The sequence below is a fragment of the Mustelus asterias genome, chromosome 1 (assembly GCF_964213995.1).
Source record: "Mustelus asterias chromosome 1, sMusAst1.hap1.1, whole genome shotgun sequence".
NCBI classification, from domain to species: domain Eukaryota; kingdom Metazoa; phylum Chordata; class Chondrichthyes; order Carcharhiniformes; family Triakidae; genus Mustelus; species Mustelus asterias.
The window spans coordinates 39,309,116-39,597,473 of record NC_135801.1 but is presented as its reverse complement, the minus strand read 5'-3'; the positions used below and the strand labels follow the sequence as shown (position 1 = coordinate 39,597,473).

The 288,358-nt window shown below is 45.8% G+C and overlaps 5 protein-coding genes across 5 annotated transcripts; all 5 read left to right on the top strand.

Moving 5' to 3' along the window:
- The first annotated feature begins 57,537 nt into the window (after positions 1 to 57,537).
- LOC144506602 (scavenger receptor cysteine-rich domain-containing group B protein-like) lies at positions 57,538 to 64,791 on the top strand. Its single transcript, XM_078232990.1, has 7 exons — positions 57,538 to 57,639; positions 57,860 to 57,950; positions 58,898 to 59,206; positions 60,304 to 60,612; positions 61,711 to 62,019; positions 62,303 to 62,614; positions 64,775 to 64,791. The coding sequence occupies exons 1-7, from the start codon at positions 57,538 to 57,540 to the stop codon at positions 64,789 to 64,791; spliced, it is 1,449 nt and encodes a 482-aa protein (XP_078089116.1).
- A 3,550-nt stretch (positions 64,792 to 68,341) lies between these two features.
- Positions 68,342 to 124,788, top strand: LOC144506549 (scavenger receptor cysteine-rich domain-containing protein DMBT1-like). Its single transcript, XM_078232858.1, has 15 exons — positions 68,342 to 68,390; positions 69,739 to 69,966; positions 81,922 to 82,230; positions 82,861 to 83,172; positions 86,960 to 87,265; positions 88,042 to 88,350; positions 89,425 to 89,724; positions 91,982 to 92,082; positions 97,154 to 97,309; positions 99,567 to 99,770; positions 101,137 to 101,197; positions 103,594 to 103,908; positions 108,738 to 109,049; positions 109,771 to 110,085; positions 124,736 to 124,788. The coding sequence occupies exons 1-15, from the start codon at positions 68,342 to 68,344 to the stop codon at positions 124,786 to 124,788; spliced, it is 3,330 nt and encodes a 1,109-aa protein (XP_078088984.1).
- Positions 124,789 to 128,486: 3,698 nt separating this feature from the next.
- On the top strand, positions 128,487 to 185,072 carry LOC144506493 (scavenger receptor cysteine-rich domain-containing protein DMBT1-like). The gene is made up of 15 exons (XM_078232722.1): positions 128,487 to 128,566; positions 130,879 to 130,937; positions 131,602 to 131,916; positions 143,330 to 143,644; positions 151,275 to 151,589; positions 155,692 to 156,006; positions 160,023 to 160,337; positions 160,722 to 160,727; positions 161,841 to 162,106; positions 165,058 to 165,403; positions 171,057 to 171,371; positions 177,481 to 177,795; positions 180,032 to 180,243; positions 182,613 to 182,663; positions 184,902 to 185,072. The coding sequence occupies exons 1-15, from the start codon at positions 128,487 to 128,489 to the stop codon at positions 185,070 to 185,072; spliced, it is 3,396 nt and encodes a 1,131-aa protein (XP_078088848.1).
- Positions 185,073 to 185,158: 86 nt separating this feature from the next.
- On the top strand, positions 185,159 to 198,293 carry LOC144506432 (CD5 antigen-like). Its single transcript, XM_078232590.1, has 6 exons — positions 185,159 to 185,469; positions 189,649 to 189,659; positions 191,245 to 191,271; positions 193,686 to 194,000; positions 195,511 to 195,770; positions 198,279 to 198,293. Exons 1-6 carry the CDS (start codon positions 185,159 to 185,161, stop codon positions 198,291 to 198,293), a joined length of 939 nt encoding a protein of 312 aa, XP_078088716.1.
- Positions 198,294 to 198,313: 20 nt separating this feature from the next.
- LOC144506382 (scavenger receptor cysteine-rich domain-containing protein DMBT1-like) lies at positions 198,314 to 244,278 on the top strand. Its single transcript, XM_078232454.1, has 14 exons — positions 198,314 to 198,593; positions 204,233 to 204,547; positions 210,657 to 210,971; positions 213,208 to 213,419; positions 215,789 to 215,839; positions 218,078 to 218,190; positions 218,364 to 218,645; positions 222,825 to 222,835; positions 224,421 to 224,447; positions 226,862 to 227,176; positions 231,451 to 231,765; positions 237,405 to 237,719; positions 243,829 to 244,143; positions 244,235 to 244,278. Exons 1-14 carry the CDS (start codon positions 198,314 to 198,316, stop codon positions 244,276 to 244,278), a joined length of 2,910 nt encoding a protein of 969 aa, XP_078088580.1.
- The last annotated feature ends 44,080 nt before the right edge of the window (positions 244,279 to 288,358 follow it).

Below are 288,358 nucleotides of genomic sequence, written 5' to 3'. Positions count from 1 at the left end.
TCCGGTTCATTAGCTGTCTCATTGTGTTCGCTGTTGGCCTCTTGGGGTTTGTGGAAGAACTCCCGCAGCCTCATTCGCCTGATGAATTCCTCTGTGTCCGCTGCGAGACTGATGGGGTCTATTTTGGTAGTGGGGCAAAAGTTGAGCCCTCGGCTGAGAACTTTGATTTCATCTGGCTGAAGTGTGTAGTCCGATAGGTTGACAATGGACTTCCCTGCGGTGGTACTGTTTTCTACTGTGGTACCGGGGGAGGCTTGGTTGCTGCTGGTGGTGATGCCGAGTTTCTCAAGTTACCTGTTCTTGGTGTGCATGTAGATGGTGTAGTTCCTTTGTCTCGTCTGCTTGGCAGAGTTTCGCAGCTGGTCTGCGTCCTGAGCGCAAGTTGAGACTATGGATTCGATCTTGGTTTCCAGGCTGCGGCGTTTGCTGTAGAGTTGGTGTATGAGGTGTTTGAGGAGGGTGAGAGAGGTGCGACGGCAAAGTCTCTCAGCGTAGTCCGTGTTAAAGGTTGACCTGAGTGGGTTCGTGATCCGTAGTCCTTTCGGTATCTTGTCTGCTTTCTTGCATGTTTGTAGAAACTTGATGTCTGTGTCGATATGCGCGATCTTCTTGGAGATCCTCTCCACTTGGAGCCGGCAGTTTGCGGCGTCGATGGTAGTCATGATGTGGAGATTGGGGTAAGCACAGTAAGAAGTCTCACAACACCAGGTTAAAGTCCAACAGGTTTAGAAATCATAGAAACCCTACAGTGCAGAAGGAGGCCATTCGGCCCATCGAGTCTGCACCGACCACAATCCCACCCAGGCCCTACCCCCACATATTTACCCGCTAATCCCTCTAACCTACGCATCTCAGGACTCTAAGGGGCAATTTTTTTTAACCTGGCCAATCAACCTAACCCGCACATCTTTGGATTGTGGGAGGAAACCGGAGCACCTGGAGGAAACCCACGCAGACACGAGGAGAATGTGCAAACTCCACACAGACAGGGACCCGAGCCGGGAATCGAACCCAGGACCCTGGGGCTGTGAAGCAGCAGTGCTAACCACTGTGCTACCGTGCCGCCCCTACCGTGCCGCAGGTTAAAGAGATGTGTATTGTCTCCAGACATTATCAGTAACCCCCACAGCTTGCCTCCTGGACTTGCAGAATTTCACTCGCTGTTCTGTCTGGAGACAATACACATCTCTTTAACCTGTGTTGAATGCTCCCGCCACCCACATTGTCTATACATTTAAGACCTGGCTGGCTGTAGAGATTTGCATTCTAATCAGTATTCTGTAATTTGATTTCTGTGTCTGTTTGCACTGTTTGAGAACAGATATCCACTCCATCTGACGAAGGAGCTGTGCTCCAAAAGCTTATGGTATTTGCTACCAAATAAACCTGTTGGACTTTAACCTGGTGTTGTGAGACTTCTTACTGTGCTTACCCCAGTCCAACGCCGGCATCTCCACATCATGATTCAAGAAGGCAGCTCACCACTTCCACCAAGGGCAATTAGAGGTGGGCACCAAATGCTAGCCAGCAAATGATGCACACATCCTCTGAATGAAAAAATAAAAGCAAATGTGGCTAAGTGTCAGTTTTTTCTTTGATCACACTCTTGTGATGTGCCTTGGGACAGGGGGTCTATAAATGCAACTTGTTGATGTTGGATTTGTTAAAAGTGAATTGTATTTGACTATCTTTAAAGAAGTAATAGAGCATTAACGAGGATCATGCGTTTGATGTTGTGAATGTGCATGTTCAAAAGTCGTTTGACAATGTACCACATAATAGACTTGATGGCAAAGGGACTGTAGCAGCATGGAAACAAAATTGTTCAACGGTCAGAAATCTGTCAATTCTAATGAATGGTTGTTCTCATGCTGTATGAAAATTTACATTCCCACTCAGGTGTTCCCTTTATTTTGTTTCGCTGTGTCAATCCAATTCATTTCAATGCAAAGTGCATTTAAATTTTTCATGCGCTTAGGCACGCATACTGGGCGGAATTTTCTGTTTTTTTAATTAAGTGTTAACTCAGACAGGAAAAGCAGCGTGTTGCCTATCGGCTCCACTGTCGAGTTTGTCCACCATATTTTTTGAAACTTAGTTTAAAAATACATATAAAAGTATTGTTATTGGAAGTAACAGCAGAATTTCATGACAAAGTTGTAAAAAATAGATCTTTCTTTCACTTTCTGTGCACTGCATATATTTTAAGCACGTTTACAAAAAAATCAACCTACCCAAGGAATATCTCTGATATGTCTGCTGTTTCTGCTCTCTGCAGCTAGAGCAGGAAAAAACGTACGCTAATAGGTGTGAATACTCACCTATAATTGGGGGAAGTAAGCAAAGTTAGCACTATCCCGTTACTTTTCATTGAGACACTTTAGTACTGCGCTTCAATCCTGACATCTATAAAAAACCAAACCGGCGGTTTGACAGTGGTGCGCTTTAGCATGCATGTCCATGCGTTGGGACTTCCGTGTAGTGGCAGTGCCAAGAGGATGGGACATGAGGGGAGGGGGCAGGGCCTGAAGGGGATGGGCCCATGACAGCGATGGGAGGGACGGGGGGTACTCTGCAGAGTGAGGGGTGTGGGGATTGGCCAGTGTGGCGGTTGGGGGTGGTCATTTCAGATGGGGTGGCTGGGATCGGTGATGTCGAGGGGGGATGGGGTGGTTGATCGGGGGGGGCGAACGGTGATGTCCGGGGTGATGATTGGCGTTGGGGGGATGTTGTCGGTGTGTACACAGTGCATGGGAGATCGGAGCATCTGGGCAATGGTGCTCCTAGAGCTCAGAAGTCAGCTTCCCGATGAGAATAGGCTCTGCCCCACCCTCTACTGTCAAGAGTTGCATCTAGGCTTTTTTTTAAACTAAGAGCCATATGATTGTGACTGGGAGCTCGCCCAAAGATTTGGCACAATTCTGTCCCGTTTTCATTCTCATTTGGCACTTAACATTTTTTTTTGGTAAGATCGCTCCCTAATAAATTAAACTTAAATAGGGCAGTTATGAGGCCATGAAAGTAGAGCTAACTAAAGTAAACTAGCAAATGTGCCAGTTAAGGAATAGGTCAAAGAGGTTCAGTAGCAGACATTTAAACATCTATTTCAGAACACAGAATAGTCACATTCCATGGAGAAAGAAAAATCCCCAGGAGAAGATCCATCATCCATGGTTAACTAAAAAAGGTAAACTATATTAAACTTAAAGAAGAGGTATATATATATATATATATATATGCGCAAAGATGGGTGGCAGGACAGAATATAAAGAGCAGCAAAGAATGACAAAAAGATTGAGAAGAAGGGAAAAATTAGAGTACAAGAGAAAGATGGCTAGTAATATAAAGATAGGTAATAAGAGATAATAAAGTGAGTGTTGGTCCTATAGAAAGTGCATCTGGGGAATTAATAATGAAAAGTCGGGTGATGGAAGATGAATTAAACGGGTATGTTGCATCTGTTTTCACTGTAGAGGACACAAGTAGCGTCCTAGAAATGGCTGTAAATCAGGAAATGGAAAGGAGGAAAAACTCTGGAAAATTACAATCACCAAGGAAGTGATATTGAATAAATTGTTGGAGCTGCGGGCTGACAAACATCCAGATGGATGTCACCCTAAGGAGATAGTTGCTTTGGTTTCTATTTTCCAAAATCCTTAGATTCTGGAAAGGTTCCATTAGCTTGGCAAAAGCAACTCCTTTATTCAAAAAGGGAGATACAAAGCGGGAAACTACAGACCAGTTAGCTTTAATCTGTCAAAGGGAAAATGTCAGAAGTACTATTGAAGATGTTATGCAGGGCATTTTGAAAATTCAAGGCAATCAGACAGAGTCAACATGGTTTTGTGAAAGGGAAATTACAAAGAACAAAGAACAGTACAGCACAGGAAACAGGCCCTTCGGCCCTCCAAGCCTGTGCCGCTCCTTGGTCCAACTAGACCAATCGTTTGTATCCCTCCATTCCCAGGCTGCACATGTGACTATCCAGGTAAGTCTTAAACGATGTCAGCGTGCCTGCCTCCACCACCCTACTTGGCAGCGCATTCCAGGCCCCCACCACCCTCTGTGTAAAAAACATCCCTCTGATATCTGAGTTATACTTCGCCCCTCTCACCTTGAGCCCGTTTCAATAATTTATTGGAGTTTTTAGAAGGAGTCACATGTGCTATGGATAAAGGGGAACTGGTGGATGTCATGTACTTAGATTTCTAGAAGGCATTTAATAAGATGTGGAAAATAAAAGCACATGGTTTAGGGTGTAACATATTGACATGGATTGAAGTTTAGCCAACTAACATGAAACAGAAAGTCGGCATAAATGGGTCTTTTTCTGGTCAGCAGGATGTGACAAGTGGTGTGCCACAGTGATCAGTGCTGGGGCCTCAACCTTTTGCAAATTATATTAATGACTTGGATGAAGGGATTGCAGGAATGGTTGCTAAATTCGCTGATGACACAAAGAGCCTTAGGTAGGAAAGTAATTTGCAGGGAGATTGTCAGGAGGCTACAAATAGGTTCAGTGAGTGGGTGAAAAATCTGGCAAATGGAGTATAATATGGATAAAAGTAAAATTGTTCCTTTTTGGCAGGAATAATGAAAAATAAATGATTTAGATGAGGGAGCTAAATGTAATACCTCCAAGGCTGGATGAGCTCTGAGGAGGATACAGAGATGCTTCAGTGTGATTTGGACGAGTTGAGTGAGTGGGCAAATGCATGGCAGTTGCAGTATAATGTGGATAAATGTGAGATTATCCACTTTGGTAGCAAAAACAGGAAGGCATATTATCTGAATGGTTATAGATGGAGAGAGGGGAATGTACAATGTGACCTGGGTGTCCTCATAAACCAGTCGTTGAAAGTAAGCATGTAGGTGCAGCAGGCGGTGCAGAAGGCAAATGATATGTTGGCCTTTATAGTGAGAGGATTTGAGTACAAGGGCAGGGACGTCTTGCTGCAGTTATACAGGGTCTTAGTGAGACCACACCTGGAATATTGTGTGCAGTTTGCTCTCCTTATCTGAGGAAGGATGTAGGGAGTGCAGCAAAGGTTTACCAGACTGATTCCTGGGATGGCGGGGATGACGTATGAGGAGATATTGAGTTATAATCATATAAGTCTATGATTATATTTCATAGCATTTAGAAGAATGAGGTTATTTCATAAATACCTCGAAAATTCTAACAGAACTATATAGGGTAGATGCAGGAAGGAATATCCCAATGTTGGGGGATTCCAGATCAGGGCTCACTGTCTGAGGATACCGGGTGGACCATTTAGGACTGAGATGAGGAGAAATTACTTAATCCAGAGAGTGGTGAGCCTGTGGAATTATCTACCACAGAAATAAGTTGAGACAAAAAAAAATTGTATGTTTTCAAGAAGGAGTTTGACAGTGCTGTTCGGGGGGGAAAGCGTTCTCCAAGGCGGCCTTCACGACAACGCAGAGTCGCTGAGCAGAGACTGATAGCCAAGTTCCGCACACATGAGGACGGCCTCAACCAGGATCTTGGGTTCATGTCACACTATCTGTAACCCCCACGACTTGCCTGGGCTTGCAAAATCTCCTGGCTGGAGACAATACACATCCCTTTAACCTGTGCTTAACCCTCCCTCCACTCACATTGTCTGCACCTTTAAGACTTGATTACCTGTAAAGACTCGCATTCCAACCATTATTTTGTAAATTGAGTTTGTGTCTTTATATGCCCTGTTTGTGAACAGAACTCCCACTCACCTGATGAAGGAGCAGTGCTCCGAAAGCTAGTGGCCTGTGTTACCAAATAAACCTGTTGGACTTTAATCTGGTGTTGTGAGACGTCTTACTGTGGAAACCACGTAGACATGGGGAGAATGTGCAAACTCCTCATAGACAGTGACCCAAGCCGGAAATTGAACCCAAGTCCCTGGAGCTGTGAGGCATCAGTGCTAACCACTGTGCCACCGTGCTACCCTCACGTTCAGGTTATTGTATCCATAAGTCTCATTAATTCAGATTCTACTTTTAGACATGTGCAATTGGATTCTGTTCTAGCCTTGAGACTTTTCAGTTGGCTGCTTTGCTTGATCTTGAGTGTCACCTGAACTCCTTTCATGGAATCAAGTGTGTCCTCAAATACACTACTGCTTTTCTCTAAGATGCTATGTAGATAGAATCATAGAAACCCTACAGTACAGAAAGAGGCCATTCGGCCCATCGAGTCTGCACCGACCACAATCCCACCCAGGCCCTACCACCATATCCCTACATATTTACCCACTAATCCCTCTAACCCACGCATCTCAGGACACTAATGGGCAATTTTTAGCATGGCCAATCAACCTAACCCGCACAAGACTGGATCTTGCGGATCGCGAAGAGCATTGTCGGGCAATACGGCAGGATATAGATAGGCTGGAAAATTGGGCGGAGAGGTGGCAGATGGAGTTTAATCCGGATAAATGCGAAGTGATGCATTTTGGAAGAAATAATGTAGGGAGGAGTTATACAATAAATGGCAGAGTCATCAGGAGTATAGAAACACAGAGGGACCTAGGTGTGCAAGTCCACAAATCCTTGAAGGTGGCAACACAGGTGGAGAAGGTGGTGAAGAAGGCATATGGTATGCTTGCCTTTATAGGACGGGGTATAGAGTATAAAAGCTGGAGTCTGATGATGCAGCTGCATAGAACGCTGGTTAGGCCACATTTGGAGTACTGCGTCCAGTTCTGGTCGCCGTACTACCAGAAGGAGGTGGAGGCGTTAGAGAGAGTGCAGAGAAGGTTTACCAGGATGTTGCCTGGTATGGAGGGTCTTAGCTATGAGGAGAGATTGGGTAAGCTGGGGTTGTTCTCCCTGGAAAGACGGAGAATGAGGGGAGATCTAATAGAGGTGTACAAGATTATGAAGGGGATAGATAAGGTGAACGGTGGGAAGCTTTTTCCCAGATCAAAGGGAAGTGACGATCACGAGGGGTCACAGGCTCAAGGTGAGAGGGGCGAAGTATAACTCAGATATTAGAGGGATGTTTTTTTTACATAGAGGGTGGTGGGGGCCTGGAATGCGCTGCCAAGTAGGGTGGTGGAGGCAGGCACGCTGACATCGTTTAAGACTTACCTGGATAGTCACATGAGCAGCCTGGGAATGGAGGGATACAAACGATTGGTCTAGTTGGACCAAGGAGCGGCACAGGTTTGGAGGGCCGAAGGGCCTGTTTCCTGTGCTGTACTGTTCTTTGTTCTTTGTCTTTTACCTTTGGACTGTGGGAGGAAACCGGAGCACCCGGAGGAAACCCACGCAGACACGAGGAGAATGTGCAAACTCCACACAGACAGTGACCCAAGCCGGGAATCGAACGCAGGGCCCTGGAGCTGTGAAGCAACAGTGCTAACCATTGTGCTACCGTGCCGCCCCGTTTGAGATCCATTTGAGAATCAACTAACCCGTTCATTGCATTCCAATTCAACTTTATCTTCTCGAGCCAAGAATGGCCAAAAAGAGCTGGAAAACCTCCCGGACAACATGAAGTGGCAGGTCCTCAGTTTGTCCACTTAGCTCTACTTTCGGAGAGTCAGTGCAGACTCGATGGACCAAATGTCCTCTTCCTGCATTGTAGGGATTTTATATCATCCAGAGAGTCACCAAATTCAAATATTCCATGGGGCACTTTAAGGTTCCACAAATTGTGCTTTCTTCTCTTTTGCCAGCTGATCTTATTTATGGAACCTAAAACGCTCTGCTATAATTAAGAGTTTGGGTGAATAATGGTGTTCCAGTATCTTAATTAATTCTCGGTATCTTTTGCTACCTGGTTCAAAAGGCTGAACTAGGCTTTGGAGTAAATTGAAAGATTCACTGCCAGTGGTACTAAGAAAAGCATGGTAAAAATTATCCTCTGCGGCACGGTAGCACAGTGGTTAGCACTGCTGCTTCACAGCTCCAGGGTCCTGGGTTCGATTCCCGGCTTGGGTCACTGTCTGTGTGGAGTTTGCACATTCTCCTCGTGTCTGCGTGGGTTTCCTCCGGGTGCTCCGGTTTCTTCCCACAGTCCAAAGATGTGCAGGTTAGGTTGATTGGCCATGCTAATCATTGCCCTTAGTGTCCTGGGATGTGTAGGTTAGAGGGATTAGTGGGTAAATATGTAGGGATATGGGGGTAGGGCCTGGGTGGGATTGTGGTCGGTGGAGACTTGATGGGCCGAATGGCCTCTTTCTATACTGTAGGGTTTCTATGATTCTATGAAATCTTATTTGCCAGTATGTAATAATGAAATCCTCCTACATTAAACTTCCAGTTCTTGGGTTCTTCCTCAAATGAGTCAAAGGTGCCAAACCTTCCTGCCATTTTTATTGGGTTACTGGGATCCACGCAGTAACTTTTTCAAGGAACTACCCTTGATAACAAATGTTTTTGTTTTATTCTTCAGTGAGAACCAATGTTCTAGCTCTAGATTTCAATGCAATGCAAGTAAGATCCATTTTTTATTCTGCCTCTGTGCCATACTTAAACTAAACACATGGTGAGCTCTGCATCCTGATTTTACTTTTGGTAGGGACTTTTCTTTCTGACCCATTTCCGATGTCAAGTGCAATCACTGACCTGCTGATTCTGCTCCAATCATCAGAAACATTGAAAGGAGATCAACCCTTCAGCGGGTAAGTGTGGCCCTGATTTTTCTTTTCTACTTTTTTTAGAAGAGAATTGTTAATCCGCTCCTTTTCGCCAGTTTTCTTTTTATCCTGGTGTATATGTTACACATCTGAGGATAAAAAAAAGTGGAGTCGCAGCACTTGGGTTGGTTGCAGTCAACAAGGCAAGTTTATTGAGAAGTTGTTCACTGTACAAAGGCTTGGGCTAGACCGATTAAAACAACCAATTACATCACAAACTAAACACGTAACTAGACTCTTAAGGTGGCAGCACAACAAAATAAACATCTAATAAACAAATATGTAACAGGAATCATCTGAAAAACTGACTTAAATCACAAACTTAAGATGGTTCCAACTGTCTTATAGTAATAGTTATCCAGAAAAAGTTAGAAGAATCAAAACCATGTTCTTTCAGAAAGCGAGTGCAGACATAATGGGCCAAATAGCTCCTTCTGTACTGTGAAGATTCTGTGATTGTAACTCCTAGCTAACTGTAGTATTGATCCACCCCAACCCTCCCCAGAATACTCCCAACTCTCTGACTCACCATCCACCCTGCTATCCCCCAACCTCTCCCCCACCCCAGCTGCTCCCCACCCACCCAACCTCCTGACTCTCCACATTCCCTTCTGACTACACTCCCCTCCATCCGAATATACCCCATCTGACGACCCCGGACTCCTGAATGCCCTCCACCCCTCACCCACCCTCCAACCCCCTAGCCCCCACCCAATCCTATCCATTTATCCAACTCAGTTACCTTCTCCCTGGTTTCTCAAAGCGGCTAGGTCTTTAAACCAACCTGATTTTTTAATTTTAATTTTTTACTCCATTCTAAAAGTTACAAAACAAATACTCACAGTGGACTGGGTGGACCCTAAACCAACCCTTGTTTGCTCCAAAAACCAAATTAAAATTCCAACCGAATCCAATCCGTGGTCCCACAAGAGAGACAAACAAGATCCAAGCTGACAAGATTGCACCCCATCTTGGGCTTGATCTGATGCTTGATCTAAGCCAAAAGGCCAAGTTTAAAAGAGTTTTTTTACTCTGTCCTTAATGTTACAAAGCCAATGCTCAGAGTTTACTGGGCAGACCTGAATCCATTCCTTGTTTGCTCCAAAAAACAAATTCAAGATCCAATTGAATCCAATGCATGGTCCCATAAGAGAGACAAACAAGATCCAAGCAGACAAGATAAGGCATTACACCACATCTTGAGCTTGTCCAAAGGCCAAGAGTTAGGACAGCCAGAGCTGTGGAAAAATCTCCTGCCCACTGAACTGCACCTTTCTTTCTCAGCCTGAGTTGGAAGGTTGGGCAAGAAAGGCAAGGCTGCATTTCTGCAGAAGTATCTTGGAGCAGAGTAACATCCAACTATTGTGTTGCCAATTGCCATTCCACAGAGGTTACGGCCAAAACTATATATAATTATTAACAATATATATTTAATTGTGTAATTAAAGTAAGCAAACAATTTATATCAAGATATTTATACAGTGCCAAGGGAATAATTATTAATTATGTAACAATATGCAACTTATTAAAATATGGTAACATCAAAACAATTATTTATGACATTATGCAAATTAGTGGTATAATAATATGTGAACAATAATAGATTAGCATATCATTATCATAATAATCAGTGGGCGGATGCTTGTTGCTTGCGCTGCCTCCCCGGCCCTGTGGCAGGTGCTGAGCTTCAGGCGCGGTTTGATTGGTGTCCTTCACCTGCCACACACGCCCCATTTTCAAGGCCCCAAAACAACAGGACAGGGGGAGTGTTGTTGCTACTACTGTGTTCCGCCCTCCACGCTCCATTGATAGATACTTGTACTGCTCAAACTCCTTTTCAAGAGTTTCAAACGTAAGCCCATGCACTGTTCCCATTTCAATTTCAACCCAACCACTCACTCGTTGTTTAAGAAAATGTTTAAAGAACAACCTACATCATGGCAAATCCACACAATATTACTTTATTTTGTACTTAAAATGGCCATTGGGAGTGATCAGAAGGATCTGCTCAAAGTTGTCCTGTTACAGCCATGTCTTATACAGATCATGAGTATATTCAAATCTGTAAAGATCTAATCATGATGTGGAGATGCCGGCGTTGGATTGGGATAAACACAGTAAGAGTTTTAACAACACCAGGTTAAAGATCTAATCGTATCAGCCATCTTTTGTACAGATCTAATCAGACGAGTATATTCAATTCTGTACAAATCTAATCACATTCCTGAATACAATGGATTTCCTATCTTGTTTACCCAATAGGTCTTTGCCAGAATACAACTACACCCATAATTAAATTACTTATGTGGTTGTAGCTTCTTTTTCCCTGGAGCATTCCATTCTTTGTATGCCTTCATTTTATTTGAGTCATACTATCCTCTCTAATCCTTGTCAAGCCATGCCGCGCCGTATTTTCTGAGTTAGTCCTTTATTTATATTCTATTTTCTCACTGTGATTCCGTCTTGAGGCGCCTACCGGCTGTACCCAGGGTCAGTGGCCGCTGCTAGCAGAAGAAAAGCTCAGCTTGGTACTTCACCTTCTTGTTTTTTCTCTGTCAGCTCCTCCTCCCCTCACCCCACATGGCCTGAAAGGTTAAACTCTGTTTCACTCTACAGCTGCTGCCAGATCTGTTGATTAATCCCAGCACCCTTTTCTTAATTTTTATTTCTGATTTCCAGCATCTGCAGTATTTTTCTTTTGCATTACTCATAAGATGACCGGTAACAACCTTCCCAACTCATAGGAACCATTCTCATAGCAACCTACTCCCATTCCATGGCTCCCAGCAACCTTCCCAACTCACAGCAACCAATCCCATCTAGGGGCCCACAGCAATTGGCCTGGTTGTCCCCAGTAATTTTCAGAGCTGCACTCCCATGTTTGCTGCTGATAGACTCAGTGGTGAGACTGCAAGTGAGTCTGTGCGAGTGAATGTGTGTGTGTGTCTGAAGTGAGTGAGTCTCTTTGTGAATGAGAGCAAGAACCCTGAGAGGGGGAGTGAACTGGACACACAGGAACCTTCTCCTCCTCCTACCTCCCCAAAAACCTATACAAAAGCAGGCCAGGAGAGGAAGAATACTCAGGCTTATGACCCCCATTTTTGGCTGAATTTAATCAAGGCCAGCTCACTACCAGAGACAAATGCAAGGTCAGTGTTACTTAAACTCAGTCCCTTAGGTTGGTCCTGGTGCCCAATTCTTTTCCTGGTGACCAGGCATTGGGGCCTAGTCTGTGTCTCTCTAGTTCTATTTCTTAAGCACAAATTCAAAAATGTTTTATTGGTTCGCTGTTTTGCTTGGCACTTTTAATGGTTATTTTTATCAACTACTCTTTTAATTATCAATTTATTGCTTTGACTTTGATTTTCTTAAATTCATGTTTAATGTTGTGCCAAATCCTGCAGCCAAGAGGGAGGAAGTCTGTTCAAACAGCGCTGTTTTCCTCTTGCCACCTATCTGTTAACAGGTGTTTTGAATGAGTTTTTCTGAGAATAAGCAGTGAAATATTTTCCCAACCACTTGGCTTTTGTGTGATCCAATTTTATTAATAATCCCACTGCAAATGAGTTAGGATTAACTGAGAAGGTTAGTTTATGTTTATTCATCTAAACACACAAAAAAAGAGTGTTTACAACTTCATAATCTGTGGTCCCTGTACTGTCAACCTCCTTTCCTCTATCCCTCCCAATATTATCAGAAAAACTGAATACTGGTTCACGTGAGTTCCAACAGTCCCAAAGTCAGAGTCCAATGAGGAAGTATTTCACATAGGTATTTAATAGTTGGTTGTGTGGAGACCATTTTTGTAAGATTTACTTTTTCAAGTGGCATTGATGTTGCAAAATGAAGCAGGCATGCAGAGATGGCGCCTGTGGAGACCGATTATAAGTATGCTATTTGCATTTGATAAGCCAATGGTAGATGGTCGGGTTTTCTCTGAAGATGGCCTCCAGTTGTCACTTCTTATCCCCCTCTTTGCGTCCTTCTGGAAGGTTCTCTGGCTTCCAGCCAATGAGGTTACCGGGCGGGGTTGGAGCACCCAATGGGATCACCGATTCTACATATGGAGGAAGCCAGGGGCACCCTAGATGCATGGAGTACACATATCCCTTTCCATATATGGTAACTGAGGTGCCGGTGAGTCTGGTCGATACTGGCAAATACACAAAACAGTGTCCTTATTGGGTTAGGAGTGAGTACCTCCAGAACCAGCTCCCAGAAGAAGTACAGGCTTGCCCTTGCTCACCTCTGATCTGTGGCTGTGTTTAAACTTGTGAATTCCCATCAAGCCTGGCTGCTCAAGCAGTTGGCTGTTGTTCAATTTAGATTGTCCAATTCTGTATCTGGCCTAGCTGTTCAGGCACTTGGCCACAGTAGTAAAAACAGAAATGCCAAGAATTTCTTGAAGAGTGAGTGATTGAGAAATGTCGAAACCCAAAGGGGCCTGGGTGTCCTTGTTCATAAGTCAGTGAAAGCTAATGTTTAGGTAAATGGCATGTTGACCTTTATTGCAAGAGAATCTGAGTACAGGAGTAAGGAGGACTTGCTGCAATTATATAGAGCCTTGGTGAGACTGCTTCAGGTGTATTGTATATAGTTTTGGTTTCCTTATTAAGGAAGGATACACTTGCCGTGGAGGGCATGTATCACAGGCTCACTGGTCTGATTCTTGGGACAGTGGGTTTGGCCTATGAGGTGAGATTGAGGAGACTGGGCCTATATTCTCAGAGTTCAGAGGAATGAGAGGTGATCTCATTGTAGTATACTAAATTCTTACATGGCTAGGGTAGATGCAGGAAGGATGTTTCCTCTGGCTGGGGGTTTTCCACATCTCACATCATGGGGGTTTTAGAACCAGGGGACACAGTCTTATAATAAGAGGTAGGCCATTTAGGAATGAGATGTAAAGCATTTTCTTCACTCAGAGAGAGGTGAATCTTGGAAATATCTATCCCCGAGGCCTGTAGCGGGGAGACAGAGATCAATAAATTTCTAGAGATATGGGAACAATGTAGGAAAATGGTGTTGATGTAGAAGATCAGCCACAATCTTTTTGAATGGTGGAGCAAGCTTGATGGGATGAATGGCCTATTCCTGCTTCTGTTTCCTATGGTCCTCTACTTATGGTGCTGAGAAATGCATCCCATCCACATTGTATGCCCTTTGGCATCCAAACTTAGGTGACCCTTTTCTGGATAACATCTTTCCAAGAATTGACAATGGATAACTGTTGCAGGTCTTCAAGCCATGGGCTCCAATCTCAGGGGGCAAGTTACAAGGGTGGTACCCAGGTGTCCTCTAGTGATCCAGTGAGCGAGGAAGTGGACTGGAAAGTTTGAGGTCAATATACATTGTTACTTCCTTTGTAACGTGTCCTGATAAATAGTCTCTGAATGCAAACATAGAGAATATTGAGTAACATGGATTATTGTCCCACGTTACCAACACAAGGCTTTCCATCAACTTGTCAATGACTTTCCGTCCCACATGCATATGGAACCAAATCCACTCAACCCAAAACCAAACAGCAAATTCAGTCACATATCTCTGATACTACAATATTACTCCCAACTCCACTCACTGCCTGTGCACTCTCTCCCCTATCAGATGGCTGTGGAATGTAATCCTATAATCAATGCTGATATTCCCTGGTGCCACTACAAAGGGAGTCCTGCCCTTCAAGGTAGATGTATTTTGTTACGGTCCCCATGGAGTTCCGTAAAACAAAATAACTAAATTTATTGAATGACCCCCAAAATTAAGAAATTACCAAAGTCTCACTTTTTTATAACTTTTATTTTAATGTGAATCAATCACCATAAGTTAAAAAAAAACAGGCAAATCATATATGAACGATAAATTACACGTAGTCTTTGCTATATTTGCTCTTCTATTTCACGGAATTAGTCAGTAGGCCACTCTGCTTGTATGGTCCTAGTTTCAGCCATGCAATTCTTCCAATTAAAGTTTTATTTTTTAAAAGTTTATTTAGTGTCATAAGTAGGCTCACATTAACATTGCAATGAAGTTATTGTGAAAATCCCATAGTCACCACACTCCAGCACCTGTTTGGGTACACTAAGGGAGAATTTAGCATGGCCAATGCACCTAATCAGCACATCTTTTGGACTGTGGGAGGAAATTGGGCCACCCAGAGGAAACCCACGCAAACACAGGGAGAACACGCAGACTCCATACACATAGTTCGATTCCCAGCTTGAGTCACTATCTATGCGGAGTCTGCACGTTCTCTCTGTGTCTGCGTGGGTTTCCTCCAGGTGCTCCGGTTTCCCCTCTCAGTCCGAAAGACATGCTAGTTAGGTGCATTGGCCATGCTAAATTCTCCCTCAGTGTACCCGAACAGGCGTTGGACTGTGGTGACTAGGGGATTTTCATAGTAGTGTTAATGTAAGCCTAGTGATACTAGTAAGTAAACTGTACCTTAGCACTATATGGGTTCTGGGTATTCAGTCACTTGGAAGTGAAAGAAACAGCAGCAGTCCTAAATGTGGGCGGCACGGTGGCACAGTGGATCGCACTGCTGCCTCACAGCATCAGGGACCTGGGTTCAATTCCGGCCTTGGGTCAGTGTCTGTGTGGAATTTGCACATTCTCCCCGTGTCTGCGGGGGTTTCCTCCAGGTGCTCCGGTTTCCTCCCACAGTCCAAAGATGTGTGGATTAGGTTGATTGACCATGCTAAATTGACCCTTAGTGCTAGGGGGATTAGCAAGGTAAATATGTGGGGTTGTGGGAATAGAGCCTGGGTGGGATCGTGGTCGGTGCAGACCCGATGGTTTGAATGGCCTCTTTCTGCATGGCAGGGATTCTATGATTCTATGAATGCGCTTTCCCAGTAGTCAAGAATCCAGCTGTCTGACACGGCTTTTTGTCTCCCCTCTCTCCAGCTGTTTATTTTCTTTTTTGCCTCTGGCTGCCATATGACCTTTGTGTTTTAACTTGCTTCCTGTTAGTCATTCTTAAAGGTTGCTGAGTTACATGAACCAGTAATTTTTGTGGTATAAAAGGTTAGTAGCTGTTATGCTCATAGTTAATGTGCATCATTCGTGATATCAGGTCCCTGTCACTGGAAAACAGAAAAAGGTGGCTTTGAAAGATGCTTGTGCTTATCTACCCCTGCATGTAGTTGTATATAGTTAACAGATGTTTGACAGTTCTTGGCCTTTTATTCAGTTATCTATATTAAACACATCCTGGAACTACTTATGATGGTACTTCATGTGGCAGTGGTAAACCAACAAAATAGCAAGGATCCCCAATTAAATTGACAGTGGTGGAAAAGTGAAAGCCATCAAATATAAAGCACCCAGGGAACAATTGTAGCAGGATAGAAGCCTTATGAGAACCAGCCAGCACACTTCTCTATTCCAATGGCAGCAGCGCAGACAGCATTTTAATAAGGTAGGATGTTAATGAAGACACAACAACCTGTGAAGATGTTGGTAAGGTCTTTGACTCATATTTCAGTCTTCAGAGGAACATTATTATGGAACATGTGACATTTAACAGGTATATTAAGGAATCCGGAGAAAGTATTGATTTTTTCAGTAACGATCTATATCGTTGGCTGCTAGTTGCGACAATAGGGCTCTTAAGGATGCAGCTCTTAAGGATGCTGGAGTCGGCGAAAATGCGGAGGATTATGTTTTACATGTGGAAGCTGGTGGGGTGAAATGTGAGAAGAAGGGGGACTCTATCTTTGTTCTGGGAGGGAGGGGAGGGGGTGAGGGTTGTGGCACGGGAGGTGGATTGCACTGTTGACAACTATAGATGGGAATCCAAGGTTGAGGAAAAAGGGGCACATATTACAAGCACCACTTTGGAAAGTGACATCATCGGAACAAATGTGATGGAAGCAAAGGAGCTGAGAGAAAGGGATGAAGTCCTTACAGGATGTAGGGTGGCACGGGGCGGCACGGTAGCACAGTGGTTAGCACTGCTGCTTCACAGCTCCAGGGACCTGGGTTCGATTCCCGGCTCGGGTCACTGTCTGTGTGGAGTTTGCACATTCTCCTCGTGTCTGCGTGGGTTTTCTCCGGGTGCTCCGGTTTCCTCCCACAGTCCAAAGATGTGCGGGTTAGGTTGATTGGCCATGATAAAAATTGCCCCTTAGTTTCGTGAGATGTGTAGGTTAGAGGGATTAGTGGATAAAATATGTCGGGATATGGGGGTAGGGCCTGGGTGGGATTGTGGTCGGTGCAGACTCGATGAGCCGAATGGCCTCTTTCTGCACCGTAGGATTCTATTCTATTCTATTCTATTCTAAGAGCTGTAGTCCAGATAGCTGTGAGAGTCAGTGGGCTTGTAATGGATATTGGTAGATGGTCTATTGCCAGAAATGGAGACAGAAAGGTCAAGGAAGGGAAGGGAAGTGTCTGAGAAGGACCAGATGAAGATGATGGAAGCAAAGTTGATGAATTTTTCGAGTTCTGGATGAGAACATGAATTGGCACCAAAATAGTCATCGATGTACTGGTAAAGGAATTGTGGGAGGGGACCTGGTAGGCCTGGAACAAGGAATGTTCCACATTCCTTTTTCCTCCGCATGCAAGGGGTCAGGGGTCGGGAAGGGAAAGAAGGGGTTTAGGAGAGCGATAGTTGTGGGGGACGCAATGATTAGAGGCACGGACAGGTGCTTCTGTGGGAGTGAACGAGAATCCAGGATGGTAGTCTGCCTCCCTGGTGCCGGGGTACTGGATGTCTCCGAGAGGGTAGGAAGCATATTTAAAAAGGAAGGTAGTCAAACTGTTGTGATTGTACACATTGGTGGAAATGATGTAGGTAGGAAGAGCAGGGGGGTCATACGAGAGAAATTCAGGGAGTTGGGTGCTAGGCTAAAAAGTAAGACCTCCAGGGTAGCAATCTCTGGACTGCTCCCGGTGTCGAGTGCAAGTGAGGCTCGGAACAGGGAGATTCTACAGTTGAACGCGTGGCTAAAGGACTGGTGCAAGAGGGAGGGTTTTAAATTCATAGATAACTGGGAAATCTTCAAGTCAGGATGGCAACTGTACAGAAAGGATGGGTTACACCTTAACTGGAAGGGAGCAAATATCCTGGCTGGGAGTTTTGCTAGAGTGTTTCGGCAGGATTTAAACTAGTGTGGCAGGGGGGTGGGGAACAAAACAGGAGGTCAGTAAATACTGAGGCTGGGGTTGAGCTGGGGGCCAGGGCAAGGCTAGCTAAGAAGAGGAGCACTCTGGAGGAGGAGGACCTGACTGGGCCTGGAGGTCTGAAGTGCATCTGCTTCAATGCGAGGAGTGTAACGGGTAAAACAGACGAACTTAGGGCCTTAATGCTTATGCGGAATTTGGATGTGGTTGCGGTGACGGAAACTTGGTTAAAAGAAGGACAGGACTGGCAGCTGAATATTCCGGGGTATAAGTGTTTTAGGCGAGACAGAGGAGGGGCTCAAAAACGTGGGGGAGTAGCGATATTAGTTAAGGAGCATATTACCGCGGTGCAGAGGGTAGACAACTTAGTCGCTGTGGGTGGAACTCAGAAACAGGAAGGGTGCAGTCACTATGCTGGGGGTGTACTACAGACCACCCAACAGCCCACGCGAAGTGGAGGAAAGGATATGTCAGGAGATTCTGGATAGGTGCAGAAAAAATAGGGTTGTTGTAGTGGGGGACTTTAATTTCCCTGGCACAGACTGGAAAGTGCTTAGAGCTGGGGGTCCGGACGGGGAGGAATTTGTAAAATGCACACTGGAAGGTTCTTTGGAACAGTATGTAGATAGCCCGACTAGAGAGGGGGCTATACTGGACCTAGTTCTGGGAAATGAGCCCGGTCAGGTCGTCAAAGTTTCGGTAGGGGAACATGTGGCAAATAGTGACCACAACTCTGTTAACTTTAGGATAGTAATGGACAAGGATGAGTGCTGTCCTACGGGCAGGGTGCTAAATTGGGGGAAGGCTGACTATAGCCAGATTAGGCAGGAATTGGTGGATGTTGATTGGGAGAGGATGTTCGAGGGTAAGTCCGCGTCTGGCATGTGGGAGTCTTTTAAGGAACTATTGATAAGGCTGCAGGATAGGCATGTGCCTGTAAAAAGGAAAGATAGGAAAGGTAGGTTTCGAGAGCCGTGGATAACCAGGGAAATTGAGGATCTGATTAAAATGAAAAGGGAGGCGTACGTTAAGTCCAGGCAACTGAAAACAGATGGAGTTCTGGAGGAATACAGAGAGAGTAGGAAAGATCTCAAACGGGGAGTTAGAAGGGCAAAAAGAGGTCACGAGATGTTCTTGGCAGGCAGGATTAAGGAGAATCCTAAGGCATTCTATTCATACGTTAGGAACAAAAGAGTTGTCAGGGAGAAAATCGGACCTCTCAGGGACAAAGGAGGGGAATTATGCTTAGAACCCAAGGGAATAGGGGAGATCCTAAATGAATACTTTGCATCGGTATTCACGAAGGAGAGTGGCGTGTTAACCGGGAGTGTCTCGGAGGGAGGTGTTGACCCGTGAGAGAAAATCTCCATTACAAGAGAGGAAGTGTTAGGTTTTTTAGGGAACATTAAAACTGACAAAGCCCCAGGGCCTGATGGCATCTATCCTCGACTGCTCAGGGAGACGAGAGGTGAAATTGCTGGGCCTCTGACGGAAATCTTTGTCGCTTCTTTGGACACGGGTGAGGTCCCTGAGGATTGGAGGATAGCGAATGTGGTCCTGTTGTTTAAGAAGGGTAGCAGGGATAACCCAGGAAATTATAGGCCGGTGAGCTTGACGTCCGTGGTAGGGAAGTTGTTGGAGAGGATTCTTAGAGACAGGATGTATGTGCATTTAGAACGAAACAATCTCATTAGTGACAGACAGCATGGTTTTGTAAGAGGGAGATCGTGCCTTACAAATTTGGTGGAGTTTTTTGAGGAGGTGACAAAAACGGTTGATGAAGGAAGGGCCGTGGATGTCGTCTATATGGATTTCAGTAAGGCATTTGACAAGGTCCCACATGGCAGGTTGGTTAAGAAGGTTAAGGCTCATGGGATACAAGGAGAAGTGGCTAGATGGGTGGAGAACTGGCTTGGCCATAGGAGACAGAGGGTAGTGGTCGAAGGGTCTTTTTCCGGCTGGAGGTCTGTGACCAGTGGTGTTCCGCAGGGCTCTGTACTGGGACCTCTGCTATTTGTGATATATATAAATGACTTGGAAGAAGGTGTAACTGGTGTAATCAGCAATTTTGCGGATGACACGAAGATGGCTGGAATTGCGGATAGCGAAGAGCATTGTCGGGCAATACAGCAGGATATAGATAGGCTGGAAAATTGGGCGGAGAGATGGCAGATGGAGTTTAATCCGGATAAATGCGAAGTGATGCATTTTGGGAGAAATAATGTAGGGAGGAGTTATACAATAAATGGCAGAGTCATCAGGAGTATAGAAACACAGAGGGACCTAGGTGTGCAAGTCCACAAATCCTTGAAGGTGGCAACACAGGTGGAGAAGGTGGTGAAGAAGGCATATGGTATGCTTGCCTTTATAGGACGGGGTATAGAGTATAAAAGCTGGAGTCTGATGATGCAGCTGTATAGAACGCTGGTTAGGCCACATTTGGTGTACTGCGTCCAGTTCTGGTCGCCGCACTACCAGAAGGACGTGGAGGCGTTAGAGAGAGTGCAGAGAAGGTTTACCAGGATGTTGCCTGGTATGGAGGGTCTTCGCTATGAGGAGAGATTGGGTAGACTGGGGTTGTTCTCCTTGGAAAGACGGAGAATGAGGGGAGATCTGATAGAGGTATACAAGATTATGAAGGGTATAGATAGGGTGAACAGTGGGAAGCTTTTTCCCAGGTCGGAGGTGACGATCACGAGGGGTCACGGGCTCAAGCTGAGAGGGGCGAAGTATAACTCAGACATCAGAGGGACGTTTTTTACACAGAGGGTGGTGGGGGCCTGGAATGCGCTGCCAAGTAGGGTGGTGGAGGCAGGCACGCTGACATAGTTTAAGACTTACCTGGATAGTCACATGAGCAGCCTGGGAATGGAGGGATACAAACGATTGGTCTAGTTGGACCAAGGAGCGGCACAGGCTTGGAGGGCCGAAGGGCCTGTTTCCTGTGCTGTACTGTTCTTTGTTCTTTGCAAAGCATAATCCTTGCCAACTCCAGTGAGATGCCACCACCAAACGCATCTTCCCTTCACTCCCTCTGTCAGCATTCTGCAGAGACCGTTCCCTCCGGGATAACCTAGTCCACTCCTCCACTAAACCCAACACCTCTCCCGTCACTCATGGCACCTTCCCATGCAATCGCAGAAGGTTTAACATCTGCCCCTTTACCTCTTCTATGCTCACCATCCAAGGTCCAAAACATTCATTCCAGGTTAAGCAGCGTTTCACTTGCACCTCTTTCAATTTGGTCTATTGCATTCGGTGCTCCCAGTGTGCTCTCCTCTATATTGGAGAGACCAAGCACAGACTGGGTGATCGCTTTGCTGAGCACCTTCGGTCTGTGCACAATCAGGACCCTGACCTTCCCGTTGCTTGCCATTTTAACACACGATCCTGCTCCCATACCCACATGTCTGTCCTTGGCCTGCTGTAATGTTTCAGTGAAGCTCAACGCAAACTGGAGGAACAGCATCTCATCTTCCAGCTCGGCACTTTACAACCTTCTGGTCTCAACATTGAATTCAACAATTTCTGATGAAGCTGACCCCCTTTGTTTTCATTCTATTTGATTTAATTTTTTACTGTTCTCTACCTTTTATTTCTTTATTGTCTTTCTTCATTTTTCTTCTCCCCACTCTTTCCCCCTACTTTATCCCCCTTCCCTTACCTTTTCTCCCTCTTTGATTCTCCTTTTCTAAATTTTACCTCTGTCCCATCCATTCTCACCCCGCCCCCGCCACCCCCCAACATTTTCATCTGTCACAGCTTACCCTCTCATTTTAGCTTTTCTGCTGTTTGGCCATTCACATCCTTTATTCTCTCTGTGGACAGCTATTAGTAGTCTTTTCCCTTGTTTCATGTGGCTATGACTCATCTTTCATTCCCTCACCCTGCAGTATAAATATCTCCCACTTTCTATGTCTTTTAGCTTTGACAAAGGGTCATCTGGACTAGAAACATCAGTTCTTTTCTCTCCTTACAGAAGCTGCCAGACCTGCTGAGATTTTCCAGCATTTTCTCTTTTGGTTTCATAATCCAGCAGTAATTTGCTTTTATTTAAGCTACATTGTGTAATTAGTGTTAATTTTGTTACCCAATTTTTCCAGGGTTAAAAGTGTCTTTTTCTTGTTGTTAAAACTAATTAGCGGTCTTGTGACTCTGGTTCTCCACATTTGATGAGCCAGGTTTCTGTCCAGCTGCAACATCAATTGGGATCATAACACAAGTTTTAATTCTGGCTGATAGGGAGCCTTTGTGGATTCAGACTACTGACTCAGTCCAGTTTGTGAGCATTGTTACCAGCACATCCACTAAAAAGTGGGCCCAGAAAGGATATTTCCTACAATATCCAGTGCTCCTTTTGTGGCATGAAAAAAACCCGAATGGTCCAAAAATTGGTCCCTCCCTTAATGCAGAATATAATTTCCTGCACAAGGCAGGGCCATTTTAAAGTGATATGTCACAACAGAAAGCCTCTGACGGCAAAATATAAAGGGAGACCAAGCAGTATCCAGACAATAAAAGATACAAAGGAACACAAAGTGCCATGCTTGGATGAAGTTGCAAAATCCAAGGGGAACTTTTGGAGTGTGATTGTCAATGGTTACAAAACTAATAAGGAGTGTCAATTCTTTCCGATATAGTACAGTGGCTGAAGCCTGAGATTCTCCAGTCATTTACTATTCGACTCCGTGGCCCAAGGACATTCCACTGAAGGTGCAAGAGCAGATAATTGCCACACTTTGTGTCGAAGAAATAACTTAGGCGGAGACTTCGGAGTTTGTCCAAGGATTTATTTACATGATATCATGGAGAACAAAGAACAATACAGCACAGGAACAGGCCCTTCGGCCCTCCAAGCCCGTGCCGCTCCCTGGTCCAAACTAGACCATTCTTTTGTATCCCTCCATTCCCACTCCGTTCATATGGCTGCCTAGATAAGTCTTAAACGTTCCCAGTGTGTCCGCCTCCACCACCTTGCCTGGCAGCGCATTCCAGGCCCCCACCACCCTCTGTGTAAAATATGTCCTTCTGATATCTGTGTTAAACCTCCCCCCCTTCACCTTGAACCTATGACCCCTCGTGAACGTCACCACCGACCTGGGGAAAAGCTTCCCACCGTTCACCCTATCTATGCCTTTCATAATTTTATACACCTCTATTAAGTCTCCCCTCATTCTCCGTCTTTCCAGGGAGAACAACCCCAGTTTACCCAATGTCTCCTCATAACTAAGCCCCTCCATACCAAGCAACATCCTGGTAAACCTCCTCTGTACTCTCTCCAAAGCCTCCACGTCCTTCTGGTAGTGTGGCGACCAGAACTGGACGCAGTATTCCAAATGCGGCCGAACCAATGTTCTATACATCTGCAACATCAGACTCCAACTTTTATACTCTATGCCCCGTCCTATAAATGCAAGCATGCCATATGCCTTCACCACCTTCTCCACCTGTGACGTCACCTTCAAGGATCTGTGGACTTGCACACCCAGGTCCCTCTGCGTATCTACACCCTTTATGGTTCTGCCATTTATCGTAAAGCTCCTCCCGACATTATTTCTACCAAAATGCATCACTTCGCATTTATCTGGATTGAACTCCATCTGCCACTTCTTTGCCCAAATTTCCAGCCTATCTATTTCCTTCTGTAGCTTCTGACAATGCTCCTCACTATCTGCAAGTCCTGCCAATTTTGTGTCGTCCGCAAACTTACTGATCACCCCAGTTACACCTTCTTCCAGATCGTTTATATAAATCACAAACAACAGAGGTCCCAATACAGAGCCCTGCGGAACACCACTCGTCACAGGCCTCCAGCCGGAAAAAGACCCCTCCACTACCACCCTCTGTCTTCTGTGACCAAGCCAGTTCTCCACCCATCTAGCCACCTCCCCCTTTATCCCATGAGATCTAACCTTTTTCACCAGCCTACCATGAGGGACTTTGTCAAACGCTTTACTAAAGTCCATATAGACGACATCCACGGCCCTTCCCTCGTCAACCATTTTGGTCACTTCTTCAAAAAACTCCACCAGGTTAGTGAGGCATGACCTCCCTCTTACAAAACCATGCTGACTATCGTTAATGAGTTTATTCCTTTCTAAATGCGCATACATCCTATCTCTAAGAATCTTCTCCAACAACTTCCCCACCACGGACGTCAAGCTCACCGGCCTATAATTACCTGGGTTATCCTTCCTACCCTTCTTAAATAACGGGACCACATTAGCTATCCTCCAATCCTCTGGGACCTCACCTGCGTCCAGTGACGAGACAAAGATTTGCGTCAGAGGCCCAGCGATTTCATCTCTCGTCTCCCTGAGCAGCCTTGGATAGATTCCATCAGGCCCTGGGGATTTGTCAGTCTTTATATTCTCTAACAAACCTAACACTTCCTCCTTTGTAATGGAGATTTTCTCCAACGGTTCAACACTCCCCTCCGAGACACTCCCAGTCAACACATCCCTCTCCTTTGTGAATACCGACGCAAAGTATTCATTTAGGATCTCCCCTACTTCTTTGGGCTCCAAGCATAATTCCCCACTTTTGTCCCTGAGAGGTCTGATTTTTTCCCTGACAACCCTTTTGTTCCTAACGTATGAATAAAATGCCTTGGGATTCTCCTTAATCCTGTCTGCCAAGGACATTTCGTGACCCCTTTTTGCCCTTCTAATTCCCCGTTTGAGTTCTTTCCTACTTTCTTTGTACTCCTCCAGAGCTCCCTCTGTTTTTAGCTGCCTGGACCTAACATACGCCTCGCTTTTCTTTTTGACCAGTCCCTCAATTTCCCTGGTTATCCACGGTTCTCGAATCCTACCCTTCCTATCCTTTTTTACAGGCACATGCCTGTCCTGTAGCCCTAACAACTGTTCCTTAAAAGACTCCCACATGCCAGATGTGGATTTACCCTCAAACAGCCTCTCCCAATCAAGAGCTGCCAATTTCTGCCTAATCCCACTAAAGTTAGCCTTCCCCCAATCCAACACCTTACCCTTGGGACACCACTCATCCTTTTCCATCGCTATCCTAAAGCTAACAGAATTGTGGTCACTATTTGCCACATGTTCCCCAATGAAACTTTGAAGACCTGACCGGGCTCATTCCCCAGTACTAGGTCCAGTATAGCCCCCTCGCTAGTCGGGCTATCTACATATTGTTCCAAAGAACCCTCCTGTACGCATTTTACAAATTCCTCCCCATTCAGAGTCCCAGCTCTCAGCGATTTCCAGTCTATACCAGGGAAATTGAAGTCTCCCACTACAACAACCCTATTTTTCCTGCACCTATCCAGTATCTCCTGACATATCCGTTCTTCCACTTCCCTTGGGCTGTTGGGGGGCCTGTAGTACACCCCCAACATAGTGACTGCGCCCTTCCTGTTTCTAAGCTCCACCCAGAGTGACTCGTTACACGACCCCTCTGAATTGTCCTCCCTCTGCACCGCTGTAATATGCTCTCCAACTAATACTGCACTGTAGCAGTTCTCCAACTGCTTACCAGCACTCTGTTTTACATTCGCACAGAGCTGATGTTTTACACAGTGACGTAAACAACTTCGTGTGATTGATACTGATTATATTTGCACATCTAATCACATTTACAAGATATGTCTATCACCAAGGGTGGAATACACTTAATTCGTTGATCCAAGAGTCAATCATAAACAGGCTTATCGCGTTCTTTATACAACAATCATCTGTTTCTAATTAGGACAAGTTTCTCATTGTTCTCCTTCTGACCCAACACCAATTAAAATATAGTCAAATATCCCATCATACAGCAGTATATACATTTTCTTCTACACTTTGTTAAAAGGGAAGAATAATTACAGTCTGTTCATATTTGCTACTTATTTACAAAGTGGAGGAGCTGAAGAACCAGATCAAAACAGATAAGTTCAATAGGGAATTTCCATACTTATTCAACTCACCATAGAATCAAAGAATCCCTACAGTGCAGAAGGAGGCCATTCGGCCCATTGAGCCTGCACTAACAACAATCCCATGGCCCTATCCCCGTAACCCCACATTTTACCCTACTTGTACCCTGACACGAGGGGCAATCTAGCATGGCCAATCAACCTAACCCGCACATCTTTGGAGTGTGGAAGGAAGCCGGAGCACCCAGAGGAAACCCACTCAGGCACGGGGAGAATGTGCAAACTCTCCACAGACAGTCACCAGAGGCTGGAATTAAACTTGGTTTCCTGGCACTGTGAGGCAGCAGTGCTAGTCTATGTGCCAACTGGCCACTGTCTGGGGAAGCTCCAAATTAGTAAGAAGTTTAGCAACACCAGGTTAAAGTCCAACAGGTTTATTTGGTAGCAAAAGCCACACAAGCTTTCGGAGCCCCAAGCCCCTTCTTCAGGCTTGGGGCTCCGAAAGCTTGTGTGGCTTTCGCTACCAAATAAACCTGTTGGACTTTAACCTGGCGTTGTTAAACTTCTTACTGTGTTTACCCCAGTCCAACGCCGGCATCTCCACATCGAAGCTCCAAATACCATATTACTTTAAAATCAAATGCCAAACCAGTTTAAGTTTATTTATTAGCATCACAAGTAGGCTTGCAATGAAGTTAGTGTGAAAATTCCCTAGTTGCCACACTCTGGCGCCTGTTCAGGTACACTGAGGGAGAATTTAGCACAGCCAATGCACCTAACCAGCACGTCTTTCAGACTGTGGGAGGAAACGGGAGCACCCGGAGGAAACCCACGCAGATAAGGAGAGAACGTGCAAACTCCGCACAGACAGTGATCCACGTTGGGAATCGAACCTGGGCCCCTGGCGCTGTGAGGCAGCAGTTCTAACCACTGTGCCACCATGCTGCCCCATAGCAGCAAGGAAGGTCCCATGCTTTTGGAAAAGGTGAACAAGAGATTGACTTTGTGCTACATCATGGGGTGATATCGCTTGTACATAACACACTTGGTGCTTACTTGCATTTACGTGGGCCTCACACAATTGAACAAGTGAAGTCCACCCTTTGGCATTTGTTGACCAAAGCTTGGCAAAGCTTGCGAGAAGCTCAGTCTTCACTAGACTGGATACAAACAGTGGCTTCTGGCAGCTCTCATTAGATGAGGAGCCCTGGCTACTAATCTCATTTATCACATTCTTTGGCCAGGTGTGCTTTAATCGTCTGATGGCCTGCATTCTAAGGTCTTAAAATAAATGGCTGTAGGGGTAACAGAGGTTGTAATATTCCAAAATTCCCTAGATTGGGGTAAGTCCCATTGGATTGTAAAACCATATATATAAAACACCTTGCTCAAGAAATGAGGGAGACAGAAAACAGCAAATTATATAAGCCATTGTGCTAAAATCCATTATTAAAGAGGCAGTGGCAGGACATTTAGAAAATCACAATGCAATCAGCATGGTTTGTGAAAGGAAATTGTGTTTGACAAATTTATTGAAGAATTCTTTGAGAATGTAACAAGCCGGGTGAATTGAGAACCAGTAAGTTTGTATTTGAATTTCCAAAAGACATTTGAAAACTTGCTGCATAAAAAGTTACTACACAAGGTAGGAACGTATAGCATTGGTGGTGGTTTTGGAGGGAAGGGGTGATGGTGACATATCAGAATGAATAGAGGACGGCTAGGCTTAAACAAAACAAACAGTCGGGATGGGATATCATCATCAGGATGGCAAGCTATAACTAGTGGCTGACTTGGATGAAGGAGCTAATAGTATTGTAGATAGGTAGGAGAATAAGTTATTAGGAAGATACAAAGGGATATAGACAGGTTAAGTGAGTCAATAAAAAATTGGCAGATGGAATATACAGCGCAATCCTCCTGAATATAAGTGCTGCCACCAGTGGGAAAATTGGAGTGTTTCCCGCTTGCCCTGGCAGCATGATCCAAGCTGCATTCAAACAATTTTAATGATTCAAATCTTTTCCCACAAGAATCACGATGGACCAAACTCCCCAACGCATGATTTGCTGGAATTGGGAATCAGCTGTTTTCAGCTGACAAGCTGGAGCACTACTTAAACATTCCCTGCAGCACTGACCGTAAGTCCACCAAGAAGATCGCCAGTAGATGGCGGCAGTAACTTCCAAGGGAGTGGGCAGTCAGAGGTCAGCTGGATCCCAGGAAACAGCTGCCCCCGAGCCAGATGCCAGGCCTCTTGGAAAGGTCTGACGATGTCCAAGGCTGGGCTTACTCTGACGTCTGTGGCAGAGGCTCATGACAGCATGGCCCAGACAGAGAGAGACATATCCCAAACACAGATGACCAAGGCCAATGACGTCAGCACCTTGGTTCAAACATTGGCGGGCCTCCAGGACTGGCAGCACCAGGTGACTCAGAAGCTCCTGGAGCTCATTCCTGCTGCTTCTCTGTCACCCATTTTGTAGTCCAGGTGTCAGCAGGCACCCAGAGGGACTGGAAGTGCTCGAACTCATCCCAGGGTCTTCCACCAAGGAGACTCTGGCAGACTCTAGCCCTTTTGAATCCCCCCTCCTGACCACGGCACATCTCACGGGCAGTGGGTAGAATAGGGTGACATGGCAACCTATGACACCCGAAAGTCGGCCAGGGCCCTCCAGGTCCAAGCCCTCCAGAGGATGCCCACCAAGGGCATCACAGGATAGAGGGCGTGGAATGAAGCAGGCCACCTCCACTTCTGATGTGTATTCAGGGTAGACGTAAGAACTAGGAACAGGAGTAGGCCATTTGGCCCCTCGAACCTGCTTTGCCATTCAATAAGATCATGGTTGATCTTTTTGTGGACTCAGCTCCACTTACCCGTCTACCCACCGTAACCCTTTATTCCTTCACTGTTCAAAAATTTATCTATCTTTGCCTTAAAGACATTCAACAAGGTAGCCTCAACTGCTTCACAGATTCAGGAATTCCACAGATTCACAACCCTTTAGGTGAAGAAATTCCTCCTCAACTCAGTCCTAAATTTGCTCCCTCTTATTTTGAGGCTATGCCCCCTAGTTCTCGTTTTCAGTGGAAAAACCTCCCTGCTTCTTTCTTATAAAATTATGAAGGGAATAGATATGTTTCTATAAGATCTCCCCTCACTTTTCTAAATTCCAATGAGTATAGTCCCAGTTTACTCAGTCTTTCCTCATAAACCAACCCTCTCAACTCCAGAATCAACCTAGTGAATCTCCTCTGCACCCCCTCCAGTGCCACTATATCCTTCCTCAAGTAAGGTGACCAAAACTTAAACAGTAACAGGTGCGGCGTCACCAGCACCTTATACAGTTGCAACACAACCTCCTCGTTTTTAAACTCTATCTCTCTAGCAATGATGGACAAAATTCCATTTGCCTTCTTAATTACCTGCTGCACCTGCAAACCAACATTTTGTGATTCATGCACAAGGATATCCAGATCCCTCTGCAGAGCAACATGTTGCAATTTTTACTAAGTAGATAATAGTCCATTTTGCTTTTTCCTACCAAAATGGATGACCTCACATTTACCAACATTGTACTCCATCTGCCAGACCCTTGTCCACTTACTTAAACTATATCCCTTTTCAGATGTTCAGTGTCCTCAGCACACTTTGCTCTACCACTCATCTTAGTGTCAGCTGTGAACTTTGACACGCTACACTTGGTGCCCAACTCCAAATCATCTATGTAAATCGTAAACAATTGCGATCCCAACACTGATCCCTGAGGCACACCACTAAGACACCTAGAAGGAGTGGGAGGCCATGTAAGATTAAGATGTTATGGGAGCACAGATTTGGCATGGGTGAAGTCACACAAATTTCACTAGAGAGAAAAGGAAAGTCACTGTAAATAATCATTGTTAAATGATTTTGCAGCTCCTAATTCTCACAGGCAAACCCCCAGGCTCACCCAGAAGTGAAAGGCTATGAGACCACCATCTAAAACATCCTGGTATGACTTCATCACCAGTCCATGAATCAAAAACTCGGCACGCTTACTCCACCCCCCCCCCCCCCCCCCCCCCCCCCCTCCAGGACATTGACTTGATGCCTGTCCCCATCTGCGACATGCAGCCAGCCTTATTGCAGGACCTTTATGCCACCTTGTCTGAGCTGTGATAGATGCTTGTGTGGTGGAGATGTTACAACTGTCCAGGCATGTGGCTCATTCTTAAGATGCTGAAATAAAGCTACAGCCTAAAGATTAATGTCATTGAGAGATATCTGCCTTTCTTGGAAGCTTGGTAGAGATGAAAAAAAAACCATTAGGAGAAAAAAATGGTCAAAAAATGATTTCTGATTTTGCTAGAAGTTTCACAAGCAAGAAAAAAAGCCACTGTTATAAAAAGAATCGGTATAAGAAAGCATTTCTGCTTTCCAGGAAGGGCCGGAGACTGAAAAAAAACCCAGACCTAAAAAAATGGGGACAGACAGAATACCTGTGATGAAAGGAGGAAGCACTTCAGGCTTAATGCAGGGTGAACTGATTGTTTCAAACATGAAGTCTTTTGATCTGCCCTGGAGCAGTCAGTCAAAAAAGCTTTTAGCAGCCAATGGACCATCTGTTCCTTATGTAAGAGTGTTACACCTTATGTGAGGCGTGTTGATTATGAGGAGAGACTGAGCAGATTGGGTTTGTATCCGTTGGAATTTAGAAGGCTGAGGGGGGATCTTATAGAGACCTATAAGATAATGAAGGGGATGGATAGGGTAGAGATGGAGAGATTCTTTCCACTTAGAAAGGAAACTAGAACTAGAGGGCACAGCCTCAAAATAAAGGGGGGTCAGTTTAGGACAGAGTTGAGGAGGAACTTCTTCTCTCAGAGGGTGGTGAATCTCTGGAATTCTCTGCCCACTGAAGTGGTGGAGGCTACCTCGTTGAATATGTTTAAATCACGGATAGATGGATTCCTGATCGGTAAGGGAATTAGGGGTTATGGGGATCAGGCGGGTAAGTGGAACTGATCCACTTCAGATCAGCCATGATCTTATTGAATGGCGGGGCAGGCTCGAGGGGCTAGATGGCCTACTCCTGCTCCTATTTCTTATGTTCTTATGTAAAGAAATCTGCTCATCTCCTGTTTGATCTCTCCTAGGCTATCAATCAACAGCTTCCTAAAACTAAATGGAGCAGAAGTTAAGTTGAGCAGGTTGGGCCTCCACTCATTGGAGTTAGAAGAATGAGAGGTAATCTGAGGGGGCTTAATAGGATAGATACTGAAAGGATACTGAAAGGACATTTCCCTCATGGGGAATCTCGAACTAGGGATCATAAATTTCACTCACTCATTTAAGATGGAGATGAGGAGGAATTTCTTCTCGGTGGGTTTTAGTGTTTGAAATTCTCTCCCCCAGTGAGCTGAGGAGGGCGGGTCATTGAATATCAGTCAAGGCTGAGTTAGACAGATTCTTATTTAGTGGAACAGGCACCTTACTTGACACTGAATTAACAGGAGGGGACATCAGCCAGGGTTCCCATTCCTGATCACTGTCTCTTGATCTCTGGATTACAGGGGGTGGAATTGGACAGGGTTGGACAGGAAATTGGACTGTGAAAGTTTACCAGGCTGACTCCGGGGATGGTGGGACTGATGTATGAGGAGAGATTGACTAGATTAGGATTGTTTTCGCTCGAGTTCAGACAAATGAGGGCGAATCTCATAGAGATTTATAAAATTCTAACAGGACTAGACAGGGTAGTTGCAGGGAGGATGTTCCCGATGGTGGGGGAGTCCAGAACCAGGGGTCACAGTCTGAGGATTCAGGATAGACGATTTAGGACAGAGGTGAGGAGACATTTCTTCATCCAAGAAGTGGTGAGCCTGTGGAATTCATTACCACAGAAAGTAGTTGATGCCAAAACACTGAATATATTCAAGAAGCGGCTGGATATAGTACTTGGAGTGAACGGGATCAAAGGTTATAGGGAGAAAGCAGGATTAGGCTATTGAGTTGGCCAATCGACCATGATCGTAATGAATGGTGGAGCAGGCTCAAAGGGCCAAATAGCCTCCTCCTGCGCCTATCTTCTATGTTTCTATGGGTTCCTTTTCTTGATCATTGCCTAGTGAAATTACTTCGGATTGGCACAGGGCATTGGTGGCACAGGGCTAGAGTGGCCTACTCCTGCTCTTACTTCTTATGTTCTAATGAGAGAGGGTCAGATCAACCAGGGTTCCTGTTCCTGTTGACTTTGGAGGAACTAATAGGTTTGAAGGAAGAGAAATAGCTCCAATTCCTACTCCTGATCACTATCTAGTGATCCCTGGTTTGGAGAGGTGGGATAGGTTATCCAGGTTTGTCCCACTTGGTCACTGCAGGCTGGACACCCTATGTGTATGCCTGTGTGAAAATGATTGTATCAGAGTGAGTTAAAGTCACAGGATGAGCAGGCTGCGTGCTATTTCAGTGATAAGAAGCAGTGCACTGAATAGCGTGAGGTGTGACTATTTGTGGAGGACTCTAGGTCAGGTTAAATGTGCTCCCTGTGTTGCAACACAGATCTGGAGGAGGAACTGAAGGTATAGCAGCGTGCACACATGCAAATATTGCTACAATGGTTTGTTGACCCAGTATTTACATAGGGAAGTATTTAGGTGTTTAAATAAACTTTTAGTGAGGTGGTGAGACTTTGATCCATCAGCATGAGGAATTGGTTGGTCCTGCTGTTGCTCTGTGTCTATGTTACTGGCACTGGTAAGTCAGGACCTCGCAAAATTGAATTTGGTATTGGGACAGGACTATGGAGAGAGCAGGGCAGTGACTTAGTTTGGGATTGATGCAGGCATATGGGAGAGAGGTGGATAACGCAATTAGTTAGGATTGATACAGAGTTGTGAGGTTAGTGTGGGGCAGTGGGAATTGTTTGCAATTGATACAAGCTATAAGGAAATAGTGGGATTAGTTTGGGATTGATACAGAGCTATGGAGAGAGAACAGGGCAGTGGTAATAGTCTGGGATTGATACAAGGCTGTGGGGAAAATGGGGCTGTGCAATTAGTTTGCGATTGACGCAGGCCGAGTAGAAAACAGGGCAGTGAATTTAGTTTGATACAGATATATGGGAAGAGGGTAGGTAAGTAGAATAATTTTGGGATTTATATAGGGCTGTGGGGAGAGAGCTGGGTAATGGGACAGGTAGGAGATTGTGCAGATGTGTTTGTGAGTCTCTGAGTGTTGGGCTCTGCGCAGTTGAAATCGTGCACCTGTGTATCTGTCAGTGGGTCTTTGTGTGCTTCTCTGTGAGTGTGTGATTGTGTGTGGTTACCAGGGTCAGTGAAGATTGGTAGAATGTGAGTGTAGAGCTCTGAGCAGCCCATTGTAGTATGGGCATAAAGAATCAGGAAAATGGGGAACAAAGATTGATAGAGTGAGAAGATTGAGTTTGGGATACACCATTATAGCACGGATATAAGAGTCAGGGAAAGGGTATTGTGAAAATACAACTTAGTCTCCACATCTTTTCCATCATGTCCCTTTAACCTGGGGAATAGATTTCAGTACAGAAGGGGAAGGTGACTGCAGTGGCTTGAGGCAGTAGTTATTTAAAATTTTTGTTTAGTGTTTTAGTGCTTAGTGCAAGTTGTCAAGAACAAGGAAAGCATCTGGCTCAGTGTTATTGAGCTACAGTGCAAGTTGACTGCACCTTGACACTTAGGGCCCGATTTTACCAACAATATGCGCCCGTTTTCGGGCACGAAATCGTGGTAAAGCCGGGTGTGAGGCCTTTATTGCGATCTGCACCCGCGTCCGAGCAAATCGTGATCAAGTGATCAGGTGATCAAGAAGGCAAATGGGATGTTGGCCTATATCGCAAGGGGGATAGAATATAAAAGCAGAGATGTCTTGCTGCATCTGTACAGGGCATTGGTGAGGCTGCAGCTGGAATACTGTGTGCAGTATTGGTCCCCTTATTTGCAGAAGGATATATTGGCCTTGGAGGGAGTGCAGAGAAGGTTCACCAGGTTGATACCAGAAATGAGGGGTGTTGATTATGAGGAGAGACTGAGCAGATTGGGTTTGTATTCGTTGGAATTTAGAAGGCTGAGGGGGGAGCTTATAGAGACCTATAAGATAATGAAGGGGCTGTTTAGGGTAGAGATGGAGAGATTCTTTCCACTTAGAAAGGAAACTAGAACTAGAGGGCACAGCCTCAAAATAAAGGGGGGTCAGTTTAGGACAGAGTTGAGGAGGAACTTCTTCTCTCAGAGGGTGGTGAATCTCTGGAATTCTCTGCCCACTGAAGTGGTGGAGGCTACCTCGTTGAATATGTTTAAATCAAGGATAGATGGATTCCTGATTAGGGGTTATGGGGATCAGGCGGGTAAGTGGAACTGATCCACTTCAGATCAGCCATGGTCTTATTGAATGGCGGGGCAGGCTCGAGGGGCTAGATGGCCTACTCCTGCTCCTATTTCTTATGTTCTTATGTGACTTTACCGACACCCGCGAGTGGCGCGGATCCGTTCTGCGCCCGAATCAGGCGGCCCGACGATTTAAATGCATTAGCATGCATTTAAATTGATTTATTTACCTGCCCGCCCAACTCTACCATCAATTCCCACTTTACCTTCTTCTGTTCCGTTCCAGATCCGCGCTTTTAGCAACCTGCTAAATAAAAATCTGAAGCCGAGGCTGCAGCTTCTGAAGAGCAGGATCAGAGCCTGCAACGGCTCTCTGACCCAGATCATCCTCGAGGACGGAGGCGGGTCAGATGTATCTCTGGGGGGGGGGCGGGTCAGAGCATCCTCTGGGGGGGGGGGGAGGAGGAGGAGGCGGGTCAGATCGTCCTCTGGGCGGGGGGAGCAGGAGGAGGAGGCGGGTCAGATGTATCTCTGGGGGGGGGAGGAGGAGGAGGCAGGTCAGATGTATCTCTGGGGGTTGGGGAGGAGGAGGAGGAGGTGGGTCAGATCCTCGAGGGGGAGGAGGAGGCGGGTCAGATGTATCTCTGCGGGGGAGGAGAGAGGGCTTATCATTGTCTGGTGGTGAGGGGGGAGGCCCGATCGCTCACTGGTGGGGGTGGCGGATGGATCTCTGGTGGGAGGGGCAGGGGTGTCCGCTGCCACTCTGCGGGTGATCGGTGGGGAGGGAGGGGGGCAGGGGTGTCTGCTGCCACTCTGCGAGCGATCCCTCCTCCCCACCGGAGGAATGAATCCCTCCACCCGGAATGATTCAAGTCCATAATCTTTCATCTGAAACATTAACTCAGTTTCTCTCTCCGTACGTGTTGCCTGAGTATTTCCAGAATTTTCTGTTTTAACTTCCAATGTGCAGTATTTTGCTCTTCTATCTGGAAGTTAGTGCCTGTTATGTTCTGTGTCTTGCTTTTTGGAGGAATATGGCTCCAAATATTCTGGAATCCTTTTGATGCCTCATCCAAACGTTTTCATGTGTGAGTCTAGACGGTGACCACTGCCAATCCAGCACAGCATTGTAACTGAGCTCAACGTTGCTCTGAGTGTTTTACATGTTTAAAATTAACAAGTTAAGGTCACTGGATATTGATCAGAAGCAGGAGTAATTGAATGGTTTTTGTTCGGTTTAGAATAGAGAGACTGAAGCCCTGTCTGGCATCAGCTGGAGCTTGGACTAGGGATCAAATACAGGGATTTTATGATCTCTGCGCCTCATGTCGCAGGCCATTTACTTACTGATTCATACTGAGGCAGCAGGTACGGAGAGAGAAACTAAGTTAATATTTCAGATGAAAGATCATGGACTTGAATCACTCCGGGAGGAGGGATTCGTTCCTCCGGTGGGAAGGAGGGATCGCCCGCAGAGTGGCAGCGGACACCCCTGCCCCCCCCACCAGAGATACATCTGACCCGCCTCCTCCTCCTCCTCCCCTAGAGATACATCTGACCCGCCTCCTCCTCCCCCTCCCCCCCAGAGATACATCTGACCTGCCTCCCTCCTCCCTCCCCCCCCAGAGGATGATCTGTGTCAGAGAGCCGCTCTCTCCGCTTTCTGCTTTTTTTTTCTTTCCCGACACAGGCACGCTTTTTCAGATTTTTTTCGAACTGCGCATGCGCAGTTCAGAGCTCCAATCGTTCCGGCAGCGCTAAGCCCCGCCCACAGCGCGGATCGGACTGGAGGCGACTGAAAGCGTATGGGCGCGTCAGAACACCGATTCCAAGGTTGGATCTGTACTACGCCCAGATTCGGCACTTAGAATCAAAATGATAAAATTGGGCCCTTAATGCAGGGGGAGAAATGTTTTGCAGTTGCTTCAGACCTTAACACACTTGATGGAGAGGTCAGGACCAGAATGGAGTTGGTGTGACAGATGGTGGACAGAGTAAGAGGAACCTGGCTGGGTGAGAAGGATCCTATTCAACGGATACAATGTACTTGCTACAGGCGTGCTCTCTAATATTTTTGCACTGCTGGGCTGATTAAATTCCTTTGTGCTGCCGCAAATGTGCAACGAACACATTCAACTTAAAGGGGCCGACCTGTGTAGCCTGCATGCGAACCTTTGGGGTACTTTGCAGCCATATAGCTTAGAGGGCACTTTGCTACCTGTGAGGTTAAGGGTAAAGACTGGGGAGATGACAGTTAGAATGATGGAGTAGAGGCTTTTCTAAAGTGGGGAAGAGAAGCCTAATCTGATAGTTATAAAGGTTTCAATAATTAGTGGGACAGATTATATCCTTTATAAGCAGAATTGAGAGTCTCACATGTTATATTTCATACTTGATGTCAGGGTTGAAAGGAGATTGGAGAGTGAGAATGAGGGAGATGATCCAGGCCACTTGGGGACAAGCTGCAGCCCGGGGGCCATGTATGGACCATCTTGGTTCTGAGTGTGTCCACGAGACAGTTTGTTGACCGTTGCCCACGTGCAAGGTTGCTACATTCCGCTGATTTAGAATAGAATCCCACAGTGCAGAAGGAGGCCATTCAGCCCATCGGATCTGCACCAAATCTCCGACGGAGCATTTTACCCAGGCCCTTTCGCCACATATTTACCCTGCTAATCCCCCTAGCCTACACATCTTGGGACACTAAGGGGCAATTTAGCATGGCCAATCCACCTAAGCTGTAAGTTTTTTTTCTGTCCGTATCATTTTTCTTCTACGAGTATGACTGAAGTGGTGCACACGTAAAGCATGGGAAAGTGAAGTGAAGTGAATGCTGAATTTGCACAACACTGACTGTAAGAACCATGCACTCCCTCTGCGTCCAAAGTACAACTGTTTATTTTGTTTTGACCATTTGAAGTTGACGATAGTTCTATTAACATATAAGTGATTATGCATTTTCCATAACTTGGTTATGAAATATTCAGTGTGTATTAAATGCATTTAATTTTATTCATGGTGTCATGCTAAGCAATTTCAATCTTGCGGCCCACTGATTAGCCCATCACTGATCTAGGCACTGTGGTCCATGCCCATAGGCAGGAACTCCGGTTAGGAGAGCACCAGAAATTCAGAACTAAATCACAGGAATTCAATCTCTGGATTGTTACCTGAAATGTGAATAAATTGATGCAAATAGATCATGGAGGTGAACACACTGCTGAGATGTGATAAAGAGGCGTTCCATTTCATGGGACACTGGCCCCAGAATTCTAACAGAAGAAATTGTATCATATGAATGGGCGGCACTTAAATTAGACTGGGACCAGGATCCAGTGGAAATAATAACCAGGTTGGTCAGGTGGGCTTTGAACTGGTGGACATCTGGAGCAAGGTGAGGTATGTGGAAGAATCAAAGAGCGAAGGTAATAAAGATAATAGTTTGAAACAAGCAGAAGTGAAGAGAGCCTGAAGTTAATCTTTAGGCACCTGGGCAAAGAAAAAACTAAAAAATGTAAAGTGATGAAACTGGTGGAGAAAAATAGGAAATGTGAGGAACACATTTAAGCAGAAGGACAGTTTAGGGTTTGTGGACCAAATAGGCATTTTTTAAACAAATGCATGTAGATGAGGGATAAATTGAATGAATTGCAAGTGCAAATCCAACTTGCAGGGTATGACAGTAGTAGCCATGAGGAAGCAAATTATTTCTCTGAGGGCCATGAGCCTCTGGGACTCCCTTCCTCAAAAAGCAGTGGAAACAGAGTCTTTGCAATTTTAAAGGCAGAGTTAGAGAGATTCTTGATTAACAAGGGGAGAAAGGTTATCAGGGTAAGCAGGAATATGTTACAACCAGATCAGCCATGATGTTATTGAGTGGCAGAGCAGGCTTGAGGGTCCAAGTGCCTTACTCTGGCTCCTAATTCATATGCTTGTATGCAGTCATTACAGAAACATGGCTTGACAAAGATTCCTCAAACCCATATCCTGTGTGCTCAAACCCATATCCTGCGTGCTCAAACCCATATCCTGCGTGCTCAAACCCATATCCTGCGTGCTCAAACCCATATCCTGCGTGCTCAAACCCATATCCTGCTTGCACACACCATAACAAAGAACAAAGAAAATTACAGTACAGGAACAGGCCCTTCAGCCCATCAAGCCTGCACCGACCATGCTGCCTTACTGAACTAAAACCCCCTACCCTTCCGGGGACCGTATCCCTCTATTCCCATCCTATTCATGTATTTGTCAAGATGCCCCTTAAAAGTCACTATTGTATCTGCTTCCAATATCTCCCCCGGCAACGGGTTCCAGGCACCCACTACTCTGTGTAAAATGTCTGCCTCGTACATCTCCTTTAAACCTTGCCCCTCACACCTTAAACCTGTGCCCCCTAGTAATTGACTCTTCCATCCTGCGACAGAGCTTCTGACTATCCACTCTGTCCATGTCCCTCATAATCTTGTAGACTTCTATCAGGTCGCCCCTCAACCTCCGTCGTTCTAGTGAAAACAAACCGAGTTTCTCCAACCTCTCCTCATAGCTAATGTCCTCCGTACCAGGCAACATCCTGGTAAATCTTTTCTGTACCCTCTCCAAAGCCTCCACATCCTTCTGGTAGTGTGGCGACTAGAATTGAACACTATGTTCCAGTGCGGCCTAACTAAGGTTCTGCAAAGCTGCAAAATGACTTGCCAATTTTTAAATTCAATGCCCCGGCCAATGAAGGCAAGCATGCCGTATACCTTCTTGACTACCTTTTCCACCTGCGTTGCCACTTTCAGTGACCTGAGTGTCTGTACACCCAGATCCCTTTGCCTATCAATACTCTGAAGGGTTCTGCCATTTACTGTATATTTCCTTTTTTGTATTAGACCTTCCAAAATGCATTACCTCACATTTGTCCAGATTAAACTCTATCTGCCATCTCTCCGCCCAAGTCTCCAACTGATCTATATCCTGCTGTATCCTCTGATGGTCCTCATCGCTATCCGCAAATCCACCAGCCTTTGTGTCGTCTGCAAACTTACTAATCAAACCAGTTACATTTTCCTCCAAATCATTTATATATGTTACAAACAGCAAAGGACCCAGCACTGATCCCTGAGGAACATCACTTGTCACAGCCCTCCATTCAGAAAAGCACCCTTCCACTGCTACCCTCTGTCTTCTTTGACCGAGCCAGCTTTGTATCCACCTTACCAGCTCACCTCTGATCCCATGCGACTTCACCTTCTGCACCAGTCTGCCATGAGGGACCTTGTCAAAGACCTTACTGAAGTCCATGGAGACAGCATCCACTGCCCTACCCTCATCAATCATCTTCGTCGAAAAGCTCAATCAAGTTAGTGAGACATGACCTCCCGTGCTGCCTCTCGCTAATATGCCCACTTATTTATAGTGGGAATAAATTCTGTCTCGAAGAATCCTGTCCAATAATTTTCCTACCACTGATTTAAGGCTCACCAACCTGTAGCAACCTGGATTATTCTTGCCACCCTTCTGAAACAAAGGAACAACACTGGCTATTCTCCAACCCTCTGGGACCTCCCCTGTAAGGTTTTTAACAACACCAGGTTAAAGTCCAACAGGTTTATTTGGTAGCAAATGCCATTAGCTTTCGGAGCGCTGCTCCTTTGTCAGATGGAATGGATATCTGCTCTCAAACAGGGCATCCAGAGACACAAAATCATGTTACAGAATACTGATTAGAATGCAAATCTCTACAGCCAACCAGGTCTTAAAGATACAGACAATGTGAGTGGAGGGAGCATTAAGCACAAGTAAAAGAGATGTGTATTGTCTCCAGGCAGGACAGCCAGTGAGATTCTGCAAGTCCAGGAGGCAAGCTGTGGGGGTTACTGATAGTGTGACATAAATCCAACATCCCGGCTTAGGCCGTCCTCATGTGTGCGGAACTTGGCTGTCAGTTTCTGCTCAGCGATCCTGCGCTGTCGTGTGTCGTGAAGGCCGCCTTAGAGAACGCTTACCCGAAGATCAGAGGCTGAATGCCCATGACCGCTGAAGTGCTCCCCCACAGGAAGAGAACAGTCTTGCCTGGTGATTGTCGAGGGGTGTTCATTCATCCGTTGTCATAGCGTCTGCATCCCCAATGTACCGTGCCTCGGGACATCCTTTCCTGCAGCGTATCAGGTAGACAATGTTGGTCGGATCATCGACACGGATGCCATCATCTCACGTGAGAACACCATCTACCAGGTACACGGTACCTACTCTTGCAACTCGGCCAACGTTGTCGGGTGAGCATTCTCCAAGGCGGCCTTCACGACGCACGACAGCGCAGAGTCGCTGAGCAGAAACTGATAGCCAAGTTCCGCACACATGGGGACGGCCTAAACCGGGATCTTTGGTTTATGTCACACTATCAGTAACCTCCACAGCTTGCCTCCTGGACTTGCAGAATCTCACTGGCTGTCTTGTCTGGAGACAATACACATCTCTTTAACTTGGCCTTAATGCTCCCTCCACTCACATTGTCTGTATCTTTAAGACCTGGTTGGCTGTAGAGATTTGCATTCTAATCAGTATTCTGTAACTTGATTTTGTGTCTCTGTATGCCCTGTTTGAGAGCAGATATCCACTCCATCTGACAAAGGAGCAGCGCTCCGAAAGCTAATGGCATTTGCTACCAAATAAACCTGTTGGATTTAACCTGGTGTTGTTAAAACTCTTACTGTGCTTACCCCAGTCCAACGCCGGCATCTCCACATCATGACCTCCCCTGTAGCCAATGGGGATACAAAGATTTCTCTCAAGGCCCCAGCAATTTCCTCCCATGCCTCTCTCAGTATTCTGGGGTATATCCCATCAGGCCCTGGGGACTTGTCGAACTTAATGTTTCTCAAGAACCCCAATACCTCCTTTTTGATCTCAACATGACTCAAACTATCCACACACCCTTTCCCAGACTCATCATCCATCAAGTCCTTCTCTTTGGTGAATACTGACGCAAAGTACTCATTTAATACCTTGCTCATTTCTCTGGCTCCACGCATCGCCTGCTTGCACACACTCATATCCAGCACGCTCACACCATATTGAGTGCGGCGGTGGCACCGTGGTTGTTACTGCTGCCTCACAGTGCCAGTGACCCGGGTTCAATTCCAGCCTTGGGTGACTGTCTGTATGGAGTTTGCACATTCTCACCGTGTCTGTGTGGTTTTCCTCTGGGTTCTCTGGTTTCCTCCCACAGTCCAAAGATGTGCAGGCTCGGTGGATTGGCCAAGCTAAATTGCCCCTTAGTGTCCAAAGATGAGTAGGTTAGGGAGATTAGCAGGGTAAATATGTGGGGCTATGGGGACGAGGCCTGGGTAGGATGCCCTGTCGGAGAGTTGGTGCAGACTTGATGGGCTGCATGACCTCCTTCTGCACTGCAGGGATTCTATGATATCCAGTGCACTCAAACACATATCCTATGAGCTCAGACCTATATCCAGTACCCTAAAAGCTCCAGCTGCTGCACTCACATCAACAGCTGGATCACTCAAAGCTATATCTGTTGTGCTCAAACCTATATCCAGCAGGCTGAAAGTTCCATGTGGCATTCTCAAACCTATACCTGGATCGCACAAACCTATATCCGACATGCTCAAAGCTATATACAGTGCTCTCAAACCTATAGCTCAAGTGCTCAAAGGGAGAGGGTAGGGCCTCTTCAGGATCAACAAGGTCATCTATGTGCAGACCCACAAGAGATGGGTGAGATCCTAAATGAATATTTCTCATCAGTATTTACTGTTAAGAAAGGCATGGATGTTAGGGAACTTGGGGAAATAAATGATGATGTCTTGATGAGTGTACATATAACAGAGAAGGAGGTGCTGGAAGTCTTAAAGTGCATCATGGTAGATAAATCCCCGGGACCTGATGAAGTGTATCCCAGGACATTGTGGGAGGCTAGAGAGGAAATTGTGGGTCCCCTAGCAGAGATATTTGAATTATCGATAGTCATGGTTGAGGTGCCTGAAGATTGGAGGATGGCAAATGTCATGCCTTTGTGTAAAAAGGGCTGCAGAGAAAAACCTGGGAACTAGAAGCTGGTGAGCCTCACATCTGTAGTGGATAAATTGTTGGAAGGTATTCTGAGAGACAGGTTCTACAGGCATGTAGAGAGGCAAGGACTGATGAGGGACAGTCAGCGTGGCTTTGTGAGTGGAAAATCATGTCTCACAAATTTGATTGAGTTTTTTGAAGAGGTAACCAAGAAGGTAGATGAGGGCAGTGCAGTTGATGTTGTCCACATGGACTTTAGCAAGGCCTTTGACAAGGTACTGCATGGTAGTTGTTACATAAGGTTAAATCTCATGGGGTCCAGGGTGAGGTAGCCAAATGGATACAAAATTGACTTCTTGGCAGAAGCCAGAGGGTGATTGTGGAGGATTGTTTATCAAACTGGAGGCCTGTGACCAGCGGTGTGCCTCAGGGATCGGTGCTGGGTCCATTGTTGTTTGTCATTTATATTAATGATTTGAATGAGAATATAGGAGGCATGTTAGTAGGTTTGCGGATGACACCAAGATTGGTGGCATAGTGGACAATGAGGAGGGTTATTGAGGATTACAGCGGGATCTTGATCAATTGGGCCAGTGGGCTGATGAATGGCAGATGGAGTTTAATTTAGATAAGTGCGAGATGATCTATTTTGGTGGATTGAATCAGGGCAGGACTTACTCAGTTAATGGTAGGGCATTGGAGAGTGTTATAGAACAAAGAGATCTAGGGGTACGGGTTCATAGCTCCTTGAAAGTGGAACCACAGATGGACAGAGTGGTGAAGAAGGCATTCAGCATGCTTGGTTTCATTGGTCAGAACATGAATATAGGAGTTGGGATGTCTTGTTGAAGTTGTACAAGACATTGGTGAGTCCACACTTGGAATATTGTGTACAGTCCTGGTCACCCTATTATAGAAAGGATATTATTAAATGAGAAAGAATGCAGAAGAAATTTACTAGGATGCTACTGGGACTTGATGGTTTGAGTTATAAGGAGGGGCTGGATAGACTGGGACTTTTTCTCTGGAGCGTAGGAGGCTTAGGGGTGATCTTATAGAGATCTATAAAATAATGAGGGACATAGATCAGCTAGATAGTCATTATCTTTTCCCAAAGGTGGGGGAGTCTAAAACTAGAGGATATAGGTTTAAGGTGAGAGGGGAGAGATACAAAAGGGTCCAGATGGGCAACTTTTTCATACAAAGGGTAGTGGGTGTCTGGAACAAGCTGCCAGAGGCAGTAGTAGAAGCGGGTACAATTCTGTCTTTTAAAAAGCGTTTAGACAGTTACATGTGTAAGAAGGCTATAGAGGGATATGGGCGAAACACGGGCCATTGGGACTAGCTTAGTGGTTAAAAACAAAGGGGTGGCATGGACAAGTTGGGCTGAAGGGTCTGTTTCCATGCTGTAAACCTCTATGACTCTATATTTGGTGTGCTCAAAGCTATATCCTGTGCACTTGAAGGTAAATCAGGTGCACTCACACTATATCCAACATGTTGAAAGCAACCCTCACGTTCTCAACAATATCCAGCGTGCTCAAACCAATATCCTTGCAATCAAATCCATATCCTTCATGTTCAAACCTATATCATACATGATCAAACCCATATCCTGTGCACTCAAACCATATCCTGCATGTTCGGACCACATCCTGCGTGCTCAGACCATATCCTGTGTACTCAAACCCATATTCTGTACGCTCAAACCTATATGCGGCACCCTCAAATCTCCATCCAGTGCGCTCAAACCTATATACAGCACACTCAAACCTATATCCGGCGCCCTCAGATCTATATCTGGCGCACTCAAACACATATCTGGCGCACTCAAACACATATCTGGCGTGCTGAAACACATATCTGGCGCACTCAAACACATATCTGGCGTGCTGAAACACATATCTGGCATGCTCAAACACATATCTGGTGCGCACAAACACATACCTGGCGTGCTCAAACACATATCTGGCGCACTCAAACACATATCTGGCGTGCTCAAACACATATCTGATGTGCTCAAACACATATCTGGCGTGTTCAAACACATATCTAGTGCACTCAAACACACATCTGGCGCACTCAAACACACATCTGGCATGTTCAAACACATATCCGGCATGCTCAAACATATATCTGACATGCTCAAACATATATCCAGCAAGCTCAAACCCATATCCGACATGCTCAAACATATATCCAGCGAGCCCAAACCCATATCCGACATGCTCAAACATATATCCGAAGTTCTCAAACACATATCTGGTGCACTCACTCAAACATATATCCGACGCGCTCAAACATATCTGACACGATCAAACACAAATCTGACGCACTCAAACATATATCCGACACGCTCAAACACATATCCGACGTGCTGAAACATATATCTGGTGTGCTGAAACATATATCCAATGCACTCAAACCCAGATCCGACGTGCTTAAACCCATATCCGACATGCTCAAACTTACATCTGGCACCCAAAGACCTATACCCGGCGCGCTCAAACACATATCCGGTGCTCAAACCTAAATCTGGCATCCTCAAACACATATCTGGTATGATCAAAAACATAACCGGCATGCTCAAACACATATCTAGCACGCTCAAACCTATATCCAACGTGCTCCAACCTATATCTGACATGATCAAACACATATCTGATGTGCTCAAACGTATATCTGGCATGCTTAAACCTATATCTGATGTGCTCAAACACATATCCGACATGTTCAGACACATATCCAATGTGCTCAAACACATACCTGACGCATAATGTGCTCAAACACGTATCCATATAAAACATAGCCGGGATGCTCCAACCTACATCTAACATGCTCAAACCTATATCTAACATGCTCAAGCTCATATCTGATGTGCTGAAACCTATATCTGATGCGCTCACACACAAATCTCGGGTGCTCAAACCTATATCCGACACACTCAAACACATATCCGACACTAAACCTATATCCGACGCGCTCAAACCTATATCCAATGCGCTCAAACCTATATCTGATGCTTTCAAGCCTATATCCAACACACTCAAATCTATATCCGGCACGCACAAACACATATCTGACGCGCTTAAACTTGTGTTTGATGTGCTCAAACCTACGGTGGCACAGTGGTTAGCACTGCTGCCTCACAGCACCAGGGATCAAGGTTCAATTCCTGGCTTGGGTCACTATCTGTGCAGAGTCTGCATGTTCTCCTCATGTCTGCGAGGGTTTCTTCCAGGTGCTCCGGTTTCCTCCCATAGTCCAAAGATGTGCAGGTTAGATGGATTGGCCATGCGAAATTGCCCCTTATTGGCAGGGGGACTAACAGGGTGAATATGTGGGGTGATGGGGAGAGAACCTGGGTGGGATTATGGTTGGTGCAGACTTGATGGGCCGAATGGCCACCTAGAATCAAACTTGTATCTGATGCACTCAAGCCTATGGCGGCACACTGGCACAGTGGTTAGCACTGCTGCCTCACAGCACCAGGGACCCAGGTTCAATTCCCGGCTTGGGAACCTATATCTGATGTGCTTAAACCTATATAGAAACATAGAAACATAGAAAACTACAGCACAAAACAGGCCCTTCGGCCCCACAAGTTGTGCCGAACATATCCCTACCTTTTAGGCCTACCTATAACCCTCCATCCTATTAAGTCCCATGTACTCTTCCAGGAGTTTCTTAAAAGACCCTACTGAGTTTGCCTCCACCACCACTGACGGCAGCCGATTCCACTCGCCCACCACCCTCTGTGTGAAAAACTTCCCCCTAACATTTCCCCTGTACCTACCCCCCAGCACCTTGAACCTGTGTCCTCTCGGAGCAGCCATTTCCACCCTGGGAAAAAGCCTCTGAGAGTTCACCCGATCTATGCTTCTCAACATCTTATATACCTCTATTAGGTGTCCTCTCATCCTACGTCTCTCCAAGGAGAAAAGACCGAGCTCCCTCAGCCTATCCTCATAAGGCATGCCACTCAATCCAGGCAACATCCTTGTAAAATGCATCATATCTGATGCATTCAAACATATATCCAATGTACTCAAGCATATATTCGATGCGCTCAAACCTATATCCCATGTGCTCAAAACTATATCCAGTGCGCTCAAACCTATATCCCACGCATTCGAACCTATATATATTTTTTCTTTTTCTTCTTTTCTCTTTCGTTTCTTAGTAAGGGAAGTTAGCAAGGATGTCAGTGCAGGCAGTGCAATGTTCCTCCTGTGGGATGTTTGAGGTGAGGGACACCATTAGTGTCCCAGCTGAGTACACCTGTAGGAAGTGCACCCAATTCAAGCTCCTTGAAGACCGTGTTAGGGATCTGGAGCTGGAACTGGATGAACTCAGGATCATTCGGGAGGCAGAGACAGTTATAGATAAAAGCTACAGGGAGGTTCATACTCCTAGGAATGAGGATACTTGGGTGACTGTTAGAAGGGATAAGAAGCAATCAGGTCCCCTGTGGCCGTTCCTCTGTATAACAAGTATACCGTTTTGGATACTGTTGGGGAGGACGACTTACCAGGGGTAAGCCATGGGGTACAGGTCTCTGGCACAGAACCTGTCCCTGTTACTCAGAAGGGAAAGGGGGGGGGGCGGGAGGAGTAGAGCATTAGTCATTGGGGACTTCATAGTTCGGGGGACAGATAGGAGATTCTGTGGGAACGAGAGGGACTCGCGGTTGGTGTGTTGCCTCCCAGGTGCCAGAGTCCGTGATGTCTCGGATCGTGTTTTCGGGATCCTTAAGGGGGAGGGGGACCAGCCCCAAGTTGTGGTTCACATAGGCACCCAAGACATAGGTAGGAAAAGAGATGGGGATGTAAGGCAGAAATTTAGGGAGTTAGGGTGGAAGCTTAGAGCTAGAACAAACAGAGTTGTTATCTCTGGTTTGTTACCCGTGCCACGTGTTAGCGAGGAGAGGAATAGGGAGAGAGAGCAATTGAACACGTGGCTACAGGAATGGTGCAGGAGGGAAGGATTCAGATACCTGGGTAATTGGGGCTCATTCTGGGGTAGGTGGGACCTCTACAAACGGGATGGTCTTCACCTGGACCAGAGGGGTACCAATATCCTGGGGGGGAAATTTGCTAATGCTCTTCGGGAGGGTTTAAACTAATTCAGCAGGGGGATGGGAACCTGAATTGTAGCTCCAGTGTACAGGAGGATGTGAGTAGTGAGGTCACGAATAAGATTTCAAGGTCGCAGGAGTATACCGGCAGGCAGGAAAGTGGTTTGAAGTGTGTCTACTTAAACGCCAGGAGCATCCGGAATAAGGTGGGTGAACTTGCAGCATGGATTGGTACCTGGGACCTAGATGTTGTGGCCATTTCGGAGACACGGATAGAGCAGGGACAGGAATGGTTGTTGCAGGTTCCGGGGTTTAGATGTTTCAGTAAGATCAGGGAAGGTGGTAAAAGAGGGGGAGGTGTGCCATTGTTAGTTAAGGACAGTATTATGGTGGCAGAAAGGACGTTTGATGAGGACTCGTCTACTGGGGTAGTATGGGCTGAGGTTAGAAAGAGGAAAGGAGAGGTCACCCTGTTGGGAGTTTTCTATAGATCTCTGAAAAGTTCCAGAGATGTAGAGGAAAGGATTGCAAAGATGATTCTGGATAGGAGCGAAAGTAGCAGGGTAGTTGTTATGAGGGACTTTAACTTTACAAATATTGACTGGAAAAGCTATAGTTCAAGTACTTTAGATGGGTCAGTTTTTGTCCAATGTGTGCAGGAGGGTTTCCTGACATAGTATGTAGATAGGCCAACAAGAGGCGAGGCCACATTGGATTTGGTACTGGGTAATGGACCAGGCCAGGTGTTAGATTTGGAGGTAGGTGAGCACTTTGGTGATAGTGACCACAATTCGGTTACGTTTACTTTAGCGATGGAAAGGGATAGGTATATACCGCAGGGCAAGAGTTATAGCTGGGGGAAAGGAAATTATGATGAGATTAGGCGAGATTTAGGATGCATAGGATGGGGAAGAAATCTGCAGGGGATGGGCACAATTGAAATGTGGAGCTTGTTCAAGGAACAACTACTGCATGTCCTTGAGAAGTATGTACCTGTCAGACAGGGAGGAAGTGGTCGAGCGAGGGAACCATGGCTTACTAAAGAAGTTGAATCTCTTGTGAAGAGGAAGAAGGAGACTTATGTAAAGATGAGATGTGAAGGCTCAGTTAGGGCGCTTGAGAGTTACAAGTTAGCCAGGAAGGACCTAAAGAGAAAGCTAAGAAGAGCCAGGAGGGGACATGAGAAGTCTTTGGCAGGTAGGATCAAGGAAAACCCTAAAGCTTTCTATAGGTATGTCAGGAATAAAAGAATGACTAGGGTAAGATTAGGGCCAGTCAAGGACAGTCGTGGGAAGTTGTGCGTGGAGTCGGCAGAGATAGGAGAGGCACTAAATGAATATTTTTCGTCAGTATTCACACAGGAAAAAGACAATGTTGTCGAAGAGAATACTGAGATACAGGCTATTAGACTAGACGGGATTGAGATTCATAAGGAGGAGGTGTTAGCAATTCTGGAAAGTGTGAAAATAGATAAGTCCCCCTGGGCCGGATGGGATTTATCCTAGGATTCTCTGGGAAGCTCGGGGAGGAGATTGCAGAGCCTTTGGCTTTGATCTTTATGTCGTCATTGTCTACAGGAATAGTGCCAGAAGACTGGAGGATAGCAAATGTTGTCCCCTTGTTCAAGAAGGGGAGTAGAGACAACCCTGGTAATTATAGACCAGTGAGCCTTACTTCTGTTGTGGGCAAAGTTTTGGAAAGGATTATAAGAGATAGGATTTATAATAATCTAGAAAGGAACAATTTGATTAGTGATAGTCAATACGGTTTTGTGAAGGCTAGGTCGTGCCTCACAAACCTTATTGAGTTCTTTGAGAAGGTCACCAAAGAGGTAGGTGAGGGTAAAGCAGTTGATGTGGTGTATATGGATTTCAGTAAAGCGTTTGATAAGGTTCCCCACGGTAGGCTATTGCAGAAAATACGGAGGCATGGGATTGAGGGTGATTTTGCAGCTTGGATCAGGAATTGGTTAGCTGTAAGAAGACAGAGGGTGGTGGTTGATGGGAAATGTTCATCCTGGAGTTCAGTTACTAGTGGTGTACCGCAAGAACAGGGGCCACTGCTGTTTGTCATTTTTATAAATGACCTGGATGAGGGCGTAGAAGGATGGGTTAGTAAATTTGTGGATGACGCTAAAGTTGGTGGAGTTGTCGACAGTGCAGAAGGATGTTGCAGGTTACAGAGGGACATAGATAAGCTGCAGAGCTGGGCTGAGAGGTGGCAAATGGAGTTTAATGCGGAAAAGTGTGAGGTGATTCACTTTGGAAGGAGTAACAGGAATACAGAGTACTGGGCTAATGGTAAGATACTTGGTAGTGTGGATGAGCAGAGAGACCTCGGTGTCCATGTGCATAGATCCCTGAAAGTTGGTACCCAGGTTGATAGGGTTGTTAAGAAGGCGTACAGTGTGTTAGCTTTTATTGGTAGAGGGATTGAGTTTCGGAGCCGTGATGTCATGTTGCAGCTGTACAAAACTCTGGTGCGGCCGACTTGGAGTATTGCGTAGAGTTCTGGTCGCCGTATTATAGGAAGGATGTGGAAGCATTGGAAAGGGTGCAGGGGAGATTTACCAGGATGTTGCCTTGTATGGTGGGAAGGTCTTATGACGAAAGACTGAGTGACTTGAGGCTGTTTTCGTTAGAGAGAAGAAGGTTAAGAGGTGACTTAATAGAGGCATACAAGATGATCAGAGGATTAGATAGGGTGGACAGTGTGAGCCTTTTTCTTCGGATGGTGATGGCTAACACGAGAGGACATAGCTTTAAATTGAGGGGTGATAGATATAGGACAGATGTTAGAGGTAGGTTCTTTACTCAGAGAGTAGTAAGGGCGTGGAATGCCCTGCTTGCAACAGTAGTGGACTCGTCAACATTAAGGGCATTTAAAGGGTCATTGGATAAACATATGGATGATATTGGAATAGTGTAGGTTAGATGGGCTTTAGATTCGTTTCACAGGCCAGCGCAACATCGAGGGCTGAAGGGCCTGTACTGCGCTGTAATGTTCTATGTTCTATATCTGACGCACGCAAACCTATATCTGATGGCTCAAAACTATAACCGATGCGCTCAAAACTATATCCAATATGCTCAAAACTATATCCCACCAGTTCAAACCTGTATCTGATTGCTCAAACCTATATCTGATGCGCTCAAATACATATCCAATGTGCTCAAACCTATATCGGATGCACTCAAACCAATCTCTGACACGCTCAACTTATATCCGATGCACTCAAATCTATATCTGTTGCGCTCAAACCTCTATCTGACGCGCTCAAACCTATACCTGACGCGTTCAAACCTATATCCGGCACGCTGAAATCTATAGCATAGATCTCCTGAATCTTGTTATTCTTTAATAAAGAACCTTTCATTTAGTGCGCCAATCATTATTACATCATTTCATACATTGTGTTCAGAGCAATAATGTAACATTGTGGCAGCGATGTAGATGTGCATAATGTGTTAGCAGTGGTGTTAGAAATAGTAACAGCGATCATAAGTATGATGTTATGGACAATGGGGAAGTCAAAAAAAGCCTGGGACAGCACTGAAAATGGCTGGAAGATTTTGGACCAGATTCAAAAGTCACACTCAAGCATCAATAGTTTGAGTGTGAAAAATTGAATGTGAAATTTATTGGAATGGTAGTTGGCACAAAGGGCCCGATTTTACCATTTTCATTCTAAGTGCTGAATCTGGGCACAATTCAGATCTGACTTGGAAAACTGTTCCCAGGCGCCCCCATACGCACTTAGCCTGAAAAAAAAATCGTGGGTCTGAATTGCGTTGTGGGTGGGGCTTATCACCTCAGTGGCAGTGGCAGGCTCTTGTTTGGGTGTTGTAGGATTTCATGGGGGCATTTGTAAATATCGGATTAATCCGGGATAGTCAGCACGGATTTGTGAAGGGCAAGTCGTGCCTCACAAATTTGATAGAATTTTTTGAGGAGGTAACTAAGTGTGTTGATGAAGGTAGGGCAGTTGATGTCCTATACATGGATTTTAGTCAGGCATTTGATAAGGTCCCCCATGGTCGGCTTATGATGAAACTGAGGAGGTGTGGGATAGAGGGAAAGTTGGCCGATTGGATAGGTAACTGGCTGTCTGAACGAAGACAGAGGGTGGTGGTGGATGGAAAATGTTTGGATTGGAGGCAGGTTGCTAGCGGAGTGCCACAGGGATCAGTGCTTGGTCCTCTCCTCTTTGTGATTTTTATTAATGACTTAGAGGAGGGGGCTGAAGGATGGATCAGTAAATTTGCTGATGACACCAAGATTGGTGGAGTAGTGGATGAGGTGGAGGGCTGTTGTAGGCTGCAAAGAGACATAGATAGGATGCAAAGCTGGGCTGAAAAATGGCAAATGGAGTTTCACCCTGATAAATGTGAGGTGATTCATTTTGGTAGGACTAATTTAAATGTGGATTACAGGGTCAAAGGTAGGGTTCTGAAGACTGTGGAGGAACAGAGAGATCTTGGGGTCTATATCCACAGATCTCTAAAGGTTGCCACTCAAGTGGATAGAGCTGTGAAGAAGGCCTATAGTGTGTTAGCTTTTATTAACAGGGGGTTGGAGTTTAAGAGCCGTGGGGTTATGCTGCAACTGTACAGGACCTTGGTGAGACCACATTTGGAATATTGTGTGCAGTTCTGGTCACCTCACTATAAGAAGGATGCGGAAGCGTTGGAAATAGTGCAGAGGAGATTTATCAGGATGCTGCCTGGTTTGGAGGGTAGGTCTTATGAGGAAAGGTTGAGGGAGCTAGGGCTGTTCTCTCTGGAGCGGAGGAGGCTGAGGGGAGACTTAATAGAGGTTTATAAAATGATGAAGGGGATAGATAGAGTGAACGTTCAAAGACTATTTCCTCGGGTGGATGGAGCTATTACAAGGGGGCATAACTATAGGGTTCATGGTGGGAGATATAGGAAGGATATCAGAGGTAGGTTCTTTACGCAGAGAGTGGTTGGAGTGTGGAATGGACTGCCTGCAGTGGTAGTGGAGTCAGACACTTTAGGAACATTTAAGCAGTTATTGGATAGGCACATGGAGCACACCAGGATGATAGGGAGTGGGATAGCTTGATCTTGGTTTCAGATAAAGCTCGGCACAACATCGTGGGCCGAAGGGCCTGTTCTGTGCTGTACTGTTCTATGTTCTAATAGTCAGGTTAATGGTGGCCTTGAGGATGGGAGGAATTAGGATCAAAATGAGCATCTGCATTGGACAATTCAGGGCTCAGGAGGGAGAGCAGAGATAAAGACTTAAAATGTCAAGGATAATGGGATGAGGTCCAAGGCTAACAAGGGAGATCAAGGATAATGTGGTGCTGGTGAAGGAAGATAGGGGAAACCTGGTTGGTGACCGGGAGAGCAGAAGGTGCTAGGCCTTTGTTGAAATGCGTTTAACTAGCAACATAGCAGTCCCATGGTGAAGCCACGACTTTAAGTGAGAGGAGGATTCTCAGTGGTGGGATTGTGTGGCCCAATTAAAGGGGTACCCTAATAATCATTAGTCAATTGTATGAAGACCCATGCTCGGGCGCTTGGGTCATCTCTATGGTCAAACCCCCAAGACAGCATAATATAATCTGTGGGTCTCATTGCAGCGTCATTCCAGCAAGGTCTGGAGCAGTAGTAAAGCTTTGCTGAAAAGCAGTAACGTGTGGATTGAACCAAGGCTGGTGTCAAATAAACACTTGCTGCATAAAAAAAATTCTCCTCATATTTTGCTTCTTTTGCTAATTACTTTAAATCTGTGTCCTTTCATTCTCAATCCGTTCACGAGTGGGAACAGACAGCTTCTCCCTATTGTCGTGTTTTTATAATGATATAAAGGCACCAATCACTCATTAAGGATTGGGTAAATACATTGTGAGTTCATTTACTTAGACTAAGCACATAGGAACGGTTATACAAAGGTGGAAAGCTGAAAGCACCAGAGCTGTCACAGGCAAAAGTGAAACTAAAACTGGATCTATGCCACCTTCTTTTCTAGTGATGCCATGCAGCTACCTCTTGAAAGAAGCAGCACAACATCTATTTATTCTGTTCAGAGCCCTCATGAATTTGAATACCTCTATCAAATCTCCTCTCAACCTTTTTTCTCTAAGGAAAACAGTCCTAAATTCTTCAGTCTATCTTTATAACTGAAGTTCCTCATCTCTGGAATAATTCTCGGAAGCGTTTTCTGCACACTCTCTAATGCCTTCACATAATGCCTAAAGTGTGGTGCCCAGAAGTGGATGCGATACTCCAGCTGAGGCCGTACTAGTGACTTATACAATTCAACATAACCTCCTCGCCCTTGTACTGTATGTCCTTATTAATAAAGCCTAGAATACTACATGCTTCATTAACTGTTATCTCAACTTTTCCTGCTACCTCCAGTGATTTTTCTTTAATTCATTCATGAGACATGGGTATCGCTGACTGCCCAGCATTCATTGCCCATCCCTAGTTGCCTTTGAGAAGGTGATGGTGAGCTGCCTTCTTGAATCGCTTCAGTGTATGTTCTGTGGATTGACCCACAATGCTGTTAGGGAGGGAATTCCAGGATTTTGACCCAGTGACTGCGAAGGAATGGTGATATGTTTCCAAGTCAGGATGGTGAGTGACTTGGAGGGGAACTTGCAGGTGGTGGTGTTCCCATGTATCTGCTGCCTTGTAGATTGAAATGGTCGTGGGTTTGGAAGGTGCTGTCTAAGGATCTTTGGTGAATTACTGCAGTGCATCTTGTAGATGATACACACTGTTGCTACTGAGCGTCAGTGTGGAGGGATTAGAATGTAGATGTGGTGCCAATCAAGTGGACTGCTTTGTCCTGGATGGTGTCAAACTTCTTGAGTGTTGTTGGAGCTGCATCCATCCAGGCCAGTGGGGAGTATTTCATCACATTCCTCACTTGTGCCTTGTAGATGGTGGATAGGCTTTGAGGAGTCAGGAGGTGAGTTACTCACCGCAATATTCCTAGCCTCTGACCTGCTTTTGTAGCCATTGTGTTTATGTGGTGGGTCCAGTTGAGTTTCTGGTCAATGGTAACCCCAAGGATGTTGACAGTGGGGGATTCAGTGATGGTTACACCATTGAATTCAAGGAGTGTCTCTTATTGGTGATGGTCATTGTCTGGCATTTGTGTGGCGCGAATGTTACTTGCCACATGTCAGCCCAAACCTGAATATTGTCCAGATCTTGTTGCATTTGAACATGGACTGCTTCAGTATCTGAGGAGTCGCAAATGGTGCTGAACATTGTGCAATCATCGGCAATCATGCTCACTTCTGACCTTAAGCTGGAGGGAAGGTCATTGATGAAGCAGCTGTAGATTGTTGGGCTTAGGAACCGGCCTTGAGGGACTCCTGCAGAGATGTCCTGGAGCTGAGATGACTGACACTCCACAATGACAACCATCTTCCTATGTACCAGATATAACTCCAACCAGCGGAGAGTTTGCCCCCTGATACCCATTGATCCAAGTTTCAATAAGGCTCCTTGATACCACAGTCGGTTGAATGCAGCCTTGATGTCAAGGGCTGTCACTCTCACCTCACCTCTGGAATTCAGCTCTTTTGTCCATGTTTGAACCAAGGCTGAAATGAGGTCAGGAGCTGAGTGACCCTGGTGGAACCCAAACTGGGTGTCTCTGAGCAGGTTATTGCTCAGCAGGTGCTGCTTGAGAGCACTGTTGATGACCCCCTTCCATCCCTTTACTAATGATCGAGAGTAGACTGATTGGACGGTAATTGGCTGGGTTGCATTTGTCCTGCTTGTATGTACATATATACCCAGGTCCCTCAGCTTCTGCACTCCCATTAGGGTTGTATCATTTGCTGTAAGTTGTCTTTCCATGTTTTACTTACCAAAATGAATCACCTCACACTTGTTTGCATTGAACTTCATCAGCCACCTGTTCACCCACTCAACCAACTTGTCTATTCCCTTTGAAGCTCTACAAGGTCTCCTCACTATTCACAATACTTCCAAGCTCTGTATCATTTGCAAACTTTCAAATTGTTCCCTGTACACCAAGGCGGAGATCATTATTATATATCAAGAAGAGCAAAGGTCCCAACACTGACCCCCGGTGAACTTCACAACAAACCTTTATCCAGCATGAAAAATACCAATTAACCACTACTCCATTTCCTGCCTCTCAACCAATTCCACATCTTTTTGTTACTGTCCCTTTTATTCCATGAATTATAACCTTACTCACTGCTCTGGTGTGTGGTATTGTATCAAATACCTTTTGAAAATCCACGTACACTGCATCAATAGAATTTTCCTCACTGACCCTCTCTGTTACCTCTTCAAAAAACTCCAGCAAGTTAGTTAAACATGATTTTCCCTTAAGAAATCCTTGCTGGCTTTTCTTAACTACACTGCATTTGTCAACGGGACAATTAATTTTGTCTCAAATGATTGTTTCTGGAATGATAGAATCCCTACAGTACAGAAAGAGGCCCATCGGGTCCGCACCGACCACAATCCCATCCGGGCCCTATTCCTGCAACCCCACACATTTACCCTAGCTAGTCCCCCTGACACTAAGGGGCAATTTAGCATGGCTAATCCACCTAACCCCGCACATCTTCGGACACTAAGGGGCAATTTAGCATGGCCAATCCACCTAATCTGCACTTCTTTGGACTGTGGGAGGAAACTGGAGCACCCGGAGGAAACTCACGCAGACGCGGGGAGAATGTGCAAACTTCACACAGACAGTGACCTGAGGCCGGAACTGAACCCAGTCCCTGGCACTGTAAGGCAGCAGTGCTAACCCATTGTGCCACCGTGCCACCTATTCTAAAAGTTAAACTGACTAGTCTGTAGTTAAGGGCTTATTTTTATACCTGTTTTTGAACAGAGGTGCAATATTTGCATTTCTACAGTCCTCTACCCGACCACCTAAGTCTAAACAAGAGCGTTAAGTTATGGCCCATAACTCTGGAATTTCTACTGTCACTTCCCTTTGTATCCTTGGATGCACCTCATCCGGTCCTGGTGTCTTATTAACTTTAAGTACAGATAAGCTATCCAATCCGACATCCTTTTCAGATTTAAATCCATCTAATGTCCAAATGACCTCATATTTTACAATGGCCTGAACAACATCTTCTTTGTCCATAAAGGCAGATGCAAAGGGGGTGATTTTGCCATCGTGTTGTGCCCATTGTTTGGCGTGACGCGGTCATAAAGTGGGACGTAAACCGACTGGCACGATTGGCGCCAGTTTTCATGACTGGCGCCATTTTACAAATGCCGGGTTTCCGGCGGGGTCAGCCTCTCGCCGGAAATGGACGAGAGGCAGGTTATTATTTAAATACTGTTTAACATCTGATCAGCGAGCCCAGCGCTCAATCATCCGGACCCACCCCCATTTATGACCTCGCCGAGAAAGGTTCTCGCCGGCGAGGAATAGACATGCTCCTCATGAACGGGGAGCAGTCAACTTGGCCTCGTCGGTGGAACCGGAGGCCATTGATGCCACCCGGGGAGGCTGAGGGCAAGGAGGGGCACCCCTTGGGCAGTGCCAGACTGGCAGTGCCGCCCTGGCCCCTGGGCAATGCCCACCGGGCACCTGGACTATGCCCACCGGGCAGTTCCAGGGGACGTGGCTAATAGGGGGAGCGGTCAGTGGGGTCGGAGCCAGTGTGAGTGGGGCTAATGGGGGGAGGGGGGAGGGAGGGGGGCCTACTGCCACTCTGCAGCGTTCGGTGGGGGGAGGGCAGCGGGGCCGTGATCAGTGGGGGAATCTGCGGGTTCACGATCGGTCTGGTGAGGGCTGTATCTCAGGTTGTATCTTCAGGCTGCCTGCACTAGCTCTCTTTGTCGGTCAGACCCCTGCTACTGCTAATGTGCATGTGCAGCATCAGAGACCTGTACATGCGCACTATCTCCCTCGGCAGCCTTTCGGGTGCATTAAGCCCCGCCCACAGGCTTCTGCAGCGAGCAACAGGCTTGCTCAGAATTTTGCAGGCAGAGAGCATATGGGGGTGGGGCCTAAAAACACGCCCAAAACACGGATCTGAAACTCTCCCAGTTTTAAGTTCGCCCAGCACTTAGACAAAAAATGGTAAACTCGCCCCCAAAGTGTTTATTTAGCATCTCAACTATGCACTTTGCCTTGATGTGGAGAGCCCTTTGTTAGTCCTAATACACTTGGCTCCCCCTTTTGTAACACCCAATTACTATTTATATGAGACTTTCGGATTCCCTTTTATGTTGGCTGCCAGTCTCTTTTCAAACCCCCTTTTTGTTTTTATTTGCGTCTTCATCTTTGCTCTGAACCTTCTGTATTAACCATGGGTGAAGCCCCAGGGTGCTTGATTGGTGCACCTCTTCCTAGTCGGTGCCCAATGGCACCTTCCTGACTCCTTGAGGAGCAGACACACCTGGACAAGGTGCTTTGTCTCCCTCTCACTTAGCCGCTACTGCATTGCACCCATGGCTGGAATATTGGAATGCAGTCCCAGCACATACCAAGTCAGTAACTCTGCATTCCGCAGGATCCAGGTCTCCCAGGTGGCTGCCACTCTTTCAATGGAGGTAGGTGTACTTGTGTATCTGCAGGTGTGCTTGTGTACCAGTGTGTCTGCAGGTGTGCTTGTGTGCCAGTGGGTCCACATTTGTGCTTGTCTATTTGCGTGCCTACAGGTGTGCTTGTGTGTCTACAAGTATGCCTGTGCATTTCCATGTCTGCAGGTATGCTTGTGTGTGTGGGTGTGTATATGTCTGCAGGTGTGCTTGTGCGTCAGCTTGTCTGCAGTGTGCTTGTACGTCTGAGTGTCTGAAGGTGTGCTTGTGTGTCCAAGTGTCTGCAGGTGTGGTTGTGCGTCTGAGTGACTGCAGATGTGCTTGTGAGTCTGTGTGTTTCCAAGTGTGCTTGTGTGTCTGTGCGTCTACTTGTGTACATTGTGCATCAGCCTGTCTGCAGGTTTACCTGCAGCACAGGCGGCTCGGTAGCACAGTGGTTAGCACTGCTGCTTCACAGCGCCCGGGAACCCGGGTTCGATTCGCAGCTTGGTCACTGTCTGTGTGGAGTTTGCACGTTTTCCCCGTGTCTGCGTGGGTTTCCTCCGGGTGCTCCGATTTTGTCTGGTTAGACAGTGAACTTTATGGGAACCCATGAGAATGTTAATTTGAACTCTGGGCTGAGCATCTTAGGTTTCTAGGCAACCAGAGTATAAGGGTCAGCCAAAATAGGAGTTAGCTTCCGGATTTCACGGACAAATAAAATACCGTCAATTTGAGGAGTGGAATGCAATTGGCCAGGGCATTTGACAGATATTATTGTTGATTTTTGTATCTTGAAAATGATTGATAAGAGAAATCTATAATTGATCTGTATTTTGATTGTATTGTTGAATCATCGGAGAGGTTTTTCTGCTCCGTGTCAGAGCTGATTAACCCTTTTTGATGATCTCCTGGTGGCCGCTGGTTTAATAAAGTTTTGGCATTTTACAGAATATGCTGACTTTGTGAGTCTTATATTGTCAGAGTTTTCTTGACAATACTGGAAATCTGGGGTATCCCACCAACAGTGTGTCTGTAGGTGTGTCAGCATGCTTGCCGGTGTGCAGTTGTGGTTGTGTGATTGTATGTATGCAGATGTGCAGTGTACCATGAGAATCCTTATAGAAGGATGTTCTCGAAAAAAGGGTGCAATGATTGATGGAATGAGCAGATGTTGTTCTGGACAGGCAGGACAGGGTTTTATTAGTGTCTGTGAACTGGTTGTGGTGACAGCTATCTGTATGTTGCGGCATCTTTTCACAATGTAAGCATTGTCTTGTTCTTTTTCCAGGTCCATTGGCCCTCAGACTGCGAGGAGGTCCTGACCAGTGCTCGGGAAGAGTTGAAATTTATCAGAATTCCTCCTGGGGCACCATTTGCAATCATAACTGGGACATCGTGGATGCCTCAATTGTCTGCAGGCAGCTCAAGTGTGGGGTTGCTGTGTCTGTGAACACTAGCTTCGTCCCAGGAGTAGATGCTATCTGGCTGGATAACGTGGAGTGTGTTGGGACTGAGGCCACCATCAGTGAATGCCTGACAGACCAGAGGAATATCAGCAATTGCACGCACATTCAGGATGCTGGAGTTACTTGCTCAGGTTAGCAGTGATGAGCAATAGATCCTACTCTCCCTTTTAACACCCTTTTACTATTTATGTGAGACTTTTGGATTCCCTTTTATGTTGGCTGCCAGTCTCTTTTCAAACCCCCTTTTTGCTTCTTTTATTTGCTTCTTCATCTGTGCTCTGAACCTTCTGTATTAATCATGGATGAAGGCCCGGGGTGCTTGGTTGGAACACCTCCTGCTTGTAGGTGCCCAATGGCACCTTCCTGCCTCCTTGAGGAGCAGACACACAATCACACCAGCAGATACACAGAGATACAAGAACATCCGCAGGTACACAGAGACACAAGCACATCTACAGACACACAAGTACACCTGCCTCCATGGCAGGGATGGCAGTCAGCTTGGAGACCTGGATCCTGCGGAATGCAGAGTTACTGACCTGGTATGCGCTTGGACTGCATTCCAAATTCTAGCCATAGTGGCTAAGTGAGAGGGAGACAAAGCACCTTGTCCAGGTGTGTCTGCTCCTCAAGAAGTCAGGAAGGTGCCATTTGGCACCGACAAGGAGGAGGTGCACCAACCAAGTACCCCGGGCTTCACCCATGATTAATACAGAAGGTTCAGAACAAAGATGAAGGCACACCAGATTAGCATGTGCGTCTGCATGTATGCTTGTGCGTCTGAGTGTCTGCAGGTGGGCTTGTGCGTCAATTTGTCTGCAGGTGTGCTTGTATGTCAGCATGTCTGCGGCTGTGCTTATGTATCAGCGTGGTTGCAGGTGTGCTTGTGCGTCTGAGTGTCTGCAGCTGTAGTTGTATGAGTGTCTGCAGGTGTACTTGTGCGTCTGAGTGTCTGCAGGTGTGTTTGTGCATATGCGTCTGTTAGTATGCTTCCAGCTGTGCAGTTATGTTTGTGTGATTGTGTGTCTGCAGGTGTGCAGTGTACCATTGGAATCCTTATGGAAGGGTGTTCCCTATAAAAGGGTGCAATGATTGATAGAATGGGCAGATGGAGTTCTGGACAGGCAGGACAGGGTTTTATTAGTGTCTGTGAACTGGTTGTGGTGACAGCTATCTGTATGTTGCGGCATCTTTTCACAATGTAAGCATTATCTTGTTATTTTTCCAGGTCCATTGCCCCCCAGACTGCGAGGAGGTCCTGACCAGTGCTCGGGAAGAGTTGAAATTTATCAGAATTCCTCCTGGGGCACCATTTGCAATCATAACTGGGACATCGTGGATGCCTCAATTGTCTGCAGGCAGCTCAAGTGTGGGGTTGCTGTGTCTGTGAACACTAGCTTCGTCCCAGGAGTAGATGCTATCTGGCTGGATAACGTGGAGTGTGTTGGGACTGAGGCCACCATCAGTGAATGCCTGACAGACCAGAGGAATATCAGCAATTGCACGCACATTCAGGATGCTGGAGTTACTTGCTCAGGTTAGCAGTGATGAGCAATAGATCCTACTCTCCCTTTTAACACCCTTTTACTATTTATGTGAGACTTTTGGATTCCCTTTTATGTTGGCTGCCAGTCTCTTTTCAAACCCCCTTTTTGCTTCTTTTATTTGCTTCTTCATCTGTGCTCTGAACCTTCTGTATTAATCATGGATGAAGGCCCGGGGTGCTTGGTTGGAACACCTCCTGCTTGTAGGTGCCCAATGGCACCTTCCTGCCTCCTTGAGGAGCAGACACACAATCACACCAGCAGATACACAGAGATACAAGAACATCCGCAGGTACACAGAGACACAAGCACATCTACAGACACACAAGTACACCTGCCTCCATGGAAGGGATGGCAGTCAGCTTGGAGACCTGGATCCTGCGGAATGCAGAGTTACTGACCTGGTATGCGCTTGGACTGCATTCCAAATTCTAGCCATAGTGGCTAAGTGAGAGGGAGACAAAGCACCTTGTCCAGGTGTGTCTGCTCCTCAAGAAGTCAGGAAGGTGCCATTTGGCTCCGACAAGGAGGAGGTGCACCAACCAAGTACCCCGGGGCTTCACCCATGATTAATACAGAAGATTCAGAACAAAGATGAAGGCACACCAGATTAGCATGTGCGTCTGCATGTATGCTTGTGCGTCTGAGTGTCTGCAGGTGGGCTTGTGCGTCAATTTGTCTGCAGGTGTGCTTGTATGTCAGCATGTCTGCGGCTGTGCTTATGTATCAGCGTGGTTGCAGGTGTGCTTGTGCGTCTGAATGTCTGCAGCTGTAGTTGTATGAGTGTCTGCAGGTGTACTTGTGCGTCTGAGTGTCTGCAGGTGTGTTTGTGCATATGCGTCTGTTAGTATGCTTCCAGCTGTGCAGTTATGGTTGTGTGATTGTGTGTCTGCAGGTGTGCAGTGTACCATTGGAATCCTTATGGAAGGGTGTTCCCTATAAAAGGGTGCAATGATTGATAGAATGGGCAGATGGAGTTCTGGACAGGCAGGACAGGGTTTTATTAGTGTCTGTGAACTGGTTGTGGTGACAGCTATCTGTATGTTGCGGCATCTTTTCACAATGTAAGCATTATCTTGTTATTTTTCCAGGTCCATTGCCCCCCAGACTGCGAGGAGGTCCTGACCAGTGCTCGGGAAGAGTTGAAATTTATCAGAATTCCTCCTGGGGCACCATTTGCAATCATAACTGGGACATCGTGGATGCCTCAATTGTCTGCAGGCAGCTCAAGTGTGGGGTTGCTGTGTCTGTGAACACTAGCTTTGCCCCAGGAGTAGATCCTATCTGGCTGGATAACGTGGAGTGTGTTGGGACTGAGGCCACCATCAGTGAATGCCCGACAGGCCAGAGGAATATCAGCAACTGCACGCACATTCAGGATGCTGGAGTTACTTGCTCAGGTTAGCAGTGATGAGGCATGATGCTGAAATGTTTGCAACATTCTGGGTCAGAGGATTCAGGAATGGCCCATGCTCCATCCTCTGGTAGTCTTGAGTTAACTTATGAATCAAGAGGCTGAATCGGCTCCTGTAGTTTCTGTGTAACAGGTTCAAGGAGCGAAGCTTCTTCCTTTTCCTGTGTAAAAATCTCAAAGAGCCGAATTGCCTCTTCCTGTTTCTTAATGGATTCTAGGGATTAAAGCCATAGCAGGAGATTGATCCAATCTTGTTTGTTCCTTGACAGGATCTTTCCCTGTCAGACTGACCAATGGGAGTGACGTATGCTCCGGGAGAGTGGAGATCCTTTACCAATCCACCTGGGGGACAGTCTGTGATGATGGTTGGGATCTCACCGAGGGAGACATTGTCTGCCAGCAGCTGAACTGTGGGAAGGCTGAGTCGATATCTGGGACTTACCACGGACAGACAGATAGGGAGGTCCTGCTCAGTGGTGTCAGGTGTGATGGGATGGAACGCTCCCTGGATCAATGCATTTCCAACCCACTTGGTGTTAACCGCAGTTCCCAGTGTAAGCATGCTGGGGTCACCTGCTCACGTAAGTCAGCAGCTTTCACTACACTAATAATCAAGCAAATCGGTGTTGTGCACATCTCCCATCAACTCCCTTCATCACTCGACCCTGTATTCACTGACCTACATTCGCTTCAGGTTCAAAAGTACCTCAATTTTAAAATTCTCCTAGTTCTGTTCAAATTACCCCATAACTCTTGGTCTTCCTCACCTCTGTAACCTTCTCCAGCCAATAATCCTCAACTTCATGTTCAAGTCCCTCCAGGACTCTTATACCCTTCCTATGTCTGTAATCTACTCCAGTTAATTAATTTTTCACCTCCAGTTTAAATCTCTCTGAGGTCCTCATCTCTTCTCTATTTCCCTCCCCTAGGACAGAGCAACTTTCTTGATTGGCACCCCTTGTCCAGTTTAAATATTCTGTCCTTCTGTCACCAGTGCACAGTGGTAGCAGTGTGTGCCACCTGGTGGTTTCTAAGCCGCCTTTAACAGCACTTTTTCTTGCAGTCCCCTGTTGGCATTGTCCCTCCTTGAGGACAAGTCCATCTTTTAACTGTAATTTGTCCTTCCACCTATCGTATTTGTTTTAATACCCTGTCGCTGCTCTGTGCTTGCACAAGATCCTCAATCTTGGCCTGACTGACAGTGATGGTGTCTTCCGGGATGGGGGTTGCCATGGAGCTCCTTCTCGGGTGCCCTGCTTGGCCAATTCGTCTGCTCTTATATTTCTGGCGGGGAAGTTCAATGGTGTGCCCTACCTTTAACAATGCCATACTCACGGCCATGGGCAATCTGGACGATATATTTTAGCAGGGGTGCAGATGGTAGAGGTTTTCCTTCTGCCAAGACAAATCTCGCTTTCCACAGTGGCAGAAAGTCTGTCAGGCTGTTCCAGACATACATACTGTCTGAATGTATGTCTGCAGGTGTCGGGAACTCATTGGCATAACTAACTACATAGGTTATTGCTGCTAACTTAGCAGCCTGGACAATGATTTTGTTTGGCAGCTTCAAAGCAAGATCCACCGCAGGTCTACCTGTTTGGTCTTCCATATAATTCCTGCACCCTGTCTTTCTATTTCCCTCTTCTACCATAAAGGATCCATCTACAAAAATTTTTATTTTGCCTTCTTTGGGTCCTCCCCCCTTCTGTTTTGGCACAAATGGTCCCTTAGCATCATTTGTTACCACTATTTGGCAGTCATGGAACTCTCTACCATAATTCAGGTTGTCTGCTAAGAAGGTGGGCAATTTGGTTCATTTTACTTTAATGTCGTGGTCCTGAAGCATCAGAGTCCACCGTATTATGTAGTTCTGGCTAACTGTGCCATCTTTAATTCATAATCCAGTAGCAACTGTATGGGGGTGTGTTCTGTTAATACAGTGAGGGGATTGAGACCAGTGATGTAGGCAAAGTGAACCACCCAGAAACTACCAGGAGGTGTGTCTTGCACACCGAGCAACCCTGTTCTACCGGGGATAAGAGCCGTGAGGCGTATGCCTCTGGTCCGAGTCTCCTGTGACGTTTTTGGAGAACTTGTTGCATCCATGGTGGCAACTTCTAACGCGTAGGGTAGTTGTGGGTCTGGCACCTGTAGTGCTGGAGTCTTTGCCAGGGCTTGTTTTAAATTCATAGAAATCATAGAATCATAGAAACCCTACAGTACAGAAAGAGGCCATTCGGCCCATCGAGTCTGCACCGACCACAATCCCACCCTGGCCCTACCCCTACATATTTTACCCACTAATCCCTCTAACCTACACATCTCAGGACTCTAAGGGGCAATTTTTGACCTGGCCAATCAACCTAACCCGCACATCTTTGGACTGTGGGAGGAAACCGGAGCACCCGGAGGAAACCCACGCAGACACGGGGAGAATGTGCAAACTCCACACAGACAGTGACCCCAAGCCGGGAATCGAACCCAGGTCCCTGGAGCTGTGAAGCAGCAGTGCTAACCCACTGTGCTACCGTGCCGCCTGTGTGTGCTGCTCTATCCAGTTCCATGGGGCATTCTTTTTTAGCAGTTCCGATAGTGGGGAGACTTTGATGCCAAAACCGTCAATGTGGTTCCTACAATATCCCACCAATCCTAGAAAGGATTATAGTGAGCTCACATTTTTGGGCCAGGGCAATTGGGTTGTTGTCTGTATTCGCTTCCTTTCAATCTCGTGTTTGCCGTAGGTCACTACAGTCCCTAAGTATGTGACTTGTGGCCTCATGATCTAGGCCTTTTTGGGATTGATTTTTAATCCAAGTGTTGTAAGGAGGGTCAGTAATTCATCTAGCAATTTTAAATGTTCCTCCCAGTATCTGTCTATAGGAGGAGGTCATCTATGTATTGAATCAGGCCTTCTGGTCGGGAAAAGCCTTCTAGCCCTTTGGCTAACTTTCGGTGGGAAATGGACAAGGAGTTGTGAATCCTTGGACAAGCAGGTCCATGTATACTGTTGCCCTTGGACTCTAAAGGCAAATTTGTATTGGCACTGCTGGTTTAAAGGCATGGACCAAAACCTGTTGCTGATATCTAGAACGATGAAATATTTTGTCTGTGGGACTTGCCTTATTTTAGTCGCAGGGCTGGTGCTACTGTTGGTGCTGTTAGTGGGGTTGTTTTATTTAGTTCCCTATAGTCAATTGTTAGTTTCCAAGAGTTGTCCGGTTTTCTAACAGGCCAAATCGGTGAATTGTCTGTTGAAGATACCGGGCGTAAGACTCCCTGTTGTAGTCGGCTGGTGATTACTTTTGCAACCTCGCTCTTGGCTTGTTTTGGGAAGCTGTACTGTTTTTGGGGTTTTGAATCAGGGCCCTCTACGACTACTTCCCCCAACATCTGGTCACAGTCATGTTTGTGCGCTGCGAGTGTGTGCTTCACAGTAATCTCCTGTGCGCCCAAATCATTGGTCATATCTGCAGGGTTTATCCATAATTCCCCAACTGTACAACTGTCTGTATGTCTCCCTGTAGCTACTTCAGTTGGTGCCTCATTTGTTTGGAGCATCAGCCAGACACAACGGTTTGTTGGGTCAAATGACAAATTACATTTACGCATGAAATCGGAGCCGAGGATATGTTCTGCTTCTGGGTGCAGATTCACGAGTATAAGTGGGTGATAACACATTATGTCCCCTATCCTAAATTCTAATGTGTCTGTCTCCGATCCTTCCTGTAAATGTCCAGTGAACCCACTTAACATGATGGTTCTTCTGATGTGCCATGATGCACCGATTTCTGTGGATGGATTCAGGGTAGTGCGGAAGCTCCCTGTGTCCCACAGGAATTCGATGGGGTGGCCCCCCCACCTCGCCGTCCAGCAGTGGTCTTCCTTTATTGTTCCACCTTGCGTTACATACCCAGATCGATGTTGTCTGGCACTGTCATGCCATTTGTTCAGCGTTCAGCTGAGGGTACAGTGAGAAGGGACGCTTGGTTTCTTCCACCGTGGCTACTGGGGCTTATTGCACCGGTCCTTCTAGTGGCATATATCCCTTCTCTGGTCCTGTTCATGTGGGTATTGGCGGGGTGCCCTGCATTCTCAGGCATGGTGGTCAGCTAGGCCATAATTGTAGCACCGCCCATGCTGGAGTTCCCCTGGGGCTGATCTCTGCTTCCTCCTGCACGAGGAGCGTATGGGGGTCAGAGACTTCTACCTCTTCCTCTAACCCCCCCTCATTCCTCCATACAAGGTTTGGCCCTTTTACTGGGAACATCTTTCTACCCTTATTTGCCTTAGACTTATCTATTTCCTGAACTCTCTCTCCCAAGCTCGGGCCATTCTCCTTAACACCCATGCCCCTATGTGGGTATTACCTGTGGGATCAACATTTTCACATGCCTTTCTATTCTCTTCAATGGCTATTCTATGGAACCAGGTACAATGGGATGGAACACTCCCTGGATCAATGCATCTCCAGTGATTGATAAGAAGGAAATGACAGGTGGAATGAACAAATATTTTTCCTTCTGTCTACATGATAGAGGATAAAAAAACCAGTAATAGATGTAGATCAGGAGGCGAAGCAGAGAGGAACTTGGTGAAATTACAATCACTAGGGAAGTGATGCTGAACATTTTAATTTTCCAAAATTCCCTAGATTTTGGAAAAGTTCCATCAGAGTGGAAAGTTGCAAATATAACTCCTCTATTGAAGAAAGGGGGGAGGCAGAAAGCAGGAAACAATAGGTCAGTTACCTTGACATCGATTGTCGATCATTAAAGAGGTTATAGCTGGGTACACTCAAAGTAATCATGCGGAGTCCAGCATGTTTTTGTGAAAGGGGCATCATGTTTAACCAAATAATTAGAGTTCTTTGAAGGAGTAATATGTGCTGTGGATAAAGGGCAGCATGTGGACGTCCAATAATTGGATTTCCAGAAGATATTTGATAAGATCCTCCATCAAAGGTTATTACGGAAAATAAAAGCTCATGGTGTAAACGTTAACATATTAGCATGGATAGAAGATTGGCTGGCTGGCAGACACCAGAGAGCATGCATAAATGGATCTTTGTCTGATTGGCAGGATGTGACAAGCAGAGTCCTGCAGGTGTTTGTGCTGGGCCTCAACTTTTTACAATTTAGATCAGTGAATTAGAGTATTTCTTAAATGGAGAATTACTGCAGAATTCCAGGGTGCAGAGGGATCTAGGTGTTGTAGTGTATGCGTCACAAAAAGTTAGTATGCAGGTACAGCATATAACCAAAAAGGTGAATGGAATGTTATCCTTTATTACGAGAAGAATTGAACATAAAAGTGAGAATATTATTCTTCAGGTTATGCAGGGCACTGATGAGACGCTTCACAAATACTGTATGCAGTTTTGGCCTTCTTATTTAAGGAAGGTTGTAAATGTGTTGGAGGCGATTCAAAGGAGGTTTACTGCATTGATACCTGGAATGAGCAGGTTGTCTTATGAGGAGGGGGTAGACAGGCTGGGCTTGTTTCCACTGGTGTCTTGAATAGTTGAGGGTAACTTGACTGAAGTATGTAAGATCCTGAGCAGTATTGACATGGTGGATATTGAAATGATGTCTCCACTTGTGGGTGAGTCTAGAACCAGGGGACACTATTTTAAAATTCAGAGTTGTCCTTTTAGGACAAAGATTAGGATAATGTTTTTGTCTGAGGGTTGTGTGACTCACAGAGCATTGTGACAGAAAGCAGCCAGCAGAGTTAGCCTGGAAAGCTGTGGGAAGACAATTGTATATATGCCAGCAACCTGAAGAAGGATCCGATAGGGTGCTCAAGGGAAAGAATCAGAGAATCAGAATCAGAGGTTTACAGCATGGAAACAGGCCCTTCAGCCCAACTAGTCCATGCCGCCCTTTTTTAAAAAAAAATGACTAAGCTAGTGTCAATTGCCTTGGCTTGGCCCATATCCCTTGATAGCCATCTTACTTGTCTGAACGCTTTTTGAAAGAAAAATTGTACCTGCCTCTACTACTACTTCTAGCAGCTTGTTCCAGACACTCACCACCCTCAGAAAAAATTGCCCCTCTGTACCCTTTTGTATCTCACCTTAAACCGATGTCCTCTAGTTTTGGACTCGCCTGCCTTTGGGAAAAGATATTGGCTATCTAGCTGATCTAACATGTCCCCTCCGTTCCCAAAAGGCCCAATATACATATGCTTATAGTTACATAATGACTTCCACCTGCAAGCTGACGTTAAATAATTACTAGTGGCTGATTGAAGTCACACTGGAATTGACCAAAAAAAGGAACTGACCTGCATTATACAACAGATTCAACATGAACAAGAGCTACAATGGAAACATCACTGAAGACAAGCATGCAGGTGGTAAAGATGACAAATGGCATGTTGATCTTCATTGCAAGAGGTTTTAAGTACAGGAGCAGGGATGTGTTGTTGCAATTATACAGGGCCTTGGTGAGGCCACACCTAGAGTATTGTGTGCAGTTTTAGTCTCCTTTTCTGAGGAAGATGTTCTTGCTCTTGAGGGAGTGCAGCAAAGGTTTACCAGACGGATTCCGGGGATGGCGGGACTGATAGAGATTGACTAAGTTAGGATTGTTTTTGCTAGAGTGCAGACGACGAAGGGGATCTCAGAGACTTACAAATTTCTAACAGGACTAGACAGGGTAGATGCAGGGAGGATATTCCCAATGGTGGGGGAATTCAAAGGTGGAGAATTGTGTAGCGAAAAAGCTAATGAATGAACATCCCATAGAATTTGATATTGGTGGGTTTGCAGGGGTACTAAGGAGAATTGAAGTAAATTCGGGAGGGCTGTAGCATTACTTTTGGTTGATCCTAAGCAATAGTGAATGAACCTTCAGGTTTCATAAGGTAAAGGAACCCTTACATCTAAGTGAAAAGCTAAACTGAGTTTATAGAGTAAGTCCTGATATGCTGTAGCATTGTTAAGTGTATCTACTTTAAGTCTTTTTGATATATGATAAGGTTTGTTTTTATTTAAAAACATGAAAACTTGTGGTGTAGTTCTGTTGGTTAATTGCTGCCTGTTTATGCTCAGATTTCTTCTTTAAATGTTAACAGTCCCAAATGGGATTGTAATACTTTTAATTGCCAAAATGTTTAGTTCCAGATTAGAGAAACACCATGCCAATGAGGTGTACTGGAACTTTCTGCATTGGGGCTCCTTCCTGCCTCACCCTCAGCTAAATCCTCCAGTTGTTGCATGACTTCTTCCCCCACTCACTAATTTTCCAATCTGGATTCACATTGTTTGATGTGGCCCTGTCATTTGTGGGTGCTCTTGAAGGTACTCTCCCCTCATTCGCTCCCAGCAAACCAAGGGTCAGAGAAAAATAACGAGGTGTGCTCATGGCAAGCACTGATGCTGCCTTTGTAGAGCTCATGTCTTCCCCTCCACTAACAGTAAAACGGAGCCAGAACAAAAAGAAAAATGGATGCACACATTATGGGGCCCAAGAACTGGTCCCAGCGCTTTCCCGACAGAGTCTCCCTCAACAGTTGCCATTGCTGTTTGAGGGCTTCAAATCCAAATTGCTTACCCTGTGACCCTATCGGGGGTCAGGACCCACAACTTGGGAACCGCTGGACTTGAAACTGTGACCTCCTGACCCAGAGCTGAGAATATAGGCATTTAGTATTACATTGGAGAGTGGAAAATGATGAGTTATTTTTGTTTGTTCTGTTCCAGGAGCAGGATTGGTGATGTTGGAAGATGGAGACAATATCTGTGGTGGGAGAGTGGCGATTTTTCACAACTCTGTTTGGGGGACGGTTTGCAGCGATTACTGGGACTTACATGATGCACATGTGGTGTGTCGGCAGCTCAACTGTGGGAGGGCAATTCAGGCTACTACTGGAGCATCGTTTGGGCAGGGCAGTGATCCAATCTGGTTAAATGAAGTGCTCTGTGATGGGAGTGAGTCAAGGCTCGATCAATGCGTTGCGGCACCCTGGGGCAAGCATAACTGTCGGCACAGCGAGGATGCAGGAGTTCAATGTTCAGGTAACAATGTTCTAACCCATTGATAATTAATACTCTCAAGGTACCGCAAGGTACCGCATAGTAGGTTGTTACATAAGGTTAAATCTCACGGGATCCAGGGTGAGGTATCTAAATGGATACAAAATTGGCTTCTTGACAGAAGCCAGAGGGTGGTTGTAAAGAGTTGTTTTTTCAAACTGGAGGCCTGTGACCAGCGGTGTGCCTCAGGGATCAGTGCTGGGTCCACTGTTATTTGTCATTTATATTAATGATTTAGATGAGAATATAGGAGGCATGGTTAGTAAGTTTGCATATGACACCAAGATTGGTGGCATAGTGGACAGTGAAGAAAGTTATCTCCAATTGCAATGGGATCTTGATCAATTGGGCCAGTGGGCTGACAAATGGCAGATGGAGTTTAATTTAGACAAATGCGAGGTGATGCATTTTGGTAGGTTGAACCAGGGCAGGACTTACTCAGTTAATGGTAGGGCGGTGGGGAGAGTTACAGAACAAAGAGATCTAGGGGTACATGTTCATAGCTCCTTGAAAGTGGAGTCACAGGTGGACAGAGTGGTGAAGAAGGCATTCGGCATGCTTGGTTTCATCGGTCAGAACATTGAATACAGGAGTTAGAATGTCTTGTTGAAATTGTACAAGACATTGGTAAGGCCACACTTGGAATACTGTGTGCAATTCTGGTCACCCTATTATAGAAAGGATATTATTAAACTAGAAAGAGTGCAGAAAAGATTTACCAGGATGCTACCAGCACTTGATGGATTGAGTTATAAGGAGAGGCTGGATAGACTGGGACTTTTTCCTCTGGAGCATTGGAGGCTGAGGGGTGACCTTATAGAGGTCTATAAAATAATGAAGGGCATTGATCAGCTAGATAGTTAATATCTTTTCCCAAAGGTAGGGGAGTCTAAAACTAGAGGGCATAGGTTTAAGGTGAGAGGGGAGAGATACAAAAGTGTCCAGAGGGGCAATTTTTTCACACAGAAGATGGTGAGTGTCTGGAACAAGTTGCCAGAGGTAGTAGTAGAGGCAGGTACAATTTTGTCTTTTAAAAAGCATTTAGGTAGTTACATGGGTACGATGGGTATAGAGGGATATGGGCCAAATGCCGGCAATTGGGATTAGCTTAGGGGTTTTTAAAAAAAGGGCGGCATGGGCAAGTTGGGCCGAAGGGCCTGTTTCCATCCTGTACACCTCTATGACTCTATGATATCACAGTCAGATAGTATTGGATAGAATCATATCGAAACTAAGAGGAGTAGGCAGTATGAGGGAACAACTCCAGGTCTGTGGTGAGTTGGTCAAATTTGCCCATTGTGGTACAGAGCCTTACATGCACACAGAATAGAAAAGGTTCACCATTCAATCCCCGCCCAGGGCTGAGTTACCTAATTCCAGCCAGGATAGACTAGGGGCTAGTATTGGGCATTGGTAACTCCTCTGCCTGATATGAGTGGAAATCAACCAAGGTTCCTGCTCCTGATGACTGTCTTGTGACCCTTTGGTTGGAGAGAGAGAGAGAGGGAGAGAAATCAGTCAGGGTTGTGCTGTGATATTGCTTTAACGTACTGCTGAATATATTTTTTAACTCACTTTATGGGATATTGGTATCACTGGCTAGGCCAGCATTTATTACCCATCCCTAGTTGCCCTTGAGAAGGAGGCGGTGAGCTGTCTTCTTGAACCATTGCAGTCCCTGAGGTGTAGGCACACCCACAGTGCTGTTATGGAGGGAGTTCTGGGATTTTGACTCAACGACAGTGAAGGAACAGTGATATATTTCCAAGCTCGGATAGTGAATGACTTGGAGGGGAACCTCCAGGTGGTGGTGTTTGATGCGCGATAAATCACACGGGAGGCTGGATGTACCCGGGAAATAAAGGCTTTTATTACCAACAATAACGGAGCTACTATATACAATATACAATCCCAGACTAAAGGGTCACCAGGCAGAGCAGTGACCTTTATACCTCTCCCGGAAGGTGGAGCCAACTGGAGTGTACCATAGGACTATATTACCAGGTAGAACAGCCCAACCCTTACCCCAACAGTAACATATCTACAGACTCAGTGCTGGCCAAACCATGGCTCAGCACTCCTGGTGGTAACCAACAATGGTTCACCACAGTGTTCCCAGGTGACTGCTGTTCCTGTCCTTCTAGATGCCTGCAGTCATGGATTTCAAAAGTACTGTGTCAGGAGCCTTGATGAGTTGCTGCAGTGCATCTAGATGATACACACAGCTGCCATTTTTTGTCGGTTGTGGAGGGAGTGAATGTTTGTGAAAGGCATACCAATCATGCGGGCTGCTTTGTCCTGGATGGTATTGAGTTTTTTGAGTGCTGTTGGAGCTGCACTCATCCAGGCAAGTGGAGCATATTCCATCACACTCTTGACTTATGCTTTGTAGATGGTGGATAGGCTTTCAGGAGAGAGGAGGTGATTTATTCACCAGTTTTCCTAGCTTCTGACCTGCTCTGTGGCCACCATATGTGAATAGTTTAGTATGTATCATTACAGGAACTGATGCAAGCCAACATGGTACAGCTTTTGGAGCAGGTCAGCAGATAGCATGTGTACAGAACAGATCTCTTGAATCTTGTTATTCTTTAATAAGGAACCTTTCATTTAGTGCACCAATCATTATTACATCATTTGATACATTGTGTTCAGAGCAATAATGTAACATTGTGGCAGCGATGTAGATGTGCATAATGTGTTAGCAGTGGTGTTAGAAATAATAATAGCGATCATAAGTATGACGTTATGGACAATGGGGAAGCCAAAAAAGCCTGGGACAGCACTGAAAATGGCTGGAAGATTTCGGACCAGATTCAAAAGTCACACTCGAGAATCAGTAGTCTGAGAGAGTGAACAATTGAAAGCGGAATTTATTGGAACGATAGTTGACACAGAAAGCAGTTTTATGGTGGCAATGTACAGTAAAATGCAGGTCCAAATCAGGACTGCAAGACTGCAAACCCATTATAGGTCTTGTGTTTTCCCACCAAAAAGACCTTAGTGGGTAGAATTCCCCCTGCGCAAGATGCTAAAAATCCAATACCGCATACACAGAGCTCAGGGGTGGCAGAAGTCCATTAACGTAGCAGACTTGCATTATTTTCCTTGATGAAAAATCGTTAAAGGAAGGGGAAAACTCTGGGAAACAAAAACTTGTAAGCAAGAAATTTGGTCCTAAATCTCCCAGCCCAGGATTGTGTGGCTTTTCCAATTGCCCACAATGTTGTATTTATGGTTGCTGTCACTATTTCAGGCACTACTGCTAACACATTCTGTATGTCCTTATCTCTGCTGCCATGTTACATTATTGCTCTCAACACAATATATCAAACAATTTAACAATGATTGTAATACATTTTGAAACCAAGATAGCAAAATATCCTCCTCTGAATTCAAACGTTCAGGATGCGGGATTTACTGAGCAACGTGCCACGTATATTGTGGTGGCCCGGCATTGGCTGACGGCAGGAATTTTTGGTCCTGCCATTGTCGACAGGAATTTACCCCTCGCCACTAAGCAACCTGTGGCAGGGGTGTGCTGTCGGCGGGACCGGAGGATCCTGCCAGTGTGAAGGGCCAGAAAGTTCTGTCCATGAATTCCAATAATTTGGTGGCACAGTGGTTAGCACTGTTGTCTCACAGCAGCAGGGATCCGGGTTCAATTCCAGCCTCGGGTCACTGTCTGTGTGCAGTTTACAGATTCTCCACCTGTCTGCGAGGGTTTCCTCCGGGTGCTCCGGCTTCCTCCCACACTCCAAAAATGTGTGGGTTAGGTTGAATGGCCATGCTAAATTGCCACTTAGTATCAGGGAGATTAGCAGGGTAAATACGTGGGGTTTACAGGGCCTGGATGGGATGGTTGTCGAGGCTAAATGGCCTCCCTCTGCACTGTAGGAATTCTATGAATCTAACTAGTTCAGTAACATATGGAGGTTTTTTTTTGCAGAACCCAATAAGAAAACAATATAACTAAAGAAAATAAGCAAATTACTACAGATGTTAGAACCTGAAACAAAAGCAGAGAATGCTGGAAAAAAACCACAGGTCTGGCAGCATCTATAGCGAGAGAAAACAGCATTAATGTTTTGAGTCCTTTTGGCTCTTCAGAACTAAAAGAGAGGGAAAATGTGTTGGATTTCTATGGTCTAAGAACAGCTGGGACAGTGAGTGGTTAGTGAGGGCTGGGAGAGATTGCAACAAAGATGCAACGAACTTTAGAACAAGAGACAGGTATCCCAGTGTGGGATTGGGGGACAAGCAGGGGAGGAAGGATTTTTGCATTGAGACAAATAATGCACAGGAAATAAAAAAAATAAAGATTTTGGATTGGCTATTAAAGTCTCCATTGCATCAACACTTCTGGACTGCCACAAACAGACCTGAAAGACCCATTTAAATTCTGGACAAGATCTGCTAAAAGGCAAGGTCAACTTTAGAATCAATTAATTCAAACGGGCTTTTAAACCACAGCCAAAGAAACTATTGATCAGTTTGTCAGCAAATTTTAAGGCAAAGACAAATATTATGATTTTTCAGATGTAGAATTCTCTGAGAGAATCTTAAGTTGGAAGCCACAAAAATCAGTCTCCCGATGGCAGGATGAACTGTAGGAATTTGTTTAAAAGAGGGTTAAGGGCAGGGAAGCCTTTTTGAATGCATTAGCTTGTCATACGTACTCATTGCAGGCTGTTTTACCAGAATTAAGTTCCTACTCCAAAATAAATTCCCTGCCAGCAAGAAATTGGAATGTTCACTTTTATGACAGTATATAAGTGGCCAGCAGCTGGCGCGCTTGGCTACTTTCATGGTTAATGGTTGTTGCTTGTTGTTAACTCTCTTTGGGGAGTTTCTTTAAATGCCAGCCTATGCTTCAAACTAGGAAGTGGCAGCCAAGGATGACCAAAGGAGAGAGAAAGGGAGCCACGCTTGGTGAGGAGGGTGGAGCAATGGGTGGGTAAAGATGGAAGGGATAGTGCAGGCTGTCTGGGGAAGGAGAGTGCAGGATGTTTGGGACCAAGAGAGACATACTATTCCGTTCAAGTGGACTTTCGTAATACTTTTGACTGGTGGAGAGGCTGTCTGGGTAGTGATGGTGGCATCTAAAAGTAGGGCCATGGATGTTGAGGTTTGTGTCCTGAAGATTAAGATCTGGGTATTGGGAGGCAGAGGTTATAGTGATGGTAACAGTGCTGAGGTAGATCTGCTAGGGTGGCAGTGGCAGGCTCTTGTTTGGGTATTGTAGGATTTCATGGGGGCATTTGTAAATAGTCAGGTTAATGATGGCTTTGAGGATGGGAGGAGTTAGGATCAAAATGAGCATCTGCATTGGACAATTCAGGGCTCAGGAGGCAGAGCAGACATAAAAACTTAAAATGTCAAGGATAATGGGATGAGGTCCAAGGCTAACAAGGGAGATAAAGGATAGTGTGGTGCTGGTGAAGGGAGATAGGGGAAACCTGGTTGATGACCGGGAGAGCAGAAGGTGCTAGGCCTTCGTCGAAATGCGCTTAACTAGCAACATAGCAGTCCCATGGTGAAGCCACGACTTTAAGTGAGAGGAGGATTCTCAGTGGTGGAATTTAGTGGCCCAACTAAAGGGGTACCCTAATAATCATTAGTCAATTGTATGAAGACCCATGCTCGGGCGCTTGGGTCATCTCTATGGTCAAACCCCCAAGACAGCATAATATAATCCGTGGGTCTCATTGCAGCGTCATTCCAGCAAGGTCTGGAGCAGTAGTAAAGTTTTGCTGAAAAGCAGTAACGTGTGGATTGAATCAAGGCTGGTGTCAAATAAACACTTGCTGCATAAAAAAAATTCTCCTCTTATGTTTGTGATCTCAGTTCCATTCATTTTGCCTGCAGTTTGTATAGTTTTTGATTTACTTTATTATTGTCACATATATTGCGATACAGACAAAACATACTGTTCCTAGAGTACATAGGGGAGAAGAAAAGGAGAGGGTGCAGAATGTAGCGTTACAGTCATAGCTAAGGTGTAGAGAAAGATCAACTTAATATAAGGTAGGTCCATTCAAAAGTCTGATGACAGCAGGGAAGAAGCTATTTTTGAGTCAGTTGGTATGTGTCCTCAGACTTTTATATCTTTTTCCCGATGGAAGAAGGTGGAAGAGAGTATGCCCAGAGTGCGAGGGGTCCTTGATTATGCCGGCTGCTTTTCTGCAGCAGCTCCTTAACAGGGCCCTAAGCATAACACAAATTTCCAGCTAATAGGCTGGAGGAAGTAGATGTTCGGAGGGAGGATGTACTAGCAGTTTTGAATAAACTGGAGGTGATAAGTCCCCTGGGCCTGATGAAATATATCCTCGGATTCTTTGGGAGGCAAGGGATGAGATTGCAGAGCCTTTGGCTTTGATCTTTGGGTCCTCGCTGTCCACGGGGATGGTGCCAGATGACTGGAGAGCGGCGAATGTTGTTCCTCTGTTTAAGAAAGGGGATAGAAATGACCCTGGTAATTATAGGCCGGTTAGTCTTACTTCGGTGGTTGGTAAGTTGATGGAAAAGGTCCTTAGCGATGGGATTTACGACCATTTAGAAAGATGCGGATTAATCCGGGATAGTCAGCACGGATTCATGAAGAGCAAGTCGTGCCTCACAAATTTGATAGAATTTTTTGAGGAGGTAACTAAGTGTGTTGATGAAGGTAGGGCAGTTGATGTCATATACATAGATTTTAGTAAGGCGTTTGATAAGGTCCCCCATGGTCGGCTTATGATGAAAGTAAGAGGTGTGGGATAGAGGGAAAGTTGGCCGATTGGATAGGTAACTGGCTATCTGATCGAAGTCATGATGTGGAGATGCCGGCGTTGAACTGGGGTAAGCACAGTAAGAAGTCTCACAACACCAGGTTAAAGTCCAACAGGTTTATTTGGTAGCAAATATCATAAGCTTTCGGAGCGCTGCTCCTTCGTCAGATGGAGTGGATGTCTGTTCTCCAACAGTGCACAGAGACACAGAAATCAAGTTACAGAATACTAATTAGAATGCAAATCTCTACAGCCAGCCAGGTCTTAAAGGTACAGACAATGTGGGTGGAGGGAGCATTCAACACAGGTTAAAGAGGTGTGTATTGTCTGCAGACAGAACAGCTAGTAGATTCTGCAAGATCAGGGGGAAAGCTGTGGGGGTTACTGATAATGTGACATAAATCCAACATCCCGGTTTAGGCCGTCCTCATGTGTGCGGAACTTGGCTATCAGTTTCTGCTCAGCGACTCTGCGCTGTCGTGTGTCGTGAAGGCTGCCTTGGAGAACGCTTACCTGAAGATCCAAGGCTGAATGCCCGTGACTGCTGAAGTGTTCCCCCACAGGAAGAGAACAGTCTTGCCTGGTGATTGTCGAGCGGTGTTCATTCATCCGTTGACGCTACAACAATCCGGAACCGTGCCGTAATGGACCTGCTGAATAAAAGTCTGAATTGGGCGCTCCAGCTGCTGAAGAGCGTGTTCAGAGCTTCCAACGGCTCTCTGACTCAGATCGGTGGCGGGAGGGGGGAAGGAGGGAGGTGGGTCAGATAATTCTCTGGTTGGGGGGGGAAGGGGAGTGAGGCCAGCTTGTTGTCTGGTTGGGGCAGGGGGGGAAGGAGAAGGAGGCGGGTCAGATGTATCTCTGGTGGTGGGGGGGGGAGGGCTGATCGTTGTCTGGTGGGGAGGGAGGAGGAGGCGGGTCAGATGTTCCTCTGAGGGTGGGGGGGGGTTGGGGGTGAGTGAGGCCAGACCATTCTCTGGGGGGGGAGGAATGAGTGAGGCCAGATCGTTGTCGGGGGGGTGGGGTGAGTGAGGCCAGACCATTCTCTTGGGGGGGGGGGGGGTGGAATGAGTGAGGCCAGATCGTTGTCTGGGGCGGGAGGGGGAAGGAGGGAGCCCCGATCGCTCACTGGTAGGGGGGGGGGGGGTGCAGATGAATCTCCGGTGGGGGTCAGATGGATCTCTGGTGGGGGGGGGGCAGGGGGGTCCGCTGCCACTCTGCGGGCAATCGGTGGGGGGGAGGGGAGGCAGGGGTGGTGATCAGTCTGGGTAGTGGGGGTGGTAGATAAAGGGGACAGTGATATCTGTGGGTAGTTGGGGGGGTGGATAAGGGGGACAGTGATGTGTGTGTGCACCATCGCTTCCGCTTTTCGCTCCCGGGCCACTTTCTCCGCTTTCCGCGGCCCGGAACGATCTGACACGGGCACACTTTTTCAAATTTTTTTCAAACTGCGCATGCGCAGTTCAGAGCTCCGATCGTTTTGGCCGCGCTAAGCCCCGCCCACAGTGCGAATGGGACTGGAGATGTTTTTTTCAGACTGAGTGTGTATGGGGGCGCCTGAAAGCAGGTTTTCTAAGTCGGATCGGCATTACGCCCAGATTCAGCACTTAGAATGAAAATGGTAAAATCGGGCCCATTGTGAGTTCATTTACTTAGACTCAGCACATAGGAACGTTTATACAAAGGTGAGAAGCTGAAAGCACCAGAGCTGTCACAGGCAAAAGTGAAACTAAAACTGGATCTATGCCACCTTCCTTCCTAGTGATGTCATGCAGCTACCTCTTGAAAGAAGCAGCACAACATCTATGTACTCTGTCCAGACCCCTCATGAATTTGAATACCTCTATCAAATCTCCTCTCAGTCTATCTTTATAACTGAAGTTCCTCATCTCTGGAATAATTCTCGGAAGTGTTTTCTGCACACTCTCTAATGCCTTCACATAATGCCTAAAGTGTGGTGCCCAGAAGTGGATGCGATACTCCAGCTGAGGCCATACTAGTGACTTCTACAATTCAACATAACCTCCTCGCCCTTGTACTGTATGTCCTTATTAATAAAACCCAGGATACAATATGCTTCATTAACTGCGGGGTAGGGGGGAGAGGGTACAGGTCCATGATCAGTCTGGACGGTGGGGGGGGGGGGGAGGGGGTGGGGAGTGATCAGTCGGAGCTGTATTTTGGGCCACGGGCCCCCACAATTGAAGGGAGGGGGGGGTGGCCTCTACAGGCTGCCTGCACTAGGCCTCTGATGTTGCACTGCTAATGCACATGTGCAGCATCAGAGGCCTGCACATGTGCACTACCTCCCTCTGCAGCCTTTCGGGTGCATTAAGCACCTCCTACAGGCTTCTGCAGTGAGCAACAGGCTTGCTCAGAATTTTGCAGGCAGGTGGGGGCCTAAAAACACGCCCAAAAGACAGATCTGAAACTCTGCTTTAAGTTGTTTTAAGTTGGTTCAGCTCTTAGACAGAAAATGATAAACTCGCCCCTAAAGTGTTCATTTAGCACCTCAACTATGCACTTTATCTTGATGTGGGAAGACCTTTGTTAGTCCTAATACGCTTGGCTCCCCTTTCATAACACTGTTTTACTACTTATGAGATTTAAGGATTCTTTTTATGTTGGCCGCCAGTCTCTTTTCAAACTCCCTTTTTGCTTCTTTTATTTGCTTCTTCATCTTTGCTCTGAACCTTCTGTATTAATAATGGGTGAAGTTCCGGGGTGCTTGAATGGTGTGCCTCCATCTTGTTGGTGCCCAATGGCACCTTCCTTACTCCTTTAGGAGCAGACACACCTGCTCAAGGTGCTTTGTCTCCCTCTCATCTAGCCACCATTGCATTGCACCAATGGCTAGAATGTTGGAATGCAGTCCAAACGCATATCAGGGCTGTAACACTGCATTCCGCATGTTCCAGGTCTCCAAGGTGGCTGCCACCCTTTCTAGGGAGGCAGGTGTACTTGTGTGTCTGAGTGTTTGCAGGTGTACTTGTGTGTCCACAGGTGTGCGTGTGTCTGCAGGTATGTGTGTGCATCTACAGGTGTGCTTGTGCGTCTGAGTGTCTGCAGGTGTGTTTGTGCGTCTAAGTGTCTGCAGGTGTGTTTTTTATCTGAGTGTCTCTAGGTGTATTTGTGTATCTGAGTGTCTGCAGGTTTACATCTACGTCAGCGTGTCTGCAGGTGCGCTTCTGTGTCTGCATGTGAAGTGGGGTAATAAGATTAGTGAGATGTTATAAATCAGTCCACATTAAGGCACTGACAGAAGTAGCAGTACGGCGGCACGGTAGCACAGTGGTTAGCACTGCTGCTTCACAGCTCCAGGGACCTGAGTTTGATTCCCGGCTTGGGTCACTGTCTGTGTGGAGTATGCACATTCTCCTCGTGTCTACGTGGGTTTCCTCCGGGTGCTCCGGTTTCCTCCCACAGTCCAAAAGATGTGCGGGTTAGGTTGATTGGCCATGCTAAAAAATTGCCCTTAGTGTCCTGGGATGCGTAGGTTAGAGGGATTAGTGGGTAAATATGTGGGGGTAGGGCCTGGGTGGGATGGTGGTCGGTGCAGACTCGATGGGCCGAATGGCCTCCTCCTGCACTGTAGGGTTTCTATGATTCTATGACTATATGGGGGTAGGGCCTGGGTGGGATTGTGGTCGGTGCAGACTCGATGGGCTGAATGGCCTCTTTCTGTGCTGTAGGGTTTCTAAGAAAAGAGTACTTTCTAAGAAGTAGCAGTATTCAGTTAAATGACTTTAAAATAAGCTAGCAAGAAGCAATTTACTCACATTGGATGCAGTGATTGATTCAGATAAGTGATTATGATCATAAAATATAAATGCTGATATTTTAAATGTATTATTATTGATTTTAAGGAATATTGTTCACTTTGGTCAAAAGCATTTTACCACAATGCATCATGGTAAAAGTCAATAGGGCAAAGTCATATTTCAAGAGAATATTTGAACTTTGAAAATATGCAAGTTTTATCAGTTAAAGTTTCGGATGGGAGAACAATTAGAACACTTAATCACATTTGATCAATAGGATTCATTCACGGTCCAGACGAGTTGGACTGGTGCTCAGACGTGGTGTCACGTGTTTGTCTGGTTAGACAGTGAACTTTATGGGAACCCGTGAGAATGTTAATTTGAACTCTGGGCTGAGCATCTTGGGTTTCTAGGCAACCAGAATATAAGGGTCAGCCAAAATAGGAGTTAGCTTCCGGATTTCACGGACAAATAAAATACCGTCAAGTTGAGGAGTGGAATGCAATTGGCCAGGGGATTTGACAGATATTATTGTTGATTTGTGTATCTTGAAAATGATTGATAAGAGAAATCGTATTTTGATTGTATTGTTGAATAATCGGCGAGGTTTATCATAGAATTCTACAGTGCAGAAGGAGGCCATTCAGCCCTCGAGTCTGCATTGACCACAATCCCACCCGGCCCAATCCCCATAACCCCATGCATTTATCCTAGCTAGTCCCCCTGACTCAAAGGGGCAATTTAGAATGGCCAATCCACCTAACCTGCACATCAGACCACCTGAAGGAAACCCATGCAGACATGGGAGAATGTGCAAATTCCACACAGACAGTGACCCAATCCGGGAATCGAACCCAGATCCCTGGCGCTGTGAGGCAGCAGTGCTAACCACTGTGCCACCGTGCTGCCCATGTCGGAGCCAATTAACCCTCCTGGCAGCCATTGGTTAAATAAAGTAATGTCTTTTTACAGAAATGCTGCCTTTGTGAGTCTTGTATTGTCAGAGTTTTCTTGACAGTACTGGTTACCTGCGGTATCCCACCAACAGTGTGTCTGTAGGTGTGCTTGTGTGTCAACATGCTTCCAGCTGTGCAGTTATGGTTGTGTGATTGTGTGTCTGCTGGCGTGCAGTGCACCATTGGAATCCTTATAGAAGGGTGTTCCCTATAAAAGGGTGCAATGATTGATAGAATGGGCAGATGGAGTTCTGGATAGGCAGTACAGGGTTTTATGAGTGTCTGTGAACTGGTTGTAGTGACAGCTATCTGTATGTTGGGGCATCTTTTCACAATGTAAGCATCATCTTATTCTTTTTCCAGGTCCATTGCCCCCCAGACTGCGAGGAGGTCCTGACTTGTGCTCGGGAAGAGTTGAAATTTATCAGAATTCCTCCTGGGGCACCATTTGCAATCATAACTGGGACATCGTGGACGGTTCGATTGTCTGCAGGCAGCTCAATTGTGGCGTTGCTGTGTCTGTGAACACTAGCTTTGCCCCAGGAGTAGATCCTATCTGGCTGGATAACGTGGAGTGTGTTGGGACTGAGGCCACCATCAGCGAATGCCCAACAGACCAGAGGAATATCAGCAATTGCACGCACATTCAGGATGCTGGAGTTACTTGCTCAGGTTAACATAGAAACATAGAAACCCTACAGTGCAGAAGGAGGCCACTCGGCCCATCGAGTCTGCACCGACCACAATCCCACCCAGGCCCTACCCCCACATATTTTACCCGCTAATCCCTCTAACCTATGCATCTCAGGACTCTAAGGGACAATTTTTAACCTGGCCAATCAACCTAACCTGCACATCTTTGGACTGTGGGAGGAAACCGGAGCACCCGGAGGAAACCCACGCAGACACGAGGAGAATGTGCAAACTCCACACAGACAGTGACCCGAGCCGGGAATCAAACCCGGGACCCTGGAGCTGTGAAGCAGCAGTGCTAACCACTGTGCTACCGTGCCGCCCAGGTTAGCAGTGATGAGGCATGATGCTGAAATGTTTGCAACATTCTGGGTCAGAGGATTCAGGAATGGCCCATGCTCCATCCTCTGGTAGTCTTGAGTTAACTGATGAATCATGAGGCTGAATCGGCTCCTGTAGTTTCTGTGTAACAGGTTCAAGGAGCGAAGCTTCTTCCTTTTCCTGTGTGAAAGTCTCAAAGAGCAGAATGACCTCTTCCTGTTTCTTAATGGATTGAGGGGATTAAAGCCATAGCAGGAGATTGATCCAATCTTGTTTGTTCCTTGACAGGATCTTTCCCTGTCAGACTGACCAATGGGAGTGACATATGCTCAGGGAGAGTGGAGATCCTTTACCAATCCACCTGGGGGACAGTCTGTGATGATGGTTGGGATCTCATCGAGGGAAACATTGTCTGCCAGCAGCTGAACTGTGGGAAGGCTGAGTCGATATCTGGGACTTACCACGGACAGACAGATAGGGAGGTCCTGCTCAGTGGTGTCAGGTGCGATGGAATGGAACGCTCCCTGGATCAATGCATTTCCAATCCCCTCGGTGGTAACCGCAGTTCCCAGTGTAAGCATGCTGGGGTCACCTGCTCAGGTAAGTCAGCAGCTTTCACTACACTAATAATCAAGCAAATCGGTGTTGTGCACATCTCCCATCAACTCCCTTCATCACTCGACCCTGTATTCACTGACCTACATTCGCTTCAGGTTCAAAAGTACCTCAATTTTAAAATTCTCCTAGTTTCTATTCAAATTACCCATGGCTCTTGCTCTTCCTTATCTCTGTAACCTTCTTCAGCCAATAATCCTCAGCTTCATGTTCAAATTCCTCCAGAACTCTTATACCCTTCCTATGTCTGTAATATACTCCAGTTGATTAATTTTTAACCTCAACTTCAAATCTTTCTGAGACCCTCATCTCTTCTCTATTTCCTTATCCTAGGACAAAGCCATGTACTTGATTGGCACCCCTTCTCCAGTTTAAATATTCTGTCCTTCTGCCACCAGTGCACAGTGGTAGCAATGTGTGCCATCTGCTGGTTTCTAAGTCGCCTTTAACAGCACTTTCGAAACCTGCGAGTTCTGTCGCCTGGAAGAAAAAGGCATCAGAAACATGGCAGCATTACCAAGTGTCTGTAGGTGTGCTCATGTGTAGGAGTGCTTGTGTGTCTAGGTGTGCAAATTTGCATGTGTGCCAGTTCAAGTAAATATAAAATCAGACACCCAACTCGAGGGAAAGAGGGCAGTGAAGATTGATAAAATGGGAATTTAGAGTTTTAGATATACCGTTATAGAAGGGGTATTAGAATTATGGAAATGAGGCAATGATTGATTGAGTGGGAGAGTTCTAAAAGGATATTATGGGATGGCTATTAGAGCCAATGAATTCAGTTTGATGACAGCTTTCTGTATGTAGTGGCATCTGGTCACAATGTAAATGTTGTATCGCAGCTTTTTCTAATCCAAAGCCTCTCAGAATATGACAAAGACCTGACTTGTGTTCAGGAATAGTTGAAATTTACAGGAGATCCCCACCCAAGTCGCAAGCCATCCTGACTTGGAAATATATTGGCTGTTCTTGTGGTACTGCTGGGTCACAATCCTGGAATTCACTCCCTAACAGCACTGTGGGTGTGCTTGCACCACATGGACTGCAGCAGTTCAAGAAGGCAGTTCACTAACCACTTCACATGGGTAATTCAGGATGGACAATCAAAGCTGTCCCTGTCCGTGATGATGTGGAGATGCCGGCATTGGACTGGGGTGAACACAGTAAGAGTTTTAACAACACCCAGGTTAAAGTCCAACAGGTTTATTTGGTAGCAAATACCATGTCCGTGCTGCCCATATCCCATGAATAGATAAAAACATCATTGTAGACATCACATCAACTGTTACCTTGGTCTTATCATACCAGATATTACATCTGGAAACTTCTAATTCTGTTGTTCATACAGTCCTCTTTGAATCAGAAAGGTTCTGAGATCAATTTCTACTGCAGAGCATGAACATGAAAAGAGTGGCTGGTTCCTCAGTGCAGTATTGAATAAGAATGAATGTTCAAGGTCCAGACTTTTGGACAAAACATTAAGTTGTTTGCTCTGGTACATGTAAACAAAAACCTGACACAATTTTGTAAAAATCATCCTTGGTGCAATTTCTGGACAATATTTGTCAACAATCAATATCACAAAAAGCAGATTATCTGGTCATTGCTATTTGTAAAAAAAGGTAAAGTTGCCATAGCCCCAGATGACCATAGACTGCTTCACCCTTTGAGGGAGAGAACTGACTGGTGGTGATTTAATCTGAGGGTCACCACACTTCAGGCGAGGGGAAAGGTTGAGAAGGCGGGCTTTCATGAATAACCTTAGCCAGTACAGGAATTGACCCCACACTATTGGCATCACTCTACACCATGAACCTGTTGAAGGCTGAGCTGTAGTCAATAAATAGAGTCTGGCATAGATGTCTTTGTTATCCAGGTGTTCCAGGGTTGAGTGTAGGACCAGGGAAATGGTGTCTGCTGTGGACCTGTTGTGGCAGTAGGCGAACTGCAGTGGATCCAGGCAATCTGAGAGGTTGGAATTGATTCGTGCCATCACTAACCTTTCGAAGCACTTCATAATGATGGATGTCAGAGCCATTGGACGATAGTCATTAAGGCATGCTGCTTGGCCTTTCTTTGGTACTGGGATGAAGGTCATCTTCTTGAAGCAGACAGAGACCTGATTGGTGTAAAGAGAGGTTACAGATGTCTGCGAATACCCCTGCCAGCTGGTCTGCAGGATCTGAGTGCCCGTCCGGGTACCCCATCTGGGCCAGTCGTTTTCCGTGGGTTGACTTTCGGGAAGGCTGCTCTGACGTCTGCGATGGTGACCTCCGATATAGATTCAGCTGAGGCTTCCAGGGTGGAGGCATGCTCTCGCTTACCTCTTGCTCAAAAACGGGTATAGAATGCATTGAGCTCATCGGCGAGGGTGCATTGTTGCCAGCGATTGTACATGCCTTCATCTTGTAGCCTGTTATGTCTTGCACACCTTGCCATAGCCGATGACAGTCTGTGTGGCTAGCTTGGGACTCTATCTTGGTCGTTTGGCAACTTTAATGGATCTCCATAGATCATATATGGATTTCTTGTACACCTCATTGGCTGTAAAGCACTTCGCTATGTCCAGTGAAAGCGTGATTTAAATGCAAGTCTTTTTTTTTCTTTTCTGACCATCACTGGCATTTGTTTCTCATCACCCTAATTGCCCTACAGAAGGAGGCCCACAGTCTTGATCTGCTGGAGTTTTTTTGGTGTAGATATACCAACAGTGCTGTTAGGAAGGGAGTTGACTCAGCAAAGATAAAGGAAAGGCAACATAGTTCCAGATCAAGATAGTGGATGACATGGATGAGAACTTGTATGTTGTGATGTTCCCATAGGTCTGCTGTCCTGCTCGGTGGTAGAAGTTGTGGGTTTGGAAGATGGTGCTACAGGAGGCTTGGTGATTTGCTGCAACGCATCTTGCTGCAACCGGTGGAGGGATTGAATTCTAAAGCTGGTGCATGGGGAGCTGATCAAGCAGCCTCCTTTGTTTTGGATGGGGGTCAAGATTCTTCAGTATTGTTAGAGTTGCACTCATCCGGGCAAGTGGAGAGTAATGTATAATTCTCCTAACTTGTAGGTGGTGGACAGACTTTGGGAAGATGGGAGATGAGTCACTTGCTGCAAAATTCCCAGTCTCTGAACTGCTCTTGTAGCCACAGTGTTTATATGGCTAGTCCAAGTGATGTTTCTGTTCACACCAAGATGTTGATTGTGGGAGACTCAGCAATGGTTTTGTCATTGTATGTCAAAGAGACATGGTTAGATTGTTTCTTATTGGAGATAGCCATTGTGTGACACTTGTGTGGCACAAATGTTACTTGCCACTTGTTCAAGCCTGAAAGTTGTTGAGGTGAACTACATCAGCACCTAAGGATTTATGAATGATGCTGAATGTTATGCATTCGTCAGTGATCATCCCCACTTCTGATGCTATGATAAAGGAAGGTCGCCGAAGAAGTAGCTGAAGATAGCTATATCTCTGCAAATAACACGAGGAACTCCTGCAATAATGTCTTGTAATAACAATATGATTGTTTCATCATCATCGTAATTGAGATTGACATTTAATTCCAGATTAATTAATTAATTGAATTTAAATTCCACCAGCTGTGATGATGGATTTGAACCTGTGTACCCAGAGCATTAACCTAGGTCTCCAGTAATATTACCACGAATGCCTACAGTCCCCTCAACATTTTTAAGTTCATTTTAAAATTGACAGCTTTCTACAGATTATTTTAACCCAGTTTAATCATATTATCCAATGTTCCCTTCTCTATTCCAGGACCAGTCCCCATACGACTGGTGAATGGTACCAACATATGTTCCGGGAGAGTTGAAGTCTATCATAAATCCATCTGGGGAACGGTCTGTGACAATGGCTGGGATGTCAATGCAGCGAACGTGGTTTGCAGAATGTTGAACTGTGGGACAGCCCTGTCAGCCACAAAAGGAGCTTACTATGGAGAGGGGACTGATGACATCTTGTTGGATAATGTGAGGTGTAAGGGGATGGAGCCTACCCTCGCTCAGTGCTCTTCCAACCCACCGTATTGCACACACAGGAAGGATGCTGGAGTGATCTGCTCGGGTAAGTGGAGTTACCCGTTCATTGAATCTGTTATTTTTTTTCACAATATAGTTCTATAATGGCAGAGATTCCTGAACTATACATGTTTCCACCCAAAGGCTAGAAGATAGTGCGGGTGTGCAATTTGTCTGGCCAATCAGTTTGGCGGGGAGGGGGGTGGCGGGGGTGGGGGGGGGGGGTTGCATAGAATCATAGAATCCATATAGAACAGAAAGAGACCATTTGGCCCATCAAGCCCACACCGATAACAATCCAACCCAGGCCCTATCCCCGCAACCTCACGCATTCACCCTGTTCATCCCCTTAACACTAAGGGACAATTTAGCTTGGCCAATCAACCTAACCCGCACATCTTTGGACTGTGGGAGGAAACTGCAATACCCAGAGGAAACCCATGCAGACACGGGGAGAACGTGCAAACTTCATACAGACAGTCACCTGAAGCCAGAATTGAGCACTGGTCCCTGGCGCAGTGAGGCAACAGTGCTAACCACTGTGCCACCGTGCCACCCTCATCTTCCTACTGAGAGGTTGAATCCTGGTCCTCAGCTTATACATGCCCCTGCCCGTGTTTTATTGTTGCAGGGCAAGCTTTTAAAACTTCGTCTGATTGCCCTCCACCCCCTAAAATGCAGCCTAGGAAAGAAGTCAGGGCCAGGGAACTGAGTTTGTGGCGGTCTTCAGAACATTTAGTTGAAGGAAATTTCTGTTCATTCAAAACTGGAAATTGAACAAGCAATGTGACAAACCAGACTGTGTTCCCATCCCTATTCCAGGTCCGGTGCCCATACGATTGGTGAACGGTAACAACATGTGCTCTGGGAGAGTCGAGGTCTATCGTAACTCTGCCTGGGGAACTGTTTGCGACAATGGCTGGGATATTAATGCAGTGAGTGTGGTCTGCAGAGTGTTAAATTGTGGGACAGCCCTGTCAGCAAGGACTGGAGCATTCTATGGAGAGGGGACTGGGGACATCTGGATTACAAAGTGTCTTGGGACGGAGCCTGCCCTTGATCAGTGCTTTGTCAACCCTGGGGTGGTGAAGAACTGCAAACATAGCCAGGACGCTGGAGTGACTTGTTCAGGTTAGTGGGCTCACGTAGCATGCTACTCTCTCCTCACTCCCAGGGCCCAGGAAAGGGAGTTCTAATTACCAGGGCTTGTGCCTCTAGGGGAGCCCAAACTCAAAGACCATATAACCTGTCACTCTGGATGGCCAGAGTCTAAGGCAGCCAATCTGACTCATTGACCATTCCAGTTGACAGACTAATTGGCCAATGATTGCTGTTGTTATGAACAACAGCACTCATTGGTCAAGCAGTAGTGTGTGCCAAATTCCTTTCTTACTTTGCAGTCTTCTACCTGCATAAAATTGTTCAACCCCACTGTGCCTATAGTTCCCAATTCTGGGGACCCAAGGATGTTGGGGGAAGGGCTAAAGGCAGGGATTGGGTGAGATAATAGAGGCCTGGAAGCAGGAGAAACACCAAGGCCCATGATTTCTCTACCTTGCCCTGCTCACTTTCCATAACCTATAAGATCCTACCTAGTCAAGCCTCACTTTCCTAGTTGCATGTACCTTTAGTATCCTATCTAGTCTAATACCACTCTTCCTTTGCTCCCTGTACTCATTAATACCCCACCCAATCTAGTCATGCTTTATGATGTCATTCTTTATACCTTTAATATCCCACCCACTTGAATCCAACTCTTCTGCTCATATTTTTAACTCATCCACCTCAATCCCTCTCTCCTGATCATTCCCCATATCCTTTAACGTCCCACTGAGTTTAATACTACTTTCCCGCTCGCTCCTTGCACCTTATATTATCCCACCCAGTCTAACTATACTCTCCTATGATCCTAATCTTCCCTTGGTAACACCCAGTAATCTCTGTTCTTCATCAATCTTCTCTAACCTCTTGCTGCCCTTACTAACATGCAGTGAATCTGTGCCCCATTTTTTCTTTTTTAAAAATAGTATAATGTGATGTCAAACCTATTCCCAATTTTCCAACCATGGCCTGCCCTGAGATTCAAGTTCAAACAAACTTCATGCAGTCTTGAATCCCTGTGGAAAATCCAGACATGGAGCCCAATGAAAGTGCAGGTAATCCCAGAAATGTTGAACCTTGTCCCTTTCTCTTTTCCAGGTCCAGTACCCATACGGCTGGTGAATGGTAACAACATGTGTTCTGGAAGAGTTGAGGTCTATCATAACTCTGCCTGGGGGACAGTCTGTGATGATGACTGGGATGTAAATGCAGCGAGTGTTGTCTGCAGAGTGTTAAATTGTGGGTCAGCACAGACTGGAGCTTATTATGGAGAGGGGACTGGGGACATCTGGTTGGATAATGTGAGGTGTAATGGTACAGAACCCACCCTCGATCAGTGCTCTGCCAACCCTTGGGGGGTGAATAACTGCTCACATGAGGAGGATGCTGGGGTTACCTGCTCAGGTGAGTACAACACTTGTTCTTGTCCATGTTATTTTGCCTTGTATCTTTGAGAGAGATTTGCCAAGACCACAGGCCTTTAGTGCTGAGACCACATGCCTATAGGCAGGGTGTGGGGTGGTAAACTTAGATTGTGATTGATAGTCTATGGGTAGACAGCTGTGCAGTGAAATAGTTTGGTATTGATACAGATCTATGGGAAGAGCATTGGACTGTGGGAACAGTTTGGGACTCATATAGGGCATATGGGGAGAGAATGGCACGTGGGATTAGTTTGGGATTGAGATTGACCTATGGGGAAAAAAATGGGTGCAGGAATTAGTTTGGGACATTTACAGGGCAATGGAACGAGATTAGGTCAATTGGATTGGTTTGCGGTTTGATACTGGCATGGGCAGTGAAATTAACAACAAGAGGAATATGTTACTCTTATACACCTTTACTATGATAATATGTCCCAAGGCACTTCACAGTAGAGATTTTCAAATGAAGTTTGACCCGGAGATAAATAAGGACATTAGGACAGTTGAACAAAAACTTGACAAAATGGCAGATTTCAAAGAGAACTCTGAAAAGAAGGAAGTGAGGTAGAGAAGTAGTTGAGGGAAGTAATGGTCAGGTTTGGTACAGCTGAAAGCCCAGCAGCTGTTGGTGGAGCAATTAGAATCAGAAATACGGAAGAAGCCCAATTTGGAGGAGTGCAGAGATCTTGAAGGATTGTGAGGTTGGAAGAGGGCAAAGAGCTTGGAAGGGGATGAGGCCCATGGAGGAACATGAAAGCAAGGAATCGTAGGTTTGGTGGAGACTACAGAGATGGGGAGCAGGTGTTGAGGGCCATGGTGAGATTTGAAGAAGAAAATAATTGTAGGGTTGTAGGATGTTACAGGCATAGGGAGGGGTGAAGGGTGAGGGCCATGGAGGAATTTAAAAACGAGGCTGAGAATTGTAGGGTTGAAGAAGGTTACAGAAATAGAAAGGGTAGTGAGGCTAATAGAAATTTGTAGACTTGAAGGAGGTTTCAGATACTGGGGCCCTAGAGTTATGGAGGGCTTTGAATACAAAGATGAGAATCTTGAAGGTGAAGTGTCGTTGGACAGGACGCTAATTGGTCAATGAGTACAGTGGTATTTGATGTGTGTTAGGATATGGGACAGCAGAGCTTGGATAGCTGAATGTTTGAGGGTAGGAGTCTGAACAGGAGAGTTTTAGGGACCAGATCAGAAACTCTAAAGTAAATTATGAAGTTAGGCTAGACCCCAACTATTTTTGATTTTGGTATTAATGTGAGCATAAGATGTTTCACTCCAGGTGTGATTCTATTGACCTACTAGGAAGTTTTTATTAAAACAAACTTGATTTAACAATACAGTTTAACTAAGAAAAATTACATAACCTTTACCACGTGAAGTACTAAAGTATGACACAGTATGATTCTTAACTGCTAGCTGTCTTTATTAGATCCAATTTAAGTAATATTCCTCATAGATGTAAACTCCTCATCAGAATCAGTTAGCAAAAACACACAGGCTTACATGAGTTGCCAGTTCTCAAGCCTTTTAACCCCTCTGCACAGGGAGAGACACCTGTCTTCTGACTCTCATACAGCAGCCTTTAGAGAAAGACCTGTTTTCAAACAGTAGAGGGAGAAAACACCTCTTGCCATTTGCAGACTTCTGGAAAGAGATAGCTAGTTTCTAGCAGATCCCAGACTTCAATTTCCAGGGAGAGAAAGAGCTGCTGCTTCTTTTAAATTTAAGCGGCAACTGCCTGCTTGTCTCTCTATAAGCCTAGCTCCATTCACATGACTCTGCTTGTCAAGCAGCCTAATTAAAGTTCTGAAATCCCAGGGGCCAACCCTAAAAATAACAAAACTGCATTAACTCAAATTAAAACAAACACCCCAATAATTAGGAGCAATTACTTTTCTGCAGGCTCAGCATGTGGGCTGCCACTGCAGACAATCAGCACCATAATCAGAGCTGCAGTATAAAACAGTCCCTTCACAAGAAACATGACACAAGTACATTTCTTAAAGGCAAAGTATCTTCACAAGAACGTCAAGTCCAGATGTGACAAAGGGCAAGTGTGTGAATTTTGACTGAAAGAGTTAGTATTGGACTGGAGAAACAGTACCACCCATATGATGATGTAAGGGAGAATCGCATGACTAGAAGGCAGGATGGGAAAAGCTCATGCTTTGGACTAAGGAAGACCTCCAGTCTTGAATATCTGTAAATAGTTATATTCTTACAATAAACAGTTATTGCTCAGACAACTATGTCTCTGAAGCCAATCACAACCAACATACACCAGATTTTAGCAGCAGATGAGCTGAGGCTGGAGTATGTGGATTTGATGATGGTGAGTATTTGGGATTGGAAGTTCTTCTCAAGATCAAACAGGATGACGAGGCTGTTTTTTTTTTGGCATGGATGTGTCTTAAGGGTGATTTAATTGAAGCATATGTAATTATGAAGGTCCGAGAAAGTGATTTGATTTATTATTGTCACATGTATTAGTATACAGTGAAAAGTATTGTTCCTTGCGCACTATACATACAAAGCATACCGTACATAGAGAAGGAAAGGAGAGAGTGCAGGATGTAGTGTTACAGTCATAGCTAGGGTGTAGAGAAAGGCCATAAAGGGCAAATTTCCCTTACCGGAGAGTTAAATATTAATTTTATTTATTAGTGTCATAAGTAAGCTGACATTAACACTGCAATGAAATTACTATGAAAATCCCCTAGTTGCCACATTCCAGCACCTGTTCGGGTACACTGAGGAAGAATTTAGCATGGCCAATGCACCTAACCAGTACGTCTTTCAGACCGGGGAGGAAACTGGAGCATTCGGAGGAAACTCAAGCAGATGCGGGGAGAATGTACAGACAATGACCCAAGCCAGGAATCGAACCCGTGTCCCTGGCGCTGTGAGGCAGCAGTGCTAACCAAATAATCAGGGGTGATAGATTTAAAGCAACTGAGAAAAGAATTGGTACTTTTTTTTTAAAAAAGGATGTTTTGCTAAATTTAATCATTTTATCTGGTTGCCTGTAGCCTTATTACTGGATCCCAAATGAACCTTTAAACTATTTTAGTTCAACAGCGATATAACTATCAGGCAAGAACTTGGATGCTGAATTCGCAAATAATATCAAAAAATATTAAATGAAGGTTAAAATAAAACAATATACTAATCAATTAACTAACAGAGCAAAATAACAAAAATGTATACTTATCAATAATAATGCCATTCAAATGGATGGTCACTCCAGAAGAAACACAAAATGGCTTCAACACTTCTTGCCAACTGGAATTCTGCCTCTAAATCAGAAGGAAACTGCACTATCTGGGATACACACTGACAAGAATTCTGCCTCTGTCCCTGGGCCCAGTGCTGCACTACCCATTCTCACCTCCAACAGTAATTCTAACTTTGCTCTGAGAAAACACATTACAGGGTCCTTCACTTGTATACTCAAGCAAGATGGTTCCAAAAACCTTATTCTATACCTAATTCTGATATCACCCCACCTTGATCCAAAGTTGTTGTTAACAGCCAATTGGTCAAATATATAAGGGTCAGTATTATAGTATAAGGCACATAAGGTTAATTTGGGACTGAGTACAGGCAGTGAAGTAAGAAGGCACATGATCCGGATCCAGTGTGGTGTTGGGCAGAGATGTGTGTAAACCTAAGCATAGAGACAACTCCCAACTTGTACCCTTACATGTGAAAATGGTCCTAGTAGTTAATAAAGACTTACAGTTGACCCACTGAAGGCTCAAAGACTTCTTTAAGAGACGCTGTTTTGTAACCAACGCCCTCCCAACATGATTGTGGCAATGGGATAAAAACTAAGAACCTTATTAAAATGCAAGACAAACCAAAATGCTGGAAGACTAAGAAAAATCCAACAAAGCTTTCTGACTCAAAAAGAAGTTCCTAAAGACCAGATGCAGAGAGGGAAAAAAAATTACCAGGAAACAAGCAGAGAAAAGCTTAGAGGTTGAAGGCAGAGATTTAAACTTTCTTACTGCAGTAGAAGACTCCACTGAATCCCATTTAACCCAAATTCAAGAGTCCGGAACCTGCAAGGGTGAGCTATTTTTAAAAAATTCCAGGCTCCAGCAAGTCCTGGGAACTCCTTCGGAGTAATTCAGTGTCAGAAGTTCCATTTGAAAGAAACCTGTCACTAAAACCCAATCTCTGAGTCAGAGCCTGAACATGCCGATTCTAAACATGTCTAAAAAAAATAACAAAATAATTAAATATTTTTAGAATGTGTGATTGTCCAGCTCAGTTTAATAAAAAACGAGCTGAAGCTCCATTTCGACTGTCTTGACAGTTTAAACAGTAAACTGCTAAGCAAATGAAGTCAGCAGACAGCTGACCCAGGCAGTCCATGTTTTTTAGAGGCGAGCCTTTACCATTTTGCAGAGCCTGCCAAATCCGGTAAGTGTGGGAAATTCCTTTGCCTCTGAATGAATAGCTCACCACCTTGAAATCCAGAAGATCTAAAGTTGCACATACACTCCTAAAAATAGATGACAATGTGGGCGGCATGCTGGCAGTGGTTAGCACTGCTGCCTCACAGCTCCAGGGACCCAGGTTCAATTCTCAGTTTGGGTCACTGTCTGCGTGGAGTTTGCATGTTCTCCCCGTGTCTGTGTGGGTTTCCTCTGGTTGCTCCGGTTTCCTCCCACAGTCTGAAAGACGTGCTGGTTAGTTGCATTGACCTGAACAGGTGCCGGAGTGTGTCGACGAGAGGAATTTTACAGTAACTTCATTGCAGTGTTAATAATTAGCCTTACTTGTGACTAATAAATAAACTTTAAAACTTTAAACTTTAATTCCACACTTCCAAGTCAACTTCAACTAATCCAAGGCTCAGATCGATCACAAAATGAATGTATTCGGAGGAAAAAATTCTTAAGATACAGTATCGGTTCAGTTTTTAAGTAAAAAGTTGGAAAACCTGTAAGTGAAGGAAGATCTAATCCTGAAAAAGGCAATCCAGATGGTTACAGACAGACCTTGTGAGCAGCACAGGATCATCTTAAGGGGAGAGAATAAAACATAATGCAGAGACCAACCTTCAGTCAAGCTAGTTAAGCAATAAAGACACAGAAACATTGTAAGTCAGAAAGGTAGTACCAGAACAGACCGGCACAGTGGCCATGTCAATGCTCTGGAGTGAAGTACACTCATAGGTGACATAAATGTCCTGCAAGTGCAGCCCAATGCAAGGGGGTATTAAAGAAGAACGCTAAACTCATGTGGGTTTTCACTCCATGAAAGGTCCTCCATCCCCTCATGAAGCACATACAACAGCAATTGGATCAGATGACAAACATGGGAGTCATCTCCCCAGTCATGCAGCTGACCTCATGGTGATCCAGGGTGGTCCCAGTCACAAAACCGAATGGTTCCTCCAAATTTACATCTAATTGGTACAGCTTAACAAGGCCATAGCCAGAGAGGTTCATCTAATGTCCTCAATGGATGAAGGCCTCATTAAACTCTTGAAGAGTTGCAATTATGGTATCTTCAAAGCTAGATACAAGCACAGATTCTGGAAATTTATATTAATGAATTCCAATGACAATCCCTTTGATTGATCTTGCTACAACCCGTCTACCATATAGGATCATGTCAGCACCAGAAATATTCCAACATATGATGCTGGTCATTTGGCACATGGACATTGTCTTTGTTCACAGTTCCTGAGTGGAGGAACACGACAAAAGATATGCCTCAGAGCTAGAGTGCCTGTAGGAATGATGACTGACACTGAATGACAAGTGCATGTTTTCCAAACCATCGATCCAATTCTTGGGATACATCATCAGCAACATTGACATTGCTATGATGGCCATGGGGGATTGTTAATGGATCTCCCTGTGGGCCTCATAGAATATGAGCCCACCTATTAGGTGAATGGAGGCTATCCCGATAGGGAAGGGGCAGTGCGGGATTTAAAACCAGCTGGCTCCACTCAGGCTGTCAGTTGAAAGACTTTGGGGCTTGACCTTTGCACTGTAGCTGCCGAACAGCAGTTTGAGCACATTGTAAATAAAGGGTGATGGTGACGGAAGACTGGCCTTAGTAAGATTGGCGACAAGGAGTAAAGGGAGTTTTTTTCTTCCCTTCAGACCATTTTTACTGTTGAGACAAATAATCCTCCGATAAGAAAAATGCATCTTTTTGGCAAACTTGAAACCTACGATGTGAGCATAGAAGACTGGGCCTAATACACAGAGCGCACAAGTTACTTTTTTCAGGTTGACAATATTGAAAAGGTGACAGCATGCAGGATGCTGAACTTCAGTGTATTAAAAAGCCTGACCTACCCGGATGCCACCGATTCCAAAACCTTTGATGAATTGATGGACTTGGTTAAAGACTATTATGACCTCAAACTTGCCATGATACTCCAGCGACACAGCTTTAACATGGCGAGGCGAGCCCCTGGGAAATCTGTCACCAAATTTCTGACCAGGTTACAAAAATTGGTAGAGCACTGTGAATTTGAGCCATCCCTGAATGACATCTTGCAGGATAGACTGGTCTGTGGAATTAACAATGTGACAGTCCAAAAAGAATTATTGACAAAATCCAATTTGGATCGAAAGAAGGCCATTGAGATAGCTCTATCATTGGAGAATGCAGAGAAAGGAGCTTAGGAACTATAGGGGATGTCGGGCAGTAGTGTCCTCTGATTGGGGGGGCGAGGCCTCATGCAACATCCATCCCTCAACCGAGAGCAATGGTATTGGTAAAATATCACTGAATCCCTTACACTGGTGGAGCCCAAGTCGCATCACCAGGCAGGCAAGGAAGAGCAGGAGACAACCTTCAGACTCGTAGGGAACATATTCCAGAAGGTTGTAGATGGTGGGCTATTGCAAGTGCTCCAGAAGACCACAACTGAGGGAAAGATACAGAAACAATCAAATGTATGCTATTTTGAAAAAAACGCAAGGCCAGCACTGGACCATACCTTGTATGAACAGGGACAATGCAATTAATTCGCATCACCATTTCAAAGCTTGCCTCATAATGGTGGAATTGTTAATAAATGGCAACCATTAAAAATGGAAGTGGATACAGGGGCTGTGATTCTACATTATCGGGGAACAGACTAATGATCGCCTCCGAGCTGTTATTCAGCTCCTGAACTTACAAAACACAAAGGCCAGACTGGCCACCTACACAGTGGAACCGTTACATATAAAGGGCACCAGGGAGACGCTAGTGACTTATAGGTGGCAGACAACTCAACTTCCACTCATCATTGTGTGGAGCAAGGACTTAGCCTCATGGGGAGAGATTTGCTCCAATACATCAGACTGAACTCGCTGAAGATCTTCAGGCTGGGCACAAGAGGACTGTATGAAGTTATCAATAAGTACCCCTAGGTTGTCCAGGAAGGGCTTGGAAAAATAAGGGGAGCCAAAGCTAAGATCTACGTTGACCCTGATGCTATGCCTAAGTATTTTCGAGTGAGACCAGTTCCATACTCCCCACTGGAAAAAGTAGAGTTGGAACTGGAATGCCTGGAAAAGCTGGACATAATAAGGCCTGTATAAGTTACAGAGTGGGCCGCACCTGTTGTTTCTGTCTTGAAGCCGGATAAGTTGGTCCGACTTTGTTGAGACGATAAGCTTACTGTCAAAAGGGTTTCTAAAGTTGACAGATACACCATGCCCCAGATTGAACACCTGTACGTCAGGTTAACTGGGGGGGGGGGGGCAAGCATTTTCAAAGTTGGACATGAGCCATGCATATCTCCAACTTAAATCAGACCAGCCTTCCTGAAAGTACATGACAATTAATACGCACAAAGCATATACAAGTACACTCACCTACCCTTCAGGGTCTAGTCTGTGTGCGCTATTTTTCAAAGGGTCATGGAGAACATACTCCAAGGGTTACCTTGGGGAACGATGTACCTGGATGATGCCTTGGTCACAGGAACTTCAAAACATGGAAGAGGTCGTACAGTGCTTCTTGGAGCTCGGGGTATGCCTGAAAAGGGAAAAATGTGCCTTCCAAGCAAATGCCATGACCTATTTAGGGTATTGGATGGATGGCAAAAGGTGTTCATCTGGTGGAGGACAAGATGAAGGCCATTAAGGAGGCGCTAACTCCAAGGAACTCCTTCCTGAGGTTAGTGAATTATAATGGGAAGTTTATTGCGAATTTGGCTTCTTTTCTGGCCCCTTTGCATATCCTCCTACAGAAACATCAAAGGTGGTTTTGGGAGGTGCCGCAGCTGGAGGCTTTCAACAGCATTCAACAGAAACCTTGTCCTCTAACTTATTGGTCCATTTTGATCCCGAAAAGGACCTTATCTTGACATGTGACGCCTCCCCTTACGGGGTGGGGGCAGTACTGGCACATCACTGGCGAGATGGAACAGAGAAACCTTTGCATATGCAGCTAGGACCCTCTGGCACTGGGCCAAGGTATTCCCAGATCGAGAAAGATCGACAAACAGCATTTGTCTTCGCTGTTTAAAAAATTCCATCAATGCATCCATGGTAGACACTTCACCGTAGTAACTGATCATAAATCATTGCTTGGACTTTGCTCCCATTGTCTCCCCCAGATATAGCATTGAGCCTTGTTACTGGGGGTTTATGAATACCTACTAGAGCGCCACCCCGGGACCCAGATAGTTAACGAGGATGCACGGAGTCATCTGCTGTTTCCCATTAGCCTGGCTTTGTTACCAGATATGGAAGAGGTTCTGATGATATTCAATTTTTTGGACAAATTAAAGCCTGGGCACAAAAGGATCCAGTGCTATCTAAATTAAAATATATATAATTACATGGAGGATTCAGAGGACAGTCTTCAGATGAAATGAAACACTACTTGATGAAGAAAGACGAGCTCAGTGTTTAGGATGGCATTATTCCCTGGCGTTCCTGCATAATTGTCCCTCGCCCAGGGTGACGTCTGGTACTTATGAAGTTACACCATAGCCACCCTGGGATTTCAAAGATGAAAATACTAGCCAGGAGCTATGTATTGTGACCCAGCCTTGATGCAGACATTACCAAATTAGTCAGACATGTGAATCATGCCAAGAGATTCAAACCGCCCTCCCCCCTCAGCCTCCCTTGTAGGCCCTGGGTGCAAGTGCATATGGACTTCGCCGGACCTTTTTTGGGTTCCATGTTTTAATAATGGTCAACGTGCATTCCAAATGGTTGGAAATACATCGCATGAATTCTACCATTTCCCATGCTACCATTGAGAACTTGTGACAAAGTTTTTGAATGCATGGAATACCTGAAGTCCTGGTCTCTGACAGTGGCACTGCCTTTACAAGCACCGAGTTTCAGACCTTCATGCTTTCCAATGGAATCAAACACATTCGGACAACAACCTATCACCCATCATCAAATGGATCAGCTGAAGGGCGGTGCAGACTTTTAAGTTCAGTATGAAGAAGCAACCTGCAGCGTCCATAGAGACCAAACTGACATGATTTTTATTAGACTATAGGACTACCCCTCACATTGACAGGAATTGCCCCAGCGGAATTGTTAGTGCGGTGCAGGCGTCAAACAAGATTAAGCCTACTGTTCCCAAACCATAAGGGAGGGTGGAGTCCCAACAAAAGAACCAGAAGAAGAACTATGATTCTGCAATGAACTATGATTCAGCAGACACATTTGCTAAAAAAAGGATGCCAGCTTTGTTGAAGAACTGAAAGCCAATCAATGAGAAGACACCACAAGTAAACTCCAATAGATTCACCAGAAGCAAATGCGCATTGAGGAGTGTGCTTGTATCTGCAAATTCTGCCAACTAAAATGGCCTTAACAGAGACCAAATGGAGGTGCCACAAAAACTTGGTTTGAGCAACAAAATCCTTTTATGGTTATAGGTGACCTCCTGGTCTACCACAAACAGCTGGTAGCCAGTGTCCCTGTGGCCAGAGATCCTTCAAAAATACACCAGATTCACCTGGGCATCACTGAAGTGCATAACATGGGCCTAATCCACTTTCTGGTGACCAAAGGGACCACTGTAAATTTCTAGGTTTGAGTGTTGCACAGACAGGACCAGAGGAAACTCATTATCCCCATGCAATTCCTGAACAGGCCTTGGGAAAGGCTGGGTGTTGACCTGTTATCCACAACATCAACTCTTCCCTTACAGTGGAGGATGACTTCTCCAGGTGCATGGCGGCGAAACAACTGTACAGGTCTACTTCAAAGGCAGTAATTAAGGTGGTAAAAGAGATATTTGTGAGCCATTGCACGTCCAAAAATGGCTCACAATTTTCCAATTAATACTTTGCACACTTCTCCACAACATCTGGCTCTATACCAGCTCTGCAAGATACCTACAGTCAAATGGAGAAGTTGAAGGAGATTCTGCGCACTAAAGCTCAGGTTGACACTGCAGAGGGCACAGTCAATTGAAACAGGAGGAATGTGTCTTATCCCAAGAACAGCCATTCCCATTGCATAGTGGAGAGCTATCAACGAAGGTACCCAGATAATCAGGAACAACAGTCTTCCACTCTTCCGATTGAACTGCAAATGAAGTATCGAAGGGTTATACAGTCATCTGGGGGATAGTGATAAAGTGGTAATTATGATGATGTAAATAAGTGGGACTGATAATGTTGTATATAAAGTAAACTAGTATAGCTTCAAATGTATTGGATAAAGTTTATTTTTTTAAAGTTAATTTTTTTAGTGTCACAAGTAGGCTTACATTAACACTGCAATGAAGTTACTGTGAAAATCCCCCAGTCGCCACACTCCAGCGCCTGTTCGGGTACACTGAGGGAGAATTTAGCATAGCCAATGCACCTAACCAGCATGTCTGTCAGACTGTGGGAGGAAACCGGAGCACCCGGAGGAAATCCACACAGACACAGGGGAGAACATGCAAACTCTGCACAGACAGTGAGCTGAGGCTGGGAATCAAACCCGGGTCCCTGGTGCTGTGAGGCAGCAGTGCTAACCACTGCTGCTGTGCAGCCTCCTTGGGAGGAGGCATAATGTAAGATCTGGCACATATAGAGTTCGATCCATTTCCCACATCTCTGCCGTCACTGCTTCCCCTCCTCCCCAGAACCATGATAGCTCTCCAACCCCCTTGTCCTCACTTTCCAACCCACCAGCTTCCCCATTCAAAGGATCATCCTCTGCCATTTCCACTAACTCCAGCATGATATCACCACAAAAAACATCTTCCACTCAGTACCACACCCCCACCCACCCCCCGCCTACCCCATCAGTATTCCACAGGGATTGCTCCCTCCATGACACCCTGGTTCAATCCTTCATCATACCTACCTCCTTATTCCCTGCAATTGCAGAAGGTGCAACCCCTGCCCGTTTACCTCTTCACCATTTAAAGACTCAAATATTCCTTTCAGATTAAGCAGCATTTCACTTTTACCTCCTTCAATTTTGTCTATGCTTCCAATGTGGTCTCCTGTATACTGGTGAGACAAAACTCAGACTGGGGTGACTGCTTTGAGGAACACCTTCACTCAGTCTGCAAGCATGACCTAATAATCTTCCTGTTGCATGCCATTTTAACTGAGCATCTTGCTCTCATGCCCATATATCCATCCTTGGCCTGCTGCAATGCTCCATAAAAGCACGGTGCAAGCTTGGAGGAGCAGCATCTCAATTTATGGGCACATTACAACCCTCGGGATTCAACATTTGAGTTTAACAACTGTAAACTGTGACCTTTCGCCTCCATTTAAAAACTTTTTAAAAAATCCCATAAGTTTATTGTCTCAGTGTAAAAACCCTCCCTCCTGTCTATCCCCCTCTCCAACACACACATGCACATACGCACACATCCATATGTCCCTTTTTCTTAAGTTTCCTATATCTTGTTACAATCTCTCCCAGCTACAGTACAATATCCAACACATTTTGCCTCTCTAGTTCTGATGAAAAGTGAAATTTCTCTCCCTACATATGCTGCCAGAAGTGCTAGGTTTTCCCAGCATTCTCTGTTTGTTTTTGTTTCAGATTCCAGCAACTGCAGTACTTTACTTATTTTAGGATTAATTGGGACTGACTACCGTCCATGCAGTGATGTAAGAAGGTATATGACCCAAAGCCAGACTCAGTATGGAGTTGAGCAGAGATGTGAATAGACACAAGCATGGAGACAGCTCCTAGCTTGTACCCTTTACTGTCCATGTGTAAGTAGTTCTAGTAGTTAGTAGTGGACACTAAAGGCATGGGGAGAGAGCAGGAGTATGGCATTGAGATAGAGGATCAGTTATTATCACATTGAATGACAGAGCCGTCTCAATAGGCCAAATGGCTTCCTCTTATTTTCTATGTTTCCATGTTTAATAAAGACTTGTAGTTAACCTATAGAAGACTTCAAGTATTTCTTTATGATTTATTTAACTTCATTAAGCTCTGTAACTAACAGCAATCCCCCCACCCCCACAACAAATTTCATTGGATGTGTTCATTTGCGCACATTCCCTTAAACATGAAGACGGATGAAGTACTCTAACATGTTTTCCTTATCTCAATACTGCACCAAATGCTGTATTCATTAGGCCCAGTATTAGACTAGTCAAGGTTATGTGCTCTGATAGGGACCTAGACAGTGTAGGTTCCCTTCTCAGAATATGCTGTCATAGCATGGTTGAATCTGAGATTTTGATTCCAACATAAGAATATTAGTAGAAAAATACAGAAATAGGTATAATCTGACTTTCATTAACCACCTAATTAATTACTTATTCTTCAGTTACAGAGCTAATGATCATCTGTTGCTGGCTGTTACACTAACCACTCGTATCATAAAAGAGTATGTTGCATAGTTTTGTAGTAGGTCTTCAAATCACAAAATGACTTATTTTTAGATAAGGTGTAAGTACAAAGCGGCAGCTTGACCTTGTTAGCCTTTTGCTGAATACAACCTCAAAAAATTGTCAAGTAAAGCAGGCAAATTAAATCTTACTAAAATAAATGATAAAACCTAGGCCATTTTATGGAATAAAGAGCTGAGGAGCAATTTTTTCAGTCAATGGTGGTGGGGGTCTGGAACTCACTGCCTGAAAGGGTGGTAGTGCAGAATCCCTCATCGCGTTTAAAGAGTATTTGAATGCATATTCGAAACAAAGAACAAAGAACAGTACAGCACAGGAAACAGGCCCTTCGGCCCTCCAAGCCTGTGCCGCTCCTTGGTCCAACTAGACCAATCGTTTGTATCCCTCCATTCCCAGGCTGCTCATGTGACTATCCAGGTAAGTCTTAAACGATGTCAGCGTGCCTACCTCCACCACCCTACTTGGCAGTGCATTCCAGGCCCCCACCACCCTCTGTGTAAAAAACATCCCTCTAATATCTGAGTTATACTTCGCCCCTCTCACCTTGAGCCTGTGACCCCTCGTGAACGTCACTTCTGATCTGGGAAAAAGCTTCCCACCGTTCACCCTATCTATCCCCTTCATAATCTTATACACCTCTATTAGATCTCCCCTCATTCTCCGTCTTTCCAGGGAGAACAACCCCAGTTTACCCAATCTCTCCTCATAGCTAAGACCCTCCATACCAGGCAACATCCTGGTAAACCTTCTCTGCACTCTCTCTAACGCCTCCACGTCCTTCTGGTAGTACTGTAAACTGCAGATTTGCGGAGCAAGTGGCCTCCTTCTATGCTATAAATTTCAATGATACTGTGAAAAATATTGTCCAGCCTCAGCATGAGGGATGGATTCTTGATGAGTGAGCAGAGTTTGCAGCGCTCTTCAGTCTTCCTGATATTTAATGGAAGGAAATTACTGCCCATAACCGGATGTTGAACAAACTGTGACCAATCAAAGGACATGTTATCATTTCTATTTCAGGTCCAGTACCTATACGACTAGTGAATGGTACCAACATGTGCTCTGGGCGAGTTGAGGTCTATCGTAACTCAGTCTGGGGGACCGTTTGTGACAATGGCTGGGATGTAAACGCAGTGAGTGTGGTCTGCAGGACCTTGAACTGTGGGACAGCCCTGTCAGCACAGACTGGAGCTTACTATGGAGAGGGAATTGGGGACATCTGGTTGGATAATGTGAAGTGTAAGGGAACAGAGCCAGCCTTCGATTTGTGCTCTGCCAATCCCTGGGGGCAGAAAAACTGCACACACAGCCAGGATGCTGGAGTAATCTGTTCAGGTGAGTGGGCACACTCAATATACTACCTTTTATTATCATGCCTAGTCTAATCCCACTCTTCTGCTCATTCCCTATATTCTTTCATATCCCACCCAATATAATCCCACTCTCTTGCTCACTCATTCGCTGTCTGTGTGGAGTTTGCATGTTCTCCCCCTGTCTGCATGGCTTTCCTTTGGGTGCTCTGATTTTCTCCCACAGTTCAAAGATGTGCAGGTTAGGTGGATTGGCCATGTTAAATTGCCCCTTGGTGTCCCACGATGTGTAAGTTAGGAGGGTTAGAGGGCTAAAAGCATGGGAGTATGGGGATAGGTTGGGGGTGGGCCTGTGTAAGATGCTCTTTTGGAAAGCTGATGCAGACTCGATAGGCCAAGTGGCCTCTTCTGCACTATAGAGATTCTATGACCTAATGATATTGAGAGGGATGAGAAGCAGAAAGTGATCCTGTTGACAGCCTGCGAGGTGCCGAACTTCTGTGTTCCCAGACGTCTGACCTACCCAGATGTCCCTAACTCCAAAACCTTTAATGAATTGATGGATTGTGGTTAAAGGCTATTATGACCTCAAACTTTCCATAATACTCCAGTGATATCACTTTAACATGGCAAGGGGAACCCCTGGGGAATCTGTCACCAAATTTCTGACCAGGTTACAAAAATTGGCAGAGCACTGTGAATTTGGGCCAGCCCTGAACAACATCTTGCACGATAGACTGGTCTGTGGAATTAACAATATGATAGTCGAAAAAGAATTATTGACAAAATCCAATTTGGATGTAAAAAAGGGCTATTGTGATAGCTCTATCATTGGAGAATGCAGAGAAAGGAGCTTTGGAACTACAGGGGATGTCAGACAGCAGTGTCCTCTGATTAGTGGGAGGGGCCTCATGCAATGTCCATCCCTCAACAGAGAGCAATGGTATTGGTAAAATATCACTGAACCCCTTACAGTAGTGGAGCCTAAGTCGCATCACCAGGCAATTAAGGAAGGGCAGGAGACAGCCTTCAGGCTCATAGAGAACATATTCCAGAAGGTTGTAGATGGTGGGCTATTGCAAGTGCTCCAGAAAACCACAATTGAGGGAAAGATACAGAGACAATCAAATGCGTGATATTTTGAAAGAAACGTAAGGCCAGTATTGGGACCATACCTTGTAGAAAGCCCCATAACCATGAACAGGAACAATGCAATTAAGTTGCATCGCCATGACAATGGTTGCCCCTATGATGGTGTGGTTGTTAGTGAATGGCACCCATTAAAAATGGAAGTGGACACAGGGACTGTGGTTCTCCATGGAATCGAATATCAGGTACTGTGTATAACATGGGACTGACTGGTTTTTGGCTTTGGCCAAAACAAATTTCTAAATGTTCCAAACGGAATCCCTTGGAATTAAGGGAGTAATTTGCGGGCCATACCAGGACAATGTCCAGGTGAGACAGAGTCATAATGTTAATGGGGAACGGTGGCATCAAAGAATCATAGAATCATACCGTGCAGAAGAGGCCCTTCGACTCTTCCAGTCTCACTGACATGTGTGAAACACTTGACCTCCCACCTAATCCCATTTACCAGCACTTGGCCCATAGCTTTGAATATTATGATATGCCAAGTGCTCATCTAGGTACTTTTTAAATGTGAGGCAATTCACCTCTACCACCCTCCCAGGCAACGGATTCTAGACAATCACCACCCTCTGGGTAAAAAGGTTTTTCCTCACATGCCCCCTAAATCCCCTGCCCCTCACCTTGAACCTATGGCCCCTTGTAACTGACCCTTCAACAAAGGGCAACAGCTGCTCCTTATCCACTCTGTCATGTCCCTCATAATCTTGTACACTGCGATCAGGTTGCCCCTCTGTCTTCTCTGCTCCAATGAAAACAACCAAAGCTTATCCAACCTCTCTTCAGAACTTAAATGTTCCATCCCAGACAGCACTCTGGTGAATCTTCTCTGCACCCTCTCCAGTGCAATTGTATCCTTCCTATAATGTGGCGACCAGAATCGCACACAGTACTCCAGCTGTGGCCTCACTAAAGTTCTATACAACTCCAACATGACTTCCCTTCCTCAATTGGTAAAGGCAAATCTCCCGTATGCCTTTTGCACCACCCTACCAACATGCCCTTCCATTTTCAGAGATCTTTGGACAAACATGCCAAAGTCCCTTTGTTCCACAAAACTTCCTTGTGTTGTGCCATTCATTGAAAACTTCCTTGTCAAATTACTCCTTCCAAAGTGTATCACCTCACACTTTTCAGGGTTAAATTCCATCTGCCACTTATCTGTCCATTTGACCATCCTGTCTGTATCTTCTTGTAGCCCAGACACTCTACCTCACTGTTAACCATCCGGCCATCTGCAAACTTACTAATCCTATCCCCATGTAGTTATCCATGTTGTTTATATAAATGATGAATAATAGCGGACCCAGCACACATCCCTGAGGTATGCTACCAGATACTGGCTTCCAGTCAGTAAAACAGCCTTCTGTCATCATCCTCTGTCTCCTACAACTGAGCCAATTTTGAATCCACTTTATCAAAGTACCCTGTATTCCATGTGCATTTACCTTCTTTATAAGTCTCCCAAGTGGGACCTTTGCTGAAACCCATATAAACCACATCGACTGCACTAACTTCATCTACAGACCTGGTCACCTCCTAACAATATTCAATCAGATTTGTTTGGCATGACCTCCCTCTGACAAAGCCATACTGACTATACCTATTCAAGCCATGCCTCTCTAAGTGAAGATAGGTGCTCTTCTTCAGAATTTTCTCCATTAGTTTCCCTACCACTGATGAAAGACTCACTGGTCTGTAGTTACCTGGCTTATCTTTACAACCCTTTTTAAATAAGGAATTACATTAGCAGTTCTCCAGTCTTCTGGCACCTTTCCTGTGGCCAGAGAGGATTTAAAATTTGGGTCAGAACCCCTGCAATCTTCTCCCTTGCCTCCCACAGCAGCCTGGGGCACAATTCACCTTGACCTGGAGATTTATCCATTTTTAAGTCTACCAACACCTCCAATACCCTGTCCTTCCCTATGTCAATTTGTATAAGAACCTCAATTTCTCTCCCTGAGTTCCATACCTTCATTCTCATTCTCTTGGGTGAAGACAGATGTGAAGTATTCATTCAACACTCTATCAGTGTCCTCTGGCTCCACCCACAGATTCCCCCCTTAGTCCCTAATGGGCCCTATCCTTTCCCTGGTTATCCACTTCCCATTGATATGTTTATAGAAAGTCTTGGGATTTTCCCTACTTTTATCAGCCAGAGCTCTCTCATATCCCTTCTTTGCTTTTCTAATTGTTTCTTGAAGCTCCACCCTACACTTTCTATACTTCACTTATGCCTCTGCTGATTTGCTTGCCTTGTACCTGCCAAAACCTTTTCTTTTGCTTCTCATCTTATCCTGAATATCTCTGGTCATCCATGGTTCTCTGGGCTTGTTATGTCTTTCTGTCACCCCAGAGGGAACATACTGGGCTTGTACCCTTTCAATTTCCTTTTTAAAAGTCTCCCATTGCTGTTCTGTAGATTTTGCCATAGCAGCTGTTCCCAGCTTACCTTGGCCAGATCCTGTCTTATTCTATTCAACTCTGCTCTCCTTCAATCCAAAAACTCATTTTGAAAATCCTCTATGTCTTTGTCCGTAATGAGCTTAAATTGTACCAAAGGTGGAGGTGAAGGTCCGCTTGAACAGATCGGTAGCTATACAAATATTGTGTTGTATCAGGCCAAAAGCTAAGCAGTTGGAAGAGGAAAGTGCAGTTGTAAGTGAAGTGGGCGAGTTTTTTCCAGGGTTGACACAGTAAATAGTATGGTTGGGAAGTGGAACGGTGGTGAGCAGTACTGAATTTACATATTAGCCCAAATTTTTCAATTAGCATTGGAAAAGTTCTAACACAGAAAATAACATGCACTTACCTGCCAGCCTTTTTCAGTTCAGATTTCACATGTTGGCCACCGCCTGAGGCCTCCATCATAGAAAACCAGGCCTCAGCTGGAGTGGCCAAGCCATGCCCGCGCACCCCCCCCCTCCCCCCACCCCCCCACTTTTTACAACACTAGCTACCTTTAATGTTTGTGTCTCAAACTTGCGTTCTAGCTATGTTTCACATTAGAAAATGTTTTTTTTTATTCCTTGGATAGTGGAGTTAGTGATTTAAATTGCTTTTGTCGGATGGTTCCCAGCCCAGTTCAGAGGAAGTTAGCACTTCTGGGCAATTGCCGGGTAAACTCTTACATGGGAACTTTTTAGAAGGATTGTCCAGTGCATCATTGGATTACCCCCCCAAATGCGATGCTGGGGCTCCCGGATGTTATGGGCCATAGACTAGGAGGCCTCGTGAGATGGCAGGAGCGCATGGGTGACCATAAATATATGTAAGGGAGCTTATATTGAGAGAGGGATTTAGGAAGGACAGGAAGGCAGTGAACTCATGAAAGAGAACATGAAGAATGAGATGGAAATTGAAATTACAGAGAATGCTCAGTGCAGAGACAGAGGAAAGCAGTGAAGATATCTCAGTGATGGTGGGTGATAGAGAATGAGGATTTTAACAAGAGGTAAGAGGGTAGAACAAGGTGAAATGCTGAAATGAGAAGTAGAGGGAAAGAACAAGGTGGGGTTTCTTTATAAGAAGTACACTGCCACTGTGGCAGTCTTGGCAAGGCAAGCGAAGGAATGCTAGGCAGGGAGGCATCATTTACCTTTTAGCTTACTCTTGTCAAGTCTGTGATCTGTACAATAAGCTGAAGAATGGCAAGGTCTTTTCTGTTCTGTGTGCAATTCTCAGCTAGAATTTCCTTATTCACAGGGCTTTTACCAATCAGACTGACTGATGGGAGAAATATGTGCTCCGGGAGGGTGGAGATTCTTTACCAGTCTGCCTGGGGGACAGTCTGCAATGATGGATGGGACCTCACTGACGGGGATATTGTCTGCAAGCAACTGGACTGCGGGAAGGCCTTGTCGGTAACCAGGGCCTACAAGGGACAAGGGAGTGGAAAGATGTGGCTGAGTGGTGTACAATGCAGTGGAACTGAACCTTTCCTAAGCCAGTGCCTTGCAAACCCCTTGGGGAGCAGTAACTGTTCCCACACACGGGATGCTGGCATCAGTTGCTCAGGTAAGACTAGTCTCCTTGGCAAATGTCTCAATCTTCATTAGTTCCCCAAGCAGGAGTCTGTGCACTGGGCTCCTCCAGTCTGCACACTCCCATCCAGCTGGTGGAGACAGCATAAGAAGGAGGTGACTCTGCCCATCATACTTGTGGAACAACCATCCAGTCAGTCCCACTCTCGCTGCACCGTTGTTATACTTGCCAATTTTTATCCATTTCCTCCTTTAAAAGATTCTATTGAATCTGCTTTCATTGCCCTTTCAGGCACAGTACTCCAGCAGGGTCAAATTGATGATGGCAGCTGAGAGGAGGAACAGCATTAACTTAAATTATTAAAGGAGTTGATAGGCTAGATGGAAATAAACTGTTTCCTCTGGTGGGCAAGGTTCCAGAACAGGGGCAATGGTCTTTAAGTTAGCGCTAGGCTGTTCATAGGTCCTGTCAGGAAGCACTTCTCCACTCACAGTGGAGGAGAAATAAGGAACTCTCTCACCTGAAAAAAACCTGTTGGTGCTGGAGGTCAGTTGGAACTGTCAAGATCAAGATTGATGATCAATATTGGGTATGGATAACAAGGGATATGGAGCAAAAGCAGCTAAATTGATATTGAACGACAGATCTAATTGAATGATGGAAGATCCTAGTGGGCACGAATGGACTCCTTTTGTTCTTATATTGCTCCTGTTGATAAATTCACAGATTAACAGTGTTCCTATTTCTATTTCAGGTCCGGTGCCACTGCGTCTGGTGAATGGTTCCAATATGTGCTCCGGGAGAGTTGAAGTCTATCATAACTCCAACTGGGGCACGATCTGTGATGATGGCTGGGATGTTAATGCAGCAACTGTTGTCTGCAGAATGTTGAACTGTGGGACGGCCCTATCAAAAGAGACCGGAGCCTTCTATGGAGAGGGGACTGGGGATATCTGGATGCATGATATGAGGTGTAATGGGACAGAGACTGCCCTCAAACAGTGCTCTGCCAACCCATGGGGAAAGAATAACTGTACACACAGGGAGGATGCTGCTGTGATCTGTTCAGGTGAGTGGGGTGACCAGCAAATAGGTTCAAAGTAGAGGAAATTGGTAAAAAGACAAAATTAAAGGTTCTTTATCTAAGTGCATGTTTGAGGGAAAAAGCATGATTGATGAGTTGCTGTCATAAATGGAAATAAATAGATATAATGTGATTGATTACAGAAATATGGTTGCAAGGTGAAGGTGGCAGTAACTGATTATTTGGGGCTCCTTGATTATTGGAGGGGTAGTCATAGAACATAGAACATTACAGCGCAGTACAGGCCCTTCGGCCCTCGATGTTGCGCCGACCAGTGAAACCAATCTAAAGCCCCTCTAATCTACACTATTCCAATATCATCCATATGTTTATCCAATAACCATTTGAATGCTCTTAATGTTGACGAGTCCACTACTGCGGCAGGCAGGGCATTCCACGTCCTTACTACTCTCTGAGTAAAGAACCTACCTCTAACATCTGTCCTATATCTCTCACCCCTCAATTTAAAGCTATGTCCCCTCGTGTTAGCCATCACCATCCGAGGAAAAAGGCTCTCACTATCCACCCTTTCTAATCCTCTGATCATCTTGTATGTCTCTATTAAGTCACCTCTTAACCTTCTTCTCTCTAACGAAAACAACCTCAAGTCAGAAATGGAAAGAAGGTGGGGTAACTGTTCATTAAGGATGAGATTAGCACAGTAATGAAAAATGGTATTGGCTCAAAAGAATTTGAACTCAAATCAATTTGGGTGGATATAAAAAGAAGAAAAATAAGGAACAGATGGAAGCTGTTCATAGCATCCCACCACCCTCTACAACAGTAGCCACAGTATAACAGAGTATTAATCAAGAAATAAATGTAATTTGGTACTGCAATAGTTTTGGGGAGTTTTAATCTTTATCTAAATTAGGCAAGTCAAATTAACAAAGGTAATTTTGAAGATGAGTTCATAGGGTGCATTTGGGACAGTTTCTTTAAATAATACCCTTGGTATACAGAACAGAACTGGCCATTTTAAATTTGATAATATGTGTTAACAGGATTAATTAATGATTTCTTAGTATAGGATCTTTGAGGAAAGAATTATGTGATTGAATTTCACCTTCATTTTGAGGGTGAGAAACCTAAGTCTCAAACTTAAATAAAGGGTATTACAAAGATAGAACAAAAATAGAACATGCTGGAAAATCTCAGCAGGTCTGACAGCATCTGTGGGGAGAGAATAGAGTAAGAAGACTGGGGTAAGCACAGTAAGAAGTCTAACAACACCAGGTTAAAGTCCAACAGGTTTATTTGGTAGCAAAAGCCACTAGCTTTCGGAACAGGCTGTTCCTTCGTCAGGTGGGTGGGAGTTCTGATCACAAACAGGGCACAAAGACACAAACTCAATTTACATGAATAATGATTGGAATGTGAGTCATTACAGCTAATCAAGTCTTAAAGGTACAGACAATGTGAGTGGAGGGAGCATTAAGCACAGGTTAAAGAGATGTGTTTATGTTCTATGTTCTATGTATGTTCTATGTGTATTGTCTCCAGACAGGACAGCAGGTGAGATTTTGCACATCCAGGCAAGTTGTGGGGGCTACAGATAGTGTGACATGAACCCAATATCCCGGTTGAGGCCGTCTTCATGTGTGCAGAACCTGGCTATCAGTCTCTGCTCAGCGACTCTGTGCTGTCGTGTGTCGTGAAGGCCGCCTTGGAAAACGCTTACCCGGAGATCAGAGGCTGAATGCCCGTGACCACTGAAGTGCTCCCCAACAGGAAGATAACAGTCTTGCCTGGTGATTGTCAAGCGGTGTTCATTCATCCGTTGTTGTAGCGTCTGCATGGTTTCCCCAATGTACCATGCCTCAGGACACCCTTTCCTGCAGCGTAACAGGTAGACAACGTTGGCTGAGTTGCAAGAGTATGTACCGTGTACCTGGTGGATGGTGTTTTCGTGTGAGATGATGGCATCCGTGTCGATGATCCGGCACGTCTTGCAGAGGTTGCTGTGGCAGGGTTGTGTGGTGCCGCGGTCACTGTTCTCCTGAAGGCTGGGTAGTTTGCTGCGGACAATGGTCTGTTTGAGGTTGTGCGGTTTGTGGTGAACCATAGATGGTTACCACTATGGGTACTGAACCATAGATGGTTATCACTATGGGTACTTGTACATATGTTACTCTTGTTACTGTTGGGGTTAGGGTTGGGGTGTTCCACCTGTTGGTATTGTTCTGTGGTACATTCCGGTTGGCTCCGCCTACCTATAGGAGTATAAAGGTCACTGCACTTCCTAGTGACCCTTTAGTCTGGGATTGTATTGTTAAGCAGTAAGCTGCATTCTTGTTGCTAATAAAAGCCTTTATTTCCCGGGTACCATCCAGCCTCCCGAGTGAATTAATCGCGCATCAATTTTATTAGCAACAATTTTGGCTGAAGAGAAAAAAAAACCATGGAGCAAATGTTAAAACCCGATTGGCTTACCTTAGATCCGCGTGCCGCAGGAGCGTCGAACACATTCGACCATTGGTTGAAGTGTTTCCAGGATTATATCGATGCCTCAACAGCAATCCAAAACGACGCCGATAGATTGCGGGTCCTCCACGCAAGGGTAAGCGACACTGTGTATGCAACAATCCGTGATGCCCAAGACTACAAAGGGGCCATCGAACTACTTAAGAAGCTGTACAACAAACTGCCAAATGAGATTCATGCTCGGCACCTCGATGGCGGCAGCCCGGCGAAACGACGGCACAGTACCTGCCCGAACTTCAGCAGCTAGCCAGAGCCTGCAATTGCAAGCCAGTGTCGGCTACTCCATATACTAACGATCTGATCCGAGATGCGTTCGTGGTGGGAATCGGCTCATCTGATATTCGCCTGCGGCTGCTAGAGCAAGGTAACTTAGACCTAGCTAAGACGGTGGAATTGGCTGATGCGATGGAAACAGCCTCCAGAAGTCTTGAAACTTACCCCACCGACCACGTGGGAACATCGTGGCAAGTACAGCCACCGACTCAACTCTACCCGGCGGCTCCTAGGAACTGCGCGATCGTGCTTTCCACCTTGGACCTGACGGCGGCGGCAGCCCCAGGTGGCCCGCGGTGCTATTTCTGTGGATTGGCAAAGCACCCTCGTCAGCGATGTCCGGCCAGAACGGTATTTTGCTCCGCGTGTGGGAAGAAAGGGCACTATGCTAAAGTGTGCCGAGCGAAACCACCTTCGAAGCCAAGCAGTGCGGCATGTGACTCTCCAGGATCTGTCTCCTCGTCTCCGGCTTCGTCGAGGTCTTCAACCACTTGCGATTCACGAGCGCCGCCATTCCTGAGGACGACGCCACAAGACACGTGCGACCTGCGAGTGCCGCCACTTTCAACGCCATCGACCACGTGCGATCCATGGGCGCAGCCATTTTGGTCGACACCGACTGCAGACGACCAGCAGAGGTCATCATCATCGACCATCTCAGCTGCCTGCAGTTGCACTCAAGATTCAACGGTGGCGTCAATCATCCTGGACCAGGCCAAGCCTCACAGACTCGACAAGTCCATGATGGACATAGGGGTAAATGGACGCCTGATACATTGTCTGTTTGACAGCGGGAGCACGGAGAGTTTCATTCATCCAGACACTGTGAAACGGTGCGGTCTCCGAGTACAGACTGTCAGACAGACAATTTCTATGGCGTCGAGGTCCCGATCTGTTACCGTTCTTGGGAGCTGCGTGGTAAACCTAACGGTGCGGGGCACAGTTTATGAGAACTTCAGGCTCCTCGTGTTACCGCACCTTTGCGCTCCGATACTCCTGGGACTAGACTTTATGGTCCACCTGAGGAGTGTGACCCTGCAGTACGATGGGCCACTCCTTCCACTTTCAGTGGGAGAACAGCAGCCTCCAAATTGCCTAGTGCGCTCCACGTGCAGTCTCTCGACACTCAGAATCACCCCGCCGTCTTTATTTGAAAATCTCATGCCAGGCTGCAAGCCCATCGCAACTAAGAGCAGGCGTTACAGCGCTGAGGATCGGATCTTTATTTGATCTGAGGTTCAGCGGCTCCTCAGGGAAGGGATCATTCAACCTAGCACTAGCCCATGGAGAGCACAAGTCGTGGTGGTTAAGACTGGAGACAAGCCCCGGATGGTCATAGACTATAGTCACCCATTAATAGGTACACGCAGCTGGACGCGTACCCTCTCCCGCGCATATCTGACATGGTCAACCAGATTGCGCAGTACCGGGTGTTCTCCACCATCGTCTTGAAGTCAGCCTATCACCAGCTCCCCATTCGCCCAGAGGACCGAAAATATACGGCCTTTGAGGCGGATGGTCGTCTCTACCACTTCTTAAGGGTCCCCTTTGGCGTCACTAATGGGGTCTCGGTCTTCCAGCGTGCAATGGACCGAATGGTGGACCAAAACGGGCTACGGGCTACCTTCCCGTACCTGGACAACGTCACTATCTGCGGCCATGACCAGCAGGACCACGATGCCAACCTCCTACAGTTTTTACGCACTGCGTCTCGCCTGAATCTGACCTATAACAGGGAGAAGTGTGTATTTAGCAAGCGCCGCCTAGCAATTCTCGGATACGTGGTGAAAAACAGGGTCCTCGGCCCTGATCCAGACCGTATGCGTCCCCTCCTTGAACTTCCCCTACCCACTAGCGTCAAAGCACTGAGAAGATGCTTGGGCTTCTTTTCGTATTACGCACAGTGGGTTCCCAATTACGCGGACAAAGCCCGTCCGCTCATAAAGTCTACCTCTTTTCCCCTGGCAGCAGAGGCTCGCTTAGCCTTTGAAGGGATAAAAGCTGACATCGCGAAAGCCACGATGCACGCTGTCGATGAGTCCATCCCCTTCCAGGTGGAGAGTGATGCATCTGATTTTGCCCTGGGCGCCACACTTAACCAGGCGGGCAGGCCCGTCGCCTTTTTCTCTCGCACCCTCCAAGGCCCTGAAATTCGGCACTCCGCTGTTGAAAAAGAGGCTCAGGCCATTGTGGAGGCTGTTCAGCATTGGCGCCATTACTTGGCTGGAAAACGATTTACCCTGCTCATGGACCAGCGGTCCGCGGCATTCATGTTCAACAACACGTTAAGGGGTAAAATCAAAAATGATAAAATCTTGAGGTGGAGAATTGAACTCTCCACCTACAACTATGATATCATGTACCGTCCGGGGAAGCTCAATGAGCCCTCAGATGCCCTGTCGCGTGGAACATGTGCCAGTGTGCAGGAGGACCGGCTACAGGCCCTCCACAATGATCTCTGCCATCCGGGGATCACTCGGCTCTTCCATTTTGTAAAGGCCCGGAATCTACCCTACTCTGTAGAGGATGTCAGGTCGATAACTCCAAGCTGCCAGGTATGTGCTGAATGCAAGCCGCACGTCTACCGACCTGACAGGGCACACCTCATTAAGGCCACTCGCCCTTTTGAACGACTGAGTGTTGATTTCAAGGGCCCCTTTCCTTCGACAGACCAGAATGTGTACTGCCTCAACGTGGTTGACGAGTACTCCCGATTCCCTTTTGCCATTCCCTGTTCAGACATGACCGCTGCCACGGTTATCAAAGCCTTGCGGGATCTTTTCACCCTGTTTGGTTACCCCAGTTATATCCACAGCGATAGGGGTTCGTCGTTTATGAGTGACGACTTGAGGCAATACCTGCTGTCTAAAGGGATTGCCTCAAGTCGGTCTACGAGTTACAACCCCAGGGGTACCGGGCAGGTCGAGAGAGAAAACGCTACAGTCTGGAAGGCTGTCTTACTGGCATTGAGGTCTAAGGGTCTTCCAGTCTCCCGTTGGCAAGAGGTACTTTCTGATGCGCTCCATTCAATCCGGTCCCTCCTGTGTACGGCAACCAACGCTACCCCACATGAGCGGATGTTTACCTTCCCTCGGAAGTCTTCCTCTGGGACCTCACTGCCGTCTTGGCTGACGTACTCAGGACCTGTTCTCCTGCGGCGGCATGTTAGGACCCGCAAGTCCGACCCTTTGGTTGAACAGGTCCATCTCCTCCATGCCAACCCTCAATATGCCTATGTAGCATATCCTGACGGGCGAGAGGACACGGTCTCTATTCGAGATCTGGCGCCTGCAGGGGACCTGGAAACCCCCGTCGCTCCTGCACCCCTGGTTAGGGACCCCTTGCCCTTTATCTCCCCTCCTGACACGGCGCGGGCAGTATCGGGACCACCACTTAATCCTCTTACTCCCGTGTACAGCTTGCCTGAGTCCAGGAGATTGTCGCCACCTCGGGGCTTGCCTGAGTCCAGGAGATTGTCGCCACCTCGTGGTCCACCCGTCCGTGAGGAACTGGAGTAGTCACTGGACACCGCCTTGGAGAAAGGGTCATCATGGTCACCAGAACCGACGCTACCGCCAGTGTTGAGGAGGTCGCAGAGACGGTGTGGCCCTCCGATACGACTGAACTTGTGAATATATGGACAGTTCGTACTGTTTTCTTTGCCCCAGCGGCCTTTGTTTTTAAAGGAGGGGTGAATGTGGTGAACCATAGATGGTTACCACTATGGGTACTGAACCATAGATGGTTATCACTATGGGTACTTGTACATATGTTACTCTTGTTACTGTTGGGGTTAGGGTTGGGGTGTTCCACCTGTTGGTATTGTTCTGTGGTACACTCCGGTTGGCTCCGCCTACCTATAGGAGTATAAAGGTCACTGCACTTCCTAGTGACCCTTTAGTCTGGGATTGTATTGTTAAGCAGTAAGCTGCATTCTTGTTGCTAATAAAAGCCTTTATTTCCCGGGTACGATCCAGCCTCCCGAGTGAATTAATCGCGCATCACGGTTGTTTGAAGGCAAGAAGTGGGGGTGTGTGGATGGCCTTGGCGAGATGTTCGTCTTCATCAATGACATGTTGAAGGCTCCAGAGGAGATGTCGTAGCTTCTCTGCTCCGGGGAAGTACTGGACGACGAAGGGTACTCTGTCCACCGTGTCCCGTGTTTGTCTTCTGAGGAGGTTGGTGCGGTTTTCGCTGTGGCGCGTCGGAACTGTCGATTGATGAGTCGAGCGCCATATCCTGTTCTTATGAGGGCATCTTTCAGCCATCATCTCACGCGAGAACACCATCCACCAGGTACACGGTACATACTCTTGCAACTCGGCCAACGTTGTCTACCTGTTACGCTGCAGGAAAGGATGTCCCGAGGCATGGTACATTGGGGAATCCATGCAGACATTACGACAACAGATGAATGAACACCGCTGGACAATCACCAGGCAAGACTGTTCTCTTCCTGTTGGGGAACACTTCAGCGTTCACAGGCATTCAGCCTCTGATTTCCGGGTAAGCGTTCTCCAAGGCGGCCTTCACGATACACGACAGCGCAGAGTCGCTGAGCAGAGACTGATAGCCAGGTTCCGCACACATGAGGACGGCCTCAACTGGGATATTGGGTTCATGTCACACTATCTGTAATACTCACAACTTGCCTGGATGTGCAAAATCTCACTAGCTGTCCTGTCTGGAGACAATACACATCTCTTTAACCTGTGCTTAATGCTCCCTCCACTCACATTGTCTGTACCTTTAAGACTTGATTAGCTGTAAAGACTCACATTCCAATCATTATTCATGTAAATTGAGTTTGTGTCTTTGTGCCCTGTTGGTGATCGGAACTCCCACCCACCTGACGAAGGAACAGCCTGTTCCGAAAGCTAGTGGCTTTTGCTACCAAATAAACCTGTTGGACTTTAACCTGGTGTTGTTAGACTTCTTACTGTGCTTACCCCAGTCCAACACCAGCATCTCCACATTGAGAGAGAATAGAGCCAATGTTTCGAGTCTCGATGACCCTCTGTCAGAGCTCCTGACACAGTAAGAAGTTTAACAACACCAGGTTAAAGTCGAACAGGTTTATTTAATGGTTGGACTTATTTAAAGGTTGGACTTTAACCTGGTGTTGTTAAACTTCTTACTGTGTTTACCCCAGTCCAACGCCGGCATCTCCACATCAGAGCTCCTGACATCAGAGCTATTACGAAAATGGAGTTGGCTGAAGTGGACTAAGAAAATAAATTAAAATGTAAGACAGTAGATGAATAGTGGTAGACATTGAAAGAAATAATTCATAATTTTTGCATTTCATTGAGAAAGAATAGGGAAGAAGGAAGGCTAACTAAAGGTATTAAGGATGGTATTAAATTGGAAGTAAAGGCATACTGTGTTGTGAAGAATAGTGGTATGACAAAAGATAGAAATGTTTCAGAAATAGCAAATGATGATTTAAAAAGGGAGAAAATTGATGGGAGTAAACAAGCAAGAAATATAAAAATAGATAGTAAGAGCTTCTGTATTTACATAAAAAGGAAGACACTTGTTAATGTAAATGTTGGTCTCTTAAAAGATGAGACTGGCAAACTAATAATGGAAAACTAGGGAAATGGCAGGGATGTTGGACAAATATTTTCTTTCTTTACAATAAAAAGCATTAATAACATCCCAATATTGGCAGAAAATCAGGGAGAGAAACGGAGAAAAGAACTTAACAATCATTATCACAAGAGAAAAGTGCATGCAAACTAATGGGACTAAATGCTGACAGGTCCCTTTGGCCTGATGGTCTGCCTCTTATTAGAGAAGAGTTGCAATAGAGAGGCGCCCTTTTGGGCGTAGTGTGGCACAGTGGTTAGCACTGCTGCCTCACAGCGCCAGGGGCCCGGGTTCGATTCCCGGCTTGGGTCACTGTCTGTGTGGAGTTTGCACATTCTCCCCTTGTCTGCGTGGGTTTCCTCCAGGTGCTCCAGTTTCCTCCCACAGTCCAAAGATGTGCGGGTTAGGTGGACTCGCCATGCTAAGTTGCCCCTTAGTGTCGGGGGGACTAGCGAGGGCAAATGCATGGGGTTATGAGGGTATTGCCTGGGTGGGATTGTGGTCAGTGCAGACTCAATGGGCCAAATGGCCTCCTTCTGCACTTGTGGATTCTATGAAAGTCATGACTGAATCTGCCTCCACGATGCTCTTCAGAGTGCAGTCTAGATCTTAATGACTCACTGCATAAAAAGGGTTTTTTTCATGTCAACTTAGATTCTTTTGGTTTATTCAGCCTAACTCAATGTCCTCTAGTTCTTGGCCCTTCTGCCAGTGGGAATAGCTTTTCTCTATCTATCCTGTCTAGACCCCTCATGATTTTGAGCATCTCTATCAAATTTCCTCTCAACCTTTGCTTCTCAAAGGCAAAAAGCTCCAACTTCTCCAATCTATCCATGTAACTGATGTCCTTCATCCCAGGAGTCATTCTCACAAATCTTTCCTGCACCCTTTATTAATGCCTTCACATCCTTCCTAAAGTGTGGTGCCCAGAATTGAACAAGATAATACTCTAGCTGAGGCTGAAACAGTGTTTTATAAATGTTCACATAAATTCCTTGCTTTTGTACTCATTGCTTTGATTTATAAGGCCCAAGCACCATACACTTTAATGGCCTCTTTCTCAAGCTGCATTTACAATGATTTATGCATATATATATACCACCCGGCCCCTCTACTCCTGCACCCTCTTTACTTTATATTGTTTTGCCTCATTCTCCCTACCAAACATCACACTTCTCTGCATTAAATTTCACGTGCCATGTGTCTGCCTATTCCACCAGTTTGTCCACCTCCCTCTGAAGTTTATCCTCCTCACAGTTCACAATGTTTCCAAGTTGGTGTCATCTGCAGTTTTGAAGTTGTGCCCTGTACTCCTTCAAGTTTGACCCAGAGGTTTGGAGATAGCCATAGGGGTTGCCAGTGCGAGCTGTTTAAAAGGCCCACCTCGATGCAGAGGGATTTTGCATCCCTAGTTATAGTAAATCCTGCAGCCCTAACCTCTCACACCCCTTTACTCTCCAAACACTTCCCATGCCTCATCAATTCCACCTCGTACCTCCCACTCAGCTTTATGGATACTCGTGCCCCTTATGCCAAACTTTGTCCTTCCGTACATCCTCTATAGTTCCTCATGCCCCCATGCCAAGCTCTGACCTTCCACACACCTCCCACCCCAAAAGGCCTAATGCCTCCCCATGCCAAACTCTGTCCTTTGCACCACACTGCACTCTCATGTCCCCATACAAATCTCTGCTCTTCCACCTTCCCTATAGCTCCTCATGCCCCGATGTCAAACTATGGCACTTCCCATGCTCATTGCCCCCCTATACACCATCTAGAACCAGTGAACCCTACAGTGACAGTCGGATGCATAAAAAGGCTTTAAAAAAGTAATTAATTCATAACTTTCTCCTACATAGAAAAAAAGGCATTTCACTACAAGTTAATAAAAGTGTTAATAATGCCCCAGACCCTTTAAAATATCAATAATATAAACCACAAGCTCTTGAAACCACTTAAATAATGTAAACTGATATTGTGAAATTGACAGCAGGGAGCCTAAGTTGCCAATTAATCAAAGTTTTCTCTGTGGCGTAGGTGGTGCAACAAGCTTAATGAATGCCTGGCCTGCTCACAGCTAAACTCAGTCATCTCAACTTCTTGAACCCTTAAGGAGTGTTTGACTGGATTTTTCCTTCAGAGTCCCTGTCCACTGCTTACAGCAAGGAACCCTCCCATAGTCTCTTTTTTTATACTTCTTTTTGGGTTGGCTATGTTGATGAATTATCGACAAGACCTTTTGGCATCTCACGAGAGATACTGCTTGACCTGCTGGGTATCTCCAGCATTTTCTGTTTTAATGTGTTGTCAGCCATGATCTTATTGAATAGTGAAGCAGTCTCAAGGGGTCGCATAGCCTACTCGTCCTATTTTTTAAGTTCAAGGCCTCTGATTACTTGCCCAGGTCTCTGTGACATCTATATAGGCCTTGGAGTGGGTGCAACACAGAATGATACTGGGAGCTACAAGAGTTAAATAATGAAGACTGATTGCAGAGACTAGACTTGTACTTCATTGAATATAGAGGAGTTAAATAAACTAAGGGTTTGAAATAATTTAACAGGACAGATAGGTTGAAAATTCTGCCCCTGTTATGGGGAGTCCAGAACAAGTGAGCATATCTGTAAATTAGAGCTGATGTCAGAAAATATTTCTTCACACAAAAGGCAAGTGGAAATCCAGAATGCTCCCTCCCCCAAAAGCTGGGGGTCAGTTGGAAATTTCAAAACTGAAATTGTTTTTATATTAAAAATCTATCAGAGTAACAAGTAACAGAGCAAACAAATGCTAGAATAACACAGCAGGTGTGGAGAAAGATATAAAGTTAACGGGTGGAATTTTCTGTTTTGGAGACTAAACACGTTGCTGGATGGGAAAATTTGTGTGTCTGATCTTCCATTTTTCAGCTGATTAATTGCGCATCAGTGTCGAAAGTCATGGTGGAATGACAGTGATTTGTTGCCCCACTGTTACCTCATGGGGGCAAAGGTCCTGGCATTTTATTTAAATAGCATTCAAACACCTGTTCACTCACTGCAGGCCAGGTGTGTGCTGATAAGTCAAACCATGGCAACTTTGGTTTGGCAAAGTCTCCTTGGGAATTCTCTTGCTGGCCATTCAGGAAAGGTTGGAAGTCCTCCTGACGACTGGGAGCAGGAGACCCTCTCACCTGACCCCAATGGCCTTGGTGGAGCTTTCCAGTGAAATCAGTGCCCAAGGGAAACAAAAGAAGGACTGTCCTGCTGTGCAGGAAGAGAATAAATGATCTCTTTTCATCAGGACATCAGGCAGTCTAAAGGATAGAGTCCACAGCGATGTCATACATTAACAGCACATGGGACACCAGCACTAATTATCTGCCAGACACTTTAAGGTCTTATGTAAGATCCTGCAAAAACAGTGTCTCAATCCATTACTGGGGAGGGCTCAGCAGGCACAACAGGTATGCATGTTTCTGGTGTCAAATAATCCATTAAGGTTTTGGGGTTATATTTGTGTTGGGCTGATTGGGCACCTGTCCCTAACAGAAGTATGTAAAAAGAGAAGGCGAATCAAACAACCAAGGACCCCAGTTGCTGGACAGAAGCTATATGTACACTACAACCTCAATATTTTCATTTTCATGGTGATGCCCAACAGGGTACAATGCTTATAGTCATGATGTTAGTATAAGGCTAGGCCAGTGTCTAGGCTAATGGAGGCAAAGTGACACTAGGCTGAATGAGAATTATAGCACACGAATGCACTTGCCATGATCAAGATCCTCTTTGTGAATGCAGAGTCATGTCAGAGGGGGATGCTCAGCTGTATGTGAACCTTCAGGATGTAATTCAATTGCAAAGGGTACTATGGGGATGCCATGTCTAGACTGAGGGCAGCTCAAAGGCTTCACATTGGCTCCCTAGCTTGGATAAAGAGGAACAGCATTCAAGTGGAAGCTGTATGGATGTATCAAATCTATTCTTCACAAGTACAAGGAGGAGTGGAGAATTAAGGCTGCAGATGATGTGGCCTTCTTGATAGCTTTGATGCAAGTGAGGAGAAGAAGACCCCATCATCATTCGACACAGGGAAGAATATTAACCTGAAGCACTAGAGCCAGAGGGACCCCAGGAAGACTCAGATGCTGGTGAGGAGCAACAAAATCCACAGAGACTTTTAACTCGACCATCTACAGAAGATGCAACTCATCTTTGAAGTGAGAGAAAGACAGCACCTTTGGTTGTCTAGGAATGTGGTGGCTTATATTTGCTATATTCTATGTAGGGATTTGATTTATTGTCACATGTATTAGTATACAGTGAAAAGTATTGTTTCTTGCGCTATACAGCCAAAGCATACAAACATAGAGAAGGAAAGGAGAGAGTGCAGAATGTAGTGTTACAGTCATAGCTAGGGTGTAGAGAAAGATCAACTTAATGTGTGGGTAGGTCCATTCAAAAGTCTGATGGCAGCAGGGAAGAAGCTGTTCTTGAATCGGTTGATATGTGTCCTCAGGCTTTTGTATCTTTTATCCGATGGAAGAAGGTGGAAGAGAGAATGTCTGGGGTGTGGGGGTCCTTAATCATGCTGGCTGCTTTTCCAAGGCAGTGGGAATTGTAGACAGAGTCAGTGGGTGGGAGGCTAGTTTGATTGTTAGGCTGGACTTCATTCATAACCCTTTGTAGTTTCATGCAGTCTTGGGCAGAGCAGGAGCCATACCAAGCTGTGATGCAACCAGGAAGAATGCTTTCTATGATGCATCTGTAAAAATTGATGATAGTCGTAGAGGACATACCAAATTTCTTTAGTCTTCAGAGAAAATAAAGGCGTTGGTGGGCTATCTTGACTATAGCGTCAGCATGGAGGGATCAGGACTGGTTGTTGGTGATCTGAATATCTGAAAACTTGAAGCTCTCGACCATTTCTACTTCATTCCCATTGATGTAGACAGGCGCATGTTCTCCACTATGCTCACTGAAGTCGATGACTATCTCCTTTGTTTTGTTGACATTGAGGGAGAGATTATTGTCATTGCACCAGTTCACCAGATTCGCTATCGCTTTCCTGTACTCGGTCTCATCACTGTTTGAGATCCGACCCACTATGGTGGTGTCATCAGCAAACTTGAAAATCGAGTTGGAGGGGACTTGGCAACAGAGTTAAAGGTGTATAAGAAGTATAGTAAGGGGCTCAGGACACAGCTTTGTGGGGCACCGGTGTTGAGGATGATCGTGGAGGTGGTGGTGTTGCCTATCCTTACTGATTACGGTTTGTGGGTTAGGAAGTTCAGGATCCAATCACAGAGAAAGGAGCTGAGCCCCAGACCACGGAGTTTGGAGATGCGTTTAGTGGTGTTGATGGCTGAGTTGTAGTCAATAAATAGGAGTCTGACATAGATGTCTTTGTTATCTAGGTGTTCCAGGGTTGAGTGTAGGACCAGGGAGATGGCATCTGCTATAGACCTGTTGCAGCGGTCGGCGAATTGTAGTGGATCTAAGCAATCTGGGAGGCCAGAATTGATTCATGCTAGGACTAACTTTTGAGGCACTTCATAATGATGGATGTCAGAGCTGCCGGAAGATAGTCATTAAGGCACATGCCACATAGACATGGAAGCCATCCAATGTCATTTGCTCTCAATGTTATCACTGTACCCAACCTTTTTGCCAACAGATCATTCCAAGTTTCACTGCGCACCCCTGTGGAATCTCACTATCAGCCGCACATGAATGTGTAAGGGAGGTGATCGATGCCTTTTTCAATAAAACACACCATTATATGCAGTTTGACATGGATGAAGCAAGCCAGGCAGCCAAAGCCCCTAGGTGCAGGGCATCATTAACTGAACATTTGTGACCTTGAGAGCACCCTGGCAGCAGCCCATGTAGTTCATAAATTGAAAAGGATTTTACTCTCTAAACATCAGCTGATCTGTGATCATTATTAAGCAGATCATGCAGGTTTATGCTAGGTACCCTGGGAACTCCCATGACTTTTACATCTTAAGTCACTCAGAGGTGCCACAGATCTTTGTACATCCGTGGCGTTTAGAAGGTTGTCCCCTCTGTGATAGGGCTAATTCCTAAAGATAGGGTTAATGATGCCCGTTCATTTTCAACAGAGTGCATCTGAGGAGCGATATACAGATGCACGTTCAGCCACCAAGTCAGTTGTTTCAACCAATCAGGCAGGGTTCTCCAGTACTAACCACAGGGGGTGTCTCCATCATTTTTGTACAATCTAATTTAGCGTAGGGAAGATGAGTTGCCACATGGAAACATTGATGAACTGTATGTCTCCTCAGAAGAGGAAGATATTGAAGCAGATGATTTGGAGAATGGGCAAGGATTCATTTGAGCCCAATGAGAATACCAAGGCACAGGCATGACTAATGACCTCTGATTGTGGAAGACTTGCTGTCAGCAGCAACCTCATTGTGACAAGATTCCAGGAGGAATAAGGTGAATAGTGAGCTTTCCTGAAGCCTTGATGCAGGGAAGACAATAGCATCCTCATTGCCATGATCAACATCCCACAAAAAAATCATCCATATCAAGGAAGCATAAATCACCTTCAACCATAATGACGGGACTATCCATGGAAGTTGCTGTACCCTAGGGAGCATGTAGCTGCTGTGTAATGAGATAAGCACTGCTCCAGTGCTCATTGCCAAAAAAACTACACATTTTGCAGTCCTTTCAAAACATGGAGAGAAAAGGTCACTGGCTCTGACAACCTTTAAGAGGCATAAACACCACCAACAAACTGCCATGTGTGGAGCTGCTCCCTGAACAGCTACAGGCAGCTGATCCTCGCCATGCACAGTGTTACAAAGGGGAGGTTGATCTCGTCTCTGAGAACTAACACTCAACCACTCAAAGAGAAGTACCTACCTTCATAATCTGTTAAAGTGTTTGTGAGAAGAACATAAGAACATAAGAACTAGGAGCAGGAGTAGGCCATCTGGCCCCTTGAGCCTGCTCCGCCATTCAATAAGATTATGGCTGATCTTTTCGTGGACTCAGCTCCACTCACCCACCCACTCACCATAACCCTTAATTCCTTTACTGTTCAAAAATTTATCTATCCTTGCCTTAAAAACACTCTGAGGTAGCCTCAACTGCTTCACTGGGCAGGGAATTCCACAGATTCACAACCCTTTGTGTGAAGAAGTTCCTCCTCAACTCAGTCCTAAATCTGCTCCCTTTATTTTGAGGCCAGGCCTCCTAGTTCTAGTTTCACCCGCCAGTAGAAACAACTTCCCTGCTTCTATCTTATCTATTCCCTTCATAATCTTATATGTTTCTATAAGATCTCCGCTCATTCTTCTGTATTCCAATGAGTATAGCCCAGTCTACTCAGTCTCTCCTCATAAGCCAACCCTCTCAACTCTGGAATCAACCTCGTGAATCCCCTCTGCACCCCTTCCAGTGTCAGTACATCCTTTCTCAAGTAAGGAGACCAAAACTGTACACAGTATTCCAGGTGTGGCCTCACCAGCACCTTATACAGCTGCAACATAACCTCCCTCTAGTAATGAAGGACAACATTCCATTTGCCTTCTTAATTACCTGCTGCACCTACAAACCAACTCCTTGTGATTCCTGCACAAGGACACCCAGGTCCCTCTGCACAACAGCATGCTGCAATTTTTTACCATTTAAGTAATAGTCCATTTTGCTGTTCTTCCGACCAAAATGGATGACATCACATTTACCAACATTGTACTCCATCTGCCAGACCCTTGCCCACTCACTGCGACTATCTATATCCCTTAGAAGAGGGATTATCTGCCCTTCAACAGCTTTTAGTGCTCAAATCAAAATAACTACTTGCGACTTTCTCTGAAAAATCAACAAGTAACAGTTTATTTTTCTAACTAACATTAAACAGGTTAACTAAACTAGTAACAAACTGAATAAAACACTATTCTAATGGAATGCTGTTTAGATAATTACAATTCCCACTTATTAACAAAAAAAATTAGAACTTTTAGTCACACTCAAAATGCAATCAAGTTTGTTGCCTTCCGGAATCTTCTTTCTTCTTTGCTGATTTCTTCTGCCTTCATTATCTTCTTTTGATACCTTTATGATTGAGATGAGACTTTCTTTTAAGACATAAATGTGGCTGTGACACTGCAGAGAACGGTGACTGTCTGTGTGTTACTCTCTATCTGTAAGAGCTGAACTAAGCTATTACTCGGCAGGTGCTGTCAGGTGGCCTTCTGACAGTTTTCTGGAGCTGGAAGCTGATTTTATACCCCTGATGACATACTGAAATTTGCACAATAGGATTGGTTTACAGGTTATTAAAACATCAAATTTAAATTTGATAGGCTGCTGTTAATCAAATGCCTATTTCAAATTGATTGGCTAAAATTCAAAAACATGTTCTGATTCGAATGCCTAAAGACTGTTACCAAAGCAGCCCTGTTGTTTTTGCTTCTGATACATTGTTTCAGTCTGGGTACTGGATGCACCTGCACCTCTTTTAACTCTCTAAGCATAGCAAAAACCTATCTTTTTTTTAAACAGACAATGCTATTTTATATCTCCCAGCATTTTTACAATTTGTTTATAATTTTACAAGTACTAACTTCACAACATTGTTGTCTCTGCTGTTGGTCATCCAGATCAGTAGAAACACCAACTCAATGATCTCCATGATTCTCATGAAAGACTGAGAACACCCCAGTGAGTGCTGAGGAATGTGAACAGAGCCCTAACCCTCATCGCTCCATATGTCTGTGACTTCCACCCCGGTTCTTCATATTACCTGTGTGAATTTCTCCCTCACAGCACCCCCACTTCCTCTGTCCTCTAGCGGGGTGAATGCAATTCCTTTGCATTCCAGCAGGATGAATAGAGCCTCTGTTGTCTCATGGCATCTGACCCGTTTACTCCACCCCCCCAGGCAAAGAACATAAGTCCTGACTTTGCATTAAAGTGCATTAGAAAGAATGCATGACAACAAGATCTGTTGGGGCACTTCAGAAATGGTGCAGATGTGATATTGAACAGGGGGAGTGTGCCAGCTATCCCATTCTACCTTGCCAGGGTTTCTCCATGCTGGAGCTTTATACTGCTAAGTCTTGAATTGAAAGACACTTCTACATTCTTAGGGATTGATGTTCCAAAGGGTTAACCTTTGCCCCCAGACTGTGCAACTAGATCTAGCTCTGGACATTAAATTGGCATGTTGGACTCCTCAAAGAATCGTCAATTAGTCACTCTGGCAACAACATTCATCTTGATGAGACACAGCTGATTCTTGAGAGGTATGAAATTAACTTTTGAAGCATTTCCCTAGAGGACAGTCTCATTCTTCTGGGACTTCAATGCTGTGCAGTTGAGTACCTTGCATGAGAGCAATCAATGCACTCTCACTGCTAAACTTGAGAGTCAGAGTTCGCGGAGAAGTGGATTTGAATTTCCTGTCCAATAATCCCCTCTGGCCTCACATCATTGAGAGAGTGAGGGGAGCAGATTTCACTTCATTCGCCCTCCCTCAAGTGATGGCACAGTGATTAGCACTGCTGGCTCACAGCTTCGCGGACCTGGGTTCAGTTCCAGCCTTGGGTGACTGTGTGGAGTTTGCACGTTCTCCCCGTGTCTGCGTGAGTTTCCTCCGGGTGCTCCAGTTTCTTCCCACAGTCCAAAGATGTGTAGGTTGATGGATTGGCCATGCTAAATTGCCTTTTAGTGTCCCAAGCTGTATAGGTTTGATGGATTAACCATGGGAAACGTGTGGAGTTATGGGAATAGAGCAGAGGCAAGGGCCTGGGTAAGCTATTCTATCCGAGCGTCAGTGCAGACTCAATGAGCCAAATGGCCTCTTCTGCACTGTAGGGATTCAATGATTCTATAAGAAGGTCTTTATGCCTCAAGAGGCAGGGTAGTTCCCCATCACTGCCCTTGCAGCTTGGCCTCTTCCAAAGCAGGACCCAATATTCGTCCCGAGTATTGCCACTACGTTGTGGCTGCCTCCCACCCAGTTTGCAGCTCCAACAAGGAAGGGCACCCACTCGGCTATTATTTGAACAGTAGCCCAGTATGGAGGAACCAGGAAGTGATGCCTGCTTTGCAGCCAGCACATCCCTTTGGAGCAAGGCGCGACCCAATATGCAGGGAAGGTAAGGTCTTTGAGCGACCCATACACACCCCCTGAATTGGGCCACCCCCCCCCCCCAGAGGTAACAGTGACCCACAGCCCCGTCCCCGAGCTGTTTTTAATGTGCGTCCCCAGAATTCTCCCCAGTGCTCCTTGAGTGTTGGTCTGCCTGAGAAGTAATAGCTGCCTGAGTGCTCACCTCTGATATTCCCCTCAGAGGTGACGGCACCAGGTTCACGCTTATGTAGATTTGTTGTAAATGGCGCCTCGTGCCAGCTGAATATTCAGTGTGGGCTCAATATCTGGAGTGCGTGCTCACTTAGAATATGCTGATGTGTTCAAATTAGGTTCCTGCCCTTCCCTGGATTGCTACACATAAACTCCGCCGCCGAAGTTAGCTTAAAATTGTAAAACGTGATCTCGCCTGTGAGAATTCCGCTTTCCAAATGCTCTGATTTTGATCCCGCACCGACATTCCCGTGAAGGGTGAATGTGGCCTGAAGATCCTGCCCAATGATTCTATCAAGCAACCCCAGGCTGCTGTTCAGAAGTAAAGCAACATCTTCAGAGGTCATTGGACAGCATCCTCAAGATGATCACACAGCGACATCATACAGGCATTCCTGTCTAGCAGTCGATGTCACTCAGTGAGAGCAATTTCCATCGCTCAGCGTCATGCATGGGGAGAGTGGGAGCAAATAAAGGAGTAATGTTCAACCTTAAAAATGTTAATGAAATAACACTGCTGGGAGCCACAAAAGCCGATGGTGACGATGAATACATAAGCAAAAGCTCAGTCATAAAATGAAGGCCTTTACAAAGTACAGCTGTGTGAAAAGGCAGTGAAAAAACTCACAAAACATACTTCCAAAATGCACAATTAACAACTTTCAATACTACAGCATTAGGATAATCATTAGACTAGTAAGAACAATTAGCATGAGGTGACAACCTTTGATACTCAGATGCAACACTTACATATGCATTGTCCTGCTAACATTCTCACATTATGCCTTTGTTATTGTCGCAGATGTGGAACTGAAGATAATTGGCTAAGATGAAATTGAGCAAGACTGCATGGAACTGAGGGAGAGGATGGGAGATCATCGATGTTGCTGGTGTGGGATGGGGGCTTGCATCTGGTAGCCTTGAATGAGAGCAGGACATTGCATCACATCAATTCAGTATCTGAGACTTTGAGAGATAAAAGCGGAATATATTTACAAACATCAAAATAACTTTCAGTGAGTGAATGAATACCTGTGCCAACATTGTGCTTTCAGTACTTAATTTTTCAAACCCTGCTACAGATGTCAGGGTTGCACTGAGATGGAGTGGTAGAGATAGAGGCAGTCTGCTGACTGCCATGCCCTGTTTTCTGAGATGACTTTGATGGATGTTCTTCAAAGGACCAAGTCTTAGTGGGTCTCTTGCCAAGTCTGTTGACAGCATTTGACAACTTTGCCTGATGTTCCCCTCCCTCTCTTTGCATCTGCAACATATCTCTAAGGACCGATTGTAGAGGCTTGTCATCAGACTTGGACTCTGAAGGAACCTGGTATCCAGCAATCCTCCTAGTGCCAGGGGCATGGCACCTACTGCCTCTGCCTGCTGTGGACAGGTGTCGATGAAGTGATTGTAAACTCTTGCCTCTAGAATTAGCTTCCTCTCAACTGTGTGTATCTGCTCTGGCGGAGGGTGCAGGTTAACACAGTTTTCTACAGATGGATGCTCATCAGAGATGGACTGGAGGCTGGGCTGGGGCTGCGACGCTGTCTGGAATTCAGCCCCTCATTCACTCTCTTCCTCCACAGGATGGTCCTCTTTTGCTTTGAATGGATGTTCTCAGTGACCTCCCAGGCCACCAAGGTCAAGTTAGCCAGTCTCCTGCTCCCAGGCCTCAGAAAGAAGTCTTTCCTTGGTGGTCTGCAGGAGAATCTCCAGGGAGGCCTTGTTGAACCATGGAGCAGAGTGTTAATCCTTTTGGGTGTAATTTTGTGCTTTGCCACAACAGCTGGTCTGCAGTGAGTGAATGTGTGTATGGGTGCTGTTTAAATATGTCACCAGGACCTTTCAGCTAACAGCAGGGCAGACGAATTACAGGATGTAATTGTACAAATTCCTTGCTGATGCATTATTAATGAGCCGCAAAACAGAAGATTTAATGTGAAAACCCAATCCACCGCCCAATGGGAATCACACTGATTTTCAGGCCTGCCACTGCATCTATCCTCCTAAACATAAAATTCCACTCTCGCTCTTGCTTTAGACCCCCCTCCTGTGTTCCACTAGCCCACCCCAGACAAACCTCCGTTTTCCCACCTTCCCCCACAGGCACCTGCCTTGGCGCAGAATCAGAGAAGCACGGAATTATCACAGCACAGATGTTAAAGGTAGCAGTATCTACTTTCCTTAAAGTCATTGATGAAGTGAGGCTCGCCAGTCACATGCAATTTACATACAGTTGTGGAATAGACCGTTCTAATTATCTCCTGGCAGGGCATTTAAAGGGAACATGATTCCTGCAAGTTTGCCTTTTATTGAGCATTCATTAGATGCAAGTCAATGCAAATGTGGTTTCTGACATGTATCAGTGGGAAAATAACTCACCATCAAAGTTGGAAGAATAAAATTCCAAATACGTTTCTTGATGGTGGAAACTGATTTTTGCAAACACTCCAAATATTGTGCCTCGCCCACCATGCTTCTCACTGCTGGAGGGAGCGGAAAATTCCAGCCAACATTTTAAGTCCAATATGACTCTCTTTGGATAAGGATATTAAAAGTTACTGAATCAAGGCAAATAGATGGAGTTGCGATATGGATGTAATAGAACAATGGAACAGGTTGGAGGGGAGAAAAGGTCTCCATCTGTTCTTGTGTAACAGGCTTGAGGGGTTGACATGCCGCCTCCTGTTCCTAACTTCTTACATGATCTTTGTGTTAACCAATATTGGGAGGGACTTGATATCCGAGCTAAAATGTCAAGATAAACAACTCCAGTGAAGGTCCAGATTATCCCAAACCTATTTAACCGTGTTTCCATCTCTATTCCAGGTCCGATGCCTGTACGTCTGGTGAATGGTTCCAACACGTGCTCAGGTAGAGTGGAAATCTATTCTAACTCTGCCTGGGGTACCATCTGCGACAGTGGTTGGGATGTAAATGCAGCGAGAGTGGTCTGCAGAGTGCTGAACTGTGGGACGGCCCTGTCAGCAACAAGAGATGCCTACTTTGGAGAAGGGACTGGGGACATCTGGATGGATAATGTGAAGTGTGATGGTACAGAGATTGCCCTTGATCAGTGCTCTGCCAACCCACTGGTGAGGAACGACTGCTCACACAGGGAGGATGCCGGTGTGATCTGCTCAGGTGAGCAAATTTAACCTACTCCTTATATGTGTTTGACTTCTAACTTGTCTGGTTATTCAAAATCTAGCTTTCTGTGTGATGCGCGTTATTACTCACGAGGCTTGAGATGCTCAAGGAAATAAAGGCTTTTATTTACTATTACAACGAAACTCCAATATATATAGTACACGATCCCAGACTGAGGGGTCCCAGACAGAGCAGTGACCTTTATACCTCTCCCAGGAGGCGGAGCCTGACTGGGATGTACCATAATAACTATAATACAGGTAGAACAGCCCAACCCTAACCCCAACAGTAACAAGTAGAACAACCCATCCCTAACCCCAACAGCAACCTATATACCGACTCGTAGTACTGGCCAGACCCTGGCTCAGTACTACCTAGTGGGAGCCAACGATGGTTCACCACATTCACCCCTCCTTTGAAGATAAAGGCCGGCGGGGTACAAAATAATACAGAATAATTTGTCATCAGTCTATAAGTTCAGACGGTCAGGGGGACTGCACCGTCGTTGTGACCTCCTCAACACCGGTGATGACACCGGAGTAGGCATTCACGGTGGCGTTCTCCCCAAGGCGATGTCCAACGGTTCCTCCACCGTCTCACGGGCCGGTTGACCCCGAGGTGATGATAATCCGTTGAGTTCTGACACGCCCTGAAGTGGTGACCATCTCCTGGACTCAGGCAAGCTGTACACGGGAGTAAAAGGGTTAAGTAATGGTCCCGATGCTGCCCGCGCCGTGTCAGGAGGGGAAACAATAGTTGGGGGGTTTCTAACAGGAGGTATGGGAGCGACAGGGGTTTCTACGTCCCCTGCTGGCGCCAGGTCTCGAATCGAGACCGTGTCCTCTCGCCCGTCAGGGTATGCTACATAGGCATACTGAGGGTTGGCGTGGAGGAGATGGACCTGTTCAACCAAAGGGTCGGACTTGCGGGCCCTAACATGTCGCCGCAGGAGGACAGGTCCTGAGTATGTCAACCAAGACGGTAATGAATTCCAGGGGAAGACTTCTGAGGGAATGAAAACAGCCTCTCATGGGGAGTAGCGTTGGTTGCCGTACACAGGAGTGAGCGGATGGAGTGGAGCGCATCAGGGAGCACCTCTTGCCAACGGGAGACTGGAAGGCCTTTTGACTTCAACGCCAGTAAGACAGCCTTCCAGACTGTAGCATTCTCATGTTCCACCTGCCCGTTACCGTAGGGTTGTAGCTCGTGGTTCTACTAGAGGCAATCCCGTATGAGAGCAGGTATTGCCTCAAGTCATCGCTCATGAACGACGAGCCCCTATCGCTGTGAATGTAGCAGGGGTACCCGAACAGGGTGAAAAGATCACGGAATGCCTTGATAACCGTGGCAGCGGATGTATCAGAGCAGGGAATAACAAAAGGGAATCTCGAGTACTCATCAATGATGTTGAGGAAGTACACATTCCGATCTGTCGAGGGAAGGGGTTCCTTAAAGTCGACATTCAGTCTTTCGAAGGGACGAGTGGCCTTGACTAGTTGTGCCCGGTCAGGTCGGTAAAAGTGCGGTTTGCATTCCGCGCATACCCGACAGCTTCTCATTATGGACCTGACATCCTCCACCGAGTAGGGTAGATTGCGGGCTTTTACGAAGTGGTAGAGCCGAGTGACCCCTGGATGGCAGAGGTCATTGTGGAGAGCCTGCAAACGGTCCTCCTGTATACTGGCGCATGTTCCACGCGACAGGGCATCCGAGGGCTCGTTGAGTTTCCCTGGACGATACATGATGTTGTAATTATAGGTGGAGTGTTCGATTCTCCACCTCAAGATCTTGTCGTTCTTGATCTTGCCCCGCAGCGTGTTATTGAACATGAACGCCACGGACCGCTGGTCCGTGATCAGGGTGAACCGTTTTCCCGCCAAATAATGGCGCCAATGCCTGACGGCCTCCACAATGGGCTGGGCCTCCTTTTCCACCGCTGAATGTCGAATTTCGGGGCCTTGGAGGGTGCGGGAAAATAGGCGACGGGCCTGCCCGCCTGGTTAAGTGTGGCGGCCAGGGCGAAATCAGATGCATCGCCCTCCACCTGAAAGGGCATGGACTCATCAACAGCGTGCACCGTGGCTTTCCCGATGACGGCTTTTAGTTTATCAAAGGCCAATCGAGCCTCTGGTGTTAGGGGAAAAGAGGCAGACTTGATGAGCGGACGGGCTTTGTCCGCGTAATTGGGAACCCACTGTGCGTAGTAAGAGAAGAAGCCTAAGCATCTTCTCAGTGCTTTTGCGCTAGTGGGCAGGGGAAGTTCAAGGAGGGGACGCATACGGTCTGGATCAGGGCCAATGACCCCGTTTTCCACCACGTATCCGAGGATGGCTAAACGGCGCGTACGAAATACACACTTCTCCCTGTTGTAGGTCAGATTCAGGCGAGATGCAGTGCGTAGGAACTTAAGGAGATTGGTGTCATGGCCCTGCTGGTCATGGCCGCAGATGGTGACGTTATCCAGGTACGGGAAGGTAGCCCGCAGTCCGTTATGGTCCACCATTCGGTCCATAGCACGCTGGAAGACCGAGACCCCATTGGTGACACCAAAAGGAACCCTGAGAAAGTGATACAAGCGACCATCAGCCTCAAAAGCCGTGTATTGTCGGTCCTCTGGGCGAATGGGGAGTTGGTGGTAGGCAGACTTTAGGTCTATGGTGGAGAACACCCGGTACTGCGCAATCTGGTTGACCATGTCAGATGTGCGCGGGAGGGGATACGCATCCAGCTGCATGTATCTATTAATGGTCTGACTATAGTCAATGACCATCCGGGGTTTGTTCCCACTCTTGACCACCACGACCTGCGCTCTCCATGGACTAGCGCTAGATTGTATGATCCCTTCCTTGAGGAGCCGCTGAACTTCAGATCGAATGAAGATCCGATCCTCAGCGCTGTAACGCCTACTCTTAGTCGCGATGGGCTTGCAGCCTGGCACAAGATTCTGGAACAGGGAGGGTGTGGTAATCTTCAGCGTCGAGAGGCTACAGGCGGGGCACCTTGGGCAATTTGGAGGCTGCTGTTCTCCCACTGAATGCGGAGGGAGTGGCCCACCGTACTGTAGGGTTACACTCTTCAAGTGGACCATGAAATTTAGTCCAAGGAGTATTGGCGCGCAAAAGTGCGGTAACACCAGGAGCTTGATGCTCTCGTAAACCGTGCCCTGCACCGTTAAATTTACCACGCAACTCCCTAGCACGGTGACAGACCGGGACCTTGATGCCATCGAAATCGTCTGCTTGACAGGTTGAATCTGGAGGCCACACCACTTCACAGCGTCTGGGTGAATAAAACTCTCAGTGCTCCCGCTGTCAAACAGACAATAAATCAAGCGTTTGTTTACCTGTATGTCCATCATAGACTTGTCGAGTCTGTGAGGCTTGGCCTGGTCCAGGATGATCGACGCCTACATTGGTTCGTGAGCGCCACTGCAGGCAGCTGAGATGGATGAAGATGACCCCTGCTGGTCGTTCGCGGTCGGTGCCGACCAAAATGGCTGCTCCCATAGGTCGCACGTGGGCGATGGCGCCAAAATCAGCGACCCCTGGTGGTCGCGCGTCTCTTGCGACTCCGTCATCTGTAATGGCTGCGTCCTGGCCTCGTACGTGGACGAAACCCTCGACGATGACGAAGAACCGGGCTCCGGGGAGTCACAGGCCGCACTGCTGTTCCTGGAAGTAAGTTTGGATCGACATACCTTCGAATATTGTCCCTTCTTACCGCAGGCGGAGCACAACACCGCTTTAGCGGGACATCGCTGCCGAGTGTGCTTCACTCCCCCACAGAAGTAACACCGCGGGCCGCCTGGAGCTGCTGCCGTTGTCAGGCCCGAGTGAGGGCACGCCATCACACAGCTTTTCGGACCCGAGGGATGATGTGGGATCTGCAACTGCTCCTGCCACGTTGTCTCCACGTGGTCTTCGGGATACAACGCTAGGCTTTTGGAGGCCGTCTCCAACGTATCCGCTAGTTCTATCGACTTAGTGAGATCAAGATTACCTTGCTCCAACAGTCTGAGTCGGATATAAGATGATCCGATTCCCGCCACAAACGCATCTCGAGCGAGGTCATTCATGTTCTGGTCTACCGACACTGCTTTGCAGTTACAGCCCCTGGCTAGCTGTAGGAGCTCGCATGCGTACTGTTCCGTCGTTTCGCCGGGCTGCCGTCGTCGAGTGGCTAAGAGATATCGAGCATGCATCTCATTTGGCGGTTTAATGTAGCGCTTCTTAAGAAGCTCGAGGGCCCCTTTGTAGTCGGTGGCTGCACGGATCGCGAGATATACAGCGCCGCTTACCCTCGCGTGGAGGACCTGGAGTCTGTCGTCGTCTGTGGTGACCGCTGCGGAGGCTGCAAGGTAGTCCTCAAAACATTTCAAGCAGTGGTCGAAGGTGTTCGAGGCACCCGCCGCACGTGGGTCCAGTATAAGACTTTCGGGTTTTAACATTTGCTCCATACTCTCTGTATCGTTTTCCTTTTTGTTTAACGACGAGAGTTTAATTAATAGTAAATAAAATTGATGCGCGTTATTACTCACGAGGCTTGAGATGCTCAAGGAAATAAAGGCTTTTATTTACTATTACAACGAAGCTACCATATATAGTACACGATCCCAGACTGAGGGGTCCCAGACAGAGCAGTGACCTTTATACCTCTCCCAGGAGGCGGAGCCCGACTGGGATGTACCATAATAACTATAATACAGGTAGAACAGCCCAACCCTAACCCCAACAGCAACAAGTAGAACAACCCATCCCTAACCCCAACAGCAACCTGTATACAGACTCGTAGTACTGGCCAGACCCTGGCTCAGTACTACCTAGTGGGAACCAACGATGGTTCACCTCACTGTGTTACTACCAGCCTCCAGATTAGTGATACAGACCTTTTGATTCAATGTTCAGGCTTTTGGGTTACCAGTTTACGCCTCTAGCTCAGGCTCCAGCGTTATGAGTCCAGACCCCGGTTTATTATTATTATTGTATTATTTATTGTATTATTAGTCTAGGTCTTTGGGTGACTCGGGTTATGAGTCCAGGTCCCTGTGCTGTGAGTCCAGGTCCCTGTGCTGTGAGTCCAGGTCCCTGTGCTGTGAGTCCAGGTCCCTGTGCTGTGAGTCCAGGTCCCTGTGCTGTGAGTCCAGGTCCCTGTGCTGTGAGTCCAGGTCCCTGTGCTGTGAGTCCAGGCGCCTGTGCTGTGAGTCCAGGCCCCTGTGCTGTGAGTCCAGGCCCCTGTGCTGTGAGTCCAGGCCCCTGTGCTGTGAGTCCAGGCCCCTGTGCTGTGAGTCCAGGCCCCTGTGCTGTGAGTCCAGGCCCCTGTGCTGTGAGTCCAGGCCCCTGTGCTGTGAGTCCAGGCCCCTGTGCTGTGAGTCCAGGCCCCTGTGCTGTGAGGCCAGGCCCCTGTGCTGTGAGGCCAGGCCCCTGTGCTGTGAGGCCAGGTCCCTGTGCTGTGAGTCCAGGCCCCTGTGCTAAGAGCTCAGCACCTTGTGCTACCAGTTGCGGCCCCTGTATATGAGTTCAGGTCTCTGCAAAGAAGGTGGAAATAGAAGCAAAGTAACAGAGTTCAAATTGTTGGAAATCAAATTGGAAGCTACAGCTGCAAACTTTGTTTTGTAAAAGAACAAACAATAAATTAAGATGGCAACTTTTGATAACAAGAGTTTATTGATCAGAAAGGTTAAAATTGGCAGGAGTTAGCATCTTTGGATGTGGAGCTACTAACAGTCATTACTAAGCAGGTAGTAATTAAGATCCCCAGTAAAGACAAATTCAGGAACTCCTGAAAATGCTAGGTGAGCATTTTGAATACAGTCCAGAATTATAACAGGCAGCAGAAGCTGAATTGAAACTAGACAAGTTCACTTTGGCAGAAAGAGAGGTGGGAAATTGAGCTGGAATTTACAGGCTGAAGAAAAGAAAAGGAGCAACAGTTTCAGGTCCAGAAAGAAAGGGTGAATCCACAAGCTCTGAAAGGAAAGAAAGAAAGACTAGCCAGAGCTCATGCCAGGAACTGCCAACAAATTCGCAGCAGGAACCCAAGCAAATGTTTCTGCAGTCCCTATGAACTCATGCCAGGAGCTGTAGGTGATCTGGGAGTTCACATAGAATCATAGAATCATAGAATCCCTACAGTGCAGAAGGAGGCCATTCGGCCCATCGAGTCTGCACCGACCACAATCCCACCCAGGCCCTACCCCCACATATTTACCCGCTAATCCCTCTAACCTTCGCATCCCAGGGTCAATTTTTAACCTGGCCAATCAACCTAACCCGCACATTTTTGGACTGTGGGTGGAAACCGGAGCACCCGGAGGAAACCCACGCAGACACGGGGAGAATGTGCAAACTCCACACAGACAGTGACCCGAGCCGGGAATCAAACCCGGGACCCTGGAGCTGTGAAGCAGCAGTGCTAACCACTGTGCTACCGTGCCGCCATAGGAAAGCCTTGCAAATGTTTATGGAATTTGAAAGAGTCAAATTGATTGATTTTGACCAATGGGTGCACACTCTAACATACTTTCAATGGAATAAAAGTGTTGATGTTGTTACTGGAGTTCAGATATTGTCTTTCTTACAATATTAAAATGCGCCTTGTGGAACAAAAACTACCTCAGCAAAGGCAACTGCCATGAGATTATGAATTGATTCACAGACATCTGAATCACAGCAAATAATCAGAGTTTATATCTGTGGGGAAAAGACCGGAGGGTTACAGAGGGAAAGGAAATAGATCCTAAGGTAAAAGAGAAAAATGGGATCACCAATCCCAACCTTGGAAAGAAGTAATGTGGAAGGCAGAGCTGCAGAACCACACCCTGTCTGTCTTAATTGCGGCCATATTAAGGAACATATTTGGCATGCAAAGAAAACCGATGGGAATCTTCCAGCATAGCCTGTAACCATCGTCACTAAAACGATGATCAAAGGCACAAAAACCTATCAGGGTTTTGTGTGTAAAGGGGAAATGGCCATTAGTGGTTTCAAAGAACTGGGAAGGGAGATTAACATTTTCTGGAATACTGGTTGTTTGTACACACTTTTAGCAGGGAGAATTGAAGATTTCCTATGCAGAAGCAGGACAAATTCCAAAATGATGGTTAAAAGTCTGACTGGTGCAGCCATTACGGTTGAGATCCACGAAGAGAGTGAACTTGTTACCAGGCTGGTGACAGTGGATGTAGTCACAAGCTTGGCCATGCAAGGGGCCCAACTTTTACTTGAAGGTGTTACCTAGCAAAACTCAAAAACTGCAAAGAGAGGCTGAGCAAACTTAACAATTTCAGCAGCAAGAATCTGTAAAGTTGCAGACAACTGAAAAGTTTTCAGAAGCCCTATAGGGAGTTAGTTATACAATCCATGAAAGATAAAATGGCAAAGCCAGATCCCAGTAAGAAATCTCACAACACCAGGTTAAAGTCCAACAGGTTTATTTGGTAGCAAATACCATAATCTTTTGGAGCGCTGCTCCTTCCCCAGATCCCACAGACCTCGAGGAAATCCATAAGCAAGTCAAGAGACGGCAAGGGATGCACGCCATTTAGTCAGAAAGCTTGAGGGAAGTTACTCGTGTATTAAAAGGGCTGAAGACAAACCAAGTCAGCTGAAGGAGGCAGAAAAGGCATCAGCTAAAATGGCTGTCAAAAGTCACCTGACCTTTTCCAACTTCAATATTTCTTCAGCGTCCAGAAAGCCTTAAAGTGAATTGCAAGTGGACATACCCCGACATTTGAAATTCAATACGCATCTCCTTGGGTAAACAGAAATCCATTGACAATGATTTAACTGGGGGTATAAATTGCTCTTTCCTATCTCTCAGAACCTGGAAGAATGGCAGCCATTTAATTCAAGCTGAGACATATAAAATGCTAATTATCTCAGCTAAAAGGCAACGAGGACTAGACACCCTGTCCTGGGTTAACCCAATACTTAAAAGGTTAACGACCATAGTAGACCATAAGCTAAAGGAGCAGTATGAGGTCATTTAGCCCATCAAGTCTGCTCCGCCATTCAATCATGGCTGATAAGTTTCTCAACCTCATTCTCCCATCTTTTCCCAATAACCTTTGATCCCCATTGCCATTCAAGAACCTATTCATCTCTGTCTTAAATATACTGAATGACCTGGCCTCCACAGTCTTCTGTGGCAATAAATTCCATAGATTCACCACCTTCTGGCTGAAGACATTCCTCCTCATCTCAGTTCTAAAGGGTCATCCCTTTATTCTAAGGCTGTGCCCACAGATCCTAGTCATGCCTACTAATAGAAACATCTTCCCCACGTCCACTCTATCCATGCCTTTAATATTCGGCTTGGGGTAGCAGCCATATTTGAGTTTTGATTTGTGGAAAGTCTGGCTGAGAACAGCCATTTTGTGCAGAGGACCTCCAGAAGTCAATTCCAACTCATAGCTCTCAGCTGAATTAATGATGAACTGCATGCGAGAGCTGGATTTTTCTCTTCCACGGGGAGTCAGAGCAAGTTGCTCAGAAATCATCACTAATACTTTCTATACACCTATGACTGTGTGGCCAAATTCCCCTCCAATTCGATTTTCAAGTTTGCTGATGACACCACCATAGTGGGCCGGATCTCAAACAATGATGAGAAAGAGTACAGGAATGAGATAGAGAATCCAGTGAACTGGTGCAGCAACAATAATCTCTTCCTCAAAGTCAACAAAACAAAGGGGATTGTCATCGACTTCAGGAAGCATAGAGGAGAACATGCCCCTGATCACATCAACGAGGACGAAGTAGAAAGGGTCGAGAGCTTCAGGTTTTTAGGTGTCCAGATCACCAACAACCTGTCCTGGTCCCGCCATGCCGACACTATAGTTAAGAAAGTCCACCAACGCCTCTACTTTCTCAGAAGACTAAGGAAATTTGGCATGACAGATGCACCACAGAAAGCATTCTTTCTAGTTGTATCACAGCTTGGTATGGCTCCTGCTCTGTCCAAGACCGCAAGAAACTACAAAAGGTCGTGAATGTAGCCCAATCCATCATGCAAACCAGCCTCCCATCCATTGACTCTGTCTACACTTCCCACTGCCTGGACAAAGCAGCCAGCATAATTAAGGACCCCACGCACCCTGAACATTCTCCCTTCCACCTTTTTCCGTCGGGAAAAAGACACAAAAGTCTGAGGTCACGTACCAACCAACTTGAGAACAGCTTTTTCCCTGCTGCTGTCAGACTTTTGAATGGACCTACCTTGCATTAAGTTGATCTTTCTCTGCACCCTAGCAATGACTGTAACACTACATTCTGCACTCTCTTGTTTCCTTCTCTATGAACGGTATGCTTTGTCTCAATAGCACGCAAGAAACTTTTCACTGTATACTAACACATGTGACAATATCAAATCAAATAATCTATTGAAAAAGGAATCCAGAGAGGTGCCATCTCTGATTGGGGGTGGCGAAGGGAGCTCCCGAGACTTCCTTGGGTGGGTTGTGGGGGGGGCGGTGGGGGGAGAGGAGGTTTCCTCAGGTTCTGATCGGGACACCCTGATAACTGAGCAGCCGGGTTTTGCCGGCGTGTTGTTACCCTGCCCCCCTGTATGACGCTGCAGAACCTGCCCCATTGATTTTTTTCGGCAGTGTCGTAAGATCTGGAGAGAAAACCATTTGGTGGATTCTGGAGAGAAACACACTGGTTTTCTCACTGGAAACAACATTCTGCCATTTTTCAGTAAGATTTCACTCAATATCTTCAAAGAATTTCACTTTTATAATTATTCTCCATCTTTATCTGCATTTTAAACTTTGTATCTGTATTTTTAATAAATTTGTCACTTTTCTGCAATTTTCAGCAATAGTTTAGCAATAAACTTACCATTAACTTGTTTAAGAATAAAGCTTTGCCTGCTGGGTTATGTTTATATTGAAATACTCAAATTAAAAAAGAGGGTGTCAAACACATGTACACAAATTCTTAGCTCATGGACCACTTCAAGGAAACGCCTTTCTTTAGGCTTTTTAATCAACGTAAAAGACCTGATTGGGTTGATTATATGTGTAATATATTACACATATATATATTAATATATGATTATATTATTATCTGTGCTATTGGTAGGAGACTGATACCTGGGCTAAAGTGTCCAGTTAATGAATCTAGTTAATCCGAGACCAGTCCAAACATGTTCTCATCTGTATTCCAGGACCAATACCTGTACGGCTGGTGAATGGTAGCAACATGTGTTCCGGGAGAGTTGAAGTTTATCGGAACTCCATCTGGGGGACCGTTTGTGACAATGGCTGGGATGTTAAAACAGCGAGCGTGGTTTGCAGAGTGTTAAACTGTGGGATAGCCCTGTCAATAGAAAGAGATGCGTCCTTTGGAGAGGGTATTGGAATCATCTGGTCTCATAATGTGAGCTGTGATGGGACAGAGTCTTCCCTCGATCAGTGCACTGCCAAGCCATGGTTGGGAACTAACTGCACACACAGACAAGATGCTGGAGTTACCTGTTCAGGTGAGTGTAGTTTTCTGCTCGGATGAGTGGGGTTCATAGGACAGTGCTCCATTCTTGGTGAGGTGGAAATGGTCCCTTGCCAGCATCAGCGACAAGCTTCCTTGCTTAGATGAGTCGGGGGGGGAGCCTTCTCTGCTTGGGTGAGTGCTCTGTTGTGGGTGGAGGCTTTGTTGTTCCTGTGAGGGCGGAGGAGTTCTCTGCTTTGCATTTAATGTGGTCTTTGGGTGTACTGGTTCACAAACTAGTTGGATCGGAGGCCTTGTTTTTTTCCACAATCCCTGCCAGGACTGTGGATTATCTGCCCTTCCTCTGGGTTACAAATCCATCAGTTATTTGTTCAATAAAATGTGTTGATCTTGGGGCAGATCCTGCACAGATTCATCAGCAAAATACTGGGATCTGAAAGAGTTAAATTATTCAGACAGATTGCAGAAACATGGCTTACATTGAGTTGAATATAGAAAATTAAGGGGGATCTAATTGGATTTAAAGGATTTAATGGAGGAGATAGAATCAATTTCCACTGGTGAGAGAATCTGTAGAACAAGGGACTGAACCTTAGAGTGATGCAGCTCTGGAGGGATGTCAGGAAGCATATCTTTACAGAGGGGAGTGAAATCTGGAACTCTTTCTCCCAAAAATCTTTCGATGCTTGGGATCAATTGGAATTTGCAAATTGAAGATTAAACATTTTTGTTGGGAATGGCAGTTAAGGTTTGTGGAACAGAGCAGATAGTTGGAGTTAAGATGAAGGTCTTCACCGATCCAATTGATTGTTGGGAAGACTTGAGGGGCTTAAAGGCCTATTCCTGTACTTAAGTGATCTCTTTGCTAAGAGTCTGCCACTTGGGCTCAAATGTCGTGTTAATGACAGCAGTGTGAGTCAAGGTGACACAAAACAATTTAACCATATTTCCATCTCTAGGTCCTGTACCCATACGGCTAGTGAATGGTACTAACATGTGCTCTGGGAGAGTTGAAGTCTATCGTAATTCGATCTGGGGAACCATCTGTGATGATGGCTGGGATGTAAAAGCTGCAAACGTGGTTTGCAAAGTGTTAAACTGTGGCACGGCCCTGTCAGCAACAAGAGACGCCTATTATGAAGAGGGGAATGGGGTCATCTGGCCTCATAATGTGAGCTGTGATGGGACAGAGTATGCCCTCGACCAGTGCTCTGCCAAACCATGGGTGGAGAATAACTGCACACACAGCTGGGATGCTGGAGTTATCTGTTCAGGTTAGTGCCGTTAGCATGTTCTTTGTGTGTGTGGTAGTTTACAAGCTGACCTAGTGGAATTGAAGCTCTTGTTTTATGTCTGAGTTACCAGTCCAGGTCTCTGGATTACTGCAGTCCAGGCTGCTGGATTGCTAGCACAGGCCACTGGTCTCCATAGAACCATAGAACCATAGAAAATTACAGCTCAGAAACAGGCCTTTTGGCCCTTCTTGTCTGTGCCGAACCATTTTATGCCTAGTCCCACTGACCTGCACTTGGACCATATCCCTCCACACCCCTCTCATCCATGAACCCGTCCAAGTTTTTCTTAAATGTTAAAAGTGACCCCGCATTTACCACTTTATCCGGCAGCTCATTCCACACTCCCACCACTCTCTGCGTGAAGAAGCCCCCCCTAATATTCCCTTTAAACTTTTCTCCTTTCACCCTTAACCCATGCCCTCTGGTTTTTTTCTCCCCTTGCCTCAGCGGAAAAAGCCTGCTTGCATTCACTCTATCTATACCCATCAAAATCTTATACACCTCTATCAAATCTCCCCTCAATCTTTTACGCTCCAGGGAATAAAGTCCCAACCTATTCAATCTCTCCTTGTCCAATAATGTACATTGACCTTTGAGGAATGTAGCACACGTTCATCAGTATGATACAGGGGACTAAACCATAGAACCATACAATCCCGACAGTGCAGAAGGAGGCTATTTGGCCCATCGGGTCTGCACTGACTCTCCAGCAGAGCATCTTACCCAGGCCCACAACCACTCCCCCGGCCCTATCCGGCACAGTTATCTCACTAATTGCCCCTAACCTACACATCTTGAATCGCTAAGGGGCAATTTACCATGGCCAATCCACCTACCCTGCACATCTTTGGACTGTGGAAGGAAAATGGAGCACCTGGAGGAAACCCACACAGATAGTCATCCAAGGCTTCAACCAAACCCGCAGCAGTGCTAACCACTGTGAGTTAAAAGATGAAGACAGATTGCAGCAACCTGGCTTGTATTCTGTTAAATGTCGAAAATGAAATATTTGAGATGTTTGAAGGATTTGATAAGGTAACAAAGAGAAACTATTTCATCTGGGAAGAGAATACAGAACAAGACACCATAAATTTAAAATAAGCGTCAGGTCCTTCAGAGGTGATGTCAGGAATGACTTCTTCACACAAAGGGGAGTAGAAATCTGGAATTCCTCCCCCAAAATAATTGATGATGCCAGGGACCAATTGGAAATTGGTGCATAGTCAAAGAGAGTGGAAATGATAAAAGGACAAAAAGCAAAAAATGTGCCGAGAGGAAGTGTGAATGGCAGAAACATGAACAATTGCAATCTGAAAACAGAAGTGAGAGAAAAACGAGCATAAAACTGAACCCTACAAAGATGCAGGAAATAAAATGCAGGGTTTCTGATAAGAATTTGTTGAACCCAGTGTTGAGTCTGAAAGGTTATAACAGGTAAGGTTCGGTTTCTTGAGCTTACGTGGAAAGGTACCATCATGGAAGAAGGTTGTTGGTAGTAATTGAGGAGTAGAACATGATATAGTGGAGTCAAAGTTTTACAGCACTGAAAGAGACCTCTCAGCCTATCGTGCCTGTGCTAGCCACAATTCCCATTTTCCAGCACTTGGTCCAGAGCCTTGTATGCTGTGGTGTTTCAAATGCTCATCTAAATGCTTCTTAAATATTGTGAGGGTTTCTGCCTCTACCACCCTTTCAGGCAACGAGTTCCAGGTTCCCACCACCCTTTGGATGAAAAGGTTTTTACTCAAATCCCCTTTAAATCTCCTGTTCCCTCCTTATCTTAAATATATGCCCCTGGTTATTGACCCTCTAATAAGATGAAAAGTTTCTTCCTATCGATGTCCCTCATAATTTTGTACACCTCTGTCAGCTACCCCCTCAGCAATCTCTGCTCCAAGGAAAAGAACCTGAGCCTATCCAGCCTCTCTTCATAGCTGAAATACTCCATCCGAGACAACATCCTGATGAATCTCCTCTGCACCCTTTCCAGTGCAATGAAATCCTTCCTGTAGTGTGGTGACCAGTGCTGCACACAGTACTTTAGCTGTTGCCTAACCAGCAATTTATACAGCTCCACCATAACCACCCTGCTCTTATATTCTATGCCTTGGCTAATAAAGGCAAGTATCCCATATGCCTTCTTAACTACATTACCTACCTGTTCTACTGCCTTCAGGGATCTTTGGGCATGTACCCGCATGGTCCCTCTGGTCCTTTGTACTTCTTGATGTCCTTCCGTTCATTGTGTATTCTCTTACCTTGTTAGTTCTCCCAAAATGCATACCTCACACTTTTCAGGGTTAAGTTCCATTTACCACTATTCTGCCCATTTGACCAGTCCATCCGTATATATTATCCTGTAATCCAAGTGTTTCCTCCTCGGTATTTACTACACCACCAATTTTCATGTAATCTGCAACGTTATTTGTTATTCTGGTCACCACATTATTGGAAGGATGTGATTGCACTGGAGTGGGAGCAGAGGAGATTTACCAGGATACTGCCTGGGATGGAACATTTAAGTTATGAAGAGAGGTTGGCTAGGCTTGGGTTGTTTTCGTTGGAGTAGAGAAGACTGAGGGTCGACCAGATCGAGGTGTACAAGGTTATGAGAGATATGGACAGAGTGGATAGAGAGCAGCTGATCTCCTTCATTGAAGGGTCAGTCATGAAGGGACATAGGTTCAAGATGAGGGGCAGGAGGTTTTGATGGGTTGTGAGGAAAACGTTTTACCCAGAGGCTGGTGGAGGCGGGTTGCCTCACATCCCTTAAAAAGTACCTGGATGAGCACTTCACGCATCATAACTTTCAGGGCTATGGGCCAAGTGCCTGGCAGGTGGGATTAGGTGGGAGTTCAGGTGTTTCTGATGTGTCGGTACAGATTGATGGCCCATGGGCCTCTTTTGCTCTGTATGATTCTATGATACCCCTGCATTCAGATCTAGATCATCAATGTACGCTACAAACAGCAAGGAAGCCAGCACTGATCTCTATGGTACACCACTGGACACAGGTTTCCAGTCACAAAAGCATCCTTTGACCATCACCTTCTCCCTCCTACCCCTAAGTCAATTGGGATTAGTTTGCCAAATACCCTGGATCCCATGGACTCTTACCTTCTTAATCAGTCTCCCATGTGTGGGACATTGTCAAAAGCTTTACTGAAGTCCGAATGGTTGCATCAACTGCACTGCCCTCATCTACACACCAAGTCACCTCCTCAAAACATTCAATCAAATTTGTTAGGTATGATCTCCCTCTGACAAAGCCATTTGCCTCTCCAATTGCTGATTAATTCCCACAGATTTTTTTTCCGATTATTTCCCTACCACTAATGTTGGACTCACTGGTCTGTAATTACCTGGTTTGTCCCTGCTTCCCTTGTTGAATAATAGTACCACGTTAGTTGTCTTCCAGTCCTCTGGCACTTCTCCTGTAAGAAGTTTAACAACACCAGGTTAAAGTCCAACAGGTTTATTTGGTAGCAAAAGCCACACAAGCTTTTGGAGCTCCAAGCCCCTTCTTCAGATGAGTGGGAATTCTGTTCACAAACAGGGCATATAAAGACACAGACTCAATTTACATGAATAATGGTTGGAATGCGAATACTTACAGCTAATCAAGTCTTTAAGAAACAAAACAATGTGAGTAGAGAGAGCATCAAGACAGGCTAAAAAGATGTGTATTGTCTCCAGACAAGACAGCCAGTGAAACTCTGCAGGTCCAGGCAACTGTGGGGTTACAGATAGTGTGACATGAACCCAATATCCCGGTTGAGGCCGTCCTCGTGTGTGCGGAACTTGGCTATCAGTTTCTGCTCAGCATCTCTGCGCCGTCGTGTGTTGCGAAGGCCGCCTTGGAGAACGCTTACCCGAATATCAGAGGCCGAATGCCTGTGACCGCTGAAGTGCTCCCCAACAGGAAGAGAACAATCTTGCCTGGTGATTGTCGAGCGGTGTTCATTCATCCGTTGTCGCAGCGTCTGCATAGTTTCCCCAATGTACCATGCCTCGGGACATCCTTTCCTGCAGCGCATCAGGTAGACAACGTTGGCCGAGTCGCAAGAGTATGTACCGTGTACCTGGTGGATGGTGTTCTCACGTGAGATGATGGCATGTGTGTCGATGATCCGGCACGTCTTGCAGAGGTTGCTGTGGCAGGGTTGTGTGGTGTCGTGGTCACTGTTCTCCTGAAGGCTGGGTAGTTTGCTGCGGACAATGGTCGGTTTGAGGTTGTGCGGTTGTTTGAAGGCAAGAAGTGGGGGTGTGGGGATGGCCTTGGCGAGATGTTCGTCTTCATCAATGACATGTTGAAGGCTCCGGAGGAGATGCCGTTGCTTCTCCGCTCCGGGGAAGTACTGGACGACGAAGGTTACTCTGTCCACTGTGTCCCGTGTTTGTCTTCTGAGGAGGTCGGTGCGGTTTTTCGCTGTGGCGCGTTGGAACTGTTGATCAATGAGTCGAGCGCTATATCCTGTTCTTATGAGGGCATCTTTCAGCGTCAGGAGGTGTCTGTTGTGATCCTCCTCATCCGAGCAGATCCTGTGTATACGGAGGGCTTGTCCGTAGGGGATGGCTTCTTTAACGTGTTTAGGGTGGAAGCTGGAGAAGTGGAGCATCGTGAGGTTATCCGTGGGCTTGCGGTACAGTGAGGTGCTGAGGTGACCGTCCTTAATGGAGATGCGTGTGTCCAAGAATGCAACCGATTCCGGAGAGTAGTCTATGGTGAGTCTGATGGTGGGATGGAACTTGTTGATGTCATCATAGAGTTGTTTCAGTGATTGTTCACCATGAGTCCAAAGGAAGAAAATGTCATCGATGTATCTAGTGTATAGCATCGGTTGAAGGTCCCGTGCGGTGAAGAAGTCTTGTTCGAACCTGTGCATGAAGATGTTGGCATATTGAGGTGCGAATTTGGTCCCCATGGCTGTTCCGTGTGTCTGGATGAAGAACTGGTTGTTGAAGGTGAAGATATTGTGGTCCAGGATGAAGCGGATGAGATGTAAAATTGCATCTGGAAACTGGCAGTTGTTGGCGCACATGGAGCAGTTGAACCAGGAGCACTCCTCGTCACAATGGATGTCTCGGCACTCTACACCAGCATCCCCCACGATGATGGCATTGCTGCAACTGCCTCAGTACTCAGCGCCAACAACTGCCAGTTTCCAGATGCAATTTTACATCTCATTGTTAAACTTCTTACTGTGTTTACCCCAGTCCAATGCCGGCATCTCCACATCATGACCTCTCCTGTGGCCAGAGATGGAACGGTCCCTTTTGAATGCTGAAAATGGGCAGGAAGTGAGGATGTGTTTGGTTTTGGTAGAAAAGGCAGATAATGGTCCATTGAATATGGAGGCTAGTATTGTGGAAGATGTCAATGAGGTCTTGTGGTACAATGGTTAGCGTCCCTGCCTCTGAGCCAGGAAGTTCGTGTTTGAGTCCCACCAGGACTTGATGGCCAAGGAAACTCTGTACATAATGCAGTCAAACAGGTTGAGTATGTAAATCCTTCCTATCATGCCAGTGGAATGTGGTAAGAGCAGGAGAGATTCCTGGTCAGCCACACTTGATGTGTAGTGGCACCCCTCAAGCTGTAAGCCACTGGTGACAGTCTCGTAACCTGTTCCTCGAATTACTAGCAGTGGAAACAGACAGGAGTCTGCCTTAGTGCACCATTAGGTACGGGAAGAGAATAGGAATTGTGGAAGCAGAGGACAAGGGGAACCCTGTCATAGTTCTAAGGATAAAAATTGGAAACAAATTTAATGAAATGTCCCAGTTCAAGACAGAGAAAGTAAATAGCCCTGATACAGTTATCAATGTCCCAAAAAAAGAGATGCTGGAAGAGGCCTATGTGGGACTGGAACAAAGTACGTTGCATATATCCAATATAAAGACATGCATAGCTGAGATTCTTTTGGGTACCCATAGCAACACTGTTCATAGGGGGAGGCAGTGGCACGGTGATATTTTCACTGGCTAGTAATGACTAGAGTGAAGAGAAGACAGAAGGATCAGGAAATTGTTCTTCTTCCATTCTTACACGATTCACTGCCCTAAAACAAGATGGCCGCAATATTGCCAGCGCAACTAGGCAGCACGGTGGCACAGTGGTTAGTATTGCTGCCTCACAGCATCAGGGACCCGGGTTCAATTCGGGCCTCGGGTCACTATCTGTGCCGAGTTTGCATGTTCTCCCCGTGTCTGCGTGGGTTTCCTCCAGGTGCTCCGGTTTCCTCCCACAGTCCAAAGATGTGCGGGTTAGGTGGATTGGCCATGCTAAATTGACCCTAATGTCAGGGGGTAAATGTGTAGTTACGGGAATAGGGCCTGGGTGGGATTGTGGTCAGTACAGACTTGATGGGCCGAATGGCCTCCTGTACTGTTGGGATTCTATGGAACTCGCTGGTTGATCAGCGTGGTGAGCCGGGAAGATAGCATGCACGGCCAAAAATCCGTTTGCACCTCTTCCCAGCCCTGTTTTGCCAACAAGAACTACCACCCTCCCCAGCCACAGACATTGGGACTTTTTCCACCCCCCTCCCCAGCTGATTGCTCCCTGTGCTGGTCTCCCCTCTTCCCATCAACCAATCGCCCCCTTTGTAGAGTTCCCTTCCCTCCCCAACTGCCCACTTTGCAGAGTGCCTTTCCCTCCCTGATCGACCCCTTTACAAGTAACCCCCACCCCCACTGATCACTACCTCTGCAGAGTTGGTTCCCGTCCTCCCTCACTGCTGAGTTCCCCTGCAATGCCATCTCCCCAACCCCCTCAGGCCCTGCCGCCCCGGGACTACTAGGCTGCCTGGTGGGCAGTGCCAGGGTGCCAGGTGGACAGTTAGAGGGTGCCATGCAAGCACTGCCAGGCTAACACTGCCAAAGGGACATTGCCCGGCCCTGTCCCCAACCCCCGGGGGCTGCAATGACCTCGGGTCCCACCGGCGAGGCCATCATATCTGGTCTGCACCAATGGAGACCAGTAGTGATTCTCGCCAGTGATGACCTCGACTGGTGAGCAGGTAAGTGCAAGTGAGCCTGGATGTCAGCGTCCGAGACTACTAATGTTATTTAAGGGTGGAAAGGTGATTTTGATGCAAAACAGTGCCGGCACGATCTGGAGCAGCGAGAAACCGTAAGATCATCAACTTGTAGCATTGACTCAGGCTGGGATCTTCCAGTCCTGCTGAAAGTCAATGGAATTTTGGCTGGTCCTGCCACAGCGATGCAGGAAAATCCTGGCCTCTGTTTCTCTCTACAGAGATGGTGTCTGACCTGCTGAGTATTTTGTGCATTTTCTGTTTTTATCTCAGATTTCCAGAATCCACAGTATTTTGCTTTTGATACATTTTTGTTGTGTAAAGATATGCAGGATAATGGAACCAAATCAGATAGATCGAGTTAAGATAGCGTTTAATCATGTTCTAATTGAATGACAGTGGTGACACGAGGGGATGACTGGCCTCCTCCTGTCCCTAAGATCTTGTATTTTCTCTGTGCTAAACCATATTGGTTGGAGACTGGAACCTGGGCTACAATGTACTGACAGCGACTCCATTAGAAGTTCAGATAATCCCTGCCCATTTTAACTGTGTAACCATGTCTATTCCAGGTCCAGTGCCCATACGTCTTGTGAACGGTTCTAACATGTGCTCCGGGAGAGTTGAGGTCTATCGTATCTCCAGCTGGGGAACAGTCTGCGCAACTGGCTGGGATGTTAACACAACAAGTGTGGTCTGCAGAATGTTGAACTGCGGATCAGCCCTGTCAGGAACAGAAAATACCATCTATGGAGAGGGGACTGGGAACATCTGGTTGGTAAATGTGAGCTGTGACAGGAGAGAACTTTCTCTTGATCAGTGCTCTGCCAACCCACAGGTGGGGAACAGCTGCACCCACAGGAAGGATATTGGAGTGGCCTGTTCAGGTGAGTGGAGTGATTTACTTACTTAGAGTTGATAACATGTTCCTTAAGTGTGTTTGTTTGTAAACTCCATTTCCTGGGCTATTAGCTGAGGCATCTGGCTTATTTGTCCAAAAACTCTTTGACCTTGGATTGAGCTGAATGATGCTGGGGACAGGAAGTGTTCAATTACAAGTACAGTTTACAGAGCTGACGTTTGGAATCCACTGAATACAGAATGTTAAACAGTGACCTCATTGAAGATGTTTTAAGGATTTACAATGGTTTATCAGGAAAGCTGGGTTTTCCCTCCAACAGTGCGAAACGGAATTTGTCAATGGTGCCAGGTTTTGAATCCTTTGAGAGGAAATGGTCACTCATTGAGATATTCACGGTTAGCACTGCTGCCTCACACAATTCCAGGCTTGGGTCACTGTTTGTGTGAAGTTTGCACATTCTCCCCATGTCTGGTGCTCCGGTTTCCTCCCACAGTCCAAAGATGTGCAGATTAGGTGAATTGGCCATGCTAAATTCTCCCTCAGTGTACCCGAACAGGCGCCGGAGTGTGGCGATTTTCACAGTAACTTGATTGCAGTATGAATGTAAGCCTACTTGTGACTAAAAAATAAACTTTACCTCATTAGCATGGAGGATGGTGGGCGAACAATTGAAGCTGGAGAGCTCTCAGAGACCTTTGAACTTTTGTTATATATTTAAAAGGGTTGCATAACCCCTAACATATATTGCATACAAACATTGCAGAGCTCTAGAGGAACAGCAGGTTATGATGAATGCTAAGTAATAGGGAAGACGTTTCAAAATGGAGGCACTTTCTCACCAACGTTTTTGTAAACTTTAGCTAATCAGGGAATTACTGACCAGTGAGTCTCACCTAAGTGATAGGGAAGCTATTATTCAAAATTCTGCAGAAAAAAATTATCTCCACTTGGAAAGGCAAGGTTTGATTAGGGATAGTCAGTGTGGCTTTGTCAGTGAGATCATGCCGAATGAATTTGATTGAATTGTTTGAGAAGGTGGCTAGGTGTGTAGATGAGGGTAGTGTAACTAATGAAATTTATATTGTTTTCAGCAAAGGCTTTGACAATGTGCCACAAGAGAGACTGATAAAGAAGTAAAAGCACATGGAATCCAGGCTAACTTGGCAAGACAAATCTGAAACTGGTTTAGTGGTAGGGGACAGAGGGTGATGGTAGAAGGCTGTTTGTGTGACTAGAGGCCAGTGTCCAGTGACGTACCACAGGGATCAGTACTAGGTCCCATATTGTTCACGATTTCTATATATATATATATATTATATATATAGGATGTGTCGGCGGCTGATAATTAAGTTTATGGATGACGTATAGGAACATAGAAACATGGTAATTAGGAACAGAAGGAGGCACATTCAGCCCTTCGGCCTGCTCCGCCATTCAATCAGATCATGGCTGATCTCTCCCTGGTCTCAAATCCACCTCCCACCTGTTCCACATATCGCTTCATACTTTTTTAAATGAGAAATATATCTATCTCCTTCTTGAAATCATTCAATGATTCAGACTCCACCGTGCTATGGGGCATCGAGTTCACCACCCTCTGCGAGCAGTAGTTTCTCCTCATCTCAGTTTTAAATCTACAACCTCTCAACCTATACCTGTGACCTCATGTTCCAGATTGCCCTATAAGAGGAAACATTTGGTCTACATTTACTTTATCAATCCCTTTTAAAATTTTATATTCCTCGAACAAATCCCCTCTCATCCTTCTAAACTCCAGCGAGTACAAGCCCAAACTGTTTAATCTCTCCTCATCCATCAACCCTTTCATCTCCCAAATCATTTTGATAAACATCCTTTGAACTGTCTCCAATGCCACCACATCCTTCCCCAAATAAGGAGACCAAAACTGGACACACTACTCCAGGTGTGGTCTCACCAACACCCTATACGATTGGAACACTTTTATACTCCAGTCCCTTTGACACAAAGATTAGCAGGGTAGTTAATAGTGAGGAATAAGGTCTTAGGTTGCAAGAAGACATAGACGGGTTGGTCAGATGGGCATATCGGGTGGGAGATGGAGTTAACCCTGAAAAGTGTGAGGTGATGCACTTTGGATGCAGTAACAAGACAAGTAAATGAATGGCAGGACACGAGGAATGGGTGGAATGGTGGCATAGTGGTTAGCCCTGCTGCCTCACAGTGCCAGGGATGCGGGTTCGATTTCAACCTTGGGTGACTTTGTATGTGGAGTTTTCATGTTCTCCCCGTGTCTCCAAGGGATTCCTCCCATAGTCCAACGATGTGTAGGTTGAGTGGATTAGCCATGGTAAATGCACTGGATTACAGGGATATGGAGGAGGGGAGGGCCTGGGTGGGATGCCCTTTTGGAGAGTCGGTGCAAACTCTGTGCCGGATGGCCTCTTTTTGCACTATAGCGATTCTATGGTCCCATAGAAGCTCACAGAATGAAAGTGATCTGGGCCACAGGCTCCTGAAGACAGAAGGAAAGGTTAAGAAGATAGTTAAGAAGCAAACAGGACACTTTTGTTTATCAGTCGTGACATAGATTATAAGAGCAGGGAAGTTATCTTGGAGTTGCACAAAACTTTAGTTCGGCCACGGCTGCAGTATTGTGTGCAGTTCTGATCATCTCACTATAGGAAGGGTGTGAGTGCATTGGAAAGGCTACAGAGGAGATTCACCAGGATGTTGCCTGGGATGGAGTATTTGAGGTATGAAGAGAGGCTCAATGTGCTCCGCTTGCTTTCTTTAGAGCAGAGAAGGCTGAGGGAGGTCCTGATGAGGTGTATAAGATTATGAGGAGTATGGACAGGGTGGATAGGAAGCAGTTGGTCCCCTTAGTTGAAGGGTCAATAACAAGGGGCGTTATTTTAAGGTGAGGCGCAGGAGATTTAGAGGAGATCTGAGGCAAGATTTCTTTTACCCAGAGAGTGGTAGGAGTCTGGAATTCACTGCCTGGGTGGATAATGGAGGCGGGAAACATAACAGCCTTTAGAAATTATGTGGATGAGCACTTGAAATGTCATAATATTCACAGCTATGTGCCAAGTACTGGAAAGTGGGAACACCGTAGATTTAGTGTAGATTTGTCAATGCAGACTCGATGGGCTGTATTGTATTGTATGACTCTATGCGCCCAATTTTACCATTTTGATTCTAAGTGCTGCGAGTGTTTCAGATCCGATTTTCAGGTGCCTCCATACGCACTCTACCTGCAAAAATATCAGCGATTCTGAATCACGCTGCACAAGCCTGAGTGGGGCTGAACGGGCCCGAAACACTGCAGCTCCAATCGGAGCCTCCAGCTGCGCGTGCGCAGAAAAAAAAATAGAATGCTGCTCCCCTGCCACATCCCTCTCAGGCCGAATAATGCCACCCCCATGGCCCCCACAGTCATTGCCCCACCCCCTCATTACTGACCCCCTTATCCCCCCACCCACCCCGCCATCTAGACCCCCTTCCCCCCTACCAATTTCAGGCAGAGTGGCAGCGGACTCCTCCACTGATCTCAGACAGAGTGGCAGTGTATCCCTCCTTTCCCTCCACTGATCTCAGACAGAGTGGCAGCAGACGCACCTTCTTCCACCCCCCAGTCCCCACCGATCTCGAGCAGAGAGGTGTTGGATGCTAGGTACCTACCTCCTCACTAACTGGAGCACCTGGATTGGAGTTCTATGGAGCATGTCTGTTTCGCACCAATTCTGGATGGGCGAACGTGTTGGTAAAGGGGGAAGTGCCAGTAAAGTTGGGCATGCAGCCCATTAAGTCAATTTAAATGCATGCAAATGCATTTAAATGGCTGTCACGCCCATTTCGGTCCCAATCGCGGCCATTTCTGGGCCTTGGTAAAGGGGGCAGTAGAGTTTTAATGGTTAAGGATATTCAGGATTCCTGAACTAACATGGGTGGATAGAGTTAAGATATAGATCAGCAATAACCTAATTGAAAACCAGTTCAGACTTGAGTGGCTGAATGCCCTCCTCCTGTTCTTCTGTTTAGATTGGGAGGAGACTGATACCTGAAATACAGTATCCAGCTGAAATCTCTTGTGAAAATCCATGTAGTCCCAGACCAGTTTAACGTTGTTCTCATCTCTATTGCAGGTCCAGTACCCATAAGGCTGGTGAATGGTAGCAACATGTGCTCCGGGAGAGTTGAGGTCTATCGTAACTCTGTCTGGGGGACTGTCTGTGACAGTGGCTGGGATGTAAAAGCAGCAAATGTGGTCTGCAGACTGTTGAACTGTGGAACAGCCCTGTCAGCAGATCAAGGCACCAGCTATGGAGTGGGAACTGGAGTGATTTGGTCATATAACGTGAGCTGTGCTGGGACAGAGTCTACCCTTGATCAGTGCATTGCCAATCCATGGATGGGAACTAACTGCACACACAGCCAGGATGCTGGAGTTACCTGCTCAGGTCAGCACATTTATGTTATTCCTTGTTTGTGTGTTATTGTGCAAGATGACTTTGTGGAATTGAAGCACTTTTTTTTGGACCCAGGTTAGCACCCAGCTGTCTGGATTAGCACTCAGTCCTTTGGCGTTGCAGCCCTCACCTCTGTATTACCAGCTCAGTGACCTAACACTTATTTGGAATTATTAGCCAAGGATTCTGGATTTGTATCCCAGGTGTTTGATTACTCACACAATGTTCTGGATTACCCAGTGTGTGGATTGCTATCCCACAGTTTGAGATTACCAACCCAGTGTGTGTACTGGTAGCCTAGGCTTCTGCATTTCTATCCCAGTGGACTGGATTACTATGCCAGTGTCTTCAATTATTAGTAAGAAGTCTCACAACACCAGGTTAAAGTCCAACAGGTTTATTTGGTGGCAAATACCATAAGCTTTCGGAGAGCTGCTCCTTCGTCAGATGGAGTGGAAATGTGCTCTCAAACAGTGCACAGAGACACAAAATCAAGTTACAGAATACTAATTAGAATGCGAATCCCTACAGCTAGCCAGGTCTTAAAGGTACAGGCAATGTGGGTGGAGGGAGCATTAAACACAAGTTAACGAGATGTGTGAGACGTCTTACTGTGTTCACCCCAGTCCAACGCCGGCATCTCCACATCATTGAAATTATTAGCCCAGGGTTCTGGAATACTAGTCCAGGGTTCTGGATTGCTATCAAATGTTAGGATTAGTAGCCCAGTTTCAACATTTCTACCTGAGGGTTCTGAATTACTAGTCTAGTGTCATGGATTAGTATCTAAATATCTGAATTAATAAGCCATTCTACATTTCTGTCAGAGGGCTCTGGATTACTACCCCAGAACTCTAGACAATTGGCCCTTGGTTCTGCCTTTCCACCCTTGGTGTCTGGTCTCCTTGCTCAAAAGTGTATAAAGTTTATTCATTCGTGTCACATGTAGGCTTCCATTAACATTGCAATGAAGTTACTGTGAAAATCCCCAAGTCGCCACATTGCAACACCTGTTCAGGTACACTGAGGGAGAATTTAGAATGGCCAATGCACTCAACCAGTATGTCATTCGGACTGTGGGAGGAACCCGGAGCACCCGGAGGAAACCCATGCAGACACGAGGAGAACATGCAGATTCTGCACAGACAATGATCCAAGCCGGAATCAAACAGTATCCCTGGCACTGTCAGGCACTGTCAGTCAAGCTGAAGAGGGTGGGGTCGATGGAAATCCTTTGGGCCTCCATTCATGGAAGAAATGGAGACCCTCTAACCATTCTGTTAGGGAAATCTGTCTATGGTGAAGAGAAGATAGATACGGTCTGGAAATCGTACTTTTTCTATTCTCACCAGGGGAATTGATGCTGCAAGCTTCCATACCAGCTCTTCTAATATGTCTTCCTTTTCCCAACTTTTCCCAGTTTTAATGAAAGGTGATTGGATTGTAACATTAATTCTGTTACTCTCTTGGCAGTTGTTGCCAGACCTGCTGAGAATTTCCTTCATTATCTGTTTTTATTTCAGTTTTTCACCATCTGCAGTATTTTATTTTTTTGGTTGCGTAAAGATATTAAGGGTGATGGAACCAAGTCAGGTAGTTGGACTTCCCATTCCTGAGCTCATCAATGTTCTCTGTAGTAAACCATATTGATAGGGGATAGACACCTGGACAGAAATGTCCCGCTGATGACTCCATTGAATGTTTAGTGAATCACAGATCACATTAAACGTATACACATCTCTGTTCCAGGTCCAGTGCCCACACGTCTGGTAAATGGTCCTAATATGTGTTCCGGGAGAGTTGAGGTCTATCGTAACTCCAGATGGGGAACTATCTGTGCAAATGGCTGGGATCTTAACGCTGCAAGTGTGGTCTGCAGAGTGTTGAATTGTGGGTCAGCCTTGCCAGCAACACAAAATACATCCTATGGAGAGGGGACTGGGGACATCTGGTTGGAAAACGTGAGGTGTGATGGGAGAGAGATTTCCCTAGATCATTGCTCTGCCAACCCACAGGTGGGGGATAAGTGCACACACACGGAGGATATTGGAGTGACCTGTTCAGGTAAGAGGAGTGATTTGCTTGGCGAAGATTTTTTAATATACTCCTTATTTGTGTGTTTGTAAGTTTCACGAGTGTATTGAAGCTTCCATTTCTGGGTTATTAGCCCTGGTACCTGGGTTACTTGTTCAAATACCCAATTGACCTTGAAGGGGGTGCAGCACAGATTCTGCAGAATGACATTGGGACAGGAGTATTCAATTACAACTGCAGTTTACAGAGATGAGGCTTGGAGTTCACTGAATACGGAACTTTTAGAGTCACCTCATTGAAATGTTTGAGGTGCTTAAAGTATTTGAAAAGGTAAATAGAGAAGACTGGATTTTCTCTCCCACAGTATGAACCAGAAGTCGGAACTGATTCTAATCCTGCCTTGGGAGGAAACGGTTACTCATTGGGATTTTCATTGAGCTGCCCACTTAATTAGCATGGAGGGATGACAGATGACAACTTGAAGCTGGAGACCCATTCAGAGATCTACCAGTTCTGGAGAAGCTGTAGGCTACAATGTTTGCGATGTAATAGGGAAGGCCCTTCAAGAATGAAGCAACCTTTTCTCCAATTGTTTGTAAGTTTCAAATAAAGGATAATCTTGCAGGTAGACCAGCACTGTGGGAGAGGGGAGGATCTCAAAAGGATTTATTGGGGGCCAACCTCCAGGCTGCTAAACCATTCACTGCCAGCATGGGAAACTGAAGACCAACTGGAAAATTCCAGTCAGCTTCCTTTACTTGGAATTAATGAGCCTAATCATCTACAAGTCCTATAGAGGTGAGCAGTCCAACCACTCCTGAACCCACCCGGTCTAAAATCTAAAATGGGTGGTATCAGGAACATCATTGGGACAACATCATGCTGGCTAGCACCAATGTTTCCAACACCATTCACCTCCACTCCCAACCCTGACCTGAAAATCCTGCCCAGTTAAATTATTTCCTATGGTGAGAAAAATTTAGAACAAGTGGACGTAATCTTTAAATTAGAGCCTAGCATTGGGGGCTAATGGCAGGAAGCACTTCCTCACCCACAGGATAATAGAAAACTCCAGGTCTCTCCCCAAAAAATTGTTGATTCTGGGAATCAGTTGGAAAGTTCAAAATTAGAGCAATGAGAGTTTTGATGGTTTAGGATAGTCAATGTTACAGTGACTATTCTGTGAGGATAGGTTGAGGGAGCTCGGTCTTTTCTCCTTGGAGAGACGAAGGATGAGAGGTGACCTGATAGAGGTGTACAAGATGTTGAGAGGTATAGATTGGGTGGATTCTTGGAGGCTTTTTCCCAGGGCTGAAATGGCTGCTACGAGAGGACACAGGTTTAAGGTGCCGGGGAGTAGGTACAGAGGAGATGTCAGGGGTAAGTTTTTCACTGAGGGTGGTGGATGAGTGGAATCGGCTGCCGTCAGTGGCGGTGGAGGCAAACTTGATAGGGTATTTTAAGAGACTTCTGGATGAGTACATGGGACTGAATAGGATTGAGGGTTATAGGTAAGCGTATATATAAGCCTAGGTAGGTAGGGACATGGCCGGCGCAACCTGTGGGCCAAAGGGCCAGTTTGTGCTGTATTTCTTCTATTTTCTATGTTCTAGCAAGGTGGGTGGATGAGTTAAGACACATATCAGCCATTTTTAGTTGAAGGGCAGTACAGACTTGAAGGGGGGAGTTTTCTTGTCCTTCCCGCCATGGGAATTGTAGCGGGTGGCAAGCCAACCATGCAAAGATTTGTTGACCTCGGGCGGGATTTACTGGTTTTGGGGCGAGACGCGGCCGGAAAATCCCGCCCACGGAGCTGAATGTCCTCCTGCTGTTCTATGTTATTAAATGTTCTCTGTGCTAAATCACAGTGGGAGCAGACTGAAACGAAGCGACGATGTCCAGCTGAAGGCTCTCGTGGAAGAAAGTCCATATAGTCCCAGACCAGTTTAACAGTGTTCCCATTTCTATTCCAGGTCCAGTTCCAGTACGTCTGGTGAATGGTAGCAACATGTGCTCCGGGAGAGTTGAGGTCTATCGTAACTCCATCTGGGGAAGCGTCTGTGACAATGGCTGGGATGTAAATGCAGCGAATGTAGTCTGCAGCATTTTGAACTGTGGGACAGCCCTGTCAGCAGATCGAGCTGCCTTCTATGGAGAGGGGACTGAGGCTATCTGGCCATATGATGTGAGCTGTGATGGGACAGAGTCTACTCTCGACCAGTGCACTGCCAAACTATGGGTGGGGAATAACTGCAGTCATAGGAAGGAAGCTGGAGTTACCTGCTCAGGTAAGGACATTTAACGCAGTCTTTATGTGTGTGTGCGTGCGTGCGTCCATGCCCTGGAGTTCTTCCCCCACCCGCCCCCCCCCACCCAAATATCGATGATTCTCGGAACCAATTGGAAATAGGTGTAAGGTTGAAAGGAATAGAAATGTTTAAAGAAGGACAAAAACAAAAGATGTCCAAAGGAGATGTGAATGGCAGAAACATTTTGCCATCTAAAAGCAAAAGCAAGTGAAAAATCAAGATAAAACTGAACCTTCCAAAGATATAGGAAACAAAATGGGAACAGAATTTGTTGAACCCAGTGTTGAGTGAAAGTGTGTAACGTACCGAATTAGAAAGTGAGTTGCTGTTCCTCGAGCTCAAGTACACCATGGTATTATGGAGAGGGCAGTCCCTTTGAAGTATTAAAAAGGTAGGAAAGAGAAGATGTGCTTGGTAATGGCTGAAAAGCCAGAGGATGATCCACTGAATATGGAAGCTGGTGTGGTGGAAGGTGAGAACAAGGGGAACCGTCTCATGGTTCTGGGAGGGAGGGGAAATGCAGGAAATGGTGGAGTCCTGACAGCCATGGCGGGGGGTGGGGTCATTTTCAGAAGTGCTGATTTGGAATGTTGTATCATCAAATCCTATGTGATGGAGACGGAGAAACTGAGTATAGAACTGTAGCCTTGCAGGAAGCAGGATGTAACAAAGTGTAGTCAAGCTGGTTGTAGGCTTCAGAAGACTTTTAGTGGAAATTGGCTGATAGCCTATCCCAAGAAATGGAGACAGAGAAGTTGGGTAAAGAAGGAGTTAGAGTTCGACTATGTGAATCTGAGAGAAGGATGAAACTTGAAAACCACAATTGATGAAATGTTCCAGTTCAGGGCAAGAGCAGGAAACAGACCTGATACAGTCAGCAATGTAGCAGAAAAGGGGGTGAGGAAGAAGGCCAATGTAGGACTTGACAAAGAATGTTTATCCACAAAAAGACAAGGATTCTGTGATTCTTAATAGCAACGCCATTAATGTGAAGTAAGTGAGTTGAGTTAAAGGAGATGTTGTTCAAGGTGAGAAGAAGTCCAGCCAGCTGAAAAGGGTGGTGACGATGGAAACTGTTTGGGTCTCAAGGAAGAAATGAAGAGCCATCAGACCATTTTATTGGGGAATCAAAAAGTGGAAAGATTCGATGTCCGTGGTTAAGGGAAGATGGGAAGAGTCAGGAAATTGCTTTTTCATTATCAACCAATTTACTTGCTGAAAAACTTTCTAACATTTCCCAATTCTGATGAAAAGTGATTGGCTTGGCACTAACTCTGCTTTTCCTCTCTTCAGAGATGCTACCTGACCTGCTGAGTATTTCTCGCATTTTCGGTTTTTATTTCAGATTTCCAGTATGTTGCTTTTCATACATCTTTGCTGTGTAAAATATTTGTCATAATCTAATTGAATGACAGTAATAATACAAACAGTTGACTGGCCTCCTCCTGTTTCAATGTAACCATGAATCCATCTGTATTCCAGGTCCAGTGCCCGTACGTCTGGTGAATGGTTCCAACATGTGTTCCGGGAGAGTTGAGGTCTATCGTAACTCTAGCTGGGGGACTGTCTGCGCAAATGGCTGGGATGTTAATGCTGCGAGCGTGGTCTGCAGAGTGTTAAATTGTGGGTCAGCCCTGTCAGTAACACAAAATACCCCCTATGGAGAAGGGACTGGGAAAATCTGGTTGGAAAATGTGAGGTGTAATGGGAGAGAGATTTCCCTCGATCAATGCTCTGCCAACGCACAGGTGGGGGATAACTGCACACACACACAGGATGTTGGAGTGACCTGCACAGGCAAGTGGAGTGATTTACTCAACAAAGAGTTTTTAAAAATATTCTTTATTCGTGTTAATTTGCAAATTTTCTCATGTGATTGAGCTTTTTTGAGGGTTAGTTCTCCAGTAACCCTTATTCATCTGGAGGAGGGCAGCACACATGTAGCACAATGATACCAGGGACAGAAAATGTTCAATTAGAAGTACATTTTACAGAGACAAGACTTGGAATCCATTGAATACAGAGGAGAGAATTTTACCAAAAAAATTCTAATTCCAGGTCAAGCGTGAAAACGGGAAAGGTCCTGACCTGCCTTTGGGCGAGTTCCAATCCATTATCCAATTCACTTGGTGCAGGAAAGAATTGTCCAAACAATTCCTTGCCTGGAAGGGAAGGGGCAGAGCTTAAATCACCAGCAAACTGCTGTAGCAGCAGAGGGCGCAATGCACATAATGGCAATGAGCAGATGCCTAACAAGTCTGAGACACCGATCAGGCCTCTGTTGCTGCAGACGGCCTCAACCCAGCCCATCACCTCCCGCCAGCTTTCGCGGGTCCCCACAGCTGATTGTGAGCCCTGTTCCACTGTGGGGGACGGCACAGTGGGTGGCACTGCTGCCTCACAGCACCAGGGATCTGGGTTCGATTCCCGGCTTGGTTCACTGTGTGGAGTCTGCATGTTCCCCCCATGTCTGCATGGGTTTTCTCCGGGTGCTCCGATTTCCTCCCACAGTCCGAAAAACATGCTAGTTAGATGCATTGGCCATACTAAATTCTCCTTCAGTGTACCCAAACAGGTTCCCGAGTGTGGCGACTAGGTAATTTTGACAGTAACTTCATTGCAGTGTTAATGTAATCCTACTTGTGGTACTAATAAGTAAATGTTAATCTTTAATGTTAAGCTTTTAATAAACTATCCTGCCTGGAAATATCACCCCCATCCTCCCCCGCTGCCCAGAGCGATCAAACCACGCCCCCCCCCCCCACTCAGCAGGGTCCCCCCTTCCTCCCTCCCCTACCGATTGCAACTGCCCCCTTCCCCCTCCCACTGGGTAGGCCCCGCCCCCAGAAGGTCTCACCCCCCCCCCCCCCCCCCCCCCCCCCACTCCCCCAACTTAGGCCCCACCAGTTAACACTGCCCTGTGTGGGCAGTGCTCGGGTGCCTGGTGGGCAGTGCCAATGTGTCAGGCTGGCGCTGCCCAAGGTTCACCCTACCATGCCCTGACCACCCCGGAGGGTCCCCGATTCTACCAGCAAAGCCACCACAACTGGTCCACATTGCTGTGAACCAGCTGTGATTCTTGCCGGAAAGAACGTCTCCTGGCGAGGCCACGGAGGCAAGTGAGCCCAGACGATAGCGTGGCACTCGTGCAATCTTCCCGGCTCATCCCACTCATTGGCCGGTGGGGCGCAACGGTAAGATGACCCCCAGAATGTTTAAGATGAGATATTTAAACAAATTGATAAAGTTGGATTTTCCTTTCATCAGTGGGAAACAAGCATTGGCATTGATTCCCAGGTTCCAAATCCTCCTGCAGGAGGAAACAGTCACTCATTTGGATTTACACTGAGACATCCGCCTAATTGGGAAGGTGGGGGGTGAACTATAGATGCTTGGCTCTGGCTATAGATGAGCAGCAGGCTATGATGCTGAGGAAGCGGGAATTTGCTTGAAAATGGAGTCATCCTCTCACCAACATATTGAAAATCTGAATTAAATGGTAGATCTCACAGCCAAGTCACAAGTGTGGGGGATGGGAGAGCCTTTATAGGGCAGCCTTGGGGCTCACCTCCAGACACCTAAGCTATCACCTCTGCCCAATCAGCACATACCACATGTGGATGAACAGCGGAGCCAGTTCCGAACCCACCCAGTCTAAAATGATCAGCACCAGGAGCGTCATTGGAAAGGAGCTCGCTGGCTGGCACCAGCATCTGTTCCCGCTCCTGGCCTGAAAATCTTGCCCAGAGAAATTATTTCCTCTGGTGGGATGAATCTGGAACAATTGGGTGTGATCTGAAAATTAGAGCCTGGCCCTTGAGAAGAAGCATTTCCTTGCCCATTGGATTGTAGAAATCTCCAACTCGCTTCCCTCCCCCCAAAAAAACTGTTGATGTTGGGAATCAATTGTAAAGTTCAAAATTAAAGGAGTAGGTTTTTAATGTTTAAGGGTATTCACCATGACACTACCATTTTGAGTTGATGGAGTTGACATGCAGATCAACCATGATCTTATTCAAGGGTTCTCAAACTGGGTTCTGCAGATCGATACAATCTAAGTTTTATGTGGTTTCGAGCTCGTCCAATCAGAATCCAGCTTCTTTTTGGGTGCACGAAAAATAGCACGAAACTCAATTCTACCGATCAAGCTGAGTGTGGACTGCGGAGCATAGTTGAGTGCAGGGCCTGCAGGGGAAGGGGAGAAGATAGCAAGAGCGTGAGTGAATGTGAGAATCTAGTATTCCAGTTGAACCCATTTGAACCAAAGAAGCAGCAACACTCCTCCCACAAAATTGACAAAAAGGCAAGAAGTTTTTAATGATAGTGAATATATCCATATAAGAAATAGAAAAAGGAAAGACTTCCATACATTATGTTGTGTATGTTTGTACCTATTGTGGGAAGGTTTGTGTATATTTCTACCTATTGTGGGAAAACAATCAACTTTGTGGTTTGGTTCTTCAATGTAATGTTTCTCAGGAATTCCTTCAGTACGCTTGAGAGGCAAAAGGGTTCCATGGCTGGAAATGTTTTGGGAAACTCTGATCTAATGTAATGGGAGTTCAGACACGAGGGACTGAATGTCCTCCTATTGTTCGTATGGTCGTCTATGTTTTCTGTGTTAACCTGCATTGGGGGGATTCTTGATCCTGAGCTACAAGATTCAGCTCTTGTGAAACTCCCTTTCGGTCCACACCAGTTTAACGAACTAACTCTCATCTCTATTCCAGGTCCAGTGCCTGTAAAACTGGTGAATGGTAGCAACATGTGCTCTGGGAGAGTTGAGGTCTATCGTAACTCCATCTGGGGGACCGTCTGTGACAATAGCTGGGATATTAATGCAGCGAATGTGGTCTGCAGAGTGTTGAACTGTGGGACAGCCCTGTCAGCAGAAAGAGGTGCATCCTATGGAAAAGGGACTGGGGACATCTGGTGGTATAATGTGAGCTGTGATGGAAAAGAGACAAACCTTGACCAGTGCTCTGATAACCCACAAGTGGGGACTGCCTGCACACACATCCAGGATGCGGGAGTTTCCTGCTCAGGTCAGTGCATTTATGCTGTCCCTTGTGCATGTGTTAGTTTGCAAGCCAACCTAGATAAATTGATGCTCTTGTTTTTCAATTCAGATTTGCCAGCCCAGGGGATTCCTTGTCTAGTATTGCAGACACCTAGCCCAGGTTCTTGATTACTGACCCAGGGATCTGGACTCCTTATCCAGTGATCTATATTGGCCTTGGAGGGATGCAGCACAGTTTCGACAGTATGATATTAGGGACTATGAGTTTAATGATGCAGGCAAATCGCAGCAACCTGGCTTGTATTCTGTTAAACATAGAAAATGAAATATTTGGAGATGTTTAAAGGATTTACATAGAAACATAGAAAACTACAGCACAAAACAGGCCCTTCGGCCCCACGAGTTGTGCCGAACATATCCCTACCTTTTAGGCCTACCTATAACCCTCCATCCTATTAAGTCCCATGTACTCATCCAGGAGTCTCTTAAAAGACCCTATTGAGTTTGCCTCCACCACCACTGACGGCAGCCGATTCCACTCGCCCACCACCCTCTGTGTGAAAAACTTCCCCCTAACATTTCCCCTGTACCTACCCCCCAGCACCTTAAACCTGTGTCCTCTCTTAGCAGCCATTTCCACCCTGGGCAAAAGCCTCTGAGAGTCCACCCGATCTATGCCTCTCAACATCTTATATACCTCTATTAGGTGTCCTCTCATCTTACGTCTCTCCAAGGAGAAAAGACCAAGCTCCCTCAGCCTATCCTCATAAGGCATGCCACTCAATCCAGGCAACATCCTTGTAAATCTCCTCTGCACCCTTTCAATCTTTTCCACATCCTTCCTGTATTTGGTAAAACTATTTGGAAAGGGAATACAGAACAGGGCACCATAAACATAAAATGAGTGCCAGGTCATTCAGAGGTGGTGTCAGGATTTATTGCTTGACACAAAGGGGAGTGGAAATCTGGAATTCTCGACCCCAAATATTATTGATAGTGAACCAATTGGAAATTGGTGTCGGGTCACAGGGAGTGAAAATGTAAAGGACAAAAACAAAAGTTGAGTGCAGCTCTAACAACACTCAAGAAACGCAACACCCTTCTGAACAGAGCAACTCACTTAATTGGCACCACGTCCTCAAACATTCACTCCCTCCAACACTAATGCACAGTGGGAGAAATATGTACCATCGACAAGATGCATTGTGGACACTCTCCAAGCTTCTCAGACAGCACCTTCCAAATCCATGATCAGGAACAAGTAATAAGGGCAGCAGACTCATGGGAACACCACCATCTGGAAGTTCCCCTCCAAGCCACTCACCTCCTGACATTGAACTATATCAGCATTAGCGCTTTGTTAAGGGAAGTTAAGGATGAGCAATAAATGCTGGCCAAAACAACGAAGCCCACATTCCTAAATGAAACACTTGTCTAGAAGAGGTGTGAATGGCAGAAACATGAACAACTGCCATCCAAAAGCAAGAAAAGAATGAGAATAAAACTGAACCTTGCAAAGGTACAGGAAAAGAAATGGGGACAGAGGTTCTGATCAGAATTTGTTGAACCTAGTGTAGAGCGTGAAAGGCTGTAAATTGCCAAATTAAAAGATGAGTTGCTGTTGCTCGAGCTCAAGTTGAGTTTCATTGGAACACTGCAGGAGACTGAGAGCAGAAAGGTCATTGTAAAAGCAAGGTGAGAATTTAAAGGATGGATGACTGGAATTCAGGGTTATAGTTGTCGGCTGAAGGGAGATGTTCCGAAACATGGTCTATGTTTAGTGTTACCAATATAGAACATGCCTCACTGTGAGCAGTGTAGATTCTATACAAATTAAAAGTATAGGTCACCTGAAAGGAATATTTTGATCTTGGACTGTAAGGTATGAGGCAGATGTTCCTCCAGCACTTGCATGCTAAGGGGCGATATAAAGAGCATTTTTGATGGGTGATTGAGTAGGCCATTAGAGAGGACAGTTCATTTGGAATGGTAAAAAGGGAGAAGGAAAGGTGAGTTTGTGAAGGCAAAGTAAAATCCATTGAATATTGTGTCTGGTGTTGTGGATCATGAGGACATGGGGATCCCTGTTATCATTCTGGGATGGAGAGAATGTCAGAAGCCCTGTCAACCATGGGGCAGACTTTGGTTGAGAGAAAAAAAAGACAATTCAAAAGAGCTGGCACGGAAAGTTGCATCATCAAAACCCCTGAGGTGAAGAATCTGAGAGGATGAAATTAGATCCTTGCAGGAAGTAGGATGTAAAGAAGTGTAAGGAAGGTGTCTGCAGGAAAGCAACAGTGACTCTCAGCCCCGGCACTGAGCTGTATTTGTGTTCGTTCCCAGAATTCTCCTGGTGTTCCTTGAGAGTTGGTCTGTCTGAGAAGTAATAGCTGCCTGAGTGCTCACCTCTGATATTCCCCTCAGAGGTGACGGCACCAGGTTCACACTTATGTAGATTTGTTGTAAATGGTGCCAACGTGACCTCCTGCCAGTGCCAGCTGAATATTCAGTGCGGGCTCAATATCTGGAGTGCTTGCTCATTTATGACATGCTGATGTATTTAGACTGATTCCTGTGGAACCTTTCCCTAGATTGTTTCACATCACTCCGCTGGCGAGATTAGCTTAAAATCAGAAAACGTAATCTCGTCGGCGAGAATTATGTTTACAAAATGCTCTGCATTTTGATCCGATGCCGCCATTCTCGTGCACAGTGAACATGGGCTGAAGATCCTGCCCAATGATTCTATCAAGCAACCCCAGGCTGGTGTTCAGAAGTAAAGCAACATCTTCAGAGGTCATTGGACAGCATCCTCAAGATGATCACACAGCGACATCATACAGGCATTCCTGTCTAGCAGTCGATGTCACTCAGTGAGAGCAATTTCCATCGCTCAGCGTCATGCATGGGGAGAGTGGGAGCAAATAAAGGAGTAATGTTCAACCTTAAAAATGTTAATGAAATAACACTGCTGGGAGCCATAAAAGGCAATGGTGACGATGAATACATAAGCAAAAGCTCAGTCATAAAATGAAGTGCAGCCGTGCGAAAAGACAGTGAAATAACTCACAAAACATACTTCCAAAATGCACAAATAACATCTTTCAATGCTACAGCATTAGGATAATCATTAGACTAGCAAGAACAATTAGCATAAGGTGACAACCTTTAAGTTTGAGTTTATTAGTTAGTGTCACAAGTAGGCTTTCATTAACACTGCAATTCCAGATAGAGTCATAGAATGAATAAAGTTGGCAAATGCAATATAATGTGGATAAATGTGAGGTTATCCACTTTGGTGGCAAAAACAGAAAGGAAGACTGAATGGTGGCAGTTTAGGTAAAGGTGAATTGCAACGTGACCTTGGTGTATTGGTGGAACAGTTGCTGAAGGTTGGCATGCAGGTACAGTAGGTGGTGAGCAAACCTAATGGCATGCTGGCCTTCACAGCAAGAGGATTTGAGAACAGGAGTAAGGATGTCTTGCTGCAATTATACAGGGTCTTGCTGAGGCCACACCTTGAGTATTGTGTGCAGTTTTGGTCTCCAACACTGGGGAAGGACATTCCTGCTACTGAGGGAGTCCAGCGAAGGTTCACCAGACTGATTCCTGGAATGGCAGGACTGACATATGAAGAGAGACTGGATCGACTGGACTTGTACTCACTGGAATTTAGAAGAATGTGAGGGGATCTCATGGAAATATATAAAATCTTGATGGGACTGGACAGGCTAAATGTGGGAAGAATGTTCCCAATGTTTGGAAAGTACAGAACTAGTGGTCAGAGTCTAAGAATAAGGGGTAAGCCATTCAGGACTGAGATGAGGAAGAAGTTCGTCACTCAGAGAATTGTGAACCTGTGGAATTCTCAACCACAGAAAACTGCTGGGGCCAGTGCGTTAGATCTGTTCAAGAGGGAGCTGGGGGCATGGCACTTGTGGCTAAAGGGATCAAGAGGTATGGAGAGAAAGCGGGAGAAGGATACTGAAAGTGCATAATCAATCATCATATTGAATGGTGGTGCAGGCTCAAAGGGACGAATGGCCTACTCCTGCACCTATTTTCTATGTTTATATGTTTCATTCAAGTCTGTTGACAGCATTTGAAAACTCTGCCTGATGTTCCTCTCCCTCTCTTTGCATCTGCAACTTGTCTCTAAGGGCCGATTGTAGAGGCTTGTCATCAGACTTGGACTCTGCAAGAACTGGTATCCAGCAATCCTCCTAGTGCCAAGAGCATGGGACCTATTGCCCTCTGCCTGCTGTGCACAGGTGTCTATGAGGTGATCACCAGATTGTGAACTCTAGCCTCTAGAATCAGGACCCACTAAAGTGTGTGTATTTGCTCTGGCGGAGGGTGCAGGTGAACACAGTATTCTACAGATGGATGCTCATCAGAGGTGGACTGAAGGCTGGGCTGGGGCTGAGACGCTGTCTGGAATTCACTCTCTTCCTGCACAGGATGGCCCTCTTTTGCTTTGAGTGGACCTCCCAGGCCACCAAGGCCAGGTGAGCCAGTCTCCCGCTCCCAGGCCTCAGAAAGAAGCCTGTCCTTGGTGGTCTGCAGGAGAATCTCCAGGGAGGCCTTGTTGAACCATGGAGCAGAGTGTTAATCCTTTTGGGTGTAATTTTGTGCTTTGCCACAGCAGCTGGTCTGCAGTGAGTGAATGTGTGTATGGGTGATGTTTAAATATGTCACCAGGACCTTTCAGCTAACGGCAGGGCAGACGAATTACAGGATGTAATTGTACAAATTCCTTGCTGATGCATTATTAATGAGCCGCAAAGCAGAAGATTTAATGTGAAAACCCAATCCACCGCCCAATGGGAATCACACTGATTTTCAGGCCTGCCACTGCATCTATTCTCCTAAACATAAAATTCCACCCCAACCCTTGCTTTAGACCCCCCTTCTGTGTTCCACTAGCCCACCCCAGACAAACCTCCGTTTTCCCACCTTCCCCCATAGGCACCTGCCTTGGCGCAGAATCAGAGAAGCACGGAATTATCACAGCTCAGATGTTAAAGGTAGCAGTATCTACTTTCCTTAAAGTCATTGATGAAGTGAGGCTCGCCAGTCGCATGCTATTTACATACAGTTGTGGAATAGACCGTTCTAATTATCTCCTGGCAGGGCATTTAAAGGGAACATGATTCCTGCAAGTTTGCCTTTTATTGAGCATTCATTAGATGCAAGTCAATGCAAATGTGGTTTCTGACATGTATCAGTGGGAAAATAACTCACCATCAAAGTTAGGAGAACAAAATTCCAAACACGTTTCCTGATGGTGGAAACTGATTTTTGCAAACACTCCAAATATTGTGCCTCGCCCACCATGCTTCTCACTGCTGGAGGGAGCGGAAAATTCCAGCCAACATTTTAAGCCCAATATGACTCTCTTTGGATAAGGATATTAAAAGTTACTGAATCAAGGCAAATAGATGGAGTTGCGATATGGATGTAATAGAACAATGGAACAGGTTGGAGGGGAGAAGAGGTCTCCATCTGTTCTTGTGTAACAGGCTTGAGGGGTTGACATGCCTCCTCCTGTTCCTAACTTCTTACTAACCAGTATTGGGAGGGACTTGATATCCGAGCTAAAATGTCCAGGTAAACAACCCCAGTGAAGGTCCAGATGATCCCAAACCTGTTTAACCGTGTTCCCATCTCTATTCCAGGTCCGATGCCTGTACGTCTGGTGAATGGTTCCAACACGTGCTCAGGTAGAGTGGAAATCTATTCTAACTCTGCCTGGGGTACCATCTGCGACAGTGGTTGGGATGTAAATGCAGCGAGAGTGGTCTGCAGAGTGCTGAACTGTGGGACGGCCCTGTCAGCAACAAGAGATGCCTACTTTGGAGAAGGGACTGGGGACATCTGGATGGATAATGTGAAGTGTGATGGTACAGAGATTGCCCTTGATCAGTGCTCTGCCAACCCACTGGTGAGGAATGACTGCTCACACAGGGAGGATGCCGGTGTGATCTGCTCAGGTGAGCAAATTTAACGTGCTCCTTATATGCGTTTGACTTTTAACCTGTCTGGTTATTCAAAATCTCACTTTCTGTGTTCCTAGCCCAGCCTCCAGATTTGCTACCAAATAAACCTGTTGGACTTTAACCTGGTGTTGTTAAAACCCTTACTGTGTCCAGATTAGTGATGCAGACCTCTTCATTCATTGTTCGGGCCTTTGGATTACCAGCGTAGGCCTCTAGCTCAGGCCTCAGGGTTACGAGTCCAGACCCCGGTGTTACGAGTCCAGAACCTTGTATTACTAGTCTAGGTCTTTGGGTGACTAGTCCAGGCCTCTGGGTTATGAGCCCAGGTCACTGTGCTGTGAGGCCAGATCCCTGTGCTGTGAGGCCAGATCCCTGTGCTGTGAGGCCAGGCCCCTGTGCTAAGAGCCCAGGCCCCTGTGCTGTGAGTCCAGGCCCCTGTGCTGTGAGTCCCGGCCCCTGTGCTGTGAGTCCCGGCCCCTGTGCTGTGAGTCCAGGCCCCTGTGCTGTGAGTCCAGGCCCCTGTGCTGTGAGTCCAGGCCCCTGTGCTGTGAGTCCCGGCCCCTGTGCTGTGAGTCCCGGCCCCTGTGCTGTGAGTCCCGGCCCCTGTGCTGTGAGTCCCGGCCCCTGTGCTGTGAGTCCAGGCCCCTGTGCTGTGAGTCCCGGCCCCTGTGCTGTGAGTCCCGGCCCCTGTGCTGTGAGTCCCGGCCCCTGTGCTGTGAGTCCAGGCCCCTGTGCTGTGAGTCCAGGCCCCTGTGCTAAGAGCCCAGCACCTTGTGCTACCAGTTGCGGCCCCTGTATATGAGTTCAGGTCTCTGCAAAGAAGGTGGAAGTAGAAGGAAAGTAACAGAGTTCAAATTGTTATAAATCAAATTGGAAGCTACAGCTGCAAACTTTGTTTTGTAAAAGAACAAACAGTAAATTAAGATGGCAACTTTTGATAACAAGAGTTTATTGATCAGAAAGGTTAAAATTGGCAGGAGTTAGCATCTTTGGATGTGGAGCTACTAACAGTCATTACTAAGCAGGTAGTAATTAAGATCCCCAGTAAAGACAAATTCAGGAACTCCTGAAAATGCTAGGTGAGCATTTTGAATACAGTCCAGAATTATAACAGGCAGCAGAAGCTGAATTGAAACTAGACAAGTTCACTTTGGCAGAAAGAGAGGTGGGAAATTGAGCTGGAGTTTACAGGCTGAAGAAAAGAAAAGGAGTAAGAGTTTCAGGTCCAGAAAGAAAGGGTGAATCCACAAGCTCTGAAAGGAAAGAAAGAAAGACCAGCCTGAGAAAGAGAAAGGGAGCTAGGGGGGCTGGGATTTCCAGTAGAGAAGTTGGAATTGAAGCTGCAAGTCCAGTGAGATAGAGACCAAAGACAGCTTGAATCTGCTGGGGAGACTGCACTTTGTCTAATGACAGCCCAAACCCTCATAACTCCTGACACAGGCTTCAAAACACTAAAATTCTCCAAATTTGAAGAGAGGGATGTAGAATCCTTCTTAATGCTTTCCAAAAGTAGTAGCTCAGGTACATTTACTTTAGGAAGTGTGGACACTGATGATACTGGGGCAGTGAACAGGAAAGTCCAAAGAAATCCTTTCCACACTCTCTCCTCAAATGATTGCCGATTACAAAATGATTAAGGATATAATCCCAAGTGCTTCTCAACGCATGCCAGGAACACGCCAATCCGGAAATTCACAGGGGGAACGCAAGCAAATGTTTCTGCAGTCCCTATGAACTCATGCCAGGAGCTGTAGGTGATCTGGGAATTCACACAGGAAACCCTTGCAAGTTTTTCTGGAATTTGAAAGTCAAATTGATTGATTCTGATCAATGGGTGCACACTCGAATGTGCTTCCAATGAAATAAGAGTGTTGGTATTGTTACTGGAGTTCAGATATTGTCTTCCTTACAATATTAAAATGTGCCTTGTGGAACAAAAAAACTACCTTAGCAAAGACAGCTGCCATGAGATTATGAATTGATTCACAGACATCTGAATCACAGCAAATAATCAGAGTTTATATCTGTGGGGAAAAGACCGGAGGGTTACAGAGGGAAAGGAAATAGATCCTAAGGTAAAAGAGAAAAATGGGATAACCAATCCCAACCTTGGAAAGAAGTAATGTGGAAGGCAGAGCTGCAGAACCACACCCTGTCTGTCTTAATTGCGGCCATATTAAGGAACATATTTGGCATGCAAAGAAAACCGATGGGAATCTTCCAGCATAGCCTGTAACCATCGTCACTAAAACGATGATCAAAGGCACAAAAACCTATCAGGATTTTGTGTGTAAAGGGGAAATGGCCACCAGTTGTTCCAAAGAACTGGGAAGGGAGATTAACATTTTCTGGAGAACTGGTTGTTTGTACACACTTTTAGCAGGGAGAATTGAAGATTTCCTATGCAGAAGCAGGACAAATTCCAAAATGATGGTTAAAAGTCTGACTGATGCAGCCATTACGGTTGAGATCCACGAAGAGAGTGAACTTGTTACCAGGCTGGTGACAGTGGATGTAGTCACAAGCTTGGCCATGCAAAGGGCCCAACTTTTACTTGGAAGGTGTTACCTAGCAAAACTCAAAAACTGCAAAGAGAGGCTGAGCAAACTTAACAATTTCAGCAGCAAGAATCTGTAAAGTTGCAGACAACTGAAAAGTTTTCAGAAGCCCTATAGGGAGTTAGTTATACAATGCATGAAAGATAAAATGGCAAAGCCAGATCCCACAGACCTCAAGGAAATCCATAAGCAAGTCAAGTGACAGCAAGGGATGCACGCCATTTAGTCAGAAAGCTTGAGGGACGTTACTCGTCTATTAAAAGGGCTGAAGACAAACCAAGTCAGCTGAAGGAGGCAGAAAAGGCATCAGCTAAAATGGCTGTCAAAAGTCACCTGACCTTTTACAACTTCAATATTTCTTCAGCGTTTAGAAAGCCTCCAAGTGGATTGCAAGTGGACATACCCTGACATTTGAAGACATTTGAAATTCAATACGCATCTCCTTGGGTAAACAGAAACCCATTGATAATGGCTTCACTGGGGGTATAAATTGCTCTTTCTTATCTCAAAACTTGGAGGATTGGCAGCCATTTAATTCAAGCTAAGACATATAAAATGCTAATTACCTCAGCTAAAAGGCAATGAGGACTAGGCACCCTGTCCTGGGTTAACCCAATACTTAAAAGGTTAACGACCATAGTAGACCATACGATATAGGAGCAGAATTAGGCCATTCGGCCCAGCTCGTCTGCTCCACCATTCAATCATGGTGGATAAGTTTTTCAACCCCATTCTCCTACATTTTCCCCGTAACCCTTGATCCCCTTGCCATTCAAGAACCTATCCATCTCTGTCTTAAATATACTGAATGACCTGGTCTCTACAGTATTCTGTGGCAATGAATTCCATAGATTCACCACGCTCTGACTGAAGAAATTCCTCCTCATCTCAATTCTAAAGGGTCATCTCTTTATCCTGAGGCTATGCCCACAGATCCTAGTGGTGCTTACTAATGGAACCATCTTCCCCACGTCCACTCTATCCAGGCCTTTCAGTATTCAGGGATAGCAGCCATATTTGAGTTTTGATCTGTGGAAAGTCTGGTTGAGAACAGCCATTTTGTGCAGAGGACCTCCAGAAGTCAATTCCAATTCATAGCTCTCAGCTGAATTAATGGTGAACTGCATGTGAGAGCTGGATTTTTCTCCTCCACCGTGTGGCACAGAGCAAGTTGCTCAGAAATCATCACTGATCTATTGAAAAAGGAATCCAGAGAGGTGCCATCACTGATTGCCGGTACCGAAGGGAGCCCCCGAGACCTCCTTGGGTGGGCTGGAGTGGGGTGGGGGGAGGGCAGGTGGGCAGAGGTTTCCTGAGGTTCTGATTGGGACACCCTGATAACCGAGCAGTCGGGTTTTGCCAGGTTTTGCCGGCGTGTTGTTACCCTGCCCCCCTGTATGACGCTGCAGAACCTGCCCCATTGATTTTTTTCGGCAGTGTCGTAAGATCTGGAGAGAAAACCATTTGGTGGATTCTGGAGAGAAATACACTGGTTTTCTCACTGGAAACAACATTCTGCCATTTTTCAGTAAGATTTCGCTCAACATCTTCAAGGAATTTCGCTTTTATAATTATTCTCCATCTTCATCTGCATTTTAAACTTTGTATCTGTATTTTTGTTAATAAATTGATCACTTTTCTGCAATTTTCAACAGTAGTTTAGCAATAAACTTACCATTATCTTGTTTAAGAATAAAGCTTTGCCTGCTGGGTTATTTTTAAATTGAAATACTCAAATTAAAAAAGAGTGTGACAAACACAAATACGTAAATTCTTAGCTCATGGACCACTTCAAGGAAACGCCTTTCTTTAGGTTATTTAATCAACATAAAAGGCCTGATAGGGTTGAAAGCGATAAACTATTTCCGGAGTTGAACCCATAACGCGGGTCGATAAAATTAGAGCCAGGCCATTCTAGAGTGATGTCAGGAAGTATTTCTTCACACAATGCAATGGAAATCTGGAACTCTTTCGCCAAAAAGCTCTTAATGCTGTAGTTGACTGGAAATTTCAAAACTGAGATTGGTAGATTTTTGGGGGTACGGTGTTTAAGAATTATGAAATCAGGCAGATGAATGGACTGACAAGACAGATAGCCATGACTTATAATGTATAGACTCAAGGGGCTGAATGGTCTGCCCCAGTTCTAGAGTTCTTAAATGTTTTCAGTACTATTGGTAGGAGACTAATACCTGGGCTAAAGTGTCCAGTTAATGAATCTAGTTAATCCGAGACCAGTCCAAACGTGTTCTCATCTGTATTCCAGGACCAATACCCGTACGGCTGATGAATGGTAGCAACATGTGTTCCGGGAGAGTTGAGATTTATCGTAACTCCACCTGGAGGACCGTTTGTGACAATGGCTGGGATGTTAAAACAGCGAGCGTGGTTTGCAGAGTGTTAAACTGTGGGATAGCCCTGTCAATAGAAAGAGATGCGTCCTTTGGAGAGGGTATTGGAATCATCTGGTCTCATAATGTGAGCTGTGATGGGACAGAGTCTTCCCTCGATCAGTGCATTGCCAACCCATGGTTGGGAACTAACTGCACACACAGACAAGATGCTGGAGTTACCTGTTCAGGTGAGTGTAGTTTTCTGCTCGGTTGAGTGGGGTTCATAGGACAGTACTCCCTTCTTGGTGAGGTGGAAATGGTTCTTTGCCAGCAATAGTGTCAGGCTTCCTTGGTTGGATTTGGGGAGGGGGAGTGGCGGTGGGTGGAGATGGGGGGTGTGGGGGAAGGGGTTGGGGGTGGCTTCTCTGCTTGGGTGAGTGCTTTGCTGTGGGTGGAGGGTTTGTTGTTCCTGTGAGGGTGAAGGTGTTCCCTGCTTTGCATTTAATGTGGTCTTTGTGTGTACTGGTTCACAACCTAGTTGGATCGGAGGCCTTGTTTTTTTCCACAATCCCTGCCAGGACTGTGGATTATCTGCCCTTCCTCTGGGTTACAAATCCATCAGTTGTTTGTTCAATAAAATGTGTTGATCTTGGGGCAGATCCTGCACAGATTCATCAGCAAAATACTGGGATCTGAAAGAGTTAAATTATTCAGACAGATTGCAGAAACATGGCTTACATTGAGTTGAATGTAGAAAATTAAGGGGGATCTAATTGGATTTAAAGAAATAGATAGAAAGAATCAATTTCCACCGGTGAGAGAATCTGTAGAACAAGGGACTGAACCTTAGAGTGATGCAGCTCTGGAGGGATGTCAGGAAGCATATCTTCACGGAAGGGAGTGAAATCTGGAACTCTTTCTCCCAAAAATCTTTCGATGCTCGGGATCAATTGGAATTTGCAAATCGAAGATTGAACACTTTGTTGGGAATGGCAGTTAAGGTTTGTGGAACAGAGCTGATAGTTGGAGTTAAGATGAAGGTCTTCACCGATCCAATTGACTATTGGGCAGACTTGAGGGGCTTAAAGGCCTATTCCTGTACTTAAGTGATCTCTTTGCTAAGAGTCTGCCACTTGGGCTCAAATGTCGTGTTAATGACAGCAGTGTGAGTCAAGGTGACACAAGACAATTTAACCATATTTCCATCTCTAGGTCCTGTACCCATACGGCTAGTGAATGGTACTAACATGTGCTCTGGGAGAGTTGAAGTCTATCGTAATTCGATCTGGGGAACCATCTGTGATGATGGCTGGGATGTAAAAGCTGCAAATGTGGTTTGCAAAGTGTTAAACTGTGGCACGGCCCTGTCAGCAACAAGAGACGCCTATTATGAAGAGGGGAATGGGGTCATCTGGCCTCATAATGTGAGCTGTGATGGGACAGAGTATGCCCTCGACCAGTGCTCTGCCAAACCATGGGTGGAGAATAACTGCACACACAGCTGGGATGCTGGAGTTATCTGTTCAGGTTAGTGCCTTTAGCATGTTCTTTGTGTGTGTGGCAGTTTACAAGCTGACCTAGTGGAATTGAAGCTCTTGTTTTATGTCTGAGTTACCAGTCCAGGCCTCTGGATTACTGCAGTCCAGGCTGCTGGATTGCTAGCACAGGCCACTGGTCTCCTTGTCCAATAATGTACATTGACCTTTGAGGAATGTAGCACACGTACATCAGTATGATACTGGGGACTAAACCATAGAACCATACAATCCCGACAGTGCCGAGGGAGCCATTTTGCCTATTGAGTCTGCACCGACTCTCCAGTAGAGCATCTTACCCAGGCCCACCTCCCACCCCCCCGCCCCCCCCACCCCCCGCCCTCTCCGCCAAACCCTACACATTTATCCCGCTAATCCCCCCTAATTTACACATTTTGAATTGCTAAAGGGCAATTTACCATGGCCAATCCACCTAACCTGCACATCGTTGGACTTCACCTGATGAAGGAGCAGCGCTCCGAAAGCTTGTGGCTTGTGCTACCAAATAAACTTGTTGGACTTTAATCTGATGTTGAGAGACTTCTTACTGTGTTTTCATTGGAGCAGAGAAGACTGAGGGACGACCTGATCAAGGTGTACAAGATTATGAGAGATAGGGACAGAGTGGATAGAGAGCAGCTGTTCCCCTTCATTGAAGGGTCAGTCATGAGAGGACATAGGTTCAAGGTGAGGGGCAAGAGGTTTAAGGGGGGATGTGAGGACAAACCTTTTTACCCAGAGGGTGGTGATGATCTGGAATGTGCTGCCTGGGAGGCTGGTGGAGACAGGTTGCCTCACATCCTTTAAAAAGTACCTGGATGAGCACTTCACACATCATAACATTCTGGGTTATGGGCCAAGTGCTGGCAGGGGGGATTAAGTGGGAGTTCAGCTGTTTCTAATGGGTTGGTGCAGATTGCTTTTTTTGTTGTGTAAAGATATGAAGGATAATGGAACCAAAGCAGATAGATGGAGTTAAGATAGTGTTTAGTCATGTTCTATATGAAGGACAGTGGATACACGAGGGGATGGCCAGCCTCCTCCTGTTCCTTAGTCCTTGTACGTTCTCTGTGCTTACCCATGGTGGTAGGAGACTGGCACCTGGGTTACAATGTGTCGGCGGTGACTCCATTAGAAGTTCAGATAATCCCTGCCCATTTTAACTGTGTAACCATGTCTATTCCAGGTCCAGTGCCCATACGTCTTGTGAACGGTTCTAACGTGTGTTCTGGGAGAGTTGAGGTCTATCGTTTCTCCAGCTGGGGAACAGTCTGTGCAACCGGTTGGGATGTTAACACAACAAGTGTGGTCTGCAGAATGTTGAACTGCGGATCAGCTCTGTCAGGAACAGAAAATACCATCTATGGAGAGGGGACTGGGAACATCTGGTTGGTAAATGTGAGCTGTGACAGGAGAGAGCTTTCTCTTGATCAGTGCTCTGCCAATCCACAGGTGGGGAATAGCTGCACCCACAGGGAGGATATTGGAGTGACCTGTTCAGGTGAGTGGAGTGATTTACTCAGCGTAGAGTTGGTAACATGCTCCTTAAGTGTAACAAGTCCTTTAAAACGTACGTGGATGAGCACTTGAAATGTCATAACATTCAAAGCTATGGGCCAAGTGCTGGAAAGTGGGAATAGCCTAAATTTAGTGTAGATTTGTCAATGCAAACTCGAAGGGCTGAAGTGCCTCTTCTATATTGTATGACTCTAAAAGATGGATCTCATGGTTAGACCACCACTATGGGGGATGGTAGAGATCCCACAGGTCATTCTGGGGGCCCACCTCGAGGCAGTGAATCATTCACTGTCAGTATGAGCATCTGGAGGGTAACTGGAAAATTCCATATGTGGGCAAATAGCCCAGTCAGTCCAGAATCCACCTTGCCTAAATCTCCAGCTCTGACCCCCAAAAAGCTATTAATGCTGGGTATCAGATAGAAATTTCAAAACTGTGTGTGATAGAGTTTTAATGGCTAAGGATATTCAGGATTCCTGAACCAACATAGATGGATGGAGTTAAGATACAGATCAGCAATCACTTAATTGAAAAGCATTTCATATTTGAATGGCTGAATGCCCTCCTCCTGCTCTTCTGCTTTTTATGTTCTCTGTGCTAACCTACATCGGGAGGAGGCTGATACCTGAAATACAGTATCCAGCTGAAATCTCTTGTGAAAGTCCGTGTAGTCCCAGACCAGTTTAACGTTGTTCTCATCTCTATTGCAGGTCCCGTGCCTGTAAGGCTGGTGAATGGTAGCAACATGTGCTCCGGGAGAGTTGAGCTGTATCGTAACTCTGTCTGGGGGACTGTCTGTGACAATGGCTGGGATGTAAAAGCAGCGAATGTGGTCTGCAGTGTGTTGAACTGTGGAACAGCCCTGTCAGCAGATCGAGGCACCACCTATGGAGTGGGAACTGGGGTGATCTGGTCATATAATGTGAGCTGTGCTGGGACAGAGTCTACCCTCGATCAGTGCATTGCCAATCCATGGGTGGGGACTAACTGCACACACAGCCAGGATGCTGGAGTTACCTGCTCAGGTCAACACATTTATGTTATTCCTTGTTAGTGTTATTGTGCAAGATGACTTTGTGGAATTGAAGCACTTGTTTTTTGACCCAAGTTAGCACCCAGCTGTCTGGATTAGCAGTCAGGCCTTTGGTGTGGCAGCCCTTACCCTGTATTACCAGCTCAGTGTCCTACCCCGGTTCCAGAATTACTAGCCGAGGGTTCTGGATTCCTACCCCAGGTGTTGGATTACTCACACAATTTTCTGCATCACCCAGTGTCGGTATTAGTAGCCGAGGCTTTTGCATTTCTATCCCAGTGTTTTGAATGATTATATTTGCAGCGGAGCCAGTGACAGAATTCCTGACATGATGAAGGAAACTGGCAGAGCATTACAAGTATGGCCCAGCGTTACTTGAAATGCTGAGAGATCATTTAATATGTGGCATAAATTATTTAGCAACTCAAAGAAGGCTTTTAATAGACCCAAACCTGGACCTAAATAAAGCCATAGCAATAGTCTTGTCTTGCAAAAATGAGGAGAAAGGAGCCGAAGAGCTGAGAGGAGCCACAGATAACAGTGTCCTCAGGCTTGGATGAACCTCTTACCGCAGGCCCTGGTCTCCAGTTGAATGTACTGGTGACCTCCAGTCTTGGACGAGGATAAATGAGCAGAGAGGGAAACCAGGGATCCCCACAGTTTAAGAATGGCCAGCACGCCAACATTGTGCATGCAGTCAGGGAGCCTGTCCCCAGCAAGATTACCGAAACAAACAGAGATCAAAGGGTGAAGCCACCCCAAAACAGAACTTATCAGATAGGTCAGGCTGAAGAAGAGCAACTGGTACAATAAATTGTATCACCACATCAGATGCAGATCCATGTCCAAGTGAATGGATACCCATTGAACATGGAGGTAGACACAGGTGCAGCAGTATCCATTGCAGGGGAACAAGAATTTAGAAGATTACGATTGGCATTTTACCACTTAAGTTAAGTGACACGAAGGCAAGATTGGCAACTTATACAGCAGAACCATGACGCATAATCGGGACCACTGTAACCCCAGTCACATATGGGCAACAGACAGTCTGGCTCCCATTGATGATGGCTGAAGGGCCGGGACATATCATTTTGGGAATTGCCTGATTACAAAAATCCATTTCAATTGGCAGCAGATTTTCAAGATGGGTAATGGTAACTTATAAGAGGTAATAGGAAAATACCCAGACGTTTTCTAGACAGGCCTTGGAAAGATAAAAGGGCCTCGGGTAAACATCAATGTAGACCCAGACGCCCAACCAAGATTTTTAAAGGCAAGACCAGTTCCATGTGCTCTGCGAGCAGAAGTAGAGATCAAGGTGGAATGATTAGAAGAACTGGGCATTACTGAACCCGTGCAATTCTCTGAGAGGGCTGCATCTGTTGTTCCTGTACTAAAGCAAAACAATACAATCTATCTCTGTGATGACTATAAAATACAGTAAGAAGTCTCACAACACCAGGTTAAAGTCCAACAGGTTTATTTGGTAGCACCAGCCACAAGCTTTCAGAGCGCTGCTCCTTCATCAGGTGAGTGGGAGTTCTGTTCACAAACAGGGCATATAAAGACACAAACTCAATTTACAAAATAATGGTTGGAATGCGAGTCTTTACAGTAATCAAGTCTTAAAGGTACAGACAATGTGAGTGGAGAGAGGGTTAAGCACAGGTTAAAGAGATGTGTATTGTCTCCAGGCAGGACAGTTAGTGAGATTTTGCAAGTCCAGGCAAGTCGTGGGGGTTACAGATAGTGTGACATGAACTCAAGATCCCGGTTGAGGCCGTCCTCATGTGTGCGGAAGTTGGCTATCAGTTTCTGCTCAGCGATTCTGTGTTGTCGTGTGTCGTGAAATCTCACTAAGTGTCCTGGCTGGAGACAATACACATCTCTTTAACCTATGCTTAACCCTCTCTCCACTCACATTGTCTATACCTTTAAGACTTGATTACCTGTAAAGACTCGCATTCCAACCATTGTTTTGTAAGTTGAGTTTGTGTCTTTATATGCCCTGTTTGTGAACAGAACTCGCACTCAACTGATGAAGGAGCAGCGCTCTGAAAGCTTGTGGCTTGTGCTACCAAGTAAACCTATTGGACTTTAACCTGGTGTTGTGAGACTTCTTACTGTACTTACCCCAGTCCATCACCGGCATCTCCACATCATGACTATAAAATGACAGTGGACAGAACATCTCGTTTGAACAAATGTTGGATGCTCAAATAGAGGACTTCTACGCAAAATTGTCCTGATGCCAGGTCTTCACAAATTTGGATATGAGCCATGCTTGCCTCCAATCGGAATTGGAGGTAAGTGTGGCTCATATCTAACTTTGGAAGGCGTAGAGGGCCGACAGGCCTGTTCCTGTGCTGTACTGTTCTTTGAATTGGAAGCGTCATCAAGAAAATACATGCCATCAAAACGCACAAGGGGATGTACAAATACACTCGTCTACCTTTTGGTGTATCATTGGCTTGCACCATTTTCCAAAGAGTAATGGACAGCATACTGAAGGGAATACCCAGAGTGGCAGTTTACCTAGACGATATTCTAATCACAGGAGCCACTGTCAAGGAACAGCATGAAAACTTTGAGGAAGTCTTGTGATGATTTTCGGAAGTCAGGATCAGACTAAAAAGGGAAAATTGCACTTCCCAGGCATCTGAAGTAACATACCTCGGTTATAGGGTCAACAAAGATGGCTTACACCCAGTCTCGGAAAAGATAAGAGCCATAAAAGAGACTCCAACACCAAGGAACATGACAGAATTAAAATCATTTTTCGGCCTCGTAAACTATTTTGGAACGTTCATTCCAAACTTGGCGACCTTACTGGCATCCCTAAACATGCTGTGAAAGAGAGGGGCGGCACGGTAGCACAGTGGTTAGCACTGCTGCTTCACAGCTCCAGGGACCTGGGTTCGATACCCTGCTTGGGTCACTGTCTGTATGGAGCTTGCACATTCTCCTCATGTCTGCGTGGGTTTCCTCCCACGGTCCAAAGATGTGCAGGTTAGGTTGATTGGCCATGCTAAAAATTGCCCTTAGTGTCCTGGGATGTGTAGGTTAGAGGGATTAGTGGGTGGATATGGGGGTAGGGTCTGGGTGGGATTGTGGTCAGTGCAGACCCGATGGGCCGAATGGCCTCTTTCTGTACTGTAGGGTTTCTATGATTTCTATGAAAGATCAGAAGGGGCATGGCAAGAACCACAGGAGGATGCTTTTGTGCGAATCAAACATCAATTACAGTCAGATAATGCATTGATCTACAACACACAAAGAAGCCACTGGTTATTACATGTGATGCCTCTCCATAAGAAATAGGTGCAATGCTGTAACACCGATGGGGCACTGGAATGGAACGTCCGATGGCATATGTCACACAAACATTTGCCGATGCAGAATGAAGATATGTACAGATTGAGAAGGAAGGTTTGGCAATGGTCTTCTCAGTGAAGAAATTTCGACACTTCATGATCATTGAATGTATTCAAGAGGCGGCTGGATATAGCACTTGGAACGAATGGGATCAAAGGTTATGGGGAAAAAGCAGGATTAGGCTATTGAGTTGGACGATCAGCCATGTTCGTAATGAACTGTGGAGCAGGCTCGAAGGACAAAATGGCTTCCTATGCTCCTATCTTCTATGTTTCTTTAACAGACCACGACCCTCTGTTGAGCCATTTTTCTGAACACAAAACAATTCCTCCATAGCTTCAGCTCAAATACAGCAGTGGGTGCTATTGTTAAGCACTTATGAGTATACCTTGGAACGTAGAGCAGGGACACAGATAACTGACGCAGATGCTCTGAGCCTTACCACCAAATATGGACAAAGGCATTAAATTTCATGGATACTTTGTCAAGCTCAGCAAAAAAAAATTAAGATTTCGACTCGGAGCAATCCCACATTGGCAAAATTAAGCCACATCATATTAAATATTCGGCACAAGAGTTAAGGCCATATGTGACAAAGTACCAGGAACTGGGAATCGAAGAAGGCATCATTCTTTGGGGAGCCCGGGTAGTTATCCCATGTCCCACCCAAAGGCCTAACCTTCAAAAGCTTCATAACAGCCATCCAGGGTTCTTAAAAATGAAGACGTTAGCGAGAAGCGACATCTGGGGGCCTGGCATAAATGTGGGACATAGAGATGCTAAAGGCATGCAGAATGTGCCAATATGACCAGAGGACCCTATTTATGGGCTCAATGCTTCAGATACTAATGGATGCCCACGCTTAGTAGATTGACATACACCGGATAGTGTCCACCACATCATATAACACGATAAAAGGACTTAGACAGTCTTTTAGTACTCATGGGGTACCAGAAGTCTTTGTGACAGACAATGGGGCCCCATTTACCAATGGGGAATTTAGGACATTCATGAAAACAAATAGAGTAAGACATGTCCGTACAACTCTGTATCACCCGTCATCAAATGGCTTCGCAGAGCGAGCAGTCTCAAGGTTTCAAAAATAGTATGAAAAAACAGACCAAGGGTTCTTTAGACACAAAATTGGCACAATTCCGTTTTAATTACAGGACAACGTCACATTTAATGACAGGTTTAATCTGGCAGAACTACTGATGGGTAGACGCCTACGGACCAGTCTAAGCCTCATCTTCCTGAACTTAAGTCAAACAATTGAAGAAAAGCAAGAAGCCCAGAAAAGGAGCCATGATGGACAAAAAGCTGATAGAATTATTTACTAGGAGACACTGTCCAAGTGAAAAAGTTTGGTGACTGCACCCCGTGGACACCAGGAACGATCCTTTCAACAACAGGACCAGTGGCTTAGATGGTAAAAGGTGGGGACATGATCCGAAGAACACATATTGACCACCTACACTGTCGGGAGCTGTCAACAAAAGCAACTAACACAGCGAGCATGCCATCTCGGACACCAAGTGTACTGATAGACTATAAAGGAACTCAGCTAATGGGAGGCTCAAAGATAGCATATGAGGATTCCACCTCCGAAATGGAAGCGGAGAAAGCGGAACCTGAACCAAATGTCATTGTTGAGAAAGATCCGCCTGCAGTAATACTTTGGCGGTCATCCAGAAAGAGACGCTCACCGACACGATATATCCCACTTAGCCAGGCGAAGTATGAAATGGAAAGAAGGACATGAGCCGAAAGACGAAGATGGCCCGGACGCCTTAAGAGTGAGGGGGAGCCCTCGGAAATGGAGGAGGGGGAGTGTGTGATAACTTGCTGGACTTACATGGGGAATCCCTGATTGACCTTCCAGTCAAACGTGAATACAAGTTCCCATGGTGAGAGGTAACTACCTGACAGGTGGAGCTCATATTCTGAGCCCTGTATAAAGCAGGCCCCTGAGTGGGTCCATTGTAGTATCATCCTGGATGGGACCTGTATGTGTTCACCACAGGCTTGTGGTTTTACCTTTACTTTGTACAATAAAGCATCGTTCCTTTATAGAGTCATAGAGGTTTACAGCATGGAAACAGGCCCTTTGGCCCAACTTGTCCATGCCGTCCTTTTTTAAAAAAACCCCCAAACTAATCCCAATTGCCCGCATTTGGCCCATATCCCTCGATGCCCATCGTACCATGTAACTATCTAAATGCTTTTTAAAAGACAAAATTGTAGCCGCCTCTACTACTACCTCTGGCAGCTTGTTGCAGACACTCACCACCCTCTGTGTGAAAAAATTGCTCCTCTGGACACTTTTGTATCTCTCCCCTCTCACCTTAAACCTATGCCCTCTAGTTTTAGACTCCCCTACCTTTGGGAAAATATATTGACTATCTACCAGACTAAACCTGTCATTATAGCTGACTCTTGAGTTATTACAAGAGGCATAGCTGAGATTTATGGGGAATACATAGCAACGCCATTTATGTGAAGCAAGTGAATTGAGTTGAAGGAAATGTTGTTCAAGGTGAGAACATGTTCAGTCAAGCTGAGAACATGTTCAGTAAAGTTGAAGAAGATGGTGTGCGGTGGAAACTGCTCGGGCCTCCATTAAAGGAAGAAATGGAGACCCTGTGTTGGGGAATCAAAATGCATTAAGATTGAACAATTACGGTAAAAAGAAGACGGGGGATCAGGAAATTGTTCTTCCATTCTTACTCAATTCACTTACCTAGAGCTTGACATTTCTAACTTTTCCCAGTTCTGATGAAAGATCATCAACTTCTAACATTGACTCAGGCTGGGATCTTCCAGTCCCACTGAAAGTCAATGGAATTTCAACTGCTCCCACCACAGTGATGCGGGAAAATCCTGGCCTCTGTTTCTCTCTACAGAGATGGTGTCTGACCAGCTGAGTATTTTGTGCATTTTCTGTTTTTATGTCAGATTTCCAGAATCCACAGTATTATGCTTTTGATGTGTTTTTGTTGTGTAAAGATATGAAGGATAATGGAACCAAAGCAGCTGGATTGAGTTAAAATAGTATTTAATCATGTTCTAATTGAATGACAGTGGTGACACGAGGGGATGACTGGCCTCCTGTTCCTGAGCACTTGTATTTTCTCTGTGCTAAACCATATTGGTTGGAGACTGGCACCTGGGCTACAATGTACTGACAGTGACTCCATTAGAAGTTCAGATAATCCCTGCCCATTTTAACTGTGTAACCATGTCTATTCCAGGTCCAGTGCCCATACGTCTTGTGAACGGTTCTAACATGTGCTCTGGGAGAGTTGAGGTCTATCGTATCTCCAGCTGGGGAACAGTCTGCGCAACTGGTTGGGATGTTAACACAACAAGTGTGGTCTGCAGAATGTTGAACTGCGGATCAGCCCTGTCAGGAACAGAAAATACCATCTATGGAGAGGGGACTGGGAACATCTGGTTGGTAAATGTGAGCTGTGACAGGAGAGAGCTTTCTCTTGATCAGTGCTCTGCCAATCCACAGGTGGGGAATAGCTGCACCCACAGGGAGGATATTGGAGTGGCCTGTTCAGGTGAGTGGAGTGATTTACTTACTTAGAGTTGATAACATGTTCCTTAAGTGTGTTTGTTTGTAAATTCCATTTCCTGGGCTATTAGCCGAGGCATCTGGCTCATTTGTCCAAAAACCTTTTGACCTTGGAGGGTGTGCAGCACAGATTGAGCTGAATGATGCTGGGGACAGGAAGTGTTCAATTACAAGTACAGTTTACAGAGCTGACGTTTGGAATCCACTGAATACAGAATGTTAAACAGTGACCTCATTGAAGTGTTTGTGATATTTTAAGGATTCACAATGGTTTATAGGGAAAGCTAGATTTTCCCTCCAACAGTGCGAAACGGAATTTGCCAATGTTTCCAGGTTTTGAATCCTTCTTTGGGAGGAAACGCTCACTCATTAGGATATTCACGAAGGCACCTACGTAATTGGCGTGGAGGATGGCGGGTGAGCTTTCAAAGCCGGAGAGCTCTGAGACGTTTGAACCTGTTATGTATTTAAAAAGGGTTGTGTCGCCCCTAACATACATTGCATACAAACATTGCAAAGCTCGAGAGGAACAGCAGGTTATGATGAATGCTAAGTCATAGGGAAGATGCTTCAAAATGGAGGCACTTTCTCATCAATATTTTTGTAGACCAGGCAATTACTGACCAGTGAGTCCCATATCAGCGTAGGGAAACTATTCAAAATTCTGAAGGAAAAAAAAAAATCTCCACTTGGAGAGGCAAGGTTTGATCAGGAATAGTCAGTATGGCTTTGTCAGTGAGATCATGCCGAATGAACTTGATTGAATTGTTTGAGAAGGTGACTGGGTGTGTAGGCGAGGGTAACGTAGTTGATGAAATTTATATTGATTCCAGCAAAGGCTTTGACAATGTGTCACAGGGGAGACTGATAAAGAAGTAAAAGAACATGGAATCCAGGCTAACTTGGCAAGATGAATCTGAAACTGGTTTAGTGGTAGGGGACAGAGGGTGATGGTGGAAGGCTGTTTGTGTGACTGGAACCAGGTGAACCAGGAGCACTCCTCGTCACAATGGATGTCTCGGCACTCTACACCAGCATCCCGCACAATGTTGGCATTGCTGCAACGGCCTCAGTACTCAATGCCGTCAACTGCCAGTTTCCAGATGCAATTTTACAACTCATCCGCTTCATCCTGGACCACAATGTCTTCACCTTCAACAACCAGTTCTTCATCCAGACACACGGAACAGCCATGGGGACCAAATTCGCACCTCAATATGCCAACATCTTCATGCACAGGTTCGAACAAGACTTCTTCACCGCACAGGACCTTCAACCGATGCCCGCATAAGAACAGGATATGGTGCTCGACTCATCGATCAACAGTTCCGACGCGCCACAGCGAAAAACCGCACTGACCTCCTCAGAAGACAAACACGGGGCACGGTGGACAGAGTACCCTTCGTCGTCCAGTACTTCCCCGGAGCAGAGAAGCTACGGCATCTCCACCGGAGCCTTCAACATGTCATTGATGAAGACGAACATCTCGCCAAGGCCATCCCCACACCCCCACTTCTTGCCGGCCTAAACCAGGATGTTGGATTTATGTCACATTATCAGTAACCCCCACAGCTTGCCTCCTGGGCTTGCAGAATCTCACTAGCTGTTCTGTCTGGAGACAATACACATCTCTTTAACCTGTGTTTAATGCTCCCTCCACCCACATTGTCTGTACCTTTAAGACCTGGCTGGCTTTAGGGATTCGCATTCTAATCAGTATTCTGTAACTTGATGTTGTGTCGCTGTGCACTGTTTGAGAGCACATTTCCACTCCATCTGACGAAGGAGCAGTGCTCCGAAAGCTTATGATATTTGCTACCAAATAAATCTGTTGGACTTTAACCTGGTGTTGTGAGACTTCTTACTGAAAATCTTGCCCAGCGAAATTAATTCCTCTGGTGGGAGCAATCTAGAATAAATGGGTGCAATCGTTAAATTAGAGCCTGACCATTGATGACTGAAGGCAGGAAGCACTTGCTCACCCACAGGATATTCAAAATCTCCAACTCTCTCCCCCAAAACGCTATTCATGCTGGGTATCAGATAGAAATTTCAAAACTATGCGTGATAGAGTTTTAATGGTTAAGGGTATTCAGGATTACTGAGCTAACATGGGTGGATAGAGTTAAGATATAGATCAGCAATAACTTAATTGAAAAGCAGTTCAGACCTGAGGGGCTGAATGCCCTCCTCCAATTCTTCTGTTTAATTATGTTCTCTGTGCTAACCCACATTGGGAAGAGACTGATATCAGAAATACAGTATCCAGCTGAAATCTCTTGTGAAAGTCCGTGTAGTCCCAGACCAGTTTAACGTTGTTCTCATCTCTATTGCAGGTCCCGTGCCTGTAAGGCTGGTGAATGGTAGCAACATGTGCTCCGGGAGAGTTGAGCTGTATCGTAACTCTGTCTGGGGGACTGTCTGTGACAATGGCTGGGATGTAAAAGCAGCGAATGTGGTCTGCAGTGTGTTGAACTGTGGAACAGCCCTGTCAGCAGATCGAGGCACCACGTATGGAGAGGGAACTGGGGTGATCTGGTCATATAATGTGAGCTGTGCTGGGACAGAGTCTACCCTCGATCAGTGCATTGCCAATCTATGGGTGGGGACTAACTGCACACACAGCCAGGATGCTGGAGTTACCTGCTCAGGTCAGGAAATTTTGCTATTCCTTGTTAGTGTTATTGTGCAAGATGACTTTGTGGAATTGAAGCACTTGTTTTTTTGATCCAAGTTAGCACCCAGCTGTCTGGATTTGCACTCGCTCCTTTGGTGTGGCAGCCCTCACCTCTGTATTACCAGCTCAGTGTCCAATCCCAGATTCAGAATTACTAGCCAAAGGTTCTGGATTCCTATCCCAGGTGTTGGATTACTCACACAATATACTGGATTACCCAGTGTGTGGATTGCTATCCCACAGTTCTAGATTACCAACCCAGTGTGTGTACTGGTAGCCTAGACTTTGGCATTTCTATCCCAGTGTAATTGGATTACTATGCCAGCATCTTAAGCCCAGGGTTCTGGAATACTAGTCCAGGGTTCTGGGTAACTACCAAACGTTAGGATTAGTAGCCCAGTTTCAACATTGCTACCTGAGGGTTCTGGATTACTCGTCTAGTGTCATGGATTACTGTCTAAATATCTGAATTAATAGGCCATTTTACATTTCTGTCAGAGGGTTCTGGATTACTACCCCAGAATTTTAGATTACTAGCCCTTGGTTCTGCCTTTCCATCCTTGGTGTCTGGTCTCCTTGCCCAAAAGTGTTCAAAGTTTATTCTTTAGTGTCACATGTACGCGTACATTAACATTGCAATGAAGTTACTGTGAAAATCCCCTAGTCGCCACATTGCAGCGCTTGTTCGGGTACACTGAGGGAGAATTTAGGATGGCCAATGCACTCAATCATTACGTCATTCGGACTGTGGGAGGAACCTGGAGCACCCGGAGGAAACCCATGCAGACTTGGTGAGAACATGCAGACTCCGCACAGACAATGCTCCAAGCCGGGAATTGAACAGTATCCCTGGCACTGTCAGGCACTGTCAGTCAAGCTGAAGAGGGTGGGGCCGATGGAAATCCTTTGGGCCTCCATTCATGGAAGAAATGGAGACCCTCTGACCATTCTGTTAGGGAAATCTGTCCATGGTGAAGAGAAGATAGGTACGGTCTGGAAATTGTACTTTTTCTATTCTCACCAGGGGAATTGATGCTGCAAGCTTCCATACCAGCTCTTCTAATATGTCTTCCTATTCCCTCAATTGACGCATTTCTAACTTTTCCCAGTTTGAATGAAAGGTGATTGGATTGTAACATTAATTCTGTTACTCTCTTGGCAGTTGTTGCCAGACCTGCTGAGAATTTCCTTCATTATCTGTTTTTATTTCAGTTTTTCACCATCTGCAGTATTTTGTTTTTTTGGTTGCGTAAAGATATTAAGGGCGATGGAACCAAGTCAGGTAAATGGACTTCCCATTCCTGAGCTCATCAATGTTCTCTGTAGTAAACCATATTGATAGGGGATAGACACCTGTACAGAAATGTCCCGCTGATGACTCCATTGAATGTTTAGTGAATCACAGATCACTTTAAACGTATACACATCTCTGTTCCAGGTCCAGTGCCCACACGTCTGGTAAATGGTCCTAATATGTGTTCCGGGAGAGTTGAGGTCTATCGTAACTCCAGATGGGGAACTATCTGTGCAAATGGCTGGGATCTTAAAGCTGCAAGTGTGGTCTGCAGAGTGTTGAATTGTGGGTCAGCCTTGCCAGCAACACAAAATACATCCTATGGAGAGGGGACTGGGGACATCTGGTTGGAAAATGTGAGGTGTGATGGGAGAGAGATTTCCCTCGATCATTGCTCTGCCAACCCACAGGTGGGGGATAAGTGCACACACACGGAGGATATTGGAGTGACCTGTTCAGGTAAGAGGAGTGATTTGCTTGGCGAAGATTTTTTAATATACTCCTTATTTGTGTGTTTGTAAGTTTCACGAGTGTATTGAAGCTTCCATTTCTGGGTTATTAGCCCTGGTACCTGGGTTACTTGTTCAAATACCCGATTGACCTTGAAGGGGGTGCAGCACAGATTCTGCAGAATGACATTGGGACAGGAGTATTCAATTACAACTGCAGTTTACAGAGATGAGGCTTGGAGTTCACTGAATACGGAACTTTTAGAGTCACCTCATTGAAATGTTTGAGGTGCTTAAAGTATTTGAAAAGGTAAATAGAGAAGACTGGATTTTCTCTCCCACAGTATGAACCAGAAGTCGGAACTGATTCTAATCCTGCCTTGGGAGGAAACGGTTACTCATTGGGATTTTCATTGAGCTGCCCACTTAATTAGCATGGAGGGATGACAGATGACAACTTGAAGCTGGAGACCCATTCGGAGATCTACCAGTTCTGGAGAAGCTGTAGGCTACAATGTTTGCGATGTAATAGGGAAGGCCCTTCAAGAATGAAGCAACCTTTTCTCCAATTGTTTGAAAATTTCAAATAAAGGATAATCTTGCAGGTAGACCAGCACTGTGGGAGAGGGGAGGATCTCAAAAGGATTTATTGGGGGCCAACCTCCAGGCTGCTAAACCATTCACTGCCAGCATGGGAAACTGAAGACCAACTGGAAAATTCCAGTCAGCTTCCTTTACTTGGAATTAATGAGCCTAATCATCTACAAGTCCTATAGAGGTGAGCAGTCCAACCACTCCTGAACCCACCCGGTCTAAAATCTAAAATGGGTGGTATCAGGAACATCATTGGGACAACATCATGCTGGCTAGCACCAATGTTTCCAACACCATTCACCTCCACTCCCAACCCTGACCTGAAAATCCTGCCCAGTTAAATTATTTCCTATGGTGAGAAAAATTTAGAACAAGTGGACGTAATCTTTAAATTAGAGCCTAGCACTGAGGGCTAATGGCAGGAAGCACTTCCTCACCCATAGGATAATAGAAAACTCCAGGTCTCTCCCCAAAAAATTGTTGATTCTGGGAATCAGTTGGAAAGTTCAAAATTAGAGCAATGAGAGTTTTGATGGTTTAGGATAGTCAATGTTACAGTGACTATTCTGTGAGGATAGGTTGAGGGAGCTCGGTCTTTTCTCCTTGGAGAGACGAAGGATGAGAGGTGACCTGATAGAGGTGTACAAGATGTTGAGAGGTATAGATTGGGTGGATTCTTGGAGGCTTTTTCCCAGGGCTGAAATGGCTGCTACGAGAGGACACAGGTTTAAGGTGCCGGGGAGTAGGTACAGAGGAGATGTCAGGGGTAGGTTTTTCACTGAGGGTGGTGGGTGAGTGGAATCGGCTGCCGTCAGTGGCGGTGGAGGCAAACTTGATAGGGTATTTTAAGAGACTTCTGGATGAGTACATGGGACTGAATAGGATTGAGGGTTATAGGTAAGCGTATATATAAGCCTAGGTAGGTAGGGACATGGCCGGCGCAACTTGTGGGCCAAAGGGCCTGTTTGTGCTGTATTTCTTCTATTTTCTATGTTCTAGCAAGGTGGGTGGATGAGTTAAGACACATATCAACCATTTTTAGTTGAAGGGCAGTACAGACTTGAAGGGGGGAGTTTTCCTGTCCTTCCCGCCATGGGAATAGTAGCGGGTGGCAAGCCAACCATGCAAAGATTTGTTGACCTCGGGCGGGATTTACTGGTTTTGGGGCAAGACGCGGCCGGAAAATCCCGCCCGCGGAGCTGAATGTCCTCCTGCTGTTCTATGTTATTAAATGTTCTCTGTGCTAAATCACAGTGGGAGCAGACTGAAACGAAGCGACGATGTCCAGCTGAAGGCTCTCGTGGAAGAAAGTCCATATAGTCCCAGACCAGTTTAACAGTGTTCCCATTTCTATTCCAGGTCCAGTTCCAGTACGTCTGGTGAATGGTAGCAACATGTGCTCCGGGAGAGTTGAGGTCTATCGTAACTCCATCTGGGGAAGCGTCTGTGACAATGGCTGGGATGTAAATGCAGCGAATGTAGTCTGCAGCATTTTGAACTGTGGGACAGCCCTGTCAGCAGATCGAGCTGCCTTCTATGGAGAGGGGACTGAGGCTATCTGGCCATATGATGTGAGCTGTGATGGGACAGAGTCTACTCTCGACCAGTGCACTGCCAAACTATGGGTGGGGAATAACTGCAGTCATAGGAAGGAAGCTGGAGTTACCTGCTCAGGTAAGGACATTTAACGCAGTCTTTATGTGTGTGTGCGTGCGTGCGTCCATGCCCTGGAGTTCTTCCCCCACCCGCCCCCCCCCCACCCAAATATCGATGATTCTCGGAACCAATTGGAAATAGGTGTAAGGTTGAAAGGAATAGAAATGTTTAAAGAAGGACAAAAACAAAAGATGTCCAAAGGAGATGTGAATGGCAGAAACATTTTGCCATCTAAAAGCAAAAGCAAGTGAAAAATCAAGATAAAACTGAACCTTCCAAAGATATAGGAAACAAAATGGGAACAGAATTTGTTGAACCCAGTGTTGAGTGAAAGTGTGTAACGTACCGAATTAGAAAGTGAGTTGCTGTTCCTCGAGCTCAAGTACACCATGGTATTATGGAGAGGGCAGTCCCTTTGAAGTATTAAAAAGGTAGGAAAGAGAAGATGTGCTTGGTAATGGCTGAAAAGCCAGAGGATGATCCACTGAATATGGAAGCTGGTGTGGTGGAAGGTGAGAACAAGGGGAACCGTCTCATGGTTCTGGGAGGGAGGGGAAATGCAGGAAATGGTGGAGTCCTGACAGCCATGGCGGGGGGTGGGGTCATTTTCAGAAGTGCTGATTTGGAATGTTGTATCATCAAATCCTATGTGATGGAGACGGAGAAACTGAGTATAGAACTGTAGCCTTGCAGGAAGCAGGATGTAACAAAGTGTAGTCAAGCTGGTTGTAGGCTTCAGAAGACTTTTAATGGAAATTGGCTGATAGCCTATCCCAAGAAATGGAGACAGAGAAGTTGGGTAAAGAAGGAGTTAGAGTTCGACTATGTGAATCTGAGAGAAGGATGAAAATTGAAAACCAAATTGATGAAATGTTCCAGTTCAGGGCAAGAGCAGGAAACAGACCTGATACAGTCAGCAATGTAGCAGAAAAGGGGGTGAGGAAGAAGGCCAATGTAGGACTTGACAAAGAATGTTTATCCACAAAAAGACAAGGATTCTGTGATTCTTAATAGCAACGCCATTAATGTGAAGCAAGTGAGTTGAGTTAAAGGAGATGTTGTTCAAGGTGAGAAGAAGTCCAGCCAGCTGAAAAGGGTGGTGACGATGGAAACTGTTTGGGTCTCAAGGAAGAAATGGAGAGCCATCAGACCATTTTATTGGGGAATCAAAAAGTGGAAAGATTCGATGTCCGTGGTTAAGGGAAGATGGGAAGAGTCAGGAAATTGCTTTTTCATTATCAACCAATTTACTTGCTGAAAAACTTTCTAACATTTCCCAATTCTGATGAAAAGTGATTGGCTTGGCACTAACTCTGCTTTTCCTCTCTTCAGAGATGCTACCTGACCTGCTGAGTATTTCTCGCATATTTATGGTTTTATTTCAGATTTCCAGTATTTTGCTTTTCATACATCTTTGCTGTGTAAAATATTTGTCATAATCTAATTGAATGACAGTAATAATACAAACAGTTGACTGGCCTCCTCCTGTTCCAATGTAACCGTGAGTCCATCTGTATTCCAGGTCCAGTGCCCATACGTCTGGTGAATGGTTCCAACATGTGTTCCGGGAGAGTTGAGGTCTATCGTAACTCTAGCTGGGGGACTGTCTGCGCAAATGGCTGGGATGTTAATGCCGCGAGCGTGGTCTGCAGAGTGTTGAATTGTGGGTCAGCCCTGTCAGTAACACAAAATACCCCCTATGGAGAAGGGACTGGGAAAATCTGGTTGGAAAATGTGAGGTGTAATGGGAGAGAGATTTCCCTTGATCAATGCTCTGCCAACGCACAGGTGGGGGATAACTGCACACACACACAGGATGTTGGAGTGACCTGCACAGGCAAGTGGAGTGATTTACTCAACAAAGAGTTTTTAAAAATATTCTTTATTCGTGTTAATTTGCAAATTTTCTCATGTGATTGAGCTTTTTTGAGGGTTAGTTCTCCAGTAACCCTTATTCATCTGGAGGAGGGCAGCACACATGTAGCACAATGATACCAGGGACAGAAAATGTTCAATTAGAAGCACAGTTTACAGAGACAAGACTTGGAATCCATTGAATAGAGGGGAGAATTTTACCAAAAAAATTCTAATTCCAGGTCAAGCGTGAAAACGGGAAAGGTCCTGACCTGCCTTTGGGCGAGTTCCAATCCATTATCCAATTCACTTGGTGCAGGAAAGAATTGTCCAAACAATTCCTTGCCTGGAAGGGAAGGGGAAGAGCTTAAATCACCAGCAAACTGCTGTAGCAGCAGAGGGCGCAATGCACATAATGGCAATGAGCAGATGCCTAACAAGTCTGAGAGACCTATCAGGCCTCTGTTGCTGCAGCCGGCCTCAACCCAGCCCATCACCTCCCGCCAGCTTTCGTGGGTCCCCACAGCCGATTGTGAGCCCTGTTCCCCTGTGGGGGACGGCACAGTGGGTGGCACTGCTGCCTCACAGCACCAGGGATCTGGGTTCGATTCCCGGCTTGGTTCACTGTGTGGAGTCTGCATGTTCCCCCCATGTCTGCATGGGTTTTCTCCGGGTGCTCCGATTTCCTCCCACAGTCCGAAAAACATGCTAGTGAGATGCATTGGCCATGCTAAATTCTCCTTCAGTGTACCCAAACAGGTTCCCGAGTGTGGCGACTAGGTAATTTTGACAGTAACTTCATTGCAGTGTTAATGTAATCCTACTTGTGGTACTAATAAGTAAATGTTAATCTTTAATGTTAAGCTTTTAATAAACTATCCTGCCTGGAAATATCACCCCCATCCTCCCCCGCTGCTCAGAGCGATCAAACCCCCCCCCCCCCCCCCCCACTCAGCAGGGTCCCCTCTTCCTCCCTCCCCTACCGATTGCAACTGCCCCCTTCCCAGGTTCCAAATCCTCCTGCAGGAGGAAACAGTCACTCATTTGGATTTACACTGAGACATCCGCCTAATTGGGAAGGTGGGGGGTGAACTATAGATGCTTGGCTCTGGCTATAGATGAGCAGCAGGCTATGATGCTGAGGAATCGGGAATGTACTTGAAAATGGAGTCATCCTCTCACCAACATATTGAAAATTTGAATTAAATGGTAGATCTCACAGCCAAGTCACAAGTGTGGGGGATGGGAGAGCCTTTATAGGGCAGCCTTGGGGCTCACCTCCGGACACCTAAGCTATCACCTCTGCCCAATCAGCACATACCACATGTGGATGAACAGCGAAGCCAGTTCCGAACCCACCCAGTCTAAAATGGTCAGCACCAGGAGCGTCATTGGAAAGGAGCTCGCTGGCTGGCACCAGCATCTTTTCCCGCTCCTGGCCTGAAAATCTTGCCCAGAGAAATTATTTCCTCTGGTGGGATGAATCTGGAACAATTGGGTGTGATCTGAAAATTAGAGCCTGGCCCTTGAGAAGAAGCATTTCCTTGCCCATTGGATTGTAGAAATCTCCAACTCTCTTCCCTCCCCCCAAAAAAACTGTTGATGCTGGGAATCAATTGTAAAGTTCAAAATTAAAGGAATAGGTTTTTGATGTTTAAGGGTATTCACCATGACACTACCATTTTGAGTTGATGGAGTTGACATGCAGATCAACCATGATCTTATTCAAGGGTTCTCAAACTGGGTTCTGCAGATCGATACAATTTAAGTTTTATGTGGTTTCGAGCTCGCCCAATCAGAATCCAGCTTCTTTTTGGGTGCACGGAAAATAGCACGAAACTCAATTCTACCGATCAAGCTGAGTGTGGACTGCGGAGCATAGTTGAGTGCAGGGCCTGCAGGGGAAGGGGAGAAGATAGCAAGAGCGTGAGTGAATGTGAGAATCTAGTATTCCAGTTGAACCCATTTGAACCAAAGAAGCAGCAGCACTCCTCCTACAAAATTGACAAAAAGGCAAGAACTTTTTAATGATAGTGAATATATCCATATAAGAAATAGAAAAAGGAAAGACTTCCATACATTATGTTGTGTATGTTTGTACCTATTGTGGGAAGGTTTGTGTATATTTCTACCTATTGTGGGAAAACAATCAACTTTGTGGTTTGGTTCTTCAATGTAATAATGTTTCTCAGGAATTCCTTCAGTACGCTTGAGAAGTCAAAAGGGTTACATGTCTGGAAAGGTTTGGGAAACCCTGATCTAAATGAATGGCAGTTCAGACATAAGGGACCGAATGTCCTCCTATTGTTCATATGGTCGTCTATGTTTTCTGTGTTAACCTGCATTGGGGGTTTCTTGATCCTGAGCTACAAGATTCAGCTCTTGTGAAACTCCCTTTCGGTCCACACCAGTTTAACGAACTAACTCTCATCTCTATTCCAGGTCCAGTGCCTGTAAAACTGGTGAATGGTAGCAACATGTGCTCTGGGAGAGTTGAGGTCTATCGTAACTCCATCTGGGGGACCGTCTGTGACAATAGCTGGGATATTAATGCAGCGAATGTGGTCTGCAGAGTGTTGAACTGTGGGACAGCCCTGTCAGCAGAAAGAGGTGCATCCTATGGAAATGGGACTGGGGACATCTGGTGGTATAATGTGAGCTGTGATGGAAAAGAGACAAACCTTGACCAGTGCTCTGATAACCCACAAGTGGGGACTGCCTGCACACACACCCAGGATGCGGGAGTTTCCTGCTCAGGTCAGTGCATTTATGCTGTCCCTTGTGCATGTGTTAGTTTGCAAGCCAACCTAGATAAATTGATGCTCTTGTTTTTCAATTCAGATTTGCCAGCCCAGGGGATTCCTTGTCTAGTATTGCAGACACCTAGCCCAGGTTCTTGATTACTGACCCAGGGATCTGGACTCCTTATCCAGTGATCTATATTGGCCTTGGAGGGATGCAGCACAGTTTCGACAGTATGATATTAGGGACTATGAGTTTAATGATGCAGGCAAATCGCAGCAACCTGGCTTGTATTCTGTTAAACATAGAAAATGAAATATTGGAGATGTTTAAAGGATTTACATAGAAAACTACAGCACAAAACAGGCCCTTCGGCCCCACGAGTTGTGCCGAACATATCTCTACCTTTTAGGCCTACCTATAGCCTCCATCCTATTAAGTCCCATGTACTCATCCAGGAGTCTCTTAAAAGACCCTATTGAGTTTGCCTCCACCACCACTGATGGCACCCGATTCCACTCGCCCACCACCCTCTGTGTGAAAAACTTCCCCCTAACATTTCCCCTGTACCCACCCCCCAGCCCCTTAAACCTGTGTCCTCTCGTAGCAGCCATTTCCACCCTGGGAAAAAGCCTCTGAGAGTCCACCCGATCTATGCCTCTCAACATCTTATATACCTCTATTAGGTGTCCTCTCATCCTACGTCTCTCCAAGGAGAAAAGACTGAGCTCTCTCAGCCTATCCTCATAAGGCATGCCACTCAATCCAGGCAACATCCTTGTAAATCTCCTCTGCACCCTTTCAATCTTTTCCACATCCTTCCTGTATTTGGTAAAACTATTTGGAAAGGGAATACAGAACAGGGCACCATAAACATAAAATGAGTGCCAGGTCATTCAGAGGTGGTGTCAGGATTTATTGCTTGACACAAAGGGGAGTGGAAATCTGGAATTCTCGACCCCAAATATTATTGATAGTGAACCAATTGGAAATTGGTGTCGGGTCACAGGGAGTGAAAATGTAAAGGACAAAAACAAAAGTTGAGTGCAGCTCTAACAACACTCAAGAAACGCAACACCCTTCTGAACAGAGCAACTCACTTAATTGGCACCACGTCCTCAAACATTCACTCCCTCCAACACTAATGCACAGTGGGAGAAATATGTACCATCGACAAGATGCACTGTGGACACTCTCCAAGCTTCTCAGACAGCACCTTCCAAATCCATGATCAGGAACAAGTAATAAGGGCAGCAGACTCATGGGAACACCACCATCTGGAAGTTCCCCTCCAAGCCACTCACCTCCTGACATTGAACTATATCAGCATTAGCGCTTTGTTAAGGGAAGTTAAGGATGAGCAATAAATGCTGGCCAAAACAACGAAGCCCACATTCCTAAATGAAACACTTGTCTAGAAGAGGTGTGAATGGCAGAAACATGAACAACTGCCATCCAAAAGCAAGAAAAGAATGAGAATAAAACTGAACCTTGCAAAGGTACAGGAAAAGAAATGGGGACAGAGGTTCTGATCAGAATTTGTTGAACCTAGTGTAGAGCGTGAAAGGCTGTAAATTGCCAAATTAAAAGATGAGTTGCTGTTGCTCGAGCTCAAGTTGAGTTTCATTGGAACACTGCAGGAGACTGAGAGCAGAAAGGTCATTGTAAAAGCAAGGTGAGAATTTAAAGGATGGATGACTGGAATTCAGGGTTATAGTTGTCGGCTGAAGGGAGATGTTCCGAAACATGGTCTATGTTTAGTGTTACCAATATAGAACATGCCTCACTGTGAGCAGTGTAGATTCTATACAAATTAAAAGTATAGGTCACCTGAAAGGAATATTTTGATCTTGGACTGTAAGGTATGAGGCAGATGTTCCTCCAGCACTTGCATGCTAAGGGGCGATATAAAGAGCATTTTTGATGGGTGATTGAGTAGGCCATTAGAGAGGACAGTTCATTTGGAATGGTAAAAAGGGAGAAGGAAAGGTGAGTTTGTGAAGGCAAAGTAAAATCCATTGAATATTGTGTCTGGTGTTGTGGATCATGAGGACATGGGGAACCCTGTTATCATTCTGGGATGGAGAGAATGTCAGAAGCCCTGTCAACCATGGGGCAGACTTTGGTTGAGAGAAAAAAAAGACAATTCAAAAGAGCTGGCACGGAAAGTTGCATCATCAAAACCCCTGAGGTGAAGAATCTGAGAGGATGAAATTAGATCCTTGCAGGAAGTAGGATGTAAAGAAGTGTAAGGAAGGTGTCTGCAGGAAAGCAACAGTGACTCTCAGCCCCGGCACTGAGCTGTATTTGTGTTCGTTCCCAGAATTCTCCTGGTGTTCCTTGAGAGTTGGTCTGTCTGAGAAGTAATAGCTGCCTGAGTGCTCACCTCTGATATTCCCCTCAGAGGTGACGGCACCAGGTTCACGCTTATGTAGATTTGTTGTAAATGGTGCCAACGTGACCTCCTGCCAGTGCCAGCTGAATATTCAGTGCGGGCTCAATATCTGGAGTGCTTGCTCATTTATGACATGCTGATGTATTTAGATTAGATTCCTGCCTTTCCCTAGATTGTTTCACATCACTCCGCTGGCGAGATTAGCTTAAAATCAGAAAACGTAATCTCGTCGGCGAGAATTATGTTTTCAAAATGCTCTGCATTTTGATCCGATGCCGCCATTCTCGTGCACAGTGAACATGGGCTGAAGATCCTGCCCAATGATTCTATCAAGCAACCCCAGGCTGGTGTTCAGAAGTAAAGCAACATCTTCAGAGGTCATTGGACAGCATCCTCAAGATGATCACACAGCGACATCATACAGGCATTCCTGTCTAGCAGTCGATGTCACTCAGTGAGAGCAATTTCCATCGCTCAGCGTCATGCATGGGGAGAGTGGGAGCAAATAAAGGAGTAATGTTCAACCTTAAAAATGTTAATGAAATAACACTGCTGGGAGCCATAAAAGGCAATGGTGACGATGAATACATAAGCAAAAGCTCAGTCATAAAATGAAGTGCAGCCGTGCGAAAAGACAGTGAAATAACTCACAAAACATACTTCCAAAATGCACAAATAACATCTTTCAATGCTACAGCATTAGGATAATCATTAGACTAGCAAGAACAATTAGCATAAGGTGACAACCTTTAAGTTTGAGTTTATTAGTTAGTGTCACAAGTAGGCTTTCATTAACACTGCAATTCCAGATAGAGTCATAGAATGAATAAAGTTGGCAAATGCAATATAATGTGGATAAATGTGAGGTTATCCACTTTGGTGGCAAAAACAGAAAGGAAGACTGAATGGTGGCAGTTTAGGTAAAGGTGAATTGCAACGTGACCTTGGTCTATTGGTGGAACAGTTGCTGAAGGTTGGCATGCAGGTACAGTAGGTGGTGAGCAAACCTAATGGCATGCTGGCCTTCACAGCAAGAGGATTTGAGAACAGGAGTAAGGATGTCTTGCTGCAATTATACAGGGTCTTGCTGAGGCCACACCTTGAGTATTGTGTGCAGTTTTGGTCTCCAACACTGGGGAAGGACATTCCTGCTACTGAGGGAGTCCAGCGAAGGTTCACCAGACTGATTCCTGGAATGGCAGGACTGACATATGAAGAGAGACTGGATCGACTGGACTTGTACTCACTGGAATTTAGAAGAATGTGAGGGGATCTCATAGAAATATATAAAATCTTGATGGGACTGGACAGGCTAAATGTGGGAAGAATGTTCCCAATGTTTGGAAAGTACAGAACTAGTGGTCAGAGTCTAAGAATAAGGGGTAAGCCATTCAGGACTGAGATGAGGAAGAAGTTCTTCACTCAGAGAATTGCGAACCTGTGGAATTCTCAACCACAGAAAACTGCTGGGGCCAGTGCGTTAGATATGTTCAAGAGGGAGCTGGGGGCATGGCACTTGTGGCTAAAGGGATCAAGAGGTATGGAGAGAAAGCGGGAGAAGGATACTGAAAGTGCATAATCAATCATCATATTGAATGGTGGTGCAGGCTCAAAGGGACGAATGGCCTACTCCTGCACCTATTTTCTATGTTTATATGTTTCATTCAAGTCTGTTGACAGCATTTGAAAACTCTGCCTGATGTTCCTCTCCCTCTCTTTGCATCTGCAACTTGTCTCTAAGGGCCGATTGTAGAGGCTTGTCATCAGACTTGGACTCTGCAAGAACTGGTATCCAGCAATCCTCCTAGTGCCAAGAGCATGGGACCTATTGCCCTCTGCCTGCTGTGCACAGGTGTCTATGAGGTGATCACCAGATTGTGAACTCTAGCCTCCAGAATCAGGACCCACTAAAGTGTGTGTATTTGCTCTGGCGGAGGGTGCAGGTGAACACAGTATTCTACAGATGGATGCTCATCAGAGGTGGACTGAAGGCTGGGCTGGGGCTGAGACGCTGTCTGGAATTCACTCTCTTCCTGCACAGGATGGCCCTCTTTTGCTTTGAGTGGACCTCCCAGGCCACCAAGGCCAGGTGAGCCAGTCTCCCGCTCCCAGGCCTCAGAAAGAAGCCTGTCCTTGGTGGTCTGCAGGAGAATCTCCAGGGAGGCCTTGTTGAACCATGGAGCAGAGTGTTAATCCTTTTGGGTGTAATTTTGTGCTTTGCCACAACAGCTGGTCTGCAGTGAGTGAATGTGTGTATGGGTGCTGTTTAAATATGTCACCAGGACCTTTCAGCTAACGGCAGGGCAGACGAATTACAGGATGTAATTGTACAAATTCCTTGCTGATGCATTATTAATGAGCCGCAAAGCAGAAGATTTAATGTGAAAACCCAATCCACCGCCCAATGGGAATCACACTGATTTTCAGGCCTGCCACTGCATCTATTCTCCTAAACATAAAATTCCACCCCAACCCTTGCTTTAGACCCCCCTCCTGTGTTCCACTAGCCCACCCCAGACAAACCTCCGTTTTCCCACCTTCCCCCATAGGCACCTGCCTTGGCGCAGAATCAGAGAAGCACGGAATTATCACAACACAGATGTTAAAGGTAGCAGTATCTACTTTCCTTAAAGTCATTGATGAAGTGAGGCTCGCCAGTCGCATGCTATTTACATACAGTTGTGGAATAGACCGTTCTAATTATCTCCTGGCAGGGCATTTAAAGGGAACATGATTCCTGCAAGTTTGCCTTTTATTGAGCATTCATTAGATGCAAGTCAATGCAAATGTGGTTTCTGACATGTATCAGTGGGAAAATAACTCACCATCAAAGTTAGGAGAACAAAATTCCAAACACGTTTCCTGATGGTGGAAACTGATTTTTGCAAACACTCCAAATATTGTGCCTCGCCCACCATGCTTCTCACTGCTGGAGGGAGCGGAAAATTCCAGCCAACATTTTAAGCCCAATATGACTCTCTTTGGATAAGGATATTAAAAGTTACTGAATCAAGGCAAATAGATGGAGTTGCGATATGGATGTAATAGAACAATGGAACAGGTTGGAGGGGAGAAGAGGTCTCCATCTGTTCTTGTGTAACAGGCTTGAGGGGTTGACATGCCTCCTCCTGTTCCTAACTTCTTACTAACCAGTATTGGGAGGGACTTGATATCCGAGCTAAAATGTCCAGGTAAACAACCCCAGTGAAGGTCCAGATGATCCCAAACCTGTTTAACCGTGTTCCCATCTCTATTCCAGGTCCGATGCCTGTACGGCTGGTGAATGGTTCCAACACGTGCTCAGGTAGAGTGGAAATCTATTCTAACTCTGCCTGGGGTACCATCTGCGACAGTGGTTGGGATGTAAATGCAGCGAGAGTGGTCTGCAGAGTGCTGAACTGTGGGACGGCCCTGTCAGCAACAAGAGATGCCTACTTTGGAGAAGGGACTGGGGACATCTGGATGGATAATGTGAAGTGTGATGGTACAGAGATTGCCCTTGATCAGTGCTCTGCCAACCCACTGGTGAGGAATGACTGCTCACACAGGGAGGATGCCGGTGTGATCTGCTCAGGTGAGCAAATTTAACGTGCTCCTTATATGCGTTTGACTTTTAACCTGTCTGGTTATTCAAAATCTCACTTTCTGTGTTCCTAGCCCAGCCTCCAGATTTGCTACCAAATAAACCTGTTGGACTTTAACCTGGTGTTGTTAAAACCCTTACTGTGTCCAGATTAGTGATGCAGACCTCTTCATTCATTGTTCGGGCCTTTGGATTACCAGCGTAGGCCTCTAGCTCAGGCCTCAGGGTTATGAGTCCAGACCCCGGTGTTACGAGTCCAGAACCTTGTATTACTAGTCTAGGTCTTTGGGTGACTAGTCCAGGCCTCTGGGTTATGAGCCCAGGTCACTGTGCTGTGAGGCCAGATCCCTGTGCTGTGAGGCCAGATCCCTGTGCTGTGAGGCCAGGCCCCTGTGCTAAGAGCCCAGGCCCCTGTGCTGTGAGTCCAGGCCCCTGTGCTGTGAGTCCCGGCCCCTGTGCTGTGAGTCCCGGCCCCTGTGCTGTGAGTCCAGGCCCCTGTGCTGTGAGTCCAGGCCCCTGTGCTGTGAGTCCAGGCCCCTGTGCTGTGAGTCCCGGCCCCTGTGCTGTGAGTCCCGGCCCCTGTGCTGTGAGTCCCGGCCCCTGTGCTGTGAGTCCCGGCCCCTGTGCTGTGAGTCCAGGCCCCTGTGCTGTGAGTCCCGGCCCCTGTGCTGTGAGTCCCGGCCCCTGTGCTGTGAGTCCCGGCCCCTGTGCTGTGAGTCCAGGCCCCTGTGCTGTGAGTCCAGGCCCCTGTGCTAAGAGCCCAGCACCTTGTGCTACCAGTTGCGGCCCCTGTATATGAGTTCAGGTCTCTGCAAAGAAGGTGGAAGTAGAAGGAAAGTAACAGAGTTCAAATTGTTATAAATCAAATTGGAAGCTACAGCTGCAAACTTTGTTTTGTAAAAGAACAAACAGTAAATTAAGATGGCAACTTTTGATAACAAGAGTTTATTGATCAGAAAGGTTAAAATTGGCAGGAGTTAGCATCTTTGGATGTGGAGCTACTAACAGTCATTACTAAGCAGGTAGTAATTAAGATCCCCAGTAAAGACAAATTCAGGAACTCCTGAAAATGCTAGGTGAGCATTTTGAATACAGTCCAGAATTATAACAGGCAGCAGAAGCTGAATTGAAACTAGACAAGTTCACTTTGGCAGAAAGAGAGGTGGGAAATTGAGCTGGAGTTTACAGGCTGAAGAAAAGAAAAGGAGTAAGAGTTTCAGGTCCAGAAAGAAAGGGTGAATCCACAAGCTCTGAAAGGAAAGAAAGAAAGACCAGCCTGAGAAAGAGAAAGGGAGCTAGGGGGGCTGGGATTTCCAGTAGAGAAGTTGGAATTGAAGCTGCAAGTCCAGTGAGATAGAGACCAAAGACAGCTTGAATCTGCTGGGGAGACTGCACTTTGTCTAATGACAGCCCAAACCCTCATAACTCCTGACACAGGCTTCAAAACACTAAAATTCTCCAAATTTGAAGAGAGGGATGTAGAATCCTTCTTAATGCTTTCCAAAAGTAGTAGCTCAGGTACATTTACTTTAGGAAGTGTGGACACTGATGATACTGGGGCAGTGAACAGGAAAGTCCAAAGAAATCCTTTCCACACTCTCTCCTCAAATGATTGCCGATTACAAAATGATTAAGGATATAATCCCAAGTGCTTCTCAACGCATGCCAGGAACACGCCAATCCGGAAATTCACAGGGGGAACGCAAGCAAATGTTTCTGCAGTCCCTATGAACTCATGCCAGGAGCTGTAGGTGATCTGGGAATTCACACAGGAAACCCTTGCAAGTTTTTCTGGAATTTGAAAGTCAAATTGATTGATTCTGATCAATGGGTGCACACTCGAATGTGCTTCCAATGAAATAAGAGTGTTGGTATTGTTACTGGAGTTCAGATATTGTCTTCCTTACAATATTAAAATGTGCCTTGTGGAACAAAAAAACTACCTTAGCAAAGACAGCTGCCATGAGATTATGAATTGATTCACAGACATCTGAATCACAGCAAATAATCAGAGTTTATATCTGTGGGGAAAAGACCGGAGGGTTACAGAGGGAAAGGAAATAGATCCTAAGGTAAAAGAGAAAAATGGGATAACCAATCCCAACCTTGGAAAGAAGTAATGTGGAAGGCAGAGCTGCAGAACCACACCCTGTCTGTCTTAATTGCGGCCATATTAAGGAACATATTTGGCATGCAAAGAAAACCGATGGGAATCTTCCAGCATAGCCTGTAACCATCGTCACTAAAACGATGATCAAAGGCACAAAAACCTATCAGGATTTTGTGTGTAAAGGGGAAATGGCCACCAGTTGTTCCAAAGAACTGGGAAGGGAGATTAACATTTTCTGGAGAACTGGTTGTTTGTACACACTTTTAGCAGGGAGAATTGAAGATTTCCTATGCAGAAGCAGGACAAATTCCAAAATGATGGTTAAAAGTCTGACTGATGCAGCCATTACGGTTGAGATCCACGAAGAGAGTGAACTTGTTACCAGGCTGGTGACAGTGGATGTAGTCACAAGCTTGGCCATGCAAAGGGCCCAACTTTTACTTGGAAGGTGTTACCTAGCAAAACTCAAAAACTGCAAAGAGAGGCTGAGCAAACTTAACAATTTCAGCAGCAAGAATCTGTAAAGTTGCAGACAACTGAAAAGTTTTCAGAAGCCCTATAGGGAGTTAGTTATACAATGCATGAAAGATAAAATGGCAAAGCCAGATCCCACAGACCTCAAGGAAATCCATAAGCAAGTCAAGTGACAGCAAGGGATGCACGCCATTTAGTCAGAAAGCTTGAGGGACGTTACTCGTCTATTAAAAGGGCTGAAGACAAACCAAGTCAGCTGAAGGAGGCAGAAAAGGCATCAGCTAAAATGGCTGTCAAAAGTCACCTGACCTTTTACAACTTCAATATTTCTTCAGCGTTTAGAAAGCCTCCAAGTGGATTGCAAGTGGACATACCCTGACATTTGAAGACATTTGAAATTCAATACGCATCTCCTTGGGTAAACAGAAACCCATTGATAATGGCTTCACTGGGGGTATAAATTGCTCTTTCTTATCTCAAAACTTGGAGGATTGGCAGCCATTTAATTCAAGCTAAGACATATAAAATGCTAATTACCTCAGCTAAAAGGCAATGAGGACTAGGCACCCTGTCCTGGGTTAACCCAATACTTAAAAGGTTAACGACCATAGTAGACCATACGATATAGGAGCAGAATTAGGCCATTCGGCCCAGCTCGTCTGCTCCACCATTCAATCATGGTGGATAAGTTTTTCAACCCCATTCTCCTACATTTTCCCCGTAACCCTTGATCCCCTTGCCATTCAAGAACCTATCCATCTCTGTCTTAAATATACTGAATGACCTGGTCTCTACAGTATTCTGTGGCAATGAATTCCATAGATTCACCACGCTCTGACTGAAGAAATTCCTCCTCATCTCAATTCTAAAGGGTCATCTCTTTATCCTGAGGCTATGCCCACAGATCCTAGTGGTGCTTACTAATGGAACCATCTTCCCCACGTCCACTCTATCCAGGCCTTTCAGTATTCAGGGATAGCAGCCATATTTGAGTTTTGATCTGTGGAAAGTCTGGTTGAGAACAGCCATTTTGTGCAGAGGACCTCCAGAAGTCAATTCCAATTCATAGCTCTCAGCTGAATTAATGGTGAACTGCATGTGAGAGCTGGATTTTTCTCCTCCACCGTGTGGCACAGAGCAAGTTGCTCAGAAATCATCACTGATCTATTGAAAAAGGAATCCAGAGAGGTGCCATCACTGATTGCCGGTACCGAAGGGAGCCCCCGAGACCTCCTTGGGTGGGCTGGAGTGGGGTGGGGGGAGGGCAGGTGGGCAGAGGTTTCCTGAGGTTCTGATTGGGACACCCTGATAACCGAGCAGTCGGGTTTTGCCAGGTTTTGCCGGCGTGTTGTTACCCTGCCCCCCTGTATGACGCTGCAGAACCTGCCCCATTGATTTTTTTCGGCAGTGTCGTAAGATCTGGAGAGAAAACCATTTGGTGGATTCTGGAGAGAAATACACTGGTTTTCTCACTGGAAACAACATTCTGCCATTTTTCAGTAAGATTTCGCTCAACATCTTCAAGGAATTTCGCTTTTATAATTATTCTCCATCTTCATCTGCATTTTAAACTTTGTATCTGTATTTTTGTTAATAAATTGATCACTTTTCTGCAATTTTCAACAGTAGTTTAGCAATAAACTTACCATTATCTTGTTTAAGAATAAAGCTTTGCCTGCTGGGTTATTTTTAAATTGAAATACTCAAATTAAAAAAGAGTGTGACAAACACAAATACGTAAATTCTTAGCTCATGGACCACTTCAAGGAAACGCCTTTCTTTAGGTTATTTAATCAACATAAAAGGCCTGATAGGGTTGAAAGCGATAAACTATTTCCGGAGTTGAACCCATAACGCGGGTCGATAAAATTAGAGCCAGGCCATTCTAGAGTGATGTCAGGAAGTATTTCTTCACACAATGCAATGGAAATCTGGAACTCTTTCGCCAAAAAGCTCTTAATGCTGTAGTTGACTGGAAATTTCAAAACTGAGATTGGTAGATTTTTGGGGGTACGGTGTTTAAGAATTATGAAATCAGGCAGATGAATGGACTGACAAGACAGATAGCCATGACTTATAATGTATAGACTCAAGGGGCTGAATGGTCTGCCCCAGTTCTAGAGTTCTTAAATGTTTTCAGTACTATTGGTAGGAGACTAATACCTGGGCTAAAGTGTCCAGTTAATGAATCTAGTTAATCCGAGACCAGTCCAAACGTGTTCTCATCTGTATTCCAGGACCAATACCCGTACGGCTGATGAATGGTAGCAACATGTGTTCCGGGAGAGTTGAGATTTATCGTAACTCCACCTGGAGGACCGTTTGTGACAATGGCTGGGATGTTAAAACAGCGAGCGTGGTTTGCAGAGTGTTAAACTGTGGGATAGCCCTGTCAATAGAAAGAGATGCGTCCTTTGGAGAGGGTATTGGAATCATCTGGTCTCATAATGTGAGCTGTGATGGGACAGAGTCTTCCCTCGATCAGTGCATTGCCAACCCATGGTTGGGAACTAACTGCACACACAGACAAGATGCTGGAGTTACCTGTTCAGGTGAGTGTAGTTTTCTGCTCGGTTGAGTGGGGTTCATAGGACAGTACTCCCTTCTTGGTGAGGTGGAAATGGTTCTTTGCCAGCAATAGTGTCAGGCTTCCTTGGTTGGATTTGGGGAGGGGGAGTGGCGGTGGGTGGAGATGGGGGGTGTGGGGGAAGGGGTTGGGGGTGGCTTCTCTGCTTGGGTGAGTGCTTTGCTGTGGGTGGAGGGTTTGTTGTTCCTGTGAGGGTGAAGGTGTTCCCTGCTTTGCATTTAATGTGGTCTTTGTGTGTACTGGTTCACAACCTAGTTGGATCGGAGGCCTTGTTTTTTTCCACAATCCCTGCCAGGACTGTGGATTATCTGCCCTTCCTCTGGGTTACAAATCCATCAGTTGTTTGTTCAATAAAATGTGTTGATCTTGGGGCAGATCCTGCACAGATTCATCAGCAAAATACTGGGATCTGAAAGAGTTAAATTATTCAGACAGATTGCAGAAACATGGCTTACATTGAGTTGAATGTAGAAAATTAAGGGGGATCTAATTGGATTTAAAGAAATAGATAGAAAGAATCAATTTCCACCGGTGAGAGAATCTGTAGAACAAGGGACTGAACCTTAGAGTGATGCAGCTCTGGAGGGATGTCAGGAAGCATATCTTCACGGAAGGGAGTGAAATCTGGAACTCTTTCTCCCAAAAATCTTTCGATGCTCGGGATCAATTGGAATTTGCAAATCGAAGATTGAACACTTTGTTGGGAATGGCAGTTAAGGTTTGTGGAACAGAGCTGATAGTTGGAGTTAAGATGAAGGTCTTCACCGATCCAATTGACTATTGGGCAGACTTGAGGGGCTTAAAGGCCTATTCCTGTACTTAAGTGATCTCTTTGCTAAGAGTCTGCCACTTGGGCTCAAATGTCGTGTTAATGACAGCAGTGTGAGTCAAGGTGACACAAGACAATTTAACCATATTTCCATCTCTAGGTCCTGTACCCATACGGCTAGTGAATGGTACTAACATGTGCTCTGGGAGAGTTGAAGTCTATCGTAATTCGATCTGGGGAACCATCTGTGATGATGGCTGGGATGTAAAAGCTGCAAATGTGGTTTGCAAAGTGTTAAACTGTGGCACGGCCCTGTCAGCAACAAGAGACGCCTATTATGAAGAGGGGAATGGGGTCATCTGGCCTCATAATGTGAGCTGTGATGGGACAGAGTATGCCCTCGACCAGTGCTCTGCCAAACCATGGGTGGAGAATAACTGCACACACAGCTGGGATGCTGGAGTTATCTGTTCAGGTTAGTGCCTTTAGCATGTTCTTTGTGTGTGTGGCAGTTTACAAGCTGACCTAGTGGAATTGAAGCTCTTGTTTTATGTCTGAGTTACCAGTCCAGGCCTCTGGATTACTGCAGTCCAGGCTGCTGGATTGCTAGCACAGGCCACTGGTCTCCTTGTCCAATAATGTACATTGACCTTTGAGGAATGTAGCACACGTACATCAGTATGATACTGGGGACTAAACCATAGAACCATACAATCCCGACAGTGCCGAGGGAGCCATTTTGCCTATTGAGTCTGCACCGACTCTCCAGTAGAGCATCTTACCCAGGCCCACCTCCCACCCCCCCGCCCCCCCCACCCCCCGCCCTCTCCGCCAAACCCTACACATTTATCCCGCTAATCCCCCCTAATTTACACATTTTGAATTGCTAAAGGGCAATTTACCATGGCCAATCCACCTAACCTGCACATCGTTGGACTTCACCTGATGAAGGAGCAGCGCTCCGAAAGCTTGTGGCTTGTGCTACCAAATAAACTTGTTGGACTTTAATCTGATGTTGAGAGACTTCTTACTGTGTTTTCATTGGAGCAGAGAAGACTGAGGGACGACCTGATCAAGGTGTACAAGATTATGAGAGATAGGGACAGAGTGGATAGAGAGCAGCTGTTCCCCTTCATTGAAGGGTCAGTCATGAGAGGACATAGGTTCAAGGTGAGGGGCAAGAGGTTTAAGGGGGGATGTGAGGACAAACCTTTTTACCCAGAGGGTGGTGATGATCTGGAATGTGCTGCCTGGGAGGCTGGTGGAGACAGGTTGCCTCACATCCTTTAAAAAGTACCTGGATGAGCACTTCACACATCATAACATTCTGGGTTATGGGCCAAGTGCTGGCAGGGGGGATTAAGTGGGAGTTCAGCTGTTTCTAATGGGTTGGTGCAGATTGCTTTTTTTGTTGTGTAAAGATATGAAGGATAATGGAACCAAAGCAGATAGATGGAGTTAAGATAGTGTTTAGTCATGTTCTATATGAAGGACAGTGGATACACGAGGGGATGGCCAGCCTCCTCCTGTTCCTTAGTCCTTGTACGTTCTCTGTGCTTACCCATGGTGGTAGGAGACTGGCACCTGGGTTACAATGTGTCGGCGGTGACTCCATTAGAAGTTCAGATAATCCCTGCCCATTTTAACTGTGTAACCATGTCTATTCCAGGTCCAGTGCCCATACGTCTTGTGAACGGTTCTAACGTGTGTTCTGGGAGAGTTGAGGTCTATCGTTTCTCCAGCTGGGGAACAGTCTGTGCAACCGGTTGGGATGTTAACACAACAAGTGTGGTCTGCAGAATGTTGAACTGCGGATCAGCTCTGTCAGGAACAGAAAATACCATCTATGGAGAGGGGACTGGGAACATCTGGTTGGTAAATGTGAGCTGTGACAGGAGAGAGCTTTCTCTTGATCAGTGCTCTGCCAATCCACAGGTGGGGAATAGCTGCACCCACAGGGAGGATATTGGAGTGACCTGTTCAGGTGAGTGGAGTGATTTACTCAGCGTAGAGTTGGTAACATGCTCCTTAAGTGTAACAAGTCCTTTAAAACGTACGTGGATGAGCACTTGAAATGTCATAACATTCAAAGCTATGGGCCAAGTGCTGGAAAGTGGGAATAGCCTAAATTTAGTGTAGATTTGTCAATGCAAACTCGAAGGGCTGAAGTGCCTCTTCTATATTGTATGACTCTAAAAGATGGATCTCATGGTTAGACCACCACTATGGGGGATGGTAGAGATCCCACAGGTCATTCTGGGGGCCCACCTCGAGGCAGTGAATCATTCACTGTCAGTATGAGCATCTGGAGGGTAACTGGAAAATTCCATATGTGGGCAAATAGCCCAGTCAGTCCAGAATCCACCTTGCCTAAATCTCCAGCTCTGACCCCCAAAAAGCTATTAATGCTGGGTATCAGATAGAAATTTCAAAACTGTGTGTGATAGAGTTTTAATGGCTAAGGATATTCAGGATTCCTGAACCAACATAGATGGATGGAGTTAAGATACAGATCAGCAATCACTTAATTGAAAAGCATTTCATATTTGAATGGCTGAATGCCCTCCTCCTGCTCTTCTGCTTTTTATGTTCTCTGTGCTAACCTACATCGGGAGGAGGCTGATACCTGAAATACAGTATCCAGCTGAAATCTCTTGTGAAAGTCCGTGTAGTCCCAGACCAGTTTAACGTTGTTCTCATCTCTATTGCAGGTCCCGTGCCTGTAAGGCTGGTGAATGGTAGCAACATGTGCTCCGGGAGAGTTGAGCTGTATCGTAACTCTGTCTGGGGGACTGTCTGTGACAATGGCTGGGATGTAAAAGCAGCGAATGTGGTCTGCAGTGTGTTGAACTGTGGAACAGCCCTGTCAGCAGATCGAGGCACCACCTATGGAGTGGGAACTGGGGTGATCTGGTCATATAATGTGAGCTGTGCTGGGACAGAGTCTACCCTCGATCAGTGCATTGCCAATCCATGGGTGGGGACTAACTGCACACACAGCCAGGATGCTGGAGTTACCTGCTCAGGTCAACACATTTATGTTATTCCTTGTTAGTGTTATTGTGCAAGATGACTTTGTGGAATTGAAGCACTTGTTTTTTGACCCAAGTTAGCACCCAGCTGTCTGGATTAGCAGTCAGGCCTTTGGTGTGGCAGCCCTTACCCTGTATTACCAGCTCAGTGTCCTACCCCGGTTCCAGAATTACTAGCCGAGGGTTCTGGATTCCTACCCCAGGTGTTGGATTACTCACACAATTTTCTGCATCACCCAGTGTCGGTATTAGTAGCCGAGGCTTTTGCATTTCTATCCCAGTGTTTTGAATGATTATATTTGCAGCGGAGCCAGTGACAGAATTCCTGACATGATGAAGGAAACTGGCAGAGCATTACAAGTATGGCCCAGCGTTACTTGAAATGCTGAGAGATCATTTAATATGTGGCATAAATTATTTAGCAACTCAAAGAAGGCTTTTAATAGACCCAAACCTGGACCTAAATAAAGCCATAGCAATAGTCTTGTCTTGCAAAAATGAGGAGAAAGGAGCCGAAGAGCTGAGAGGAGCCACAGATAACAGTGTCCTCAGGCTTGGATGAACCTCTTACCGCAGGCCCTGGTCTCCAGTTGAATGTACTGGTGACCTCCAGTCTTGGACGAGGATAAATGAGCAGAGAGGGAAACCAGGGATCCCCACAGTTTAAGAATGGCCAGCACGCCAACATTGTGCATGCAGTCAGGGAGCCTGTCCCCAGCAAGATTACCGAAACAAACAGAGATCAAAGGGTGAAGCCACCCCAAAACAGAACTTATCAGATAGGTCAGGCTGAAGAAGAGCAACTGGTACAATAAATTGTATCACCACATCAGATGCAGATCCATGTCCAAGTGAATGGATACCCATTGAACATGGAGGTAGACACAGGTGCAGCAGTATCCATTGCAGGGGAACAAGAATTTAGAAGATTACGATTGGCATTTTACCACTTAAGTTAAGTGACACGAAGGCAAGATTGGCAACTTATACAGCAGAACCATGACGCATAATCGGGACCACTGTAACCCCAGTCACATATGGGCAACAGACAGTCTGGCTCCCATTGATGATGGCTGAAGGGCCGGGACATATCATTTTGGGAATTGCCTGATTACAAAAATCCATTTCAATTGGCAGCAGATTTTCAAGATGGGTAATGGTAACTTATAAGAGGTAATAGGAAAATACCCAGACGTTTTCTAGACAGGCCTTGGAAAGATAAAAGGGCCTCGGGTAAACATCAATGTAGACCCAGACGCCCAACCAAGATTTTTAAAGGCAAGACCAGTTCCATGTGCTCTGCGAGCAGAAGTAGAGATCAAGGTGGAATGATTAGAAGAACTGGGCATTACTGAACCCGTGCAATTCTCTGAGAGGGCTGCATCTGTTGTTCCTGTACTAAAGCAAAACAATACAATCTATCTCTGTGATGACTATAAAATACAGTAAGAAGTCTCACAACACCAGGTTAAAGTCCAACAGGTTTATTTGGTAGCACCAGCCACAAGCTTTCAGAGCGCTGCTCCTTCATCAGGTGAGTGGGAGTTCTGTTCACAAACAGGGCATATAAAGACACAAACTCAATTTACAAAATAATGGTTGGAATGCGAGTCTTTACAGTAATCAAGTCTTAAAGGTACAGACAATGTGAGTGGAGAGAGGGTTAAGCACAGGTTAAAGAGATGTGTATTGTCTCCAGGCAGGACAGTTAGTGAGATTTTGCAAGTCCAGGCAAGTCGTGGGGGTTACAGATAGTGTGACATGAACTCAAGATCCCGGTTGAGGCCGTCCTCATGTGTGCGGAAGTTGGCTATCAGTTTCTGCTCAGCGATTCTGTGTTGTCGTGTGTCGTGAAATCTCACTAAGTGTCCTGGCTGGAGACAATACACATCTCTTTAACCTATGCTTAACCCTCTCTCCACTCACATTGTCTATACCTTTAAGACTTGATTACCTGTAAAGACTCGCATTCCAACCATTGTTTTGTAAGTTGAGTTTGTGTCTTTATATGCCCTGTTTGTGAACAGAACTCGCACTCAACTGATGAAGGAGCAGCGCTCTGAAAGCTTGTGGCTTGTGCTACCAAGTAAACCTATTGGACTTTAACCTGGTGTTGTGAGACTTCTTACTGTACTTACCCCAGTCCATCACCGGCATCTCCACATCATGACTATAAAATGACAGTGGACAGAACATCTCGTTTGAACAAATGTTGGATGCTCAAATAGAGGACTTCTACGCAAAATTGTCCTGATGCCAGGTCTTCACAAATTTGGATATGAGCCATGCTTGCCTCCAATCGGAATTGGAGGTAAGTGTGGCTCATATCTAACTTTGGAAGGCGTAGAGGGCCGACAGGCCTGTTCCTGTGCTGTACTGTTCTTTGAATTGGAAGCGTCATCAAGAAAATACATGCCATCAAAACGCACAAGGGGATGTACAAATACACTCGTCTACCTTTTGGTGTATCATTGGCTTGCACCATTTTCCAAAGAGTAATGGACAGCATACTGAAGGGAATACCCAGAGTGGCAGTTTACCTAGACGATATTCTAATCACAGGAGCCACTGTCAAGGAACAGCATGAAAACTTTGAGGAAGTCTTGTGATGATTTTCGGAAGTCAGGATCAGACTAAAAAGGGAAAATTGCACTTCCCAGGCATCTGAAGTAACATACCTCGGTTATAGGGTCAACAAAGATGGCTTACACCCAGTCTCGGAAAAGATAAGAGCCATAAAAGAGACTCCAACACCAAGGAACATGACAGAATTAAAATCATTTTTCGGCCTCGTAAACTATTTTGGAACGTTCATTCCAAACTTGGCGACCTTACTGGCATCCCTAAACATGCTGTGAAAGAGAGGGGCGGCACGGTAGCACAGTGGTTAGCACTGCTGCTTCACAGCTCCAGGGACCTGGGTTCGATACCCTGCTTGGGTCACTGTCTGTATGGAGCTTGCACATTCTCCTCATGTCTGCGTGGGTTTCCTCCCACGGTCCAAAGATGTGCAGGTTAGGTTGATTGGCCATGCTAAAAATTGCCCTTAGTGTCCTGGGATGTGTAGGTTAGAGGGATTAGTGGGTGGATATGGGGGTAGGGTCTGGGTGGGATTGTGGTCAGTGCAGACCCGATGGGCCGAATGGCCTCTTTCTGTACTGTAGGGTTTCTATGATTTCTATGAAAGATCAGAAGGGGCATGGCAAGAACCACAGGAGGATGCTTTTGTGCGAATCAAACATCAATTACAGTCAGATAATGCATTGATCTACAACACACAAAGAAGCCACTGGTTATTACATGTGATGCCTCTCCATAAGAAATAGGTGCAATGCTGTAACACCGATGGGGCACTGGAATGGAACGTCCGATGGCATATGTCACACAAACATTTGCCGATGCAGAATGAAGATATGTACAGATTGAGAAGGAAGGTTTGGCAATGGTCTTCTCAGTGAAGAAATTTCGACACTTCATGATCATTGAATGTATTCAAGAGGCGGCTGGATATAGCACTTGGAACGAATGGGATCAAAGGTTATGGGGAAAAAGCAGGATTAGGCTATTGAGTTGGACGATCAGCCATGTTCGTAATGAACTGTGGAGCAGGCTCGAAGGACAAAATGGCTTCCTATGCTCCTATCTTCTATGTTTCTTTAACAGACCACGACCCTCTGTTGAGCCATTTTTCTGAACACAAAACAATTCCTCCATAGCTTCAGCTCAAATACAGCAGTGGGTGCTATTGTTAAGCACTTATGAGTATACCTTGGAACGTAGAGCAGGGACACAGATAACTGACGCAGATGCTCTGAGCCTTACCACCAAATATGGACAAAGGCATTAAATTTCATGGATACTTTGTCAAGCTCAGCAAAAAAAAATTAAGATTTCGACTCGGAGCAATCCCACATTGGCAAAATTAAGCCACATCATATTAAATATTCGGCACAAGAGTTAAGGCCATATGTGACAAAGTACCAGGAACTGGGAATCGAAGAAGGCATCATTCTTTGGGGAGCCCGGGTAGTTATCCCATGTCCCACCCAAAGGCCTAACCTTCAAAAGCTTCATAACAGCCATCCAGGGTTCTTAAAAATGAAGACGTTAGCGAGAAGCGACATCTGGGGGCCTGGCATAAATGTGGGACATAGAGATGCTAAAGGCATGCAGAATGTGCCAATATGACCAGAGGACCCTATTTATGGGCTCAATGCTTCAGATACTAATGGATGCCCACGCTTAGTAGATTGACATACACCGGATAGTGTCCACCACATCATATAACACGATAAAAGGACTTAGACAGTCTTTTAGTACTCATGGGGTACCAGAAGTCTTTGTGACAGACAATGGGGCCCCATTTACCAATGGGGAATTTAGGACATTCATGAAAACAAATAGAGTAAGACATGTCCGTACAACTCTGTATCACCCGTCATCAAATGGCTTCGCAGAGCGAGCAGTCTCAAGGTTTCAAAAATAGTATGAAAAAACAGACCAAGGGTTCTTTAGACACAAAATTGGCACAATTCCGTTTTAATTACAGGACAACGTCACATTTAATGACAGGTTTAATCTGGCAGAACTACTGATGGGTAGACGCCTACGGACCAGTCTAAGCCTCATCTTCCTGAACTTAAGTCAAACAATTGAAGAAAAGCAAGAAGCCCAGAAAAGGAGCCATGATGGACAAAAAGCTGATAGAATTATTTACTAGGAGACACTGTCCAAGTGAAAAAGTTTGGTGACTGCACCCCGTGGACACCAGGAACGATCCTTTCAACAACAGGACCAGTGGCTTAGATGGTAAAAGGTGGGGACATGATCCGAAGAACACATATTGACCACCTACACTGTCGGGAGCTGTCAACAAAAGCAACTAACACAGCGAGCATGCCATCTCGGACACCAAGTGTACTGATAGACTATAAAGGAACTCAGCTAATGGGAGGCTCAAAGATAGCATATGAGGATTCCACCTCCGAAATGGAAGCGGAGAAAGCGGAACCTGAACCAAATGTCATTGTTGAGAAAGATCCGCCTGCAGTAATACTTTGGCGGTCATCCAGAAAGAGACGCTCACCGACACGATATATCCCACTTAGCCAGGCGAAGTATGAAATGGAAAGAAGGACATGAGCCGAAAGACGAAGATGGCCCGGACGCCTTAAGAGTGAGGGGGAGCCCTCGGAAATGGAGGAGGGGGAGTGTGTGATAACTTGCTGGACTTACATGGGGAATCCCTGATTGACCTTCCAGTCAAACGTGAATACAAGTTCCCATGGTGAGAGGTAACTACCTGACAGGTGGAGCTCATATTCTGAGCCCTGTATAAAGCAGGCCCCTGAGTGGGTCCATTGTAGTATCATCCTGGATGGGACCTGTATGTGTTCACCACAGGCTTGTGGTTTTACCTTTACTTTGTACAATAAAGCATCGTTCCTTTATAGAGTCATAGAGGTTTACAGCATGGAAACAGGCCCTTTGGCCCAACTTGTCCATGCCGTCCTTTTTTAAAAAAACCCCCAAACTAATCCCAATTGCCCGCATTTGGCCCATATCCCTCGATGCCCATCGTACCATGTAACTATCTAAATGCTTTTTAAAAGACAAAATTGTAGCCGCCTCTACTACTACCTCTGGCAGCTTGTTGCAGACACTCACCACCCTCTGTGTGAAAAAATTGCTCCTCTGGACACTTTTGTATCTCTCCCCTCTCACCTTAAACCTATGCCCTCTAGTTTTAGACTCCCCTACCTTTGGGAAAATATATTGACTATCTACCAGACTAAACCTGTCATTATAGCTGACTCTTGAGTTATTACAAGAGGCATAGCTGAGATTTATGGGGAATACATAGCAACGCCATTTATGTGAAGCAAGTGAATTGAGTTGAAGGAAATGTTGTTCAAGGTGAGAACATGTTCAGTCAAGCTGAGAACATGTTCAGTAAAGTTGAAGAAGATGGTGTGCGGTGGAAACTGCTCGGGCCTCCATTAAAGGAAGAAATGGAGACCCTGTGTTGGGGAATCAAAATGCATTAAGATTGAACAATTACGGTAAAAAGAAGACGGGGGATCAGGAAATTGTTCTTCCATTCTTACTCAATTCACTTACCTAGAGCTTGACATTTCTAACTTTTCCCAGTTCTGATGAAAGATCATCAACTTCTAACATTGACTCAGGCTGGGATCTTCCAGTCCCACTGAAAGTCAATGGAATTTCAACTGCTCCCACCACAGTGATGCGGGAAAATCCTGGCCTCTGTTTCTCTCTACAGAGATGGTGTCTGACCAGCTGAGTATTTTGTGCATTTTCTGTTTTTATGTCAGATTTCCAGAATCCACAGTATTATGCTTTTGATGTGTTTTTGTTGTGTAAAGATATGAAGGATAATGGAACCAAAGCAGCTGGATTGAGTTAAAATAGTATTTAATCATGTTCTAATTGAATGACAGTGGTGACACGAGGGGATGACTGGCCTCCTGTTCCTGAGCACTTGTATTTTCTCTGTGCTAAACCATATTGGTTGGAGACTGGCACCTGGGCTACAATGTACTGACAGTGACTCCATTAGAAGTTCAGATAATCCCTGCCCATTTTAACTGTGTAACCATGTCTATTCCAGGTCCAGTGCCCATACGTCTTGTGAACGGTTCTAACATGTGCTCTGGGAGAGTTGAGGTCTATCGTATCTCCAGCTGGGGAACAGTCTGCGCAACTGGTTGGGATGTTAACACAACAAGTGTGGTCTGCAGAATGTTGAACTGCGGATCAGCCCTGTCAGGAACAGAAAATACCATCTATGGAGAGGGGACTGGGAACATCTGGTTGGTAAATGTGAGCTGTGACAGGAGAGAGCTTTCTCTTGATCAGTGCTCTGCCAATCCACAGGTGGGGAATAGCTGCACCCACAGGGAGGATATTGGAGTGGCCTGTTCAGGTGAGTGGAGTGATTTACTTACTTAGAGTTGATAACATGTTCCTTAAGTGTGTTTGTTTGTAAATTCCATTTCCTGGGCTATTAGCCGAGGCATCTGGCTCATTTGTCCAAAAACCTTTTGACCTTGGAGGGTGTGCAGCACAGATTGAGCTGAATGATGCTGGGGACAGGAAGTGTTCAATTACAAGTACAGTTTACAGAGCTGACGTTTGGAATCCACTGAATACAGAATGTTAAACAGTGACCTCATTGAAGTGTTTGTGATATTTTAAGGATTCACAATGGTTTATAGGGAAAGCTAGATTTTCCCTCCAACAGTGCGAAACGGAATTTGCCAATGTTTCCAGGTTTTGAATCCTTCTTTGGGAGGAAACGCTCACTCATTAGGATATTCACGAAGGCACCTACGTAATTGGCGTGGAGGATGGCGGGTGAGCTTTCAAAGCCGGAGAGCTCTGAGACGTTTGAACCTGTTATGTATTTAAAAAGGGTTGCGTCGCCCCTAACATACATTGCATACAAACATTGCAAAGCTCGAGAGGAACAGCAGGTTATGATGAATGCTAAGTCATAGGGAAGATGCTTCAAAATGGAGGCACTTTCTCATCAATATTTTTGTAGACCAGGCAATTACTGACCAGTGAGTCCCATATCAGCGTAGGGAAACTATTCAAAATTCTGAAGGAAAAAAAAAAATCTCCACTTGGAGAGGCAAGGTTTGATCAGGAATAGTCAGTATGGCTTTGTCAGTGAGATCATGCCGAATGAACTTGATTGAATTGTTTGAGAAGGTGACTGGGTGTGTAGGCGAGGGTAACGTAGTTGATGAAATTTATATTGATTCCAGCAAAGGCTTTGACAATGTGTCACAGGGGAGACTGATAAAGAAGTAAAAGAACATGGAATCCAGGCTAACTTGGCAAGATGAATCTGAAACTGGTTTAGTGGTAGGGGACAGAGGGTGATGGTGGAAGGCTGTTTGTGTGACTGGAACCAGGTGAACCAGGAGCACTCCTCGTCACAATGGATGTCTCGGCACTCTACACCAGCATCCCGCACAATGTTGGCATTGCTGCAACGGCCTCAGTACTCAATGCCGTCAACTGCCAGTTTCCAGATGCAATTTTACAACTCATCCGCTTCATCCTGGACCACAATGTCTTCACCTTCAACAACCAGTTCTTCATCCAGACACACGGAACAGCCATGGGGACCAAATTCGCACCTCAATATGCCAACATCTTCATGCACAGGTTCGAACAAGACTTCTTCACCGCACAGGACCTTCAACCGATGCCCGCATAAGAACAGGATATGGTGCTCGACTCATCGATCAACAGTTCCGACGCGCCACAGCGAAAAACCGCACTGACCTCCTCAGAAGACAAACACGGGGCACGGTGGACAGAGTACCCTTCGTCGTCCAGTACTTCCCCGGAGCAGAGAAGCTACGGCATCTCCTCCGGAGCCTTCAACATGTCATTGATGAAGACGAACATCTCGCCAAGGCCATCCCCACACCCCCACTTCTTGCCGGCCTAAACCAGGATGTTGGATTTATGTCACATTATCAGTAACCCCCACAGCTTGCCTCCTGGGCTTGCAGAATCTCACTAGCTGTTCTGTCTGGAGACAATACACATCTCTTTAACCTGTGTTTAATGCTCCCTCCACCCACATTGTCTGTACCTTTAAGACCTGGCTGGCTTTAGGGATTCGCATTCTAATCAGTATTCTGTAACTTGATGTTGTGTCGCTGTGCACTGTTTGAGAGCACATTTCCACTCCATCTGACGAAGGAGCAGTGCTCCGAAAGCTTATGATATTTGCTACCAAATAAATCTGTTGGACTTTAACCTGGTGTTGTGAGACTTCTTACTGAAAATCTTGCCCAGCGAAATTAATTCCTCTGGTGGGAGCAATCTAGAATAAATGGGTGCAATCGTTAAATTAGAGCCTGACCATTGATGACTGAAGGCAGGAAGCACTTGCTCACCCACAGGATATTCAAAATCTCCAACTCTCTCCCCCAAAACGCTATTCATGCTGGGTATCAGATAGAAATTTCAAAACTATGCGTGATAGAGTTTTAATGGTTAAGGGTATTCAGGATTACTGAGCTAACATGGGTGGATAGAGTTAAGATATAGATCAGCAATAACTTAATTGAAAAGCAGTTCAGACCTGAGGGGCTGAATGCCCTCCTCCAATTCTTCTGTTTAATTATGTTCTCTGTGCTAACCCACATTGGGAAGAGACTGATATCAGAAATACAGTATCCAGCTGAAATCTCTTGTGAAAGTCCGTGTAGTCCCAGACCAGTTTAACGTTGTTCTCATCTCTATTGCAGGTCCCGTGCCTGTAAGGCTGGTGAATGGTAGCAACATGTGCTCCGGGAGAGTTGAGCTGTATCGTAACTCTGTCTGGGGGACTGTCTGTGACAATGGCTGGGATGTAAAAGCAGCGAATGTGGTCTGCAGTGTGTTGAACTGTGGAACAGCCCTGTCAGCAGATCGAGGCACCACGTATGGAGAGGGAACTGGGGTGATCTGGTCATATAATGTGAGCTGTGCTGGGACAGAGTCTACCCTCGATCAGTGCATTGCCAATCTATGGGTGGGGACTAACTGCACACACAGCCAGGATGCTGGAGTTACCTGCTCAGGTCAGGAAATTTTGCTATTCCTTGTTAGTGTTATTGTGCAAGATGACTTTGTGGAATTGAAGCACTTGTTTTTTTGACCCAAGTTAGCACCCAGCTGTCTGGATTCGCACTCGGGCCTTTGGTGTGGCAGCCCTCACCTCTGTATTACCAGCTCAGTGTCCAATCCCAGATTCAGAATTACTAGCCAAAGGTTCTGGATTCCTATCCCAGGTGTTGGATTACTCACACAATATACTGGATTACCCAGTGTGTGGATTGCTATCCCACAGTTCTAGATTACCAACCCAGTGTGTGTACTGGTAGCCTAGGCTTTGGCATTTCTATCCCAGTGTAATTGGATTACTATGCCAGCATCTTAAGCCCAGGGTTCTGGAATACTAGTCCAGGGTTCTGGGTAACTACCAAACGTTAGGATTAGTAGCCCAGTTTCAACATTGCTACCTGAGGGTTCTGGATTACTCGTCTAGTGTCATGGATTACTGTCTAAATATCTGAATTAATAGGCCATTTTACATTTCTGTCAGAGGGTTCTGGATTACTACCCCAGAATTTTAGATTACTAGCCCTTGGTTCTGCCTTTCCATCCTTGGTGTCTGGTCTCCTTGCCCAAAAGTGTTCAAAGTTTATTCTTTAGTGTCACATGTACGCGTACATTAACATTGCAATGAAGTTACTGTGAAAATCCCCTAGTCGCCACATTGCAGCGCTTGTTCGGGTACACTGAGGGAGAATTTAGGATGGCCAATGCACTCAATCAGTACGTCATTTGGACTGTGGGAGGAACCTGGAGCACCCGGAGGAAACCCATGCAGACTTGGTGAGAACATGCAGACTCCGCACAGACAATGCTCCAAGCCGGGAATTGAACAGTATCCCTGGCACTGTCAGGCACTGTCAGTCAAGCTGAAGAGGGTGGGGCCGATGGAAATCCTTTGGGCCTCCATTCATGGAAGAAATGGAGACCCTCTGACCATTCTGTTAGGGAAATCTGTCCATGGTGAAGAGAAGATAGGTACGGTCTGGAAATTGTACTTTTTCTATTCTCACCAGGGGAATTGATGCTGCAAGCTTCCATACCAGCTCTTCTAATATGTCTTCCTATTCCCTCAATTGACGCATTTCTAACTTTTCCCAGTTTGAATGAAAGGTGATTGGATTGTAACATTAATTCTGTTACTCTCTTGGCAGTTGTTGCCAGACCTGCTGAGAATTTCCTTCATTATCTGTTTTTATTTCAGTTTTTCACCATCTGCAGTATTTTGTTTTTTTGGTTGCGTAAAGATATTAAGGGCGATGGAACCAAGTCAGGTAAATGGACTTCCCATTCCTGAGCTCATCAATGTTCTCTGTAGTAAACCATATTGATAGGGGATAGACACCTGTACAGAAATGTCCCGCTGATGACTCCATTGAATGTTTAGTGAATCACAGATCACTTTAAACGTATACACATCTCTGTTCCAGGTCCAGTGCCCACACGTCTGGTAAATGGTCCTAATATGTGTTCCGGGAGAGTTGAGGTCTATCGTAACTCCAGATGGGGAACTATCTGTGCAAATGGCTGGGATCTTAAAGCTGCAAGTGTGGTCTGCAGAGTGTTGAATTGTGGGTCAGCCTTGCCAGCAACACAAAATACATCCTATGGAGAGGGGACTGGGGACATCTGGTTGGAAAATGTGAGGTGTGATGGGAGAGAGATTTCCCTCGATCATTGCTCTGCCAACCCACAGGTGGGGGATAAGTGCACACACACGGAGGATATTGGAGTGACCTGTTCAGGTAAGAGGAGTGATTTGCTTGGCGAAGATTTTTTAATATACTCCTTATTTGTGTGTTTGTAAGTTTCACGAGTGTATTGAAGCTTCCATTTCTGGGTTATTAGCCCTGGTACCTGGGTTACTTGTTCAAATACCCGATTGACCTTGAAGGGGGTGCAGCACAGATTCTGCAGAATGACATTGGGACAGGAGTATTCAATTACAACTGCAGTTTACAGAGATGAGGCTTGGAGTTCACTGAATACGGAACTTTTAGAGTCACCTCATTGAAATGTTTGAGGTGCTTAAAGTATTTGAAAAGGTAAATAGAGAAGACTGGATTTTCTCTCCCACAGTATGAACCAGAAGTCGGAACTGATTCTAATCCTGCCTTGGGAGGAAACGGTTACTCATTGGGATTTTCATTGAGCTGCCCACTTAATTAGCATGGAGGGATGACAGATGACAACTTGAAGCTGGAGACCCATTCGGAGATCTACCAGTTCTGGAGAAGCTGTAGGCTACAATGTTTGCGATGTAATAGGGAAGGCCCTTCAAGAATGAAGCAACCTTTTCTCCAATTGTTTGAAAATTTCAAATAAAGGATAATCTTGCAGGTAGACCAGCACTGTGGGAGAGGGGAGGATCTCAAAAGGATTTATTGGGGGCCAACCTCCAGGCTGCTAAACCATTCACTGCCAGCATGGGAAACTGAAGACCAACTGGAAAATTCCAGTCAGCTTCCTTTACTTGGAATTAATGAGCCTAATCATCTACAAGTCCTATAGAGGTGAGCAGTCCAACCACTCCTGAACCCACCCGGTCTAAAATCTAAAATGGGTGGTATCAGGAACATCATTGGGACAACATCATGCTGGCTAGCACCAATGTTTCCAACACCATTCACCTCCACTCCCAACCCTGACCTGAAAATCCTGCCCAGTTAAATTATTTCCTATGGTGAGAAAAATTTAGAACAAGTGGACGTAATCTTTAAATTAGAGCCTAGCACTGAGGGCTAATGGCAGGAAGCACTTCCTCACCCATAGGATAATAGAAAACTCCAGGTCTCTCCCCAAAAAATTGTTGATTCTGGGAATCAGTTGGAAAGTTCAAAATTAGAGCAATGAGAGTTTTGATAGTTTAGGATAGTCAATGTTACAGTGACTATTCTGTGAGGATAGGTTGAGGGAGCTCGGTCTTTTCTCCTTGGAGAGACGAAGGATGAGAGGTGACCTGATAGAGGTGTACAAGATGTTGAGAGGTATAGATTGGGTGGATTCTTGGAGGCTTTTTCCCAGGGCTGAAATGGCTGCTACGAGAGGACACAGGTTTAAGGTGCCGGGGAGTAGGTACAGAGGAGATGTCAGGGGTAGGTTTTTCACTGAGGGTGGTGGGTGAGTGGAATCGGCTGCCGTCAGTGGCGGTGGAGGCAAACTTGATAGGGTATTTTAAGAGACTTCTGGATGAGTACATGGGACTGAATAGGATTGAGGGTTATAGGTAAGCGTATATATAAGCCTAGGTAGGTAGGGACATGGCCGGCGCAACTTGTGGGCCAAAGGGCCTGTTTGTGCTGTATGTTTTCTATTTTCTATGTTCTAGCAAGGTGGGTGGATGAGTTAAGACACATATCAGCCATTTTTAGTTGAAGGGCAGTACAGACTTGAAGGGGGGAGTTTTCCTGTCCTTCCCGCCATGGGAATAGTAGCGGGTGGCAAGCCAACCATGCAAAGATTTGTTGACCTCGGGCGGGATTTACTGGTTTTGGGGCAAGACGCGGCCGGAAAATCCCGCCCGCGGAGCTGAATGTCCTCCTGCTGTTCTATGTTATTAAATGTTCTCTGTGCTAAATCACAGTGGGAGCAGACTGAAACGAAGCGACGATGTCCAGCTGAAGGCTCTCGTGGAAGAAAGTCCATATAGTCCCAGACCAGTTTAACAGTGTTCCCATTTCTATTCCAGGTCCAGTTCCAGTACGTCTGGTGAATGGTAGCAACATGTGCTCCGGGAGAGTTGAGGTCTATCGTAACTCCATCTGGGGAAGCGTCTGTGACAATGGCTGGGATGTAAATGCAGCGAATGTAGTCTGCAGCATTTTGAACTGTGGGACAGCCCTGTCAGCAGATCGAGCTGCCTTCTATGGAGAGGGGACTGAGGCTATCTGGCCATATGATGTGAGCTGTGATGGGACAGAGTCTACTCTCGACCAGTGCACTGCCAAACTATGGGTGGGGAATAACTGCAGTCATAGGAAGGAAGCTGGAGTTACCTGCTCAGGTAAGGACATTTAACGCAGTCTTTATGTGTGTGTGCGTGCGTGCGTCCATGCCCTGGAGTTCTTCCCCCACCCGCCCCCCCCCCACCCAAATATCGATGATTCTCGGAACCAATTGGAAATAGGTGTAAGGTTGAAAGGAATAGAAATGTTTAAAGAAGGACAAAAACAAAAGATGTCCAAAGGAGATGTGAATGGCAGAAACATTTTGCCATCTAAAAGCAAAAGCAAGTGAAAAATCAAGATAAAACTGAACCTTCCAAAGATATAGGAAACAAAATGGGAACAGAATTTGTTGAACCCAGTGTTGAGTGAAAGTGTGTAACGTACCGAATTAGAAAGTGAGTTGCTGTTCCTCGAGCTCAAGTACACCATGGTATTATGGAGAGGGCAGTCCCTTTGAAGTATTAAAAAGGTAGGAAAGAGAAGATGTGCTTGGTAATGGCTGAAAAGCCAGAGGATGATCCACTGAATATGGAAGCTGGTGTGGTGGAAGGTGAGAACAAGGGGAACCGTCTCATGGTTCTGGGAGGGAGGGGAAATGCAGGAAATGGTGGAGTCCTGACAGCCATGGCGGGGGGTGGGGTCATTTTCAGAAGTGCTGATTTGGAATGTTGTATCATCAAATCCTATGTGATGGAGACGGAGAAACTGAGTATAGAACTGTAGCCTTGCAGGAAGCAGGATGTAACAAAGTGTAGTCAAGCTGGTTGTAGGCTTCAGAAGACTTTTAATGGAAATTGGCTGATAGCCTATCCCAAGAAATGGAGACAGAGAAGTTGGGTAAAGAAGGAGTTAGAGTTCGACTATGTGAATCTGAGAGAAGGATGAAAATTGAAAACCAAATTGATGAAATGTTCCAGTTCAGGGCAAGAGCAGGAAACAGACCTGATACAGTCAGCAATGTAGCAGAAAAGGGGGTGAGGAAGAAGGCCAATGTAGGACTTGACAAAGAATGTTTATCCACAAAAAGACAAGGATTCTGTGATTCTTAATAGCAACGCCATTAATGTGAAGCAAGTGAGTTGAGTTAAAGGAGATGTTGTTCAAGGTGAGAAGAAGTCCAGCCAGCTGAAAAGGGTGGTGACGATGGAAACTGTTTGGGTCTCAAGGAAGAAATGGAGAGCCATCAGACCATTTTATTGGGGAATCAAAAAGTGGAAAGATTCGATGTCCGTGGTTAAGGGAAGATGGGAAGAGTCAGGAAATTGCTTTTTCATTATCAACCAATTTACTTGCTGAAAAACTTTCTAACATTTCCCAATTCTGATGAAAAGTGATTGGCTTGGCACTAACTCTGCTTTTCCTCTCTTCAGAGATGCTACCTGACCTGCTGAGTATTTCTCGCATTTTCTGGTTTTATTTCAGATTTCCAGTATTTTGCTTTTCATACATCTTTGCTGTGTAAAATATTTGTCATAATCTAATTGAATGACAGTAATAATACAAACAGTTGACTGGCCTCCTCCTGTTCCAATGTAACCGTGAGTCCATCTGTATTCCAGGTCCAGTGCCCATACGTCTGGTGAATGGTTCCAACATGTGTTCCGGGAGAGTTGAGGTCTATCGTAACTCTAGCTGGGGGACTGTCTGCGCAAATGGCTGGGATGTTAATGCCGCGAGCGTGGTCTGCAGAGTGTTGAATTGTGGGTCAGCCCTGTCAGTAACACAAAATACCCCCTATGGAGAAGGGACTGGGAAAATCTGGTTGGAAAATGTGAGGTGTAATGGGAGAGAGATTTCCCTTGATCAATGCTCTGCCAACGCACAGGTGGGGGATAACTGCACACACACACAGGATGTTGGAGTGACCTGCACAGGCAAGTGGAGTGATTTACTCAACAAAGAGTTTTTAAAAATATTCTTTATTCGTGTTAATTTGCAAATTTTCTCATGTGATTGAGCTTTTTTGAGGGTTAGTTCTCCAGTAACCCTTATTCATCTGGAGGAGGGCAGCACACATGTAGCACAATGATACCAGGGACAGAAAATGTTCAATTAGAAGCACAGTTTACAGAGACAAGACTTGGAATCCATTGAATAGAGGGGAGAATTTTACCAAAAAAATTCTAATTCCAGGTCAAGCGTGAAAACGGGAAAGGTCCTGACCTGCCTTTGGGCGAGTTCCAATCCATTATCCAATTCACTTGGTGCAGGAAAGAATTGTCCAAACAATTCCTTGCCTGGAAGGGAAGGGGAAGAGCTTAAATCACCAGCAAACTGCTGTAGCAGCAGAGGGCGCAATGCACATAATGGCAATGAGCAGATGCCTAACAAGTCTGAGAGACCTATCAGGCCTCTGTTGCTGCAGCCGGCCTCAACCCAGCCCATCACCTCCCGCCAGCTTTCGTGGGTCCCCACAGCCGATTGTGAGCCCTGGTCCCCTGTGGGGGACGGCACAGTGGGTGGCACTGCTGCCTCACAGCACCAGGGATCTGGGTTCGATTCCCGGCTTGGTTCACTGTGTGGAGTCTGCATGTTCCCCCCATGTCTGCATGGGTTTTCTCCGGGTGCTCCGATTTCCTCCCACAGTCCGAAAAACATGCTAGTGAGATGCATTGGCCATGCTAAATTCTCCTTCAGTGTACCCAAACAGGTTCCCGAGTGTGGCGACTAGGTAATTTTGACAGTAACTTCATTGCAGTGTTAATGTAATCCTACTTGTGGTACTAATAAGTAAATGTTAATCTTTAATGTTAAGCTTTTAATAAACTATCCTGCCTGGAAATATCACCCCCATCCTCCCCCGCTGCTCAGAGCGATCAAACCCCCCCCCCCCCCCCACTCAGCAGGGTCCCCTCTTCCTCCCTCCCCTACCGATTGCAACTGCCCCCTTCCCAGGTTCCAAATCCTCCTGCAGGAGGAAACAGTCACTCATTTGGATTTACACTGAGACATCCGCCTAATTGGGAAGGTGGGGGGTGAACTATAGATGCTTGGCTCTGGCTATAGATGAGCAGCAGGCTATGATGCTGAGGAATCGGGAATGTACTTGAAAATGGAGTCATCCTCTCACCAACATATTGAAAATTTGAATTAAATGGTAGATCTCACAGCCAAGTCACAAGTGTGGGGGATGGGAGAGCCTTTATAGGGCAGCCTTGGGGCTCACCTCCGGACACCTAAGCTATCACCTCTGCCCAATCAGCACATACCACATGTGGATGAACAGCGAAGCCAGTTCCGAACCCACCCAGTCTAAAATGGTCAGCACCAGGAGCGTCATTGGAAAGGAGCTCGCTGGCTGGCACCAGCATCTTTTCCCGCTCCTGGCCTGAAAATCTTGCCCAGAGAAATTATTTCCTCTGGTGGGATGAATCTGGAACAATTGGGTGTGATCTGAAAATTAGAGCCTGGCCCTTGAGAAGAAGCATTTCCTTGCCCATTGGATTGTAGAAATCTCCAACTCTCTTCCCTCCCCCCAAAAAAACTGTTGATGCTGGGAATCAATTGTAAAGTTCAAAATTAAAGGAATAGGTTTTTGATGTTTAAGGGTATTCACCATGACACTACCATTTTGAGTTGATGGAGTTGACATGCAGATCAACCATGATCTTATTCAAGGGTTCTCAAACTGGGTTCTGCAGATCGATACAATTTAAGTTTTATGTGGTTTCGAGCTCGCCCAATCAGAATCCAGCTTCTTTTTGGGTGCACGGAAAATAGCACGAAACTCAATTCTACCGATCAAGCTGAGTGTGGACTGCGGAGCATAGTTGAGTGCAGGGCCTGCAGGGGAAGGGGAGAAGATAGCAAGAGCGTGAGTGAATGTGAGAATCTAGTATTCCAGTTGAACCCATTTGAACCAAAGAAGCAGCAGCACTCCTCCTACAAAATTGACAAAAAGGCAAGAACTTTTTAATGATAGTGAATATATCCATATAAGAAATAGAAAAAGGAAAGACTTCCATACATTATGTTGTGTATGTTTGTACCTATTGTGGGAAGGTTTGTGTATATTTCTACCTATTGTGGGAAAACAATCAACTTTGTGGTTTGGTTCTTCAATGTAATAATGTTTCTCAGGAATTCCTTCAGTACGCTTGAGAAGTCAAAAGGGTTACATGTCTGGAAAGGTTTGGGAAACCCTGATCTAAATGAATGGCAGTTCAGACATAAGGGACCGAATGTCCTCCTATTGTTCATAGGGTCGTCTATGTTTTCTGTGTTAACCTGCATTGGGGGTTTCTTGATCCTGAGCTACAAGATTCAGCTCTTGTGAAACTCCCTTTCGGTCCACACCAGTTTAACGAACTAACTCTCATCTCTATTCCAGGTCCAGTGCCTGTAAAACTGGTGAATGGTAGCAACATGTGCTCTGGGAGAGTTGAGGTCTATCGTAACTCCATCTGGGGGACCGTCTGTGACAATAGCTGGGATATTAATGCAGCGAATGTGGTCTGCAGAGTGTTGAACTGTGGGACAGCCCTGTCAGCAGAAAGAGGTGCATCCTATGGAAATGGGACTGGGGACATCTGGTGGTATAATGTGAGCTGTGATGGAAAAGAGACAAACCTTGACCAGTGCTCTGATAACCCACAAGTGGGGACTGCCTGCACACACACCCAGGATGCGGGAGTTTCCTGCTCAGGTCAGTGCATTTATGCTGTCCCTTGTGCATGTGTTAGTTTGCAAGCCAACCTAGATAAATTGATGCTCTTGTTTTTCAATTCAGATTTGCCAGCCCAGGGGATTCCTTGTCTAGTATTGCAGACACCTAGCCCAGGTTCTTGATTACTGACCCAGGGATCTGGACTCCTTATCCAGTGATCTATATTGGCCTTGGAGGGATGCAGCACAGTTTCGACAGTATGATATTAGGGACTATGAGTTTAATGATGCAGGCAAATCGCAGCAACCTGGCTTGTATTCTGTTAAACATAGAAAATGAAATATTGGAGATGTTTAAAGGATTTACATAGAAAACTACAGCACAAAACAGGCCCTTCGGCCCCACGAGTTGTGCCGAACATATCCCTACCTTTTAGGCCTACCTATAGCCTCCATCCTATTAAGTCCCATGTACTCATCCAGGAGTCTCTTAAAAGACCCTATTGAGTTTGCCTCCACCACCACTGATGGCACCCGATTCCACTCGCCCACCACCCTCTGTGTGAAAAACTTCCCCCTAACATTTCCCCTGTACCCACCCCCCAGCCTCTTAAACCTGTGTCCTCTTGTAGCAGCCATTTCCACCCTGGGAAAAAGCCTCTGAGAGTCCACCCGATCTATGCCTCTCAACATCTTATATACCTCTATTAGGTGTCCTCTCATCCTACGTCTCTCCAAGGAGAAAAGACTGAGCTCTCTCAGCCTATCCTCATAAGGCATGCCACTCAATCCAGGCAACATCCTTGTAAATCTCCTCTGCACCCTTTCAATCTTTTCCACATCCTTCCTGTATTTGGTAAAACTATTTGGAAAGGGAATACAGAACAGGGCACCATAAACATAAAATGAGTGCCAGGTCATTCAGAGGTGGTGTCAGGATTTATTGCTTGACACAAAGGGGAGTGGAAATCTGGAATTCTCGACCCCAAATATTATTGATAGTGAACCAAGTGGAAATTGGTGTCGGGTCACAGGGAGTGAAAATGTAAAGGACAAAAACAAAAGTTGAGTGCAGCTCTAACAACACTCAAGAAACGCAACACCCTTCTGAACAGAGCAACTCACTTAATTGGCACCACGTCCTCAAACATTCACTCCCTCCAACACTAATGCACAGTGGGAGAAATATGTACCATCGACAAGATGCACTGTGGACACTCTCCAAGCTTCTCAGACAGCACCTTCCAAATCCATGATCAGGAACAAGTAATAAGGGCAGCAGACTCATGGGAACACCACCATCTGGAAGTTCCCCTCCAAGCCACTCACCTCCTGACATTGAACTATATCAGCATTAGCGCTTTGTTAAGGGAAGTTAAGGATGAGCAATAAATGCTGGCCAAAACAACGAAGCCCACATTCCTAAATGAAACACTTGTCTAGAAGAGGTGTGAATGGCAGAAACATGAACAACTGCCATCCAAAAGCAAGAAAAGAATGAGAATAAAACTGAACCTTGCAAAGGTACAGGAAAAGAAATGGGGACAGAGGTTCTGATCAGAATTTGTTGAACCTAGTGTAGAGCGTGAAAGGCTGTAAATTGCCAAATTAAAAGATGAGTTGCTGTTGCTCGAGCTCAAGTTGAGTTTCATTGGAACACTGCAGGAGACTGAGAGCAGAAAGGTCATTGTAAAAGCAAGGTGAGAATTTAAAGGATGGATGACTGGAATTCAGGGTTATAGTTGTCGGCTGAAGGGAGATGTTCCGAAACATGGTCTATGTTTAGTGTTACCAATATAGAACATGCCTCACTGTGAGCAGTGTAGATTCTATACAAATTAAAAGTATAGGTCACCTGAAAGGAATATTTTGATCTTGGACTGTAAGGTATGAGGCAGATGTTCCTCCAGCACTTGCATGCTAAGGGGCGATATAAAGAGCATTTTTGATGGGTGATTGAGTAGGCCATTAGAGAGGACAGTTCATTTGGAATGGTAAAAAGGGAGAAGGAAAGGTGAGTTTGTGAAGGCAAAGTAAAATCCATTGAATATTGTGTCTGGTGTTGTGGATCATGAGGACATGGGGATCCCTGTTATCATTCTGGGATGGAGAGAATGTCAGAAGCCCTGTCAACCATGGGGCAGACTTTGGTTGAGAGAAAAAAAAGACAATTCAAAAGAGCTGGCACGGAAAGTTGCATCATCAAAACCCCTGAGGTGAAGAATCTGAGAGGATGAAATTAGATCCTTGCAGGAAGTAGGATGTAAAGAAGTGTAAGGAAGGTGTCTGCAGGAAAGCAACAGTGACTCTCAGCCCCGGCACTGAGCTGTATTTGTGTTCGTTCCCAGAATTCTCCTGGTGTTCCTTGAGAGTTGGTCTGTCTGAGAAGTAATAGCTGCCTGAGTGCTCACCTCTGATATTCCCCTCAGAGGTGACGGCACCAGGTTCACACTTATGTAGATTTGTTGTAAATGGTGCCAACGTGACCTCCTGCCAGTGCCAGCTGAATATTCAGTGCGGGCTCAATATCTGGAGTGCTTGCTCATTTATGACATGCTGATGTATTTAGATTAGATTCCTGCCTTTCCCTAGATTGTTTCACATCACTCCGCTGGCGAGATTAGCTTAAAATCAGAAAACGTAATCTCGTCGGCGAGAATTATGTTTACAAAATGCTCTGCATTTTGATCCGATGCCGCCATTCTCGTGCACAGTGAACATGGGCTGAAGATCCTGCCCAATGATTCTATCAAGCAACCCCAGGCTGGTGTTCAGAAGTAAAGCAACATCTTCAGAGGTCATTGGACAGCATCCTCAAGATGATCACACAGCGACATCATACAGGCATTCCTGTCTAGCAGTCGATGTCACTCAGTGAGAGCAATTTCCATCGCTCAGCGTCATGCATGGGGAGAGTGGGAGCAAATAAAGGAGTAATGTTCAACCTTAAAAATGTTAATGAAATAACACTGCTGGGAGCCATAAAAGGCAATGGTGACGATGAATACATAAGCAAAAGCTCAGTCATAAAATGAAGTGCAGCCGTGCGAAAAGACAGTGAAATAACTCACAAAACATACTTCCAAAATGCACAAATAACATCTTTCAATGCTACAGCATTAGGATAATCATTAGACTAGCAAGAACAATTAGCATAAGGTGACAACCTTTAAGTTTGAGTTTATTAGTTAGTGTCACAAGTAGGCTTTCATTAACACTGCAATTCCAGATAGAGTCATAGAATGAATAAAGTTGGCAAATGCAATATAATGTGGATAAATGTGAGGTTATCCACTTTGGTGGCAAAAACAGAAAGGAAGACTGAATGGTGGCAGTTTAGGTAAAGGTGAATTGCAACGTGACCTTGGTCTATTGGTGGAACAGTTGCTGAAGGTTGGCATGCAGGTACAGTAGGTGGTGAGCAAACCTAATGGCATGCTGGCCTTCACAGCAAGAGGATTTGAGAACAGGAGTAAGGATGTCTTGCTGCAATTATACAGGGTCTTGCTGAGGCCACACCTTGAGTATTGTGTGCAGTTTTGGTCTCCAACACTGGGGAAGGACATTCCTGCTACTGAGGGAGTCCAGTGAAGGTTCACCAGACTGATTCCTGGAATGGCAGGACTGACATATGAAGAGAGACTGGATCGACTGGACTTGTACTCACTGGAATTTAGAAGAATGTGAGGGGATCTCATGGAAATATATAAAATCTTGATGGGACTGGACAGGCTAAATGTGGGAAGAATGTTCCCAATGTTTGGAAAGTACAGAACTAGTGGTCAGAGTCTAAGAATAAGGGGTAAGCCATTCAGGACTGAGATGAGGAAGAAGTTCTTCACTCAGAGAATTGCGAACCTGTGGAATTCTCAACCACAGAAAACTGCTGGGGCCAGTGCGTTAGATATGTTCAAGAGGGAGCTGGGGGCATGGCACTTGTGGCTAAAGGGATCAAGAGGTATGGAGAGAAAGCGGGAGAAGGATACTGAAAGTGCATAATCAATCATCATATTGAATGGTGGTGCAGGCTCAAAGGGACGAATGGCCTACTCCTGCACCTATTTTCTATGTTTATATGTTTCATTCAAGTCTGTTGACAGCATTTGAAAACTCTGCCTGATGTTCCTCTCCCTCTCTTTGCATCTGCAACTTGTCTCTAAGGGCCGCTTGTAGAGGCTTGTCATCAGACTTGGACTCTGCAAGAACTGGTATCCAGCAATCCTCCTAGTGTCAAGAGCATGGGACCTATTGCCCTCTGCCTGCTGTGCACAGGTGTCTATGAGGTGATCACCAGATTGTGAACTCTAGCCTCTAGAATCAGGACCCACTAAAGTGTGTGTATTTGCTCTGGCGGAGGGTGCAGGTGAACACAGTTTTCTACAGATGGATGCTCATCAGAGGTGGACTGAAGGCTGGGCTGGGGCTGAGACGCTGTCTGGAATTCACTCTCTTCCTGCACAGGATGGCCCTCTTTTGCTTTGAGTGGACCTCCCAGGCCACCAAGGCCAGGTGAGCCAGTCTCCCGCTCCCAGGCCTCAGAAAGAAGCCTGTCCTTGGTGGTCTGCAGGAGAATCTCCAGGGAGGCCTTGTTGAACCATGGAGCAGAGTGTTAATCCTTTTGGGTGTAATTTTGTGCTTTGCCACAACAGCTGGTCTGCAGTGAGTGAATGTGTGTATGGGTGCTGTTTAAATATGTCACCAGGACCTTTCAGCTAACGGCAGGGCAGACGAATTACAGGATGTAATTGTACAAATTCCTTGCTGATGCATTATTAATGAGCCGCAAAGCAGAAGATTTAATGTGAAAACCCAATCCACCGCCCAATGGGAATCACACTGATTTTCAGGCCTGCCACTGCATCTATTCTCCTAAACATAAAATTCCACCCCAACCCTTGCTTTAGACCCCCCTCCTGTGTTCCACTAGCCCACCCCAGACAAACCTCCGTTTTCCCACCTTCCCCCATAGGCACCTGCCTTGGCGCAGAATCAGAGAAGCACGGAATTATCACAGCTCAGATGTTAAAGGTAGCAGTATCTACTTTCCTTAAAGTCATTGATGAAGTGAGGCTCGCCAGTCGCATGCTATTTACATACAGTTGTGGAATAGACCGTTCTAATTATCTCCTGGCAGGGCATTTAAAGGGAACATGATTCCTGCAAGTTTGCCTTTTATTGAGCATTCATTAGATGCAAGTCAATGCAAATGTGGTTTCTGACATGTATCAGTGGGAAAATAACTCACCATCAAAGTTAGGAGAACAAAATTCCAAACACGTTTCCTGATGGTGGAAACTGATTTTTGCAAACACTCCAAATATTGTGCCTCGCCCACCATGCTTCTCACTGCTGGAGGGAGCGGAAAATTCCAGCCAACATTTTAAGCCCAATATGACTCTCTTTGGATAAGGATATTAAAAGTTACTGAATCAAGGCAAATAGATGGAGTTGCGATATGGATGTAATAGAACAATGGAACAGGTTGGAGGGGAGAAGAGGTCTCCATCTGTTCTTGTGTAACAGGCTTGAGGGGTTGACATGCCTCCTCCTGTTCCTAACTTCTTACTAACCAGTATTGGGAGGGACTTGATATCCGAGCTAAAATGTCCAGGTAAACAACCCCAGTGAAGGTCCAGATGATCCCAAACCTGTTTAACCGTGTTCCCATCTCTATTCCAGGTCCGATGCCTGTACGGCTGGTGAATGGTTCCAACACGTGCTCAGGTAGAGTGGAAATCTATTCTAACTCTGCCTGGGGTACCATCTGCGACAGTGGTTGGGATGTAAATGCAGCGAGAGTGGTCTGCAGAGTGCTGAACTGTGGGACGGCCCTGTCAGCAACAAGAGATGCCTACTTTGGAGAAGGGACTGGGGACATCTGGATGGATAATGTGAAGTGTGATGGTACAGAGATTGCCCTTGATCAGTGCTCTGCCAACCCACTGGTGAGGAATGACTGCTCACACAGGGAGGATGCCGGTGTGATCTGCTCAGGTGAGCAAATTTAACGTGCTCCTTATATGCGTTTGACTTTTAACCTGTCTGGTTATTCAAAATCTCACTTTCTGTGTTCCTAGCCCAGCCTCCAGATTTGCTACCAAATAAACCTGTTGGACTTTAACCTGGTGTTGTTAAAACCCTTACTGTGTCCAGATTAGTGATGCAGACCTCTTCATTCATTGTTCGGGCCTTTGGATTACCAGTGTAGGCCTCTAGCTCAGGCCTCAGGGTTACGAGTCCAGACCCCGGTGTTACGAGTCCAGAACCTTGTATTACTAGTCTAGGTCTTTGGGTGACTAGTCCAGGCCTCTGGGTTATGAGCCCAGGTCACTGTGCTGTGAGGCCAGATCCCTGTGCTGTGAGGCCAGATCCCTGTGCTGTGAGGCCAGGCCCCTGTGCTAAGAGCCCAGGCCCTTGTGCTGTGAGCCCAGCTCCCTGTGCTGTGAGCCCAGCTCCCTGTGCTGTGAGGCCAGGCCCCTGTGCTGTGAGTCCCGGCCCCTGTGCTGTAAGTCCCGGCCCCTGTGCTGTGAGTCCCAGCCCCTGTGCTGTGAGTCCCGGCCCCTGTGCTGTAAGTCCCGGCCCCTGTGCTGTGAGTCCCGGCCCCTGTGCTGTGAGTCCCGGCCCCTGTGCTGTGAGTCCCGGCCCCTGTGCTGTGAGTCCAGGCCCCTGTGCTGTGAGTCCAGGCCCCTGTGCTGTGAGTCCAGGCCCCTGTGCTGTGAGTCCAGGCCCCTGTGCTGTGAGTCCAGGCCCCTGTGCTAAGAGCCCAGCACCTTGTGCTACCAGTTGCGACCCCTGTATATGAGTTCAGGTCTCTGCAAAGAAGGTGGAAGTAGAAGGAAAGTAACAGAGTTCAAATTGTTATAAATCAAATTGGAAGCTACAGCTGCAAACTTTGTTTTGTAAAAGAACAAACAGTAAATTAAGATGGCAACTTTTGATAACAAGAGTTTATTGATCAGAAAGGTTAAAATTGGCAGGAGTTAGCATCTTTGGATGTGGAGCTACTAACAGTCATTACTAAGCAGGTAGTAATTAAGATCCCCAGTAAAGACAAATTCAGGAACTCCTGAAAATGCTAGGTGAGCATTTTGAATACAGTCCAGAATTATAACAGGCAGTAGAAGCTGAATTGAAACTAGACAAGTTCACTTTGGCAGAAAGAGAGGTGGGAAATTGAGCTGGAGTTTACAGGCTGAAGAAAAGAAAAGGAGTAAGAGTTTCAGGTCCAGAAAGAAAGGGTGAATCCACAAGCTCTGAAAGGAAAGAAAGAAAGACCAGCCTGAGAAAGAGAAAGGGAGCTAGGGGGGCTGGGATTTCCAGTAGAGAAGTTGGAATTGAAGCTGCAAGTCCAGTGAGATAGAGACCAAAGACAGCTTGAATCTGCTGGGGAGACTGCACTTTGTCTAATGACAGCCCAAACCCTCATAACTCCTGACACAGGCTTCAAAACACTAAAATTCTCCAAATTTGAAGAGAGGGATGTAGAATCCTTCTTAATGCTTTCCAAAAGTAGTAGCTCAGGTACATTTACTTTAGGAAGTGTGGACACTGATGATACTGGGGCAGTGAACAGGAAAGTCCAAAGAAATCCTTTCCACACTCTCTCCTCAAATGATTGCCGATTACAAAATGATTAAGGATATAATCCCAAGTGCTTCTCAACGCATGCCAGGAACACGCCAATCCGGAAATTCACAGGGGGAACGCAAGCAAATGTTTCTGCAGTCCCTATGAACTCATGCCAGGAGCTGTAGGTGATCTGGGAATTCACACAGGAAACCCTTGCAAGTTTTTCTGGAATTTGAAAGTCAAATTGATTGATTCTGATCAATGGGTGCACACTCGAATGTGCTTCCAATGAAATAAGAGTGTTGGTATTGTTACTGGAGTTCAGATATTGTCTTCCTTACAATATTAAAATGTGCCTTGTGGAACAAAAAAACTACCTTAGCAAAGACAGCTGCCATGAGATTATGAATTGATTCACAGACATCTGAATCACAGCAAATAATCAGAGTTTATATCTGTGGGGAAAAGACCGGAGGGTTACAGAGGGAAAGGAAATAGATCCTAAGGTAAAAGAGAAAAATGGGATAACCAATCCCAACCTTGGAAAGAAGTAATGTGGAAGGCAGAGCTGCAGAACCACACCCTGTCTGTCTTAATTGCGGCCATATTAAGGAACATATTTGGCATGCAAAGAAAACCGATGGGAATCTTCCAGCATAGCCTGTAACCATCGTCACTAAAACGATGATCAAAGGCACAAAAACCTATCAGGATTTTGTGTGTAAAGGGGAAATGGCCACCAGTTGTTCCAAAGAACTGGGAAGGGAGATTAACATTTTCTGGAGAACTGGTTGTTTGTACACACTTTTAGCAGGGAGAATTGAAGATTTCCTATGCAGAAGCAGGACAAATTCCAAAATGATGGTTAAAAGTCTGACTGATGCAGCCATTACGGTTGAGATCCACGAAGAGAGTGAACTTGTTACCAGGCTGGTGACAGTGGATGTAGTCACAAGCTTGGCCATGCAAGGGGCCCAACTTTTACTTGGAAGGTGTTACCTAGCAAAACTCAAAAACTGCAAAGAGAGGCTGAGCAAACTTAACAATTTCAGCAGCAAGAATCTGTAAAGTTGCAGACAACTGAAAAGTTTTCAGAAGCCCTATAGGGAGTTAGTTATACAATGCATGAAAGATAAAATGGCAAAGCCAGATCCCACAGACCTCAAGGAAATCCATAAGCAAGTCAAGTGACAGCAAGGGATGCACGCCATTTAGTCAGAAAGCTTGAGGGACGTTACTCGTCTATTAAAAGGGCTGAAGACAAACCAAGTCAGCTGAAGGAGGCAGAAAAGGCATCAGCTAAAATGGCTGTCAAAAGTCACCTGACCTTTTACAACTTCAATATTTCTTCAGCGTTTAGAAAGCCTCCAAGTGGATTGCAAGTGGACATACCCTGACATTTGAAGACATTTGAAATTCAATACGCATCTCCTTGGGTAAACAGAAACCCATTGATAATGGCTTCACTGGGGGTATAAATTGCTCTTTCTTATCTCAAAACTTGGAGGATTGGCAGCCATTTAATTCAAGCTAAGACATATAAAATGCTAATTACCTCAGCTAAAAGGCAATGAGGACTAGGCACCCTGTCCTGGGTTAACCCAATACTTAAAAGGTTAACGACCATAGTAGACCATACGATATAGGAGCAGAATTAGGCCATTCGGCCCAGCTCGTCTGCTCCACCATTCAATCATGGTGGATAAGTTTTTCAACCCCATTCTCCTACATTTTCCCCGTAACCCTTGATCCCCTTGCCATTCAAGAACCTATCCATCTCTGTCTTAAATATACTGAATGACCTGGTCTCTACAGTCTTCTGTGGCAATGAATTCCATAGATTCACCACGCTCTGACTGAAGAAATTCCTCCTCATCTCAATTCTAAAGGGTCATCTCTTTATCCTGAGGCTATGCCCACAGATCCTAGTGGTGCTTACTAATGGAACCATCTTCCCCACGTCCACTCTATCCAGGCCTTTCAGTATTCAGGGATAGCAGCCATATTTGAGTTTTGATCTGTGGAAAGTCTGGTTGAGAACAGCCATTTTGTGCAGAGGACCTCCAGAAGTCAATTCCAATTCATAGCTCTCAGCTGAATTAATGGTGAACTGCATGTGAGAGCTGGATTTTTCTCCTCCACCGTGTGGCACAGAGCAAGTTGCTCAGAAATCATCACTGATCTATTGAAAAAGGAATCCAGAGAGGTGCCATCACTGATTGCCGGTACCGAAGGGAGCCCCCGAGACCTCCTTGGGTGGGCTGGAGTGGGGTGGGGGGAGGGCAGGTGGGCAGAGGTTTCCTGAGGTTCTGATTGGGACACCCTGATAACCGAGCAGTCGGGTTTTGCCAGGTTTTGCCGGCGTGTTGTTACCCTGCCCCCCTGTATGACGCTGCAGAACCTGCCCCATTGATTTTTTTCGGCAGTGTCGTAAGATCTGGAGAGAAAACCATTTGGTGGATTCTGGAGAGAAATACACTGGTTTTCTCACTGGAAACAACATTCTGCCATTTTTCAGTAAGATTTCGCTCAACATCTTCAAGGAATTTCGCTTTTATAATTATTCTCCATCTTCATCTGCATTTTAAACTTTGTATCTGTATTTTTGTTAATAAATTGATCACTTTTCTGCAATTTTCAACAGTAGTTTAGCAATAAACTTACCATTATCTTGTTTAAGAATAAAGCTTTGCCTGCTGGATTATTTTTAAATTGAAATACTCAAATTAAAAAAGAGTGTGACAAACACAAATACGTAAATTCTTAGCTCATGGACCACTTCAAGGAAACGCCTTTCTTTAGGTTATTTAATCAACATAAAAGGCCTGATAGGGTTGAAAGCGATAAACTATTTCCGGAGTTGAACCCATAACGCGGGTCGATAAAATTAGAGCCAGGCCATTCTAGAGTGATGTCAGGAAGTATTTCTTCACACAATGCAATGGAAATCTGGAACTCTTTCGCCAAAAAGCTCTTAATGCTGTAGTTGACTGGAAATTTCAAAACTGAGATTGGTAGATTTTTGGGGGTACGGTGTTTAAGAATTATGAAATCAGGCAGATGAATGGACTGACAAGACAGATAGCCATGACTTATAATGTATAGACTCAAGGGGCTGAATGGTCTGCCCCAGTTCTAGAGTTCTTAAATGTTTTCAGTACTATTGGTAGGAGACTAATACCTGGGCTAAAGTGTCCAGTTAATGAATCTAGTTAATCCGAGACCAGTCCAAACGTGTTCTCATCTGTATTCCAGGACCAATACCCGTACGGCTGATGAATGGTAGCAACATGTGTTCCGGGAGAGTTGAGATTTATCGTAACTCCACCTGGAGGACCGTTTGTGACAATGGCTGGGATGTTAAAACAGCGAGCGTGGTTTGCAGAGTGTTAAACTGTGGGATAGCCCTGTCAATAGAAAGAGATGCGTCCTTTGGAGAGGGTATTGGAATCATCTGGTCTCATAATGTGAGCTGTGATGGGACAGAGTCTTCCCTCGATCAGTGCATTGCCAACCCATGGTTGGGAACTAACTGCACACACAGACAAGATGCTGGAGTTACCTGTTCAGGTGAGTGTAGTTTTCTGCTCGGATGAGTGGGGTTCATAGGACAGTACTCCCTTCTTGGTGAGGTGGAAATGGTTCTTTGCCAGCAATAGTGTCAGGCTTCCTTGGTTGGATTTGGGGAGGGGGAGTGGCGGTGGGTGGAGATGGGGGGTGTGGGGGAAGGGGTTGGGGGTGGCTTCTCTGCTTGGGTGAGTGCTTTGCTGTGGGTGGAGGGTTTGTTGTTCCTGTGAGGGTGAAGGTGTTCCCTGCTTTGCATTTAATGTGGTCTTTGTGTGTACTGGTTCACAACCTAGTTGGATCGGAGGCCTTGTTTTTTTCCACAATCCCTGCCAGGACTGTGGATTATCTGCCCTTCCTCTGGGTTACAAATCCATCAGTTGTTTGTTCAATAAAATGTGTTGATCTTGGGGCAGATCCTGCACAGATTCATCAGCAAAATACTGGGATCTGAAAGAGTTAAATTATTCAGACAGATTGCAGAAACATGGCTTACATTGAGTTGAATGTAGAAAATTAAGGGGGATCTAATTGGATTTAAAGAAATAGATAGAAAGAATCAATTTCCACCGGTGAGAGAATCTGTAGAACAAGGGACTGAACCTTAGAGTGATGCAGCTCTGGAGGGATGTCAGGAAGCATATCTTCACGGAAGGGAGTGAAATCTGGAACTCTTTCTCCCAAAAATCTTTCGATGCTCGGGATCAATTGGAATTTGCAAATCGAAGATTGAACACTTTGTTGGGAATGGCAGTTAAGGTTTGTGGAACAGAGCTGATAGTTGGAGTTAAGATGAAGGTCTTCACCGATCCAATTGACTATTGGGCAGACTTGAGGGGCTTAAAGGCCTATTCCTGTACTTAAGTGATCTCTTTGCTAAGAGTCTGCCACTTGGGCTCAAATGTCGTGTTAATGACAGCAGTGTGAGTCAAGGTGACACAAGACAATTTAACCATATTTCCATCTCTAGGTCCTGTACCCATACGGCTAGTGAATGGTACTAACATGTGCTCTGGGAGAGTTGAAGTCTATCGTAATTCGATCTGGGGAACCATCTGTGATGATGGCTGGGATGTAAAAGCTGCAAATGTGGTTTGCAAAGTGTTAAACTGTGGCACGGCCCTGTCAGCAACAAGAGACGCCTATTATGAAGAGGGGAATGGGGTCATCTGGCCTCATAATGTGAGCTGTGATGGGACAGAGTATGCCCTCGACCAGTGCTCTGCCAAACCATGGGTGGAGAATAACTGCACACACAGCTGGGATGCTGGAGTTATCTGTTCAGGTTAGTGCCTTTAGCATGTTCTTTGTGTGTGTGGCAGTTTACAAGCTGACCTAGTGGAATTGAAGCTCTTGTTTTATGTCTGAGTTACCAGTCCAGGCCTCTGGATTACTGCAGTCCAGGCTGCTGGATTGCTAGCACAGGCCACTGGTCTCCTTGTCCAATAATGTACATTGACCTTTGAGGAATGTAGCACACGTACATCAGTATGATACTGGGGACTAAACCATAGAACCATACAATCCCGACAGTGCCGAGGGAGCCATTTTGCCTATTGAGTCTGCACCGACTCTCCAGTAGAGCATCTTACCCAGGCCCACCTCCCACCCCCCCGCCCCCCCCACCCCCCGCCCTCTCCGCCAAACCCTACACATTTATCCCGCTAATCCCCCCTAATTTACACATTTTGAATTGCTAAAGGGCAATTTACCATGGCCAATCCACCTAACCTGCACATCGTTGGACTTCACCTGATGAAGGAGCAGCGCTCCGAAAGCTTGTGGCTTGTGCTACCAAATAAACTTGTTGGACTTTAATCTGATGTTGAGAGACTTCTTACTGTGTTTTCATTGGAGCAGAGAAGACTGAGGGACGACCTGATCAAGGTGTACAAGATTATGAGAGATAGGGACAGAGTGGATAGAGAGCAGCTGTTCCCCTTCATTGAAGGGTCAGTCATGAGAGGACATAGGTTCAAGGTGAGGGGCAAGAGGTTTAAGGGGGGATGTGAGGACAAACCTTTTTACCCAGAGGGTGGTGATGATCTGGAATGTGCTGCCTGGGAGGCTGGTGGAGACAGGTTGCCTCACATCCTTTAAAAAGTACCTGGATGAGCACTTCACACATCATAACATTCTGGGTTATGGGCCAAGTGCTGGCAGGGGGGATTAAGTGGGAGTTCAGCTGTTTCTAATGGGTTGGTGCAGATTGCTTTTTTTGTTGTGTAAAGATATGAAGGATAATGGAACCAAAGCAGATAGATGGAGTTAAGATAGTGTTTAGTCATGTTCTATATGAAGGACAGTGGATACACGAGGGGATGGCCAGCCTCCTCCTGTTCCTTAGTCCTTGTACGTTCTCTGTGCTTACCCATGGTGGTAGGAGACTGGCACCTGGGTTACAATGTGTCGGCGGTGACTCCATTAGAAGTTCAGATAATCCCTGCCCATTTTAACTGTATAACCATGTCTATTCCAGGTCCAGTGCCCATACGTCTTGTGAACGGTTCTAACGTGTGTTCTGGGAGAGTTGAGGTCTATCGTTTCTCCAGCTGGGGAACAGTCTGTGCAACCGGTTGGGATGTTAACACAACAAGTGTGGTCTGCAGAATGTTGAACTGCGGATCAGCCCTGTCAGGAACAGAAAATACCATCTATGGAGAGGGGACTGGGAACATCTGGTTGGTAAATGTGAGCTGTGACAGGAGAGAACTTTCTCTTGATCAGTGCTCTGCCAATCCACAGGTGGGGAATAGCTGCACCCACAGGGAGGATATTGGAGTGGCCTGTTCAGGTGAGTGGAGTGATTTACTCAGCGTAGAGTTGGTAACATGCTCCTTAAGTGTAACAAGTCCTTTAAAACGTACGTGGATGAGCACTTGAAATGTCATAACATTCAAAGCTATGGGCCAAGTGCTGCAAAGTGGGAATAGCCTAAATTTAGTGTAGATTTGTCAATGCAAACTCGAAGGGCTGAAGTGCCTCTTCTATATTGTATGACTCTAAAAGATGGATCTCATGGTTAGACCACCACTATGGGGGATGGTAGAGATCCCACAGGTCATTCTGGGGGCCCAGCTCGAGGCAGTGAATCATTCACTGTCAGTATGAGCATCTGGAGGGTAACTGGAAAATTCCATATGCGGGCAAATAGCCCAGTCAGTCCAGAATCCACCTTACCTAAATCTCCAGCTCTGACCCCCAAAAAGCTATTAATGCTGGGTATCAGATAGAAATTTCAAAACTGTGTGTGATAGAGTTTTAATGGCTAAGGATATTCAGGATTCCTGAACCAACATAGATGGATGGAGTTAAGATACAGATCAGCAATCACTTAATTGAAAAGTAGTTCATATTTGAATGGCTGAATGCCCTCCTCCTGCTCTTCCGCTTTTTATGTTCTCTGTGCTAACCTACATCGGGAGGAGGCTGATTCTTGAAATACAGTATCCAGCTGAAATCTCTTGTGAAAGTCCGTGTAGTCCCAGACCAGTTTAACGTTGTTCTCATCTCTATTGCAGGTCCCGTGCCTGTAAGGCTGGTGAATGGTAGCAACATGTGCTCCGGGAGAGTTGAGCTGTATCGTAACTCTGTCTGGGGGACTGTCTGTGACAATGGTTGGGATGTAAAAGCAGCGAATGTGGTCTGCAGTGTGTTGAACTGTGGAACAGCCCTGTCAGCAGATCGAGGCACCACCTATGGAGAGGGAACTGGGGTGATCTGGTCATATAATGTGAGCTGTGCTGGGACAGAGTCTATCCTCGATCAGTGCATTGCCAATCCATGGGTGGGGACTAACTGCACACACAGCCAGGATGCTGGAGTTACCTGCTCAGGTCAACACATTTATGTTATTCCTTGTTAGTGTTATTGTGCAAGATGACTTTGTGGAATTGAAGCACTTGTTTTTTGACCCAAGTTAGCACCCAGCTGTCTGGATTAGCAGTCAGGCCTTTGGTGTGGCAGCCCTTACCCTGTATTACCAGCTCAGTGTCCTACCCCGGTTCCAGAATTACTAGCCGAGGGTTCTGGATTCCTACCCCAGGTGTTGGATTACTCACACAATTTTCTGCATCACCCAGTGTCGGTATTAGTAGCCGAGGCTTTTGCATTTCTATCCCAGTGTTTTGAATGATTATATTTGCAGCGGAGCCAGTGACAGAATTCCTGACATGATGAAGGAAACTGGCAGAGCATTACAAGTATGGCCCAGCGTTACTTGAAATGCTGAGAGATCATTTAGTATGTGGCATAAATTATTTAGCAACTCAAAGAAGGCTTTTAATAGACCCAAACCTGGACCTAAATAAAGCCATAGCAATAGTCTTGTCTTGCAAAAATGAGGAGAAAGGAGCCGAAGAGCTGAGAGGAGCCACAGATAACAGTGTCCTCAGGCTTGGATGAACCTCTTACCGCAGGCCCTGGTCTCCAGTTGAATGTACTGGTGACCTCCAGTCTTGGACGAGGATAAATGAGCAGAGAGGGAAACCAGGGATCCCCACAGTTTAAGAATGGCCAGCACGCCAACATTGTGCATGCAGTCAGGGAGCCTGTCCCCAGCAAGATTACCGAAACAAACAGAGATCAAAGGGTGAAGCCACCCCAAAACAGAACTTATCAGATAAGTCAGGCTGAAGAAGAGCAACTGGTACAATAAATTGTATCACCACATCAGATGCAGATCCATGTCCAAGTGAATGGATACCCATTGAACATGGAGGTAGACACAGGTGCAGCAGTATCCATTGCAGGGGAACAAGAATTTAGAAGATTACGATTGGCATTTTACCACTTAAGTTAAGTGACACGAAGGCAAGATTGGCAACTTATACAGCAGAACCATGACGCATAATTGGGACCACTGTAACCCCAGTCACATATGGGCAACAGACAGTCTGGCTCCCATTGATGATGGCTGAAGGGCTGGGACATATCATTTTGGGAATTGCCTGATTACAAAAATCCATTTCAATTGGCAGCAGATTTTCAAGATGGGTAATGGTAACTTATAAGAGGTAATAGGAAAATACCCAGACGTTTTCTAGACAGGCCTTGGAAAGATAAAAGGGCCTCGGGTAAACATCAATGTAGACCCAGACGCCCAACCAAGATTTTTAAAGGCAAGACCAGTTCCATGTGCTCTGCGAGCAGAAGTAGAGATCAAGGTGGAATGATTAGAAGAACTGGGCATTATTCAACCCGTGCAATTCTCTGAGAGGGCTGCATCTGTTGTTCCTGTACTAAAGCAAAACAATACAATCTATCTCTGTGATGACTATAAAATACAGTAAGAAGTCTCACAACACCAGATTAAAGTCCAACAGGTTTATTTGGTAGCACCAGCCACAAGCTTTCAGAGCGCTGCTCCTTCATCAGGTGAGTGGGAGTTCTGTTCACAAACAGGGCATATAAAGACACAAACTCAATTTACAAAATAATGGTTGGAATGCGAGTCTTTACAGTAATCAAGTCTTAAAGGTACAGACAATGTGAGTGGGGAGAGGGTTAAGCACAGGCTAAAGAGATGTGTATTGTCGCCAGGCAGGACAGTTAGTGAGATTTTGCAAGCCCAGGCAAGCCGTGGGGGTTACAGATAGTGTGACATGAACCCAAGATCCCGGTTGAGGCCATCCTCATGTGTGCGGAAGTTGGCTATCAGTTTCTGCTCAGCGATTCTGTGTTGTCGTGTGTCGTGAAATCTCACTAAGTGTCCTGGCTGGAGACAATACACATCTCTTTAACCTATGCTTAACCCTCTCTCCACTCACATTGTCTATACCTTTAAGACTTGATTACCTGTAAAGACTCGCATTCCAACCATTGTTTTGTAAGTTGAGTTTGTGTCTTTATATGCCCTGTTTGTGAACAGAACTCGCACTCAACTGATGAAGGAGCAGCGCTCTGAAAGCTTGTGGCTTGTGCTACCAAATAAACCTATTGGACTTTAACCTGGTGTTGTGAGACTTCTTACTGTACTTACCCCAGTCCATCGCCGGCATCTCCACATCATGACTATAAAATGACAGTGGACAGAACATCTCGTTTGAACAAACGTTGGATGCTCAAATAGAGGACTTCTACGCAAAATTGTCCTGATGCCAGGTCTTCACAAATTTGGATATGAGCCATGCTTGCCTCCAATCAGAATTGGAGGTAAGTGTGGCTCATATCTAACTTTGGAAGGCGTAGAGGGCCGACAGGCCTGTTCCTGTGCTGTACTGTTCTTTGAATTGGAAGCGTCATCAAGAAAATACATGCCATCAAAACGCACAAGGGGATGTACAAATACACTCGTCTACCTTTTGGTGTATCATTGGCTTGCACCATTTTCCAAAGAGTAATGGACAGCATACTGAAGGGAATACCCAGAGTGGCAGTTTACCTAGACGATATTCTAATCAAAGGAGCCACTGTCAAGGAACAGCATGAAAACTTTGAGGAAGTCTTGTGATGATTTTCGGAAGTCAGGATCAGACTAAAAAGGGAAAATTGCACTTCCCAGGCATCTGAAGTAACATACCTCGGTTATAGGGTCAACAAAGATGGCTTACAGCCAGTCTTGGAAAAGATAAGAGCCATAAAAGAGACTCCAACACCAAGGAACATGACAGAATTAAAATCATTTTTCGGCCTCATAAACTATTTTGGAACGTTCATTCCAAACTTGGCGACCTTACTGGCATCCCTAAACATGCTGTGAAAGAGAGGGGCGGCACGGTAGCACAGTGGTTAGCACTGCTGCTTCACAGCTCCAGGGACCTGGGTTCGATTCCCTGCTTGGGTCACTGTCTGTATGGAGCTTGCACATTCTCCTCGTGTCTGCGTGGGTTTCCTCCGGGTGTTCCGGTTTCCTTCCACGGTCCAAAGATGTGCAGGTTAGGTTGATTGCCATGCTAAAAATTGCCCTTAGTGTCCTGGGATGTGTAGGTTAGAGGGATTAGTGGGTGGATATGGGGGTAGGGTCTGGATGGGATTGTGGTCAGTGCAGACTCGATGGGCCGAATGGCATCTTTCTGTACTGTAGGGTTTCTATGATTTCTATGAAAGATCAGAAGGGGCATGGCAAGAACCACAGGAGGATGCTTTTGTGCGAATCAAACATCAATTACAGTCAGATAATGCATTGATCTACAACACACAAAGAAGCCACTGGTTATTACATGTGATGCCTCTCCATAAGAAATAGGTGCAATGCTGTAACACCGATGGGGCACTGGAATGGAACGTCCGATGGCATATGTCACACAAACATTTGCCGATGCAGAATGAAGATATGTACAGATTGAGAAGGAAGGTTTGGCAATGGTCTTCTCAGTGAAGAAATTTCGACACTTCATGATCATTGAATGTATTCAAGAGGCGGCTGGATATAGCACTTGGAACGAATGGGATCAAAGGTTATGGGGAAAAAGCAGGATTAGGCTATTGAGTTGGACGATCAGCCATGTTCGTAATGAACTGTGGAGCAGGCTCGAAGGACAAAATGGCTTCCTATGCTCCTATCTTCTATGTTTCTATAACAGACCACGACCCTCTGTTGAGCCATTTTTCTGAACACAAAACAATTCTTCCATAGCTTCAGCTCAAATACAGCAGTGGGTGCTATTGTTAAGCACTTATGAGTATACCTTGGAACGTAGAGCAGGGACACAGATAACCGACGCAGACGCAAATGTCATTGTTGAGAAAGATCCGCCTGCAGTAATACTTTGGCGGTCATCCAGAAAGAGACGCTCACCGACACGATATATCCCACTTAGCCAGGCGAAGTATGAAATGGAAAGAAGGACATGAGCCGAAAGACGAAGATGGCCCGGACGCCTTAAGAGTGAGGGGGAGCCCTCGGAAATGGAGGAGGAGGAGTATGTGATAACTTGCTGGACTTACATGGGGAATCCCTGATTGACCTTCCAGTCAAACGTGAATACAAGTTCCCATGGTGAGAGGTAACTACCTGACAGGTGGAGCTCATATTCTGAGCCCTGTATAAAGCAGGCCCCTGAGTGGGTCCATTGTAGTATCATCCTGGATGGGACCTGTATGTGTTCACCACAGGCTTGTGGTTTTACCTTTACTTTGTACAATAAAGCATCGTTCCTTTATAGAGCCATAGAGGTTTACAGCATGGAAACAGGCCCTTTGGCCCAACTTGTCCATGCCGTCCTTTTGTTTAAAAACCCCCAAACTAATCCCAATTGCCCGCATTTGGCCCATATCCCTCGATGCCCATCGTACCACGTAACTATCTAAATGCTTTTTAAAAGACAAAATTGTAGCCGCCTCTACTACTACCTCTGGCAGCTTGTTGCAGACACTCACCACCCTCTGTGTGAAAGAATTGCCCCTCTGGACACTTTTGTATCTCTCCCCTCTCACCTTAAACCTATGCCCTCTAGTTTTAGACTCCCCTACCTTTGGGAAAATATATTGACTATCTACCAGACTATCTACCAGACTAAACCTGTCATTATAGCTGACTCTTGAGTTATTACAAGAGGCATAGCTGAGATTTATGGGGAATACATAGCAACGCCATTTATGTGAAGCAAGTGAATTGAGTTGAAGGAAATGTTGTTCAAGGTGAGAACATTATCAGTCAAGCTGAGAACATGTTCAGTAAAGTTGAAGAAGATGGTGTGCGGTGGAAACTGCTCGGGCCTCCATTAAAGGAAGAAATGGAGACCCTGTGTTGGGGAATCAAAATGCATTAAGATTGAACAATTACGGTAAAAAGAAGACGGGGGATCAGGAAATTGTTCTTCCATTCTTACTCAATTCACTTACCTAGAGCTTGACATTTCTAACTTTTCCCAGTTCTGATGAAAGATCATCAACTTCTAACATTGACTCAGGCTGGGATCTTCCAGTCCCACTGAAAGTCAATGGAATTTCAACTGCTCCCACCACAGTGATGCGGGAAAATCCTGGCCTCTGTTTCTCTCTACAGAGATGGTGTCTGACCTGCTGAGTATTTTGTGCATTTTCTGTTTTTAAGTCAGATTTCCAGAATCCACAGTATTATGCTTTTGATGTGTTTTTGTTGTGTAAAGATATGAAGGATAATGGAACCAAAGCAGCTGGATTGAGTTAAAATAGTATTTAATCATGTTCTAATTGAATGACAGTGGTGACACGAGGGGATGACTGGCCTCCTGTTCCTGAGCTCTTGTATTTTCTCTGTGCTAAACCATATTGGTTGGAGACTGGCACCTGGGCTACAATGTACTGACAGTGACTCCATTAGAAGTTCAGATAATCCCTGCCCATTTTAACTGTGTAACCATGTCTATTCCAGGTCCAGTGCCCATACGTCTTGTGAACGGTTCTAACATGTGCTCTGGGAGAGTTGAGGTCTATCGTATCTCCAGCTGGGGAACAGTCTGCGCAACTGGTTGGGATGTTAACACAACAAGTGTGGTCTGCAGAATGTTGAACTGCGGATCAGCCCTGTCAGGAACAGAAAATACCATCTATGGAGAGGGGACTGGGAACATCTGGTTGGTAAATGTGAGCTGTGACAGGAGAGAGCTTTCTCTTGATCAGTGCTCTGCCAATCCACAGGTGGGGAATAGCTGCACCCACAGGGAGGATATTGGAGTGGCCTGTTCAGGTGAGTGGAGTGATTTACTTACTTAGAGTTGATAACATGTTCCTTAAGTGTGTTTGTTTGTAAATTCCATTTCCTGGGCTATTAGCCGAGGCATCTGGCTCATTTGTCCAAAAACCTTTTGACCTTGGAGGGTGTGCAGCACAGATTGAGCTGAATGATGCTGGGGACAGGAAGTGTTCAATTACAAGTACAGTTTACAGAGCTGACGTTTGGAATCCACTGAATACAGAATGTTAAACAGTGACCTCATTGAAGTGTTTGTGATATTTTAAGGATTCACAATGGTTTATAGGGAAAGCTAGATTTTCCCTCCAACAGTGCGAAATGGAATTTGCCAATGTTTCCAGGTTTTGAATCCTTCTTTGGGAGGAAACGCTCACTCATTAGGATATTCACGAAGGCACCTACGTAATTGGCGTGGAGGATGGCGGGTGAGCTTTCAAAGCCGGAGAGCTCTGAGACGTTTGAACCTGTTATGTATTTAAAAAGGGTTGCGTCGCCCCTAACATACATTGCATACAAACATTGCAAAGCTCGAGAGGAACAGCAGGTTATGATGAATGCTAAGTAATAGGAAAGATGCTTCAAAATGGAGGCACTTTCTCATCAATATTTTTGTAGACCAGGCAATTACTGACCAGTGAGTCCCATATCAGCGTAGGGAAACTATTCAAAATTCTGAAGGAAAAAAAAAAATCTCCACTTGGAGAGGCAAGGTTTGATCAGGAATAGTCAGTATGGCTTTGTCAGTGAGATCATGCCGAATGAACTTGATTGAATTGTTTGAGAAGGTGACTGGGTGTGGAGGCGAGGGTAACGTAGTTGATGAAATTTATATTGATTCCAGCAAAGGCTTTGACAATGTGTCACAGGGGAGACTGATAAAGAAGTAAAAGAACATGGAATCCAGGCTAACTTGGCAAGATGAATCTGAAACTGGTTTAGTGGTAGGGGACAGAGGGTGATGGTGGAAGGCTGTTTGTGTGACTGGAACCAGGTGAACCAGGAGCACTCCTCGTCACAATGGATGTCTCGGCACTCTACACCAGCATCCCGCACAATGTTGGCATTGCTGCAACGGCCTCAGTACTCAATGTCGTCAACTGCCAGTTTCCAGATGCAATTTTACAACTCATCCGCTTCATCCTGGACCACAATGTCTTCACTTTCAACAACCAGTTCTTCACCCAGACACACGGAACAGCCATGGGGACCAAATTCGCACCTCAATATGCCAACATCTTCATGCACAGGTTCGAACAAGACTTCTTCACCACACAGGACCTTCAACTGATGCTATACACTAGATACATCGATGATATTTTCTTCCTTTGGAGTCATGGTGAGCAATCACTGAAACAACTATATGATGACATCAACAAGTTCCATCCCACCATCAGACTCACCATGGACTACTCTCCGGAATCCGTTGCATTCTTGGACACATGTATTTCCATTAAGGACGGTCACCTCAGCACCTCACTGTACCGCAAGCCCACGGATAACCTCATGATGCTCCACTTCTCCAGCTTCCACCCTAAACACGTTAAAGAAGCCATCCCCTACGGACAAGCCCTCCGAATACACAGGATCTGCTCGGATGAGGAGGATCGCAACAGACACCTCCAGACGCGGAAAGATGCCCTCATAAGAACAGGATATGGTGCTCGACTCATTGATCAACAGTTCCGACGCGCCACAGCGAAAAACCGCACTGACCTCCTCAGAAGACAAACACGGGACACGGTGGACAGAGTACCCTTCATCGTCCAGTACTTCCCCGGAGCGGAGAAGCTACGGCATCTCCTCCGGAGCCTTCAACATGTCATTGATGAAGACGAACATCTCGCCAAGGCCATCCCCACACCCCCACTTCTTGCCGGCCTAAACCGGGATGTTGGATTTATGTCACATTATCAGTAACCCCCACAGCTTGCCTCCTGGGCTTGCAGAATCTCACTAGCTGTTCTGTCTGGAGACAATACACATCTCTTTAACCTGTGTTTAATGCTCCCTCCACCCACATTGTCTGTACCTTTAAGACCTGGCTGGCTTTAGGGATTTGCATTCTAATCAGTATTCTGTGACTTGATGTTGTGTCGCTGTGCACTGTTTGAGAGCACATTTCCACTCCATCTGACGAAGGAGCAGCGCTCCGAAAGCTTATGATATTTGCTACCAAATAAACCTGTTGGACTTTAACCTGGTGTTGTGAGACTTCTTACTGAAAATCTTGCCCAGCGAAATTAATTCCTCTGGTGGGAGCAATCTAGAATAAATGGATGCAGTCTTTAAATTAGTGCCTGACCATTGATGGCTGAAGGCAGGAAGCACTTCCTCACCCACAGGATATTCAAAATCTCCAACTCTCTCCCCCAAAAAGCTATTCATGCTGGGTATCAGATAGAAATTTCAAAACTATGCGTGATAGAGTTTTAATGGTTAAGGGTATTCAGGATTACTGAGCTAACATGGGTGGATAGAGTTAAGATATAGATCAGCAATAACTTAATTGAAAAGCAGTTCAGACCTGAGGGGCTGAATGCCCTCCTCCAATTCTTCTGTTTAATTATGTTCTCTGTGCTAACCCACATTGGGAAGAGACTGATATCAGAAATACAGTATCCAGCTGAAATCTCTTGTGAAAGTCCGTGTAGTCCCAGACCAGTTTAACGTTGTTCTCATCTCTATTGCAGGTCCCGTGCCTGTAAGGCTGGTGAATGGTAGCAACATGTGCTCCGGGAGAGTTGAGCTGTATCGTAACTCTGTCTGGGGGACTGTCTGTGACAATGGCTGGGATGTAAAAGCAGCGAATGTGGTCTGCAGTGTGTTGAACTGTGGAACAGCCCTGTCAGCAGATCGAGGCACCACGTATGGAGAGGGAACTGGGGTGATCTGGTCATATAATGTGAGCTGTGCTGGGACAGAGTCTACCCTCGATCAGTGCATTGCCAATCTATGGGTGGGGACTAACTGCACACACAGCCAGGATGCTGGAGTTACCTGCTCAGGTCAGGAAATTTTGCTATTCCTTGTTAGTGTTATTGTGCAAGATGACTTTGTGGAATTGAAGCACTTGTTTTTTTGACCCAAGTTAGCACCCAGCTGTCTGGATTCGCACTCGGGCCTTTGGTGTGGCAGCCCTCACCTCTGTATTACCAGCTCAGTGTCCAATCCCAGATTCAGAATTACTAGCCAAAGGTTCTGGATTCCTATCCCAGGTGTTGGATTACTCACACAATATACTGGATTACCCAGTGTGTGGATTGCTATCCCACAGTTCTAGATTACCAACCCAGTGTGTGTACTGGTAGCCTAGGCTTTGGCATTTCTATCCCAGTGTAATTGGATTACTATGCCAGCATCTTAAGCCCAGGGTTCTGGAATACTAGTCCAGGGTTCTGGGTAACTACCAAACGTTAGGATTAGTAGCCCAGTTTCAACATTGCTACCTGAGGGTTCTGGATTACTCGTCTAGTGTCATGGATTACTGTCTAAATATCTGAATTAATAGGCCATTTTACATTTCTGTCAGAGGGTTCTGGATTACTACCCCAGAATTTTAGATTACTAGCCCTTGGTTCTGCCTTTCCATCCTTGGTGTCTGGTCTCCTTGCCCAAAAGTGTTTAAAGTTTATTCTTTAGTGTCACATGTACACCTACATTAACATTGCAATGAAGTTACTGTGAAAATCCCCTAGTCGCCACATTGCAGCGCTTGTTCGGGTACACTGAGGGAGAATTTAGGATGGCCAATGCACTCAATCAGTACGTCATTCGGACTGTGGGAGGAACCTGGAGCACCCGGAGGAAACCCATGCAGACTTGGTGAGAACATGCAGACTCCGCACAGACAATGCTCCAAGCCGGGAATTGAACAGTATCCCTGGCACTGTCAGTCAAGCTGAAGAGGGTGGGGCCGATGGAAATCCTTTGGGCCTCCATTCATGGAAGAAATGGAGACCCTCTGACCATTCTGTTAGGGAAATCTGTCCATGGTGAAGAGAAGATAGGTACGGTCTGGAAATTGTACTTTTTCTATTCTCACCAGGGGAATTGATGCTGCAAGCTTCCATACCAGCTCTTCTAATATGTCTTCCTTTTCCCTCAATTGACGCATTTCTAACTTTTCCCAGTTTGAATGAAAGGTGATTGGATTGTAACATTAATTCTGTTACTCTCTTGGCAGTTGTTGCCAGACCTGCTGAGAATTTCCTTCATTATCTGTTTTTATTTCAGTTTTTCACCATCTGCAGTATTTTGTTTTTTTGGTTGCGTAAAGATATTAAGGGTGATGGAACCAAGTCAGGTAGATGGACTTCCCATTCCTGAGCTCATCAATGTTCTCTGTAGTAAACCATATTGATAGGGGATAGACACCTGTACAGAAATGTCCCGCTGATGACTCCATTGAATGTTTAGTGAATCACAGATCACTTTAAACGTATACACATCTCTGTTCCAGGTCCAGTGCCCACACGTCTGGTAAATGGTCCTAATATGTGTTCCGGGAGAGTTGAGGTCTATCGTAACTCCAGATGGGGAACTATCTGTGCAAATGGCTGGGATCTTAAAGCTGCAAGTGTGGTCTGCAGAGTGTTGAATTGTGGGTCAGCCTTGCCAGCAACACAAAATACATCCTATGGAGAGGGGACTGGGGACATCTGGTTGGAAAATGTGAGGTGTGATGGGAGAGAGATTTCCCTCGATCATTGCTCTGCCAACCCACAGGTGGGGGATAAGTGCACACACACGGAGGATATTGGAGTGACCTGTTCAGGTAAGAGGAGTGATTTGCTTGGCGAAGATTTTTTAATATACTCCTTATTTGTGTGTTTGTAAGTTTCACGAGTGTATTGAAGCTTCCATTTCTGGGTTATTAGCCCTGGTACCTGGGTTACTTGTTCAAATACCCGATTGACCTTGAAGGGGGTGCAGCACAGATTCTGCAGAATGACATTGGGACAGGAGTATTCAATTACAACTGCAGTTTACAGAGATGAGGCTTGGAGTTCACTGAATACGGAACTTTTAGAGTCACCTCATTGAAATGTTTGAGGTGCTTAAAGTATTTGAAAAGGTAAATAGAGAAGACTGGATTTTCTCTCCCACAGTATGAACCAGAAGTCGGAACTGATTCTAATCCTGCCTTAGGAGGAAACGGTTACTCATTGGGATTTTCATTGAGCTGCCCACTTAATTAGCATGGAGGGATGACAGATGACAACTTGAAGCTGGAGACCCATTCGGAGATCTACCAGTTCTGGAGAAGCTGTAGGCTACAATGTTTGCGATGTAATAGGGAAGGCCCTTCAAGAATGACGCAACCTTTTCTCCAATTGTTTGAAAATTTCAAATAAAGGATAATCTTGCAGGTAGACCAGCACTGTGGGAGAGGGGAGGATCTCAAAAGGATTTATTGGGGGCCAACCTCCAGGCTGCTAAACCATTCACTGCCAGCATGGGAAACTGAAGACCAACTGGAAAATTCCAGTCAGCTTCCTTTACTTGGAATTAATGAGCCTAATCATCTACAAGTCCTATAGAGGTGAGCAGTCCAACCACTCCTGAACCCACCCGGTCTAAAATCTAAAATGGTTGGTATCAGGAACATCATTGGGACAACATCATGCTGGCTAGCACCAATGTTTCCAACACCATTCACCTCCACTCCCAACCCTGACCTGAAAATCCTGCCCAGTTAAATTATTTCCTATGGTGAGAAAAATTTAGAACAAGTGGACGTAATCTTTAAATTAGAGCCGAGCATTGAGGGCTAATGGCAGGAAGCACTTCCTCACCCATAGGATAATAGAAATCTCCAGGTTTCTCCCCCAAAAATTGTTGATTCAGGGAACCAGTTGGGAAGTTCAAAATTAGAGCAATGAGAGTTTTGATGGTTTAGGATAGTCAATGTTACAGAACAAGGTGGGTGGATGGAGTTAAGATACATATCAGCCATTTTTAAGTGAAGGGCTGTATAGACTTGATCATAGAACATAGAACATTACAGCGCAGTACAGGCCCTTTGGGAGTTTTCCTGTCCTTTCCGCCACGGGAGTCGTAGCGGGTGGCGAGCTGACCATGCAAAGATTTGTTGACCTCGGGCGGGATTTACTGGTTTTGGGGTGAGTGCAGCTGGTAAATCCCGCCCACGGAGCTGAATGTCCTCCTCCTGTTCTGTTATTAAATGTTCACTGTGCTAAACCACAATAGGAGCAGGCTGAAACTACGCGGCAATGAAAAGGTGAAGGCTCTTGTGGAAGGAAGTCCATATAGTCCCAGACCAGTTTAACAGTGTTCCCATTTCTATTCCAGGCCCAGTTCCAGTACGTCTGGTGAATGGTAGCAACATGTGCTCCGGGAGAGTTGAGGTCTATCGTAACTCCATCTGGGGAAGCGTCTGTGACAATGGCTGGGATGTAAATGCAGCGAATGTAGTCTGCAGCATTTTGAACTGTGGGACAGCCCTGTCAGCAGATCGAGCTGCCTTCTGTTGGGAGGGGACTGAGGCTATCTGGCCATATGATGTGAGCTGTGATGGGACAGAGTCTACTCTCGATCAGTGCACTGCCAAACTATGGGTGGGGAATAACTGCAGTCATAGGAAGGAAGCTGTAGTTAACTGCTCAGGTAAGGACATTTAACGCAGTCTTTATGTGTGTGTGCATGCATGCATCCGTCCCCTGGAATTCTAACCTCCCCCCCCCCCACTGAAATCTCGATGATGCTAGGAACTAGGTGTAGGTTCAAAAGGAATGGAAATGTTTAAAGAAGGACAAAAACAAAAGATGTCCAAAGGAGATGTGAATGGCAGAAACATTTTGCCATCTAAAAGCAAAAGCAAGCCAAAAAGTATAAAACGGAACCTTCCAAAGATATAGGAAACAAAATGGGAACAGAATTTGTTGAACCCAGTGTTGAGTGAAAGTTTGTAAAGTCCCGAATTAGAAAGTGAGTTGCTGTTCCTCGAGCTCAAGTACACCATGGTATTATGGAGAGGGCAGTCCCTTTGAAGTATTAAAAAGAGAGGAAAGAGATGTGTTTGGTAATGGTTGAAAATTATGTGGAGATGCCAGCGTTGGACTGGGGTAAGCACAGTAAGAAGTCTCCCAACACCAGGTTAAAGTCCAACAGGTTTATTTGGCAGCACAAGCATTCAGAGTCTCAGGCTCCTTCTTCAGGTGAGTGAGGAGTTGTGTTCACAAACAGGGCATATACAGACACAAACTCAATTTGCAAGATAATGGCTGGAATGCGAGTCATTACAGGTAATCAAGTCTTAAAGGTACAGACAATGTGAGTGGAGAGAGAGCCAAGCACAGGTTAAAGAGATGTGTATTGTCTCCAGCCAGGACAGTTAGTGAGATTTTGCAAGCGCAGGCAAGTCGTGGGGGTTACAGGTAGTGTGACATGAACCAAAGATCCTGGTTGAGGCTGTACACATGTGTGCGGAACTTGGCTATCAGTTTCTGCTCAGCGGCTCTGCGTTGTGTGTTGTGAAGGCCGGCTTGGAGAAAGCTTATCCGAAGATCAGAGGCTGAATGCCCGTGACTGCTGAAGTGTTCCCCGACTGGAAGAGAACACTCCTGCCTGGTGATTGTTGAGCGGTGTTCATTCATCCGTTGTCGTAGCGTCTGCATGGTCTCCCCAATGTACCATGTCTCGGGACATCGTTTCCTGCAGTGTATCAGGTAGACAATGTTGGCCGAGTCGCAAGAGTATGTACCGTGTAGCTGGTGGATGGTGTTCTCACGTGAGATGATGGCATCCATGTTGATGATCCGGCAGGTCTTGCAGAGTTGCTGTGGCAGGATTCTGTGGTGTTGTGGTCACTGTTCTCCTGAAGGCTGGGTAGTTTGCTGCGGACAATGATCTGTTTGAGGTTGTGCGGTTGTTTGATGGCAAGATGTGGGGATGGTCTTGGCGAGATCTTCGTCTTCATCGATGACATGTTGAAGGCTCCGGAGAAGATGTCGTAGCCTCTCCGCTCCGAGGAAATACTGGACGACGAAGGAAACTCTGTCTGCCGTGTCCCGTGTTTGTCTTCTGAGGAGGTCGGTGAAGTTTTTCGCTGTGGCACGTCGGAACTGTTGATCGATGAGTCGAACGCCATATCCTGTTCTTATGAGGGCGTTTTTCATCGTCTGTAGGTGTCTATTGCGATCCTCCTCATCTGAGCAGATCCTGTATATACGGAAGGCTTGTCCGTAGGGGATGGCTTCGTTAACGTGTTTAGGGTGGAAGCTGGAAAAGTGGAGCATCGTGAGGTTAACCGTGGACTTGCGGTACACTGAAGTGCTGAGGTGACCATCTTTGATGGAGATGCGTGTGTCCAAGAATGCAACCGATTCTGGAGAGTAGTTCATGGTAAGTCTCCATCAGACACCACACAACCCTGCCACAGCAACTTCTGCAAGGCGGATCATCGACACGGATGCCATCATCTCACATGAAAACACCATCCACCAGGTACACAGTACATACCCTTGCAACTCGGCCAACATTGTCTACCTGATAAACTGCAGGAAAGGATGTCCCGAGGCATAGTACATTGGGGAGACCATACAGACGCTACGACAACTGATGAATGAACACCGCTCGACAATCACCAGGCAGGAGTGTTCCCTTTCAGTCGGGGAACACTTCAGCAGTCACGGGCATTCAGCCTCTGTTCTTCGGGTAAGCGTTCTCCTAGGCGGCCTTCACGACACATGACAAAACAGAATCGCTGAGCAGAGACTGATAGCCAAGTTCCGCACACATGAGGACGGCCTCAACCAGGATCTTGGGTTCATGTCACACTATCTGTAACCCCCATGACTTGCCTGGACTTGCAAAATCTCACCAACTGTCCTGGCTGGAGACAATGCACATCTCTTTAACCTGTGCTTGGCCGTCTCTCCACTCACATTGTCTGTATCTTTAAGACTTGATTACCTGTAAAGACTGGCATTCCAACCATTATCTTGTAAATTGAGTTTGTGTCTGTATATGCCCTGTTTGTGAACACAACTACTCACTCACCTGAAGAAGAAGCCTGAGACTCTGAATGCTTGTGCTGCCAAATAAACCTGTTGGACCTAACCTGGTGTTGTGAGACTTCTTACATGGCTGAAAAGCCAGAGGATGATCCATTGAATATGGAAGCTGGTGTGGTGGAAGGTGAGAACAAGGGGAACTGTCTCATGGTTCTGGGAGGGAGGGGAAATGCAGGAAATGGTGGAGTCCTGTCAGCCATGGTGGGGGGTGGGGTCATTTTCAGAAGTGCTGATATGGAAGGTTGTATCATCAAATCCTATGTGATGGAGACGGAGAAACTGAGTATAGAACTGTAGCCTTGCAGGAAGCAGGATGTAACAAAGTGTAGTCAAGCTGGTTGTAGGCTTCAGAAGACTTTTAATGGAAATTGGCTGATAGCCTATCCCAAGAAATGGAGACAGAGAAGTTGGGTAAAGAAGGAGTTAGAGTTCGACTATGTGAATCTGAGAGAAGGATGAAAATTGAAAACCACAATTGATGAAATGTTCCAGTTCAGGGCAAGAGCAGGAAACAGACCTGATACAGTCAGCAATGTAGCAGAAAAGGGGGTGAGGAAGAAGGCCAATGTAGGACTTGACAAAGAATGTTTATCCCACAGAAAGACAAGGATTCTGTGATTCTTAATAGCAACGCCATTAATGTGAAGCAAGTGAGTTGAGTTAAAGGAGATGTTGTTCAAGGTGAGAAGAAGTCCAGCCAGCTGAAAAGGGTGGTGACGATGGAAACTGTTTGGGTCTCAAGGAAGGAATGGAGAGCCATCAGATCATTTTATTATGGAATCAAAAACTGGAAAGGTTCGGTGTCTGTGGTTAAGGAAAGATGGGAAGAGTCAGGAAATTGTTTTTTCATTATCAACCAATTTATTTGCTGAAAAACTTTCTAACATTTCCCAATTCTGATGAAAGGTGATTGGCTTGGCACTAACTCTGTTTTTCCTCTCTTCAGAGATGCTGCCTGACCTACTGAGTATTTCTCGCATTTTCGGTTTTTATTTCAGATTTCCAGTATTTTGTTTTTCATACATCTTTGCTGTGTAAAATATTTGTCATAATCTAATTGAATGACAGTAATAATACAAACAGTTGACTGGCCTCCTCCTGTTCCAATGTAACCGTGAGTCCATCTGTATTCCAGGTCCAGTGCCCATACGTCTGGTGAATGGTTCCAACATGTGTTCCGGGAGAGTTGAGGTCTATCGTAACTCTAGCTGGGGGACTGTCTGCGCAAATGGCTGGGATGTTAATGCCGCGAGCGTGGTCTGCAGAGTGTTAAATTGTGGGCCAGCCCTGTCAGTAACACAAAATACCCCCTATGGAGAAGGGACTGGGAAAATCTGGTTGGAAAATGTGAGGTGTAACGGGAGAGAGATTTCCCTCGATCAATGCTCTGCCAACGCACAGGTGGGGGATAACTGCACACACACACAGGATGTTGGAGTGACCTGCACAGGCAAGTGGAGTGATTTACTCAACAAAGAGTTTTTAAAAATATCCCTTATATGTGTTAATTTACAAATTTTCTCATGTGATTGAAACTTTTTTGAGGGTTAGTTCTCCAGTAACCCTTATTCATCTGGAGGAGGGCAGCACACATGTAGCACAATGATAACAGTGACAGAAAATGTTCAATTAGAAGTACAGTTTACAGAGACAAGACTTGGATCCATTGAATACAGAGGAGAGAATCTTACCAAAAGAATTCCAAGTCCAGGATGAGCTTGAAAATGGGAAAGTTCCTGACCTGTTTTTTGGACTAGTTCCAATCCAGTATCCTATTCGCTTAGTGCAGGAAGAAATGGGCTAAACCAATCCTCGCCTGGGGGTGAAAGGGAGGAGCTTAACTCGCCAGCAAACTTGCTGTAGCAGCAGAGGGCGCCATTGCGCATGTGCAGACCTCTGTGGCTACACATACATAATGGCAACCAGCAGAGGTGTGACCAGTCTGAGAGACCTGTGAGGCCTCTGCTGCTCCAACCAGCCTAGAACCAGCCCCCTCCCCACCCCCAGCTATCACTGGGGTCCACAGCAGGTTGCGAGCCCTATCCTGCCTGGAAATATCATCCCTGTCCTCCCCGCCACCCAGAGTGATCGCTCCCCACTCACTCCCCCACTGATCGTATGTAAAGTGGCAACGGGGCCCCCCTGCCTACTCATACCGATCACAACTTCCCCCGCAACCAACCGGCCCGCAGTATGCCCGGCCCCCAAAAGGCCCCATCCCTTGGCACTGCCTGGTGCCTGGTGGGCAGTACCAGGGCGCCTGGTGGACAGTGCTAGGGTGTTCAGTGCGCAGTGCCAGGGTGCCTGGCTGGCACTGCGCAAAGGGACACCCTGCCTTTCCCCCGACCACCCTAGGGTTCCTCAATGGCCTCTTGTTCTACCAATGAGGCCATCATGATTGGCCCACATTACTGGGGACCAGCTGTCATTTTTGTCAGAGCGAACCTCTCATGGAGAGGCCACAGAGGCAGGTGAGCCCAGAAGATAGTGTTCCGAGCTTGCTAATCACATATTAAGGATCTGTAAATTAAATTTAAATAATTTATTCAACATGAAATGGGTGCAAGACTGACCTCGCCAGATATCTGGTGCCGGTAAGGTCATCAGAGGAGAGAAATTGGGTGTGAATCTGATTTTTTGGCTCTCTCACAACCTTACCGGCTCACTCCGCCCATCGGCCGGGCAGGGCACAATGGTAAAATAGCCCCAGAATGTTTAAAAGTGATGTCATTGAAGATGAGGTGTTTAAACAAATTGATAAGCTTCTTGGAGAAGGTTGGATTTTCCTTTCATCAGTGGGAAACAAGCATTGGCATTGATTCCCAGGTTCCAAGTCCTCCTGCAGGAGGAAACAGTCACTCATTTGGATTTACACTGAGACATCCACCTAATTGGGAAGGTGGGGGGTGAACTATAGATGCTTGGCTCTGGCTATAGATGAGCAGCAGGCTATGATGCTGAGGAATAGGGAATGTACTTGAAAATTGAGTCATCCTCTCACCAACATATTGAAAATCTGAATTAAATGGTAGATCTCACAGCCAAGTCACAAGTGTGAGGGATGGGAGAGCCTGTATAGGGCAGCCTTGGGGCTCACCTAAAGACACCTAAGCTATCACCTCTGCCCAGTCAGCACATACCACATGTGGCCAAGCCAGTCCTGAACCCACCCAGTCTAAAATGGTCAGCACCAGGAGCATCATTGGAAAGGAGCTCGCTGGCTGGCACCAGCATCTGTTCCCGCTCCTGGCCTGAAAATCTTGATGTGGAGATGCCGGCGTTGGACTGGGGTAAACACAGTAAGAGTTTTAACAACACCAGGTTAAAGTCCAACAGGTTTATTTGGTAGCAAATACCATTAGCTTTCGGAGCGCTGCTCCTTCGTCAGATGGAGTAGAAATCTGCTCTCAAACAGGGCACAGAGACACAAAATCAAGTTTGATTTTGTGATTTTTGTGATTTTGTTTGATTGCCTCCAGCACCTACAGGCATGGCCGTTGGGTACACACCCAGAAATCGGTGTGGCAGCACCTGATTGGACTCTTATCGATCAGGGTGATTGACAAGAATAAGGAGACCACCCAAAAGGACACGAAACCAGGGAGGGATAAAAGCTGCTGCACAACAGAAGAAGCTCTCTCTTTCTCTCGCTTTCTCTCTCTCTCTCTCGGTCTCTCTCTCTCTCTCTCTCTCTCGCTCTCTCTCTCGCTCTCTCTCTCGCTCTCTCTCTCGCTCTCTCTCTCGCTCTCTCTCTCGCTCTCTCTCTCGCTCGCTCTCTCGCTCTCTCGCTCTCTCGCTCTCTCGCTCTCTCGCTCTCTCTCTCTCTCTCTCTCGCGCGCTCTCTCTCTCTCTCTCTGACCCCACGAACGAGCTACAACAACGGTGAACATCGCCAGCGCCGACCAGCAGGAGGAGAGCCGCCACACCTGAAAAGGAAGGAAGACCAGAGCCAGAGTGCCAGACCAGACCAAAGGACCAGACTATGCAGACGACTACCGAGACCAGCGCACAGATAAAGGCCAATATCTGCTTGGGTACTTGCCAGTCACGCAAAGTTAAGTCAAGGTCTTGCATTGGATTTGAACTTTAGTATTTTCCTGTAAGATAACTTATCGTTGGTTGAGTGGGTGATTATTGATTATTGGTTGTACTAATAAGACGTCTACTCGTAGTTATTTGTTCACCGTATTCGGGTTAAAACAGACTGTGCGGCAGATAAGAGGCAACAGTTGGCGTCCCTGGGTGGGCTCGATAAGAAGTAACTTTGTTGCTCCGATATCGAACCCCGCAGAATTTATATTGAACGGTTATTTAAAACTCAGAGCCGACAGGTGTAAACTCCTTATTGGACAAATAACTGCTTACGGGAAATTGTGTATTGTGCATGTATTGTTACTAACAAGGAGGGTAGGGTAAACTCTGTAGGTTTGTATTAGAACCCAGAGGGAGTAGGACCAGAACATAGCCCAAAGTCGTACCCACAGTCCGATCGACTCCCTATCCCTCGTCGTTAAATATAGAATGGCAGGAAACAGTATAGAGACAGAGAAGTGTCCCATATGGGAAAAAAGAATCAGGGAATATATTAAGAAGAAAGGGTGGGCCCTATGGGCAGAATCTTGTTCCAATACTGAGATGGGACCGGGATCCCTAGGGCAGAAGTATTGGGATGATCTAAGGAAAGTTCAGTTGAAAGTTGATGTTCAGTTAGAGTTAAAGTTCAGTAAAGGTGATCTGATAGAGGTGTATAAGATGTTGAGGGGTATTGATAGAGTGCATTCTCAGAGGCTTTTACCCAGGGCTGTAATGGTTGCCGCAAGAGGTCACAGGTTTAGGGTGCTGGGGAGTAGGTACAGAGGAGATGTTAAGGGTAAGTTTTTCACTCAGAGGGTGGTGGGTGCATGGAATCGGCTGCTAGTAGTGGTGGTGGAGGTGGATTCGATAGGGTCTTTTAAGAGACTTTTGGATAAGTTCATGGAAGTTAGTAAGATAGAGGGTTATAGGTAAGCCTAGTAGGTAGGGACATGTTCGGCGCAACTTGTGGGCCAAAGGGCCTGTTTGTGCTGTAGCTTTTCTATGTTCTATGTTCTAAAGAGTTAATGAGTTGCAACTGTTTGTGTTTGAGTTGGCACTAGAAGTGTTAAATAAATAATTGAATTACTGTTCTTGTTTGTCTCATTAAACTGGAATGCTTGGAAAGTGTTTAAATTAAAGACACATAACAGAATGGCATCCCAGACGGTACTCGATAAGAGACAACTACTGTTAGCCCAAGATTGAACCTTTTATTTGTTAAGTGGTTAAAAGTGATCCAGGCATTTCATTTAATGTGACGAAACTACAACAGAACTAGTTTAAACAGAGGAGGTGGTAACCCTATAGCCGGCCGTGAGTGGGATTAAAGACCTATCTTTCAGTAGTATTTTGGGGGGTGGATTGATTCACGTTCCTGATATGCCAGGTGTAGGGGGAGTAGGAATTAATTTTTTTAGTGTGAGCATTGTTCCTGGGCTAAGCGCCTGTCTTCCTTCCTTAGTTAATCTAGAAGTGAGACTTTGAAGTAAGGTTAATCAAGGGGAAGGGTGAACTCTATTGTCGACCATGAGGCAAGGCTCAAACCTAACTCTGGAGTAGAGAGGGGGTGTTCATCATATCCTTGATACCAACTGACTTAGAGGGACTGATTGGTAAATTAGCAGGCACTGTACCCTTTCAGTCACTTCTTGTTCCCCTGGGACTACGCCTGGAGAAATGGGTAGAATACTACAGTGAGTTTTTGGATCTGGGATCCGTGAGTCAGAGATGTTTTAATGAGAGAAGCAGAGATAAAGGAAAATGTTTGTTGAAACTGAGTAAAGTTAGTGTGATCATTAGTTTAGAAGAGTTACAGAGTGAGAAGTCAGAGAAAATGAAGTTAAAAGATGAGTTCGAAATTATGAGAGTTAGTTGAGAAGTTAGAAGAAAATAAGTAATTTTGTGGAAAAGTAGATAAGCAGGAACAAGACAATGAGGTAAATATATTGTCTAGAGTCAGTTTAAAGTATATCAAGTTAGTGAAAAGAATCAAAGTTCTGATTACTCCAAGTTCTAGCAGGAGATTAATCAATTAAAATCTCAGTTGTCAATGCAGATAGGGATGTTGTCTATATTTGGGACAGTTGAGTCTGAGGGAGATGGTGTTTATGGATTGGGTTGTGGATTGTATCTGGAAAAGAATGCTCATTTTGCATGTGGCATTGACTGGGGACTCCCACCTCCTTTTCCGGAGGCACCTAATCCCACAGGAAGCTTAGAATTTGCCCCTGGTCTGATGAATCCTGTGACTATTAGTTACAAGAAAGGCATGGAATTACCAGGAGATGTTGTTGATTGGGAAGGGATGAATGTTTTGAAGAATCCCCCCACTGTATGTAGTTCTGAATGCAGACTTAACTATCCCCATCAATGGATAGTCTTGCTTTATTAGAAAATGTTATGCCCATGAACCCCATTAAAACAGACCATGTGGGGTAAGGAGCTTACACCCTCATTAACATCACAAAGAACCCAAGTGGTCCTTTGTTTTTTTTAAAAACAGGGAGTGTGCAGTGTGTGTTACAGAATTTTGAGAGAAAGGAACTATGTTCTCTCAACTTACGAGGGAAATATTATAAATTAATTGGCAAGATGGAAAATTGATGAGAGAAAATCTAAGGTTGAGCTAATAATTTGAGTAGTGTTTGTATTTCAGTGTGTTTGTGTGGTCTGGTTGCTTGTCGAATGTAGATGGTTGTTGTTGCATCAGATTGAGAGCAGGGGTTGTTAAAGCCTGTTCTTGTGGAGTATTTATTGCGGGCAATAAATGCAATGCTTTACACTTTGGTTTAACTTCAAAGGGGCTGAGGAAGTGTTAAAACTGTTAAAGTTTAAGTATAAGATTTCTTGAATTTACTTCTGTTTTTGAGTTTAATTACAATTTGGAAGGAAGAAGAATGAAAGCGACTGTCTTAATCAATTTTCTATATTTTCTTTAAATGTTTTATTTTCATCCCAGTTTAAAATGTTAAGTTTGAATGTAAGAGGCTGTGGAATGAATGTTGGAAGCTTCCATGTGGATCTGTGTGTGTTTAATAAAGTGGTTGCGTGGATGTTTTTGTTGTTGTTTGCTTTAATGTTTTAATGTTCTTCCCCTAATTGTGATTTTACAACAGTGGGTTTGATACAGAGTTTAAATAAAAATTGGAAATTGGATTGGATTAAATTGAAATAAATTTTTGGACTTCCTTAACCTTTAAAGTATTATCAATGGCCACGATTGTGCTTAAGAGGTATAGAATATAAATACATAAATAATATATATATATATGTGGGACGTTACTTTAAACACAATTTTTGGAAAGTAAATTGAAATTTCAAAATCAAAGTACATAAATTGAAGTTTGAAATAACCAATTTGAATTTTGAATAATCCTGGGTTCAAATTTTGTTAAGAAAGGATTTAAACCTTGGAGGGAACCATGTGCTCTTTCCTTTGTCTTGAAGAAATCGTGACATCATCACATTGGAATGTGTTTTATTTCTTGTGTTTTTTTTAACTGGCAGAGATTTCACCATCTTCTGTTCCTAATTTGGCAATTAAAAAATTATATACATTGGAGATTGTAAATTTTATTTTTGTTTTTAATTTGACAGATTTTGAGACCAAATTAATTCATTTGGCTCCAAGCCGAATGTATTTTTTGTGTTTTGTTTTAAATAGATGGCTCGTGAATAACAAGTCTAGCAGCTTCAAGACTCCAAGATTGTTTATCACAACCTAGTGATAATTGAGACTTGAAGAGTTTGGCTCATTCAGATTTTCTCACTGTTAACTTTCAAATTAAAGTGATTGGTTACGCTTAAGCGTTACAGTTTCTGACATTTAATTGATAGAATAAATTGAGCGCACAAAATAACCAACTTATAAATGGGAAGTTGCATAAATTCTAAAGAGGTAAATAAGTTTAATTTTGACAAATAAAGGGTAATAGAAAGAGAGTCTGTATGGGTTTTGTGTTTTAAAGAGGGATGCATTGAAACATATTCTCAGTTTATGATCTAACCATTTGAATGTGAGATAATTTTACAAAGTAATATCTGTTTGTTTTGTGACTTTCCTATACTGAGTAAATGTTATCTGTGGTAATCCTGATGTTCACATGTAAAGTTTGTTCGGTTCAATGTATGTAAATGCTAATAAGTTGGGAGTTAATTTTTCTGAAAAGTAAGGGCTCTGGAGAGTGTCAATGACTTTACAACAGGTGAGAGGATTTTTCCTAGTACTTAGTTATTTGGGGTTACAGGAGTTAAAATGCTTAAAAGAGGAACAAATAAACCATTTGTGCAAATCATGTTATTCATAAATAAAATTGGGAAAGTAGACAGAATGATGGAGGAGTTTCCTCTATAATTTGTTAAACTGGTAGAAAATCATTTGAATTACTTCTAACTTGTACTTTGGTTACATTGTGTTAATTGGATCATAAAAGAACATAGCATGTGTATGCTAGAAGGAGATAGATTTTGAGCTGTGGCTGTGGAAGTTTAAATCTAAAATGGTAACTGTGACAAAAAGTGTTTATTATGCAAATGTGGATTATTTTTAAATAACAAATACTTTGGAGAGTTAAACCTACCTCTTCAGCACTTTTGACCCTCCAAAATCCGAATTTAAATGTTATTTCCCTTTTGCGTCTGTATCAATGATTTATTATTGTCCTGTGCATAACTCTGAACCTAAAACGGTGTTTAGAATATGTGGTTGTTTGTATTTGTAGAGTTTTGTTGTCTGTAGCTTCTGGAATGTGTTGTAGGAATGTATTATTACTGTGCATACCAATACCTGGGCGTTACTTGACTGTTGAGTGACTGGGGAATTCCTGACAGATACTGGTCCTGAGTCTGTGATCCATCACGCTTCACGTTCAGGATCAAAGGGGGGACTGTGGCCAAACGGGCCATCTAAAATGGCGATTTGTAAAGCATTCTGGGACAATTGGGCAAGAACTAAAACGACAGGCTGCAGTTTAAAAGACAGAGATAAACAGGCTGCAACCCTGATGAGTGAATAAACAGGATATGTTTCATCTCCAGGATGAAAGAGACTTTCTGGTCACACTGGGTTGTTTGCCAGACATGAGGGCACCGTGGCCCCTTGTTTGGGGGGAAAGTGTGAACTCTATGTGCCTCCTGCACCGACAGGCATGGCCGTTGGGTACACACCCAGAGATCGGTGTGGCAGCACCTGATTGGCCTCTTATCGATCAGGGTGATCAAGCCCTGATCGATTGATTGACAAGAATCAGGAGACCACACAAAAGGACACGAAACCAAGGAGGGATAAAAGCTGCTGCACAACTGTGGTGAACCATAGATGGTTACCACTATGGGTACTTGTACATATGTTACTCTTGTTATTGTTGGGGTTAGGGTTGGGGTGTTCCACCTGTTAGCATTGTTCAGTGGTACACTCCGTTTGGCTCCGCCTTCTTATAGGAGTATAAAGGTCACTGCTACTTCCTAGTGGCCCTTAGTCTGGGATAGTATTGTTAGTAAGATGTTTAACAACACCAGGTTAAAGTCCAACAGTTTTATTTGGTAGCAAAAGCCACACAAGCTTTTGGAGCTGCAAGCCCCTTCTTCAGGTGAGTGGGAATTCTGTTCACAAACAGAGCATATAAAGACACAAACTCAATTTACATGAATAATGGTTGGAATGCGAATACTTACAACTAATCAAGTCTTTTAGAAACAAAACAACGTGAGTGGAGAGAGCATCAAGACAGGCTAAAAAGATGTGTATTGTCTCCAGACAAGACAGCCAGTGAAACTCTGTGGGGGTTACAAATAGTGTGACATGAACCCAATATCCCGGTTGAGGCCATCCTCGTGTGTGCGGAACTTGGCTATCAGTTTCTGCTCAGCGACTCTGCGCCGTCGTGTGTCGCGAAGGCTGCCTTGGAGAACGTTGGGGAGCACTTTAGCGGTCACGGGCATTCGGCCTCTGATATTCGGGTAAGCGTTCTCCAAGGCAGCCTTCGCGACACACGACAGCGCAGAGTCGCTGAGCAGAAACTGATAGCCAAGTTCCGCACACACGAGGATGGCCTCAACCGGGATATTGGGTTCATGTCACACTATTTGTAACCCCCACAGAGTTTCACTGGCTGTCTTGTCTGGAGACAATACACATCTTTTTAGCCTGTCTTGATGCTCTCTCCACTCACGTTGTTTTGTTTCTTAAAGACTTGATTAGTTGTAAGTATTCGCATTCCAACCATTATTCATGTAAATTGAGTTTGTGTCTTTATATGCTCTGTTTGTGAACAGAATTCCCACTCACCTGAAGAAGGGGCTTGCAGCGCCGAAAGCTTGTGTGGCTTTTGCTACCAAATAAACCTGTTGGACTTTAACCTGGTGTTGTTAAACTTCTTACTGTGTTTACCCCAGTCCAACGCCGGCATCTCCACATCATGAATAGTATTGTTAAGCAGTATGCTCTATTCTTGTTGCGAATAAAAGCCTTTATTCCCGGGTACGTCCGAGCCTCCCAAGTGGATTAATCGCGCATCAATTTTATTCGCAACAAAATACTGAAATTTTGTTTGGAGAAAAAGAAAAATGGAGCAGATACTGAAACCTGATCGGCTAACCTTGGATCCGCGTGCCGCGGGAGCGTCGAACACTTTCGACCATTGGTTGAAGTGTTTCCAGGATTACATCGATGCCTTGTCAGCAGTCCAGACCGACGCCGACAGATTGCGGGTCCTCCACGCAAGGGTGAGCGACACTGTATGCAACAATCCGTGATTCCCAAGATTACAAAGAGGCCATCGAATTACTCAAGAAGCTGTACCATAAACCGCCGAACGAAAGTCATGCTTGTCACCTATTAGCCACTCGACGGCGGCAGCCCGGCGAAACGACGGGACAGTACCTGCACGAACTTCAACAGCTAGCCAGAGCTACAATTGCAAGGAGGTGTCGGCTACTCAATACACCAACGATCTGATCTGAGATGCGTTCGTGGCGGGAATCGGCTCATCCTATATTCGCCTGCGGCTGCTAGAGCAGGGTAACTTGGACCTGGCTAAGACGGTAGAATTGGCCGATGCGATGGAAACAGCCTCCAGAAGTCTTGAAACCTACCCCACCGACCACGTGGGAACATCGTGGCAAGAACAGCCACCGCCTCAACTGTACCCGGCGGCTCCTCGGAACTGCGCAATAATGCTCTCAACTTCAGACCTGACGGCTGCGGCAGCTCCAGAAGGCCCACGGTGCTATTTCTGCGGATTGGCGAAGCACCCTCGTCAGAGATGTCCGGCCAGGACGGTGTTTTGCTCCGCTTGTGGAAAGAAAGGGCACTATGCAAAAGTGTGCTGAGCAAAGACCCCTTCCAAGCCTAGCAGTGCTGCGTGTGACTCCCCAGGATCCATCTCCTCGTCTCCGGCCTCGTCAATGTCTTCAACCACGTGCGATTCATGGGCGCCGCCATTTCTGATGACGACAACGCGAGCCACGTGCGACCTGCGGGTGTCGCTGCTTTCAACACCATCGACCATGTGCGATTCGTGGGCGCAGCCATTTTGGTCGACACCGGCCGCAGAAGACCAGCAGGGGTCCTCGTCGTCGACTATCTCAGCTGCCTGCAGTTACACTCGGGATCCAACAGTGGCATCAATCATCCTGGACCAGGCCAAGCCTCACAGACTCGACAAGTCCATGATGGACATAGAGGTAAACGGGCGCCTGACACATTGCTTGTTTGACAGCGGGAGCATGGAGAGTTTCATCCATCCGGATACAGTGAAACGGTGCGCACTCCGTGTACAAACTGTCAGGCAGACAATCTCCATGGCATCGAGGTCCCGATCTGTTATCGTTCTTGGGAGCTGTGTGGTAACCTTAACGGTGCGGGGCACAGTTTACGAGAATTTGAGGCTCCTCGTGTTACCGCGCCTTTGCGCTCCGGTACTCCTGGGACTAGACTTTGTGGTCCACCTGAAGAGTGTGACCCTGCAGTACGATGGGCCACTCCCTCCACTTTCAGTGGGAGAACAGCAGCCTCCAAATTGTCCAGCGCGCTCCACATGCAGTCTCTCGACACTCATAATTACCCCGCCTTCCCTATTTGAAAATCTCGTGCCAGGCTGCAAGCCCATCGCAACTAAGAGCAGGCGTTACAGCGCTGAGGATCGGACCTTTATTCGATCTGAGGTTCAGCGGCTCCTCAGGGAAGGGGTCATTCAACCTAGCACTAGCCCATGGAGAGCACAAGTCGTGGTGGTCAAGACTGGAGACAAGCCCCGGATGGTCATAGACTATAGTCAGACCATTAATAGGTACACGCAGCTGGACGTGTACCCTCTCCCGCGCATATCTGACATGGTCAACCAGTTTGCGCAGTACCGGGTGTTCTCCACCATCGACTTGAAGTCAGCCTACCACCAGCTCCCCATTCGCCCAGAGGACCGAAAATACATGGCCTTTGAGGCGGATGGCTGTCTCTACCACTTTTTAAGAGTCCCTTTCGGCGTCACTAATGGGGTCTCGGTCTTCCAGCGTGAGATGGACCGAATGGTGGACCAAAACGGGCTACGGGCTACCTTCCCGTACCTGGACAACGTCACTATCTGCGGCCATGACCAGCAGGACCATGACGCCAACCTCCAGAAGTTTTTACGCACTGCGTCTCTCCTGAACCTGACCTATAACAGGGAGAAGTGCGTATTTAACAAGCACCGCCTAGCAATCCTCGGATACGTGGTGGAAAACAGGGTCATCGGCCCCGATCCAGACCATATGCGTCCCCTCCTTGAACTTCCCCTACCCACTAGCATCAAAGCACTGAGAAGATGCTTAGGCTTCTTCTTGTACTATGCACAGTGGGTTCCCAATTACGCGGACAAAGCCCGTCCGCTCATAAAGTCTACCTCTTTTCCCCTGACAGCAGAGGCTCGCCTAGACTTTGAAGGGATAAAAGCCGACATCGCGAAAGCCACGATGCACGCTGTCGATGAGTCCATCCCCTTTCAGGTAGAGAGTGATTCATCTGATTTCGCCCTGGCCGCCACACTTAACCAGGCGGGCAGGCCCGTCGCCTTTTTCTCTCGCACCCTCCAAGGCCCTGAAATTCGGCACTCCTCTGTGGAAAAAGAGGCTCAGGCCATTGTGGAGGCCATACGGCATTGGCGCCATTATTTGGCTGGCAAACGATTTACCCTGCTCATGGACCAGCGGTCCGTGGCCTTCATGTTCAACAACACGTTAAGGGGAAAAATTAAGAATGATAAAATCTTGAGGTGGAGAATCGAACTCTCCACCTACAACTATGATATCATGTACCGTCCGGGGAATCTCAATGAGCCCTCAGATGCCCTGTCGCGTGGAACATGTGCCAGTGTGCAGGAGGACCAGCTACAGGCCCTCCACAATGATCTCTGCCATCCGGGGATCACTCGGCTCTTCCATTTTGTAAAGGCCCGGAATCTGCCCTACTCCATAGAAGTTGTCAGGTCGATAACTCGAAGCTGCCAGGTATGTGCAGAGTGCAAGCCGCACTTCTACCGGCCTGACAGGGCACACCTCATTAAGGCCACTCGCCCTTTTGAACGACTGAGTGTCGATTTCAAGAGCCCCCTTCCTTCGACAGATCGGAATGTGTATTTCCTCAACGTGGTTGACGAGTACTCCCGATTCCCTTTTGCCATCCCCTGTTCTGACATGTCCTCTGCCACGGTCATCAAAGCCTTGCGGAGTCTTTTTACCCTGTTCAGCTACCCCAGTTATATCCACAGTGATAGGGGTTCGTCGTTTATGAGCGACGACTTGAGGCAATACCTGCTCTCTAAAGGAATTGCCTCATGTAGGACTACGAGTTACAACCCCAGGGGTAACGGGCAGGTCGAGAGAGAAAACGCTACAGTCTGGAAGGCTGTCTTACTGGCGTTAAGGTCTAGGGGTCTTCCAGTCTCCTGTCTCCCGTTGGCAAGAGATACTTTCTGATGCGCTCCATTCAATCCGGTCCCTCCTCACTACCCCACATGAGCGGATGTTTACCTTCCCAGGAAGTCTTCCTCTGGGACCTCACTGCCGTCTTGGTTGACGTACTCAGGACCTGTCCTCCTGCGGCGGCATGTTAGGGCCCGCAAGTCTGACCCTTTGGTTGAACAGGTCCATCTCCTCCACGCCAACCCTCAATATGCCTATGTGGCATATCCTGACGGGCGAGAGGACATGGTCTCTATCAGAGATCTGGCGCCTGCAGGGGACCTGGAAACCCCCGTCACTCCCGCACCCCTGGTTAGGATTCCTTTGCCCATTCTCTCCCCTCCTGACACGGCGCGGGCAGCATCGGGACCTCCACTTAATCCTCTTACTCCCGTGTACAGCTTTCCTGAGTCCAGGAGATTGTCGCCACCTCGAGGTCCACAGGTGCGGGAGGAACTGGAGGAGTCACTGGACATCACCTCGGAGAGAGGGACACCAGAACCGGCACTGGAGCCAGTGCTGCGGAGGTCGCAGAGACGGTGCGGACCTCCGATACGACTGAAGTGGTGAACATATGGACAGTTCGTATTGTCTCTTTACCCCACCGGCCTTTGTTTTTAAAGGAGGGGTGAATGTGGTGAACCATAGATGGTTACCACTGTGGGTACTTGTACATGTGTTACTCTTGTTACTGTTGGGGTTAGGGTTGGGGTGTTCCACCTGTTAGCATTGTTCTGTGGTACACTCCGTTTGGCTCCGCCTTCTTATAGGAGTATGAAGGTCACTGCTACTTCCTAGTGGCCCTTAGTCTGGGATTGTATTGTTAAGCAGTATGCTCTATTCTTGTTGCGAATAAAAGCCTTTATTCCCGGGTACGTCCTAGCCTCCTGAGTGGATTAATCGCGCATCAACAACAGAAGAAGCTCTCTCTCTCTCGTTCTCTCTCACGCTCTCTCTCTCGCGCGCTCTCTCTCTTGCGCTCTCTCTCTCTCTCTGACCCCATGAACGAGCTACAACAACGGTGAACATCGCCAGCGCTGGCCAGCAGGAGGAGAGCCACCACACCTGAGAAGGAAGGAAGACCAGTGCCAGACCAGACCAAAGGACCAGACTACGCAGAGAACAACCGAGACCAGCGCACAGATAAAGGCCAATATCTGCTTGGGTACTTGCCAGTCACGCAAAGTTAAGTCAAGGTCTTGTATTGGACTTGAACTTTAGTATTTTCCTGTCAGATAACTTATCGTTGGTTGAGTGGGTGATTATTGATTGTGTGGGTTTAAATAAATATTGGTTGTACTAATAAGACGTCTACTCGGAGTTATTTGTTCACCGTATTAGGGTTAAAACAGACTGTGCGGCAAATAAGAGGCAACAGCGGGAAGGTTTGTGTATATTCCTACCTATTGCAGGAAAGGTTGAGTATGTTTGTACCTATTGTGGGAAAACAATCAACTTTGTGGTTTCGTTCTTCAATGTAACGATGTTTCTCAGGAGCTCCTTCAGTATCTTGAGAGGCAAAAGGGTTCCATGGCTGGAAATGTTTTGGGAAACTCTGATCTAATGTAATGGGAGTTCAGACACGAGGGACTGAATGTCCTCCTATTGTTCGTATGGTCGTCTATGTTTTCTGTGTTAACCTGCACTGGGGGGATTCTTGATCCTGAGCTACAAGATTCAGCTCTTGTGAAACTCCCTTTCGGCCCACACCAGTTTAACGAACTAACTCTCATCTCTATTCCAGGTCCAGTGCCTGTAAAACTGGTGAATGGTAGCAACATGTGCTCTGGGAGAGTTGAGGTCTATCGTAACTCCATCTGGGGGACCGTCTGTGACAATGGCTGGGATATTAATGCAGCGGATGTGGTCTGCAGAGTGTTGAACTGTGGGACAGCCCTGTCAGCAGAAAGAGGTGCATCCTATGGAAAAGGGACTGGGGACATCTGGTGGTATAATGTGAGCTGTGATGGAAAAGAGACAAACCTTGACCAGTGCTCTGATAACCCACAAGTGGGGACTGCCTGCACACACATCCAGGATGCGGGAGTTTCCTGCTCAGGTCAGTGCATTTATACTGTCCCTTGTGCATGTGTTAGTTTGCAAGCCAACCTAGATAAATTGATGCTCTTGTTTTTCAATTCAGATTTGCCAGCCCAGGGGATTCCTTGTCAAGTATTGCAGACACCTAGCCCAGGTTCTTGATTACTGACCCAGGGATCTGGACTCCTTATCCAGTGATCTATATTGGCCTTAGAGGGATGCAGCACAGATTCGACAGTATGATATTAGGGACTATGAGTTTAATGATGCAGGCAAATCGCAGCAACTTGGCTTGTATTCTGTTAAACATAGAAAATGAAATATTTGGAGATGTTTAAAAGATTTGATAAGGCAAGACAGAGAAGCAATGGAGTTTGACAAAGGGTCATCTCAACTCGAAATGTCAGCTCTTTTCTCTCCTTACAGATACTGCCAGACATGCTGAGATTTTCCAGCATTTTCTCTTTTGGTTTCAGATTCCAGTATCCGCAGTCATTTGCTTTTATCCTTAGACAGCACCTTCCAAACCCATGATCAGTAACATCTAGAAGGACAAGGGCAGCTGACTCATGGGAGCACCACCATCTGGAACTTCCCCTTCTAGCCACTCACCTCCTGACATGGAAATATATCGCCATTTGCGCTTTTTCAAGGGAAATTAAGATGGCAATAAATGCTGGCCAAGAAAACAAAGCCCACATTCCTAAATGAAACACTTGTCTAGAAGAGGTGTGAATGGCAGAAACATGAACAACTGCCATCCAAAAGCAAAAGTAAGAAAAAAACCAGAATAAAACTGAACTGAAAAAATGGGGACAGAGGTTCTGATCAGAATTTGTTGAACCTAGTGTAGAGCGTGAAAGGCTGTAAATTGCCAAATTAAAAGATGAGTTGCTGTTGCTTGAACTCAAGTTGAGTTTCATTGGAACAGTGCAGGAGACTGAGAGCAGAAAGGTCATTGTAAAAGCAAGATGAGAATTTAAAGGATGGGTGACTGGAATTCAGGGTTATAGTTGTCGGCTGAAGGGAGATGTTCCGAAACATGGTCTATGTTTAGTGTTACCAATATAGAACATGCCTCACTGTGAGCAGTGTAGATTCTATACAAATTAAAAGTATAGGTCACCTGGAAGGAATATTTTGGGTCTTGGATAGTAATATATGAGGCTATAAAAGGGCAGGTGTTACATCTCCTGCACTTGCATGGTAAGGGGCCATATTAAAAAAAATGATTATGGGTGATTGAGTAGGCCATTGTATCGAGAGGACGGTCCATTCGGAATGGTAAAAAGGGAAGAGAAGGAAAGGTGTGTTTGTAAAGACAAAGAAAAATCCATTGAATATTGCATCTGGTGTTGTGGATCGTGAGGATATGGGGAACCCTGTTATCATTCTGGGATGGAGAGAATGTCAGAAGCCCTGTCAACCATGGGGCAGACTTTGGTTGAGGGAGAAAAAAAAGGCAATTCAAAAGGGCTGGTATGGAAAGTTGCATCATCAAAACCCCTGAGATGAAGAATCTGAGAGGATGAACTTAGTTCCTTACAGGAAGTAGGGTGTAAAGAAGTGTAAGGAAGATGTCTGTAGGATTCAGTGGGCTTATAGTGAGTATTGTTTGATAGCCTCTCCCCAGAAATGGTGACACAGAAGTTGGTTAAGGAAAACATAGAAACATAGAAAAACTACAGCACAAAACAAGCCCTTCGGCCCCACAAGTTGTGCCGAACATATCCCTACCTTCTAGGCCTACCTATAACCCTCCATCCTATTAAGTCCCATGTCCCATGAAAGGTCAGAGTTGGACCATGTGAATGCGAGAGAAGGATGAAATTGGGAAACAAAGTTGATGAAATGTTCCAGTTCAGGGTAAGGGCATGAAACACTCCTGTTGTTTCAGGTGAGAACATATTCAGTTAAGCTGGGAGCATGTTCAGTCAAGCTGAAGAGGGTGTTGCCGATAGAAACTGCTTGGACCCCCATTCAAGGAAGAAATGGAGACCCACAGATCATTATGTTGTGGGAATCAAAATGCAGGGAGATTCTATGTCCAGATCATCATGGTGGCACAGTGGCTAACACTGCTGTCGCACAGTGCCAGGAACCGGGTTTGATTCTGGCCTTGGGTGACTATGTGGAGTTTACACGTTCTCCCCATGTCTGCGTGGATTTCCTCCAGGTTCTCCAGTTTCCTCCCATAGTCCAAAGATGTGCAGGTTAGGTGGATTGACCGTGCTAAATTGCCCTTAGTGTCCCAAAATGTGTAAGTTTGAGGATTAGTGGGGTAAATGTATGGGGTTACGGGGGCAGGACAGGGGTAGTTCTGGGTAAGTTGATCTGTCACAGAGCTGGTGCAGACTCAATGGGCCAAATAGCCTCCTTCTGCACTGTAGAGATTCTATGATTCTATGATGGAGAGAAGACAGGGAGGGTCTGGAAATTGTTCTTTTTCCTTTCTCACCTGATTCAGTTGCTCAAAATCTATCACATTTTTAAGTGGTGCGATAGTCTGATCATTCCCACTGGCGGGATCTTCCAGTCCTGCCAATGGTGACCTTCTGCCATGGATTCTCTGGCAGCAGAGGGTTTGAACAATGGGAAACCCTGTTGACTGTGGTGGGCCACTTCCTTTGACAAGGTCCCACATGGGAGACTTGTAAAGAAGACAAATGCACATGGGATACAGGGTAATTTGATAAAGTTGATTCAAAGTTGGCTCAGTTGTCGGAGACAGAGAGTGATGACAGAAGGATGCTTTAGTGACTGGAAACCAGTGTCCAGTGGTGTACCACAGAGATCTGTGTTGGGCCCCCTATTATTCATCATTTATATAAATGACATTGATGACTATGTGGGGGGTAGGATTAGTAAGTATGTGGATGACACAAAGATTGGACGTGTGGGTAACAGTGAGGCGGAGCGTCTTGGGCTACAAGAAAATATAGACGGAATGGTCAAATGGGCAGATAAGTGGCAGATGGAATTTAACCCTAAAAGTGTGAGGTGATACACTTTTGAAGGAGTAATTTGACAAGGAAGCATTCAATGAATGGTAGGACACTAGGAAGTTCTGTGGAACAATGGGGCCTTGGTGTGTTTGTCCACAGATCTCTGAAATCGGAAGAGCACGTTAGTAGGCTGGTGAAAAAGGCCTTTATCAGCTGAGGCAAAAATTACAAAAGCAGGGAAGACATATTGGAGTTGTATAGAACTTTGGTGAGGCCACAGCTAGAATATTATGTACTGTTCTGGTCGCCACATTATTGGAAGGATAGAACATAGAACATTACAACGCAGTACAGGCCCTTCGGCCCTCGATGTTGCGCCGACCAGTGGTACCAATCTAAAGCCCCTCTAATCTACACTATTCCAATATCATCCATATGTTTATCCAATAACCACTTGAACGCTCTCAACGTTGACGAGTCCACCACTGCTGCAGGCAGGGCATTCCACGCCCTTACCACTCTCTGAGTAAAGAACCTACCTCTAACATCTGTCCTATATCTCTCACCCCCTCAATTTAAAGCTATGTCCCCTCGTGCTAGCCAACACCATCTGAGGAAAAAGGCTCTCACTATCCACCCTCTCTAATCCTCTGATCATCTTGTATGCCTCTATTAAGTCACCTCTTAATCTTCTTCTATCTAACGAAAACAACCTCAAGCCCCTCAGCCTTTCCTCATACGATTTTCCCATCATACCAGGCAACATCCTGGTAAATCTCCTCTGCACCCTTTCCAACACTTCCACATCTTTCCTATAATACGGCGACCAGAACTGTACGCAATACTCCAAATGCGGCCGCACCAGAGTTTTGTACAGTTGCAGCATGACCTCCTGGCTCCGAAACTCAATCCCTCTACCAATAAAAGATAACACACCGTACGCCTTCTTAACAACCCTATCAACCTGGGTGCCAACTTTCAGGGATCTATGCACATGGACACCCAGATCCCTCTGTTCATGTGATTGCATTGGAGGGGGTGCAGAGGAGATTCGCCAGAATGCTGCCTGGGATGGAACATTTAAGTTATGAAAAGGGGTTGTGTAGGCTTGGTTTGTTTTAGCTGGAGCAGAGGAAACTGAGGGGCGACCTGATCGAGGTGTACAAGATTATGAGAGACATGGACAGAGTGGATAAGGAGCAGCTGTTCCCCTTAGTTGAAGGGTCAGTCACGAGGGGACATAGGTTTAAGTTGAGGGGCAGGGGGTTTAGGGATGATGTGAGGAAAAACCTTTTTACCCAGAGGGTGGTGACGGTCTGGAATGTGCTGCCTGGGAGGGTGGTAGAGGTGGGTTGCCTCACATCCTTTAAAAAGTACCTGGATGAGCACTTGGCGCATCATAACATTCAGGGCTATGGGCCAAGGGCTGGCAGATGGGATTAGGTAGGAATTCGGGTGTTTCTAATCTGTCAGTGTGGATTGGATGGACCAAGGGCCTCTTCTGCGCCGTATGATTCTATGACTCCATGACTTCCGTCATCGCAAAACAAGCCGCAAAGGATGCAGAAAAATCCACCCAAGGTTTTTCAGTTCTGAAGACAGATCATCAACTTGCAATGTTAATTCTGTTTTCCTCGACGCAGATGTTGCCTGGCTAGCTGAGCATTTCCTGCAGTTTTTGTTTTTATTTCAGATTTCCAGCAATTTCAGTATTTTACTTTTGATACATTTTTTGTTGCATTAAAATATGAAGGGTGAGGGATCCAAGGCAGGCAAGAATTATGGTACAGTTCAGTCATGATCCAATGGAATGGCTGTTTTGACACAAGGGGCTGACTGGCCTCCTTCTACTTCTAAACACCTATGTATTCTCTGTATTAACTCATATTAGGAGAAGACTAAACACCTGGGCTACAATGTCCAACTGATCACTCCATTGAAATTTCAGTTAATCACAGATCACTTTAACTATGTACTCATCTCTGTTCCAGGTCCAGTGCCCATACGTCTGGTGAATGGTTCTAACGTGTGTTCTGGGAGAGTTGAGGTCTATCGTAACTCCAGATGGGGAACTATCTGTGCAAATGGCTGGGATCTTAAAGCTGCGAGTGTGGTCTGCAGAGTGCTGAATTGTGGGTCAGCCTTGCCAGCAACACAAAATACATCCTATGGAGAGGGGACTGGGGACATCTGGTTGAAAGATGTGAGGTGTGGCGGAAGAGAGATTTCCCTCGATCAGTGCTCTGCCAATCCATGGGTGGAGGATAACTGCGCACACTGGCAGAACGTTGGAGTGACCTGTTCAGGCAAATGAAATGATTTACTTGGCTTTGATATCTTAACATGCTTCTTATGTGTGTTTGTTCACAAACTTCACTTGTGTGATTCAAATTTTCAATTTCTGTGTTACTTGTCCAATAATCCTTATTGATCCTAGCGAGGTTGCAACACAAATTCAGCAGAATTATACTAGCGACAGTTCAATTACGAGTACAGAGACAAGGCTTGGAATCCATTGAATACAGAACATTATACAATGATCTCATTGTTTGAGATGGGTAAAGGATTTGATACAGTAGATAGAGAAGGCTGCACTTTCCCTCTAGCACTGGGAAACACAAGTTGGCACGGATTCCGGGTTCCAAATCCTCCTTTGGGAGGAAACAGTCGCTCATTTTGTGGAAGTACCCACTTAATTGGCATGGATGATGATGGGTGAACTCTCAAAGCTGGAGGGCCATTCAGAAACCTTTTAGCGGGCCAGCAGGCCACAATGGATGCTAAAGAATACAGAAGAAACCTCAACATGGAAGCACCCTCTCATCAACCTTTTGACAGATTTAAATAAAAATTACATCTCGCACTCGTGTACCACTGCAGGGGAGGGGAGAGTCACTACACAGCTGTCCCAAGCAGCTGTGTAGTGACTCTCCCCTCCCCTGCAGTGGTGCACTGGTGAATAAATCGCTCAGTGCCAGTGAGAAACTGAGGCCAATTGGAAAGTTCCAGTTGGCATCTTTTTATTGTGGTTAATAAGGTTTCAAGAAGCCTAATCAGCTACATGGTTTATGGGTGCGAGCAGCCCTGTCAGTCCAGAACTTGCCTCCTCTAAATTAGTCAGCATCAGGAAAGTCATTGGAAAGTTGCATGCTGGCTGGCACCAGCATTTCTGGGCACTATCCACGTCTGTTCCCATCCCTGAAAATCCTGCCCAGAGAAATTATTTCCCGTGGTGGGATGAATTGAGAATAAGTGAGCATAAAATGAAAATTAGAGCCTCGCATTGAGGGTGAATGACAGGAAACACTTCCCCGTCTACAGGATAGCAGAGAACTCCAACTCTCTCACCCAAAAAGCTGTGATACTGACAATCAGTTGGAAGTTTCAAAACTGAGAGTGATGGATTGTTTATGGTTAAGGGTGTTCATAGTTACAATATGTTATCATTGGTTGTCAATGGAATGTACAGGGCCTTGATGAGACCAGATCTGAAATACTGTGTTAAGGTTTGGTCTCCTTATTCAAAAAGAGATGTAATTGAGTTAAAGGGAGTACAGAGAAGGTTCACTTGCTTCATTCCTGGGGTGAAGATATTATCTTGTGAAGAAAAGTTGACTAGGTTGGGCCTGTACCCATTCAGTTTAGAAGAATGTGAGGTTACCTTATTGAAACACATAGAGCCCTGATGGGGTTTGATAGGGTAGATACTTGAGGAGGTTTCCACTTGTGACAGAGACTAGGCCAGCAGGCCTGGTGACAGTTTAAGAATGTGAGGTGTACCATTTAAGACAGTGTTAGGAGAATTTATGTTCTCAAAGGATCGTTAGTAAATGGAATTCTCTTCCACATTGTGGTAACATGGCCCCTTGAAGGGGGAGGTCCTTGAGGGCCACATGATCGGGCAGGACCCAATGGAGAGGCTGCACTGGAAGCTGAGCCAATCAGGAGCGAGGGTACATGTCATGGTCGGGGAGGAACTGCAGTTGGAGCCAGGGAGGAGAAGAGAGTAAATGTGTATTGTAGTTCTGTCACACCCTTGATTCTGTATATATATAGAATCAGGGTTGTGACAGAACTACAATACACATTTATAAATAAACATTGTTGTTAATAAATCAATTGTTGCTTGAAGCCGCTATGAGTCGCCTTTGAAGACATTACACTGGCGATGAGGAAAAACTTTGTTAGTCCATTGGGAGAACATAGTGTGCAGGTCGAGGGGGAAGAGAGTGAGCGTCGAAGCTACAAAGTGACAGCTACATACGCCACATGAAAATGCCTTTAATTGTAAAGATTGAACCATTTGACCCAGAAGTGGAAAACTGGGGGCAATATATCGAAAGGCTGTGTTATTATTTCGTAGCAAATGAGATTATAGTGGAGGAAAAATGAATGTGATGCTACTCAGTCTGTGGCCCACAAACTTACAGCCTAGTAAAGAGTCTAACATCGCCTGACACTCCAGACACAAGGGGAGGCACCTTGCCGCGCCTGGCGCAAATGGTGGCGAGCTGATAAATAATGTGCAAAGCTAAAAATCCAATTTGCACCTAGTGCCAAATGGTTTGCAATCTTCCCAGCCCCTTTTAAATAGCACAAACTGCATTGCACCCAGTAAGGGCGCGAAGCTTATTAGCATGACATTGACTGGATTTCAATATCATTAGTGAGTTAGGCATGCAATTGTCCCCCCTCCTGTAAGCTTCCCACCTCCCTGGCATGATATCACACTGGCACTAATTAGTACAGGTCTTTAAAAGTGTGGCTCAGACGTAATAGTAGCAAAGTAAAGCGAGGAGCTCAGTACTGCTGAACACCGACATCTGGGGAATGGGGTAGGGTCAGCCGCTGTCATGGTGCAGGATGGGGTGGGGAGCTTGCATGGGTGCGGGGGATTGGGGGTCATTGTGCTGGACTGGGGTCCACAGGTCGAAGGTCACTGCTGGCTTGGGGCTCATGTTGCGCACATTCCCCCTGGCCACGAAATGACCCCTGAGGGGTTGCATATGAGGTCAACCACACTAATGTCACACTGGCTACCCCTGCCATCTGTCTGCTGGACAGGCTCAATGGTTTATTACGGACATTCCATCCCAGGCCAGTTACAAGAACTAAGTCTGGCAGCTGTTTCCCCAATCAAGGCAGCTTGGCAGGTGCTAACACAGCTCCTCACACTGCATGGACACTGCAGTGCTCCCTACAATGGCCACCCATCGCTTGGGTGCTTCTCCAACGTCTGTTTGAACTGCTAGCCATTTGCAGAATCCAGTGCACCAGACATCCAGGTGGGTACACACAGGTTCATGATTCAAGGGTTCCCAATGGGCACCACCTCACAGCCACTCTACGTGAGCGCTGGAGAGCAGAGTCCAGTCTGCCACATACTGCCGTCAATGGCCTGAGGTATCGGGAGTCTGTACCTGGGGGGTTAGCTATTGGGAGGGGCAGGCTCGCGCCACACACCAGCAACCAAGCAACTGCACAGGGGGTACAGAATACATCATTCTGCACCATGTGAAGGAAGGCTATTGGTGACCATGAGGGACATAGGCAGTGCCCTTGGTTGCTGTGGCGATGATGTGGCAATAGTTGGCAGCCCAATGGTCAGGGCCCAGAATAGATAACCTTACAGACTGTCTCTCTCTTTCCCTTCCCGTCCCAGTCACAGCAGAAATGGACTGAGGCTGCAGCAGGAGGTCAAGAGGCTCCTGGTTGGGGGCAGGACATGGCTGCCCATCAGCCCGAGGGGGGGCCAGAGGAACACAGAGATGGAGACCCCGGCTCTACAGGACCCACATATCCTTTGATGGGCTGACAGACAACGTGTGTCACCACAGACTGTCTCAGCAGGGAGACAGTGAGGCATCTGTGTCACGTCCTTATGGACCTGGCACCTCGTGGGGCAGGATACATTCATTTCAGTACCCATGAAGGTTAAGGCAGCCCTCAACTTTGATGCATCTGGATCCTTCCAGGGCTCAAGTTGTGACTTCAGTGTCATCTCACAGTCTTCAGTCCACAAGTGCATCTGTGAGGTCACCGATGCCCTGTATGTCTGGACAGCCAACTACACCCACATTGACATGTGCCAGGCCCAACAAGAAGCCCAGGCTGGAGGTTTTGCCGCCATTGCTGGGGTGCCTCATGTGCAGGAGGCTATGTACGGCATGCAAATCCCCCTGTGGGCCCCATGGAATCAGAGAGCATGGGCTCTGGTGCTTCCTTCTCCCTCGGGCCCCTAAGCAGCTCCATGGGATGGAAGGGCAACTAGAGTGAACTCCAGAAACCTCTGCGTCACCTGATTCTGTCAGTCCTGGAGGCCCAATAACATCTGCACCATGGTGTGCAACAACTTAACGATGGCCTTCTGAGTCTGGACAAAGCTCTGAAGCCCCTCTGCAATTGCTCTCTGAAACTGGACCAAACTCTCGAATCCCACAGCCATGGTCCTCTGGGACTCAGCCATGCCTTGGACCCCGCCACCCATGGAGACCATTTCCTGTCCCAGGCTTTCCACTGCAGCTGGCACCCTTGCAGTGTTGGCCTGGGTGCCACGCAATGCCAGCATCGCCACCTGCACCTGAAGGCCTACAGGAACTGGGACAAATAAAAGGAGGTACGGCCAAAATTTATTTCAACCCCAAGGGATGCCACAATTTTTTCGGGCCCGCCACAATGCCTTATGCAGTTCATAATAAGGTAGAAGTGGGGCTTGGAAGATTGGAAGATTTAGGTGCCATTAAATCCATACAGTTCTCTGAATGGCCTGCACCCATAGTCCCTATCCTCAAACCAGATCATCTCATAAGAATCTACAATGATTATAAGCTAACTGCAAAAATTGAGTAGTTCAGATAGATACCCCAATCCGAGAATTGAGAACCTCTAGGCAAAATTAGCACGCAGCCTTAAATACATCAAATTAGATCTCAGCCACACCTACCAGCAGCTAGAGTTGGATGAAGATTACCAGCAGTTAGTAACGATCAACAGCCACAAAGGGTTATACCAGTACAAGAGATTGCCCTTTGGAGTCTCATTGGCCTGTGCCATTTTCCAGTGTATGATGAAAAGTTTGTTACAGGGCATTCCTAACATAATGATGTACCTGGATGATGTCCTAATTTTGGGAGCCTCACCTGAGGAACACAGGGCAAACTTAGAGGAGATTCTAAAAAGATTTAAAGAAACGGGCATCCGTTTGAAATGAGAGAAATGCATTTTCCAGGTGGATGAAGTTACATACCTTGGTTTCAGGGTTGACACTAAAGGCTTACATCCTTTGGAGGGTAAGTTAAAAGCCAATAAGGAAGTGCCTCAATCTAAAAATATCAGAGTTGAAATCAGTTTAAGTTTTTATTAAGTTTATTTATTGGTGTCAAATGTAGGCTTACATTAACAGTGCAATAAAGTTATTGTGAAAATCCCCTAGTCGCCACACTCCAGCTCCTGTTTGGGTACAATGAGGGAGAATTTAGCATGGCCAATGCACCTAACCAGCACATCTCTCGGACTGTGGGAGGAAATTGGAGCACCCAGAAGAAACCCTCGCAGACACAAGGAGAACGTGCAAACTCTGCACAGACAGTGACCCAAGCCAAGAATCGAACCCGGGTCCCTGGCACTGTGAGGCAGCAGTGCTAACCACTGTGCCACCATGCTACTCATTCCTAGGAATGATGAATTATTATGGCAAATTCTTACAAACATGTCTACAATTTTAGCCCTTCTTCACCAGCTTTTGAAGAAGCATCAGCAATGGAAATGGGGAGAAGCACAAAAAGGGGCATTTGCAAATGTAAAGCAAGCATTTCAGTCATTGGCACTGCTTTTACACTTTGCTCCAACCAAACC

Bases quoted from the DNA above. Each gene is read 5' to 3' on its own strand.
- LOC144506493 (XM_078232722.1), top strand. From the start codon at position 128,487: ATGGAGGAACCAGGAAGTGATGCCTGCTTTGCAGCCAGCACATCCCTT. The intron at 143,645-151,274 runs GTTAGTGCCGTT...TGTCTATTCCAG, and splicing joins TGCTGGAGTTATCTGTTCAG to GTCCAGTGCCCATACGTCTT. The intron at 151,590-155,691 runs GTGAGTGGAGTG...TCTCTATTGCAG, and splicing joins TATTGGAGTGGCCTGTTCAG to GTCCAGTACCCATAAGGCTG.
- LOC144506432 (XM_078232590.1), top strand. From the start codon at position 185,159: ATGGTAAAAGGTGGGGACATGATCCGAAGAACACATATTGACCACCTA. The intron at 191,272-193,685 runs GTAAATGGACTT...TTTCTATTCCAG, and splicing joins GGGCGATGGAACCAAGTCAG to GTCCAGTTCCAGTACGTCTG. The intron at 194,001-195,510 runs GTAAGGACATTT...TTCCAGGTCCAG, and splicing joins AGCTGGAGTTACCTGCTCAG to TGCCCATACGTCTGGTGAAT.
- LOC144506549 (XM_078232858.1), top strand. From the start codon at position 68,342: ATGAACAAGAGCTACAATGGAAACATCACTGAAGACAAGCATGCAGGT. The intron at 68,391-69,738 runs GTAAAGATGACA...GTTCTGTTCCAG, and splicing joins TGAAGACAAGCATGCAGGTG to GAGCAGGATTGGTGATGTTG. The intron at 92,083-97,153 runs GTGAGTATTTGG...TAGGTTGTCCAG, and splicing joins AGTATGTGGATTTGATGATG to GAAGGGCTTGGAAAAATAAG.
- LOC144506602 (XM_078232990.1), top strand. From the start codon at position 57,538: ATGGCTGGAATATTGGAATGCAGTCCCAGCACATACCAAGTCAGTAAC. The intron at 57,640-57,859 runs GTAGGTGTACTT...GCTTGTCTGCAG, and splicing joins CTGCCACTCTTTCAATGGAG to TGTGCTTGTACGTCTGAGTG. The intron at 59,207-60,303 runs GTTAGCAGTGAT...TTATTTTTCCAG, and splicing joins TGCTGGAGTTACTTGCTCAG to GTCCATTGCCCCCCAGACTG.
- LOC144506382 (XM_078232454.1), top strand. From the start codon at position 198,314: ATGTGCTCTGGGAGAGTTGAGGTCTATCGTAACTCCATCTGGGGGACC. The intron at 231,766-237,404 runs GTCAGTGCATTT...TCTCTATTCCAG, and splicing joins TGCGGGAGTTTCCTGCTCAG to GTCCGATGCCTGTACGGCTG. The intron at 237,720-243,828 runs GTGAGCAAATTT...TTCCATCTCTAG, and splicing joins TGCCGGTGTGATCTGCTCAG to GTCCTGTACCCATACGGCTA.